This window comes from Brachionichthys hirsutus, chromosome 18 (genome assembly GCF_040956055.1).
Source record: "Brachionichthys hirsutus isolate HB-005 chromosome 18, CSIRO-AGI_Bhir_v1, whole genome shotgun sequence".
NCBI lineage: Eukaryota > Metazoa > Chordata > Actinopteri > Lophiiformes > Brachionichthyidae > Brachionichthys > Brachionichthys hirsutus.
In genome coordinates this window covers 5,011,982-5,266,648 of record NC_090914.1, presented here as the reverse complement: position 1 = coordinate 5,266,648, position 254,667 = coordinate 5,011,982, and the positions used below count along the sequence as shown (strand labels likewise).

The 254,667-nt window shown below is 43.8% G+C and overlaps 17 protein-coding genes and 6 long non-coding RNA genes across 27 annotated transcripts; 11 read left to right on the top strand and 12 right to left on the bottom strand.

Moving 5' to 3' along the window:
- Positions 1-26,915: 26,915 nt before the first annotated feature.
- Positions 26,916-33,055, bottom strand: prox2 (prospero homeobox 2). The gene is made up of 4 exons (XM_068752283.1): positions 31,455-33,055; positions 29,632-29,739; positions 28,285-28,479; positions 26,916-27,083 (listed from the first exon to the last, which is right to left on the bottom strand). Exons 1-4 carry the CDS (start codon positions 32,997-32,999, stop codon positions 26,916-26,918), a joined length of 2,016 nt encoding a protein of 671 aa, XP_068608384.1. The 5' UTR covers positions 33,000-33,055.
- A 2,409-nt stretch (positions 33,056-35,464) lies between these two features.
- On the top strand, positions 35,465-41,131 carry dlst (dihydrolipoamide S-succinyltransferase). The gene is made up of 15 exons (XM_068751771.1): positions 35,465-35,590; positions 36,415-36,448; positions 36,558-36,597; positions 36,720-36,781; positions 36,888-36,962; positions 37,290-37,345; positions 37,460-37,568; positions 37,655-37,831; positions 37,990-38,066; positions 38,182-38,279; positions 39,321-39,451; positions 39,784-39,857; positions 39,950-40,033; positions 40,125-40,292; positions 40,488-41,131. Exons 1-15 carry the CDS (start codon positions 35,528-35,530, stop codon positions 40,620-40,622), a joined length of 1,383 nt encoding a protein of 460 aa, XP_068607872.1. The 5' UTR covers positions 35,465-35,527; the 3' UTR covers positions 40,623-41,131.
- Positions 41,132-41,881: 750 nt separating this feature from the next.
- On the bottom strand, positions 41,882-45,537 carry rps6kl1 (ribosomal protein S6 kinase-like 1). The gene is made up of 10 exons (XM_068752280.1): positions 45,402-45,537; positions 45,053-45,177; positions 44,792-44,884; positions 44,650-44,697; positions 44,110-44,242; positions 42,646-44,001; positions 42,469-42,558; positions 42,245-42,327; positions 42,070-42,165; positions 41,882-41,992 (listed from the first exon to the last, which is right to left on the bottom strand). Exons 1-10 carry the CDS (start codon positions 45,535-45,537, stop codon positions 41,882-41,884), a joined length of 2,271 nt encoding a protein of 756 aa, XP_068608381.1.
- A 1,327-nt stretch (positions 45,538-46,864) lies between these two features.
- LOC137908051 (olfactomedin-4-like) lies at positions 46,865-48,576 on the bottom strand. Its single transcript, XM_068752410.1, has 5 exons — positions 48,520-48,576; positions 48,263-48,430; positions 47,961-48,173; positions 47,738-47,879; positions 46,865-47,658 (listed from the first exon to the last, which is right to left on the bottom strand). The coding sequence occupies exons 1-5, from the start codon at positions 48,574-48,576 to the stop codon at positions 46,865-46,867; spliced, it is 1,374 nt and encodes a 457-aa protein (XP_068608511.1).
- Positions 48,577-50,519: 1,943 nt separating this feature from the next.
- On the bottom strand, positions 50,520-52,276 carry olfm4.1 (olfactomedin 4, tandem duplicate 1). Its single transcript, XM_068752078.1, has 5 exons — positions 52,223-52,276; positions 51,958-52,125; positions 51,678-51,890; positions 51,446-51,593; positions 50,520-51,364 (listed from the first exon to the last, which is right to left on the bottom strand). The coding sequence occupies exons 1-5, from the start codon at positions 52,274-52,276 to the stop codon at positions 50,520-50,522; spliced, it is 1,428 nt and encodes a 475-aa protein (XP_068608179.1).
- Positions 52,277-52,664: 388 nt separating this feature from the next.
- Positions 52,665-56,249, bottom strand: LOC137907954 (leucine-rich repeat-containing protein 74A). Its single transcript, XM_068752315.1, has 13 exons — positions 56,120-56,249; positions 55,782-55,951; positions 55,601-55,708; positions 55,431-55,524; positions 55,221-55,270; positions 55,030-55,111; positions 54,848-54,933; positions 54,585-54,779; positions 54,407-54,502; positions 54,101-54,244; positions 53,860-53,964; positions 53,630-53,715; positions 52,665-53,271 (listed from the first exon to the last, which is right to left on the bottom strand). Exons 1-13 carry the CDS (start codon positions 56,247-56,249, stop codon positions 52,665-52,667), a joined length of 1,953 nt encoding a protein of 650 aa, XP_068608416.1.
- A 1,966-nt stretch (positions 56,250-58,215) lies between these two features.
- angel1 (angel homolog 1 (Drosophila)) lies at positions 58,216-60,307 on the top strand. Its single transcript, XM_068752077.1, has 8 exons — positions 58,216-58,368; positions 58,457-58,526; positions 58,619-59,061; positions 59,137-59,278; positions 59,373-59,483; positions 59,598-59,625; positions 59,890-60,053; positions 60,129-60,307. The coding sequence occupies exons 1-8, from the start codon at positions 58,219-58,221 to the stop codon at positions 60,305-60,307; spliced, it is 1,287 nt and encodes a 428-aa protein (XP_068608178.1). The 5' UTR covers positions 58,216-58,218.
- Positions 60,308-63,193: 2,886 nt separating this feature from the next.
- Positions 63,194-65,870, bottom strand: vash1 (vasohibin 1). The gene is made up of 7 exons (XM_068752195.1): positions 65,649-65,870; positions 65,142-65,230; positions 64,793-64,849; positions 64,576-64,650; positions 64,034-64,415; positions 63,346-63,461; positions 63,194-63,266 (listed from the first exon to the last, which is right to left on the bottom strand). The coding sequence occupies exons 1-7, from the start codon at positions 65,868-65,870 to the stop codon at positions 63,194-63,196; spliced, it is 1,014 nt and encodes a 337-aa protein (XP_068608296.1).
- A 1,046-nt stretch (positions 65,871-66,916) lies between these two features.
- fcf1 (FCF1 rRNA-processing protein) lies at positions 66,917-69,003 on the bottom strand. Its single transcript, XM_068751951.1, has 8 exons — positions 68,938-69,003; positions 68,330-68,394; positions 68,149-68,220; positions 67,921-68,069; positions 67,720-67,792; positions 67,484-67,571; positions 67,257-67,351; positions 66,917-67,155 (listed from the first exon to the last, which is right to left on the bottom strand). Exons 1-8 carry the CDS (start codon positions 68,938-68,940, stop codon positions 67,107-67,109), a joined length of 594 nt encoding a protein of 197 aa, XP_068608052.1. The 5' UTR covers positions 68,941-69,003; the 3' UTR covers positions 66,917-67,106.
- Positions 69,004-69,752: 749 nt separating this feature from the next.
- arel1 (apoptosis resistant E3 ubiquitin protein ligase 1) lies at positions 69,753-78,157 on the top strand. Its single transcript, XM_068752106.1, has 21 exons — positions 69,753-69,900; positions 70,338-70,506; positions 72,255-72,475; positions 72,747-72,818; positions 72,993-73,219; positions 73,343-73,580; positions 73,691-73,860; positions 74,049-74,229; positions 74,322-74,566; positions 74,694-74,771; positions 74,862-75,003; positions 75,096-75,217; positions 75,318-75,393; positions 75,548-75,657; positions 75,751-75,930; positions 76,170-76,295; positions 76,701-76,830; positions 76,909-76,967; positions 77,052-77,141; positions 77,232-77,407; positions 78,055-78,157. The coding sequence occupies exons 1-21, from the start codon at positions 69,753-69,755 to the stop codon at positions 78,155-78,157; spliced, it is 3,063 nt and encodes a 1,020-aa protein (XP_068608207.1).
- A 17,121-nt stretch (positions 78,158-95,278) lies between these two features.
- Positions 95,279-163,209, top strand: LOC137907718 (latent-transforming growth factor beta-binding protein 2-like). Its single transcript, XM_068752076.1, has 40 exons — positions 95,279-95,736; positions 98,264-98,337; positions 107,496-107,763; positions 120,544-120,809; positions 122,016-122,192; positions 124,575-124,781; positions 126,127-126,410; positions 127,360-127,462; positions 135,008-135,082; positions 138,317-138,439; positions 138,522-138,686; positions 140,005-140,328; positions 141,122-141,141; positions 141,393-141,429; positions 141,719-141,781; positions 142,542-142,667; positions 143,119-143,247; positions 143,437-143,559; positions 144,948-145,067; positions 145,233-145,355; positions 145,483-145,608; positions 145,695-145,820; positions 145,994-146,119; positions 146,250-146,375; positions 146,736-146,861; positions 148,096-148,221; positions 148,433-148,552; positions 148,691-148,816; positions 150,379-150,501; positions 151,093-151,221; positions 156,504-156,632; positions 157,073-157,207; positions 158,186-158,392; positions 158,523-158,615; positions 158,941-159,069; positions 159,416-159,556; positions 159,979-160,152; positions 160,270-160,548; positions 160,701-160,850; positions 161,750-163,209. Exons 1-40 carry the CDS (start codon positions 95,279-95,281, stop codon positions 161,923-161,925), a joined length of 6,132 nt encoding a protein of 2,043 aa, XP_068608177.1. The 3' UTR covers positions 161,926-163,209.
- Positions 163,210-164,289: 1,080 nt separating this feature from the next.
- On the top strand, positions 164,290-169,859 carry pomt2 (protein-O-mannosyltransferase 2). The gene is made up of 21 exons (XM_068752089.1): positions 164,290-164,588; positions 164,677-164,761; positions 164,848-164,952; positions 165,029-165,137; positions 165,275-165,383; positions 165,828-165,987; positions 166,059-166,165; positions 166,251-166,333; positions 166,590-166,699; positions 166,799-166,865; positions 166,950-167,010; positions 167,132-167,210; positions 167,326-167,477; positions 167,556-167,647; positions 167,738-167,814; positions 167,897-167,968; positions 168,070-168,129; positions 168,211-168,316; positions 168,398-168,538; positions 168,752-168,863; positions 169,364-169,859. Exons 1-21 carry the CDS (start codon positions 164,290-164,292, stop codon positions 169,467-169,469), a joined length of 2,292 nt encoding a protein of 763 aa, XP_068608190.1. The 3' UTR covers positions 169,470-169,859.
- A 685-nt stretch (positions 169,860-170,544) lies between these two features.
- Positions 170,545-178,261, top strand: lin52 (lin-52 DREAM MuvB core complex component). The gene is made up of 6 exons (XM_068752159.1): positions 170,545-170,563; positions 171,373-171,447; positions 171,531-171,568; positions 171,663-171,729; positions 171,858-171,941; positions 177,936-178,261. Exons 1-6 carry the CDS (start codon positions 170,545-170,547, stop codon positions 177,989-177,991), a joined length of 339 nt encoding a protein of 112 aa, XP_068608260.1. The 3' UTR covers positions 177,992-178,261.
- Positions 178,262-182,112: 3,851 nt separating this feature from the next.
- vsx2 (visual system homeobox 2) lies at positions 182,113-186,120 on the top strand. The gene is made up of 5 exons (XM_068752222.1): positions 182,113-182,539; positions 182,782-182,866; positions 183,294-183,417; positions 185,303-185,483; positions 185,741-186,120. The coding sequence occupies exons 1-5, from the start codon at positions 182,113-182,115 to the stop codon at positions 186,118-186,120; spliced, it is 1,197 nt and encodes a 398-aa protein (XP_068608323.1).
- Positions 186,121-190,653: 4,533 nt separating this feature from the next.
- LOC137907987 (uncharacterized) lies at positions 190,654-192,514 on the bottom strand. Of its 3 annotated transcripts, XR_011105941.1 has the most exons (3): positions 192,478-192,514; positions 191,399-191,696; positions 190,654-191,262 (listed from the first exon to the last, which is right to left on the bottom strand). It is a non-coding gene; the product is annotated as an uncharacterized lncRNA (long non-coding RNA). The 3 variants fall into 3 exon arrangements; XR_011105940.1 differs by having other exon boundaries at positions 190,654-191,696; XR_011105942.1 differs by lacking the exon at positions 192,478-192,514 and adding an exon at positions 191,782-192,424 and having other exon boundaries at positions 190,654-191,696.
- A 1,353-nt stretch (positions 192,515-193,867) lies between these two features.
- Positions 193,868-195,713, bottom strand: LOC137907990 (uncharacterized). The gene is made up of 4 exons (XR_011105944.1): positions 195,586-195,713; positions 194,762-194,879; positions 194,621-194,666; positions 193,868-194,445 (listed from the first exon to the last, which is right to left on the bottom strand). It is a non-coding gene; the product is annotated as an uncharacterized lncRNA (long non-coding RNA).
- Positions 195,714-197,060: 1,347 nt separating this feature from the next.
- Positions 197,061-198,906, bottom strand: LOC137907989 (uncharacterized). The gene is made up of 4 exons (XR_011105943.1): positions 198,779-198,906; positions 197,955-198,072; positions 197,814-197,859; positions 197,061-197,638 (listed from the first exon to the last, which is right to left on the bottom strand). It is a non-coding gene; the product is annotated as an uncharacterized lncRNA (long non-coding RNA).
- A 5,997-nt stretch (positions 198,907-204,903) lies between these two features.
- On the bottom strand, positions 204,904-208,912 carry LOC137907716 (synapse differentiation-inducing gene protein 1-like). The gene is made up of 3 exons (XM_068752073.1): positions 208,487-208,912; positions 205,681-205,818; positions 204,904-205,062 (listed from the first exon to the last, which is right to left on the bottom strand). Exons 1-3 carry the CDS (start codon positions 208,910-208,912, stop codon positions 204,904-204,906), a joined length of 723 nt encoding a protein of 240 aa, XP_068608174.1.
- Positions 208,913-210,756: 1,844 nt separating this feature from the next.
- Positions 210,757-212,580, top strand: LOC137908008 (uncharacterized). Of its 2 annotated transcripts, XR_011105946.1 has the most exons (4): positions 210,757-210,879; positions 211,561-211,678; positions 211,774-211,858; positions 212,011-212,580. It is a non-coding gene; the product is annotated as an uncharacterized lncRNA (long non-coding RNA). The 2 variants fall into 2 exon arrangements; XR_011105945.1 differs by having other exon boundaries at positions 211,774-212,580.
- Positions 212,581-213,922: 1,342 nt separating this feature from the next.
- On the top strand, positions 213,923-215,797 carry LOC137908019 (uncharacterized). Of its 2 annotated transcripts, XR_011105951.1 has the most exons (4): positions 213,923-214,050; positions 214,787-214,904; positions 215,000-215,084; positions 215,237-215,797. It is a non-coding gene; the product is annotated as an uncharacterized lncRNA (long non-coding RNA). The 2 variants fall into 2 exon arrangements; XR_011105950.1 differs by having other exon boundaries at positions 215,000-215,797.
- Positions 215,798-217,156: 1,359 nt separating this feature from the next.
- LOC137908013 (uncharacterized) lies at positions 217,157-218,967 on the top strand. Its single transcript, XR_011105948.1, has 4 exons — positions 217,157-217,273; positions 217,948-218,065; positions 218,161-218,245; positions 218,398-218,967. It is a non-coding gene; the product is annotated as an uncharacterized lncRNA (long non-coding RNA).
- A 13,451-nt stretch (positions 218,968-232,418) lies between these two features.
- On the bottom strand, positions 232,419-245,960 carry LOC137907715 (RAS guanyl-releasing protein 1-like). Its single transcript, XM_068752072.1, has 18 exons — positions 245,904-245,960; positions 244,780-244,931; positions 244,079-244,254; positions 240,666-240,771; positions 239,217-239,279; positions 239,000-239,131; positions 238,218-238,371; positions 237,880-238,053; positions 236,982-237,098; positions 236,603-236,878; positions 236,003-236,083; positions 235,595-235,699; positions 235,312-235,421; positions 234,823-234,967; positions 234,670-234,706; positions 234,165-234,296; positions 233,341-233,660; positions 232,419-233,241 (listed from the first exon to the last, which is right to left on the bottom strand). The coding sequence occupies exons 1-18, from the start codon at positions 245,958-245,960 to the stop codon at positions 233,107-233,109; spliced, it is 2,472 nt and encodes an 823-aa protein (XP_068608173.1). The 3' UTR covers positions 232,419-233,106.
- Positions 245,961-246,907: 947 nt separating this feature from the next.
- Positions 246,908-249,490, top strand: exd1 (exonuclease 3'-5' domain containing 1). Its single transcript, XM_068752071.1, has 9 exons — positions 246,908-247,031; positions 247,181-247,246; positions 247,637-247,707; positions 247,810-247,896; positions 248,022-248,126; positions 248,210-248,290; positions 248,424-248,567; positions 248,657-248,848; positions 248,957-249,490. Exons 1-9 carry the CDS (start codon positions 246,908-246,910, stop codon positions 249,488-249,490), a joined length of 1,404 nt encoding a protein of 467 aa, XP_068608172.1.
- The last annotated feature ends 5,177 nt before the right edge of the window (positions 249,491-254,667 follow it).

Sequence of the window (254,667 nt, the reverse complement as noted above, 5' to 3'; positions counted from 1 at the left end):
CCCTCTTTTAACAGGTCTGGTCCCGAGAGTGTTCCAGTTCCTTCTGATGGAATTCTCTCTGCAGACACGCACACACTGCTGAATGCTTTACCACACAATGAAGTTCAAGTAAGTGTTCAGATTTCTTTTATCAAACAAACCAAACTCAGAGGGTTTCATATCAATAAATGTCACGGCATATTTAAGGTGACAGAACACACCACGTCCTGTCCTTCATCGCGAACCTCCTTGTTTCCATTTTCATGGCATTTGCATTTCAGAAGGAGATGAACGGGGAGTCAAACAGTCAGCAGCGTCATGAGACTGCAGGCGATGTGAGAAATAGACTCATGATCAGCCACCTATAAGGAAATCGCCCATCCCTTTATCCTCTTACGAGATACTGTAGAAATCTCATAAATATTGGCGAGACACGCCGTCTGGGGCCTATAGACATATTGTACATCAAGTAACACATATGGCCGCTCGTAATTCACACATTTATATTCATAAATGTGATTTTGTATTTAAAATGTGACTCGTAAAGCATGATATATGGAGATTGACTGATCATATGTGATTCCTGAATTAAATATCATATAGATCACATGCTTTATGTCCTTTTCCCCTCCTCTCTCCTCCCTGACTGGGTACGGAGCCTTGGCCATGCAGGTAATATACTACGTTATGGGACGGGGTGAAAAACATGCTGTAAATAAATAAGTCAACCAATTTCATTTTAGCGCATGGGAGGGGGGGGGGGGGGGGGGGTGTTGGCTACCCAACCCCCATGGACCCCACCTCGCTGCCCCTTTGAAATTGTGATGTCCCCTCGCTGGGAGCATCTGTATATCACCAAGAGAAGAAGGGACTGTAAATGGGGCAGCAACACTATGCAGTCCATTTGCTAATTTCAATATGGTGGCCGTCTGTGCGGGTATGGCCTTGGGCACAGCAACAACCCCCCTCTTGGTTTGTCGCTGCTCTCCCCCATCTCTCCCCTGTGTCCCTTTGACCTTGCACTCAATCACAAACAAACCTCAAACACACACACACACACACACACACACACATATTGACTCTATAAGAAACTAAAAAAAGAAAAATCACATCTGCTTTCCAGCCCTTGATCTGCTTCTGTTTTTACACATCCATGAGCGCTTTCGCATTCATTTTGTCGTACACAGGAAGGCAAATGAAATCGATGTCCAGTCATTCCTCTGTGCAGTGTCACTCTGGTGCAAAATAACAGGGAGCCAAAGTGCATTTAACATAGTCGGCCCACACCAGGCTGGGAGGATGTCGATGCCTGAAAAGCATCAATACTTTCGGTGTGCAGCTGCAGGACTCTCCCTATTATCCTTTGTGCAGTTAAAGATCACATATCGGCAGGCCTTTTAGGACACTTTCCATGGAATTAACACCATCAGCGAGCACAGGCAGGACAGATGAGTGCCGGTGCATGTTTGTGCACGTATGTGTGTGTTACAGCCCCTGCAGAACTGACACACACATGCATATGGCCTCGATAACTCTCCACACTGAAATGCGATCGTTTTCCAGCTGCACGGTGGGATATCAGAGCGAATGACGTTTGCTTTTTGCGCTACTGTCCTGCGTCACCTGTCCCACCTTTGACTGAACCGTTTCCTCTTGGGTTGAACCCCTTCCTGCCAACTTTGGGGAACTGCACAAAACTTGCAAAAAAAAAAAAAAGGAACAGCCAAAACACAAACAAAGAAGAAGCACCTTTGCTTTGACCCCATTCTGCACTCTTCAATCACATAACACTGTCATTGTTTTGTCCTCACTGCCCAGCAGATCTGATGAACTGCTGTTTAAAGGTTTACTGGCCCATGAATTGTGATTAAAACATCTCCCGTGAAATGTTTTACGGCTGTGGCGGTTTGTGTCTATATACCCACAGCCTCTCGGTCCATCGGTGTCTGCAAGTCACCCTCTCATTTGTTTTGTGCGTTGGCACATGAGAGATAGGAGCTCGCAGAGGGAATATTACACAATCCTCTGTGCATTATTGTAATTAGATTTCCCAGGATAGCTCAATTAAGTCATTCTGCCCCGGGGACCTGGTGGCTTGTGATTTGACACGCGCACACAAGGGGTCCATGTGTGTGTTAAGTAAGGCAGAGAAACACAACTATTAAAATGGTCACTATATCCTTTCAGGCTAAACATGTCTTCAGATTTCTTTCTCCTTCAGTAAGGCTGCATGGCTGTTTTCCGGTGGCCTTTTTTTTCCCGCCGAGGGCAGGTAAAGGTGGAGTACATACTTAAGATCGGCTCTGTTGCTGTTGGAGAATGAAGGACACCGCAGTTACCGGAGGACAGCCTCGTAATGTAATGTAATGCATATTCTAATGAGAAGAGCTCCATCTATGGACCACCTGTTGAACTGCATTGATTAAAAAGCCCCTTTTACATGAGTTTAAAGCTTGTTACTCCAGGGTTTTCAAGAAAAATGCCCACGGGTGGTAAATAATATCAACACGGCGTTTTCTTGTTGCCCACAGGATCAATCTGGCGGACACTCAGCCTTAATGCTGAGGTCTTTTTTTTTTAAAGGGCTGTCTCTGCTTTCTGTGATTATTTATTTGTATGAATGGCATCGCAATGTGAATGTGTTTTGGAGGAATTGCATGTCATGCGTGGTGACAAAAGGAGAATCAGCACTTTTGATGATATGTGGTTACATTACCCGTCTCAAGGCCGGTGCCGAGTTTAAATGTCCCGGTAACATTTCCTTTTATTTATATCCGCAGACCTTGGCTGAAATAAATGAGTTGAGACAAGTGTGAGGGGCTGATGCTACGAACAATTTCTTCTTGACACCAGGAAGCGGCTACGTGCGAGACATTCAACTCTTTCACTCCCGGTGGCTGACAGGCCGTCCCGGCTCGGCAGCAGGAGGCCTCTTAAAAAGATTCAATGTCGGCATCGACGTGAAAGTCGTCGTGTCATTATCTTAAATCTTAACTATCCAGCAGGATTAAAGTGTGAGAGACAACCATATCTGTCAGGGTTTGGCAGCGGATGTTTTATTCTCTGTGTACAGTGAGTGCCCCCCATCCAGGCTGAGATTAGCAGTCCCCACCGAGGAAGTCACTCCACGAGGGTCATTCTGAAGTCTGCCTTTCAATTTACTGCCCGTTTTAATATTCTGTCATAGTTAAATTTTTATCACCCTCCTTTATGACCATATCCTTATGTCCCATGCTTATGAACTTTCCTATGCAAATCACTCACTCAAATCAAAAAGGAGCCGTGAGCTCTTTGTTTTCAGGCTGATACGCTACGAAAATCGAAAGAATTGGCTTCTGTCTGCCTCCACTGTCGTCAAACACAGTCCAACCAATCGGTTTCTGTGTTTCTGTGTGGGGCCGGTCTGGTTAATGGAAGGGCACAGCTGTCCAGACCAAAAAAAGTAGCCTCAGATATTTGGAATTCAGACTGATGTCACCTCACTGGAGGAGGAGGAGGAGGTTTCTCCTGCTATAAAATCAGTGTGAGAAGAATTACGATACTGTCTTTTTTTTTTTTTTTTAGCAATGCGCATGAACTCACAGGGGACTACTTCCTCTGAGTGCAACATTTGTACTTGTTCACCTCGCTGTATTTTAACACTCCTCTTCCTCCCTGAAAACTGCCCAACTCTTGTTTTCTCTTCCTCTGAGGATTGGCAAGCCAGGCCGAGCCGCGCCAGGCGACAGCAAAGGAATGGGAGGGAGTCAGCCAGAGATTTACGTCTGTATGGATCAGCCACATTTGAATGCTTTCATGTGTTTTATAGGTTGCAGAGAGACCAGAGACATGTGTCTTTTCATATTTGCATTTGCTGCAGTATGGATCATCTTCCAGCTGACCGTGTGGGCGGAGAAGAGAGACATCCGGGAGACTGACCAGTGGCCTGCAGGACCGGGCCATTGTCCCGGTGCCATTGTGACCAGGACCATTGACAATCAATATTACATTACGGTAGTAGACCGGGCTACATATGAATATGACGTTGTGACTGACTCTCTTGCTTGCTGTCTTATTCACATGCACAACCCTCCCGACACACACACACACACACACACACAGGCTTTTAATGATTGGTATTTGATTGGGAAAGGTGCATTGAGGAGAGGGCAGAACTGACCGGGGTGATGTGTGGATGTGCAGGGGGGCCTCTAAGTGCTCATGAATGGTCCTAATGAGGGTAGGAAATGGAGACATAAAGAGGGAATGGGTACACTTTTCACTTTAGTCTGACATACCGTTGCTGCCCCCTGAAGCCCTTGAGGGGGCATTTGGAGAGGGTGCGACCATGCTTAAAGTTCTCCACCTCCTCCTCGGGCTAATTGTTGAGGCTATCGACCTTGGAAGGTGGAGAGAATGAGGGAGGGAGGGAAAATTGGGTGAGGGGGTCGAGGTGGCTTGCAGTTCATGCCGGTTGCTTGACCCGTGGAGAATTTATTCCTTCCTCGCCGCGGCCCACACGTTGTGTTTACCGTTTACATGTGACTATTTTGAGCGTAAGAGACGTCGAAAACGAGAGTGGTGCAAATCAAAAGGCGTCAATGGATGTTGCATCATAACTGCTGGAATCAATCACTCCTGTTTCAGGCCTCATGTTCACCCCATGTCATTGATTCGGCGCACACACAGGCGCTATTGAATCCATGCCAGCAAAAAGGTGAGGATCTCATCCATGCACACAAATAAACATCCCCATCACCTGCCCCCTGACCTGACCCTGATCCATGTTAGACAAGTTCGCCATCCTGTTCCTCCTCAGTTCCCAGTCAATGGGTGTCAATATTCCGGATTGGCTGGGCGACAGGGGCTATAGAAGGGGAGTCGATGAGGGGGCTGATAAGCAGGGAGAAGCTGCTTTGTTTTAGTAATGACGGCTTAAACTGATGCCCACGGCCCCGGCGTTAACCCACGGCCTCGCCTCAAGCAACGAGCTTCCATCAATGATAGGACACTCCACCCACACGCACCCCATACGTGTAAGGTTCAGGACTGTCATTTTTTGGTTTTGACTGTTTGTCACCTCGTTAGTTTCCGGCACTTTAAATACAGCTTCAGAGCATCCTCTCAGCATCAGAGGCTGAGCGGGGAATTTATTTCCTAACGCTTTTTACTTTGAGGAAATTAGGAATACACGGGTTTTTGGAACAGTAAAAATCTTCTTATTTTTTTTTCCCAAGCTGAGTAATTGGCAGCTTAATGGCATTTTCTAATGTTACATTAATATTTTAACGATTTAACACTCTTGAGTTCTGCAATGCAATATCCAAAGTTCATTAGTAGTAAATCATATCTCATTACTGATGGTGCTGTAGTTACTGAAATTGTAAATCTGATTTATATCTCAGAGCGAAATGCATTATGGAGGCAAATCAGGGATCTACCAAATGTTTTATCAGGTCCTCCTGGGACTGAGCATACTGTACAGCTCAAGTGTGCACATCCACATGCATATCCTCTTACCAGGCACGCACACACACACACACACACACAGGGAAATGTTAGATTACACATGAGGAAGCACGGGGAAAACAAGAGAATATATGTTTTTGTCTCCAAAGCCATCGATTCAGACTTGTTTTGTGTCTGCACCCTCGTCTGCCTCGCCGCACACTGTATACTCGCACAGTCAACAGAAACAACAGAAACATGCCACGCCACCGCTTTGTTTGCTTTCTTGTTTTTAACCAATTTGTCGGTCGTTCAGTGAGTCAGTTTTGCTTTAAAACAGCAATTCTGGGACTCTACTGCTGCTGAATTTCAAAAATCACCTTTATTAATGCTGCAGGTCGGGGGGGGGGGGGGTTGCACCATTACGTTACACCTTTAATTGACTCATATACTTGTGTTTACAGTGTTCATTTTACAATATGTAGATATGGTTTACAGGCAGGAAAAACACTGATGACATAAATCACTTCAGTGTTAAAGAAGTCTGCTGTGCTGCATTTATTGCATCAATATGTGAGGTGGTAGAAAATAAAGGAGTGGCGTATTCAATGGATCATTGCCCGCGTTAACATTTAGCATAAAGGCTGCTCCACCATTGCTTTGGCCACTTGATGTACTGTATGACTACAAACAATAACCTTTTACTAGAAAGCCCTCCTCCTCTCCTATGACGGGCTTTTTATGGGTGACAGTAGCACTATACCTCCGCAATTACTTTTCAATTAGCGCGATGAACATTTGCGACACTGCGGCGCAATTATTTTATAGCCCAGTGTCTTAGCCCATTAATGGTGCTACCAACAGCACAGGAAGTGATAAACCATCTGGCTGGGCTCCCAAAGAGATAGAGCACACTTAATGGAGTGAAAAAGTAAAAGCAATTAATGTCACATTAATATAATGATAATAATGCCTTCCCTTGCAGCTCTGGCAGTCAGAGCCGGTCTCAGGGATGGGGCATTCATGGGCAACGCCAAAGGAGAGGAGAGGGATTCTGTTGGGACCTAAACAGCCTGCAGGATGGGGGGGGGGGCAAGCTGACTGCCCCTGCAGCTGTAAAATGAACGGAACATTGCTCAAGCCAGGGAGGGTGACTTAAACGTTTAACGCTGTCAGACAATTAGTGGCCCAGACACAATACCCTCCACGGCATGTTTTGCAAGTTTTCTGTGTATGACAGCGTGCCCTGTTTCTTTAGGGGATGGAGGGGTAGTGGTCATCGGGCCATTCAGGTGACCCTCAGTCCAAACAAAGTGTTTTCAAATGCTATATAGCTTCCCATCCTATTCTCATGCAGTTTGTGCTATTATTTTATTTTTGCCTATTCTCTTGTTTGCTCCTTCGTATTAGGTTGGATTTGTCACTCTCTGATAATAGTAGCAGCGACAGGCTTGGATTGTGCAATAATATGTTTTCAATTGAAGCCGGAGCAAATCAGACATCTAACTGGATTTCAAGCAGAGAATGAAGATCAATTTACCAAAAAGAAATATGTTGCAAAACGGCTGTGGGTGTGAGTGATCTGGTTGTTGTGTTTGTTTCTTTGTTTCTTTGTTGACATATGTCTGTGATAATTATCTTATTATCTGAGTTGTAGCTTTAAAAAAAAGGTGTTGGGAAATGTGTGTGTGTATTGATCTGTGTTTTGATGATGATTGATAGGTTTAAAAACTGATACCTCCACAAACGGATCCCACACTTTGACTGCTCCGGCTGTCTCTCCGGACACTTAAAGGTGACATTACTTTGTCTTGGTGTACGTTAGCATGTATACTTGCATAAGCTGTGTGTGAGTATGCCAGTATGTGCACATGCTCAAAATAGTGTGTGTGTGTGTGTGTGAGGGGGTTGTACGTGTCTGTCTCAGGAGTAGCTTCTCTGTCCTATCTCCTGACCCCTCTGTGTTCCCGCCGCCCTGCTCTGTTTGTGTTAATTCCTCTACATCTCCAGGGTGGCTTACATTAGAATATCTTAACCACTGGGCTGCATTAGCATAGTGTGATGGATGCTGCTGAATCTCCATGCCAGATAATGTCCTCATTTTGCATTTTAAACTAAGCTACGCTATGGACGTGCTATCCATTTTCACAGGGGGAAATTAGGTCCTGGTGGGAAAGCGCTTGGCACTCTGTCATCCCGAGCAAAGCTCCTTGCCCAGGTTTTATGACACCTCCGGGGCACCATACAGAGACAGGTTGAGGGTCATTGTCTCGCACCGGTCAGCTGTGATGTCTCATAAACAGTTGGCAAACTTGGGAGTCAGTTTACTCCACTTGTTTTATAAAAGCTCATTAAAGTTGCGGATTGAACGCTTGTGCAGTTTCCTCCTGCAATATTCATGTGTCTCTCCGTGTCCGCCAGTCTGTCTGCAACACACGCCACCTTTCCTCTCATGGAGTTACTTTCAAATGAAGCGTGATAAATGGTGCATAATTTTCATTTAAATCTGTAGAGCCCAGCAGACGACTTACGTGCATATATGTCTCGGGGCAGCCAGGCTGCCCCGGCTGTGAAGGAGTGTTGATTTCCGTTACAAGGCTGTCGCAGCACCCGGCAGCTGATCAATAGGAATAAATCAACAGGCTCCATTGTGTGACATGAGATAGTTGTACATTTATAAGCCTCTTTTTGAGATAAGATCGCAATTGCTTGCATGACGCATGCTGACAAACAAGCTTGTGTGCAACCAAGTCATAGATGACCCCCGCCCCCCCAACATATCTACACATGGCTTCCACATACAGGTTATTATTTGTGTAATTATTGACAGATAAAAAGGTCTCATCGACAAATGGCAATCTTGAAACGTAATCGCACTACGGAAACACAGTAAAATGGGAATGCTATATATATCCAAGCCTTGATTGGTCATCTCCTTGCTTTCACTTCACACAAGCATGAACGGCATTGCTGTGCAGCCCAGTAATCCTCTAATGTTCTGCATAATTACGTTTGACTGATTATCATTCTTTTATGTGGCAATATAAGCTGGGAGTTTTGACTCTTATTATGATATAAGTCCTTGTTCCGCTTCATTGATCCTGATTTGATACCAATGCCTCTGTTTCTGTTTATTTTCTAATTAAATATTAGCTTTAACCTCCTTGGGGGGGGGGATAATTAAACAATTACACCCCCAACCTACCCGCCCATTGACCGCTTCAGAATGTGATCAAGTGAGACTCGAGCTTTAATTAGATGCTTGGACATTAGTGGGCTTCTTTTTTTTCAGGTTGGGGAAACCAGGCAGGATGCTTTCAACACTGAGCACATTGACTGGGCTCAAATTACATCCGCCTTTAAGTAGTGGATTGATTGGGGAAGGAGAGGCTGTCTTTACGAGCTAAGTGTTTCTGGATAAAGCTGCAGCGCATACCTCCTCTCCTGTTCTTTCGTATGGCCCATAAAGAGAGCGCCCCTGGAATGGAGTGTGGAGTATTTGAAAAACAGGAGGGATAATTCAACAACACAAGTGTAGGTGGAACGGAGGGGGTGGTGCACTGTACCAAAGGCAGGATGTCTCAACACAGAGAGAGAAGTGTGTGTGTGTGTGTGTGTGTGCGTGTGTGTTGGGAAAAGGGGGGATTTGAGGTGGAAAGCAAAAGTGCCACTGCACTCTCTTTCTATTTCTCCACAGATGATGGATAGCATCAGTGGGAAGAACAAAACCAAGCATTCCTCATGCTGTCACCACAATGAAACAGGGACATAACAGGATTTGGTCACAATGCGAGCGGAGCACTTCAGAGAGATGCCAGGCCATCATGCCACTTCTACTGGAAGTCAAAGACTCCATCCATCACGCGCGGCGTCCCCTTAGCGTATGACTGGGGCTGGTGCCGCTGTCTTCCCCAGGACTTCCCAGCCTAACTTATGAGCATGTGCAATGAATGTATTGTTGTTGTTGTTGTTGTTGTTGAGCAGAGACGTGAGAGAATTGTTGTCAGTCCTCTCTATAGATGGGGCCAGGGAGCAGCAGTAACGGGAGTTTCTACTGCATCCAGAGCTGAAAGAGCAGCTAGATTAACTCCTGCTGTAACATGAAGCCCAGTCACACAACATAAAACCAGGACTGAGGGGGGAGGACAGCATTTACAATCACCAAGTGATAAACAGGATTGTGTAATTCTCGTATATGTGATAATACGAATACTCTACGACGAGGGGGCGGGGGGGGGAGTCATGGGGTAACTAGAAAATGAGAGATTGGAGGAGGGGGGGAGAATTGAAGGGGAAGTTGCATTCTCAAAATTAAAGATGTAGCCTATTAGTCTGTGTTTGGTAGCTGAGCAGGCGCCCATGCCTAACACGGCTACTAATAGGAAACGATGTGTGGAAGTGTATGATTTATGGTTGCACGCAGGCAGGGGTGGAATAATTTGGTGCAGAACGGGTACTTACTGAACGGCAACAACTCGGCTACTTGTCCGTACTTTCTGGTGATAAATTAGCTCTTGTTTAAAGTGGCCAGAGACCCATTTTTCACTTTGATTACTACACTTGATATCTCTTTCTTTCTTATTCTCTCTTTGTCAGCATCGCCTCTTAGCATTTTTTGTGTATGGTTTGGTGCATATATAGTAAATGTGCTTGTGTGTATTCATCCCAGCTGTTGAGTCCTTAACCTCTCGGTGGCTGGACGCTACAGCGGCCTCCCATGTAAAAACAAGGCAGTGTTGTTAATTGCGATGAGACCCAATGTGGGCAGAATGACATGGCTTCTCACAATGAGCTGTCCGGCTGCCAGCTGGATGCGGGGCTCCTGTCAATCAGCAGCCGACCCTTTCCGGGACCTTCCCCTGCTCGGGCAAGGTTCCCATTGATCCCTCCGTCGCCCCCTGACAGGAAGCAGCATCAGTGTGAGAAATAAGCAGGTGAAATATTAAGTTATAAGTCCGCTTCCAATCAATAAGCAGAGCCTGGAGCGGGAGGGCCAAGTCCCCATGGCGGTCTGCGGATCACCCCAAAGACCTGCAGGCAGAGCCGAAATCCTCTCTCTGCTCCCTGACTGATGCTGTCACACCGTGTCCACTGCCAAGTCTTGTAGTGATAGCTGGCACCCAGTCTTATTGTCCTCTGTTTGGCACCAGCGCTGTAGCCCAGGCAGAGCTGGACACTCTACAGACAGCGTAAATAAAACATATGAGAGCTGTAATGAGAAAAGAGCAGCAGGGCCAACAGAGGCAGAGAGCTGTGTCTATTGATACAGACAGATACACAACTCAAAGGGAGTCCAGTGTAAGACCAGCTGCAACAGAGAGCCGTAGAGGCAACAGCGCCACCCTTAGTTTCCACTGGGCGCTGCAGCCGCTCCGGACATTGATGACACATCTGCATCTGCATCTGTCTCAATTCCATTGTCCAGAGGAGTCTGTTTGAATCGGCGAGTCTTCAGCCCTGGGTTTGCAAAGCTTGGCAGGTGTCAGCGATTCGCTTGGTCCGTCTTCTATGGACAGAACAAGTGAGGAGGTGGTGTCAAGACCCTGTCAGCCCCGTCCCTCTTAGGCCTGGAGGGGGCAGGGACACGGGGGCAGCAGGGCAACTCGGACAAGGCCCGATCACTGGGGCCTGCTCCTCCAGCCCCCTCTCCAGTCCCCTTCCAGCTATCTTCCGGCTGGGGGACATGCACCCCCAGCAACCCACCGCTGATAAAAATGTTAATGCAATTAACAGATAATGACTGTTGTTTTAAGCTGTCAATACTCAGATTGGAGCTGCACAAAGTCACATTCAGATATCTGCCAGCCATTGTAGAATTCAATTATTTCAGCAACACTACCCCCCACCTGTCTGCAGTTACTAAGCTCCACCTCGCCACGGCAGGTCCTCCTCTACGTGCTTTTATTGCATAGATGCACACGTCTAATCGTCTTCATTTGTTATTGGCAGGCTTTCCCCTGGCTTGGTGTTCAAACAGTGGCTGGCTCTCTGGCCAGCCACTGTGAACTTTCATATTCATCCATGTCTTCTTCCTGCTGCTTTTAGACCATAAATCATGCGAATGAGGCAGGCAGCCAGAGGGTTCCTCTCACCTCGGACAGCACATTGGACCCAGACACACCCAGCCAGCCGGCCAGCCACAAGACGAATGTTAGTAACCAAAAATACAACGCCTATCAAGACATGGCCAGTGCTGCGTTGGACATTGGCTGACTGACTATTGTGGTATTTTAATAAGTATCAAGCCCAAACAAGATTAGGCACTTCCAGTTTACGAAAATGTCAGTGAAGGCAGCGCTATCACTCATAATAAATGGGCTTATGCAAACACTGGTTTCTTTTTGCCATGCATAAGAGCTTGTTTGGTGTGCACGGCTGTGATGCTGTATGCTGATATGCAATTATTCTAAAGAGTATCAAAGTTCAGGTGTGAGTCTACCATCTCGCTGAAGCAGTGGGAGGATGTTCTGAGCAGCTGCAGATTACCGCAGGAATATTCCATGAATAAAGAGAAAAAACTTGGGAGATAAGGGGTAGCCTGAAAGTATGATAAAATGCAGTCCGTAATGGATGATTCTCCGTATATTCATATTTTGTTTCTCGCCGTTCCACAGCCGATATGAGTGATCATTCTGAAGCTCTACCCTTTGCTAACGACACCAGGCTGGAACTTTGATCAGTCCATCTCAAGTGTTTGTGCTCCCGCTCCCTAATTAACCCAGTTTGTATGTGCTAATGACACCTAATTATCATTTGCGTAACAAGATGGTTGTCATTGGTATAATGAGAAAAACGCCTTCAAATGTTGCACCGCCTATGAGCAGCTTTCTTCCGTTATTAGCAGAGTGTTCATGCAATCACATCTAATTGAAGCATTAATGAAATCAAAATGCTAAGTAGTGGGAGTTTTTGCTAAAGACGCCCATTCCCCACCATACAGGTACCTACTACAGGTACCTATGAAACCACAACACACACCCCCAGCACCATACACCGACCCTGTCACCAGCATCCGCCTCAGAAGAAGAGCCAATCAGGGACGATTGGCTCTTTAGCTGACTGGTGAAATCAGGCCCTTCCCTCTCACTGCTTCACTGTTAATTGCCATGCACAAGATGGTGGGAGGGCCGCTGGCTCTTGACCTTGTCCACCCGTCAATATCCACACAACCATGGACGAGATTTCAGGTGACCAGACAAAGAGAATTATCGGTAGTCAGCAGCTCATCTGTGTTCATTGTAGGGAGACATGATTGGATTTAGTTATGAAGTATTTATTTAAATCAGACCAGAGGCGTGACATCTTCTGTTCTCTGAGAGACACGCTTGTATTTGTAAGATGATCAGGAACTTGATTCTCATTTTATTTTCAATGTGGGGTCTTCAGATTGAGGCTCTGGTATTAATATACTGTCCTCATAAATAATCTCGACTAAGGTGAAAACCTTCCCTTTCTTCCTCTCTTTCGCTTGTTTTGTGCTTCTGCCGACCAAACTGAAAAGAATGGGTATAATTATAGGTGCATAATTGCGATGTAATCACCTATAATAATAATGTATGTCCAGAAAATACTTCAAAGCTGAGAAAACAAAGAAATTCCCGAAGTGGAGGAGCTACATCTGTTGCTCCCATTCACATCTCTCTCCCGCCTCTCTCAGCCTCAGAAGGATGATCCATTTCTCTCCGGAGCCTTTGCATTCCATTTCTCCTCCTCTCAATCTCATTTCATACCCCAGTCATTACGTCTCTCCCCCCCCCTTCTCCCCTTCTGTTCCTGAACGGGACCCATTGGCCCTGATTAATCTGCTGCATTTGACTTAATGAGGGGTCATTCACATATCTGATCACAACGGCTACGGGAATCAATGATAGATGGCCACTTGGCAGAAATTCTGAGGTGCTGAAAAAAAATCCCAACTGAATCTCTTAACACTTTATTATATATCCCCTCTCTGCGTTTGGTTTTACTGTGTATAAATACGGTCTGAGATGGCTTCTTTTTCATTTCTGTGGTACTGTAGAGGTAACACAACTTTGCCATTTAGATTCACTGCCCACACTCGGTTGGACACGGTGACTGAAATGTCTGTGTGCGAGTCTTACAACTGGATACACAATAGGTCATTCAATAACACAGCATCGTGATACGCACATCTGGAAAGAAAGAGATAACGTGAGCATCGCTCCCCGCGCACACACACACCGACACACACAGAAAAACCTTCAGTTAGGAGATTATGAATTGATTTCTTCCGCCCTATAACGCCGGCGTCTTCCTCGGTGGATGCAGTAACGCGTCCGCTTGACCTTTTCCTAAGTGTTTGGCCATGGCCTTTTCAGCACCAGGTGTGTCCTCCGTCTGCATTGTGGCCTGGCTGGCAGACATCAGCCCGCCTGTCAGCGCAACATACGCGCTGCACAAACACACTCCTTCCTTCTGACGCACAAACGCAATGAAGGGCTGATGCGTAACAGAGAGGGCCTGCATGGCTGCAGAAAGGCCTTGCCCATCCGGCGCACGGAGCTCCGTTTTATTCTGACTGGCAGTTTATGGAAAACTCCAAGTTACATGACATTGCGCTTTGCTGACCTACAGCAGGTATAGGCGTGGAGATAAGCATAGCCAGCGATGCATCTCGCTACATTATGCAGCATGAGACACGTGTATAGAGGATTTGCTGCCACTAAATTTCCTGGTCTTTGTCCAAATGCCATCTCCGTTCCATGGAGTGTGGTGGCAATAAGACTGGTCAGTGACATCGAGGTCCCGGGCATCTGAACCAGCATCTGTTGCAGACGGGAGCAGCGCAGTGGCCGCCCTGTCCTCGCTGTTGGCCCCGACACCATCTCACACTATCCACGGTCTGTCACACCCCGCGCCCCGCAAAGTTAATTGTGAACTAGAGTGGCGCGTTGGGGCCCTCTCGCTAAGCAGCCCCTAATGACAGGCAGAGAGACAGCTACACATGTTCGCCGGCTCTCCCTCTGGAGGAGGCTACAGATAGCGCTCCGGCGCAGACACTGACCTGTCACAAAGCTGTCAGCGGCCAGCCTGTCAGCCACGCAGCCCGGAACGCAGGCCGGCTATCCCAGGTGCTCGGCTGACAATCTCCACACCCTCTTCTGTCAGCTGCTCTGCCAAGCCTGCTGCTGCTAAGATTCATTAAGGCGTTATTCAAAGCGGCCGGGGCCACTTCATTGCAAACACGCCTAAGAGAATGTGGGACACAAATAAACAGCACTATTCATGCTTCAAATTGCTGACCGGAGTCGGTGTTGTTCAGTTATTTTGTGCCCTGGTGTTACATTTCCAGAAAGCACTGGCCTGTTCCACTTGTGCTCTCCTGTTAAGATGACTCCTGAGGTGTGAACTTTGTGTTTACGAAGGATTTTCTTAGTGGCGTAATGGAGCTCAGCACAGACGTATGGAACACATGCGCTAATATCGCTTCATAGGGGCCCAAATGAGCCATTACTGGAGCTAATCTGACAGGCATACCGCATCCAGTTCCCCATCTGCTAGCCACGGTTCTGAGAGCCTCAGTGCGTTCCTCTGGAGTGCAGGATGGGCCAGATGGAAAACACCCTACTTTCGCAGTAAGCCACCAGCCATGGATGCAGGGAGATGCAGGGAGGAAGAGGGTGGCTGGGCAAACAGCCACGCATTGATGAATCACCCGAGAGCGTGACGTTTGGGATAATAAACATCCAATTTAGTCCCTTAGTCTTTTTTATGAGATAATTTTTCTAAAAGCTGGAGTGCTCTCTCTACTTGGGTATGCCGACCTCTTCCTTCCATGCACTTTCTCGATTTTTTTTTCTCCACACTGTTAATCCGTTGAGAGCAAAGGAGAAAATGTGTGTGTGGGGGGGGGGGACAAAGAGGCATTATAGGCTGCTGTCTACCTCTTGGGGAAGAAGACATATAACATTAATGGTATCCGTTAACATCTCCTTAACCCCAATCCCCCCTTTGCCTGCAGAGCACCTCCCATCCCGTTCTTCTCCCCCCCTGCAGCCAACCGCAACTCACTCAAAGCCCCACCAGGGTCCCCTCTACTTCCACCGCCCCCCCTCAGGCTCCACTCCCTGGGGGCCTGTTTGTTTCCCTGCCAGGGGCACAGGCGGCGGAACACTGATGAGGTGCTCAGGCCACCGTGAAATGCACCATAACCTGCCAACACAGGGGCCTGGTGAGATTGCCGTATTTACTTTTTAATCTGGCCGCCTTAATACATGCGATAAAAACTTTGTCACATTAGATGGTGACAGATGGGCCCAGAGATGTTATTGCTGGTCGGGGGGAGACAGTGTGCGCGCGGGGGCGGGGGGGGGAGTGCAGGGCTGCAAGGGGGATGAGAGGGAGAGAGGCAATGCCCCCAATCACGATAATTTTTCATCACCCCAATTACATTGTTGAGTGCGCCTCGGCGGCGGCATGTGCACACCCGGTCCTGCTGCTGGGTAAAGAGCGAGGCAGAGAGACATAAATAAAGATAAAATGAGCTGCCCTAGGTCTTCTATCCCGCTCCCTGCGCCTGTGCCATCTCTCCAAACTGATGGAGGCCCCGTTTAAATGAAGGCTAAATCTTATTTAGATAAGAGAACTGAACTGCTGCCCGGGACGAGAGCATCATTGTTTGTTACTGATGGCTGGAAAGGAGGGGACGGGAAGGAGGGGTGGGCTCTGGGAAAGTGGCTGGTCTCCGCATGTTCTTATGCTATAAGAGAGATTGAATGCTGTTTGTGTGTCTGTTGGTGCACAGGCACACACACACACACTGCACACGTAGAATGTCTGTCACTATGCAGAGAGACAGCGATGGGTTTTGTTTTGTACGTGTGCATTTGTGAACTGAGCCCCTTAGTAATAAAATTCCATTGTCGTATATCCATCCTAATGTTGTTTCCTATCTCAGAGCGCTTTGGCTGTGTATCGTGCAGAATACAATATCAAAATCCGTTGTTTATAGTTTCCGTTTATAGCTCAGCATCAAATTGTGTATGTGTGTGTGTGAGTAGTTTGAGCCAGTGAGTACAAATCACACGTCTGCCTCAAGCAGCACAAGTTTAGCGCTTGTTTTCCTTTTTTAATTGTTGCAGAAATTAAATAAGAGTGTTTGTGACATGGGTGTTGCAGATAATGAAAGCCTGAGAGCAGCTGGGAGGCTGCGGGCCGCGTTCGCATCATTATGGAGCTCAGAGGCTCCCAGGCGCCACGCTAGCGTGAGCCACTAATGAAAAGAATGTAGTCACAGATCTCATTTTTCAGGCAATTCTTGTGTAAACTGGAGATTTTCCAGTGTATGCACAGTGGAACAGGGGCCCCACATAAATCACACAGGCTGGCTGCTTCCAGTGAAAGAAAGCAGGGGGGGTGGAGGGGGGTTGAGCATGTGCTAACCACACAGACATATGCTGCAGGAAACTGGAAGTCTGCAGCAGCACAGCTAGAGAGAGATGCTCACAGCACCTACACCTGTCCACTCCCCCCCCCCCCCCTCCCCCCATCTTTCCTAGCTCTCTATCCATCTCCACTATGTCGTCCAGCGGCCCAACCCCCCATCCTGCCCCCTTTCTAACATCCCCTCTTACCCGCAGGCAAACCAACCAGCAACGCCTGCATGCAAGCCATTGAAATGGGTCATTTTTTAATTAAATACAATATTAATTACTGCGAGCATCATTACCGATATGTGAGATTTGACTAATTAGTGTAATAGTTTTGGAGTCACGCTCATTAAATATGAAAATTACAGCAGTAGAAAAGATTGGTTCCGTGATCAATCTTGTATAGACAGAGAGGAAATGATTTAGAGAATAGCTTTTATTGTACAATTAACTCCATTACAACCTGCCAGATAAGAATAAAGAGAGCAGGGAATATGGCCGCTGTTGAGAGTTGCACACAAGCGCTCTGCCTTTGGCTGCTGCGCTCCTCAAATGCAATCTTTTGCCTATAAGTGGATGAGACACTTGCCAAAGCATACAATACCCTCCAGAGAAGCCTGAGCCTCATCAGCCACTCAATTAGGACAGCTGCTCAATGAAAGACGTGTTGATCTCTTCTGCTCGACACACTCGGAGTTCATTGTACTTTAGGTCGGCAGCTTTGCACTTAAAAGCAGGTCATTGTCGGTTACCCGGAACTGCTCCAGTGAAATGAGCGCCACCTGAGCTCAAATGTCTCCGGAAATGAGTAAAGAATAGCCAAATGGAACAGTTCAAGGCCATTCGTAGCTGTCGAACAATCATCATTTTGCAGGACGAACAGTTTTCATGCTAGAAATAAAGTTGATCTCCAGGGCTGCAAGTGCATCGGCACTGAACTCCACTGTTTGTGAGAATCAGAGCTTCTCTCCACTGCTCTAGTGAACACATTACATAGGACGGCAGCCAATGCATGAGCGCTGAACAGATCTCCACTATGTCCTCAGCACTGTATGACTAAACACTGAGCTACACAAATTGGCCCCTTTGCTGCAGTGGGCATATCAAAGCTGTGAAAATAAGCATGTTTGCACTGCCTTCCCTCTTTCCAGGTGATCTATCATATCTGGGCCCTCAGACTGGATGGAATGCGCTGTGTGTGTTGATCAGCGTGGCATCTGGGTGAGAGGAACACCCCTGGCTGGCACCGCAAGTGTGTTAATTCTAACAAAAGTGATGGCAGCAATGGCAAAGCAAACAAGACGTAAATCGCGAAAATGTGACAGACAAATGCCGTCACTCACAGTTCTGAGCCTGCCCCTTTAATTACTAGTAATAATTTATTAACGCAGTTAATCTGATTATTAGTATTTATATTAATTATGAAACGTATTGATGTTGTTTATTGATCTTTTTTCATATGATAGAGCATTATTATATGGATTAAAGTGTTATTCCTGTCGTGTCTATGTATTTATAACACCTTTGCCTTTCATTTGGATTACTTAAATCGTCCTAGTGAAACCTGACCTTGTGTCTGTGAGCCCCTGCTTCTATACATATGTACCATAAACATTTCCCCTCTTTGAATATATGCAATAATCCTATCTCCAGTTCCATGAATGCTGGCCCTTCATAGCTATTATTGTAATGCTAACCTCCAGCCTGCATGCCTGATAGCCAATACTTTATCACAGCCTTGCCTTTTTTTTATGGGTCTGGTGTCTCTTTAAAATGATTGCCCCTGTTTTGATCTGATTAATTTTGTGTGAGCACAAACAATTACTTTTCATCTTTATCTGCTCAAGGAATCACCCCTTTTATGGGTATCATTTATTACAGGTGGACAGCTACCTGTTTATTAGAATTTCAAGCAGCCTATCACAGCCGAGATCTCCCGCAGTCTATATTTACATTTCAACTTCAGCTAAACACGCATGACAAACACACACACAGCGAAGGGCCGGCCACAGCCACACTTCATTTCCATATTGCCTCCTCAGGATGGACTTAATGCAGAAGTTCCTGACACGGTGGCAGGAGGAAAACGAGATGAGAAACAAAGAAGCACGAGCGAGAGAATGTGCGGAGTGTGAGAGCAGATTGACTGAGTATGCATTTGAGCTTTCAGGTGAGTGTCCATCATTCAGGGAAAGAAGATGGGTTCATGGCCTCTGAGATCCATCCATGGCATGGGGGTCTCCATAGTGAATATAAATATATGTGCGTGTGCCACGGCCAGGGCCGTTCTTGACAAGCCAACAGCTGTTAATTATGAATTGGCCTGCAGAGAGGGAGACAGGCTGGTGAATATGCAGCGCTGAAGGAACGTACAGATCCCATAGTGTCAGACCCCCACTGCACGCAGAGTGGCAGGGTTGGACCTGGGTGTCAATCACCAGCACCGGCCACGCAACAGGACATGGATAGCCTGGAACCGACCCCCCCTATATTTAAAATAAATGCTCAAGATCAGTAATAGGATAAATGAAATTACCTTCATATCCTGCTCCTCTGCCCAGAGCCTACTTTTCTATACAATGTCATTGAAATCTATTAAAAACCTTTTGAGTTATTCTGCTTTTAAACACACAAGCAAACAAAAGTCATCAATCACATAAAAAAAACAACTGATGAGAGATATTTGAACAAATTACAATATTAATTTGATGGTAATTAATATTATTCAAGAAAGGCAAACCAGGAAAATGATGGCGGCTATCAAGTTTTATGCTTTTATGTTCTTCACAGAGGAAATGACGGCCAATTAAGTTTGGAACATTTGCCCAAAATTGCCCAAAATCTTGAAAAAAACAGTGATGATATTGATGGATAGGAGATGATGATTTGATGACACTATGAAAAAAACTGAATAAATGCAAAGAATACCAGCACTGGACCTCTAATAGCCCCAGTTAAAGGGGATGGCCTCTTACTTATTTGTCATCCTTTAAAAATCTTATTCCACTTCATGTGCAGGTCCCCTGTGTGTTCACGCTGGTCTTTCACAGTAGGATGAGGGTTAACAGGGCCTGTGCCTTTAATGACAGCATATCTACAGGAATTTTAATTAATTTTCCACTCTTAGCAGCTGAATCTGCGTTAATTTCCCCCTGAAGGACTTTTATAAATTTCATCATTAATAAAATCAGACATTCAATTAGTCCCAAAATCCAGATTGCCAACTGTTTCATAACAGTCCTGGTCTGATTTTCCCTTTTTTTTAAAACTAGGATGAGTGAACAAAAAAAACTTAAAACTAATTTCATTAATCTAATTGTCATAACTTAGAACCATCTCTTAATTAGTTCAAATTAATATGATTAATCACAATAATGACAAAAAGTCATTCAATTACAGGATTTCAATGGCAAGTGGATGTGTTGGGGGTGATAGGGGCATAAAGGATGAGGGCGGGCAGCAGAGGCGGCTACGAGAGAAGGGATTGGCTGCGAATATTCCGATGACTGACGGGTTATCAATCATGCCATACTTTTAATAAAGGCTGCTGGAACTTCAGTGGAAGGTCTGGCCCAGTCATCTTCTTTCTTGTTTTATGCCTTCAAAATCCTTTAGAACTTTTCTTATTTCTCCATGAAATATTATCCTTCTTTGAATGACTTGGGCTGCACATTTTAATGAAGAGCGCAGTGTGCATGAAAACAAAAATGGACTCATCCATATGTAAATAAAAAGATGGCAGTGCATATGATCATCTCCTCTACCCCATTATTGCGGAAAATTGCATACGTTTATGCGCTGGAATGATATCACTTTATTTTCATTTGTCTGAGCTTTCAGTGAAACTGCAGGGGAGTCTGCCCCCCTCTCTGCAGATATATAGGTGATGCCTACTGTGCCTCTTTCAGTCAGGGCCACCAATCTAACAAAGCAGAGGAACGGAAGCATGTCACCATTTGTCACATGTCACCGGGGCACAAGCTGAGCAGCAGGCAGACCCTCGGGTGTGTAAGGCCAGGAGGGAGTGCTGCAGCTGCCAGTCTCAGGCAGGTTCCCTCTTGTCTCACGCTGTCCCCTGGGACCAGCCACCCAAATGTCCCCAGCACAGTCGTCTGGGACGATTTGACCTGTGATCCACCCATCTGGAAGGCTGTAGCGAGAGGGCTGCTTGGCTTCTATCACCCTGAGGAAGGGGTCTGATATTCGGCAGGCCCATCTGGTGATAGATATCCCGCTGGAGAGCCCGAACCTTGCCTTCCTATAGATGCCCCTCCACTCCACCTTCCTCTTGCCTGTTCACTCTGTGGTCCATGTCGAGCTGAGGGATTCACCTGCTGTCCCAGGGAAAAGTCAACCAAAGCCTGTTGGAGCGTTAAGCAAAGAAAAGCATATAGATACATACGTTACGTCTCGGTGACAGTGCTTATCATGCAGCTCAAGGGCTTCCATCCTTTACCCAATGGTTATATCTCACGCGGCATTGGATCTATGTCCGATGCATATCTTGGCTGACAGCATAGTTGAAAGCCTGCAGCACGACAGACATGTTAAGGAGTGAGCTCAGCATGGTCTGCCGTGGCTTTTAGGTGCCTATAGACTGGCATGCTTTTACCAGTGGCGTTGTTTGTGGAGCCCAGCGATTAGAGGCTACTGGGAGCGATGCAGAGCTAGACATTGAGCGGGGCCAGCTACTCTTGTTGCGGCGATGACATGGGGCAGCATATTTCCTGCTCTCTCTCTCCAGGATAGTTTAGACATGTCATTCGGGTTTGGATCATGCATTCTTCTGCATGAGGGGAAAAACCGGAGAGTCTTTACCAAAACTGGTTTCTGTGCCCTGGAGTTCTGCATCAACTCAATCAATCAATAGCGCCCATGCACCGTAATACACTCATATCCACCTAAGCTCACAAAGACAAACACACACACGCAAAGACTTTACCTCAGTTACATTTAGGGAGCCGCTGCGCCTGATCCATCCATTATCCAGGCCAACATCGCACAGACGATGTTCTTATTGTCATCATGTTTTTTTTTTTAATTAGAGGAGTGGGAACTAGTGGATGGGGGACAATTCCTCAATAGTTTAGCCTTCTAACCACACAGGGACAAAAGGGGCATTTTTCAAGGTCTACACCCACCCTCCCCTCATATGCACAGCCATCTCTAAGTCCCCAGCCACCCTTGGGAAGGAAGCGCAGCCTTCCATGTGCATAAAGTTGAAATAAACTGCAGTCTGTATTTTCATTGGGGAAAGTGAACCCAATTTGCGCACTGCTCCATTGGAGATGAGCACTCTAGCGTACCCTACCTGGTAATCTTGCCCAGATTCCCCCTTTGTGTCCTGCATTATTGTTGAAATAAATAACCTTTCACTGCAATCAGTGTGGGGATCCTCACTTAAATTATCGCCCCACAGATAGCTCACTCATGATCTGCTTCTATATCCATTAACTATCCGAGAAAGTGATTTATTGGTGAGAGGTAAGAGAAAAGGAATGAAGAGGCAGGCGAAGCAACCGGTTTGGTTAGACAATAGTGCCCTCTACTGAATGCCAGGCGGGTGGATTGGACAGAGGAGAGATGGCGCGGATAACACATTTAACACTAATGTGCTGACGGACTTTTAGAAAAGAAAAGGGTTCGGTGCGTCGTCTAACATAAATGCAGTTCATGTGGAGTTTTAAGTGAGTCGATTTTTCATCGCAATGAGACAATAAAAAAATGATAAATACCAGAATTCAGCATCAGAAAAGCCAACATAAATAATTTTCCACTGCAAAAGGAAGCACATCTACTTCAGGTGGCGGAATGGGCATGGACATCATGCCCTCTCACAGCTATTTAAGCCAGGGTTCCATACCTACCCCCCCCCCCCCCCCATCCCTCCTTCCCCACGCTCCTGTGATGTGTCGTTACACGCTCGGCTGGCTCCTCTTCCATGACAGACTGTTACTTCCTGGAGCGGAAACGCATTTGATTGTTAACATCTGGGCCATTACAATTGCAAACTAGGGCTCTGTACATCAATCAGGAAGTGATTTCAAAACAAAGAGACCGTCCTCCAATCAATCTATTGGAAAGCGGGAGCATTACATGCTCCTGTAATCCCGGCTAATTAGCGGGATAATGGGAATGAGATTTATGAATCTGCTGAGAAGAGTGGAGGTGTGAAGGCACACTCAAATTAGCAGGGATGCACGGCAGTCAGGGCGGCAATAAAGGAGATGTGCTGTTGGTTTTTATCAACCTCTTGCTGGCTGGCCTTCCTTTGAATACGTGAAGGAATCAAAGTCTTATGCAGGAGCACCGTCGGGCAGATTTACAGTGTCTGAATTCCATGGCAGCATCCACCTGTTGTACCTGCTGGTAGGATTTCCATGAAGGAAATTATAAAGCAAGAAACATGGACGATAAATACAAACTTATATGACAACCTAACAAGTATAATGACACTTAGTGAAGCGCAAACCCCCACCAAGGCCTGTTAGTCCCTTTAGTTTCTCCAAAGGTTATCTGAAATCAATGGTGTAGCCCTGCAGATTTATATTTGGAGAGGCACTAAATGACTATGATATTTACAACCCCTAAACATTGTTTTAATTGTTTGCTGAGAAATTCTAAAAACAACAGCAACAACAAAAGAGAAAGGAGAAAGGAGAGTAAAGGGAAGACCTATCTCACAATGTTAAAGAAAGTGGAAAAAGAAATCCACTCTTTTACTTTGAATTGCATCAATTTCTGCAAACAATTCTGGCCCGAGACCCATCCCGTCATCGAGTTTCATGGTAATCCATTCTGCAGGTTTTGTATAATCCTGCTGACAACCTGATCAACACACTGACACAATGTATCCTCACAGCAAGAAGGATTAGGATCACAACCACAGCTTGGGCCCCGCTGTGCGGGGCTCATATATTATCTGCATCGGTTACATCTGATCTCACAGTCCCAAAACATGTGATGCAGGTTTATTGACATATCTAAATTGCCCTGAGGTGTGAAAATGAAAGTAGTCTGTGAGTGCGAATGGGTGTTTGTGACGGCCTATTCAGTCTGTCAGAAAAAGGTCTGATGTTGCTGAATGTAAGACAAAAAATATAAAGGAGCCAAAAGTGAATTTAAATAAACATACTTAAATCATAGTTAAATCCTGAACTTCCAACATTACTGCTCCACTTTCATCTGAACATTTCCGCGGTATCTTCAACAGATTCTCAGAATTTGACCCCACCCTTCATTCATCCCTTTCCCAGATGTGTTTGCAGCCTGAGTGAATGCTGTTTACTGCTTTGACTGCTGGCGGTGAGGCAGCTTTTCCCTGGAGGGGTCTGCCTCTGTGTCATCCTGCAAGCCTCTCCCTTCCCAGCGGCCCCAGGGCTGACCTTGCCCACTGCTGGGGGACATCTCCTATTAAAGCGGCGCATTGTGATAAGGCCATTTCTTTTCCTTCAGCATCCCTTTAATGTCATCCCTGAAATATGAAGTCATTAAGCGATATTAAAACAGTGCTGACAAACTAATTAACAGAAGACATTATACGGGATGGGCTCGATTAATCCGCTTTAATTGCTCTTTTAAATGGGGGCTCCAATTAAAATTAATAAAGATTTACTGGTGATCACACCAAACTACACCAAGAAGTGGTTGTCTGAAGGGCAGCCTAAAGTCAGTGGTCTCCATTCTCAAGTTGCACTATTTTTTGCTCCCTGCGCCCTCCCAGTGTGATCCGTGCCGAAAAGCCTGTATCTGCGGGAAGGAGATTATACAAAGGGAATGTCCCAATGCCCCCCCCCCCCCGGGGTCCAGTAGGATCAAACATCCCCGAGCTGGAAACAAAAGGGTCTCCAGCTCAGGGATGTTTGATCCTGCATTCGTCTCTCCTTGCTTTAGAGAAACCAGCTCATTTTCTCATTAATACTGCACCACAGACATACAGTGGGCCACGGGCTTTAAACTCACAAACGTATAAAATAAAACACTATTATAAAAGGATTTCACAGTGTCTATTTCCCTGAAGTCTTTCTGAGATGCGCGGAAGAATCCGTGAACTGCACAGAGTGACAATTGCACCTCTCTGTGGAGAGATCTGTGCACGGCAGGATCTGCGGCATTATTTTTTTTTGTAATTTAATTTAAAGGCACATTCATTTAAAGTGCAGGATTGCTTTGTTTTAAGAATGCTATTGATTTACCAAGAAGTTAAAAACAATAAGTGCACACCAGATGCCACAAGGCTCGGGCTGAGCTGCATGTGTTACAGCCGACATTCACTAGATGATGCTGTTACCCTGTTCTGTTCATCCCCCCTCTTTGAGCCCTGCGCAACCAGTTCTGATTTAAATCCTGATTCTTTTGTCTCTTTCGGTGTGATGCTGAGGACAGAGCAGCTTCATCAAAATCTGCCATTTGTCTTAAACACGTAACACAAATCATATGTTTAAACAGTCTTTTTTTTTTTTTTTTTTTTGATCACGTCCTGCTGCCTTTTGCTTTTCATTCAATCTTCATTACAAGGCCTGCTTTGTTTTATCTCGAAAGCAGAACGTAATTTCATCTCGTTCCGTTTACGTTGGAGCGTTGTTAGCCGGAGGCAGGTCAGCGGCTGGAGGTATATTCTTTGTTTTCTTTCATTATATCAGAGGTGACTAAGTCTTGTTCAGAAAGTGTTGCACAATAAATTAATTTGAACATCGCACTTTGTTTTCGACCAGAGGCATTTTAATTGAGTCGAGAATGTAAATCAATTTGCTGAAGAATAAGACAGATCTAATTGGAAGGAAATATCTATTAAAAGATTACTGAGGTTTATTGTCTCTCGTCTTCGTCATCAGCCAATTCAACTAATGTTTTCATTTCCTTAATGTTATCATTTCTGATGTAATTGGTGCTTGGGTGCCGCACAATTTTTCCAATTAAATGTTTTCATTTTGGGTGCTGATAATGAGCATCCTGCTGCTCTACGTGGTGCATTCCTCTCTTTATTTTCTTATTTAAAGGGAATGCATGTAAAAAATAATATTGGACTGGATAAAATGTACAATTGGAAAGTAATTATTTCACGGTTATATTTTTATTGCATTGAATTCACTGCTATATGATTTCTGACTTGCGATAAAATGGATGCATCAAAAGTTTCCCCATCAGTTGTTCGTGTGTGTGCGTGTGTGTGTGTGATCAGCATTCACTGACCGTGTGCCTGGAAGAAAGCATCCACAGCTTTGTGGAATTTTGCTTTGGTGGCACAACTGTGATATGAGGTCAACTCGGGGGTTCGTCATTTGGAGGGAATGCATTGTGTGTGTGTGTGTGTGTGTGTTTTTTTTTCTAAGATATGGCAGTTGTCTCTATGCAGCAAATGCAGGCCTTAGTACATTCACTTGCATTGACTTCAGTAAAGAATATGAACAGCATTGGCTGCTGGATGTGGATTAGGACGCGTTTCCAAACAGTTACCCTGACGAGACTTGCTTCTTTACCTGTTAATGTATATGAAAAGGGACCATTGATAAATGACCATCAAAGAAACCTACAATACACATTTCAAATCATAACTTACAGCATCTTTAATGTCAATAATCATCCAGTACAATGTTTTTGTGACTGATATGTCTGAAAATGATTGCACTTTACAAGACCTTTATACATGATAACAAAAAGCAGTGGCTTGCATTTTCTCATGCATATTCTGTCAAACTAATACTTTACAACATTTTTATAGAACACTATGCAACATATAACAGTGGCACAGTTTCACAACACGCACAACCATTAAAGGAAAAGGAATTAAAGGAATACTTACGGTATGCCAAATGAAAAAAAAATATCTTGCAGTTGAAATTAATCAGACTGCACTAATATTTAATAATATCCAAAAGCATGATTATACTTTAAATTTTGATTACACACCTACAAACTGTGGGAAAGCATGGAGCCGATTATATAAGTATACACTAATAGAGTAAAGCACAAGAGCAAGGATATTTACCTGCTTCCTGATAAAAGTAAAACACATAGCATGATTCATCCTCACCTCACTAAAATGCACTAAAATGGGGAAAAAAAATCATTTACTGTCTAACTTCAGTGATAATTCCCCCCCCCCCCCCCCCCCGCGGCCTATACATAGGAAGATGTTTTGAACTCATCTGGGACGTCACTGTCCAGTTTGCAGATCACCTTGTATATGGCCTTTTTCCAAGAGGGGTCTGAATCTTTGGCTGCAGAAATGGCATTATAAAATTCATGCAGGGTGATTTCAGCTACCTCCAGGAATCTGTCTGGAACCTGCAAAACACGGAAGTTCATAACGGAAGTCAGTTTACTGTACTTGAAATAAAGAATGGATGGATGGATGGATGGATAATACTGACAATAATGACAATAATGGGGGGGGGGGGTAAAAACAAATGATGTGTTCTATGTTAAAATATGTCTTCAGTGTTCTCAAAGTCAAAAACATATGCAATGAAGACCTGTACTCTTCAAACACTCAGAGTGATGAAAGGGGAGCTCATTCCTTTGTTCTCTGCACACATGCAATGAATCCAATGCCGTCATCATTAGCTTTCATTCAGAGGCCTCTTTGATTAGCTGGTCATGTTTTCTTGAAGCTAAACTAACTGCTGGTGACTTCTCCTCCTAGGGTTTCCAGCCCGAACGCTCAGAGCCTGATTACAAATCCCACCAGGAACATAGCCAGAAGAGAACACGGAAACAACGTAATGTAACATGTTTATGATGGATTCACCATAATGGAAAATATGGGAATAATCTTGGAGTGTCCCATAACTACAGCAGGATCCATACAAAGTCTCGATGGAAGGGGTGCTGGGAGAAAACTGGCCCACAGCCCTGGTTTCCCATCCACTGACCAGTTAGCGCAACAGTTGTTGGCATGAGTTATTTTTCCCTCATCTCCTGACACAAAAGCATCCCTGGGAAAGGAATGTCTTGGTTGGAAGGTAAAGAAAACGGTCTCGTCTCTTTCCCACCAAACGGCCTTCTCCCTCAACATCCACAGCGTCTTTCTCAGCATTCCGCATCAGTAGCAATCTCGGTCTCGCTCAGGCGTACATGGTCCTCTAATCCTGAGTTGTTTTAGTGGGATTTTGTGGCTTCCTCTTCCCACAGTTTGATAAAAGCATCACTCTGGAGTTTAGATAATGGCTGCACAGGCTGGCCAAGCCACAGGTGTTGTGGGACAAACAGGTCAGCACTCACTTACACGGCCGCTACGGGCTGACAGGAGGACATGCCTCAGCAGCTTAGTAATGGCTGGGATGGATTTGTCAACACCTGTTGGCGTTAAAGGGGCAGTTTAGCATTTTGGGAAGTGTGTTTATTCACTTTCTGGAGGTGAGGAAGATCAGAAGATGTCCTACTTAGATGCAAAATCTCACCAGGAAAAAAATTAATACAAATCAGCTGAATGATTTGAATGATGCCAACAACACAAAGAGAATGAATGACTGATGATGACACTTACATGGAAGTCATTGGCTTTATTGTAGTGCATGTTCAGTGCCCGGAACAGCTCGGCGTCTCTGCTAACCGTAACGTCCTTGACGTCACTGATGCCGTCCACGATGGCCTGGCGGGCAAACTTCTCCATCTGGATGTAGTAGAACTCCCGGAAGTTGCTGAACCACTTGATCAGCTGGGAGGTGATGCATCGGTTGAACTGGGAAAGCGGAGACAATAAACATGTTTTAAGCCCATGATTAAAGGGACCAAACTGATCCATACCTGCAACTGACTGAAATCGAGCACATATAGGGCAAAATAATAGCTCTATCATTTTGTGTGAAATTAATTGTTCTGATCCATTCACACTAATGTCAAGAGTTGGGGAATAAAAAACACTGTCAGGGTTCTGTATTTCTAAACTCAGTCTTGACATTAGTCATGTTATTCTATCCCCTCATCCAGAAAGACAGAAAGAAAGAAAAAAGCCTAAGGGCTGGGCCTGCATCAAAGACGCTTCTTCTCTGGTGTGGTGGGTGAGAAAGCGGCAGCTATAAGGACAGAAGGAAGCTTTCCTCTCATTGCCTCGCTGATAGGATGGAATCAGACACTAGGATTAGGTGTTCTTTTGTCCCATGCCACTTCCCACCACAGGATTCTAAGTAAGGAGGAGACGTTTGCAGGGGCTACAGCAACAGCATCCTCCCACCGTGACCCCCGGGGTCACAGCAGACTGAGGGGCAGAGGCCCACACTGGCTTAGAGATCCAGGACAGTGGAGGCAGAGGAAAAGAAAGGCAAGCCGGGATGGGAGAGAAACTCAAGAGTGAAGGGAGCTTGTATTATAAACAGGAACTACATGCAGCTCCGACAGAAAACAACTAAATGGAAGGGCTAATAGGATGAATGCGAGGGGGCTAACAACGGGACGCCGATAAGGTGACAAAGACAAGACAAAAAAACGAGACAGAAGTGGAGGCATGCCACGAGACCAAGGCCAAAACACACAGGATGTTGTGTTTGGTTTCTGCCGCGCAAGTCTCTAATACCAACTCGCTGTTGACACTCAATAGTTATGCCTTGCCGACAGAGTCTTTTGTCATCCCATTTGCTGACTGGAGTGGCTTTTTTAAAGAGAGAATGCCCCCCGTATCTCCCTCTGCCCCCAGGACATACTAGCAGCTCAGTGGCTTTGTTATTTAAGCCCTCTGCGTTTTTGTTTCTTTCCTCCGACACACTGCTGAATTATTCTGCACCAAGCACACAGTGACAAGTCGATCCTGGGGTGTGAAACAAAGGACAAACAATTCTGCATATTGTGTGAGGGTGGGAAAAATTAGATTTTAAATGTAGAAAAAGAAAACAAAAACCTTGACATCAGGGAAGAAGGTTTTCAGCACGTTGGAGCTGGGGTAGCGGGTGTAGAAGAACATCAGCTTGGCCTTCTTCAAATGGCTCGGGGTGAGACCCTCCTGGATGTTCAGATTTACGTTAAGGCGGAAAAGACGGCAATGAAATATAGCACGCAGAAACACAACCCCGTGCAAAGTGATAGCAGACCGGAGTATTGTGTTGCTTCAATCCTCATCTAAATTGAATTTCCCTAAAGAACAGCTCGGCATTAACCAGGGAGTCAATAATGACCCTAACATGTGCTTATTGGCAAAACAGAATTACGAATTAGATTAGGGATTTTTAATTAGAGACCGAAGCACTTCATGCCTGGCAGTTAAGGCAGATTGTTTTGAAATGTTTTGAAAAAGGATCTGACTTGATTTAAAGATGACACATGTTGGCATATATAGTTTCAGTGGGAAAAAGCCTGAGAGAATTTGCTCAAATGTTTCAAAAAGATCATAAATCTCTGATATTTTAGATTTCAAATTTTGTATTGAGGTCCCTGGTATATTTGAAAATTGAGAAAAAGCATATAATTCCCTTCTTCTCGGGTTTTCCTGCCTATGGCATTGAAGACGCTCTGGAGAATTTCCTATGCAGACCACTACCGTGCCTCAGGTCAAAATATTTCCTTATCAGGTCACGGCATCATGCATTTTATTAGGCAGGCCTATCTTTGAAATAAGGATGATGGGATGAAAGATTTATGTGGCATTGTTCAAAGAGACTCAGAGCTCTTTGCACCGGAAAGATAAAAAGAATCCTGAAAGGCACCACATATTATTCCTCTCTAATTCCTTGTAACACGCGAATCAACCGAAGCAAATAATTCTATATTATTATTTTTTAGGATTACCTGAATTGTAAAAAAAAAAAAAGGATTGATTTTTTTATCTGATTTATCTGATTTATTTCAGTTAAACCAGGTAAAGAATAAGCAGAAAATTGTTATTCCCATATCAATCATGGATTTCTGCATCCAGGAAATTAGAAAAAAATATATTATTTTAGTTTCCATGCAATTAACCATTTTTCTTGAATAGAAAACAAATTATTTCCAGTTTATATGACACAAAAGTACTGTTATCTTACTATAATTCCAGTCGTCTACTTCCCGACAAAGGTATCCAACAAAAAAAAAATGCTCAAGACAAGAACTCAAGTGTTATGGTTGGAAGGCACTTTTGATTTTCCCCAGCACTCAGATGTGACCTTTCAGATGCACCCCTATCACTCTGATGGTAGAGAAATAGATCCTGCACCTTTTCAAGTCTGAAAAAACAACGTTTCCTGAAACAGAAACCCATGCTTTCTCTGCCTTTGAAAAATTGCCTTTTGTTCAGGGCAATTCTTATCAAAGCCTTGTATTCCTTTTTATTTATCTTTTTCAAAACTTAAAGTCATTACTCTGCTCAGATTAAAGAAGATGCTATAATTTTCTCTGAGGTTAGTGAGATCAAACAAAAAAAAATTCTCCTTGAAGTTAGTTACTAGACGCTCAACCAACCACCCATTGTTCAGACAGAAGAGATGATTTATATATGTATGTATATATATACTGCTGTAATGGGTAATAAAGCAGAATAGTATGATTTAAAAATAAAATCTGTAATCTTCCGTAGTTTGTGCAGGTAAAATGTGGATGCTTTAGAAATTAATTTCATGATAAAATATATAGTAACATCGGTTTCTGACTCATAGCTATATTTTTCTCATTATTCAAGTTATTTCACCTGAATAAATATGTTCTGTTTTTTTAAACACTTGAAATATTTGTTTTTAAGTGAAAGGATATATTGAGAGACATGTAAGGGTTTCGTTCAGCCATGCTCTGCAGTTCACCACACTCCATCTTGACGTGAGGAAGGCACAGGTTGTCGACTGACACCGGCAGCAGGGCGCGAGGGTGGTGACCAAGATGGCTGGACGACACATTGGACCTCATGGCAATGGTGTCCCAGGGGAGGTCCACTGAATCTGGTGAGGTCCTGTCCATTGATGGGGGCACACAGGGGAGACCCCTAAAGTTGGAATGAGGCCCGTACTTAAGAAGGTGCTCCAGGATCTGGCTGTCATGCAGAGGGGTGTTGTAATTGAACTGAAATGGTGTTTGGTGCACGGGATAGGGCCTCTTCACCATTGGGGGGACAGAGCTCAGAGAGGTCACCGCCGGCTTGCGGACCACCAGTGACAGTGCCTCCGTCTGGTCCTGTGGGCTTTGAGCGTCAGAGCTTTCATAATACTCCAAAGAGCAAGGTTTCACTGTGGCCTCGATACGCTGGGGCTGTTCCTGGGTGGAACTGGCCTGTTGGCTCTTCCTGCCAGCAGCCACGCCGCTCTGCATCTCTTGGGACGTGCACATGTGCTGCTGAGGGGACAGGTCCGACTCTGTGGAGAACACCGTCTTGAACACCCGGTCCACACAGTCATTCACAGCCCTGGAGAGCTCCTGCTTCAATGCTTCTTGTAGACTCTGACTGTCTCTTTGTTGTGCCGCGTAACCGGCTATGTTCATCCTGTCTGCACGCTCTGCGGACACTCTGCTGCCCGTCTCAGAAGCGTCTTCGTCTCTTACATTGTGCGATGCTCCGGTTTCTTCCAGCGCGTCGCGCTCGATAGCACCGTCTGTCTCATCTCTGTCGTTCTGCTCCGGGTCCTCCTGATTGTAAACCTTTAGGAACTTCTCCTGGAGTTGACGCAGCAGCCTTTGCATGCTGTGGAGCTGCTCTTTAAGCTTGTGACACTCCTCATCCTTGGTGCTGCAGTAATCGCTGCTGCTGCTTGCAGATCTTCTATTTGCCGGCGCTCCGACACTGTGTTCCTGGTGCTGAGGCAGCCTCTGCTTCCGCTTATTTTCCCTGTATGCTTCTCTGGCCTCTCTTGCGTCTCTGGCATCTGTGTCGGATCTCTCACTGTCGTCATGCGGCCTGTTGTTGGGAGAGCCCGCCATCACCCTGATAATGTTCTCCACTCTCGCTCTTTTAGCCTGCAGGTTGTCATTTATGGGCTGATCCCTCTCCGGACTGGTTCCTGCAGGTATGTGAGCACTGGGAGAAGAAGCTTCCACCGTGCTATCCTTTGATGACACGCTGCTCTGGTCCTCCTGGCCGGAGTCTGCAGCAGTCGAGCTGGAAAGATAAAAGTGGCTTTCATCTAGTGATCTCTTGTTGTGGATTGTCTTGCGGAGGAGTTGGGAGATGATGGATCGGTTGGAGTATGAAGCCAAAGGCTCATCATACATGTTTCTGCGAAAGCAAGGCAGCATGACATCAGGCTTATCTTCTTCTAAACAGCCTTCGCTGGAGTTGTGCATGCTCTGATCGGGATGACTGAGGTTCATCCTCGCTCAAAAAAAAGCTGGGTGAGTCTTCGGCTGCAGGCTTTGCAGAAGAATCCAAAAATGACAGAAAATAGAAAACAGTTAATAATGAAAACGAAACCTTTAAAACAAGATTCAATTCACAGTATTTTATTAATTAGTCCTCGTAGAGTTGTCACTTTTTAAATTGCATACTATTTATTTTTAATTTCAAGCAGAAAAGACATACGTGTGTGACATTTGTCATGCATTCACAAGAGACACGATATTGATTAATGTTGTTATTTTGTATATTAAAGTCAAAAATTACACGTCATTTCTAAATCAGTAAATTATTTATCGGTCCTCAGTTTGGTAAAATATATATACTGTATATACCCAAATAAGCAGTAACAGACATAAATATTTTGTATCAGTGAGTTTGTAATAATGGTTAACAAAAGGATAAAAAGAACAATGGAGATATACAAACTAATAAAATATAAATGTCATCTTATGAAAGGAATAGAAATCCACAAGAAATAGCTCTGTGCATATTTTATTTGGAAGAGAAGATGCCATGAATTCCTCATTTTCATCTTGAGGGATGATCAAGAGAAGATCCTTACTAAAAATTAAAAAGTTCAATCACCTTATTAAGCCTGTCTTTGAGCATTTATTGAAAGATATTCAGAGGATGGGCTGAAATTGCAGGAATTGGATGGAAAGAATAGTTTTACATTTGTAATTTTGTAATTTTGATTCTGAATTGTGTTTGTATTTCTTTATTTTAATATAAACAATAAACATTATATCAGAAAGACCAAGACCTGCTTCAGAACTATATACAAACAAAAAGTTTCACTTATCCCAGAACAAAGTTTTAGATGACTGTATTTTGTGGTCGAATAGTTAATTAAAGACATCTTTAATGATAATATTTTCCTTTACTATTTACATACTAAGTGTCCTGCAAAATAAGAGTCAGCTGTTTGAGGAATTACCTTACAACCACTGCTAGAAAATAAAAAATAATATATACATATATATTTTATATTTTTGAAAAGGTGCAGTGCGGTTTTCTCAGAAAAATAAACTACACTTGAAATCAAGCAGGTTAAACTTGAAATATTTAATCAATAAACACTCAATTAAAAACTCACAAAACATGTAATTAGAGTTCGTGGCTTTTCAGTAAAAGCATGCGTGAGTAAATGTCATAAAACTAGACTGAAATGATCGGAGGCTCGTTGAGATGCCAGCATGCGGTGACGGGACCTCACCTGTTGCGTCGAGACGTGGTGCGTCGCTGTTGGCCTGCGCGCTCTGCGAGTTTGACAGGAGCAGTGGATGAAAGTCGATGCGTGGAAGGGAGCCCGGGCGTGGCCACGACTAAAGCAGCGTGGCCCCACGTCACTCACTCATAATACCAACAGGAGGAAAGTATTTGCGAAGTGTGGGTAGACATAATTTACATGTGGTGGTGGGAAGGTGGACATTCAAACTTTCGCGTCGTAAGTGAATGAAATCAATTTAAAGCGACTGATTGATTTGAAAATGTGCCTCACGTGTTCTGTTCTAATCTATAACTGGGGAAAACAGGAATGATGTGATAAATTATTTTGTTAATGTTTAATCTCGGATCACTGGGCTTTCCTATTGAAACCATTAAAACATATGAATAAAGACAGTAGCTTATACAAAAACAAACGTAAGTTATATTATTTTGTTATCTATATTTGTAATTGTGGAAAATCTATAATTGAACAAATATAATAGAATGATATGTGGGTATAAATAATACATAATTACCCTCCTAAGAGTAATTGGCAGTCAATGCATCAATTGGAAACAAGCAGTATAAATAACTATACACACATAAACATGAAGAATTGGTGAGTACACACTCTGGAAAGCTTTGATTGAAACAATCCAATGTACTCTATGGCGTCTTTGAATGTACTAAACATAAATACATTCTGTTCTATTCTATTCTATTCTATTCTATTCTGTTATGTTATGTTCTATTCTATTCTATTCTATTATGTTATATTATGTTCTGTTATGTTATGTTATGTTATGTTATGTTATGTTATATTCTATTATATTATGTTCTGTTCTATTCTATTCTATTCTATTCTATTCTATTCTATTCTATTCTATTCTATTTTATTCTGTTCTGTTCTGTTCTGTTCTGTTCTGTTCTGTTCTGTTCTGTTATATTCTATTCTATTCTATTCTATTCTATTATATTATGTTATATTATGTTCTGTTCTGTTATATTCTATTCTATTCTATTCTATTCTATTCTATTCTATTCTATTCTGTTATGTTCTGTTCTGTTCTGTTCTGTTCTGTTCTGTTCTGTTATGTTATATTCTATTCTATTCTATTCTATTCTATTCCATCAATAGAGGGGCTTGGAGTGGACCGTTCCGAGGACTCCTCCCTTGCCCCCTCTTCTTGGATCACTTGGTTTATCCCACACTACTTCCTCTCTTCTTGCTCGTGGCTCTTAAAGCCTGTCAGGAGACTTCCTGCCGCCGCCGGGCTGCTGTCACACAGTCGCCATGTTATCCCATTCCCGGTGTCTCACCAGGAATTTTGGCCGTTCCTTCTTTGCCATCCGCAAGGTATGGAATTAACAAATAAAATATTATAGTTTCCTCGCGCGACGGCACTTCCCGCTGTATTTTTGCTATGTTTTACAGCGTCTTTCTGCTGGGGAAGGAGCATTAGCATTACACCGCTAGCTGTAGGCCACATATAGGCCGTAACATTGCCAAGCCAAGGGCAGTGTGACACTTTGCCTCAGACGCCTTCGCTAACGTTACAGTCTTTATTAAAAGGAAGTCCCGGCCCTTCTATTTGGGGTTAGTGTCGTCTTTGACCTGTAAGTGGTCTGTGTTCACGTACTGTTTAATCAAACTCCTGCAATACTCTTTATGTAGCTAGCAAGAGTGTTAGCCACACTGAGCTAAATGTACGGGGCCATATCTATGCGCTTATTACTGTCACACTGAGGTCAGATTGTGACTGTGGCTTGCTTAATCTAAGTGTTTAGGGTTTTTTTTCCGATTAGTCTATTTTCTATCAGCGTCATCAAACGCTGGCCAAGATGGCAAAGTTGGTAGCGTCCCAAACTTTGGGTCTCATTGTCAACCTGTGAATAAGATTTGCACGATTCGATCAAGATTCAATGCAGCTTTCCAATCAATGGCTCAAGCTAAATCATATACGGATCTGTGGGTTCAGCTCACTTATAAAGCTACACAAGCTCCCTGTCAAGCAGTTTCTTTATGTCAAAGGTCATTGTCGCTACTTGACAGACAGAACTGACTTATCTTGCTTTTGTTGGCATAAGTTCCGAACAACGATGATAACCACTCTTTAATTTTAATTAGTAATAATCATGGCATGACATATATGTGAAGTAATTGTCTGTACTTCTTCACAGGGAAGTACTGTGTTGGCTCGTCGAGCCACGGCAGGTACGTGTGCCGGCTGTACAAGCAGGACATTTTGAATTCCAATCTTTGCTTTTGTCTTGTATTTCTTCAGTCACAAGTTACCTCGTCTCTCTTGTCCATTTTCTCACAGCTCTGTCAGTCAGCCACCCCGTCACCTTTAACAACAATGTGTAAGTTTTATAATATGGCGTGTGCCGGTTTGCGCATATAAATCAAATCTAAATCTTGCTCTCATGGTTAATTTGTGTCGAGAATTGTTTTTGACTCGTCTGTTTTATTTATTTTTTCCTAGTAAATCTAATCCCGGGTCCAACTTCTTCCAAATCCAATACTTTAGGACATCTGTAGCCTACAGTATGTTTGAGCCTGCGTATCATCAATTTATCCAGCTATCCAAATTTCAAGCACAATGTGTGCTGTTGATTTATTTTTAGAATTTACTATCTTTTATGTCCTACAGGAGGTGAAGTTGTCACAGTTAAGACCCCTGCATTTGCAGAATCTGTCACAGAGGGGGACGTGAGGTGGGACAAAGGTAACCTGATTAGTTCATTGCTGTGTACCGGTACACGTTTTAATACTATTACAAATACAGGTGGGACCAACAACTTGGTCAACATTTTGTGTGGTCAAATTTTTTTTTACCACTTTAAAATTTACGAGAGCTCGTACTATCAGAGTCATCGTTAAAGGAATACGTCGATAAGTGAGGACCATCTATACCAACCACATCACGACCAAACTTTACCATCCATCCGTCTTCTAGTAGAGTAGACGATCGCAGACGTCTCGTTGACAGCTGCTTATCTGCCTCAGCCGTTACCAAATTAAGTTAAATACTGAAACCGTCGTCTCCCTGCAGCTGTCGGGGACACTGTCGCAGAGGATGAGGTGGTTTGTGAAATTGAGACCGATAAGGTAAAATCTCAGTTAAAATTTCCAAACTGCAATGTGTGATGTGTGCTTCAGGAAATATCCTAACTTTGCGGATCCCTGCTAAACGTGCGACTTTCTTTTACGTCTGTCTATTAGACGTCGGTGCAGGTTCCCTCCCCTGCCGCTGGTGTGATTGAGGAGCTTTTGGTTCCCGACGGCGAGAAGGTCGAGGGCGGCACGCCACTATTCAAGCTTCGAAAAGGAGGTGTTGCGTTTTAAAATGTTGATGTTTGAAAAATAACCGTGAAGAAAATTCTCTTAAGTTAGAGCTTTGCTTACTCGTGTCTTCAGCTGGCGCTCCCAAATCTTCAGAATCTCCAAAATCTGAGGCCCCTGCTGCGGCTCCCCCGCAACCTTCTGCCGCTCCTCCTCCCACTCCCCCTCCTCGCGCCTCAGCCGTGGGCCCCATTCCCACCACTATGCCCCCTGTGCCACCTGTGCCAGCACATGCTATGGACAGCAAACCAGGTTAGTCGTAACGAGACAGACGGCCCGTGTCATGTGAGAAGTGTTTGGCTTGACATCTGCGGTCTTGACCTCTCGCTTCCATGATTGATCATGTGATTTTCTGCAGCCAGTGGCCTTCATCGGTTCCAAATGAACTAAAGTCAATCATTTGTTTTCAGTGTCAGCCATCAAACCTACTGCTGCACCAGCAGCCCAAACCGAGGGTGGAGCTAAAGGAACCAGGACCGAGACGAGGGTAACATGCAAAAATCAAATACTAATTTGTTGTATAACTTGAATTGTTTAATGGTCTAATGATGTAGGAACTGACTTCTGATCATTCTGAGGAAACATTGTCCCCTGCGTTTTAGGTTAAGATGAATCGCATGAGGTTGAGAATTGCCCAGAGACTGAAGGAAGCCCAAAACACCTGCGCTATGTTGACTACGTTTAATGAGGTTGACATGAGGTAGGAAATACTAAATTAATTGGCCCACATTATAAAGACCACAATGTTATTTTAAGTCTAAAGTGGACTTTGCTGTGTAAATGCATATAAAGAGAATTCACTAAGTGTGGTGGGGGGGGAGCTAAGTTATTCAAATGTTTAAACCCCTGTCCGTGTGTGTTCTTCTCGTGAAAGTATGCTGTGTATATCCTGAATGGATGTTGTGTTAAAAGCTAAACAACACTTGCACAAATGGTTATAGATTGGAATCGGCCCAGTACAAAGAGCTTTTAGAAACCCAATACCCTCTTAAACACTGGAATGTAAATATTTGGTCGTAATGCCATCTAAAACGAAGATAAGAATTGTTAAAACAGGTTTTATTAATTTACAAGGAAATGTTATTGTCTGCACTTGCCCCCCTGCGCTGAAGAGGACACTTTGAGGATTTCTTTTCCCTGCAAATGTGTGGTGTCGGCTTTCGGCTATTCAGGGTTTTCTATGTATCCTAATTGAATTGACATTGACAGTCTGGAGGAAGACTTCCCAGGCTAGGCCTCATCTGGAGCCGAAGGAGCTCGTCAGAGCAGGAGGCTGGAGCATCTGCAGGGGCCCACAGAGACCTGCGCTCTGAGTGGAAGCGCTGCCTCAACCGATATGGGCTTTTATGACAGCCCAACAAGATTTACAGGCTCTAGAAAGTGAAGATTTTTATCGCTTCTTCTCTCCTTTCTCGGAGAGTCTGTGTCTTGGGAGGGGCTAATTATGTTAGTGGAGAAACCCTAGAGCTTCAACAGGGTTAGAGACAGGAAAACAAACAATTAAAAAAGAGAGATGCAAGAGAAAAATGAGCAATGGTGAAATGTTTATCAGTCGCGCTTTTATTCTCTTAACAGCATTATTAAAACAATCCAGATTTATTTTAATATTGTGTTGAATTTCAATTTTCATTGTAGTTCATTAAGGCTTCTAATAAATGAGACTTCAAAAACCGGTGTAAAAAAGATTTTAAATCCTACTGATTTCCATTTGCCTTTTCTCCTTTCTTCTATTTCTGTGCAGCAACATCACAGAGATGAGGAAGATGTACAAAGATGCCTTCTTAAAAAAGCACAGCGTCAAGCTGGGCTTCATGTCTGCATTTGTGAAGGCTGCTGCCTACGCCCTGGCAGACCAACCGGCTGTCAATGGCGGTACGGGTTTAGCTTAAGGCCTCGCTTTGCAGTGTCCATTGACTGCGTCTTTGCATGCTTGTCATTGTAAGTGCGTCTGGCGAAGGCGGTTTCAGTGTGTTTATCGCCCGACCTCAAAACCAACAGTAATTTATGCATTGCCTTCATGACCATCCTGACCTGTTTAGAGGAACCGTAGCGACGGTCTGTGTCACCTTCTTTTCATTTCTCAGAACGTGGCACATAATAAAATGGAAGTCCCTTTTGAGAAATTATTTCTGAAGTGATGGGTGGTACAATCTCTTTCCATCTCCTTCTTGTGTCCAATATTAATGGGTTATTTTTCCTTTCAGTAATTGATGACACAACAAAAGAGATTGTGTACAGAGACTACGTCGACATCAGTGTGGCCGTGGCCACGCCGAGGGTAAGACGGGTGCTTTAGAATGTCCTAAGCTTCACAACTCACTTGTCTCTTGGTGTTAATGGCAGACTGTTGTGGTGTGATTTTTCTCTCAGGGCCTGGTGGTTCCTGTCATCCGAAATGTGGAGGGAATGAATTTCACAGATATTGAGAAGGCCATCAATTTGTTGGGTGAAAAGGTGAACTTTAAAATCACAACACATTTTAAGTCTTGTGTTTTTTTGCCTTTAGTTTTCTTTGTATGTACATTTGTCACCGCTGTGTTTGCAGGCCAGAAAGAACGAGCTGGCTGTCGAAGACATGGATGGAGGAACGTTCACCATCAGCAACGGTGGTGTGTTTGGATCCATGTTCGGGACTCCGATAATAAATCCACCGCAGTCGGCTATTTTAGGCATGCATGGCATCTTTGACAGGCCTGTGGCAGTCGATGGCAAGGTTTGTTTCATCATGCATACACAGCAGGCGACACATTTAGTTAGAGAATGGTTACATATGGAGAATGATTTACTTTCTTATGTGAGAAATGTAAAGATTGCAGTATTTGATTAATATCCGATAAAATGAGTCTATTTGACAGCAATAGAACACGGCGTATCAGAATGTGGTGTCAGTGCTCCCTTTGTTGCTTAGGTGGAGATCCGTCCCATGATGTATGTTGCCCTGACCTACGACCATCGTCTGATTGATGGAAGAGAGGCCGTCACCTTCCTGCGTAAGATTAAGTCCGTGGTGGAGGACCCCAGGGTGCTGCTCCTCGACATGTGAGGGTCCGGGCCCAACCAAATAAGGCACCCTACACAAACAGTGGCCGTACTCATTCGATTACCCTTGATGTGTTGCTGTATTGGTTACTTTGTAAATGGGAATTTGGGGAACAGTTGGGTTGTTAACAGGACATTTTTAAGGCTAGCAGGGATAAACGATTAAATGCTTTATGCAGAAATGTCTGGGAATGGCGTTTCTCTTGTGCTGGCCTCAAGGGGGGGGAAAACAAAATCATAACTGGTGTGTGCCGTATGTTACTTTCTGCATACAACGGAATCATTTGCATATAACTGCAACATGGATGATAAACATTATTAAATTGCAAAGTTCATTTTCATTATTTTAGAGAAAAGAAAAGAGCACATACTGGGTGGAAAAATCGGAAACCTTGGCACGATGTAATCAAATGTCAATTGAAGATAACCATAAGTCTGACAAAAGAAATATGCTGTATATGAAAGACTATTTAAGTAAAATGACAATTTTAAAGAATAAAAGATGCATAACTCCTCTCTCGTTCGTTCCTTTTGTATTTAAAGTCTAAAATATACAAGACAAATCCTGGAGAAAAGATGGCTGGAGTTGTACAACTCTGTAACAAATGTCAACAGTAAATCTAAAGACAATTGTTAAACTGCAGGACTACTTCCTGGTAACAAATACAGTTAACATTGTCTCACTACCCTCAATAAATGACACCCTTGTATAGAAAGTAATGCCAAATGTAAAAACCAGAGGTCAGAGCCTAACGTCTTTGGGATATTATTTGAGATGTGATGCACAATGGAAACTGATGTCAACCAACCAAGGGCAGCTTTTTTTGGCATGCTGAATGCGGTTAATATTTCCAAACTTTATATCTGAGGAATTAGTTTAAGTCCTTTTGAATCATACAGTCTATGTATCAATTGCAGTTAAACTGAAAGACATCAAATTGAGTAATATGCTACTAAGTAGCTATTTAATATAAATTATAAATCTTGTTTCTTCACAATATTTGGCCAAAAACCGAAAATATGTGATCTGAATGTTAATGCCAAATTCTAAATGTAGAAACAATCATTTACTTCATATTCGGGAAGAAACACATTTCACACTTTTGGTTTTGATCATGTTTCAATTTTTTATTACATAATTGTTCTTGGCGAATCACAAAACGCAGAGGAATCTTTGATGTGGCGCTGCATCGGTTTTATCTACAAAGGGACGCCATTCTGTGTCCAACACAACTTCCAGTACAGAGGCGAGAAGGTCACCGGCTAGCAGCTCAGAGCTTTCCAGGAGACCGCGCTGAAGAAGGGATGACACTTGATATCACAAACACCTCCACCTCCAGAGCCCAGACGATAGCCAGCGTCAAACTGAAGCAGCTGAGGAGGGAGTGGAGAAACTGTGAATTGTCATTTACAATTTTGGAACAGAAACCTTGTCCAGACTTCACCCTGACCTCTGTGAGGAGAGACGCAGCTGCGGCGCTCAGGTGGTCGGGGATGAGCAACTGGGTGTGGGAGTGGATTCCTGCTGGATGGAGCTGCCACAGGGGCTGGAGGCACGGTGGACAGGCATTGTGAGAAGAAACATAAAATGTGTCAAATACGCAGACTAAAGTAGACGCGGCTTACCATTCCTGTCAGGAGCTCAAACAGCAAGGCCCCGAGACTCCACCAATCACACGCCTCTGTAGCCCTGGTCACCCCACCAATCTCTGCCAACGCCCCAACGAGACGAGTCAAGATGGGCTCATGCACATTTCCGCATGTTCCCATGCAGTTATTAAGAATTGCCTGTGTCTTGCCACAAGGTGGCAGATTACACCAAGGAATAATTACTGGGCGCATATCTCTACCTGGAGCGCAGTACATCTGCTCCATAGATTTGGAACAGATCTCCGGCTGAACCTCGCTCCACTGGCCAAAAAATGTCAGGCACACCTTTCCTGTGAAAGCATCGAAGAGGTTTGATGAAAAGGAAAAATACTGCAGTTTTACAAATACAATCGTGTCCAGGTGATCCACGAACTCACCGTTGCTGGTGAGCAGAACATTTCTAGGGTTGAGGTCTCGACACAGGATGCCTTGTTGATGCAGACTCTCCAGGGCCAGCAGGACCTGAGCCCCCCATATGCGCACCTCCACCTCGGGAAGCCCCCAGCAGGTCTGCATGGCCTTGTCTGTCGGGGAGGGCTTGAGAGGCATCCGAGGCAGGTGGCACCAGCCACCCACCTCTATGATCTGGTCTTCATCCTGAACCTCAGGTCCTTCTGATTTTGAAAAAGCATTCATATCCTTTTTACTCCTGTGGGTCAGAGCCCCCCCTACGAATGGTTCCACCTTCTCTCTCGGAGTCAATTCACAGGCCTCTTGTATGCTATCTCTTGCCCCACTGGGAGGTGTTTCCTCATTGTACCTCTCCCCTAGAAAGGCCTCTTGATTTCCAGCAGTGGAAGCAGCAGAGTGCCCGGAGCCTTCTCGACCTGTGTTGTCACACAACACTGCCCTATCTGTGCTTTTGATGACTACCATTCCATTTCTTTCCTCTGTGGTGGGACTGCTGCCATCCTGCTTGGGGTCTGGAACCATATCTGCAGAGTTGCTACTCAAAACAGATGCTTCGTGGCAGCTGCTGTTGCCCCACGATGCCCTGCCGTGGATCTGGGTTTGGCAATGGAGAGGAAGGTGTAAAATGGCAGGGGATGAATTCGACCCATTATTTTCACTATTTGGTGATCTGGTTTTTGCAAATGAGGTCTGATGCGTTTGAGGTGCTGTAAGGCTCTCAGCCACTGCATAGGGGTTTACTTTCTCACAGTTTTTTGCTGGATCGGCAGCTTTCCAAGCCTCTTCGAACTCCGAGCTGCATTCTGTCAGTCCCATTCCGGATTCCTTCGCATGGAGTTCTGAGATGACATCAAGAGCAATATTGACACGGGCGCAGGAGAGAGGAAGAGCAGGCCGTTCCTGAGCTTTACTGGGGTGCACACACAAACTCGGAGCTGGTGGATGGATGTGAGTGTTGTCCTGTGTCCTTGTTGAGCCGGAATACAGAGTTAACCTGTCGAGCTTGGTATAAAAGGATGCTGAGGAGCGCGTGTTCTGCAGACAGCCTGTCTCCTCGATGTAGGAGTGAGTCCCGCAGCTCTCCAGTCGCTGCTGAGTCTCGTGCCATGAAGTGGGGAAGTCCGTATCCGGGCTCTCGTCGGTTAATTTCTCTGGAACAACTCCGGCGCTCCCTCTGCTGTGGCGCTGGTAGTCTGTGCTGATTGAGGGTGAGGTGTAGCTGGTCTTCAGCTTGGTGGTGTGCTGGCCAGAGGTGAAGCATTCCGGGTGTTCCTTGGCCTTGTCGTTCCTCAGCTTGTGCAGCTTGGAGAAGAGCCTCCCACCTATGAGAATGGGGGGGGGGTGATGGATTTCCACGTTGGTATAGATTTAAACATCTCAAAGCCTCTATCCCAGCAGCCCTCAGTATAGAGTAGCTGTTAGCGAGTCACCTTTGACATGCTCAAGATGCAGATACACGGCGTCCTCGCTGACGTAGTATCGCAGCAGCTTCATCATATACGGCACCCCCTGAGGAATGATGGTTGGCTGGTCTCTGCTCTCCCAGCTCGACTTCACCAGACTCTGCAGATCACAAAATGAGAGCATTCGATTGAAAATGGTCTTATCCCAAAAAGATTATGCATCAAATCGGACATAATGAAAAAATCCTGCTGCCAGGATTGACATTTTAGAGATTAGTGTCTGTCTGTTGTTATTGACCCTCTGGTCCCTGAAATTTGAGGCGCACTTGCAGCGACTAAAAGGGTGAGAGCTTTCAGGCCGATCAATGCTGGATGATACTCGGAGACAAGGAGGGCTGCTGCCAGATGGCCACCCTCAAGCCATTTCAGCGCTCTGTGGATGTATGTCAAGTCAGTTCTATTGGAATATATTATAATATGGAAATACCCTCTCATTTTTAGTCTGGAGTAAACATCTGATTTTCCTCATCATAGAGCCGTACCTGTGGAAGCAAAAGGAAAACTCACCTTCACAACAAATGTCTCCTTGTTGACCATACTTTGGACAATCAGGACCTTAGGAGTGGAAAATAAAAAACATATTCAGGCAACAAAGAGTGTCAATAAACAAAGCCACACTGACGGTAGAAGAAAAAAAAGCCTGTCTCACCTTATCAGTCACTCCCACCACCTTACACATCTCAAGATCCTCCACAGGTGAGCTCAAGTGTCTGATTGGACGGAATCTCAAGCTGCTGTAACCCTGGTGATGAAAGCCACACGGGATATTAACAAAAGCACAATGCTGCACGTCACATGTGACGATCAGTGGCTCGTAGGGAGGAGAACCTCAGTTTCATCTCATATAAGAAGCAACCCAGAACAAATGATCTTAAAATTGAGAGAACAACAGCAAAGGCAGGTTGATCACCCCCAAATGAGAGCTTCCCTTCCCGAGGTTGTCCTGCAGGTGTGTTATGAAGATCTCCTCGGCTCGCTTCAGATACTGAGTGGTCTTCCTTTTCACTGCCTCCCGACGATCCTTATTTGGATCCACTGTAAAACAGTTCAACTGAATGAATTACCAAACATGTGGCTCTGTGTGCAATAAGGATTGGAAACACAACACACAGCCCCTTATGGAAACTGTGCGAGGAAATGCTTGGCCAGCAAGTAAATCTATTTAAACTTTGGCTTGTGACTTCCTGTTTTCACTCTCTCTTTCTCTCTCCACTCAGTATTACAGAGCCTTAAATAAAAGTAAACTCTTGTCCCCTTACGCTGAACTCCATTCAGCAGCAGGTCCACCCCGTTCTTATAGTAACTAAAAGCTGCCTCGTAGTCTTCGTTGACCTCACTGTCCAGGGCCATACGGATCTGCTTGGCCGCCTCCACCAGGTAATCTCTCTTTGCCATCGCTGCCTTGTTTTGGACCTGTCAAGGACCAGATTGGCCTGATCAAAGCACAAAAAAGAAGTTATTTATTATTTTTTACAATGGTTTTCTTGCTAAATTAGAAACAGGAAGTGACTCACCTTTGCTCCCTGGTGCCATTAATAGTAAACCACATCTCTTCCTGGAGTTGCTGTGCTCGGCGTGTGCCCGGTCGATCCAACCGTCAGGACTTTGCAGCGGCGCATGATTGCCTGAGACAGCAGTAAAACAAAGAGTTACCCTCCAGACCAGCTCAGGAAGTAAAGGCAAGCTTAGACGTACTATTTCTGATGAATGGACAGGAAGCAGAGTTGAAAAGGACGACAAGGGAATGACTCAGAATACTGAGACACTTTTTTAAGGTCTAAATCGTGCAGCCATTTGCCCCTACAACAAAATGTGCATTAAATTATTTAGTATCACTCAGGCAGTAAAGATAATTGTTGACCAGAATCATTTCTTATCTCTAAATTCAGCAAGATCATTCATCACACACACACACACACACACACACACACACACACACAACATCCAGTCATGGAGACATCGTCTGAGGAGTGTTATGAAACACACAAAGCCATTTTCCGTGTCCTCCATCATCATTATCCCGCATCTTCTTCACTCTTCCACACCAACTGAGAAAGCAGTCCCCAATAGTAAAATAACCACGCGTGTACCTGATCTGAGGGGGGCATGCCCTGGACCCTCCACCCCAGCTGCAGCACCAGCAGCACCAGCCCGTCTCTTCAGTAACCGGAATACGTTCATCTGGAGGATAGCGGGAAAGAAGGAGGAGAGAACTCCGGGGACGCTGCTGATTGGCTGAGCATGATGTCATTTTAGGGTACCATTTCACGCACGGTACCGCCGTCTCCGCGCACTTCCCCCTTCTCATCCTGACAGATGCTGTCCGATTTAAAGAGACATTACTGTTTCATGCGCACTGACTGCAGACTTTCGCTTTAAAATGCGTTATTTTCGTCGAATGCCGTACAAATACTGCTTAATTTATATTCTCATCACAAAATTCAGCTTCCTTTATGTATCCTATGTATTTTCAATGGAATAATCTCCCGCTCTAGAACACATTATCTGCTGGCTCAGTTACCAGATGGAGTCAGGCTCCATCCGCAGCACAGAGGAGAGTCATTCTCATATAGGTACTTGGTAAAATTGAACAACACAATTTCAATGCTTCAGTAAGATTTTATTCAGAAAAAGAGAATAAAAGATGTCTCTGTGTTACAAGTTTGCAGTCTCATAGCTCAGTTGCATTAATCACAATACAGCCTGTCACGGACAGAAGGAGTCACTCTCTGTTGAACCTCACGTTGTAGGACACGTAGTAACCATGGTTGTACATGTAGAGCTTCTGATCAGTGGGATTGTAGTCCAGGTTGCTGTATTTCTCTTGGAACTTCTGGAAGCGAATGTTGAGGTGTTTCTCCTCCTTGGTCTGCGTGTTGTAGGAATAGTAGATCTCCTCTGTGTTCAGATCCACAGACCTGGTGGCATACATGACTCCACAGGCCATGAAAGCATTACCAGCCAACTGCTTGAACGCACCAGTGCTCCACTCGTCCTCGATGCCAAAGGACTTCTCGTCTATTTTAGCAATGACAACTTTGCCTTTGCTCTCCTCTGAGGCATACATTACCCACAAGCCACTTTCGTCAGCCGCAAAGTCCATGTTCTGATTGGTTGAATAACTGTATGAAAATCTTTTACTAGCAGCTGGGATCACTCTGTATTCGTATTTGGAGTTGGTCAGATTCAGTTTGCTCATGCTGAAAGGTGCGTTGAGCTGGTAATATATGCTGTTTCTATGAATGATGAAATTGTCGCCGGCACCTTCCCAGCCTCTTGGAATGCTGTGGATTTTAAATGCAGCCCTCAGAAGGAGATTCCCATAGTCAGAGAACAAACGGAAGTCATATACATATGGAGTGGTGTGTCCGCCGTAGAAGTACATTGATTCATAGCCTCGAACCGGCTTGGAGTCTTTACCCCAGCCTCCATATTGATAACTTGGATTCAAATGAGCATTCATCTGAACTACCATTGGCTTGGTGATGCTCAAGATTCCTGTGTGATTACAGTTGCCTGGAAAGAATAGAAAACAGATTCTATTTCAGATCTTTGAACAAACAGTCATCCACAAACTTCTGACAAGTCGTCTTACCAATATCTGGCTTGATCAGCTCCTGGTCCTTCTGGCAGTCTTCAAGCTTCTTCTGCAACTTTGCAAATTCGATACGGATCATGTCCAGGTTGCTCTTGTCGTAAGTCTCCAGTTGGTTCACAATAGCGGTCATGTTGTGAATCTGGAGGGGGGGGGGTGATTATACAAATTAAAATCCAATGTTTTAATTGTAATTTTAGTAGTTAAAGTTAAACCCTTTCACCTCAGTGTACAGACTGTCAAACATGGGCGAGGAGGAGTTGAGGGATTCTTTGAGCTGAGACACCAGAGCCTCAAACTCTCTGAGCTCAATCCTGAGGAGCTCAAAGTCCAGTTTGATGTAATTATCAGGATTGGATTCCAGCAAGGCCACTCTAACTGTCAGATCCAGCAGCTCCTCCAAGTAGACCTCCAGTTTACCACTATAAACCACAATCTGGAAGCGTTAAAGATAATAAATTAGCATCATGACGTCTCAGCATTATGTATACCTGTGTATCAGCCACGGAACCAGACTAAATGCACCTTCTTCATTTGAATTTCCACTTCTAGGATCAGATCCTTGCTGACTTCCTGCATGTGCTGGACTCGGTTGGCAGGGAAGGTGATATCAGGCAGACTGACATGACAAATGCACTGACCCGAGTCGCCGACTGATGCAGTCACATTGCCAGACTCCCAATCCTCGAATGGCTGTAACAAAACAACAACAACAACAACACGATTAGAATAAATTATGCTAAATGACCATTGTGTCATTAAAGAAAGAAGGGGCTACTCACAATCCATGCCAAAGCAGGACTGGAGGCCGGTAGAAGCAGCAGCAGAATTGGCAGCATTGTGTCTCGCTTCATGTTTCATCTGTCTTTGTCCCGTTTTGGTCCTGAGATTTTTAAAGACAGCTTTCTTACGTCACCATTGACACCTTTCATCTTCCCATAGTTAATTCTTATTATTTTATTATGGTCGTTGTTTGCTCACAGTGACTTTTGAGCAAGCCACTATGTCAAGTTGAACTAAATTCAGGATGCGGATGTGAAAATTTCCATCTGCAGTGGGTTTTTGAATGGCCTTGTTATGGCTATCGCTGTTCACTGAGGCAGGCAGTGTTTCAGGTCATATAATTATAGGGATGTATACCTAATCTATTCCAAACAGACATACTAGATTATATTTATGATGTTATCACCAGAGCTGTATTAAATATAGAAGGGTCAACTTGCTTTAAGTGTTGTTTCCTCATCCATGTGTTTTCTCGCCGTATACCACACATGTGATTTGCATTGTGCTTTTTCACAATATCATGAAAGAGATCATTTGCATGTAAAATATTCATCACTTTAAAGGCAAGACTGAAGTCATAGTCATAAAGTAACTAATCTATGTGATGTAAAAAAAAAAAAACAATACCGAGAGTGTTCATGTTTTCTTTTGCTATCATGTAAACCATGTAGTGGGAGATGTTGTGTCTGTTCAAGCAGAGGAGGCTGTTCGTGATCTACCGCAAGACATTTCATAAATTTATGAGTGGAGGGTGACAGGTTTGAAAGTATGACAATGATTAGAATTGTATGCTTTGGTTCACAAAAACAACTCAAAAGTCACAGCAGATACAGAAAGAAAACACCTAAATATATAGATATATTAAGGTGAGTTTTGTATGTGTGTGTGTGTGTGTATCTGGGAATGTTCATATCTTACAGAGATATTTGACTCGAGCCTGTTTTTTTAAATCAATGTCAATAGTAGCCGTCTTTCCTCTTCACATTCCCCTGCCTTTCCTTTTAACGGTTGCCACAGCAGCTCATCTGTGTCATCTCCATTTAAGCCGGATGCCCTTCCTGACCCAACAACCCCCTCCTTGCGATCAGCACTGGAAGAACCCTGGCTTCTGCCCCCCCCCCCTCCAGCGGCTGGTTTAATATCAGATGCAATACATTTCCTTTTGTTTTTTTGCTGTGCAAAAGGCTTAATTAAACATCTTTGAAGGATTATGTATTGAAATGTGTTTCATAGAACAGTTGCTGTTTCTGTCATACAGAAAATATATAAGTAAATCATGTACAACAAATACAGCAATTTGTTTTACCGTGTCATTCTTAAATAGATAAGGAAAATTAATACACACAACCTTACATAATCAGCATATCTTAATCCCATTTGCAGCTGGTTCTCTATTTCCTTTTGTATTTTAAAAGATGTATTCTATAATGATGCATGATGTCCAGAGGAGATGGAGCCGATACATAGATTAAGCTTCATTATTTTTTCTTCTTGGTGGAAAATGTGTCTTTAATGTGACAATTAAGCAAAAAGAGGTTAGGATGCACAACACAGGGGCCGAAAAACTCTGACCCAATTAGATGGAAATCAGCATCTCATCTAATTATTTAAACCTGTGCTTTTCAAAAAGTAAATTGTTCTTCTGCAAAAAAGTTATTTTGGACAGCTGTTCGTGTTTCATAAATTTATAAGCATGCCAATAGATACAGAAAATGTTTATAATGATCCATAAGTACCGGTAGCAGCCTGATTCTTCCACTGCAGTCTTTATATTACTCCTATTAATACTATATGAGGTGCTAAAATGAATCTGTGAAAAGAAAAAATTGAGCTAGTCATGTACTCTTATTTTCAGTCATTAGAATGATGCATGTAAAGAGGCAATACACCGAACACTTCTGTAATGCTTGCAATGATTTATTAGTAGTCAAGGAGGACAGGATAAACACTGTTTAATCCTGCAGGAAAACATCATATAAGACAGAAATCATAGATTGTTTCACAAGATCTTGTCGCTTATGAGAACAAGCGATGGTTCAGCGGTGGCCTCAACCGTGTGGTTAAACCACAGATGGTATTTAACATAGTAGCCATCATTGTACATGTAGAGCTTCTGGTCAGTGGGATTATAGTCCAGGTTAGAAAACTTGTCCTGGAACCTATCAAACTGAACACTGATGTAGCTGTCCTGTTTCGTGTTAGTGTCGTACATGTAAAACAGCTCTTCGGTTTGTATGTCCACTGTCCTGACTGCATAGAAAACGCCGCACACCATGAAGGCGTTGCTCACTCCCGGTTTATAGACGCTAGTCTGCCATTCATCCTCAACCCCGAAAGAAGCCTCGTCTATTTTAGCGATGACCATTCGGCCGCCGGACTCTGTTGTGGAATAGGTCACCCAGAGACCAGTTTCATCAGCGGCGAAGTCAAAGATCTGATTGATGGAGTTAGGGTATGAGAATCTGGAGCTAACCCCAGCAATTACCCTGGATTCATACTTCATGGTGGTGAAATTCAGCTTGGCCAGCCCAAACGGGTTGTTGATCTGATAATACAGGGTGTTATCTCGGATTATGTAATTGTTCCCTGTGCCAATCCAGCTACTGTGCAAGTTATGATGCTGGAAGTGGTTCCTCAAGATGAGGTTTTGGTAATTAGTGTAGAACCTCACATCAACAATGGAAGCACTGGTGTAGCCTGAGTACCAGTACATAGATTCTCTATCAGGAACAGGCTTTGAATCTTTGCCCCAGCCTCCATATTTGTAGGCGGCATTGAGATGGGCGTTCAGGTGGCTTACAATGGGCTTGCCGACCCTGATGATACCTGTATGTGCACAAGACCCTGCAGAGAGCAAAAACGAGAGAATGTCAAATAGCTTCAAAGGAGGGCTAAGATTTACACAAGGAGTGTGAATGATCTTACCAATGTTGGGGTTGAAAAGCTCGTCGTGGCGTCGCTCGCACGTCTCCAGCTGTAGTTGTATCTTGACATACTCCCTGCGTGTCACCAGAACCCAATTCTTGTCATATGTCTTCTCCAGCCTGGTGAGGGCCTCATCCATCGCTGTGCTCTGAAGACAAGCACGGTTTGCCAGTGGATTAGCATCACACCCATCCAGTGGATGCAGTGACCGTAATTATTAAACAGGACTTACCTCAACACGCAGGGACTCAAAGACGGTGACGGAGCCACTGATGGATGCCTGAAGCTCTTTAATCAGAGCCTCCACTTGTTTAATCTCCACCTTCATGTCGGCAAAGTCAGCGTCGTTGTAGTCGCTGGAATGCTTCTCCATTTCTTCAATTTCCACCGTCAACTTTAATATCTTTTCTACGTATGCCGTCATCTTGATTTCATATTCTTCCAACTGAGGGTTAAAAAAAACAATTTAACAAAACAATTGCATATTCTGCACATTCTTATAATAATAATACCTTGCCCATCTCCAGGTCCAGTTTGTGCAAGATCTCCTCAGCTGTCTGCTCCACCACCACCAGGTCTCTGACAGGAAAAGTAGAACTGGGCAAGAAGGCTTCGCAGGTGCACCTGTCCCCACCTCCACCGGCTGTCCCATTCCTGCCCTCACCTATCACGCCTCCTCGCTGAAAAACAAAGGACCACATGAACAGGCATCAGATCAGCTTGTGTCTCTGAGTTTCACAGATAAATGAAAAATCATAATTTAAGTCTTACATATACCCCCCAGGCCACCGTGGAACTCAGCAGTGCTAAGAAATGCAGAGTGACAATCATTTTCGTTCTGTTTGTGACCGGTGGATCTCAGGTTTTTATATAGCCTGAATCACAGTCCGGCTGCTTTGCAGCATCTGTGACGGTTCCCAAACTGTTGGCAGGGTTACGTTATCTTCAGCAAACAGAAATGAAAGACTTTAATAGCTGTTTGAATGAATGCCTCTGCGTTTGTGGATAGATTAGTGTTCATTAACTGATGGGTTGGTCCATCATCTGAGAGAGTTCCCATGCCTTATGAAATGTTTTGTTTCCTCTGATCTGTCATTCAATCAGCAGCGAACCAAATGAGATTAGAGATACGAGTTAAATCTCTTTATTTTGTAATTGTTTATGACAAACAAAGCGGGCACCGTTAGATAAAATGTCCATAAAAACAACAGTCTGGCCGTCACTTGACGGCTCGTTTGGGATTCTCTGAGCCTTTACCCAAATGTTTCACAGTTTTCTTTTTCTTCACTTTCTTGGTTTTTGCCTTAACCTCAGGCTGCGTGGCATTGAGAGCCGGCCTGGACCTGGTCAGCTGCTCAGCAGTGAGGCTGCGCTTGCCTCGATCCATGTCTGGATTGGAGTGTATGCACTGGGCTGAGATGGACTTTCCCGGGGAGGAGGGAGGGGAGACACCCAGCAGGTTTGGCTGGGAATATGAGCGCATTGCTGGGGAACTGGTGGGACGGTAAGGCGTGATTCGTCCCAACATGGGCAGGTGGACATGCTCGCTGCTCATAGAGACAGAATAGCGACTGCTGTGGGACATGACAATGTGGTGCCACGAGCTCAGAGGGGTAGCGGAGAAATGCCGAGGGCCACTTGAATCCTCTTTGGCACCTCCTGGAGACATGACTATGGAGCCTTGGGGTGTTGCTGCCTCCACTGCGCTCTGAAAGGTCTTAAGAATACGGTCGCTCTTCTGCTTCTCTTTCTTCTGACGAGACTCGAACTTCCTCAGCTGGCGACGGTGATCCCTCATCATCTGCTTCCTCGTATCAGCCAGACCCCTGCACAGAAAGTTACATATTTTAGTATGCTGTGCGTGTGTGTGTGTGGGGGGGGGGGGGGGGGGCACGCATTTCTTTTGCATCTAATTTACTGCACTGATCTCTCTGTGCCAACACAAACATAATTCTTTTATGACTATACATTTTTTGAAAGCGCCATTTATGTTTAAAGTCTGGTCAAAATCCCAGGTCATGACTAAAACACGCCCGGTTCAACTGTGACCTGATTCAGTAAAACAAGGGATTGTAATAAAGTCACACCGATGATATGGCTCAATGTTTTCCAACCATAAACCTTCGCACATGCTCTGTGAAGCTCTTCACGAGGCCCATCTGAGCAAGCAGCACACAAGCTCACCTGTAGTCTACCTCTCCGGTCTGGTCCCGATCGAGTCTGTAAATTAGCTCCTCAATCTGGTATAGATCCAAAGGAATACTCGATTGCTATGGAACAGGGAGCACAATATCATGCACAATATCGCTGGATAATTTCATGCTGTTTTGTCCGTGAAATCAGTCAGAGCAGCACATATCTGTAAAAACAATAACGACCCGACAACGGTTCAATACATCAATCGATTTGGCAACCTGCACTGCCTTCCTGAAATCAGCAACGGGGACACGCATGGTGCCGTCTTTGTCAATGTGCCGAAAGAAATCCCACAGACGTAGCTTGCGTTGATCCAAATAATCCTTAAGAAACAATAAAATACAGAATTGACACTTCAATTAATGCATGAATAAAATGCAAATTAGACAACAGGAATATGAATTCACATTTTTATAAGAAGTGACTGAATGCAAAAGTATCTTTAGACACCAAACAGACCTGGATGACTTTCATTGGATCAACACGTTTGGGCGGTTTCTTTGCGATGAATCCTCCAACACCTCCATACTGTACATCCAGACCAGGATGCACCTGACAAGTCTCCTCCAGCAGATGCATGAAGTTCTCATTAACCAGGACGTTCTGCATATTAAAAAGGGAATGGTGCGGACAATAATGTACTAAGATTATATAAGGTTAAATATCCTTCATTTCAAAGAATAACTTTTTTTCTCTGAAAGTTTTATTTGATCTAAGGCCAAATGATATGACAGAGCAAAGGTGAGATGGTAGCACGTAACTCACGCATATGTTTATCTCCTCTAAGGCAGTTTTAGTTGTGTTCTTCACCACATTAATCAGGGTCAGTGCTCCCTCTACTGTTACGGAGTTGTAAGCCAGCTATGGGAGTGAAAAAAAAAAAGACATCATTTTAAAATGTTCCTGGCTGGAACCATAATGGTGGTAAAAGAAATGCACCCACCAGTAGGACTCGGAGTGTGTCATTGAACTCCAGACCCCTGCACAGCATGCCCATGCCCTCATTGGTGATGCGGTTATTGTTGAGGTTCAGGTGCACAAGAGTATTGTTGAATTTTAATGCCTCTCCAATAGCCAGGGCACCCTCATTCCCGAACCCATTCCATGATAGGTCAAGGTGTTTTAACATCATATTCACCTTATAATACAGAAAACATGATGAGGTTGTTGTTACCAAGTCAGTGAGCAAATGAATTTCCTTCATACCTTGAGTCCCGCACAAAAAGCTACAGCCCCTTTCATTCTGATATGATTCCAGCTAAGATCCAGAAGCTCGATGCTCTCGTTGTTTGCTGCAGGAAGGCAAAATCAGACCCCAAAAAATCGTCTTTGTTCATAAAGTGAAGTAATGCCTTTAGCCACATCTAGCAGAATGAATTTTACTGTACCAAGCAGCTGTCCCAAATATTCCCCTCCTTTTCCACAAAACGCATTATGGCTCAGATCTAGATCCTGTAATCTGGAATTTGTCTAAACATTAAAATATCAGCAACATGATAAATGAAGCAGAAACCAAATATAGTTTTTACTTCCTGACTAATAGAACCTCAATGTATTACTTGAATGATCAATCACTTACAGACAGGACATCTGTAAAATACTTAGCATCATCATCAATGAATCCATTTCCTGTTGGGACAAAAATAAAGTTCATGTGAAGTATGTTATTGCTGATGTTAAATTCACTGATACTGAGCACAGGGTCAGCCCCTCCAAGTACTATTGACTTGATTGATTTAACATTTTCTGTGACACGCTACCGTTAGTTAAATGCTGATGTAAAATTTACCTGAAACTTTCAGACATTTTAATGAAATGTTGTCAAGCAAGACTTTAGCCACACATTCAGCCCCTGCAGACTGTAGGTGGTTGTTGGACAAGTCCTGAAAGCAAAACAGAAGCTGGTCCATGAACGCAAGTAAAGTACTTGTGCCTTCTAGTGGTTAGTCTGCGACATACCAGGTACTGAATAGTGAAATTGGTCCTCAGCATCTCCTCGAGGTATTTTGCTCCTTCAGCCTGAATGTGATTGTCTGCCAGCTCCAGCTTGCTTATATGCATGTCAGACTAAATAAAAAGAACAAGTCTAAAAGTATTTATTTCATTCATCCTTAGTGACACACTTGCTTTTTAAACTTACCACTAAAGCAATAGCGAGTGCCTTGCACCCCAGAGGTCCTAGCCCATAGTGGCTGAGGGTAAAGGTTGTGGAGTCAATATTTCGTATGAAGGAGGAGACTGGCACCACACCCACCCGCTTGCAGGCTTTGAGGTACAGGTCAGATGTCCTCTTGATTCTCTCCTCTTTTTCTGTGAACAAGTAAGCCCATAGAGTATGAGCACCACTATGTGGTGATGCTTTTTCTATCAGATTTGAGCAGAAAAACGTTTAATTTGCAGCTCCATGATAAAAGCGGCGCAAGCACTTATACTATATCTGGCTGAGAATGAATCCGGGAATTAATTTAATGCACTTACCAACTGTCTTCAAGTCTGTGCCAAGCTTATTCTCGGTGCCTTCCAGTTGCTTTAGGGAGGAACAATCTTCATCTTTTAAGCAGAGGGACTCAAACATTTTTGTCTGCTCTGAAAAACTATTTGAAACCATTTCCCAGACATAAAGAGGAAGAGCCCTTCTTATTCTTGTTTACTGGCCCGTTTGGGCTGGCACTCAGAAATGAAAGAGGCCTTTGCTGGTCAGTAGGTAATTCTACCTCTCGGGTAATGTGTCATGTGTATGGAGAATTAACAATTTATGGCTCGGTGTGGTGATAAACGTGGCAGAATTAAGTCTAATATATATACATATATATATATGTATATAAAACCAGCTTTATATACAGTGTAAAGTTATATTAATATTGTAAAATTAGCATTTAAAATGTTTAATTTTCATATCATTGTATCTTCTAGATTGCTTCACTTTTTAAAAAAATGTTTTGCCAGATTAAAAGAAATTTAGAAACTATTAATACATGAGGGGAAATGAATTTGTTACATTTGACCTACATTCTCTGGCACCAACTCCAGACCGCGCATGCGCAGACTCAGGTAAGGAAGCGCGTATTGGCAGCCTGTTCGTTCATGTGCTCGCTGTTATGACTGCACCTGAACAGTCGACCTGCAGGTAAATCTTGCAAACGCGTCTGTAACTGTCCGTGTCAGCGTCACCTGAGCAACTTGCGTGCGAGTCAGGCGTGCGTGCGTTCGATTCCAGCGGCTCGTTTTTTCTAACATTATATTTAGCTCGCTGCTGACAGAGCAGCCTGTTTGGAATTCAAACTTGTCTCTCGTTATAAACTTGTTATGGGACGTTTCTTATGTGTGACATGTTATTTCCTTTTCCTTGTTAAAACAGTGACTATATTTCTAACTAAAAACATATTGTGAAAACGTGTTTGTTATTTTCAAGTGTGCACATCTCTGATGACGTCACGTTATGCTGTTACAGTATAGTGTAAGGCGAGATTTATACTAATGTTTTTTTTTATTATTTGTCAATCAATATCTTTGGTTTCATAAGTCTAAAAAAGCAACTAAACTTCTTTTTTTACGTTTTTAACTTTTTACCTCTGTCTTGTTGCTTTGGATAAAAGCATCAATTTTCTGACCTCTTGCGTTGTTTGATTGCAGAGCAGTGTGGGATGGTGGCGTTGTCAGAATCAGAAGGTTCGCCCAGGCTCAGACAACTCTACTGGGACCAGTCGCTCAAGCCAAGCTGTGGGAGCAATGGGAGAAACGAAATAAAGAAAGAATGAAAGAACCAGGCGCAGCAAATGAAGACAATATCATGCCTCTCCCCGATGATGATCATCTGATGGTTGGCAAGCGTGATAAAATAGAAATTAAAGCTGCCTCGGGGATGGGAGACGAGCAACTTTCAGTGAAAGAAGAGGAAGCGAAAACTCTCAGTGGAAATGGGCGAGAGAAAGAAAGTCCCGAACAACCGGGTGGGGAAATAATTCACCCTGAAGTGTCTCATTTGAAGCAAAACAATGCGTTTGATTTTTCTTCCGAGGCCGCAAATCCAGATCTAGAATTAATGAAACAATTAAAGTGCCTGCAAATAAAGGAGGACACGACAGACGCCACTTATCCAGTGCAGAAAAAAAAAAAGATACAAACTACAGAGGAGACGGCGACCGTGGAAGAGTCGGCGATGTCAGCTGGGGCTGCGTCCGAGCTCACTGAGCGCTGGGATGAATATGACGAAGTACACGGCGGCGGAAGCTCCGAGGCGATCACTGCCCCTCTTTTCGCTAACACTCAAAACTGCTTTGTGGAACACGACGCACAAAATAGCTGGTGCTTTCCTGCAGGTGCTGGTCTGGAAAAAGAAGTCCAGTGCCCAACGTGGCAATTTCCTACAATCAGCTATTACCCTAAAATAAGTCTGAGCGCGCACATGGAAGGTGAGGATCTGACTCTTGACCTATACTGACCACTAGCTCAATATGCAGCTCTTCATTTTATCGGATGTTTTGTTTGTCTTTTTGCACCCAGTGGTGTGGCGAGTATGGCAGGAGAACGATGAAGGTGCACCTGCGGCAGAGTCTGTCCCCTTCACAAAGGCCTCAATGGACTTCACTGTGATGTCCTACAACATTCTTGCACAGGACTTGTTGGAGGCCCACCCGGAACTCTATGCACACTGTCCCCCGGAGGTTCTGGACTGGAACTACCGCCGCCACATACTACTGGAGGAAATACTGAAATGGACACCAGATGTGAGCCAAACGCAGTTTTTCCTTTACAATCCTGCATTTTATGTGTAACCGGGCGTCTACTAAGGATTATTTCATGTCCTGTGTGCAGATTTTGTGTCTCCAAGAGGTTCAAGAGAATCACTATCATGAACAACTGCATCCAGCCCTGTCTGAGATGGGTCGGTCACCTGTGACAGTACAATGCAGCCGTTTCTAGAAGATGCTACGATGACAAACTCACTACATATACACTGTCGCTGTGTCGCTCCAGGTTACAAATGTGTGTACAAGCGTCGTACAGGGACCAAGACAGACGGCTGCGCTACTTGCTATCGTAGCAGTTCCTTCTCTGAGATATCGGTGACGCCGTTGGAGTTCTTCAGGCCCGAAACCACGCTGCTGGACCGGCACAACGTGGGCATTGTTTCGCTGCTCCGGCCAGTGTTAATGAGAGGTTCAGATGTCAAGGCGACTGGGCCGCCCCTCTGCGTGGCCAACACCCACCTTCTCTTCAACCCCAGGAGGGGTGAGGTGAAGCTGGCGCAGCTCGCCATAATGCTGGCAGAAATTGACAGAGCGGTGCAGTCCTGTAAGGCCGAAGGTGAAAACTGTAACCTTATATTGTGTGGGGACTTTAACTCTGTCCCCCACATGCCGCTGTATCAGCTGATCACCTCCGGGAAGCTCTACTTCCAGGGTCTACCGGCGTGGATGGTGAGAATGTAACACTACATTCTGCTTGCAGGAATTCCATCTTTTTAAACCTCTGGATCCATCCATGTCTGACAGGTTTCGGGTCAGGACGACCTGTCACACAGAGCCCATTGTTCCAGACTCTTTTCTCCCCTGTGGCCGGCCTGTCTGGGAATCAGTGACGACTGCCAGTACATGAGTCGCCAAGACACAAGGAAGAGTCACGGTCAGAAAGCAGGTCAGTCTTTGCATTCGTCTAATCCTGATCCACAAATGCATCGGTTGGATTTCAATCTTTTGTGATTCATTCTTTCTTCACTTACTATTTGCAGGGAAACGTCGCTACAGTCATGAGTTCCTGCTTCAGCTGCGCTTCTGTCCAGCTACATTTGTCCGTCCTCTTGACCTGGAGCTGATCCCGGGCGTGACCGATAACAGACCAGGTACAGAACCTCACAGTACAGAACCCAGCATCAGTTACGGTTCTTTCACCATTTGAGTACCAGGATTGTTTGAATTGGTTTGAACATTTGGTTGCGCTTTATTTTTATACACAGATACTTCAACGGAAACGTATGATAAAAGGTTGGTTAACGTTCCGTTTTTAGCATCTTGGCTTCTATTTATTTATTTATTAAATGACTGTAAATAGCATCAGACGGCAGTGTCGTGTCACAGCAAACACCACTAATGTTCAGGTTCCTCCGTTCGATAAATACAGTTTCATTTGCTCATCTCAGGTTGAGTGTTCAGCCAGGTTGCATGCCACTTATCAGGTAAATGTGTGAAATACAACACGAGACATTAATGTGTATTCAGGATGATTTTAGTCCTGATGTTGTGTTGCAGGTTTAGACAGACCATTCATCATCGGCTAGACCTGGAGTCAGTCTACAAACACATTCTTCCCGTGTCTGGAGGCCCAGAAGTGACGACCCTGCACTCTGAAGTGGGAGCTGCTGTCGACTACATTTTCTACAGCCCAAGACGCGTCTTTACCTCGCATCAAAAAAGTACTTAACATAACATAAAGAACATTCTCTGCAAAGGGTTTGCTACTGTAGATGACATGTTTGTTTGTTTCTTAGCTGGCGTTCACTATGTGAGAGAGGGTTTGACGCTGATTGGTTCCCTCTCCCTCCTATCAGAGGACGTCTTGTGGTCAATGGGGGGCCTTCCCAACAACAAATTCCCCTCTGACCATCTCAGTCTTGTTGCCAAATTCCGGGTGGACCTGAATGCTGCACGACCGGGTCAGCTCAGATAAATGTCAGACAATAAATGTGCATTTCCGTTCAAATTACATTTTTAAAATGCATTCTTTTGTTTTTGTTCTTGTTAAGATGAATGCCATATCTGTTTGCATCTGTCATCAAAGCATCACAGTTTTTTGTTTTTTCTATTCAAGCGATTACAGTATTGGATGCCAGTGTTCTGTGACTGATTACTGATTTTATTATGGATGCTGCTGCAATCACTCATTAGAAAATGAGGACAGGGGTTGCTTTAACTTTTATTTGGGTGCTCGTTTGCTGTTCTGGCCCATTGTTCTGTCATGTTTTTATTTTAGATCTGATTTTAAGATGGAAATTAAGGATCTCTAAACATGTTGCAATTCTTTCTTTTTTTTCAGATGGTAAAAATATTGAATAAATATTTTCCAATCATTTCTAATTGTTCTCTCATAAACAGGCCTTTATGGCCTTTGTGCCATAGTGCTGTCCAGGGTTTCTAATATAGGACAGTTAAATGCATCCTCTAATTGGTGTCTGGTTCTGTTTCACTCCAGTTCTGTTTCACTGGGTGAAGATGTCTGTGTGTGTGTGTATAAATATAGCTAGAGTTTGACTGCTTGATGCATGGATGAATAATTCATTCAGATCGTAGTGTGTTCATGCTTGACTGGGGCCTTGCAGATATTTGTGTTCTGTTTGTGTGTGTGTGAGCTGTAGAATTGCTGTGGAGACAATTCTCAGTGTGCTATTAAAATATATTATCCTATAATGTAACTCATACATTATTGTATAATTTTCTTGTGTTAACTCCCTCTGTGGCATCAAATGAAGTGGGTCAGTCTTGTTTATCCAAACGGATCATTACGCCTTCCGTTTCTTTCAAACTGGTGGACAAAGTGTTTGACATCTAGAACTACAGGAAGGAAGGATGGGGATCTGTTTTTATTATACTATCTTCTGACTCTTCATCGCCATGGCAACTGCCTCAACATTAACAAACCCGTATTTCTAGGAGCTCAAACCGGCCACTCACACACTGTTTTAAGTCGGAACATGAGTTAAGCCATCGGCCTGCAGATGCAAGTGCTTCCTTGCTGACAGGTTTTTATCGAATGCAGCAGCCATCAAGCCGTATTAGCTGATGGCTGCGCTGCGGGTTAAATTTCCATCCATCTACCGGTACTCTGGGATCCATTAAACACAGGATCCACGATCAGAACACATGCATGCTAGTTATATCAGCAAAGGCTGCCCACGCCACACCAATATGGGAATGGAACAATAATGACTGACGTTAGCGAATGTGGTTCTCATGATGTGAGGTTTGACAGATTTTATGAGACTGATGGTGTCAACACACTGTCCCCCTGAATGAGTGCTTGGAGGAACTGTTATGCTGCACACACACAGGGTCATTCTTCCCTTTTATGGCGTTCTTGGCATTCAATTTCCATTGTGTAAACCTAGTGTGTAGTGTTAAATCTCCAGAGTTTACTTTGGTCCTTTTGCCTCGGTGCCAAAAGCAGGGAACGAAAACTGGAGTCAATCCCTTCCTGAAAACGAGACGAGAGCACCGATAAACTGTTGTTTACCAGGCAACGTGATTAATAGTCATTAAATTACAAAAACCCCATCATCACCGCAGTGAATAAGAAAACAGAATATGTTGTGACAATCCAGCCGAGCTTTTATTGTGATCAAAATATAAAATAGTGTTACAGAGCATGAAAATGGACAACATATCAAAATGATGGCACGGCAACATGTTCAAATGTGTGGTAAATATCACGTGATCCAATGGTGACTAATTACATAAGTAGGTATAAAATTACTGAGTAAAAAAAATACAAAATACAGATAAAAGGGCTTGGAAAAAAACTCCTTAACTGTATATGTAGGTCAGTGTTATGGCTACCACCTAAGGCAAGTGAAATATTGAATAGCTGCTACAAATAAAAGCCAGAAAAAGTATTTTTTACGTATTTTTTTAATGTAGATAAGGTCAGTTAGCTGCATCGCCATGAATCATCTATAGTCTTGGTTCATCAGGAATGTTCTCATGGCTCTCGTATCATCAACGTCTGAGGTGTACCCCGCCTCTCGCCCATAGCACGCTGGGATAAGGTCCAGCAACTCCCGTGACCCGCAAAGCAGAAAAGCGGCAAGAAGATGGATGGATGGATTTTGTGTTCATCCCACAGTCAGTCAACATTGCCATAAGCAGATGGCACGCTAAACAAATTACGGCCTTTCTTCCTTTTCAGTATTTTGGAAGAGCAAATATTCCTCTGCTCTTAACGATTCAACAATAAATACATAGAAAAAATGTAAAATAACAGATACAAAAAAGTGTTTTTTCTCCTCATATTTCATTTAATTCTTTTTTCACAAGGCACGAGGGTAGTGGTTGCAAACTAGTCACAACACAAACAGTCGCTGCCCAGCAGAGCCGAAGTGGATTTAAAATTACAGTACGTGTATTTGCACATTTAAAGTATGACGACACAGATTGCAAGACAAAACTTTTAAGAGCTTTTGTTGCAGATAATAAAACTACTGAAACCTAAGATATGTCTAGGAGCACATTTGCACCCAGTCGCTCTCTGGCACAGCATCAGGGAAGAGTCATGTTTCTTGTCGAGTTTGAAAAACTCGGCAATTACTGAAAAATGTACATGAAATACTGCACATTGACATCTTTTTTTTAATTGATTTAGAAACATTACCAGCACCAATTTACATCCCCAGTGCAAATCCAAGAAACGTCTGGGGATGCTAAATGAGGCATTTTATTTTAAAAGTTGCTGGTGACCTATTCGACATTGTGACATTTGTGAACAGATCGGCGTGTGGACGGAGACAATAAGAGTAAATCATCAGTTCCACGGTACAGCTGTGCGATACCTTGACAGTTCTTCTCAGACTTGAATCTGGTAACCATTCATGTCTGCAGATGACTTTTGCTCCAGCATCTTCTTCTCCCCGGAGGGACTGTAGCGAATAAAAATCACATCGGCGGTTGTATTTTCAGCAAAGATCCACACTATCTGGGCCACAGTGACAATCATACCGTCTCTCAACGTGGCTGATCCGACGTACGGGGCTGTTCTGTCCCGGTCCTCTGAGGGGTGACCCAGTGCAGTTCCTCCTGTCTTTGGTGGGGGAGGGTGGTGCGGGTTTTCCTATCTGCAAAAACAATCGAGAATGTCAAACAGTTAAAACGTGGGTGATTCGGCTATGCTCTTATCCTGGCACACGAGGACAGACCCATCATCGTGTGTCTGAAGTCTCGCTGAAATGTCATGTCAATTTGGATTTACTGTAAAAGATCAGCTGCTGATGGTCTGAGCTCCATGAATGAATCACAGCACGGCAGAGTCACGCCATCGCGTCGCTATATTAGTATGAGGGATGCTGAGAGCATCACTTAAGAAGAATCACTCCTCAAACGGCAGACTCAGTGTCGCCGTGTGACGCAGCACATCAGCTGAAATCTAATAAGGGCAAGTCCATCTGCTGGGAATGAATTATTTTTCTCATTACTGTCTTCGGTCTCGGAGGAGCTCCATCAGGCAGCTCCAGACACAGCAGGAAAACGAGTCTATGAAATCCGCAAAATATCTAACATTAACCATTTAAAGAAAAAACAACAACAACAACAATCTGAAGCAGTAAGAAATGCAAAGCAAAAGGTGCCAAAAAACAATCGAATAACATTCTGCTACGAGGGGATTACACTTTTCCTGAAACCACCGTACCTTCAGCCTCATGTCTCGGGTGTGTCGATCCAGCTCCTTCCGTAACTCCTCCTTTGTCAGCTTGTCCAAGTCTAGTATTGAATGTTTCCACTCTATCTGCTCCACGCTGTGAGGGTCATGGGATACATACTGGCCAATCCTGATTTTGCGCAGGGTATGCCAGTAGCCCCTGTAGGCACCCTCAAACTCTTGCACCAAGTCCATCAGCGTCCGGAGCTCCAGGGGCTTGAACATGAGGTCCTCCCTCCGGCTGATGCCCAGTGCGCCGAAGCGTCCCCCGCTGTGGACTCCCAGCACGATGTGGTGGAAGTGGTTCCCTGAGAACTGAGACTGAAAGCTGAGGGGGAAGCGCTCCACGGCCGGCATGTTGTTGGTGAGAGATCTACATGGCCAGTGAAGGAAATTTGATCTCTGACTCAGTCTTGAGCAAATTTTAGGAAAGGCAGCAGAAATAAATCATTAATGAATGAATTGTGAGAGCAATAAAACATAACAATACAATATCATAAAGCATCATGCATCATCTGGAGCAGTAAAGATACATCCCAAGGATTACTGCCTCCAGGCATTTGATTGGCAGAGCCTCCCGTGTCATCTCTTTAGCGATGTCCATCAACCTGAACAGAACAGTTGAAACTAAATAAAGGGATGGATAAAATTGTGTTCATGATCTAACAAACACTGTAACCGATATCTGGTGGCCTCTGCTGTAATCACTGATCGTCGTCAATACTGGATAAAAGAAAAATATGTGCTCACGCAGTCAGAGGCCGGCTCTTCTTGATTTCAAAGAACTGTGTCCCCGTGTGATTGTACCTGTAAGACAAGGTTAAGGTCATAAAATAACACTTTTCTCCATGCAGAAAGGAAGAGAGTCCTTTGGACTTTCAATTCTTTGTGATATTCATAGTTTGTTGTTTAATTATGGATAAATCTCTGCTCTGACTGGAAATCAATCTGAATATAGTATCTACAGTGGCCCCCCTTTTTTTTCTGAGATTATTAGAATGCAGAAATTCACCCATTTAAGTCAGATCAATGTGCGCAACACCATCAAAAAAAAGCATACTGCATCAAGCCCACTGTTCACATGTCACTCGAAGGATACTGCAATTCCCTGATGTATTTTTGTATGGCTTCCAGACGCTGTGGGACAGTGGCGGTGGGTTGGTATGTAGGCACGCTCGGTACTGGAATCTGCAGAGGAGAGCATGCAAACAGCTGCATCACCATTGTTCGGGCCTGATGCTCATTGCAGCTGGACGACACAGTCTCGTTTGACCTCGGTGCTCTTCACTACTCAGCAGGACAACACTCTTGTGCTTTAGCTGATCTTTAACCAGCGGCGTGAGAACTGCCGTTACTCTGGGAGCTTTCAAACGAAAACACAAATCACGAGTGTGACTTGCTATTACGAAATTGGCTGAAGTGAATGATCACCAATGGCTTGTGGATTTATCAGTCATGTGTGACTGCAACACTGCAAGTCAGTATTTTCACATAACACATGGGGGTAAATTACTTCTGCATTAAATGCAAGATTCAGCTGCACAGTGTGAAGAGCACTAGTAACCCCCCCCCCATGTGATCATCTGCAGGGTGCATTGCCCATTACCTTGGGCAGATCGGTGGCACCTCGGACGTCTTTCCCCAAAGCTTCGCCATTGGGGTGAATTCGAGCCACATGGCGCCACATCCTCTCCCAAGTCTCCTCATCCACCGGGAGGCCTCCTCTATTAACGCAGAAAGGGACCCCTCCATCCTTCAGCTCTTCTTCACCTTCATCCTCCTGCTCCTCTTCTCTCTCCTGCACCAAGATCTCAGAGGCGCTCAACATCTCCCCCTTCCACCAGAGTCCAGGCACGCACAAGAGTCTCCCCCCCCCCCCCCCGACTGACGCCTTGGACCTTTCTGCTGGTTAATCCACTCTCAGGTTTAAATTGGTTCCCATAACAGACGGCCAACTCATGACACCCAGCAGTTGTGTGACACCAGAGTCTCAAAGTAGGGGTCACTACTGTGGCATCTTAATCTGATCTGCCGTATTTATGCATGGGAGATTTCAAAAGTGAAGCACCAACATTTAAATGATGCCTTTTTTTTTTTTTTATAATCAGCTCTTTGGGTCAATCTTGACCAGAAATCACACGAATCCACTGATACTCATTTAGAGGTGCAGCCTATTTTCACGACAATACCGCTCAAGTTCTTCAGCAAGCAAAACACAATGCACCGCTATTACAGCCTGAAACTGGCTGGACCCTTCAGACAATAAAGTGTTATAAATTCCCCGCACCGTTAGCGGTCATTCATACCGGATACATCCCGTAAATCGCCTTCCGTTCTACAATTCCATCCTCTCGACACTCGTAAAAACGTCGGATGCAAACGATTTCCTTAAAGAAAGCCGGTTCATTGTTGACGCAGATGCTCCCGGTCCCGGATTAACGACTAACGGAGCGGCTCAGACACTCCCAGCCCTCGGTCCAGTGCGCATGCTCCGCGTTAAACGGGTGATCTCAGCCGGAACGAATGCTGCATTCAGGGGTTTCATCGAAAGGTGTTAATCCGAGTTGTGCCAAAGCGCGTTTTAATACCTCCGTTTACAAATCTAAGTGCAGAGTTAGGTACTGTGGTGGAAGGATGGAGAAAAGTGCTGCTTGAAGACAAGATACAAATAATAATAACGTGACTATTGTTTTTTATGTGCAGTATAAAATCCAAATTAATGTAAACTGAAAAGATAGTAAAATTAAGAAGGCAAGTCAAACTCTGGAAAACTCTGGGACTTCTTTATGTTTTTGTTTCTCATTGATAATTACTGTCTTTTTCATAATCATATCTGTTCATTTCTGTGTTGTCGGACAAACTGGAGACTGAAGATGACTGCAACAACTGATTTTATTATAGGAACAAAATGTCATGTAACAATTACATAACTTATTATTGCAGTTGGGTCAAACTCACCCAATCCTCACAAAATGATAACTCAAAACCGTACAATATTTTGAATGCACATAAAATGAAAATGAAACTTCAGTCTATTTACAGGTCCATCTCAGTTGTAGGAATATTAAAACCTTGGGGCGCCATAATCATCAGGCATCCTTTCGATGTTGTACCTGCAGGAAACATAAAACAACAAAAACCAGTACAGTTGTGTTTTTGGATCAGTCAGGTGCTGCCATACATTTGAGTTAGAGGCTACACTGAGAAATGTTACCTGTGGTTTGAGATGTACATGATGGGCACCCCCGGAATCTTCCTGACCCTTCTCTTTAGATCTCTGTCCACAGTAGCCAGGATGTAACACTTGTGCTGTGAAAACATATTTATGCATTTAAGTTCCAAAACTCTAGTGTTAGAAGACATACATTTACTCATTGTATTGTAGCGATCCATCCTATTACACAGATACATACTGCATAGCTGCACACTAACACTCATTACCTGAGTTACCCTTTGTACTAAACAGTCATCCGCATATGTCCCCTTGTGTGTGCATGGCAGGCGCTCAAACCTCGGATCCTTGGCTATCCTGCAAGAATAACGCAAGAACAATTAGAAACTTTGTGTCTAAGGATATCAATATCTCACTGACATGCCAATGTCATGAATGAAATGGTACCATTACAAATACAAAGAACAGTCCAGTCCAGTCCAATTTTACATTCAGCAGTTCATACCTGAGTGCGACTCTATACTTCATTCCGAGCTTTTCAATCTCAGCCATCACGCAGTCTGTGATGTACGGGATACCTAGATCGGGCAACACAAACGATTCTCATCCATTCAGGCTATGGAAGTCCTTCCAGGTTGAATCTGAAGCCACTGGACTTCAAGGATCCTCACCAATAGTCATCATGTGGTATTAGTACCGTACTTACATTTTGCATACAGACAATCCATCATAGATTGGACAATGTCCAGCTTGGCCTTGATTGAGAAGTTGATGAAATTGGTGTCGACTAAAACGTGGTATGGTGGACCAAGCTGAGTATTGTACTGGAAGAACAGGCAGGACGGGTGCTTCGACCTGCACAAGGCAAGTAAGTCAAGATAAGGAAGCATCCAGAAGTTAGCATTCAAATGATACTTTTGCGTGGTAATCTTACACTTCTCTCTCCTTCAGGGCTGAAGGATCCTTCTTCTTTTTATCTTTCGCTTTAGCTCGGTCTTTCTCCTTTCTAGGAAACAGAAAAACCAAAATAAAATAAGAGTGATTGCACATCCACAAATACAAGAATTTGTCATGAGAATGGTGAAAATTGTTTATTAGCAACAATGAAAACTTACATTCTGTGATCTTTCAGATTAATCATTCTCTTCATTGCAGCAAACTGTCTTGTTTTCTGCTTACCCTGGATTGAACAAATCAAAGAAGACAAACTGGTTACAACCAACAGCTCCCCTTGTTTGAACGCAAGGATTCAAGAACAATACAAGCTCAGGCTAAAAGAATCGATGCTTTTCTTGCATAGTTTCCTGACTGCTTATATGTCAAGATGATTTCTAGAACATGAGATACAGTATTTGGGAAAGCAACACTGGACTCCATGAAGCACCGAAACTGCGATCATGGCTAACGCTAACATTAAAGTTCACAACGTTTTAGGGCAAATGCCAACTGAATTCCACTAAAGCCTTGGCAGAAATTTCACGGGAGTAGAGACTAGATCATTTACGGCTATTGCTTTGCACAGTTACACGTGAAACGGTGGGTAACCTCAACACTTAAATGTTAGCGTACCCGGTTTTTAGACGTCGGCTAGCTTAGCGCTGAAGTTCGCCGAACGAATAAAACCTTCAACGCCTGAATAATTACACACGGAGTATAATATTCTAATGCGTAAAACTACAGAGACAGTCGTGGCTTCACTGTAACATAGTTAGAGACAACGTACCATGTTTATAAATTGAATTGGAACAGGCGCTCCTTCCCTCGTGCAACGCTGCGATTACAAGTGACGTCATCAAAGATCGACAGCTTTTCTGCGCATTTTTCGTTAGCCAAGCTAATGCCTGACGGTCGAAGGTATGTGCAGGTGTTAAAACATCAAAGATAAAGGGCAATTGTGTATTCTCTGTTTTAAACGCGCTTTAGCAAACAGCGATGTATGCGCATCGCGGAACTCTCGACAACAACAATGGGATGGTGCAAAACGTCATGAAATTACGTTGATATTGTAGACGGATTTGGCTAGCTGCTAGCATTGTGCTGTCCATGTAATGTCACCGGAGCAGTTTGTAAATATGCGGCCAGCGATTGTTAACAGCCGACAGATTCACCTTGCTCTATTGGTGTCAATAGACCTGCGAAAACGGGAGATATCTTTATGTTTATGTTCCTCTTCTGATGTCTCCTGGCTTTTGCAAAGCATTTCAGACAACTGTCCGACTAGACAGCTGGTTGCCAGACCTTTCATTAGTCATGTTCTTCATGCATATTTCAGTGCTGTGGATATTGCATGCAATGTTGTTCTACCATCAGCGAACACCTCTCCAAGGCGACACTTAAAATATTCATGCTTTCTTGGCAAAGGCTTTTAGGCCATCTCTATGGAGTCAAATGTGCCAACAAACATTTATTTGTTTTGTGTTTTGGTGTAGCTTGTTTTGAGTTGTATTTTGAATTGTAGGAAACTCAACTTGCCCAGATTGAGAGGCGGTATTCCTTTGAGCACAGAGAGGTCTGAGTGAAGGCTGAAAAGATGGTCTGATGGACCGCCGCTTCTTCCTGACATTCCTCCTCTGTTCAGTGTTGTGGATTTTCTTCTGGGAAATACGCTGGAAGAAACGAAAAGAGAGTCAGATTGAGGAATGGTTCCAACGGCATAGCCTCTCTCAGTACAGACACTTATTTGAAGGTTGGTAGGTTACAGTGTCATTTTGCTTTTGCATTGCAATTTTGGCTTGGAAATGTTTTATGCATGAAGCTGCTGCAACATTGACACTTACTATTGCTTGAAACTCTCTGTTTAGAAAGATTTTGAGAACAATAATCCTATGCACGACTTTTCAGAGCAGGAATTCCTGGAATAGGTGTCGCATTTAAACTGAATTTGCACTGTATATACTGCAAAGAGATTGTGTTGCTAATTGCTTTTACTCTGGTAATCTTTTTGGATTTGAACATAGCATATATGGATAATCAGAATTTTTAAATGACAATTTTAATAGACTATAATATCTGATTTAAAAAGCTTTAAAGCCTGTACCGGAGAATAAATTATGCTGAGATTGGCATGTTGGCTAGTATGTAATTGGGGATTTTTTTTTTATGTGCTGTCCGTGCGTCACCCAGATGTGCAGACACTGGAAGAACTGAGTCTGAGTGTTCTTAGTCGACTGGAAGAGGTGGTGAAGGAACAGCAGCGTTGGAGGGAAATAGCCGAGGCCCACATCCAGCTGCTGAGGGACTTTGCCTTCCAGGAGTGGCTCTGCTCCCAGAATCTAGAGCACTACTACCACATGTAAGCAATGAAAGGTCTCAGCTTTAACATTTACACAAGTCTGGCGAGTAGTCGTATGCAGCTTTCCTTTTTTTGAAACAATTATTTGTTGGCAAATCATAAAGGTAAACTTTTCCAGGCTTTGTATTGAATTGTTAAATGTGTAGGAGGCTCGTTCCATAAAGCAAGTTAATCAAATAAACCAGTGTTATTCCGGTTAGGCTGTCCTTTTTCCAACTGACTCGGCTCCACAAAGCAAACGCAGCATCATTATGATGGAAAACTAGCTTGGTCCAGAGCAAGATAACTCACTCAAGTGTTTTCCAATAGTATGATAATAGCTACATTTATTGTTTTTCATATTATTATTCATTCGGTATCACCAGCTGCTCATTTTAAAGCACTGCTGTTTGCTGCTGTGGATTGATCTGATCTGTGTTTGATCTCTCGGGCTGCTTAAAACAGGCATGTAAAAGTGTTACACACAGTTAACTACCTGAAAATATAATATCTAGTAGTCTGACTGAATAAGCAAGAATTCATCTTGACAGGAACTTCTTTAGCCCGTTTGATCAGCTGCCTTTATTGTTGGACCTAAATCGCTGCCTTTCTCTGCATCTTTTATTGCACTGACCCATCGCGTCTGTATAATTACACAGGCCATGCTCGTTCATGCCCACTTGAGGGCAGCCTCCCCTTACGTTAGTGGCTGTTTGCTGAAACGGAGCTGCATTGGCTGCAGTGTTTCAGAGGGTCACTGCAGTAAAATGTATAGTGGTGAGACCCTGCAGCAAGCAATGCAGATCAAGTATGAGTCTTTGATAAAAGAATTTCCATTGATGGAGCAAACAGGCCACCTTTTGATCAAGCTGCTGCTTGATCAAAAGGTGGCCTGTTTGCCCGGATTAGTTTCAGTTTAGAATGTTGATTGCAACTGATCTGATGATCACTTGTGTGTTTTTAATCACATAATCATGGCATAGTTATTATGTGTCTAGGGAAAACTGTCCAGTATTTACGATTAGTGCAGCATCATAACTTTGAAGGTCATAGTTGCGACCCGATCAATGCCCCCCCTTTGTGTTGTATATAAGATTTAAATACAAACACAGATCAAGCTGAGCTACAATCCATCGACTTACTGTGTAGAAACAGGATGGTCTTTACGTTCATTTACCGTAAATATTCTTACTGTAGATGGTTGAAGTCTGATTAGATATCTCATGGAGAGCACAGCGGCTGCAGCTGGGGTGAATTTGTTTTATAAATATTTATATCTGTATAGATTGAGATTGCCAGCGTGCTTGCATCTTTATGTCAATAAACTCTGCTTTTAGACTTAGAATATGTTAATCTCATTTCAGTTATTGTTGCGATTGTATTACGTGGTGCCATAATGGCTATTTTAATCTCACTGTGAAAGGTTAAATACAGCAGAAGTGCAATCTCGCTGTGTTTGTGCTGACAAAGACATCATTATTATCTCTCCTTTCATGGGAGATTAGGATTTATGGTTTTTGTCCTCTGCTGCGCTTATCTAGACCTTTGCATGCGCTCAAACATTTGGCATTATATACCTGCCTCAGTATTCCATTTGACTTGGCTAAAGAGTTTAGGTGTGTGTTTTCTGTGTGGACGTCGTGGTGTGCACGGCTCCAGGAGCAGCCACTCTTAGTAGACATGGATGCAACTGTGAGAAATAAACATTAATCATCAAACATTGTCCTTTTATTTACTGCTTATACTTTTACTTTTGTTCCCTGCTGCAGACTGAAGTCCTTGGGTTGTATGAATCTGGGTGATCTGTTTCAGTTTGACAGTCGGCTGCCGCTGTCTCTAGCTGCCTGGGGCTACGACTACAAAGATTACGTAAGGCTGTCTACAGGCATCAAGATCCTCAGGACGTCCAAAGGGAGTCGCGACGACGACTACGAAATCCGGCTGGTACACAGCCTGGCTGCGAGGCGTCTGAATGAAAAGTGGTCAGTTGGTAAGAGCCGGACAAACGTCCTTCAGATGGGTTTAGTTTGGCGGACTTTCAATACAGAAATCTTGATAGAAGACACAAGACGTATTTGACAAAAAATGTTTCATTTTGACATTATTATTATTGATCAGACATAAGGCTTACTTGACTAGAATTTTTGCACAGGCACAACTTGTATATCTAAGTTTGAATAACACGAAGCAGGGATATCTGTAGCTGTGATCAAGCAGTCTGATTTTATAATTGATGTAACACCGTCCTCATATCTTTTCAGCGGGAGCTCTCATATTTGGCTGCACTGTTGCACTGTGCTTCTTGATAAGGGACCTCATGTTTTACGTGATCGGTGAGTTTCTGTTAGCTCTTTGGATCCGGGTTCTTGTAGATGGCGGCGGAGCAAGAATGCATTATAAATTCTGTCATATATAACCTTTTGTCGGACTTCAGTCTGTTCTGTGTAAGTGGTATTTATATTTTAGCAAACATATTCCAACGTATGCCTCTTTTCATATTATGGCAGGTGGAATTACCGTTTCCATCATAGCATTTGTCTTTACCATCAAGTTCCTATGCGAGCTTGCAGCGAGGGTGGTCAGCTTCCTGCAGAATGAGGATCCGGGGCGACGCGGTGACAGGAGCATCTACGACTATGTCCGGGGCAACTACCTGGACCCACGCTCTTGCAAGGTATCTTGGGATTGGAAGGAACCACAGGAAGTGGGGCAGACTATGAGCTTCCGGGTCCAGGTAGTTATTGATTCCTTTTTCCCGTCTTGTCTTTCCTGTTGACTTTCTTGCAAGCATTTAACGGATACGACGTATTCATTAACAATTTTAAATGATGCACCTTTTATGATTCTGCCTTCTTAGCTGTTTTATAAGAATGGCCAGCCGTTCCCAGCCCATCGTCCTGTGGGACTGAAGGTCAACATCACTCACATCGAATTGGCTCTGGAGATCCCTGTTACAAAGGAGGTTCTGCAAGAACCAGAGTCCAACGTAGTCAAAGTGGCCTTCACAGTACGCAAGGCTGGACGCTACGAAGTTGCTGTTAAGTTGGGTGGCCTCAATGTGGCCTACAGCCCTTATTACAAGATATTCCAGCCAGGTATTTCTCCTGCATCATTGAGATCCAGCCCATCTATTGCCGTGTGTTTATTGATTTGACGAGTTCACATTGCTGATGGAGTGTAATTCTGTACTTTTGCTCGCTTGCAGGTACAGTCGTCCCATCCAAAACCAAGATAGCTTACCATTTCTCCACCCTGGTGGTGACGTACGGCCAGCAGCACACTTTGCAGATTGAGCCCAGGGACGAGTACGGAAACCCGACCAGCAACTCCACATCTCTCACAGATGAAGCCAACTACAGCGTCCACGTGCACTCCGTAAGGCAGCAAAGCCCTTTTCTGTTAACCACGGTAGCTCATCGTTTAATAAGAATAAATCATTTCTGATTACGTTTTTTGATCAGTGATTTTCCTAGTTGCACAGCTGCTCCAGTACAACAGGGCATTTACAGGTCGGCCTCTAAAGTTGGAGCTGGGATTTAATTTAGTTTCCCCTCTTTTTCCAGCTGGGTACAGTGGATGACGACGGTATGGACGAGTACTACAGGAAGTCCGTTTCACTCAATAAACAGCTTTGCCAGGTTCTGCTGAGACTGACCTTGAGACGGACGGGCTGTTTCCGGGCCCGCATCTCCTACAAGGATCAGCCGCTCAGCAACGGGGAATTTGACATTATTGTTCTCAATGGTGAGCAACCTTTCCTTGCTTAAAAAAAAAAAGAAAAGCCGACACACAACAAACGGGATGCGCTTAAAAGTGACTCGTATTGCTTGCTTCAGAGAATGAGAAGACCTGCGTGGAGAAGAATGTGTCCACTCCGGGCATAAGCATCTACTTTGAGGCTTACCTTTACAGCAGCGGGAACTACTGCAGCTCTTCGTGGCAGTTGCCAGCCCCCTCTTTGCTCGCTCCCCAGAGGAGGCCCTCCATGGGAGAAGAAGAGGATGAGCACGACTCTCCTGTGGAGGGACAACCCGAGAAGGTCAAGAAACCAAAAAAGGTCTATTGTTACATATCGCCAAAGGTAAATGGACAGAATATGAATGTTTCTTTTGGAGTTCTGAATACAACAAAAGAACTACATATTGTATTTGATGTGCGTAACATAAAACAATAATAATGCAGCACGATTTGACGTTCATGTCAAACAGCAACTGTCCGTAAAGGAGTTCTACCTGAAAATTATTCCGTGGCGCCTTTTCACCTTTCGAGTGTGTCCAGGAACGAAGGTGAGCAGAGCTGGCATCAGAAGGCCTCAGAGATCATTTCAGTTTTCTCAAGTTTGCCGGTCTCATCATGTCTCCCATCTCTTCTTTCAGTTTACCTATTACGGTCCCGACCCGGTTCACAAGTATCTAACTTTAGTGGTGGATGATGGAATACAGCCTCCGGTAGAGCTCAGCTGCAAAGACAGGAACATCATGGCCGCTACATTCATTCGCTTCCTGCACAAGAATATTGGTTCGTCCCTGTTCATGCGATCGCTGTTGTCATCAGCTGCTTTTAGTCAGCGTTGTCCTTTTTGGGGACTCGTCTGATGGCGTCCTCCACAGGTGGTTCTGAAACCTTTCAAGACAAGGTGAACTTCTTTCAACGTGAACTCAGGCACATTCATTCCAAGAGACCTCGCACCAAGACGTGCCTAAAAATAACTCGACTCTCCATTTTGGATTCTGTGAGTTATAACGCTATTAAACAACGTGTATATGTAACTGTAACATTAATGTTAACCTAGCGATCATTCTCCTTTCTCTGTCCCTCCTGCTGCTTCTTAGTCCTTGAAAGCTACAAGGAATTTCTCTGTGTCAGACTGGAGTAAGAACTTTGAGGTTGTGTTTCAGGACGAGGAAGGTAAAGCAAAAACCTTTGAATATAACTGAATCTCACATTTATGTTGTTCCAGGAAACATTTAAAAACACAAAGGCCTCAAAGGTCAATCTTAATGAAAGTAAGAGAACCAATAGATCATTAAGGCGAGCGTGCTCCTTTGATTTGTCTCTGCAGCCCTGGACTGGGGGGGGCCTCGTCGGGAGTGGTTTGAGCTGATTTGTAAGACTCTTTTTGACACCTCCAACAAACTGTTCACTCGCTTCAGTGAAAACAACCAGGGTCTGGTAAGTTGTTGTTTTTTTGTTCTTTAACATGAGTCAAAAATCACTTTCATGCGAAAAAATAAGAATAAGATTGCAATTATCTTTCTTTTCCAGGTGCACCCAAACGCTGACCGGCCAGCCCACCTGCGTCTAAAGATTTATGAATTTGCAGGTCGCGTTGTTGGGAAGTGCCTGTACGAGTCCGCTCTGGGTGGGGCCTACAAGCAGCTGGTGCGGGCTCGCTTTACACGGTCCTTCTTAGCTCAGATCATTGGCCTCAGGATGAACTACAAGGTACGGAACGTGACGTGTTGTATTGTCATTGTTTACCCTCCGTTTTCAGTCTCATCACTTCTACATTCCTCGCAAAGAAAAGAAACCCGATGCTTTTCTTGCCGTTATTTATTTCACTGAGAACAATCCAGCATGTTTTACTGTTTATTTGACCTTCTAAGATTTCAAAACCCACTTAAAAAAAAAGATTATTACAAAAAGAGAAATGTGTGTTTTTTTGGTTTCTTTTCTATGTCCAGTACTTCGAGACAGACGACCAGGAGTTCTACAAAACCAAAGTCTGCTTCATCCTAAACAATGACGTGAGTGAAATGGACCTGGTGTTTGCTGAAGAGAAGTATAGCACGGCGGGACAGCTGGAGAAGGTGAGGCAATGTTTTGGAAGGGAGCATCCTCTTTTATCCCTGACGTAATTTCATAGGCGATAGTAGCAATAAACCAAACAAAAGAGAACATATTGGTTGTTTGGCAAGTTTCTCATTCTTCCTTAAGAGGGGGGGGGGGTTATATAAAGCTGGACCTGTGGGCTATGACATCCTGGGCAGTTTTTTTTTAACTCTGTTACTCAGTTGCTAGAATACAAGAAAATAACTGGCTGTGGAACTCCCCTTGGTGAAATAGAGTTCAATGTAATTCGTGTTCATGAATAGATATTGCTCCAATTAGATTTTTTAAATTAAATTGGCGACTTGTACGGGGGGGGGGTACCTCGCCTCGCGCCCCAACGCCGGCTCGAACAGGCTCCAGCATTGTCGCTTGGTCTGTTGCAGGTGGTGGAGCTGATATCAGGCGGAGCTCAGATTGCTGTCACCAACGAAAACAAGGTGCATTATCTCAACCTGCTGGCCCAGTACCGGCTGGCCAGTCAGGTGAGAGATGAGGTGGAACACTTCCTGAAAGGTACGCTGTAGCACAGCGGCTGTCTGTTCCTCTGCCGTTTAGGATATTAACTAATGTAAACTTCCTGATCAACTGCAGGTTTGAATGAACTTGTTCCAGAAAATCTGCTAGCCATATTTGATGAGAATGAGCTGGAGGTACGTGTGGCGTGTCTCTCAATCGGTCATGTCAATCTTTGAAATACCAGTGAGTGAAAGGTTTTTCCCGTTCATTCCCATCAGCTGTTGATGTGCGGCACTGGCAATATTAATGTGCAGGACTTCAAGGCTCATGCCGTGATCGTCGGAGGATCCTGGCACTTCAGAGAGAAGGCATGTGGTGGAAATCCTTTCTTTGCTTCCTTCCGACGTCGGGCTGCGGAGGGGAGGTGTCTGAGCATTTCGATTTTTCTATTCCCGCAGGTGATGAGGTGGTTCTGGGCCGTGGTGTCCAGCTTCACCCAGGAGGAATTGGCACGTCTGCTGCAGTTCACCACGGGCTCCTCTCAGCTTCCCCCCGGGGGGTTCAACACCCTTTGCCCCTCCTTCCAGATCATCGCTGCCCCAACACACAGCACCTTGCCCACTGCACATACCTGGTGAGTCAGACAGCTTGCACACGTTTGGGATGCCCCACTTTTCAAAGCTATGTTAGTTCCTATTTGAGTCCGGCGAAGACCTGAAATGCATCTTGTCTTTTAAGAAGTACCGGTACTCATTTTTACAGTATTATGTTTTCTACAGCTTTGTAATGTTGCTAGCGTGACATCATTCTCTTGTTCTGTTGACAATAATGTTTTTCTTTTTGTAAAGCAGCTGCTTTTAGCAAACATTACTGAAATTGAAATAAATAGTGCATCTTCATCTGTTCTCAGAAGCTGATTACATATTTTTGTGTTGCTCTAATGACGTGTGACAGCCGACTGTTGCCTGCAGGATGAACTCAAAAGAAATGAAATGAGCTATAGTTTTTGGTCCTAATGTGGCCAAACACAATAGTGTGGCTCATTTTAAAGGTTCTTGTGCAACAAAAGAGCTCTATGCCAGAGAGGAATAAGATAGATTAGACATGGAAATGTTTATAATTTAGTCAGTGTTGATATTTGTCCTTTTGTCAGATTAGGTAACGATAAAACAAATAATGAGAAAATGAATTATTTAATGTTTATATCTGCCAATGTTTCATCGTGTTTAAATGCTTTATCAGAATGTGAGCTTAATTTCTGCTGTCGTCATCTCTGTCCAGTTTTAACCAGCTGTGCCTCCCTACTTACGACTCCTATGAAGAACTGCACAAGATGCTCAAGCTGGCCATCAGTGAGGGCAGCGAGGGCTTCGGCATGCTCTGACTCACGCCGCTGTGGTTCCAAGCGCTGTTCACCTCCCTGCTCCAGTTCCCTACATTAGCTTTTTGACAGAATCACCCCCCCCCCCACACACACAGGCTCCCTGCGAGCACTCTCTCAGGTTGAGAGACCAATGCAGGAAGTCCAATGAGGCTGTCCTGAAACTGAGGCTTCTGAACACTTGTGCTATTTGTGTAATATCTAAAATATCTGGCCGTTGACAAAAAGGAAACCAGCATTTGCCGAAGAGTCAGGGTGGGGGGGGTTAGTTTTATTATTTATCCTAATTTTTTGTTTTTGTTTTATATGTTTGGAAGACATGACATGAGCAAAGGCCTTGAGTATTAATGTGTGACTGCTCCTCTTGCAATTTGCAAGCTGAGGACCACTAAGTGCGACAGCGTCGTTCCTGCGATGTGGCTGGTGCTTGCACCTACGACACTTTGGCCTTAATCGATCAGGGACCGGTGTGTGTATGTAAATATATCACTGTTTTACTTCAATACTTGTATATAGTACTGTGCATCCTCTCGATTGGATTACCTTTTTGATTTGACATTTATGGAGAAGGGATTTCTTTACTGTTGCACATTGATGGGTTGAGAGTTTCTATAAGCAATTTTCTCTCAAATGAATGTGTTTTTAAAGAAACCTCATTTATATTGTTGATACAAGTTGTTTATACAACTTACTGTGCATTAATATTGTTTATTGTTTGTTATATAACTTGCCTTATTCATGCCCTTTGCCTGTGATCATGTCCAGAGAGGGTGTGAAGGTGTGAGATGCGTCGTTGACAGGTCATCGATACATGAGGACGTTTCTACTCGGTTATTTATTGGTCAGTGTTGACGTGAGCTCATATATAACAAACGTAGTGTTATATATGTTGTATTCTTTTTCCGTTTTCATTGACAGCCATGTATTGGGTCACCTCAGAATCTCCTATCCCACCTCTTGCATCTTCTGGCCACACGTCGGTATGTATTCAAGCAGATGTAGCGCAAACTTACAATTTTGTCATAGCTGCCTCCTCACACTCGTGACTGATCATCCATCAGCCACATGACCCTGAAGCATTAGGTCGCTGCCCTTTACATCCGCGATGCTATTATAAATAATTTTCTTTATTATTGTTGGTATTGTTTACATCCTCTGTTGTTCCTGAGTGTACATGTTCATTAATGGTTTTATTCTAATGTGTGTTGACGGTGTTTGCAGAGCATTTGGGAACCTTCCTGTTTCCCTGAAGCAAAAAAAGAAAGTATTCTCAACACTATTTGAGTTGAACATTTGCTCCCCAGTTCTTTGGATGCAGTCTCATTCCTTTCATTTATTATTCTCACAGTGGACAGTAAATTATTTATTGTTCACAAACAGTTTTTTCATATTTTGGTTTCTGTTTCTGTAGAGTGGGATAAACTACATAGCATTAGCATTAGCTTTGGAGAGTGTTAGAAAGGTCTATATGTTAGTGTACGTTTGGGTTTGTGTCATTTTGAACTAATGTACTGAGGATAACATTGAAAAATGTATTTAAAGATTAAGGTAGTTTTAGCTTTTTGGATGTCCCAAAAAGTATGACATCATAAACGAAAAAGGAGGCCGGTCTGTCTTGTAGTTCAATGCCCCTGATTAATGTTTTGCTTTTCATGAGCACCGGTGAAGTACTGCTGTTTAATGCCGGGGTTGTTTCTGGACTACATGAGCTGAATGTGACTTTTAGTAATCTGTATATTGTAAAATATTTGCATATGACTTTGACCCTGGGGTATTTTTTCTTTTTACAGTAAGTCTTGCTGATGAATCTCTGAGATTCTCTGCTCTGCTGGTCCTGTTAATGGGAATAAAAAATTATCAACTGATGCCACGTTTTGTATGTCGTATTGGGATTGTGTTAAGCAGTGTGATCATACAGACATGATATTTGTTCTGATAAAGTCTATATTTTCATTAAACATGCACACACACACACACATACACGTCATTTTAAACACAAGAGGGCAGTGTCACTACATCTGCCTGGAGGAGATGTCGGCCTTCTGCTGTCATCTCCTCAGGACAGCAGTAGTTCACGATGAGGAACTTTCCTGTCTTCGTCTGTCCACCCAGACTTCCAGTAGCCAACACACAGAGCAGACGACCTTTCCATCGCTATTTATATAAAAGCGATGGTAAACTTTTCTTTCACCATAAAGTTTGTGGCAGCCTTATCAGCGAATGATAGGAACACACTCTTGCGCAACTGAATGTTTGTGTCGTGAGTCATACTGTGTCTGGTAGTGGACTCTAAGATTTTAAAAAAAATCATTTTTAATTGCTGTTCTTTAAGGCTGTTGACATGTCGGCCCATGGCTGTCCGTTTTATACGTGCATGCTCCTGGCTTGTTTCCTCACACTCTGTCCCGAACACATCAGGAGAAAACAGAAAGGCATCTTGAAGTACTTGGAGACAGAAGTCTAGTTATTCGGTCTTGGCATGCACCTGTGGATTTGCATAATGTTCTCTCGAATTCCCCCCAGGAATGCTGCAAAAGGGGTCCACAAATCAGAGAGTCATCCTCTGGCGCTCGCTGAGAATAATGTACCATGTTGGAATGGCTGTCCTTCTCCTGTAGAGCTGTGGGAGATCATTCAGCAACAATACTGTGCATCTTTTGTAAATTCTTCTGCTGATACTTGTTCACTGGGAAAGCATGCTTGTCTGAAACATTTTCCATGTACTGTTCCATAGACGGCTCCAGACCTGACTGTAGCTCAGTATTGGGGTTCAGGATTGCTGAGTTCCAAGGGGAGTCCATTTATGGGCGGTTCTGCACATCCAAAGAATTTACATAGTGGAAAAAAGCAGCACCCCATTTCCAGTCCCTGAGTCAGACAACCCTGTCTGGAGATGTCCATCAGTTCCTCTGATCAAAGATAATTGTCCTCAGACGCTGATGTTCCTGGGACAGACAACACAAGCGTAACACGCCTTACGTACCTTTAGAACCTCGCCGCCCTCCCTCCTTCCCGCTAAACAGCCGTGGGGTCGTCTGCTTCCCATTCCAACAAGAGGATCCGTATTACCTGATTGGATGCCACTGATTAACTTCCAATCGGATTGGCTGCAGGTATTCATTCTCTCTGATGACTGGGCTGATTTAGAGGCCAATCATAATCAGGGTTGTTGAGGGACAGGGCTGCGTTGCTCCTGCGAGTTCTCTCCAGGCAGTTTACCCTTCACTTCTGAGGGCAATGAATTTGTTTTGCACGGACGAGGATTTTCAGGCCTCCGTCCAAACACTTTCAGACGTCAGAGCTCTGTGCACTAACATGTAAAATCCTGAATCCAGAACAACCGGGGCAACAAAGGAAACATGTCGCCTCTTTACGCGGAATTTCTGTTTCATCCGTGTCATTTGGAGTTGTGCCTTTGGGATCTTTATTGGCACCTGATATAAATGGTGACAGCGTAATTCTACAATTGAAATGTTTTGGGATCATGAGGAAAATGGCAATGCAAAATCCGCATTGTAGTGATGACAATAGTCTGGCAACTAGGTGCAGCAAAGGAATGCACGGATGGGATGCTGCTGATGATTAAAGAGCCCCCCCCCTCGTCCCCTGCTATTTCACAGATTGTGATCCATTGACCCGATCAGTCCTCTGCCGAGTGCCGAGGCCGTGCTCTCAGCACCCAAACTGGGATGCTGCAGGTTGCCACGCACGGATGAAATTCCTTGTTGAAGCGCAGTCCTGTATCAGAAACAGGACAACCAACAAGCTTTGTTTTGAAAATCGCTGCCCATGTGTTCAATGTCGGAGACAAGTAGAAGCTCACAGCCCCAAGCAGTCTTGGAAAGCTTCTTCCATGGAGATTAAGTGTCCCAAAGCTGATGCTGTCTATGTTATATATGATGTTGGAAAGAAGATATTGATTGATGGGGTTAGTTGTCCGGCTGGGATGTGCAGCTGTATTGCATTCAGCGTGTCTGTAAACATTTAAGTCATTATGTTTCCTCTGTAAAGTGAGGCCTCAAATCTAGACTGTCCAACAGTTCAACAAATACCTTGGTGCTGCTCCGCCCTTCTTGCATCTGCCAAGGAGGTTGTGTTTTTGCTGGCGTTGGTTTGTCTCATAGCAGAATTACTCAAAAAAAAGAGGTAAGGGCAGGATTTTCTATAGAGAGATGACAGAAAATAATATCATAGACTTCTAACTGATTCTCTCAGGTGATCCTGAAATAGAGAATGTTTTGAATATTTCTTTTTTTGAATAACTATCAAACTAATAACCAAAGCAATATGACTCCAAGGTCCTGGGTTAGGTTTTCATGGTCAGTGGTCATATCATCAAACTATCAGAGGCCTATTGCTTTTTCAGATAACGGGGAACCCGATCTGCTTTGGCCGACGCTTTTTCTCTTTGAGTACTGTCAAGTTGTCAGTGTGCTTTTTTTCCCCCCTCCAGAGTAGGTATGAGTAGGCGCTGAAGTGGTTTTCATCCTGATTTCTATTTGAAACAGAGCACTCATCCTCCAGCAATGTGCAGCTGAATCAAGCACTTGAAGACAGGAAGCCTCCAAAGGAAAAAAGGTTTGCCTAGGTCTGAAGATGTGCCAAAGTCTGGTTGGCATTAGCCCTCCTTACAACCACAGCCACTGAAAGCCAAACAAGCGCTCCAGACTGCTGGTTCCTGGACACTGTCTTGCCTAATTATCGCTGACAGAAACACAAACGAGTCCAACTATAGATTAAGATTATTTTGTGTTATATGTTACACAGTTTATAACACATCTTTTGTCTGCATCATAAAGTTGACATTTGCAGGGTTATTAGTCATCTTTTGAGGTGCAAGCCATTATGGAGTTTGACAACAGCTCAGAGGGGGATTGATTCATTCATACTTTCACTAGTTATAGGACGGTGCTTTGAATGGGCTCCATCGACCACAGCCATACAGCCACAATAATAGGAACCACATCTGGCCTGCACATGTCATTTCATTTTGTGTACAGATCAACAATAGCTGGCGTACAACGTGTTTACCGCGCAGAGTCACATATCACCTTCATCTCTGTGGTTTGATGCAGCTTCGAATGCAGACAGGATGGTAACGGGATTTTTGCATTTTCTTAGATTAGGTGCCGGCGCTGTCTGGACTGGCACCATGCACCACACAGCAAACTGTTCAATTTACTTCAGGACCCATAATTTAGTCAGTTAGAGCCCAGGAATAAAGACAAGAGAGGTCCCACACACACCTGCAGGAAACAGCTGATTAGGGGGCGAGCCTTCCTGTCCTGCCAAGCGATGATGGGCCGGTACAGGAGGGAGCCCCCTCAGAGAGAGAAGGAATAGGTGAGGCTCTACTCCGACTGACAGAAAGATCGACCGCATCCCTTCAGCTGCTCCCTCCAAAATGCTCTCAGCTCTCGAATTAGGTAATGGCAAGCTGCCGCCCCGGCCGTTTGAAAGGGGGAGCGCATGTTTTAAGCCTGATTTCATTTCAGTTATGTTCTCATGAATAGCAGACTCCACTAGATGGTCGTTACGGCATGCAAAGGTTAGATTCTGTGTATGTAATCATGAGGAATAAACTACAAAACATGATGTTTTACACACACACGGGCACGCACACACACACACACACTCATCCTTTTTCGCAAAGTTATCATGTTCCAGATGCAACACAGCCTGGATAGGATATGATGTAACCTATCCAGGTTCCTCTCTGCTTTGTGTGTTAGGATTGTGGGTCATGGTAGGAGTCCCTTCCTGTCCAATGGTGTCAGCCACCCAACGGGATGATGAGGATACCATCCAGGATACTCTGGGGAGGACATTAATGGCTAAAAACAAGTCCGAAAACGAGGAAGGCCAGGGACGTAGCAGAGTGTATTTGCTTGGCTCTGGGTGTGAGCTATGCGAGGAGCTGTCTCTTTACGGTAACTGGTTGAGACGAGGCGCTGCAGACAAACTCCCATCAAGGGTCACTGCTACACCAAGAATATCAGAGAGAGAATTGTAACACTTTTGAGATCATTTGTTTCCTCTCATTTTCAACGATTTGTTTACTTGTTGACGAAGTATGAGTGATTTTTCTTTCATGTTAAAGGCAAGAGAGGTTATTCTTACCCAAAGAGTTATGGCGCTGACAAAAAAAAAGGTTGCATTATACCTAACGGACACATCAAGAGAACGATATCCAACAGACTCTGATTGAGATCCTAAAGGAGGAGGTTTTTTTTTTGCTGCTGTGAAATTCCTGAATGAGGTCAGTCAAAGAAAATACATATTCCCGTGTTGGGCTGATGGACGGAGGAGAGACGTGCCGACATGCCGTTGATTTGTTTGCTTCATTTGGACGGCCCTGAAGAGCGGAGAACAAGGCCCACCGGTGACACTGTCCAGGCTGTGCAAACACACAAAAACATTTGCATTCTTTGCATTCATCTCCCACCATGACAGTGTCATCGTAATCAATCAGCCTGGCTGTTAAGATGTTGCAACTCCACGTATTCTTTGTTTCTTTTCCAGCAAAACGCAATACAGACCTGACTTTTGAAGCTGTTCTTTCCGGACAGCCATCCTAAGTTCAAAGACTGCAGGCCGACTGCTCCACAAGGACGTGCGTGTTTCCTGGACATCCAACGCTGTCCATTGACTCCAGCTATTTTACATTACATCAGCAAAGACGCTGCCCAGAAGGATTTCTCCAACATTTTGCATGGCAAGAAACATCTAAGCAAAATCCAGTATGTAGCCCTTTTCATCAAAATACTTTGACATCTTGTATTTTTGCAATATAAAGATGACAACCTTCCATTGTCTGTCATTTGCTTAATACAAAAATGATATAATAAAGGCTATTATGCAACCAAATGAGTTCCTGGGTGTTTGTGATTAGGGGAATGAGTTTTGTGATTAACAGCCTCCACATTGTGTCCAGATGTGGGTTTTTTTTTTAATCACTTCACCAATAAAAGAATGACCCTACATGACACTATCCATCATCATAAGGGATGACGCAGTGATCAAATAATAAGATACGACTCCTCGCTGCAAACATGGAATAAGTCTAAGCCGTCCTAAATGGTGGACAGATGGTTGGGCCCTCTGTAAGTAATCACAGCCAATGATTACCAAACTTCTCATCACACACTATCGACTGCTGAGAGGAAACAATAAGTTGGTGGGAAACAGTAGTAGGACTGAATGGAATTCAACCATCACAGCCTCTAATATTAGCCAGGCCTGTTGTCAGACTGGCCGCATCTGTCCTTTTTGTTTTGTTCAAACGCGACAGCATCTATTTATTTTTACAGGGCCGGGTTGTTATGAACATCGACTTCACCCTCCCGACACATTCTGCTTTTTGCCCATTATGAAATCGCCTGCTGCTTTGGAGCAAATTAAAAACAAACTGGTACAGTACAAAACACGCAGGGTTTTAAGCCAAAGTTTAAAAAGCTCTGAAACCTATCTAAACATCCCACGCACAATGGCCCGCTATCAACGTCATGTCATGCAAGTCTTGATTTACAAGCCCTGTGATTGATTCCTCAAGGTTATCGTCTCTCTGGGCCAAAACAGTTAAGTAGAAACAGTTGAAGGACAATATGACGGTGTTATCCTTTTGTTAACAGCTCTTGATAGTTCTCATTCCTGTCATCGCGTATTTTCCTGCCCGTCTATCATGCTGTTTTTATCAATTTCGTACCATACCGCTTCCTTGATAAACATTGATCTGGACCGTGCGGAGAGTGTAGCCATGAAGAAAACAAGCTTGGTGCTCACTCTGCATTACAGAAACAGGACCGGGTCAGATCAGACAACTCAGCTTCATAATAACAGAGCGACGAAGTGCAGCCTACGCTCTGTGTTTTTAGGTATTGCTGGTGTCTTGCAGCTTAACACAAGAAAACAAGCAGCTTCTCTGTGGAGACCCTGCATGTTCTTAGCTCTGGACTGTAGCTTAGAATTTGTACAAAGAAAAGAGGTGCTCTGTAGTCTGAAAAGTTGCAGTTTACATTTTTTTGAGACAGCATTACTCACAGCATTATATTTTCTGCATTTTGGACAATACCAGTTTGCACGTCAGTTCTTCTTGAATGAAATAGTGAAATTGAAGCATTTCCTGCAGCTGGTTTGCCTCTCACAACACAGTGGGGACAGCTTGGCCAGCTAATTAGCCAATGAATCAATCACATAAAGCCACAACTTGTCATTTGTGTACATTTATTTTCACACACAGAACAAAACAACCAAAAGAGCGTGCAAAGAAATAGGCATGATAATAATGCGACATGAACAAAAGCAAATGACAATGATTTGCAACCTTTAAATCATGCAAATGCCACTGAGGACAGTAGGACTGTTTGGCGTGATGTTAAAATGCCTTTTGGGAAGAGACGATGTCATCTGTTATTATTTGGAAAGCAAAATTCTTTCTTCACTTAGGATTTCAGTTGCTCAACAGTCTGAGGTTACTGCTGTTGCGTTTAGTGCTTCTTAACGACACACACATGTCCAACGGTGCACAGCTTTGGACTGCAGAGTGGTCAGTCTTGTTTTGTGTCTTGGTGGAATGAATCCACAGAGATGCTGTTTGCATGTTTCATATGCTGCTCCTTTCATCATAGGTGTTACCATCAAAGAGGGGGGCGAGGGTAACTCGTACAACCTTCCTCCATATCATCACAGATGCTTTTCTTTTTTACATTCAGCAATCTGCATGGAAGATTTGAATGCGGTGAACCTGCCCTCATTGTTAATTGTGATTGACAGCGTTTTTGAGGATAAGACCAATCCTGATACCTTTGTGCTCATATTTACAAATACTAATGAAGCGGGAGAACTTTAGATATATTGTCTTTCTAAAGATTTACTCTTAAGGCATTCGGCCCAAAGACTGGATTGAGCCGGTGTGACATGTCCAGTCAGCTATTCACAAGGTAAATCAAGGTTGATATACAAGTATAATGTACATTAATTGACCCATCAATCTCAATTCAGTTGCATTTCCACAAACTAAGTCTGTAATACATCTCAGCCACTTGACTACTTGACCTGATGCTAAATGGAGTGCAGTTGGTGACCATTTGGTCATGTCCATGCGCTCCCCACGGTGCCATGTGAAGTCACGAGGATCAGCAGGATAAGTAAACTCACCTCTTCTGGCACTTGCGGCTGTTTAGCAGCATGTCTGTCTGCAGGCTTATTAAAACTTGGCTCCTTAATGAACATTCGCCCTTGAAGCCTGCTGGGTGCTTCGTGCTGCTCAGGAGATGGAGCTCTGGACGCACGGGGCCTCTCTTCCTGCTCCCTATGGAGCTCATGAGTATAAAATTCAGCCGTACAAGCAGGCTGGGTTAGAGTCATGTAAACACTTTTACATTACATTCAACTGGAATGTTAACAAAAGACATTCCACCGAATAAATTCTGGGATTCCTCCTTCTTGCTTTGTGATTTTGGGAATAAATACGGGAGTCGGCAGGGAGGGCTGTGCGTTTTTTCTGTTCCTGTTCTTGTCCCTGTAATATTGTCATCTCAACCTGAGGTGATTTAAAGTCTACTGTTACAGCATGCGTGAGTGGGAGGAAAGGGCAGCTCTTCACGAGGCCTCGTAACTACTACTTGCCCCCCCCCCCCCCCAACACTCCATGGTGAACACGCCAATTTATGTTTGTGTATGTGTGTCTGTTTACGTGAGCGCTAGACACAGTTGAAATGTGCCGTTCACTAGTAGAGATTGTTGCACAACATCACGTCGGACCCAACAGTTCCCCGAGGGCTGTGATTTACAAGCTGGGCAGTGACAGAGGAGCTGAGGTCTACTTAACAGACATGGAAAGCCCATTCTGAGTAATCCACTTACTTTTCTGTGGCTTTTTTCTATAACTGTAGGATGTATTTATTGGTCGAACCTCCTGTACTGCTGGTGTCTAAGACAATTTGGTACAAAATTGAAGAAGAAGAAGAAAAGAAAAAAAAAGCATTTCAAAGAGATTCTACAGAAGTGCCATGATGAATGGGGCAATTTTCCCCAAACATCTGTCGGAGGCCTTGGTGTCTGTGTGCCTGGAGGGTCTTTTAGAGACAGGTCAGCACAGCCAAGTGGGCTTCCTCCCCGAGCCTCACATGCCGATTCTTCCCTTCAGCACTGTCTCTCGGATCCCGCCGCAGTAACAAGGTTTCATTGATGGGGTGTCGAACCGGCTGTACTGAAGTTTCGTCTCTGTTATATGGTGCTATTGGTGTTACCCTCTTGACCTTGGTGCTGGAGGGATTCCCGCCCAACCCTGGTGACTCATAATTAGTAAGAGCGTGTGGCAGAAAACACTTTGAAGTCATCTTGGCTAATTGTTATAGATCATCTGTCTTTTTCTTGAAGGGTGCTAGCATTCAACAGAATGCACCTCACCAGCAGGCAAGTGGTTTCCCCGACTAAATGAACTATGGAGAAAATGTTTAATGGATTGAAAAATAAATGTATCATACTTAATAGGAAGCTATGCGGGTCAAATTGAGCCCATGCGGCGGGTTAAATCACATCATAACTTCCTGGAGCTCAACATTCACTGTTAATTGGGGGCAGCAATGAAGATTTTTCATTCGCCTAACTGGTGTTGCAGCGGAAGCACATGATTCTCAGCTCACAGCTAATCAGGCATGAGGCCCAACCAGCAGTCATCAAATGTGGGCATTGCATGAGCCAAAACACTACATATGAGAAGGAGAAGCTTGAAAATACAGCGCGCAATTAGTCAGCCCATGACTACAGCACCATAAGAAATTTGATTTATTGCTGTGTCAGAGCCTGGAAGGGACGTGTCATCAGTGAGTCACACAGTAAAACGTGGTTTATGCATCATCAATTCCCAGCAGAAAAGGTAAACAGACCTGAAAATGTATTACTCAACAGACTTGCAGTCTAGAAGCAAAACCATTAAGAAGCCGGCACGTCTGTCCTTCATCCCACTTATGGGCTGACCGTTGAGTGGGTATCTTAGTGCTAAAATACATGGCTTTCTGCAGCAGGCACTGAAAGTTTGCGACACAACAGTTGATTCTAAAAACCTCAACATAATGTTCAACCCCCCCAGACAAGCGAGAAACCACCAATCTGTCAATTCCAAAATCCTTCCAGGGATGACTTCAGGCACTGCGCTGCACTGCGAGTGCAAGCTCAGTATTTGGAGCAGTTGGAATACAAAGTCTTTACATAATAACATTAGAATGCTTTGTTGATAGGCGCTTGGATGAAGACGCCTGACCCTCTGGATGCCATCACAGAGGAAATGGAGTGTAATGCAATGTGTGTGGGTTTCTTTTTTTTTGAGTGTGAACATTATGTTTTACAATTCCTGGATGCAGAATCAAACCACTTTTAAGAGGCAGCATGAAAAATCCTTAAAGTTCGATACGGAAAGAGAAAATAGCTCCAATTAAAGCCTGTCAACTTTTCTGAATACATCATAACCAGGTTCCAATGAATGCTTTGCTCTTTACAGCACATATGATTCGTATAAAAGCGAGTCGGATGAACTACCAGAGGGTCGTTGGCGGTTTGGTCGCGCTCACCTTTAGCCTCATTTCTAAAATATCGTTTCTAATATTGCCTCTGAATGATTCTTACTCAGGATGAATGTTTGTGGAATAGGGTCATCAGTCAAGAACTTTTCGTGCGATAAGTAGCTGGAGCATTTTTCTCTTTTATGGGAGGAGGGATGAAGAGTAATTGGAGCAGTTATCTATTGTCTATCCTCCTGGCAAATCTGCTAATGTGGAAAATGTTTGACACTGATTTTCCACGGTCAGTTGGTGGAGACACCATGGAACAATGTAAATGTGGGGTGGGGGGGGGGGGTGGGCTGAAGCCCCTCGAGGATAAATGACAGATGAGTCAATCCAGTGGACTTGTGGCCTTGTCGCAGTCAGAAGGTCCAAATGGAGGGCAGCCATTGATGCCGAGCTGACAGCTAGGGAGGCACGCGGAATGGAGGGTGAGGGGCCAGGAAAATCAAAAGGGAGGGGGGAGAAAAATGGGGGGAAAAGAGGAAGAAAGCTCTGAGTGAAAAGCCAGGATGATCTATTACACACATTAACCCCTCCTATTTTTTTTTCTTTTGTCAAAAACTACTAAAGGCCAAAGAAAACATGATGACTAAATACAACACTTGCATGTCGAGAGGCCGCAATCTCCATCCCACACTTATTTAGACATTACAGCCTTCATTTATTCATTCTGTGATTGATTTCATGAAATTGTCAGTGCTTTGGGCTGCATCTAATTACTAGACTAAGACCCCCACATCTTTGAAAAGTGTATGACGCCTGGAAGGTTATGGCAAGTTCTTATTTGTCTTTATTGGATGCCGGTATATGATCCACCGTTTGAATATGCTCCAGTGGCATTTATCATGAAATGGTGTGACATAATTTTGTGTATTGTTCGTTGGAGACACTTTTACATCAAACATGAAGAGACAGAAGGACTACACCACAAAACCTAAGGCTGGCGTGCAAGATTTAGAAAACACTTAGTGAATTAAGTAGCGCATTTTCTATCTGACCAAAGATTAAACCGTTAGCCAGCACATTTTTTTCTTCAAACCCCACTAAGGTTGCCATCTCAAAACTATTTTAATGTGATAAACTAAAACCATTTATTTTAATAAATCCGTAGGAATTTTCCTCTTTGTGACTGTCTGCCTGCACCACCTCTTTTGTAGCAACAAAAACAACAACAAAAAGATTTTGAGTTTAATACAGGAAGAAATTGACAGCTGTGATCAGATGTATGGTTATAATGTAAGGAGGCTTTCTGGGTCACCAAAACCAGAGATGGTTATGTCGGCTACACAACAACAAAACATTCTTCCTCTATGCATATTAGCTCCATAGAAGCAGGAGGACAGCATCTGCCATAACTTTTCGGAAGATCATGATATCTCAGGGAAAAAAAACGTATCTCAAATTTTCAGGGGATTGACTCTGGAGATTACAAGGAGATGAGTGCTGTCGCCACTGCATAACTGTGGCTACCAGTGGGCAAGTGTGGTTGGCCCACAGCAAGAAGGTCCTGGGCCTTCTGTGTCAAAGAGCTTCCACAACTGATAAACAAGCAATAGCTCTTCAAAAAAAAAAGGGGGGGGGGGGGGGGGGGATATTCATTTGCCCAAAGCGTGGAAGTCTTTGTTATTAGTTCAAGAACATTAAAGCGTGAGCAGATGTCTCAGCCTGCTGTATAACTTTTCTTTCTTTTCTGGATTGTTCCGATTTGAAAGAGGTGTGGATGGAGTCCCTTTATCTACTGTAATGTATAACTTTTTGTCTAAGGATTATATTCCGGATTGCATTCAGGATGTATAGTATGGCTTTGAATCATCAAAGTCTGCTTCAAGCCGGCACTTGCAAACATTATTATATAAAAAAAGCAAGTATGAATATCATGAAAGCCTGGCTTTAACTAACGCCCATGTGACCTACTTTTATTACACAGCTGACGGCGCCTCATTCATGCAAGCTTGGCCCAAGCACATTTATCAGGCTCTAACTCCAACTGTTTCCTCTTTTGTGTTCGAACGGCTGTTTTATGCACTGTACACTGCTCAGTGTGTTCGGAAGCAGCATGGAGGGCTTATGTAACATTCCTTCCTAGGAAACATTTTCAATAAAAAATAAACAACAACAACAAAACCTGCATTAATAAAGCACATCATTTCAGCTTTTACGAAACATTTCTTTGCCAAATGAGCCTTCCTTTTCCATCTTGCCCTCCAGGTCCTCAGTGCTGCCCAGTGTGAACAATGTCCGTATTATGCGCTCCTGGGCAAAAAGGAAAGAGCGCTGAGGGCTTTGATACAAATAACCAAAGGTGGCTAATGAAGAGATTGACATTCCTTGTTGGTGCCTTCCATTGAAAGTCATCGCAGGGAACGATTCACATAGATCACTTAAAATTCTGCAGGAGAAGCAAAGAATCCACTGTTGACACTTGCTTATAATAAGAGCCCTTCATTCTGGATATAATGATGCTGTTTGGTTTCCTAACGCCTGCACTTGAACTCTGACCCTCCGCTAGTGACGAGGCAGATGCTTTCAAATGCATGGATGCAAATGTTCCTCTCTTGCCATGTTCATGCCGTCAGGTAAACATGTAGCGTTTGTTCCCATTGCAAGGCCTCAGATCTGTGTTCGGTGGATTCACAGTTATGCGACTGAAAACCTCTGAGAAATAGAGCAATTAAAAGCGCCGTGTAGCGTGGAAACAAACCAGATTGATTTTGGCATTGCTTTCCTGAAGACGCAGCACAAACTGCTTGCATCTGATTGCATCCAACCTTGATTATAGTGATGCAAAGCGGTTTGTATCAGTATAATTATATGACTTGGATCGTGCTGTTTCTATGACCCTGCGCTTTGTGAGAACCGCTGCAGTGTAATGCAGTTATATTTCTGCTCTGCTTTTGAAAGATGATAGGAGTGGCTTGCTTGTCAAGCCAGAGTTTTCAAAGGACTCTTTGTGTAGAAGCTTTGGTCATAGCCAGAGTCATCCTCCTGGTGTTTATTTTAGAGCTCCTCCAGATGCTGCAAATTGTGTCAAATTGGGCCACATTAAAGCCCAGTTTCATGAGTGGCTGTTCCATGGATCTTCAGTGACTCTCGAGCAGGGCTGCTTATGCCTCAGGGGCAAGGTTACGTCTGCAGTTGCCATGGCTTTAACAAAGATTATCCAGCATCCCAACAATGTTATTTAAAGATATGTAGTTGGATGCAAGATTATTCGGTTGCCGTTGATTATTAGGTTTATTTGCAATAACTGTTTGCAATAACAGACAAAGAGCCGTTTATGCAGCTCAACACAACAGATAAAACAAACATTGTTTCCCCAGTAACAAGCATTTTTACTAATTCGTAAAGCACCTTTTTGCATCTATGACCTTCTGCAAATGTTATACATATCTAGAAACCAGCCTCTGGAACCTTTCCCAATTCCTCATGGACATAGGCATCAGGTTCTGTAATATCCCTGGCTTATATGTTGCAACAATTCTTTTGTAAAGCAGTTCCGCAGCATCACCGCCGTGATCTGATCCGATCCATTGGTTCAAAAATTCTGCTGATTTGTTTCATCGCTCCACAGAACAGAGTCTGAAAACCTCTGTCTCGTCTAAGGTTTTAGTGAACTCGGGTTGACTTGTTTGTGCTTCTGGGTCAGCAGTGGCGAACACCTTGGCGTTTATGTAAATTTAGACCTTAACTTAAAAACATCTGGACAAAAGTGCTAAAGTAAGTCTATGCAGCTTGGCACAGAGTTTTATCACCATCTGATTTGAAAATGTGTGCCCTTATGAGGGATGATATTCAGGAGGTTAAATCATTTTTAAACTGCAACCAGTCAGTAAAAGTAGCATTTTGTGTTGAATGTTAAAAAACAACAACCCAGCATTGAGCTATTTAAACTGTTTTTATATGATCTTGCTCTCATTGCTGGCTCTATGTTGTCCACATTGCATAATTTTAGAACTTTAATTGCCTTAGGCATGCTATTGCTCTCACTAGTCACCGTTCCTACAGCTGGCACTCACTATTGTTTATGTGCTGTTGATGCCTATAACGGTGGCTGGAGGTAAGAATCATGGCGTATATATATATAAAGTACACTGTATATGTTTCTCCAGTTTCCTCCCACAAAAACATGCAAATTAGGCCAATGGTTTACACTAAATTGTCCATAGGTGTGAATGATTGTCTGTCTGTGTGTGGCCCTGCGATGAACTGGCGGCTTGTCCAGGGTGTACCCCGCCTCTCGCCCTTAGACAGCTGGGATAGTGTCCAGCACGAATCACTGTTAAATCACAATTCATCAATTGTCAGCATTAGAAAAAGGGCAAGTAGGACAACAGAGGATGCAAAATGTATCACGGTTTGCAAGATCAATTCTGATTGGCTGTGGAGATCTAAAAAGTGGACATCTCTCTCTCTCTCTCTCTTTTGAAAATGTTCATTCAGTATTTCTGAGCAGTTTTTATACCCTAGTTGTGGTAAGATGAATGTTCAGACTCCTGGTCATGCTCTCAGCTCCTGTGTGTTTTGGATGGCATTCTGGTGAGTGGTAACGCTGCGCAGGGACCACTGCATGAGAGAGACTGGCGTTCATCCTTGTGGGCTGGATTGGAGGAAGGTAGCCAACTCTCTCTGGGTTGTTTAATATCTCATGGGAGAAGAGAAATGTGTTGTTTCCAGACAGTCAGCGGGAAAGTGATGATACAGCATGGGCGAGAGGGGGGGGGGGGGGTTGGTGAATGGGATCTGTTACATAACCTGACCAGATTTCCATTAAACTCCGTTTGTAAATAATCTTCTCGCCAATAATCCTCAACTCATTCAATTAAAATCATGACATAAACAGACTGCATTCATTCAGCAATTAGTGCAGCAGGAAGAAAAACACCTGCTTTCTGAATATGCATTTGAGTGCAGCAGTTCAGATTCACGGCCATTCCTGTACTTTTTCCTGAAAGGAATAAAATAAAAAGAGTAACATGATGTAACCTGGCAGGGAAAGTGCGTGTGGGCACGAGCGGTGCCGTGCGGGAAGCAGCAACACAGCCGACAAGGGGGAGTTTCTTCTCGCAAAGCGCATGCAAATCCCTACAAAACATTCCCAGTGACTTCAGATCCAAGGAGGTGCTGATATTCATGGGAGCGCGATTCAAACGCTCTCTGGAGTAGAAGAGCAGCTTCAGCAGTCCTGGAGCCGCAGCGCGCTGCTCCTTTTTTTTTTTTTTTTTTGCGCCTCGTTTAAACTAGAACAGCTGGATTAAGGTTCGCGCAAAAAAAATAATATCTCATCAGCGCGTGAAGGAGAAACGTTAAAGGTTTTATCTTTTATCACGTTGGACTGACACTATAGGGGCTCGTTTGACAACCTGAGGACATTCTTACCTGGGCATTATGAAGAGGTGTCCAGGTGTCTTTCATTCTTGGGAAAAGATAGCGCTTTGCTGAACGCGTGTCCGTATCATCGCTGCTCTTTAAAATTGTGTTCTTCATTTAGTGGCTCTCGCTAAAACTGTAACGCGGACCTGCGCTTTTTACGCGGTAGTTTCAAAAACTTTGCGCGTACAAAATGGACCGGACTGGATTTGCCGTTTTAATTGCATTGGCTGTGTCAATGGCGCGACTTGGTGACAGTCAGAGGGACACGACAGGTGAGAGGCAAGAAGGTGCGCAGACGGGCTGGGCGGTCTGGGACTCGGACCAGCAGCCATCCAGGGAGAGGAGTCAAGGTCACTCTCCAAGAGGGCAACCGGCCGGTGTATCCGAGGAAGTCTCTCCCGAGTCCGCCCGCTCCAGGATTCTGATCCGCGTACCGAGGCACGCATCATCCCGAGAGGATGGCAGGCGCACATCCAGAGCAGCGGCGCTTCGTGCGGCAGGCGCTTTGCGGGAAGACCGTGCGCAACGGGATGGTGCGCTGCGCACCGCCAGACACCCGGCCGGCCAGCAGCAGCAGCAGCAGCAGCAGCAGCACAGAACCAAAGTCAACCGCAAGCCCAGTTCTACAAGCGCAAGGAGACTTATTGGGTAAGAATGACAACCATGTGCTCCGCAGTCTGCCATACAGGCGCTACATTGTTAAGCCATCCTGCTTCACGCAGGCAGGGTTGGTCTGTTAACGTTCAGCTCCATGTGGTTCATTCTAAGGTGGTGCTGTAAGCTAAAGCAGAATGTCTCTTCCTGCAGGGGAGCAAGAGATAATTGAACATAATTACACACAGAAAATATCTGGAGACACGAACCTGCTTGATTTAATGCAGGAGCCTGTCATCGAAGAAGTGAAAGAGATGTATTTCAACAACGTCTGAATCATTGTTTGCGTGTGTATTGTTGGATGCATCTTGTCTTCGGGGTCATGGAAGAAACCAAAGTTTAATCCTGTTTTGATCAAGGGTTGAGGGGGAAACTATTGAAAAGAAAAGCAGAAGTAGCAGAAGAATGGATGAACAACATTTGAACAATAAGACAGCTGCACTATCACCCTTTGCTCGCTTTGCAAAGGGCTTTATTTAAATCATAGTAGGACAGACTGCTGCAGACCACTTCAATTTGTGTGCCACAGTTTTGCACTGTTGCACGTGGCTGAGTATTCTCTTGGCTCGATCGGAGGCTTTACTGGTGAACGTTTACAGTTTAGCCTCGTAATCAGAAACACCTGTTCCTCCGATAGTCCTCTCTCTGGACTACAAATGAATCCTTTCTTTTGCTTCTGTTAAGCTCCAAATATGGAAATTGGTTAGTCCTTTATTAAAAGCCTTTTCTTTTTGTTCGACAAAAAAACCCCTCATGCATCCAGCTGTTTCTGCCATAAGACCAAAGCATGATATAAACTGGAGGGTATTTAGTGTTTACACAATCATCAGAGGGGGCGATTTGAATGGCTCACCTTGGGACACAAAAAATATAAATAAATAAAATATGTATTTTGTGCATCATAACTGATCTTCTCGCCTGTAGGACATTTTAAAATGACTTTGTGGTTCTGGACCTTGATTTGCCACAGTTGACACGGCGGTAAAAAAGACGGTCAGGGCTGAGGTCCGGTTGCATTTAGTTGACTTTGTGCACAGAATAAATGTCATCTTGTTCCCCATTAACAAGGCCCCAATCCATCCCACCTTAGAAACAACATTTCTCAGCATATCCGTCAGCTTGTCAGCTGCACTTATGCGCGGTTGAATTGAGATGCGGTCTACCTAAAGCACTATATAAAGAAAATAGCCGCCTGTAGTAGTCGATCCAACGTGGTTTATTGCAGCACGGGGGGCAGAAGTCTTGCTCGACTTTGCCAAAAAACATAGTTCAGTGTTTAATGAATGGTGTTCTTTGAGTTTTCAAGTAGCATATAGATGGTGTTACGTAGCTCTGCGGGAGCATGGACTTAAAGCAGTTTGATTCACAAGCTTCGGATGAATCATCTGCTGCTTGTTAGACTTGGTGTTTTCATGACACATTTCCTCTTCTCACTCGGCCTTCACTTCTACAGTATGCTGTGGCACTGTCAGGCCTGGGTTCACTCAAGTCTTCTTATAACTTCATACTGACTCAGGATGACTTGCCTTCTGTTTCCAGTGCACCTGTCAGATGTTTGACTGATTTAGCGGTGGAACAATATTCCACCACCTCATGTTGGGGTTTAAAACGAAAAATATAAATAAGTGTGAACATGGTGTTATATTTTAACCTGTGGCATGATCCTCAGTATATGTTCTCAATTATGTACATACTGTATATCCTTTGATGGGATTGGAATGTGATGACTGATGATTTTGGCAGGGGCCCAATATATAAGGTGCGTTTGATTTAAATGACTAAGCTCGGCCTACCAGACGGCCCAAACAACTGCATAGTATCCCTGTGACGCCCCAGGAACACTTTCACTATCTAATGAGTGCAATCCCACTGAGGTCGGTGAGTCAGTTCCTGTTATCTTCTCAAAGCACCATGAGTCAGACAGCCACTTACTGTAATAACTTGTGAAAGGATGATGGGGCACAGATCCATGCCAGCACACTGACTGCTGCCCTGAAGTTGCATTCTTGTGCCTTTTCATCTACCTCACTCCAGAAATGGGTCTAAACGTAGATTAAAGAGTGTAAATAAGCCACTTGTCCTTTTAAAACGTGTCGTCTCTCATTTACTCAGTGGCTTACAGAAAATGCCGGGTGCTTTTCGTGTTCCGTGTGTCTCGCATAACCCTCGCGAGGCTCAGATGACTCTGTATTCACTCCGGACTCTCACATAACAGAAGGGGGGGATTGCAGGTCCGCATTCAGATAGAGTTTCATGACTTGCCCTGAAATTTTTATCCAAGAAAAAGAAATTACAGCGCGATCTCTGAGGTGCTCATATCAATAGTCCAGCCACATCACAGTGATCTGAAACTATAGCAGCATTTGCAATCAGATTAGTTTTTCAAGCGAAAGATTGAGGCTTCCCACCCTCTTCTGTTATTGCTCTGGATTATGCAGAGGCCCGCTACATTAATCTAAACTTTAAACAGTACCATCAGTGTCTCATTTCACCCTGGTGTCTGTGCATGTTTTTTTTTCAGGCCTAATGTCTGTGGAGGTCAGCAGTGCTGCTCAGGCTGGGCTTTGGCACCAGGGACCAATCGCTGTATCAAACGTAAGTGAAATGCTCACAACTTTCATTCAGCGACCAAAGACAACAATTTAGTTCTTTGTGAACTACATTCATACGCTTTTGAAGTATTGCATCAGTCCCCAAACACACTTTCTTTTTACGTCTTGTATGATAAAACTGAGAAACTGTGCAGACAGAGAGGTTTTCCTGTCTTATGCACTCAGACAGATTAATAACACCATAAATGAATACTGAGCACTATCCCGTCAAGATGAATAACCAAGGGTGTTATTGGCCCCATGGTTATGTTCGTCATGTGATGTTTGGCTTTTCTTTTAGTTCAAGATCCTTGAATAGAAATTAGCACCACTTAGCATTTGGCTGTCTTTTTGACACAAACTCCTAATTATGGGAAAAATTGCTTCTTTAATTTGATCACAGGACTCTTGGATATACTGTCTGTCTGCCGATAAATAAAAGTGGCAGAAAAGTCATGGCCCGTGAATAAATTAGAGTCCTCTTGTGCTATTTTGACCAACACTTTTTTTTACCATATTGATACAGTTATCTTTAACTTATATTCAAACTATCAGTGTCTGATTATTGATCGCTTGTTGATAAGTGACCTTGTATATCCATGACTGAAGCTTAAACCAGATTTAGTCTTTGCATTTCATGTTTCAATTTTAGGTTTATGACCCCCTGTGTTTGCTGCAGACTAAAATAACAGGCTGGAATTAAAGCTTTTTAAAGAAAGTTGTCTTTAAATTTTACGAGAGAAGTAAAACCCACAGGGCAGCTGGCACTGATTCACTGACACTGTCGCTATCTATCTATCTATATATCTGTCTGTCTGTCTGTCCACACACTTACACACACACACTCCAGCCCTGCGATTACACAACCAACTGATTGGCCTCTGCAGCCTCCTAATTAGATCTCCTTCCCTCCCGCACAGAGGAACGACTCCTTCCATTTTTTTCTGAAGTCCCAGCTAAAGACACACTTACCAAAGTGTAAATTATATTTAACATGGAGCTGCAGTTACCCAAAAAAAAAAAAAGTTAATACTTCATGTGCCAGAAAGTAACAGGCCCAGTCTAACAAGTCTGCGTTAAACAAAGCAGGTCATCTGAGCAGGCCAGAGATCTGCCCTACCATATGGGCCCTCTTACAGCTTGGCCCTCACCCAGGCCTGACTGGAGGCTATACTATCATCAGCTGAGTGAAGCCTCACTGCTGGCAAAATGCCAACACAAAGGCTTTGGGCTGTAGCTGGGACTGGAAGCCCCCTGGCAGAAGACCTCCGTGGAGGAAAACATGCTCAGGCAATCCTTATCCGATCCCCGCCTGAGACCTGGGCTGTGTGGTAGGAAATGGCAGAATCAGAAAACGTGTACACATTTGGGGGGAGAAAAGGAACAAACCTGGAGCATGAGTTAAAACAGCAGAAGGTGTCACGGAAAGGCACTGAAGTAATGCCTGATATTAAACGTGTCAGTTGTAGGCTTCCCCCAGGAGGCTGGACTGGGTGTCTCGAGTTTTGGTTTTGTAACAATGTCTCCTTGTTCAATCAGGTTGAGCTCAGACCAAATGTATGACAGGAATTTGATCACTAGTTGTCCAGGGACTGCACCAACATGTCTTTAGAATTCTGGTTATAAAATAGCCTATGTCTGGCTCTGTCCTGGCAGGACTGACTTATTTTGCTCTTCTCGACGACCAGTTGCAGTAAATTCCAGTTTTGTGTTATCGGACATTTGGACTCATTGAGGAGAACAGAATATTGCGTTTCCACTTGCTGTCTCTAGCTTGTTTTATTGAAGTCAACTGTGATTGCAGGTAAAATTTCTCACGTTTTCACGACTCAAGTTTTATCTAACCAATATAATTTTCTATTGACGGTGGCTGAGGACCAATGGTGTGTGTGCCTTGAGTTTAACCAAAAAAGTGAGGCCAGGTGTAAGCTTGGCTGCACTTCTGTCTGCTCACTGGTACTTGCGAGTCGGATCGAAAGCTCCTGTCAAGATGAATAGAGCATCGTGTTTTTTTTTTTTTTTTTGCCTGCCAGCAAATCTTATTCCCTGCAGTGTTGAGAGCCACATCTGCTTATCTAAAAAGTATTGTTGTCAAGATGAAGAGCAAGAGGGAAGCCATATTGTAGCATGATCCAGTCAGAGCCCAGCAGTAGTCCTCCTTTCAGCTTTATAATAGAAGACTGTCAACTACATTACTGTAAGTGATAACATTCACTGTGTTGAAATGATCGCTGGAGATCAGTTCAATGTCTCTGAAAATTTGCCACTGGCTCTCATGGAATTTAATGCCGCTTTGAAACATTTCTCCCGACAAATCATTCATAAAACACACCATTCATAGTGTGGCATAGGACTGTGATTACCAAAAAGCCAAAACATAGTGGGAAGGACTATAGAAATCTGTTGACAAAAATTTAAATGTTATCATGAATATTTGTGATTGCTGACAAGTTTCCAGATAGATGCAGCAATACTCAATCAGATATAAATTAGTGTAGAATTATTATTATTTTTCAACTTTGGATTAAAACATTTGAACAAAGTAGGAACTTTTAAACACAACTCTTTTGGGGGAGAATACGTTTGAACCTTATCTGCTCTCTTTTGAATCTGCTTTGCGACACCCAACTCCTAACTTTGGACATTGGCTCTCTCTCAGGCCTCTAAATGGGTTCTTTGACAGGCTTGTTGAAAGCAGACACAGACAAGCGGGGAGCGAAACGACCCCTTTACTAAGTTCAAGCTTAGATACCCACACAAGAAAAGCAGTATAGCGCTCTGAGGCTGTTTTACACTATGCATTATGGTGCTTGGACCTCAATGCAAGAGTCGGCAATAGCTGAGGCTGTGGGAGTTGCCATAAATGTCAGAGATTTGTTATTACGTTTTAACCAGTTGGTGGTGCTAGATGTGTAGCTACTGATTACCAGTTATTGTAATTCAGTCTGAGTGGTAGGATTTCCCACATAGACTTTAATTTTCTATGATATACCTGCTGGAGCGTCCGGCCAACAGTTGACGTTCCTTCTTACAGCTAAGTGCTGCAGCAGGGTCGCCATGGATCAGACTTTTGTTTCACAGCGCTGGCCTTTTCCAGTAGACATGGCTGTTTTAGTAATTGGATTAATGCCACACACAAAGTTAACATGTGGGGCTTGTATAGAATACTCTGGGACTGTGCAGCATAGGCAGGAGCTGGCTTTTCATTTAAGCTGAGCTCAGAAGGTCTGTCGCATAATTAACTTCACCGCATTATATAATGTATGAACATATTAAGGCTGACGCATTCAGAACATATGGCAACTTGTTGCGAGTACAGCCAAAGGCACTGGATTTAAATCTGCTGCTCTATTGCAGCAGGAGCGAGGGCAGATAAAAGGTGTAGCCTTCATATGGGGCAATAAAGTTGTTTTCACCCTCTTAAGCAGGTGGTGACTGACTGACAGAGTGAAACGTGGGAGAGAGGAGTTTCTTTTTGATAGTCTTCCAGCTTACTTTGGCAAGCTGTTTGAATCGAGCCATCCCAAAAATAACTACAGTGGATCGCTTTGTTGCTTCCTTCTCCCATCACAAGGTGCCTTGTCAAATCTAATATCCTCTCATATCAAATCCAAACGTTTCACATTTTTAATGTATTCTATGTGCACAATCTCTCTGACGTAAACCCAGCCCTGTGAGTGAAACACAATTTTATATATACTGTATAGTTTGGCTCATTTTCTTGAAGCAGACAGCACTTCCCAAACTGTGAATGCCATTATCATAACTGTTTCTGGGACTACTCTTTTGCATGCCAGCAAAGGAAATACCTCGCCCAAAACATTTCATTCATGCTTAAAAGTCTTGTTAATGTGTCAGAAACTTGGCCGGAGCCTCCAAAATAAAAAGCTGTCATTGCGTGAGCTACATTGGTCAAAATGTTGAGATGATTTTTCACCCTGGCAGTCAACGCTGGAAATGTTCTGTACATGCAGCTCTCTGTTTTACTGACACTGACCTCTTACTGTACTGTACAAGAATGTTTTGTCTAAGTCTTGTGTATCACTCTGCACCTTTATGATTCGGATTTCAACAGGACAGCGCACGCACTGATATGTCATTTATAAAAAAAATATGCTACCAAATGAGATCCCTGTGAAAGAACCTGCAATAGCGGATTCAAACCAAACTGTAATGAAGTGGATAACCTTGCTTCTAATGGGTCTGACAATTAAATTAATTTTTGTAAAGCATGACACTGAGATTCATCGATTATGATAAACACCCCCCCCCCCACACACACACACATTGGCACAAAAAATATTTAAATACATCCCAGCAGTCAGTAGTTAATAAAAGATTTTTAATCTGTTGCAAACAAATGGCTAATTATTCCAAGACCTGAAGCTGTAGGGTAAAAAGCAAAAGTAAAAATGAAAACAACAAAACAATCATGCTCTGCTGCAACACATGCGAAACAGCTGGTGAAATATCAAGGACATACACGTGCGAACGTTTTCAGACTTGGAAAAAAAAAATGGTGCTCAAAACTCCAAGTTCATCATCTTCACCTAATAGATACAAGCCGTCTCACTTTGCTTTACGTTCCTCCCTGGCACGTGGTAGAATATCCACACGAACGTTGGATGCATTACATTGAGATGTGTCCTCCACACTTACCCCAAAAACTCATACTGAACCTCACGGAGTTGGCCCAGACGCAGCTGCGCATCAACGTTGCGATATTTGCTCTTATCTGCACTCATCGCATGTGTTTTTAATTGTTGGGGGGAAAAAAACGTATTATGTTTGACAAATGTTTAAAATATATAGGTTTTACGGCATGCACACTTCATAAGATCGATTAAGTCCCTATGACATTAATAGCAGTGATGCATTCATTACTTATTAAGCAGAGTGTCTTTATGTATATGATATCCTGTGGAAAATGTGTAGTTTTTAGTGTTTAAAATCCCACCGGCAGCTGCAGAGACGAGCTTATGTCCCACTTTAAGTGATGGAGATGCACAGGGTCAAGCACAGATGAAAACCAAACCTCCTCAGCAGCATCCTTTAATTCTCAAGAACATCTTTTGACATCATTGAGATCACTTCTGCACAGACCCCCCCCCCCCCCTTTAGATTTGGGCGTGTGGGTTGCTCAGTTCACAGTTCAGGGATGTCAATGTTCACCCCATCATACCAAAGCCCATACCAGGAGTGCTGCTTTCTCCACTCCAGCTGATGTGTCTGTTTGTAGGTTGCAATTGGGTCCTGCATCGGCCTCCTGCACCACACGTTTTGGTAATTGCTACCATGGACTAAAGTGTGATGAAAATAAGGTTCTACTCAGCGTCTGGAGCCTGCACATCTTCCTGTACAATTTCCTTTTCGTTTATTTATATATCTTTATTCATGAACTGTTATAATGGAGAAATAATGAAGAGGGCAGAGCTCACTTTGCCATGCAGCTGCAATGTATTCTTCAATAAAACATTCACCTTTGTATTTCCATTGCTCAATGACTCGGGGGGGGGGGGGGAGTGTATATGCTCCAGCAGATCTCGTATCTGAAAAAGCGAGACTGTTCTTGAGTGACACATGAACAGAAAGTGCTCCTCTCCTTTCGTCAAACACACAGGGGCACAGTGCTATAGACAAACGTACATTATAGCATCCTGACGCTTAAAGACCATATGGAAGTTGTTGGGATGTGATGTCTCAGGAGGAGGGGGGGGGGGGAGGGTTTGTGGCTTTATGGTGAATACCACGTCTAACAGAGGCAGTTTTACAAGTTGCGCATGAGGCACACGCCCCCGGATCCTCCACAGAGAGCCCCCAGCATGTGGCTCATTATAAGCCGAATGTGGCAGTCTGAGGTTTGTGCTGGAGGTATGATATAGCAAGCCTTAAAGTAATGTACACAATGTCATGGTTCAGTTGTAGGTTAATATAATCCCCCAATAGGGCTGAGGTAGGTTGCACCTAAATCTGGTGAAATGTTACCCTCATATGATTTGCCACGAGGAGAAATGAAAGGATCAGTGAAACAGCGTCAGCATCTCCTTCTGCGTAGAACAGTAGTGGATTTTTATTCTGGCGTTCAGAGTTACGATGGCAGCAGTCGTAGGCAGCCGGCGACTGGCAGCGACCCTGTGGGGGTCACATGCTGTAAAGAGATTAACACTCATTTGAAATGATTAGCATTTGAGGGGAAATTGTATCTTCAACTCAATAGCAGCCCGACTCCTGTAATGGACAGTGGGTAGAAATGAGAATTAAATATTTGCGCTGTGCTTACTCCGACAACCTGAAACGCGAATCTGTTTCACGAGTCTGTCAGAGTCCGCGGTTTCTCCTAAAGAAAGGCTCCTGCTGTCGTCACAGGAGATTTCACAGACTGCACTCAGGTACTGAGGGTTATACATTATATATATTTTTGTTTTTAGAATAGATTCAGAAATAGCCACGCTGCCACAGCCAATTAGGGATTCTGTAGCAACTGCAAAAGCCATTATTGTCTTTCATTCTGACTTCCCCTCTTTCTCTCTTTCAGTTACAGCGTATAAAATTGACTTCAGACAGTCCTTTGTTCATGTTCTACTTAAGTCCCCGGAGCAACTCCCAGCTCCTAAATCTCATAATGGCACATAATGGGCTCAGTTTGTAGAGTCCTTCAGTCCATGAAAGATGATTGCGATTATGCTTTCATTACGATTATGATTTTCTAAACTACCTTGTTAGCTTGTGGCGGCATTGTTGACCAGTGTTTTAGAGTGAGGAGAGTCCTCCCGGTGTTTATTCTAAGTTACGGCATGTCAGATGTCGGTTTCAAATTGCTGATTGAGTAAACTGTCTGGGGACAGTCAATCCCCGGTGGATTGCAATGGACTGGAAATGAGCTCCAAGTTGGAAATGAGAGTCCGTTGCAGGGGGTGCAAGAATGGCAACGTTCCCTGGATATGACGCAAAGCGAAGCTTGTAACAGGTAACTGTAATCCAACCGAGAAATGACCACCAGTACTTACATCAGTAAAGGCCCCGGGGTGACTTTAATGTTGCTGCAGAATTACTTTGTCTCCAATCCAACCAAGAACACTGACAATCAAAACAACTTTGCTTTGCAGTTTAAACCATTAGAAAAGTGAACCCAGAGTTGAAGGACGGACATTTCCTTTAACCACAGTCACTCAGGCAGTAAGATTCTCCTGAACTTTCCTCAGGCTGTTTAACTTTGACAAGACAATGAGAAAAAGAGAGACAAATATCTCATTTTGGACTCATGTCTCCCAAGAATTATTTGTTTGCATGCAATTAGGACTGAAATGGCAATGCTGGTCAATGCCCAAACAATGGGCTGTGACTGCATCCATCCCGGCCACACAGCAGGCTTCAGAGGCAACACCAGTCCAACTCTGTTATCAGCACAGCTGAAATGTTTGCTCTTAGTCCTGCAGCTCAGACAGCAGTCATGACCCTCCATTCATTGGGTTATATTTCTGCCCAATTTTGGTTCACATCTAAATCACTGGAACCATTTAATCCACTACTTTATTCCCAAAATTGAGGTTAAACAGAGTCTGGGCAAGGTGGTGGAACCGGGCTATCCTGAACTTTAGTTAGATGATGCATTTAACTCCTTCACTAAAAGAGCTCGGACAATTCTCATTTTATACCACAATGAAAAATTTGGCTCACTTTCCAAGTTCAGCAAATCTACAAACGCGTTTCTCAAAATGTGTTTGCTTCATCAAAAAATAAAGCTCAATTTTCCTCAAAGCAGTTAAAAAGGGACGCTTGAATGAATTACTTGCTTTAAATATAATTATCTTCACCACGAAGCAGAAGAGAGTGGTGATTGTCTGATACTTAATCCTCAGTTTGTTATTTTTTCACATCATACCGCCGGAACGCAGCGTTTATTTCAGCGGTCTTTCAATTTGCGTGCATGGTGATCTAAGAGGGCTAAAACACAGAGCTTGATTAGGCATTCTTTGTGGGAATATATGTGTGTAAACCGTTTCTACACAGCGCTGTCACGTTCCCTCCTGCCTCTTTGCGTCTCGTCATCTTCCGAGTAGCGCGAAACATGTCGTATCCCCGGAGTCTGAGCATTATCGGAATAACAGGAAGCGTGCAGCAGGTAGAGGACTGTTCGCAACCGGTGGGGCCCTTTTTGTCTGCCAGCTCTCCTCATCGCCAAAAGCTGGGCAGCGTTCCTGCCTGCGATCTGTCCGCAGCATCTGTGTCAATAGCATTCCAAAGCCCTGTTGACAGAGTGCCACTGTTTGCTTTAACCACCACAGAGCGGTGGCCTGATTTACTGTTTGAGGACTCTGTCATAAATCCTCGAGTGCCGTCCACTACATACATTCGTGTCACAAGATTGAGAGGCTGTTTGCTTTAAACTTTGTGCCGTGGGTCTTCCGGGGCTTCAAGTACCTGGAGTATGATGAGAGGATGCGGGGCTGAGCTGGAAGGGTGTCATGGATTATTTTTCCATGACCATTAAATGACCTCAGCGCTGTGTGTTTGCAGACTCTTGAAAAATATTATGAGCACATTCATCAATTTTACATATAGCAAGCACCTTTAGATGGTGTTTCCCCAATAAAGTCGCCGCTCCGTCGAGTTGTATTTCTTTTAATTGAAATGCTCTGTGGAGCTGCCATTTGAAGTTAGCTTTCTGCACCCAGTTTTTCCCATTTGCCCAGTTCTAACTTTTATTCACTTTTTTTTAAAGCTGTTACAGTGCAAGCGCTCGTTGGATTCTATATCAGAGACCAAAGCTATTTTTAGGAAATCACTCCGTCTGGAAAAAAAACCCAGGGTGCTCTAAATTGAGCCACGAGCGAAGCATGGGCTTTATATCTGTGACTGAGAAATTGGATAAGGATATAATGTAAATAATCATATACATTTACACTAAACAGGGCAGTTCAAGAATGAAGAGAAATTGAACATGACAGCCCCTCCAGGCTCTCTGTGGAATGCAAAGTACAGAAAGAGTTGAGAAGTGAAACTAATGGCCCCTTGATTGAATCAATTTAAAGTGAGTTCCTGTGTTCGGATCAGGGAAAAACCATTTCTGCTACTGCTCCATACGAGGGGGGGGGGGGGGGGGGGCACATGCTCATGCGTGACCTGCTGAAAATTTGATATCCCTCTGTGCTCTCTCTTCAGCTGACTGCCAGCCCCCCTGCCAGAACCGCGGCTCCTGCAGTCGACCACACACCTGTGTGTGCCGCTCCGGCTTCCAGGGGCGTCGCTGCGAGGAGGTGACTCCGGAGCAGGTGTACATCCGTGACGGAGGCAGCCTGAGGCGTGTTCAACCGGGGACCAACCCTTTCCAAAGAGACCAACCACGGCGAAAACCCTCAGGAAGGCAGACCACTGATACCAAGGCCCAGACCCCACGACCTGTGACCGCCAGACAGCCTGTTCACCCTGCGTAAGTGATGCAGACTGCACTGTGCTACCTCTCATTATAGCCTGAAGGAGCGTCATCTTAACCAAATAAGGATGGATCACAATATAACATTCAAAATAGCCCTCCTCCATAAACTCTAAATTATGGTCTGGCTGTCCTAGAAAGTAATTACACACTATGCACACAACTTGAAGGAATAGTTTGTGAACAGCTTTAGTTAGTCAACTAATTTCTATCCTACTTGCCAGCCAGGAAAACGCTAGATCATGTCAGTGACTATAGCTTCTTACTTGTTACAATCCACTTCATTCGACAGTACGGTAGTTCATTACACTCATGTTTGCACTAAAGCAAACATGATGAAATGGGTTTATTTGTTTTATCCATGTTAGAGCCTTTAAGTATGTGTTGCCATGTTTGATCTAATTTATTGAAGATACAACATGCAGCAAATTGCCAGACTGAAGTATTAACGCATGTTCTTTACCCAGAGGATTCCACTTTCTTCAGATTTGCTCAATTCTTTTTCTTTTTTTTTTTTTTTGATGAACATTGCGTCCAGCCAATAATATGTCAGATGGAAAGCATTTGGCAAATTCTCCAAAGCCTGCTAATCAGACCGGCCTAATAGATTCCTGGCCTTAACAGCAGACTGTCGTTCCAGTCTTGTTGGAAGGAACTTGATTAATCCCTTTATCTAAACTAGATATTCTTTATGATAGAAGTAGAATTTTCAGCTCTATTCAAGACACCCCTCCTGCTAAATGTTAGGCTGTTTTGTTGGTGTTATGCAATTACCCTGGCTGAGAAAGCCACATGTTTTTGGTAGCTAAAGAGAACTCTTCTAATTCTTTTAGCAGATGGTTCATAAAAGGCTTTCAGTCCTTCATCCCTCCCCAAACAATTATCTTTAATTCATAGTAAATCTTCCAATCAATACAAGATGCCTGACTACACAGTTGCTATGCATATGTTTTCTTTGTTCTTCACTCACAGGACATATTTGCATCCTGAGTCACATGTCTGGGACGTATCGAGAAATCCAGGGCTGCGGGTTTAATCATCTTAGGAAGCACAGCGCTCCTAACTCAAACATGCTCATATTAGGACTGTAACAATAACACAAAGCTGCTTAAGAGATGCTGCAGTGCAAAAATAAGCTGGCATGCCGCTCAGACTAATCAAATTATTGTTTGTTGCAACTAATCATTCCTGAAATTTGTAGGACAGATCAAGACGTGCTAAGACTGCGTAATGTCTCCCTTTAATTGATTGTGCAATTCTTGTTTAAGGTGCAGTGCACTGTGAACTTCTGCAAACGTTTGTTATTCTCGCAGCTCTTTAGGGGTGGAACAGTGTTCCCTCTGGAGACGCGGCGGATGCAAGTATAAGTATTATTTATCAGGCAGAGGTTCCAGTATTGGAGAAGCCAAGAAATGCGAGTTCACTGAGAGTGAGAGTCATATACAGACAACCAGTGCCAAGCCCAATTAAGGTGTAAGAAGAGAACTGACGCTCATTCAGATAGATGCTGGACTGAGTGATATTCTCAAGGAGCACCCAGACAGTCTCTTTTCAGTGTTCCCCGACTGGGGAAGGCGTGCAGGACGGCACATGCCTTTCTTGGAACGGACTTGGCTTGTTATGTCAGCAGCACCCTGTTCCTGACCCAGCCTGTCAGGCGGCGCCGAAAAATACGGAACAGTGTAGAGAAGTAATGAGACAGACAATTTAGACAGAACAAAACAAACATAATAATGAAATGAAAATCAATTATAATTTGTTCAGATGAACAAGGATAAACAGATATTTAAGTTTCAGTTGCAGGACATTCCAGAATAAACTTGCGCTTCCCTTATTTCTTTCTGTCCATTCAACTCCTGTTCACAGCCATGGAGCCCTACTGGGAGCTCGTCAGCAGGCAGCACACAGGGAACGTGTGGTCTCTGCACTGGAGTTTAAGAGATCTGTTAACAGCCCAGTTAAGTTGATGCTTTCCTCAACTTTCAGCAGGCTGGCACCTCAATTGCTGTGGCTTTTTTGATTAGCCACTGAGGAACCAAGAATCTATTCTTGGCATCCTAAGTGTTTTTCTCATCAGTTCACTTATTAACAAGAGTGGATTTTTATATTTCGTATCTTTTTATCAACAGGTCAAGTCAATTTCATTTGAATTGGTACCAAACCACAGCACAAGTTGTATGGAGGCGCTAGATCAGGCCTAGAGTATTCAACAAAATACCATGCACTTGGTGATAGCGGTGTAGAAAGGCTGCCCCTTAACAGGCAGAAACCTTGAGCAGATCCAAGATTCAAAGTTCAGCACTCTGCTTTGACCGGCTTGCGTGAGAGAATAATAATAATAATATCGTGATGGTATAATGTTATTTAACAAACTGTCATAAATCCTACATATTCAAAGCATAAACTCTTGCTGAGATGGACATGCTGACTGTAGGATATGGAAATGCAATTCCATAACCGACCGATTCTACCTGTGTTCCTGCATCCGGTCTTTCACCTCTCCTATAATCATTTCAGCTGCGTCCCAAACATCCCAGCTGCCTGTGTCTTTAACATTTAAAATAAATATGTCCCTACAGTATGTGCTGCTGGCAAACAAATTCTTCCACTGTCTTTGCTGTGGAGGAAACATGTTTCACTACAAGCCACCAGTGTTTCCTGTGAGCTCTGTGCTCAGCAGTAGAGAAAGGCTTGTCCCTGTCAGCACAATATCCTGTAGGTCACAAATATTCTGTCTGCTCCCTGTGTGAAGGTCGGGGCCGGCGATGAACACTCACAGCTGAGCTAAAACCGCAATAAGGCACAGAGGACATATTCAGTATGGCACTACGGGTCCTTCATTCTCTGACATCAAACCTGTGCAGGAAACAGAGCAGGGCAGAGCAGGATGTGTGTGCAGTATGTGGGTCATCTCGGCAAAGATCATGCTCTCCGTTAGATAATCAGCCACTGGCAGCAGCTACCTGGATAACAGGGGTATACTGTCATAAAGCATGCGGGCTAAGTTTCCAAAGGTTCTTGTACTCAAAGTAGATTTGATTATTAGATCAAACGCTGAACTCACTACGACGATGAGAGTTCATTTAAAATTCAGTCTTATGCATTGAGGGCGCTGTCCGGTGTTGGGGTGGAGTCAACTCTGTTATTGAAGTTCTGTTAAAATACAAAGGAGGCTTTTCTTTTTCATTTCCATTTTTTAATGAAACTATATTAGTCACAGAAACCAATCTGGAAACTACAAACTCGAAAGGACAATGCTTTTTTTAAGCGCTGCATCAGAAATCACCCGCATTCATTTTAGTAAGGGCGCTGCCTCCTCAAAACACACCAGATGTTTTCTGGCAATGCACAGCATTGCCAAATCGAAAATGTTCAGGTACTTGGATTACTTTGTACCTTAGGTTTACACGCATAATATAATTTATTGTTACTGGCACACATACTGATCTCAATAAGTGGATTAGGTACCAACCGCTACCAATCCACCATAAATATAATTTCTGCCAATGTCACAGATTTGGGATTAACGGTACTGTCTTACCCGGCCTTATGTTGATTTTTGCACGATGCAATTTGCTTCAGGGATGATTATTACACCCGGTAACATATTGACATGTTGAAGAAAAACAACAACAGTCTGCACCATGAAGCAGAATGACTTTTAAGAGGGCATCTTTCTCTGCGTTAACTGCCCTGTTTATATCAGCCCCATCGTCTGCTCGGGGTGGCGGTTGTGTGTCTTGTTGACTCAGGGCTTTGCACATAGCCACACAGTCATTTCTCAGAGGAAATTGTGGTTGTAGTGGGAGTTCTCCATGTTAATCATGGATCACTGGTTGCTTTCACTCCCACTCCAGACGAACCACACCGCCAGCGCTGATGGGAGCCACTGTCAAAATCATCTGGGTGACATCAGCACCTGCATAGACACGTTGTTTGATTAGCGTTACTCGTGCTGCGAGATGCAAGGCTCGCTGAAGAGTCTGAGGCATTAAATGGAGGACTTTGAATATAATGTGATAGCAAATGTTAAAAGGTGGGTGTTGGAATTCCCTCAACGATATTCACAGCTGAGAGGATAATAAATTAAAGTGACCCAAATCCCACAGCAAGCTTCTATCCCGTAATACTCCTGATGATTGTGACTCCGATCATGTGTGTTCTTATAGATAAATTATATACCTCAATATTCAGCCTGGGAAAGTTTTCCTACTGTACCAGCTGGCATTGTGCTTTGCTGCTTGTCGACCAGACATGTCCAGAATTGTCTTCTTGTCTCCCTTTTCTTGACCGCTGCCAAGACAGAGGAGGCCTGCAGATGGGGAGTCGAGCTAAAGCAGAGCGTCTAGCTGTGATTTGTATCCCGGCGTCAGTGCACTAGGAATTAATTTGAATGAGGTGAGGTTAACTGGCTTTGTGTTTGTGGACCACACAGGCTTATTTGTCTTGTGTGACAGTTCTGGAAACTTCACCTTTGCCCTGTCTCCAGCCCATGGGTGAGCATTTCATTTGTGATATGAACGGCTTTTCGAAGCATTGCTGGACATCCTTGAGTTGTGTTGTCTGGGGTTGGAAGCTGAGGGTGGAGGAAATGCATTGTATACCTCTGCTATTGTCTCACCATGTCCTCAGGTGAACTGTTTGCATGCTGTAAAATATGAGGACATTTTATTATTTTGCAAGAGAGCAAATTTTATTTTTTTACCGAGATCGATTCAACAAATGTTGTAAGATTCTGTAATGTGTGGTTCTAAATTTGTCATGGCGAATAAACTCAGCACAAAGTGATATTGGCTGAGCCAAGGATGGAAGACCTGTTTTTATTTTTATTTTTTTAACAAACTCAAAGCCAAACGAGTCCCATGAGTGTTTTGCTTCCTACTAGGCCAGAGGGAACAAAGAACCATAGAAAACTCAGCACTCAGCGTGGGACAGATATGTTTTTCGCTCTCCATCCCAACTCTCCAAAGCCCCATCTGAAACACACTCCCTAAGCTGTAGTGCCAGCGGGCTCAGCATCCACAGCCAAATCCTCCTCATCAAGTAGGACTGTGCAGATGCAGCTGTTGGCGGGACAAATGCTGTACAGCAGTTACAAGAAGAGGGGCGCCTACTCCAGACTGTACAGGAATCACTACTGTAGCTCCAGAGCGGAGGCAGATGGATAGGGCATCAATCAGGCTCATCTCCCAGATATGCAACATGGTGCTGAAAGCATGAATTATATATATAGCTGCGGATGGAACATGGTAATCTAGTCAGATATCAGGATATAGGTTCCTATGGTCACCGGACCACTAAACAAACACAACCAAAATGCTCAAGTCCCACACATTAATGTCTTGCCTGCAGACGTTACAATCCACCTTGGTGTTGGCCGTCTTTCGGTCTGTATTTTTCCTTTGCGTTCTATGTGAACCTCTGGTAAAGTTTTTATTGCTTTTAACCCAATGTTAATGGCCTGTTCAAAAATTCCCTGATTCACCTCCCTCGCTGGAAACTCTCAGACCGACATATGGCACTGACCAGCATAGGCATAGTCTCAGTCAGCACTTTGTAACGGCAATTCCTGCTGCCTTGTGTCGTGGATTATTACTAAGTGAATGATCAGAGCACCAGCAGCAAACTAGAGGGTATATTGAATAGTCTTTTAGTTCACTATGCCTCCAGAGATTTTTGATTCTGCTTCTGAACCACAGCAACCACGCTGCTTTCTGGATTTCTTGGAGCTTGCAAACCTCTCTGGCACTGCTTCTTGCCCACCCCCCGGAGATTTAAAGGGAAGTGTTTATTTCACAGCTTCTTAGCAGAATGCAGTGGTCGTGTGTTTTAAATCTGAAAACCTCAGCGAGCTCGAATTTGCACAAAGCATATTTTCATGCCGGCTGGACCCGAAATAATTAAGTGGAACTTCATCTCCTCACCAAATAATATTCTTTGATAATTAAATTTCTCAACAACCATTGCTGCTTTCAGTCCTGACCTTGGCTCAGTTGCTGCTACAGTATAATATAAGTCTCATTCCCTGTGGAGAGAGAGAGAGAGAGAGAGAGAGAAAACGAAAGTGTTTTTGAATCACTGTAATCCATTTCGCCCAGGCTCTGGCTGCTACTAGCAGGATTCCTGGAAGGCCGTCCAGACAGAGAGCATGATTTAATCCAGCCTCTGTGGCTGCTGTGATAAGACCTCAGACACACCCAGATTTTCACAAGGGGAAATATTGTGCCAGGACCCACAATTATCCAAGTCATCATGAGTAAAGATGTTATCAAAGAGAGACTGGGCTTTAATTGCTCACCGATGTTTGGCCTCACGTGGCCTGAGAAGGACTTGTCCTTGCTGCGAGAGAGAAAGGTGCCCATCGTTAAAGTGCTGCACATGTTTCTGTGACGAAGTGTTTTCCTCTTATTTCCAGTTTATAGCACGGGCCACATTGGACTACTGGCAATGTTAAATCACATTAGTATGCAGTCAGCCGTTTTGTTTTATTTGTGTCACTGTTTGCTGAACACTAGACGGTGACGTTGTTCATTCATTATTCATGCGTCCCAGAATGAATGCTTCTTTTGTTTTGTGTTTCCTTGCAGTATTCTCGATCACACGCATCAATTTCTACTCATACAAACTAGGCTTTACGTCAGGCCTGACTGCTGTCTATAGCTTTATATTTACTGTCATAATGTGAGAGTGTTGTCTGTCTTCCCATGCACCCGTCAGCAAAAAAGAGTGACACTTTTAATGGTACAAGCTAAAGACTAAGCACATGCATTGCTATGATTTTTGCAAAGACAAGTTGTGAGAATAGCCTGTGGAGGTTTGAGCATTTACTCCCAGGGATTAAACACTCACAAAAAAAACTGCAATTTAGGTTAAGCCTTTAATATCACAGCCGGCTGGTGTTGAGTTATATTTGACTTTGCCACCATGCTTTTGCACAAGTGTTGCTTTGAGGAGCACACACACACACACACAACAGCAGCAGCATGATGAAAATGCCCTTGGGGTTGGATGTGATATTTATTGTTGCGTGCTAAGGTTCAAACCTCAGGATTTTATGAACGAAACACACACGGACCTCAGCGGTAAATGATGAAAAGACGAGGTCCTTCTGCATAAAGCCTGAGGAATGTTCTGTGACCGCAGTGGGATTTGAACACTGGTGCTGCCAGTGTTTAGGTGCATGGGTGACTGAGAGAGGATTATTTCTCTCTCAGCCCACAGAGACATAATTCAAACTTCTAAAATGGGCCGAGGCTGTTAGGATATACGGAATTCTGAAATAAACTTTTCCCCTTTTCACATTTGTACCCTCAAGGCAGGATCAAACAAGTATGAGTGCAAACACAATAGGCTTAAAATATTCCAATCGGTGATCCATGTCTTATCAAATGTCAGAAGTTAAAGCAGACGTTCAGCTAAAACAAATTCTGAAGCAAACAAGTCATACTTGGAACAGGAATTCCAGTCAAACTATGAACGGTATCTTTATTGCTAATCTTGAACATTTTCTCATTTCATAGCTACATCACAGTGAATGTCTTGAACGTCGCAGACATTCATAACATTGTTGGATTGTGAATAGCAAAACATGAACCAGAGTCATGTGTGTGTCTTTGTTAATGATCTTGAATAACACCTCCTGGGACCCGTTTTAACAGTCTGCACTCTCTTTCCTTGTCTGCAAGCTTTAGTCTGTGAAATGTGCGGCACCATCTGTTGCTGAGCTTTTTGCTGAAAGGCATCTCTCTCGAATTAGATTCAAGAGCAGAAAGAGAAACGATCCCAGTATGTTTTCAGGCGTCTCAGTTCAACAGAGGCTCCTCTGAAAAAGGTGTTTAGGAGAGAAATTGCTGCAACCAATAACTATTGTCGTTTGTTAAAGCCCTTGGTAGGGAGCTTTGGGAAAGTGCCAGTGTGTTTTGTTGCTCCCACAAACTATCTGTACCCATCACACACAGTGCTCACAGCTCTAGCTCTTTCACTGCGAAGGTGCATGCCCCAAATACGCTCATAAATCTTCTCTTCCTTTGTCTCCAGCAGTGTTTGGAGTGCTCAAGCAGTACAACGTTTTCATTGTTTGGGCTTCTGTTTGCGCAATAGTTTTTTAGATTTCCGCTGCTCCTTCCACTTCTGCTGATGAGCCACATGTTTCTCGCTTGGTAATTAACAATAGCCTGAGATGAGATGAATGTGAGTAAACTTTTTCTTCCACGTGCTTTGATGATCATAATTTACTTTCCCATTTACCAAGTAGCCTTCAAGTTGGCCTAATTATGCAAAGCTTATGAAATGAGGGGCTTTTGGCTGGGGCTCCACGTTGGAAAGAGGTAAATGGAACCATTAAACATTTTGTTTAAATCAAAAGAATAATGACTATTTTCCTCAGCAGGACTGAACAACTCCTGGGTTGATTGGTTGTAAACCTAATGCCGGTTCCAGAGCTTTGTCATTACTCACTCTGGAGTTCATGTCCAGTCCAGACAGCTGTGACTGTACAATGTGACAAGGATGGGAGTTATGAAGTTGTGCAGTGTGACCCCAGATTGGGATGTTCCTGCCAGATCCTTCTGCCTGCTTTCAGACTGCGTTGTTTAGACAGTCTGTTCAAAGCCAAATGGTTCCATCCAACAGCGAGGCAAGCGGTTCATATCCGTTAAATATCTGCATTAGCTGCCGTAATACCAACAATCCGAGCCATTAGATGTTGGTACGGACTTTGGTATTCTCAAACAAATCCAGTTGAAAAATGGGTTTTGTCAAGGTAGACTTGTGATGTGAGAGAGAGAGAGAGGTAGAGAGAGAGAGAGAGAGATTTGAAATCACAACCTTTTTCCTCTTTACGACCCATTTCTGACCCATCCTGACTCCAGACAAATTAAGTCCTCTGTCTTAAATAAGTAAGTGACAAATATACTTTATTCATTATGGATATTTATAGGGCGAGAAGTCCTTCAGGGGTTGGACTGTTAGAGAACAAATCAGCTGTGAGCCATACGTTAACTGTGCTGCATTTCACATAAACACTCTTCCGGTCTCGTCATGCAGAGCGAGAAAGATATACAATACAAGACGTAAACAGTTGGGCTACTCTTGAGGAGCTGGGTCATTGCGTAGAAGTGTGTGAGGGAATGCTTGGGATGAACAGGATCATCAGATAAATCCAGAATTCCCCTGTTAGTCTCAGGAGCTCCTGTTTATAAGTGGACAGCTTATAGACACAAGACAGTCACCACTAGGAAGATGAGGAGGAGTATTTTCTGAGCCCCCACTACGGTGGGTTCCTGGTACCTAAAAAAAAAACAACGATCCACCTAACCCTCCAATCAACTGCAGCTCATACTTATGAAGCAAGCACAAAAAGTTGTGTTTGGCACCGTTCATTTTGTTCAATGGACACTGTTGCTTATGGATGGTAAGAGCAGAAGCTCTGAAGTCTGAAACCTTCTCGACTGCAATCTTTGCTCCCAGGTTGTGTTTTCACGGTGCTTGACTTCGTGATGTTTTCCATGTAGAACTGCCCCCTTTGCTACTCAGCTGGGTCAAGAGGTGGTGCTGAAACTGCTATTCCTGCAGGCTACCCCATCCTGTTTAATTCATGAAAGCGAATGCTCACATTTTTGTAATGCAGAAATGGCTTCAAAGATACATAACTCATTGTCATTGGAAGCTTCGCAATTGTTTGATCCATCGTGTGGATTCTTGGGCTTCAGAGTGACTCGTAATTTCCACGCTTTTGATGACATCTTGTTTGAATTGTTTTCCATACATGTGAAATGATGATGATGATGGGTGAAATTGGACAGTGCCAGTGGCTTCGTGTCTAAGGGGGCCTCCTTTTTCCACAGATAAACTGTCATTTGTTTGGAAGTCTTTAAGAATTTAACGTTACTCTTTGAATGTAATTATCTTGCACATTCTTGGAACATAAATCAATGTGCTAAAACCGAGTCAAACTGTGTGAGTTCAACGTCATGTGTTTAACGTTACGGGTTTCCATTATGCATGTTCTCTGGCCATGGCGGAAGAATTTGATTAAAGGAATAGTTGCTACAGAAATGGAAATGATTATTTATTTCCTAGAGTGAGAACTTAAGATTGTCATCATCTTGTTTCTTTGTCTTAAATGAGCCGGTAGCGATCAGCTCAGCCCCAGTTTAGCATAAAGACTGGAGGAATGGAAAAGAAGGTTCCGGGTTTACATCTCATCAGTGCAGAGTTTGCATGTTCTCGCCCTGTGTGCGTTTGTTTTCTCCGGGTTCTCCGGTTTCCTTCCACCTCCAAAAACATGCAATTTATGTGAATCGATCACTCCAATTTGTCCGTAGTGTAAGTGTGTGCTTGAGTGGTTGTTTGTCTCTGTGCGGCCCCCAGTGATGTGCTGGTGATGCATTCGGGGTGTACCCCACCTCTCACCCATAGCAAGCTGGGATAGGTTCCTCGCTCCTGCAACACATGTGACCCGCAAAGCGAGAAAGTGGCTGTGGATGATTGTCTCATCTATAAGAAAACACACCAGTGGAAGAGGCAGGACTGAAAGACAGCACGGAGGCACTAACTAATCATGGCAGCACAAAAACAGGCCCTAAACACAAGATCAATAGAGGCCGGGGTCTCCCACACCAGACAGGACCCCCAGCTGCAGGCTGTGCAAAGAAGCCCCTGAGACAGTGCAGCGCATCACAGCAGGGTGTAAGATGCTGGCAGGCAAGGCATGCATGGAACAACAAAGCCAGGTGGCTGGAGAAACTGTGGGGAGTGAAGGCAACAGTGGTGCCAGTATTGATCGGGGCATTAGGGGCAGTGAGATGTGTATATATATATAAAATACAGGTCAGCCCCTGTTGAGAAATGTGAAAGGGAATGAAAACAGTAGAATTCCAGACTCAAAATCTCAATAGAGCCAAGAGGAAATTGGACGTTTGAAGTACCGTGATATTAAATATGGCTCAAGTTCTGACTTGTGAAACAGCCAGCAAAGGAATAACACGTGTTATTAATGAGAAATTTAGCAAAGAATATTCATTTGCTCAATTTCACTCTGTATACCATACGCTTATTCAGTACTTCCCTTATTAGTACCATACGTGATTTCATTAGAACTGCATGTCCATCTTTTGACAACATAAACACATTTTTCATCTGTCATCCAAACCATATTTCATGTAATCTTGGAAGAGGTCTGCCAGATCAAATATATGGGAGCAGTTCCTCTTGGATCTTTGGAGATTTGATGCTGCTAACAATGACACCAAATGTTCAGAGGGAGTCGCTCGTCCCGTCGCTGCGCCCCGATCTGTCGAGAGGGAAGGGGTCACTTTGCCACTGAAAGGGAGGGAGACAGAAAGAGACAGAAACATCTGGTAGTGAGGCCGGATTCTTCCAGGTCAGGTGTCACTCTTAGTGAGGGAACAGCTGACTCATGATTCTGAGTGAATGGTGTAGCAGCCAACCCCCCACCTGTAAAAGTCCTTGCCACCATGGCTGTAGGCCTCCATGCGTTCCTGTCTCACATCCTATCCCCAGGCCCACCCTGGAGTTTCAGGATCTGCTGTAGCAGCTGTCAGCTACAGAAGATGACTCCAAAGGCTGTTATCAAATGTTTGCTTTGATTTTCCCGTTCCTCTCCCAAACAGGAATGTGGATTGAACTTTGTGAATGAAGAGACATGCAAAAAGCTTGTGCAATATCCCTTACAGCTGGGAGGGGGCATGTGTGTGGTACGCTGTGTGTATACACGTATGGATTTATGCGTAGCACATGTGGGTTTATTTGTTGAAAGAGCTGGTTCTGAGTGTAAGTATGTGATGTGTGGCAAACAACCACATGTAATAGATGTTAACATGTTATTTATATCGTCATTTGGGACTTGATTACAGCCTTAATTACCTTCCAGAAGCACAGGTGTGCTTTGTCAAGCCGTTCCTCTGATCTGACCGTCATGGTCCTTCCTCATCTTGCTTTGCCGATCAGTAGGATCCAGATGTTTTTCAAAAGGATGAATCCCAGCGATCCCAAAGCTGTTGTAGATGCCCAGAGCCAAGTGCGGTGCGGCTTTCTGTCTGAGAGGCACGCGTCTCCCCCCCATGTCGCTGGCATGAGCTCAGCTTCCAGGTCGTACAAGCTGAGTAATTGACCCAAATCAAATGCTCACCACACAAAAAATAAAAAATAAAAACTTGCCCCTCGTGGACCTGGTTGAGATTTTATTCTTTGACCCCAGTTTTAATACTTCCTTTCTACCGCTTGATGTAGCACTCAGCGTGTAACAGATGGAACAGGGAGTTCAGGCAGACTCAAACAGGCGGTGTATAGAATACACTTGTGTCCAATTCTGTCCAAGCACATCCACATGAACAGAAACTGCAGTGGGTCCAATTTCCTTTGTTTGCCTGATACTTTTTTTTTTGTTAGTCATTAATGAAAAATCTTCTCTTGCGAAATATATTTAATTCAAACAGGCTCTTTCATTAATTAGTGTAGGTCATGGTTCTCTGATTTACAGCAGATGTTAGATTTGAAACCTAATGTGAAAATGATTCCCAAATCATTGTGCCTCGTCTATAAAATCAATTAAGCAAAGCTATGACCTAAGACAGCATGTTTTCCTCTCAGGAATATTATTTTCTGTTGCACACACTCGCCCTGCTTTAATCGATTTCACGGTGATGTGCACGTGTGTTGTCGATGGGTGTATCTTTTCGAGTGTATATTTGTGTTGGACATTAGCTTTTTATCTGAGGTCATATATTTATGATCTTGTGATGATGTGATTGACAGGACCCAAGTAAGACGGGGACCCCCCGACTCCTCCCCTCAGCAGACCGGGACCTCCCGCACTGTGAAACGTTATCCGTCATCCTCTGGACCCATTACCTCCAACGCTCTACCCAATGGCAACGGCTACGCCAACAGTCACAGCAATGACCACAGAAACTGGCACCGACAAAGAAATGGACATAGCAACGTGCATCCAGTTAATCCACACAGGTCCGGCAGTGGCAGCCAGTTACATCGGCACTTCAGCAATGCATTATTACCAGCAGGTAAGAATGCAAAGTCAGCATGTCTATCATTCATTCATTTTTTTGTAAACATTTGTCCTGTGAAGGGGGGGCGTGCTGCAGCCTATCCCAGTTGACTTTGGCCAGGAGACGGTGCACACCCTGGACAAGTTGCCAGTTAATCGAACAGTCAATTAAGCAATATTACATGATTTTTTTTTTTTTTTGGTTGGACAAAGCTGGAGAAGTTGATGGGAATCTACACAGGCATGGGGAGCACATTCTAACCCCACACAGGTCCTCATATGAATATACCCACAATGCCACGGTGCTGCCAACATTTCTGTCCAATCGGGTAAAAAGGAATATCAAAGAACTTCAATCTCTGCTTTCTTTACATGCAAACTTAACTCCCCACAAAACAAAACAAACTAGTGTCGTCTTTAAATGGCAAATTAGCTGCAAAGTTGGCAGCTTCCCAGACTGCACTTCTCTTCTCTCATCATCCAACCAGCCACCAACTCTAGGGTGTGTACATCACACCAGGCAGGAAACACATTTGATAGCAAGGCTGCACACAGTGTGTGATTGTGCGCTGATCATTCAGGAGAGAATTAACTGTTTGTGTGTGTGTGTGTGTGTGTGAGAGAGAGAGATCTTATATTTGCACAGTTACATTATGTGATATTCTTGTTTTCACCTCTCTTGCACAAGCGGCACAACCCTGGCGTCTCCACTCTCGCCAAGAAGAAATGCGATTGTGTCTTTCCTAATCTTTATCCTCTCTTCACTACCTCATCCTCCGCTCATCCCACTACACACACACACACACACACAGTGCAGCACGCACAGCTGTTCAAGCGTCCCTTGTTTTTAGCGAAGTACCAGAGCAACGGCTGTTGAACAGCTTCCCGCCATTTCACAACATTCACTCACACTCACGCTCTCTTCGTCTCCTCTCCACACGCACTCGTCTCAAACACCTTCTCCAAAAGATAAAGCCCTTGGAGTTCGGGCGGACACCTAATAGTAACTTCTCCCTCATTTGCTGGCCTGTGGCACATCACCCTGTTCAAGCTGTGGCGGACCACTGGCCAGCTGTCAGCACACACCCTCGCACAGTTATAAGCCTTCCTTTTCCTAAACAGGGAGTGTGTCACAGCGAGGCTGACGGAGGAAGGATGCAGCTCGTCTCCGGCCTGTCTCTGCTACTGCTCCTTCGCATTCAGGTGTGTGCATCTTTTCCAGGATCTAACCTGACCTCCAACCTGGACCGCATCAAGATTGTCTTCACGCCCATGCTGTGCCGCCGGGTGTGCAGCGGCGGGCACTGCTACAACAACTGTGAGAAGGGAGACATCACCACGGTCTACAGTGAGACCTCACAGCAGCAGCAGCAGCCGAAGACTCAGGGCTTCCGACTCTGTAAGTATTGACTCTCTGGCCCTCTGATTATCATTAACCCTTCTTATCTGCCCATTTCCTTCTCACTGACTCTCTTGCTTACATTCTGAATCTCCCGCACTCCTCCAGTGTCTCCATCCCACATTATCCCTTTGTTCTTTATGGGGTGGGTTTCACAAAATGGGTTCCCAATGGCATGCTCTCTGTTCTGTTCTAGAGGGGGCAGGTTGGTGAAAACGAAAGCTGAGAACTATGCCAAAAAAAGAGTCTGGGGTCCCCCCCAATTTAAAGCAAGCTCTGTAACAGGGGCCTAATCCCCCCCCCCCCGCACACAAGCAGACACACACGTGGAGCTGGTGGTCCCACGCTCCCAACACTTAGCCTCATCTCTTTGTGGTTTACACCTCGCTGCTGGCCCTGCTGTTAACCATTTAACGTGCTCCCTGGGAGATCAGGAATGAATGAAAGAGGAGAGGGAGAAGCAAAAAGAGAGAGAGTAGCAGCGTGAACAGGATTTTATAGGGATTACATTAAACCTTCCATTTATCCAGGGGGGGGGGGGGGGGCTTTGCTCCAAATTCACACAGGAGTGCCCATCGGAAGCTGGCTTGGGGGGGGGTCAGTGCCGAGGGAAGGGTTGTACCCTTGCATGATTCTTGGATGGATTTTTCATAATTTCTAAGACTCCAGTTCATTCTCAGTCTAGTTACTTCATGTGGATTAGAGCGTGCTCGTACAATCCACAACTTTATTTGAGCATGTTTCCTTCATCCTCATCCCGCCAGGTTCGCCAGTTGACTTGTGAATCTATAAACAGGTTGATGTTGCAGATTTATGTGCCCATTAATGGGGCTTTGGATCATGCCCTAGATATTCCAAACACTTCAGCGTACTGGCAGCATCCTTGCACAAGATTACATTCCTGGCACCTCTGTTTCTTCTTGGGCAGCGGTTTGTTTTTAAGACGCACTTTCAATGCCCCAGAAGTTGCCCCTTATTATGCGAAAGCATGTGTTAAAGAGTGTGTTAAAAAAAAAAAAAGGCCTTGCTTTCCGTTAAGGTTTGTATCCTGTTAATACTTGGGCGTGTGTGCTCGTTGAGGAATGTCAAGTGGACAGCAAACAGTTATCTCATGCTGATGTTATGTTCCTTACTCGGCACTGTAGAATCTGGGTGGGTAATTACGACAGACTTCCCTGATGCATAGCCTGACAACCTTAAGCCCGATATTAGATCTCGAGGACGTTTATTGGGTGAGAAGTCTGGGTACATGTGCTTGTTTGTTTGGCTGTCAGTGTTTGTTAAATGGGACAGAGAGAAAGGCAGATGGGACGTGTGCTATGCAGTCGACAGTGTGCCTTTGATAGAGGAGTTCCTGCCCCATGCCAGGGTGGGCCTGGCACGATCCGGATTAGACCCCACATTCAGCGGCTGTCATGAGCTTCAGGTTTAGCTTATCTGCTTCTCATTTATATATTACTTCCCTCCCTCTCGTCCTCCTCCAATCTGCCGTGAATGCTAAGCGACAGGAAGTTCATTCCCAAAATGCCTCATGGACTGTCCAGCGTCGTCCTGCCCTCTGTTTTCCATCCTGTGTGTGTTGCCGTGTGTCTGGATGAGACAGAGATGATGCAGCTCACAACATGTTTCCATCACCAGCACTCCCTTTCATCTCATAGTATGCAAGCCATCTGTGTCTCTGATTTGTGAAGCAGTCCTTATATTTGTGGGGTGTGTTGCTGCCGATCCAGAATAGTGCAACCCTCACTTTTTCACCCCAATGCTCCAAGGTGGTTCTTTTCTCATTTGTCACGGGTGGATGGATTTCTCCCGTTTTGATTGTCTTTGATGTATGTAGGGCACTTGGCTGGCATCCAACCGTTATGCCAAAAAGATAAGGCCAATCAAAGGACTGTGAAAGCACTACAGTCAAACCCCATCTGGCCAGCACTGGTCTTTCCATTCTTTCGCAGATTCCAACCTATAAATCAAATCTATCCACATATCGAGCTCAAATTTTCTTTTCACACAGTTAAGATTGATCAAGGCTGGTCTCCTTTGATGATTTGATCATGTGGAAATGTGCTGGCATCCAAACAAGTTTCCATACAGATATCTACAATCTGTGAGCCATATAGGATGAATTATCACTCATCGCCACGAACAGGAGTCTAGCCAGGCTGACTTGAGGCAAAACAACAAGGTCCAAAAAGGAGGGCAGTGCCAAAGATCTATTTAGCCCTTTCTAGCAACTTGAAAAACAAAACCTGAAGACATTAAGTTCCTTCCCGCTAGGACTATCTATTCTGATTCTTGTGATTGTGAATGGATCCTAGATTGAATCATGCTGGATGTGCTTACAAATGTCCCATTTCTGATGGCCTCTCTTGTTCTCTTCTGCAGTCTTCTGTCAGATCCCGTGTCTCAATGGGGGCCGTTGCATTGGCAGGGACCTGTGCTGGTGTCCATCTAATTCGACGGGAAAGTTTTGCCATCTGCTGGCCCCGCCTCCTTCCAGACCCAGCCTTCACAACCACAAGGATGCAAGCAACCGTGGCTCAAAATCTCCCTCCCACACCATGTACACACTACCCCTGTCTAATCAGCAAGGTAATCCCTCAACACTATGTTCAGTGTGATGAACAACCTTTCTCCCACTGTCTGTCACACCAAAGGGTGGAACAAAAAATAATTGTGCATTTCTTTGCAATACAAATTGTTCTGCAAGGTTTTTACTGTAGTGAGTAATGGTTGCTGATTAATACTAATAGCTAGTCTTTTCATGTTGACGCCCCATCTCAAACCTTTTCTATCATGTGACTTCATGTTCCTACAGAGGCGTGTTGAAAGGAAATGGTGTAGAACAACGAATGGGCAACAATAGGTTGTTCCATTTCTCCTAAAAGTCAACAGTGTCAAGACAACTTGCCAACCATCAGTTGACCAACATGAAAGATAATCCCTTTCTAAAATGCGAGGCTGATGGAGCCACTTTTATCTGCCAATTGCTCCACTTGTTGTGATCAGAGGTCATCTTTGTTTCATGGACTCACGTCTACTCCTTGATTTTGTCGATTGTGTCATGAAATGTTCTGACTCTTTTCGGACAGCAGTGGAGGCCAGACTCTATTTTGAGCAGATTAAGTAACGGATGACTCAGTGGAAGTTCTCTCATTGTTTGTTCAATGCTGCTTTTGTCAAACACGTGGATATTAGAAACAGAGCGGAGCAACGTCATGAACTGATAAGATTGAATATAAACAAGAAAGATTTGCTCACTTTCCATTTCTATCTCTGATATCATTTTTTTTTAATCTCCTCCTCGTGTTTGACTCAGTATCTCTGTCTGTCTAATAATAAGCAGAAGCAGAAGCTTTGCTTGAGATCACTTGCTCAGATTCCTCTGTCATCTGCCATCGTCCTCAATTTAGAATTATATTAAATGATATGTCCAACATCTGTATAGACATGTTACAACAAAGACACAATCATTCCTTTTTGCATGCTTTATTAAATGCTGGGAGGCAGCTTCCTGCCCGAGATTCTTTTTAGAATATCTTCTCATCAGATTCTTACTGCTGTCTTTGAAAAAGACTATGATTTATGAGAGGGAGTCAGGATTAAGGGAAAAATCCCTGGCACTCCCTGTCAGAGTGACAGAAGAGCTCGTCTGCTTAATTAACTGATCACCAAATCTGTTTTTGATCATTAAAAACAATTTGATTTAAATGGGAGAATACAAAATATTTTGTTATCGTTTTCACAGCGTAATAATGTCTAAGTGTGTTTTGATCAAGTCTGTTTCAGATGTTAGCTGATAGCTCTCAAACTGCACTGTGTATATACAGCTTGTATCCCTTGGCTGAGCATGCATTCGCTTAGACTATTCCACATCTGAATCTAAAAAGTAAACCATCCGCTATGCTGTGTAAACTATGGGTCTCTCCTTCTTCAGTGTCGCTCCACCCATCCTTGGTGAACGTCCATGTTCAGCATCCTCCAGAGGCAGAAGTCCAAATCCACCAAGTTGCCCGGGTCCAGCCCGGACAGAGGCTGCCCACCACGGAGGGCGCTCACTCTGTTCAGCAGCGCTCCCAGCCTGGCAATGGACACGATTCCACACATGAATATAGCAATGGGAACACTAAAACCAGTGAGCAGGGTCCTGATCACACCAGGCCACATCACCGCCACGGTGGGCATGTGGGAAGATGCTTTCAGGAAACGATTGACGGACAGGTAACACATCAGCTCATTAAAACGTGCTGGGTACACTGTGATCAGTGGATGACGCAAGCATCAACCATCACACATGTTGCAGCCAGTGGGACTGATTCCAAACATACCATGTGTCAAAACAGGGTGACATTTAGCTCATGGCTGAATGGCATTGTGCATACATCATTGTTTGTACAACTGATTTATTACATTTTGCATGGTCACAGTGATCGAGGCTACAATAAACATGCATTGAAGGGAAAAGGAATTTGGGGGTGGGGGGGGTGTCTTAATTGGCAGTGTGTGAGCATGGCTAATCTGAAGCTTAATAATGCATCTGTTTACTTGGCTGCATGTGCGAGGCATTATCGAGGACTCTTAGCCTTTCGGTTTGCAGTTGCAGCAGCACAATGAACTGCAATAGAGCAGTTGTTCCTTGTTTGTACTCAGCATCACCTCCCAAATTTTCTACTCTGGTTTCATAAAGAGCTTGAAATTGACACTACCGGTTGGTGATTTTTAAGAACATGAGTTGAACTGCCCTAGAACACGCGCACAGAAAACTTCTAGTTTTCAATGCCAGAATTCCAGTTTGTTGTCCAGAGGAAGGTCCAGTCTGTTGTCACTTCCATTTCATAAGTTTCTGTTGGCCAAAGTTTGTATAAATAAGTCGAGCAGGAATCTCTCTTCATAATTAGACGGTCACTTAATGACTAAAGCCAGAAGGGCCTTCGTCATGGCCGAGTTAGACTCAAACTAACTAACTAACATCAGATTTGTCTGGTTTGCTCTGTTTGTCTGTTGGTTCACGCTGTCGCTCTCACTTTCTTCTTTCTTCTGTCTCTCTCTCTCTCACACACACACACATATTTGCAAATGGATGCACATTATTGTGCATGCACGCACAAACATGTAGCACTCATTTTCAGAACTTGTACTTTTGATTTAATACAGATGTGTGTTGTTGTAGTGTGGCAAGCCTCTGCCAGGCCTAACTAAACAGGAGGATTGCTGTGGAAGTGTGGGCGCCTCCTGGGGTCTGCACAAGTGTCAAAAGTGTCCAACCAAACCAGGTAATGGCGTCTGACTCAACTCCCTTACATAATAAAATGCAATCGCTTTCTATTCTGTTGTTCTATTTGTTTCGTGACAGTGTTTTCCAAATGGCTGTGTCCCTTCGATGCCTGAACTCCACGAAGGTGGAGTGTCTGTGTCTGAACAAAGTTGTAAAACTAAAGTGGGCTTTTGCTTCCATAAAACCAAAAACCAGGGCGGCGAATGAAAACACATTTAGCATGAAGATGAGAGCATGGCAGGGCTGCCACCCAGCCTGCTGGGCTATTGGGCTGAGTTGGCCTTGAAAGAGTGAGGAAATTAACAGCCACAGCTCAGCAGCCTCCAACCAAAGCTGCGGTAGGTTTGAAAAACAGCAGCAGGGTGGTTGTGCGGTGGCAGGCAGGGTGGGAGCCGATGCCCCACACCGTGGGTGGAGACCCAGTCAGTCTGACAGTTCTCTGTGTTATTTTCAGGGGTCATGAGAAGCAGCTTTAAGTGGCACACGGGGACGCCGACTTGCTAACATGCTGTCATATTATTATTATTACCATGCCTCACATGTCGGCTGGCTGTCAAAATGATTGTGTCCTGTCTGACACCACTGTCTGACACTAATCGGCTGCAGACCCTCCATCTCTGCCTCAGCTATCTATTCTGTTTTGAACCATCCCGTTCTGCTTCACTGTCTATCTCCTCATCTCTTTCATAATCCCAGATGATCTTCCGCTCCCTCTTGAAGTTAGGCTGGGACACATGAAGCCATATTTTTTTAGATGTTTTTGGACGCAATAATGCTATAGGCCTTAATCCCATGTGACACACTGGACCTTGCTTTAGAATTAGAGGATATTATTGGGATTGAATATACAAATCATCCATAGCACTAACTGACGGCACGCAGTAAATGCCAGGATGTGTGCAACGGACTCACCGGCATGAGATTCAATACATTAGAGCAGAAAAGGGAGCGCGGGTAATTAGTCAACACAAATACTTGCATGTGTTAATGAGATCCCCTCTCCCTGGCAGAGGTCTCTGAGCAACTCCCACTGTTTCTCTCTCTGGCCACTGAGCTCCTAATAAATCCCACAGCTGCTCCTGTAAATTCACAACACAACACCGTTAATAGCTTCGTCAGTAAGCTACTGTGTAAGTAATGCAAGTGAAGCGCAGTTGAATCTACAGTGTGTTCCCTGTATTAATGCCAGTCTAATACTTTGAATTGGTAAATGGTCTACTGGAGGCCTTTCTCAAAGCTCCTCACACCACAGGCCAGCATCTACCCAATCACACACCGAGGCTACCATGCATGGGAGGGCACCACCTGCTCTTTAGGAGCAGTGATAGCAGTCGTAATAATTAAAATGATGACTTATCATGGGGGCTACTTTATTAATGCACCTCTAGACATCTCTGTCAAAAGGCAGAGCATGTCTTTCATTTTACAATTTCACTTCCCACTCTATTGTTTCACCTTCCCCTAATTCTTTGCAGTTTGCAGCCAAGTTTTACAATCCATTTCTGTAAGTAATAGCATTCTGGCGTTCATGCTGTAATCACGGATTTTTTTCTTCTTCTCCCAGATCGCATGGCAATTCACAGCAATGTCAGTGCGTGACATTAGTGTGATACTGTTCAGATTTCAGCGCGTGTTCACATCAAAGTTTTACAGTGCATGCAACTGGGAATCGAGAATGAAACAAGAGAAAAATGAAGTCAAGAGTTGTCATGTACTATATCCCAAAGGCTTTAGTGGAGCCTTAATATGAGGAAAGCTTTGAATTCCTCTTGAGTGTTATTGTTCTCAGTTTAGACACTTGGCTCTGTCTTACAACTGCATTCCTCCACTGCTTGCCGAGACTGTGCTTTCTTACGTATTTGATAGGAATGATATGCAACCTTGAAGCTACAGCCCCCCGAAAAATTATGCAGTCCTGAATCTGTCATGGGCGTACACTGTGGGGGAACAAGTTATGTAGCTTTAAAAGAGTGTGCGCCATTTCTTAGATGTGATAATGACTGTCATGAAAGTTTGTATTTCAGAGTGTAATGCTCCCATTGGTCCATTTAAAGTTACAAAATACACTTACGGCAAGCATTAATGATTAATTTATTTTATGGCTTTGATTATACTTAAACCACATTTTGTATCAAATTAGTCTTTGCTTCCTTTGTTTGCTTTAGATGGCTCAATTCTGCTTTTTTTATTGTTGTTTATCTATAGTTTTTACATTTCTAAAAAAGGAAAAAAAAGAAGTTCATAACCTTGCTTTGAAACTTGTTTCATAAATATATATAAAAAAAAGCTTTTTTTTTCTTTTACCTCCTCCTACGAGGGAATGTTTTTACCGGCATTGCTTGGGTTGTTTATGTGTCTGTTAGCAGGAATACTGGAAAAGGTTATGGACTGAACTTGAGTTGTTTGTTTTGAAGAAACAAGAAAGAATCCACATTTTAGTGTTGATCCAGATCATTTGGACTCTGAATCTTTTAAAGGACTCTTTATTATTGTGGGATAAGGACAATTATGGGATGTTTTCTTCTAACATCATGGATAAAGCCTGCAATACCTGGACAAGATTAGAAAATGAACCCCACAAGCGCTGCCAGACAATAGTGTATGATTGAGATATGACAAATACTGACACTATAGACAGTCAGGGGTCAATTTTAATGTAGGTGGATGCTGAACGCACCATTAATGAAACTCGGATTGTCTTAAATGACTGCCTGTAGCAGTTTCTTGTTACAGAGTGTGTGTGTGTGGTCTCACTCCGTGATGGTTATGATGGTTGGCAAGAGGTTTTATTTGTGTGCACCTCAAATAAACAAACTAAACTTCCCAGATTCCAGTCGATGCTTTCCAGACTCAGGTCAAGCACAAAAGAGAGCAACACAGTTAGTTCAATACAAAACACGGGCAACAATCGCCCCTCTCGCTCTCCCTGGCCTCCAGGATCCAACCCGACACTCTCTCCTCCTTATCCCCAGTAATCCAAGCCCCACTGCCCTGCTGGCAAACTCATAAGGACACCAATGTGACTCTAAATTGTAGGGGTAGATTTTCATGGTCACGGAATGTCAAACTATAATGGGGCTATTAATTTTAGGTTTCATGATGTCACCTCATCACCGCTGTCTTAGCCCCACCCACTACTCCACCTCAATCTGTGGGAGTTGTCTGCTTGTTTTCACCCTCATCTCCATTCCACGCCTCTCTGCTATTAGGACACTGCTCTTCATGAGGTTTAGATCAATAGATGAGGCAAGTCACATGAGGCAAAGAAGGAGAGGGCCCACTAAGCTTGCAGATCTTCCCACATGAACTCGGCATTCAATATGATTTGCATCAAGGGGCCGACGCCTGTGCACATTGCCTTTTATTAGCACTGATCAAGCATGATGCAGTTAATGAGCGATAAGGTCCAGGGATGCGATGGTTCTTTCACAGAAGGAGGCAGCAAGAGAGCAGATGCATTGGAACAGGTCCACAGCAGCTTCTTGTGGTGATTAAAGACACATCACAGCGCTTTGACGGTATTTGATTCGTTGATGTTGACTTAGTATTATACCGTCACAACGACAATGATGGAATCCATTAACAGCGATGTTGCTAATTAGGGCTGAGCATCCCCGAAACACTCAGAAATAAACCTCAATTGGAGGCAGACGGACGTGAAATGTATTTCTTAATTGGATAAGAACTGATTTCAGAAGAGCTTTATCGAGACTTTTTGGAACGCAGCCAGCCGGTTAATATGTTATAGTGAATTGGTGTTCATGGAGGAATGTGGGTCTGTTTTATCATAGATGCAGTGACATCAGCTTCAAACAATGTAAAATGCATAATTGTTTTTATATTTTGTCTAAAAGATAGAAATATCATGGCGCAGTGTTTAGTGGGGAAAGCCGTATTGCTGCTGACGTGCTGGCTCGGCCCTTTACTTGGCTGCCTCTGACATCAGCGGATGAATGTTTGTGTGAATGTGAAGGTTGTAAAATTCTTCGAGGAGCCGGTGGATCTGAAACATGTTGCATAAAAATGTAAGCCCAAATCCATGAAAGTATGTTTTCAGTTAAGACTTAATGTTGCAGCAAAGTTAAATAATCTCCTCATCAAGTGTTTTTCTTTTTTTTTTGCTGCTGCTTCAGTTGTTTGTAGTTCATGTTAGCGTTGAAGCTGCATAACATGGACATGATTAATGACTAACTCTGACATTGGCCCTGTGTTTGTATCGCCAGGAGATTGTTGATATTAGTCTCATGTGTCTTAACTGATTAGCCTCTACTTCACTCGCAAGGGCACTTGATGTACGGGGTATTTGATATGTGCCGTGTCAGAGTGGTAAATGTGGCACGTGCCAAGGAGACAAACTGTTTTAAAAGAGAATTACTTCCCTCTAAGCTGTTTGCTCCAATCAAGCATGGGCTCAGGGGCCAAGAAGCGATGGCTTTACCAACGTGGAAACTCAGAAGACCTAAAAACCTTCATGGGTGATTAAAGAGTTCTTTTTGCGGCACCGGTTTGTCCCATGGCAGCATGTCAGAAAATGAACTTCTGGAAAGGGTCTTGAGGAGAATGTGGCTTTGGGTCATTTCCCTACACTGTAAAATATGATAAAGTAGTTTAACTTAAATTCTTGAAGATTCTTCAAAGAAGTTTTAAACATGAAGAATTTTTTGTTTTGAGTGTAAATTTAACTTTGCTCTTTATTTTCAAGATAGTGTGACTTCTTGTCACACAGTCCTTTACAATAAAACAAGCACGGCCGGGGGTCCCAGCACAAAGCCTACCAATGGTATAGATTGTGATGCAACCAAATAATTATTGGCAGAGAAATCCCTCTGAGGGTTTTCATTTTATAATTTACTGAGGTCTTTTGTTCAGATGTTGTTTTTACACTGTAAAAAGTGGCACCCAGCAGAGTATAAGGGATGGCATCAGTCCATGCTCACTCCTGTTTCTCACACATTCTCAGCAGTTCTAAACCTGGAATTGTCTCCCAGATCTGAAGCAAAGTCAGTGATTGATAGACCAGACCCCTCGATCGCCTTCTAGGAACAGTCCCCAGACCGGGAGGTCTGTAGAGGCATTGAACCAAATCAGCAATTAAAGCCATCTGTACTGCCGAGGCACCCATCACACTCTGCACTCTCTCCGTTCTCAGCCTCCTGTATCCTTCTCCCTTTATTTTCACTCTCATTTTGCATAAGCTGTCCTTTCATTTGGATACCCTCAGCAGAGCTCTGTGTGAAAAGAAAGAAAAGAAAACTTTAAGTTCATGTTGAAAAGAGAATAAAGGGATTTATTCCGATTTCGTTTAGGGCCAACCCACCAATCCAGAAGCACCAAGGAATTTGAATTCCACTTTCAGGTCAGGGAATTCAAGCAAATATTATTGAAGTGTTGCCAGTGGAATGTGCAATACAAGAATGGAGACGCAAAATAAATTAGTAAGGGGTGACAAAGTCTTTTGTTGAACAGGGTTAAGTGGATAGACAACAATTGGAAGTTTCTTCGTGTACCCTCAGCGGATGCTGACCAGTCTGGGTCTTTGTAACCAAGGGTCACCCTAATGATGCGCAGCTTGAGCTCACTCTGGCAAGCCATTGCCTGCATAATTCTGCTTTTTGCACAAATGAAAAAAAGATTATTGAATCTTCTGAGGAAAACGTTAATTCTTTGCACAGTAATGAAAATTACATGGCCAAGCTGTGTGTTTTGATGCGTATGATATTTTCTTACACAGAAAACATGGCTCTAATTGACTGGTAGAATTTAGAAAACATACTACACAAGCGACGCAAGTTCACATAATACTGATTCGCACACGACAGGCTCATCTCCATTAGATGTTTTCAACACACTCTTCAATGATAAGTCTATTTGATAAACAACACTGTTCCATCTCTTCCTCTGTACATGCATGTGCTGCCTCACCTTCAGCCCGACCAACATCAAAACGCAATTTGCAGGGAGAGCCGCTGTTCATTGCCGCTGATTGAGAAGGAAATGTGCGTGGATCCATGCCTACGCACGGTTTCATACATCTGGATTTGTTTGTGTATACACCGTTTTCCGGATTTGTGCGTATAGGCCATGTCTCAGTCGGAAATCCACGCAAGTCTTGATACATATCGAGTCTTGTCGCTGATGGCAGAGGTCCTCACCTCTCTGCTAATAAGCTTTATTGAGACACCCGGACCTCCCCCCACCAGGCTTCTCCTGGCATGTGCTCCTCGCTGTCACTTAGCTCAGACTTTCCCTGATCCCATCGCGGCAGGAGTGCGTGCCCACCGCCCTACCACAACATCTCATTACTCAGAAACTTTGACAGGGGGATTAGGAGGGTGCAAATGAAGATGAGGTGGGCAGACAGGAACAGGGGTGTTGCTTTGACACAGTTCCTCCTTTCCCCATTACTCCCTTTTGTGCTGACCCACTTCTGCTTTGTCAACTCTCAGGTACTTTGACCCGGCCTGGTCCACTGGGTCACAGCAGGACCCAAAAGCTCAGATTCCAGGACTGTGTTCCCAGAAATCCTCCATGTGACACACATTCCAGTCACTCCTGGTAGCTGGGTTTTGTATTGACAGAAGACATTTAAGGGTTGTTTAGTTAGTAGCCCTTAAATTCTGAAGATTGACTAAATTAAATGTACCCAATATCTAATGTTACCCCTCACTTCAGGGCTAAGCTTGTGATCTAGATTTACATTAACATCCTTTCATTTAGCCACAGGTTTTGTGTCTCTGTTTAGAAACCAGCTCTTCACACACACTCAGCCTTCCTGCTATCAAACACAAAAAGAGGCCTTCTGTTTGGCACGCGATGGTCATGTTGACCTCTCCGGGCTTTTAGCACGCTGGGTCTTGACTGAGCACCGAATAAGTTATGACGTAATGTTTTGAAACCACTGTCACAATGGCCCAACGGGAGGGATTAACTGCCACGGCATGTTTTTAACTGCAGCACATCTGTGAACCGAGAAAATACACACCTGAAACACACACCGCATGATTTTTATTGCCTCGGCAAAACAAGCAACAAGAAGTTTCTGGCCAATCAACTTCCTTTGAGGTTTTGCATTTATCATCATATTGAGTCTTCACAGTGAAATTATCTTGTTTAAGTAGATTCACATTGTAGTTGATGATGAAGGTCCGAGTCGTCATGAAAGCCTCCTCAACATATTTATGATGTAAGCACTTCCTTCATCTGTCCCTAGGGGTTAAAGAGAGTTATAGGTAATGTGATCACACAGGACGTGCGGTGTTATTGTTACATTTTGCTGGATGGCAGCGCTGTCTAATAAATATGGTTGATGGGGATCTAATTCCATGCACTCTGCATTCCCATGAGGCCCAGCTGTGGGTCCCCTCATGTTGTATTTTTTTTTTTCCTTTTGCCAAGATGCTCACATCTGTAAGTTATAAGATCCCCTGCAAAAGCTGCACTCTTCTTCTCCCGCTGGTGAATGCAATGCTTTGTGACAAAGACGCATGGCACGCTGTGATCATTTTTGCTCTACTGAAGCTGGGCTTTCTCTTTCTGTTTGCAGCGTACGCTGTGATCGCAAACGGACAACTGGAATGTTCCAAAGGCTTTAAAAAGTTGAATCGCACACACTGTCAAGGTAAGCACTAAAAATATGTTTCTGATGGATTTAGTTCCCCTGCATATTTTAATAGGTAGCTTCACTAAACAAAAACACAACATGTCTTGGATGGGATAAAAAAATATATCAGCCATATTTTTCCACGCTTAAACTGGACCCTGGGGACCTCGCTAAAAGTATTCCTTGCGATATTCCAGGCCCCTATGGGAACCAGGTCAGGAGGGTTCAGGGGCAGAGTTCAACAACCAACAAGCACCTGGAGCTGCTGTTCTAATTGGTCTCTGGGGTTCTGTGCAGTGACTGCCGGTACAGCAGACTGTGACTGTGGCAAATATGGTTCTCTGAGTATCTTGAAGGGAGTTGAAAGAGCAGATTTGCTTGCTGCACTGCTTCCCTAAACAGCCAGCTCATACAGGCATCCATCTGTGAAAACAAAACAAACTTATTCCCTGAATTTCGACAGTGCTGACCCCGACTCCGGCATCCGAGAGGTGCCAAATATCCTTTAGCTCATAGAGCAGTAAACAACAACAGTGTCGACTCCGTTGACAGGCTTTCTCTGACGGGTTGTGGTTATTTTTATTTGTTGGTGTTGTTTCTGTGCAACACTGGAATTTACTGAATGTGAAAAAATAAAATACACAGCAGAAATTCCCTATCTGTGAATAATGCAACTGTTGTTGATGCTCTCAATAGTCAAATGTGGCCTTTCTGACAGCCGTCTTGAGCTGTGTCACTGACTTGATTCATGGTGTCATCATCCAGAGGGCGATGCTTTCCGAAGCCTACGGAGTGTAGCGACATAACGGTCCATCAGGCAGCTTTAAAAGCATCCCCGTCAGGCCTCAGACACCGGTTCAGCAAGTTCAACGCGTTTGCTGATCTCAGTGGGGCTATTGGCCTTTTGATTCTTTCTGCTAATAATTGAGTTGGGAAAACACATTTTAATAAAGCAAAGACCTGCGGACAGGGAGACACTCATTTTCCAATAGTAAGAGAACTAGCCAGCAACTGTGGAAATGTATCTTTGTATTATTCATGCATCTTTTTTTCTGTGATTGTTTCAAGATGTTCCTCCGTTTTTTGTCGCTCACTTCTGGACTTCCAACACAGAAAACCTGACAGTTAGCCACGGTATTTATTGGACTGGCCTAAAAACTATGTCCTGTTCGGCTGCTGCACCATTTCCAAAAAGTTATTTCTAATTCAGGGTCTCACAACAACAGCCAACGACAATAAAACGTGCTTTTTCTGGAGGTTTCTTATGATTATTGGATTAGTGTCCAGGTTGTAAAAGTGCAGCTCTTCGTGTGATCTGTTTGCAGTGATAGTAATTGGACCTGAGTAGAACTTAAGATTTATCACCCTTACACCTTTTCTTTGTACAATGATCCTTTGTGTCCGTGACGTCCATGCTGCAAAATGAATAAGATGCCCGTCTGAGTGCTTTGACTTCAGGAATGATTACCTTAGCCTTAACTTCAAAAGCTGTTTCCTGGACACGAAGCTCAATTGTCCATTTTCAGCATACTTTCATAAATGAAAGGCAAATGGTGTGGGTGTTGATCTGGGAATAGGTCACATTGCAAAGTAGAGCTGATGGCTATCTTTTTATGATTGCCTGAAACTAACAAAAACTATTTGACATTTTTATCAAGTTGAATAATGTCTAGGTCAACATGTTGAGATCTCCATATATTTGGATACACAGCTTGTGAAAACTTACTTTTTACAATATTGGATACTTTGGATGTATTTTTGGCCCCATATTCATTCCCCTCTCTCCACAGTTTCTAAATTGGTGCATTTTTGGCCCCGTACGTTACGTCTGGCTTGAGACTTCCAAGGTACTCCCTTCACCTGCAACAGTCAGGATGCGATAAAATTCTTCTTTTGCTAAATTGCTTCACGGTGTTCCTAAATAATTGCAGTTTCTTCCAGAAAAAAAACAATGGGCAAGGACAAGAGAGGTCACAGCCGACTGGCTGAGACTTTGGAAACCTTTTTTTTTTTGGATACAATTCAATAATCAGAATGTATTATTAGACACTGAAAACAGCCACAGTGGAAGATGGATGCTTATGAATGCTCATCACAAGGACCTTTTGTTAATGTTTAAAAAAGATGAAGATTCAAAATAGATGTTGATTTTCACGCTGGTCATGACAGGCTGTCATAGAAGTCAGTCTTAATCCTGTTCAACCCATCAGCAGACTATAAAAATGGTACTAATGTCAAGTGAATCAGGGATTATCTACCCCATGTGATGAAGGCTGAGCCCAACACTGACCTGAACTCTGAATAGATAGCATGCTGCTTAGTCCCCACAGTACCTGTGCAGCCTCTCATTGTTGCTTTTTTGTGACTATCAGCATGCCTGACGTCTGTGCTCTGCTCCATTGACTTCACCATGTGTGTCTCATCCTTTCCCATCCGAGCAGGTTGCGCCTGCTAACGAAACACAGGCTTGTTTTAAGTGACATAACACAGAGCCTGGAGGCTTTGTTATTACAAGGTTGACTGTCTTCAGAACTAGTACCTCCCGAGAGAGATGGAGAAGTGCAAAGAGAAATAGAAAATAATATAATATAATGGGCAACAGAGGGGTACACACACACACACACAACAAACAACACAAAGAACATTGAGACATTCCCTGGACGTGCTTCAGTTCAAAGAATTTATCAACTTCGATCCTATAAACTCACTTTTTCCAGCAGGAAGCAAATCAACAAAACAAGAGTAGATTAATTTTAATCGGGAAAATCTGCAGTTTGCAGGCTGGTTCCAGTCATCAAAGCAATGGGAAAAGACCTAATGATGTACTCTTTGTTTAACACATTAGAACAACAAACTTTGCCTAGTCCCCATGTGATCACATGACTAAGCGCCTGAAATATGTCCCCCACCACACTCCTGGCAGATTAGCTGGCTTGCTTGTCTTCACTTGGCTCAGTGGCTCAGGAGCTGTAAGCAAGCTCCACCACCCACGCAATCACAGCAGCACATGTTTCGGGCAAGACAGAAGTGGGGGGGGGGGTGTCTAAATCTAAGTATCTGATGGAGGCTATGAATGGTTGTATCTTTACAAAACACTGTTATGGAAAGATGCTGAGGAGGATAATAAAATATTCTGCTGTGGCCACCCAGATATCCAAGTTAATGTTCCCACAGGAATACATGAGTGTGTACTGGTTTACACCGATCCAATACAGAATGTTGGACTGACGTACAGTATTGCATATTTCACAGACATCAATGAGTGCCTGTTGCCTGGGATCTGTAAGAATGCCGAATGTCTCAATGGCAAAGGGAGCTACAGGTGCACTTGTAAACCAGGCTACATGTTGGACCCTGAAAGCAAGCACTGTGTCTGTAAGTGCCCACCCCCTTTTTGATCTCAGTCATCTTTTGATTCTGCAGCCATTTTATTTTGTGCATTCTCTCCTCTCCTCAGCGGACAAGGCTGTGTCAGCCCAGAGGGCATTATGCTACCGATCGATGTCTGGTGGCTCATGCTCTCTGCCACTCGCTCAACACATCACCAAGCAGATCTGTTGCTGCAGCCGAGTAGGCAAGGCCTGGGGTGCTGGATGCGATCGCTGTCCTTTACCAGAATCAGGTACCGCCATCAAAGGCTCGCATTTACTTTGGGCTCTATGTGCTTGGCACGTTCAAAGTGTTTGTAAAGATAAAATGCACATATTAAGCATGGTCAAGCAATGGAAGAGGAAAAAGTGACATTTCAAGCAAATACTTTTTACCACTTTGTTACTGTTCTGCTCTATGTCAGGCTTGCAAAGCGTTTCAAGATATCCAAATGTGTTAAGTGTGGAAAAAGACCAAGAACATAACAGTCTTTCATATTTTGGGGGCTCAGTGGGAGTCAGCTTGGTGTTATCACTCCAATCCTCAGAGAAAAGCCCACTAACAGAAATGCAGCTTCACAGCAGAAATATACAGCTTGGCCAAGGGAAACATGGGAAGTAGTTGTCATCTTTTTTTTTTTCCCATACTGATCTAATCTTCAAAGTCTCTGAGAGAAACAGACTGGTTTTATGGAGTGTCTGTGCCGGGCAGTGATTCATGGGGATTGTCATAGATCAAATATCGCAGACCTCCATGGTGCTGCTCAGTCCGGACTGACAGAGTGCACAGACACAGCCTCTTATTATTTCGGATGCTGGCTTTTGTAAGCTCTAACAAAGTGTTCGAGCTATATTCTGAACAAAGCAGCCAGGCCTATTATTTGCGACCGGGTAACAAGAGCCCTTTGAGCTTCATTCCATATTTGCTCTGGTTCTTCTGATGTGGCTCCTGATCACATATAGCCCCATTTCCCTCCAATTTAAATTCATCATCCAGTAGCCTATCATATCCACATTTCCTGCACTTACAGAGACCGCATATCTGTCATTACTCATATCTCTATTCCAGACTCTTTTGGCTTAGACTCGGTGGTTTAAGGTCAGGCAGGGGACACAGAACCTCTCTCTTGTAATGGATTCACCATCGCTGAGGTTTGTTGGGTACCAGCACAAAGAGGTGTAGTGTTATCTAACCAACCAATGCTCCATTATTGTCTCACTCATGTGCCTGAACACCAACTAGTTCAAAGGGTCAGTCAGTATTACACGATCTTCTGCTTCCCCTACTGGCATGCCTGTATCTGTTTTAGCATGCAGATATAACCAATCTTTCCGGACCCCCCCCCCCTCTCGCTGGTCCATGTCTGCGACAGCTGTCCCGTCACTCACAGCATACTGTAAAGCACAGCATGCTCAGCGTTACTGTATTACGCGGATGGCTTTTCGTTTATCTGCGAGCATCAGGGAGCAACAATTACACTCTGGCAGAGATTTATGTTCGCTTCAGTAGCCGGAGAGAAGAATTCAGAGGTGATGATTTCTATGGCTCATTATGTATTGCCTACCCCGCAGCTCATTTCAAGGAGATCTGCCCAGCTGGCCATGGATATACCTACTCGAGATCGGATGTGCAGATTTCTCTCAGACAGCTTGAGGAAGATGATCTGCAGAGTACAGGAGTCTCATGGGGGGAGCAGAGCTACACATATCCTCAGCCTCCATCTTCCCAACCCTCTCTGACTCTGAGGCCATATCACCCCAGCTACCCACAAACGCCACAAGTACCCCAATACCCTGAGTACCATGAGACGCCTCAAGCTCCACGGCACCCTCTTACTCCGCAGCAGCCTCTCCAACCATCTGATCCAGCTGGGGGTTTGCCTAAACATCCGGAAGGTGATCATGTTTGTGGTAACGGGTATTAGCTCCGAATGGCAAAGAGGTCAATAGTTAAATGTAGCTGAATAGTCTGTACATTTGATGCACTTAAGCCATGCTCTTATACAAACATGGCAACCTCTTGCATATATTTTTTTTACTTCAAACCAAGGCATAAACAATGCAGGGCAGCTGGGCGGCAGACTATAGGATTTGTTTTTCTACAGGATAAAAGTGGATGAAAGGTTTTTTAGTGAGAATTCAAACATCAACAGGATGTTTTGATCCCTATAAATAAACGACTGATCCAATGTTGAACATGTGCAGAATAATAATCATGACCCCCCGCATCCCCATCCATCATAGAAAAGCTCCCATGAGCATCACAGCAACACATAAAATAACACAAACTCACCAGCCACATATCTAAATTACCAACAGTTTCCAAATTACTACTTGCGAGATAGTTTATTGGCAAAGCGCTAGCGTTTTGATTTATATTAAGAGATGATTCTGTAAATATTTAGGGATTTTTGTCTTCATTATCAGAAATATCTGATTTCCTTGTCTCTTTGCATTTCCCCCTGGCTTGTATAGTCTGCTCTGCTTTCTTTGACAGAAATCTCTCCGCGTGGCTTAAAGGATAAATGTGGCATAAGCTTCGTTTTATTAGAAATAGAGACTTGCAACTCAAATGCAAAGGGAGCTGGCGAACTGTTGTCTGCAGTTAGTAATGGTATTTGTTAATGCAAACAGATTGTCAGCGTTTGCTACTGATAAACCTTTCCTCTTCTTTTTTGTCTCATGGCAGATGTGGAAATTCTGAGCCCGGTAAGTTCTCCCTCCCCGTCAACCACTTGGCACATACTTTTGAAATGTTTATCCTAGAAAGATATGTTCCAGCTATCTCAGCTGGAGGGTCTCCTCTGATTATAGAACTTATTAAGACCACATTTTGCTCGTAGATACACTCATCTAATTAGCACTGACTATGACAGCAAAAGCGGACACAGTATATGAACGTAAATATGTTGATTAATTTCACCAAGCTCTTTGACAAGTGCTGTTTACTTGTTTTCTAGCCAGCTGTTGTGACCGACTCACCACTGAAGTATCCAGGTATTTGTCTTTTGGCTTTACTCACAGAGTCGACACGCCTCTAATTGTTCATCTTTAATGCCTGTTGTGGTTTGCACGGAGTAAACACTGGTTTTCAGTCAGGCATAGACATGTAACGTGTTTTAACGTGTTGCTCAGTGTACTGTTTGTGGCCCAGAGAAAATAGAATCATTTTTATGCTGCCAATTGAGTGACAGCTGAAGAACAAGTGGTTTGGAAAACAAGCAGTGTCTCACTTAGGCTGTAATGTATGTCCCAGTGTGTTATTGGTCTCAATCCCTCTTTACAGACTCTTCCGTCGTCATCCTGGCACCAGAATCAGAGGAGACAATCCACACCGACTCAGTTACAGGTGAAAGCCACAAAAGAAGACATGTATTCACTGGAAACATCTAAAATCACCCGTGCCTGATGATTGACAAAGAAAAGGAGAAGGAGCTCAAATATTCATATTTGATTCTTTCGGTCAACTGCTGGCTTTCATAAAGGACGTTTTTCAGGTTCAAGCCAAGGATGGGTTGGATTATTCTTTTGTTTGACCCCTTTTCTCTAAGTTCAATTTGGGTGCGCAGAGGGTGAAATGGGTGAAATGTGCATCTTGGAAAGAGATGCTATCCTCCGGGTGGACGAAGGCCAGGCTTATGAAAATGTTTGGGGGGGGGGGGGGTCTCGGTCAAAGTTAGTTCGCTTGGCAGCAAGAATGAGAGAAAGAACAAAAGGGGGAGAAGCGAAGTACAGAGAATTAACATTAATCCTATAAAGTGACCAGTTGAATTTCTCTGTTTTACCACAATCTATTTGGACAGGGAAAATACAGCAACAACACTCATATCAGGCTCTACCGTGCATGACCTGTTTCTCTGCAACCCTTTTGTATGAGCGCCAAGCCACCTGTTAGAACACTACAGTGCTGTAAAATCTGTCCTCTCATCCGAGACCCAACCTATAAAACAGCAAGATGGGTTACCATGGAAAACAACATCTGTCGATGGAATGCTGTTTTTTTTATATATTTTTTACAGTGTCTTGAATGGTGTGTAACCCTAGGTCAGAAATATACTTGTCTGCCCCCCCTCCGAGTAATGACTTTGAACATTTATGTCTTTTCATAGGTATTAACAAGTGTGCCACTGCGCCCGCCATTTGCGGCCATGGGAAATGCATTCCTGTACAGACTGGTTACACTTGCCACTGCGAGCCAGGATTCAAGCTCAGTGCACTGCAGACCAACTGCATTGGTAAGTAACGATGGATAGATGGAGTATTGCACCAGGACACTCTTAAGAAGGGAGGGGGTGTGGGGGCTGGGGGGGGTTACATAAACACACAGAGGCCCCTGTCTGTCACTATTTCTGTTAAAGCAAATGCACGCACCAAACATTACACGGCACTTGAAGGTTTGCGAAATGAAGCGAGCCAAAATGAAAGGGATCCATTTCTTAATGTTGACCTGCTCCGTGATGCCTGACAACATTGTTTCGGCCGTCCAACGAGCTGCCACTGTGCTGTGATCCCTTACCTCCCGACGGAGGCCTTGGCTGAGGCGTCTGCTCTGCCTCGGCTGGTCTCCGGCCATCACTGAGGAATTCACGTGTCTTCGAAGGAGTTCCAAATCCATGGCTTGGAAAGTGAACAGCTTATGCTAGTGAAGCAGAACTGTTATATTATGTCACATTCTGTTTTTTGTAGACGTGGACGAGTGTACGGAGAATCCATGTGACGGGAAGGGCCGCTGTATAAACAGCTATGGATCCTACACCTGTCAGTGCCTCAGTGGCTACAGCCAGGTGATCACCCAGAGCAGGAGGTTTTGTCAAGGTGAGACACAATGTCCAAAGATGGCAGGAGACACGGTGTTTCCATTGGAGGAAAGCCACACAAGGCTGCTATTAACTCCCTGACTCTGTCAGCGCTATTCGCTTAAAACGCATCCTGTCCAAATTAATGCAGTGGAGCACAATAGCCACTTTCTTTTCCTCTCTCCTTGGTTTTCCTTCCAACTGGCAGACATCGATGAGTGCAGCATGCCCAACAACAAGTGCCAGAATGGCAAATGCAGCAACGCAGAAGGATCGTACACCTGTGAATGCAAAAGCGGCTACAGCAAGTCTTGGAGAGGCCTATGTGAAGGTGACACGCATTATCGCAAGCTCCCGAATACACAATCAATTTTTCCTCTGGGCCCCGTGGAGGCCAGCAAGGCTTTATTAGCAGTGCAGGGACAGGTGAGACAAGTGTGCAGTCACAAGAGATGTCTGAGAAGGTCACGGGGTCCGAGTTATTTACAATTGATTTGTCAGCAAGTCAAAACATTGATGTCACTTTTAAAAGTCTCCTTACATCCTGTGCGCCAAAGAAAATATCACGAAAGAGGATCTCTGTTTGTTAGAGAACTTATTATTTTTTTGCGCAAATCTGTCATGTAGATTAAGTAACTGAGAGGAAGCCATTAAATGAGGTATAACGTTATTTATAATATTTTGCATCTGAATATCCACACAGGCAGTGCTAACAGGCCTACAGTGGGAGTGACATAAAACTGGCAACACAAGCGCTTACTTTCCAGTATTTGCTTCAGTAAATTGACGGTAGTTCAGTGGTTTGAGCCCAATTAACCGAATTGTGGATAAGCCTAATTGCTGGTGTGATGGCGGAAACAGCCCTTGTCAGTGCTTATCATGGAGACCTGGGAGATGTTGCATAAAAATATTTTTCCTTCCTCACACCACATTCCCTTCTTCTTTAATGGCTATTTCTCGCTTTCCTATATTTACACAATCAGGCTTATTTTCATCTTCCTACACATCCGCTGAATCTGAAAAAATAATTGTTTTAACACCGGATAAATTCCGCTATATAATAAAAAATCTGCATGGGCTTCTCCATAAAGGTAATTCCTGGGTAAACTGTTAAACTCCTGAGTTGGAAAAGACAGCGACTGTGGCAAATAGTGAAAGGCAATGAATGAGGTTTGGGTCTGTGCAGTGATTTAATTTAATGACTGCTGTTTTACAGCCATTTTGCACTCTAATTATGCTGTAATTGTTTCCCCTTTACTGCTATACTATGCCAGTGCAACCCCTATTTTATACACATGGCTTCATTTTTATTTTCTGCATTTTCTTTTTGCTTCCTGCTGCAATTACCCACTGCCTCACATATTTTATTTTTACATCACATTGTCAATACACCAAAATTACAGCAATAACATATTTGTTCTTACCTCCAGTTCTATTTTATAACGCAAGCACATTCGTTTATTGTTTGGGTTCTCTGCATTCAGCACTAAACTACGGAGGAATTTAAAACTTTTGATTTTCTTCTATCTTTTGCATTAATGCATACTTTGAGATGTCATGAATATCTTAAAATAGTCTGCATGTCTAAATACCACGAGAGTTTGCGAGAGAGAGAGTGTGAGACCTTTAATTTATTTGCACTGACCTTTTTAATCTGACAGGATGAAAACAAAAATCCCCTTCTCATATATGCTGTGTCCTGTCCCCTTTTGTCCTCAGATGTAAACGAGTGCTTGAACCAAACAGTATGCAGTCGCGGTAGGTGTGCCAACACGGAGGGCTCCTATAGGTGCAACTGTTTCCATGGATACAAAGTCTCACCGCACAACATTTGCCAAGGTAGCCATCAGTCAGTCAGCAGCTCAGACGGTCATTATTAACATGCCGTGTCAAAGTCTCTGTAGTTCTCTACAGCGCCGTTGCAGAAGCCTGGCGGCACCATTTCAGGTCGAAGAAAAGGGGATCGTCTTTATTTTCTGAAGCCCCTTTGTATCCTCCCTGCAGATGTGAACGAGTGCTTACTTCCTGGAGTCTGTCCCAACGGGCGCTGTGTCAATCTGGATGGCACCCACCAATGCAATTGTAACCACGGCTACCAAGTCACCTCAGACAGCAAGGGTTGTGAAGGTCTGTAAAGGATTGCCTAGAGCTGCTGGGCGTAATTCACCGCTACATACTTCTCACCTCATCAAGCTCTCTCAACGGCAGGTTAATGTCTGCGACTTGTGGGGTTTTTTCTTTTTTTTTTTGTTAGATGTCAACGAGTGTGCAACTGGTAATGTGTGTCCTGAGGGAATTTGCATCAACACAGCAGGATCCTACGCTTGTCAGAATTGCGGGCGTGGATTTGGACCATCTGCTGATGGACTGACATGTGAAGGTGAGAAATTGGCTCAGTTTATGACAAGCGCTTGGATATGGTGATGAATGTTTCTTCATATTTTGGGGGCGACTTTCCGTTTCCAGACGTAGATGAGTGTGCACAAGTTGGCGTGTGTTTTGATGGCATGTGTGCCAACACAGAAGGATCCTTCACCTGTACCAGATGCGATGCTGGCTACAGAGTGACTCAAGACAGAAAGAGGTGTGAAGGTAAAATCTCCAGCAGTGCTCCTCATTCAGGGAAAGATACATGCATTGCTACGACTCAGACTGGTGTAATATTTGAACTTGTTTGGCTTTGCAACTCAAGTCTCTCTGCATGATATGTATTGTATAGCGATATTCATGCACGGCTGTGCTGGTGTGCATGTTGTTTTGGCCAGATTTTGACGAGTGCCAGTCCTTGTCTACCTGCGCCAATGGGATCTGTCTGAACTCAGAGGGCTCCTACACCTGTGAGAACTGCCCTGCAGGCTACAGAGTGTCGTATGACGGAGAGCTCTGTGAAGGTTGGTATTATTTTCAACACCGCTCATGGAAAGGAAGCTCTGCATTACGCCTTGTTTTGAACCCAACCCAGGCTGTAGAGATGTCCCTGACCTGCAATAAATGTCTAAGAGTCTGCATTGTTCCACGCAGATATTGATGAGTGTGCACTGGCCGCTACATGCCCCCAGGGAACATGCACAAACACGGATGGTTCGTTTACATGTATCATCTGTCAACCTGGTTTCCGCGTCTCTGAAGATGGACAGCATTGTGACGGTGAGGTTTTGGCTGTGCTTGTGTTTGAATGTACTTGCACACAGGTGTGTGTGACTCCTTCTTCTATTCAAACAAAAAAAGTCCCAAAATACTCCTTCTAGACATCACATCATAGTTGGATCCCGGAGCCATCTGCCTCTGGCACCGCTCATCTGAGCCTTGCTCGAAACAATGAGACAACAAGCCCTCAAATAGAATGAGATGATGTCAGGCTAATATCGTGCAGACAGTTCAGCTAAAAAGAAAGAGGCGCAACCAGTGATTACCAGTCGAACTGATTACAACTGGCAGCAGACTTTATTCATTTGAAGCCAGCGATGTTAATCTGTGCTATGATGTGTCCGTGTTTTTTGTGTCCAGATGTGGATGAGTGCTTGGTGGCTAACGTGTGCCCGGGCCAGCTGTGTTTGAACAACCCAGGATCCTACACCTGCAGGAGCTGCGGGAGTGGCCTGCGACTGTCGGAGGATGGTTACGGCTGTGAGGGTATACTTACCATTCATGTTTGCCTACCTGTATAGAACTATCTGAGCTGTCATTGCGGTAAACCTTGAACCAAACAGTAGAGCACAATAAAGAGGCTTAGTTGGACACAGAACATTGATGCAGAAAGTCTTTACACTCCTCAGTAATCTGCGGTGACATGATTTATGAGATAAGTGCGGTGAAAAGACTGTTTTGACAAGTCCAAGTATGTTAGATCTGCCATGACTTCATGGGAAAATGATTATTTAAATGGTATCAAACATGGCCTCAGTTAGTTAGACTTACTGCCGTGTGCTTTTGAATGGAAGTGTGGCTCTAGCCCAGGAGGAAGATCCCCTACTGATATGTGTCTTTGCTCTGGAAAAAAAACAAACGTTTTGCAAAATAAGCCAGAGTCCAAGTCGGCCTTTGATAGGATTTTAATGGATGCCTCTGATGCCATGGAAAATAGTTAGGGCTTGATTTGAAAAGAAGTCCACCACTCCCCTGCCTTTCCCCTGCCGTTTGTCCTGTTGAAGTCTGTCTGTTCACCCAGGGGCAAATAACATCTGCGTAACCTAACAATGGCCCACACTATGTTCTCCATAAGAAATACAGTCTGTAAAAGCTGAAGGAACGTCCAGTGATTGCATAACAGCATGTGAATGACTGTTTGTGCATCCAGTAATTGTACACCACCTGTCTTAGCTTTCTGTTTTGGATTCTATGACTGTCCTGCATACTTGTCTCTCCACCCTTTTTAATAAAACACTGTCAGTGTGATCTAATAAGGAGGGCACGACTGACTGTAAATTGAACTGAGTCACACTCATCCATTAATCATTTTAAACAGATAAGAAAGGGAACAATTGATTTGACTCTAGATGTCACTTTGCATAATGCTATTACTTATAGCCAGGGATTTGGGGATAAATTGGGATTTGGCTGCTGGTGGAACCCCAAATTCTAGGGTAGTGGTAAGAGACGGACGGCTGGCCAGATAAAATATGTTATTTAATTCATGCTAATACGTCTAACCATGACTTTAAACCCTAACCCTGAACGCACCAATACAAATCATTAAATTGTTAAGACGTGCAATACCTGTCAAAGGTGGGGCCACAGTTTTCACATCACACCATGTTACTTGATGAATCAGATCAAAGGTGCCAGGATACAGTTCCGACCCATTGTAACCGCTGTCTACCATTAACCTCTCCTCCCTCTTTTTCCTTCGTGTTCTCTCGTCTCTTAGATATTGATGAGTGCCAGACCCCAGGTGTGTGTCCCACTGGGTTTTGCACCAACACAGAGGGCTCCTTCGCATGCATGGCATGTGACCCAGGTTTCACGGTGGCAGCCGACGGCCTCTCATGTGACGGTACAAGATGTGGCTGTTTAAGGGTTAAATTTTAGGATTTGTCTTTAATTATTTTTTTCTGGTGCAGTAGAGCCTATTATAACCTCAATGATGAATGAGTTATCTGACAGTGAGTCACAGCTGGTGTGAGTTTATCATTCTGATTTTCAATGTGTGTGTGTGTGTGTGTGTGCTTGCGCGTGCATGCATGCATGCGTTTGTGTGATTGCAGATGTGAATGAATGTAAGGACAACAGCCTGTGTCAGGGAGGCCATTGCAGCAACAGCATTGGATCCTACACCTGCTCCTGCCCTACTGGGTTGGAGCTGGTGGATGGGACAGCCTGCAGAGGTACGCACACACACACACACACACATACGCAGACACACACACATGCACGCACATGTTTATCTGACACATAAAATTGACCAGGTCTCCATTTCACCGTGCCTTGTTTCCATAGTGTGCTTTTTTGTTTGTGTACAACAGACATCAATGAGTGTTTAACCATAATGGGGATCTGTGGAGAGGGAGAGTGTCGGAATACCGAGGGCTCCTTCACATGCATCTGTCCTGATGGATACATCACCACCGATGGAAGGACAGGCTGTCAAGGTGGAGTAAAACTCTCGTGTTAGAGCACTCACCCTAATGGTTAATTATGTTTTATATGATTTATGGATTTTGTGCTATTGGACAAGTCAAAAGTGGAGAAAGTTGGATTTAATTGCTCAATTCCTTCTACAGTAGGCTTAGGTTCAGCTTATTCGCTCAGTGCATGCAGGCTGGCAGATCGCGTCCTCTCTGTGCTGTCCTGGGTGTCGGGGTCAGACCCGGGGATGAGTGCACACACCCGCCTGTGAAATGAGCCATGTCCTCATTAACCGTCTCAGTTCGGTCTCTCCCTGCTTGGACATCAGTTTAATGTTATTTCAGCCTCACCTCATGACCTAGCAATGGGAGAGAGAAAAAAGATCAAACCAGATCATCAGCTTTTCTTTTCAACCAACTGAGTATTTTCTGTCAAAATACATGATCTAAGTTTGGCAAGGATGTCAGCGATGAATCAGTGTTAGTGCGTGCATGTCATGCAAGAGAAATAAGAAGTGAAGTTAAGCAAATGTTGAGTTGTCTGTCAGTCAAATATCGGAGGGTGATGTGAAGCAGGCTTTGTATTTGACTTGTAGTAGTGGACCAGGGTCGGTCCTTGAACATGGTCATCTTTCCACGGAGGCTTTGGAGGGCTTTAGATATCATCGCCAGGCTCAGAACCAACAGCCCAGCCTGGGTCAGGTACTTTGGCGACCCGCCACAACAAATACGGGCCTCTAATTATCCAATAAATCAGCAGTTGTCATATATTTTCTTGCAGTCTGCTGTTTTGTATGCGTAGTGCTGACACAATAAAAGCCAGACCCCTCTGACATGAGCCTGCATGGGGAGGTGAAAGGAAGATTAGTGTGTAGGAGTTTATGGGAAAGAAATATGGGTTTAGTCAGGTGATACTAACTGAGCCTTGGCCCTGACCGGACTGGTCACTCAGCAAAAACAGCATATGTATAATAAAGGACTGATGGAAGAATGGAAAAAATACAGCCTTTCAAGCCCTTAAATTAAATCCAGTGATCGAGTCATAACGTATTTATGTGCTTGCTTACGGTCTGGGATGTTGTTTCTATCTGCTCTGTCGCCACAAACGCGTGTTTACCTTGTCATCTCTGAGACATTCATTTGATTTTCAAAGGTTGGAAAAGAACGATGATCTTTTCCTGTGAATTTCTCCTCCCTGCCTTTCCTCCACCTTCCACCTTTCACAAGTTATGTTGCATCGCTGCAATTATCCGCCGATCTACAGCTAATCACGCACGTCACATTCATTGTGAATTTTTTCGCGTTGGAGGGAGACTTTCTCCGCCTGGAAGGCTGAGGTAAATGTTTTCTTTCTCCTTCGCTTCCTGTTTGGCAGTATACTGTTAAGTGTTCCAAGTAGTCAATGCATCTCGTGCCGGGCAAGGGCTTGATTACACGTTCTTTGTGTGAAACTCATTAAAGGGAATCCCTGCGGAATTATTAAAAACAGAGGATATTTAATGATAATCAATGTGTAATACGTCTCAACCTATCTTTTCTCTAATTGTTGCATTATGTCCACTTTTTTCTTCTCTTCTGTGCATTAGATGTGGACGAATGCAGTAAAGACAATGTGTGCATCCATGGCCAGTGTCTGAACAACGACGGCTCTTTCTTTTGCTTCTGTGAGGCTGGCTTCAAGTTCAGTACCGACACTGCTGACTGTGAGGGTAAGGCCGCCTTTAGATGCCCTTTCATGTATGTCAAAGTGTTTATTGACCCCAGACAGTCCCGAGGTTTGACCGCTCTCAGTCAACCGATATGTCAGAATTACGATCGTGCCGCATTTAGACTCGGGTGTACTCAAGTCTAAATGCGGCAGGTGGCTGTGATTCATTATCTTTAACAAGTGGGGACAGGGCTGGAATGAAATTGTCCAAACCTAGCTGAGAGGGTTTCTCCATGGCCCCAGGACTGAGGGGTGCCTGCATTACATGACTAGAGCGCTGCACTCCCTCTCCCCAGAGGGAAGTATGAATGTCCCCATTGTGAGCACGAGGTGTTTCTCCCTCTGGAACATCTCCCTTTAGCTCCTTGACAAGTTCTTTGGTTGCTGTGATAATATTGTTCTTGGCCAGTCCTGTTGCGTACTACTAAGGACAGCTACGCCACAGGGCTGCTGGACGACTCCTGCTGGACTGGAAGCAGAGGAGCAGTCGAGGGAGCACGAGTGTGTGTTTTGGGCGTGCATGTCTCTCGCTTTGTTCCTCAGTTTGCCAATTTCTAACCAACATCTGTCACCCACTCTCTTGCTGGATCAGATCAGAATGAGTGCAAGGAGTTTGGAAGCCTGGTGTGTGGTACCTGGCGCTGCGAGAACACCATCGGCTCCTACCGGTGCTTCATGGGCTGCCAGCCCGGCCTCGAAGGAGGGGACGTCACAGACTGTGGTGAGTCGTCAACATGTGTATATCTAGTTATTTATATAAAGAAAAATATAAAGATTTTGAGGCTAAATGGAATTAGACTGAAGCAAAAGACATCTGCAGTGCATGGATCTTTTGTGCACCATAAATAAACAATAATTCAACCTATTTACTGTGTGAACTTAGAAAAATCGACTCATCACTCTGAATATCTCCCTCCGTGCATAGATTAATGTTTCTGTTTGGCTCGGATTCACAAAGAGTCTGATGTGAATCCAAAGAAACAAGGTACTCAAACTCATCCCACACAAGAGGCCAAGGGGAAGACGAAGACAAGTTGCCCCTGGAATTTGGTGACTTCAGAAAGAAGTCACCAAATGGAATGCCTGTGGCAGAGGAATGGAATGCCTGTGGCAGAGGCACAATATGGAACCCCATCAATGCTGAGAGGGGCTAGGTTTGTCGGGCCTTTTACTCTTTTACCTGCCAAAGGAGGAGCCTGCCAACCTGGGTTGACCAGCAAGCTTTTCACTTACGCTGCATCTGGCGCCACAGCTAGCCAACAGCAACAGACGCAACGTTTCGACCTCCAGAGTGCAAGACGCCTTCTGTGTTCACTGGCAGGATCATACAAGTGGGCTTTGAGATTACGTTGTATTAAGTTTATTAGTCTTTATATTTGTAGCTCCTGTGTTGCTCTCGTTGCGCCATAAACCAGCACGTCTGGTTTATGAGGACTACGAGAGACAAAAAACAAATGGCCAAATATTTTCCTCATATTAGGACGGCGTCCAAACAGTCACTGGAAGGAGACAGGCGAAAAAGGGGAAAGCAGTCTGAGAGCACCACAATGGAATGATGTGTTGGACCACAGTCGGTTGCTGTGGGTGTTTGTGGGTGATTGTGTGAGTGTGTGTGTGTGGGTGCGAGAGTGCATGTGTGCATGTGCATGTGGTTAACTGTGGGTTTTAACGTCCCTGTTTGTGCATTTGTGTTGGAGAAAGAGAAGCGTAGACGGCAACCTTTGCACTCGGACTGCAGAACGGCTTGAAATATTCTCATGACCCTTAGTTTTTATTTGACTGTCAACAGATGGCGTTTGGGGTAGAATATGCTGCTCCGGTGATGATCAGTGACACTTCAGACATCCGCCCCCTCCACCCTAATCCCAGCTTTGCTTGCACACGGCACTTTATGATGCCGTCAGCCTTTTGAGTTAAGGAGCTTGTGGTGTGACAAGAGGAGACTGAAACCAGCTGCTCACCTTTCCACTCACGTGATGCAGCATCAAAACGCTGTTAAACGGTTCAAATCAGAAGCCCTCTTTACACGGCGATGAGCAAAGACCCTTCTCTGCCCCGCATGCTCGAACAAAACAGGTGGCGCCGCACCCATCCACCGTGTGGCTTTAATTAGGGTTGCAGCTTTCAAAGGAGGCGTTTAAATCATCCCTTCTGCATCAAAGCATCACCCGCCCCTCTTCTCCTGCCATCCCTCCATTCTGCGCGTTCACACAGATGCCTAATTCAGTTACTATCACCGCTGCAATCACAGAAGCCAAATTATATACACGTATATTTCCCTATATGACACATTCTGTAATGGAACCAGATTAAGGAAACCATTGTCCCCTGTGGTGCCACAGAACGTTAACTTGAATGGGTATCCCGTTATGACTGCATCCGATGTCTTTCCCCCATTGCTATATGGTGACGCCGGCTATTCCTATTTTCTCTAGACCCCCAAAACAAACAGTTGTGCAGCTCAGCATTGACTCATAGTCCCAGTCTGAGCACCAGCTCGCTCCTTACCCTCAGAAGTTCAGCGGTGCACACAATAGTGGCTTGTTTCACCTTGCGATGGCAAGTTTGGGAGATGCTGCCGTCACCCCAATAAAAGTCCAGAGAGGGAGCTTAATTACTCTGCTGTGTTTTTGTCTGCTTGTAAAAATCAACAAATATTTAAGAAGAGGCCCGACACTATAATTTACCATTTCTGTGATGGACATTTTATTTTTACTCACCAGTCTTTCGTGGGGCAGCGGTTGTCTTTGGCTCTGCTTGTAGTACTGATTTAGATTTACAGGTCATAATACAAAAGGGGAAAAACAGGGTTTTTCCTCGCATCACGTCAGCTGCAACTCTGCTGTGAGAGCTCTTGGTGGATTGGGAAAGAGTCAATGTGTATTCACAGCTCATTGTTTTTTATTCACTGTAATGCTCATAAATTCCCTCAAGCTGTGCCTTGTCTATTAAAAAGGTTTTCAGAAGGGCGGAAATTGCATGTGGTCAGCCTTTTGCCAACGTCCCAACCCTTTACATGTATAGAAATCAGTATGATTGCTCGTACAGCGGTGCAGATGTAAGGCACATTTACTTCAAAGTGCATGCATGATATGACCTCAACCGCCATTATTGTTAGCCCGAGACCACTTGTAGGTGTAATGTCAGATAAAGTGCACAAACGCACTTCCCTGAAAACAAATGCTCCTCATCCTCACCAATATGGGGGCTGCAGAGGTTTTTCTTTTTCTTTTTGCTTGCCACCATGTGCTCCAGTTTAACATGTGGCGCTGAGAGTCCACACTTGCACCACATCACTTGATCTATGAAGCATGTCCTCCCGGGTCTGTCCATGATGATCATTGCTTGTTGGGGCTTAACCTCTGCTCCTCCCATCTCCAGTGTTCTGCTCACATCCTTCCCTGCCTCAGTTCTTCCATTTAGGCATAGCTCTGCGTGCTTCCTGATATAACTGGTATTACATGGAAAAACTAAGAAAGCCAACCCCAGGTGCTGCTCATAGAGTTCTCTCATTTTGCATTGTTTGCTCCCCCCCCCCCCCACACACACACATACACACAAACCATTACTCCTACAATCAGAAGGCTGATGATAAATCCAATTGGTTGCTTAAGTACTGCTGCCACTGAAACACAACCAGATACACAGAAAAGCAAAGGCCATTAAATGATTTTAGTCTCAATGCTCTCATCTCTCCCCAGGATGATAATTTGATTGCATCTCTTCCCAACATGTGGTTCGCAGCAGATTTTGTTCCATGTCACACATGAATGAAAATCGGCCTGCAGACACAGAGGCCTTTCATCGCATTCTTCACGAACCTCCCAGCTGGCGGTCGCTGTCATGCCAGCATTCCGAAATACTTCCTCAAGTGTCTGCTATGCAATACTTTTCACCTTACACTGAGAATGCTACTGATCTAGCTGAGGGAATATTCTTCTCAAACAAGGTATTTTTAATTTGCACATAACATCTTAAAGTATCCTCCAACAAAAGAAAATGGGGTTAGTGGTTTTCAGTGCCTATCCTGTTCTATTCAGTTATCTTGCAGCGCCTTGAGCCTCCAAATTTCAGCATTCCCTGTACACACGTTGAACAAATGACAAAGACGATGTTGTCTCCGCAGTTTTATTTGCTTGTGGAAACCCCCTATCTCTGACCCCAAAAGGAATGATGTAGAAGATGCCAAATCAGGAAAGGATCACTGACTGAGGACTTTCCCCCTTGCAAGCCTTAAAAACGTAGATGTCTGTGTCCTGTCTGGGATGACAGGACACTGACCAAATGCTCGGTTTAGATCAAATGACTTGCGGCTCCTCTGGTCTTGCGTTCTCCCTCTTTGCAGTTGATGTGTTCGAAGGCAAAATAATATGTAAATGGAATTGCCCTCCACTCCATACATCAGTCCTGGCTTTGACTTTCTGTCCAAATCTTAGGAGCAGACTTCGCAAGTATGAAACTGTTGAGCAAAATTATTCTAAAGCTGAATTAAATTTTAACATTTTTGTGTTGGCAATCAATCACTTTTGATCACTAGTGGAGTTTCTGGCGTGGAGACCTTGAATGTAATGTCCACAGAGGTTTGTCATGATTCTACAAAGTCAACCCAAAGAAATCTAATCACGTTTAAAATGAAACAGACATAGTGATGTGTTCTTCAATTGCATCAGTTGTTCATGTCAGATAATTGACCCTTCTGTCACAATGTGCCCAACGTAATGACTTACAGAAACAACACAAGGATAAAAACAATTTCTGTGGCTTAGCTGTTTTTGCTGACACTGGTTATGCTGAGAAGAACAAGATGTGTGTGTTTTTTTTTTTTTTACATGAGTTCCTGAACTAATTTCCCCCAAAGATGCAGAAACACCAGGTTTGAATGAAAGGACAGGGCATTTCATGCTCCTTTGAGGCAAAGATTAAACAGATTCAGTCGAAAAGATTTAGATTGTGAATAAGTAACTTGACTTCCTAGATGTGTGTAGTTTAGTTTAACCTTCAGCAAGTAAACCTTCTCCTGTGACTAGAGGAAGAATATTAAAGTCTAATAGTGTTTTAAGCCTTTTAGCTTTACAGCAGTATCGACGTTTGGGGCTTCTGCTGTGCTCGAGATGCCGAGAATTATTAAATCATCTAAGCTAACAAATGCTGTTACACTTGTGTAAGCCATAATTAAAGCCAAATCTGATTTTACTTATCTTATTTGGCATTTGCAAAAAGCAGATGAATAATTTTTTTTTGTGCATTTTTTTTTAAGTTTTACACAGCAGCCCAACTCTTTTGGAATCAGGCTTATAACCATATAGACCCTGCACTGGTTTGAACATATTTACGATTTACTGCTATGCAGTCATGGAACTACTGTAGGCCACCAACTATACCAGATTTGATCCCTAACTACCATTTAGGCCCTAAAATAAGTCCTTCAGAGTACAACTTTAACTCTAAATGAGATCTGCATCTGATGTCATGCAGACTGAGGCTGGTTCAAACAATGATTGGGATAGACAGCCCGATGAGGAAGCTGTCAAAAAACAATTCTGTGCCAAGCCTGAACTCCCAGCCATCTTTCTCTATTTCCTTGTAAAGTGGGTAAAGGCTAAGTGCTGCTGTATTCTGTGAAGTCCCCGTGTCTTAAATTTCGCACACAGTTTCCCTATGTCATTTCTCACTCCACCGACATGACCAAAGAACGTTCACTGGCAGTTTTTTTTTTTCCAGATCCTGGCTACACTCAATTTCATTTTGTCGATGCAGAGAGTAACTCTCCCTAAATTACTTCACGAACACCAGAGTTTGAAAACCGTCGTAATGAATCGTCCGATCTGCAGACGTCCCTGACATGTTATGATGGCGGTGATTTCTGTTGTTATTGTAAAGTCAGAATGGTAGTTGTGTTTATTGTGGGGAAAGCCCCGCAGCAGTCTGAACGCCTATTTGTGCTGAGCATCACCGTAAATATTAACATTGTGCTGTCCTCTCTGTGTGTTCTCCCCATCGCAGATATTGATGAGTGTGTCAATGAAACCGTCTGTGGGAAACACGGTTTCTGCGAGAACACCGACGGTTCGTTCAGGTGCCAGTGCGACCAAGGCTACACCAACCCTCCGGGAGACATGAGCAAATGCATTGGTTTGTATCCTCTTTCCTATTTGTGTGTATATATATATATTAATTAATTACATTATATTAATATATTTATTTATCTTTTTGCGTCGCATGCGGTCCTGTAAATGGCATGTATGTTCAAGTTCTCCTAATATTTACTGTGCAGATGTTTGTGCCTCGTTTGCTAAAGCAGTGCCCAGCTGTTTTTCTGATTCTTAAATGCTTTTCAAAAATGAAAATATAGGATTGTGACCTACGTTAAAATATTATTTTTTTTTACTTTTTGTTTCTAACTTATAATTTCAGTTGTTTTATATATATAGAGAGAGAGAGATCACCTGATTTGTTCCAAATTGTGATAAGTGTCAGAAGCGTCTGAGAAGGGTGCATCATCGTATTCAAAGGAAAAGGAATCAGTCGACATTAGACACAAACATTGCCTGATGAAGTGATGTCTTTCTCAGATGTGAACGAGTGTGAGATGAGCCTGGCGCTGTGCGGGGAGGCCCTGTGTGAGAACTTCGACGGCAGCTTCCTGTGCATCTGCCCCAACGACAATGAGGAATTTGATCCCATCGCCAGCCAGTGCCGCTCCCTGGGTAATAGAGCAGGACCAGCACTCACAGTGACTCATAGGACTTAATTCCCAATCCCATCATCGGGAGATGGAGCTGTCTCTGATTTAATGAGCTGTCTCTCATTATCCAAACAACGAGGGCGACGAGTTGGATATGACTTGCTCTGCGTCTCTTAGAGAATCTTTTGACCTTGCTGTTTCCATTTATTTTATAGGGTGGGTGTGTTGCACTACAAAAATGCGTATTAGCCTAATCCTTTGCATGACTCATTAAGTAACTCCTCCGTTGGAGTCGAGGGAAATACCCCAAGAGCTCAGTTACAGCAAACCCATATCTTCACTAACAGGGATAAGACTGAGCTATTGGCCATCGACGCTGAAGACACATTGCTCTCTTCACTGCTAGAATGGTCTTAAGTGCAAAGGTCATATACATGCAATCAGGATGACAGAAACGGCCGTTTGACTCCTGAAATACCGCCACATCTCCAGGCGTGATGGCGTATTTGTACATGAATTGGCTGTATTTACATTATTAAGCGGCGCGCCCTCAGTGGGGACGTTTTTTTCTTCTTCCTGGGTGCTAAACCCCAGCTATGCCTTTGTGTAACTCTTTGCCACATTCCTCTGTTTGCTTTTTGACGTGTGTTAATCAATCATGTGAGAGTGAATGGTGTGTTGACTCTCATGCCAGTGTTTCCATTTGGCTAAGCCAGCAGCTTAAGGGTGAAATGCCTGGGCCCATGCCTTTGGACAAATGAGCAGGCTCAGCAGTGGCGGCAGATGGTAACGGACTATCTGCTGGAGGATGTGCGGTGACGTCCCACTGAAGTGCGGGATTTACTTTATTTACCAGGAGGTTCAATAGGGAATTTGGGGTTCAAGATGTTCTATAAGTGAAAGTTCCAACTTCTCAAAATCCATTCACGTGCTTCCTGTGTTTCAGCATGAGCTCTGCCCTCACAAGGCCTGAATATCTGCTCTCTTTCCCCACTTGCAGCTGATATTACCCAAAAACCATCGGCTGGACCCCCTTCACACGCTCCCTCATCCGAAGAGAGAAAAGAGTGTTACTACAATTTGAACGACGCCAACTTCTGCGACAACGTTTTATCTCGGAACACCACCAAGCAAGAGTGCTGCTGCACGGTGGGGGCAGGCTGGGGGGACAACTGCGAGATTCATGCCTGTCCTGTACCAGGAAGAGGTATGGCGGCAAGAGCCAAAATAAAGTCATTCAAGATTATTCTGTACATTTTACAATATTAATTGAACATTTCTTTTCCTGTATTCTTGCATCTCAAGTTTTATGAATGAAGACTATTATTCTTTTTCAGATGATTATAATCAGCTGTGCCCTCATGGCAGTGGGTTGCTATCCCCGCCGACGTCCTCCTCGCTAAGTCTGGGTGACCAGCGTCCTTACATAGGTGCATACTAAGTGTTTTTATTGATATTCATTTGCATTGGCACAGAAAGATGCAGCGTCAGCCTGTTTTATTTCCACTTGCATGCACTTTTAAAGCCAGACAGCCAGACATAATCCTTCTCTCCATTCATGAGTGTCTCTACAGCGAGCCAAGATTAATAGGACACCTGCCTGCATACCCAGCTAATAACCTGGTGTGTCCTGACCACTTCTCACCAGATGAATAAATGATGTTTCAAGCAGGCAAACAACGCTAGATTAAGGGTTGTAGTTATTTTCCGCCTGACTTCTTTAACACCAAGGTGTGAACATTCCTCTCCCCTCAGATGCAAATGAGTGCGAGATGTTTGGATCAGACATTTGTAAGAACGGCCAGTGTTCAAATCTCTTCTCTACTTTTACCTGCTACTGTCGCAGTGGCTTCTACTATGACAACATTCGGCTCGAGTGTGTGGGTAAGAAAATATGCCTATTGTTCTTTGGATATTTCTTAAACCGAAGCATCTGTGTTTCCTGCTAGTGTTTTAGCATATTTTGTGAACTCTCACATTTCCTATAAATCTCATGCTTTTGCCTACAATTAGATTTTGCAGTCCATCCGTTCAAGCATTTTAGAAAGAATTGCAAACTATTGGAAAAGCTTAAAGAGTTTTCAGAGGCCGTCGATCGTTTCAGCATGTTTATCCTCCAGTTTAGTAACAATATCAATGCATTAAAATGTCATGAATTTTTATTGCCTCATGCAAGTGCTTTATGGTTTCTACGTTTTAATGAGTCTTTCTTTGTAAAATGTGCTTTCAGATTACGATGAGTGTGGTTTTGGGAATGCCTGTGAGGATGGAGTGTGTGTGAACACGGCAGGGTCTTTCAACTGTTTCTGCAGCCCGCCGTTAGTTCTGGACGGGACGCGGCGCCGATGCATCAGCGTCAACACTACAGAAGGTGCGACACAACTTCAAACTGAAATTTTATATTGCACAATGGTAGAAATTCTCCTTGTGTCAGCCTTTTACGCATAAATATCTAACAATTTAAAATGAGTAGTAATTTTGTGCTCGGGAAATTTGAAGATATTTTGTTTATCAGAAGGTTAATAAATAACTCTAATAAAAATTTAAAGTTAAAATAGTAGTTAAAATAATTATTATTTGAAGCCCTATTCCTTGCTCATCTTAGTACTTATTATCCCAGGAGGGATTACCTTGATAATCTACACATCCATGCCTCGTATGAACAAAACAAATACAACCATTAACAAAATATGGTAGAAACAGGAGATGGAGTATTTTCTCTTTGACAGAATGATCTTTAGAATTTGACGTTTCTCTGTCAGTGAATCCCTGCTCAGCCCTCTTTTCTCCCAGACGCTCTAGAACCAGATCACGATGTGCACATGGCTATATGCTGGCAGCGTCTGGAGAGCGACAGCGTTTGTACAGAGCCCCTTCATGGACGCAGAACTACATACACTGAATGCTGCTGCCTGTACGGGGTCGCTTGGAGCGGACAGTGTGCCTTCTGCCCCCAGAGAGATTCTGGTGAGAAGCAGGATGCGCAGGAGGCGCACCGTTCAGGAGCTGCAGTCATTCTATTAACAAATAAATAGTTTTTAATATCTAACAATGATGCTATGACGTGTGTGCTGCTGTGTTCAGAGGACTATGCAGTAATGTGCAACCTGCCACGGAGGGGAGGCTCAGACAGTCTGCGAGAGCGCCCCGGATATGAGTATGGACTGGAGGAACCCGGGGATCATGTGGAACCTTTCGTTCCACCATACTTTGACAGTTACGGCAACCCTGCCGGCCCGTACGACATCCCTGAGAGTGTTCCTCTCTTCAATGACGATGACTACAGCATTCAAAACCCGCCCGATCGCGTCCCCATCCACCGACCACAGGAGCACCTGCCTCAACCAGTGGATCCTCATCCTGGTGGGTTTATGCATTATTCCGTTGGTAGTTTGGACCATTAAAGGGTGAAATACTGAAAGATGTGATGCAATGGTAAAAGGGCTGCTTGTAGCTGATCAGTAATGGGCAAATTATGACATTGTTATAATTGTTGTTTTTCTCTGACCACCCAGAGCGCTATGACGGCTTTGAGGGTCTCCGAGCAGAGGAGTGTGGAATCTTGAACGGATGTGAAAATGGCCGCTGCGTCCGCGTGCGAGAAGGCTACACCTGCGACTGCTTTGATGGTTACGAATTTGATATAAAGAAGCTGGCCTGCATTGGTTGGTTATTTTTGCAGCATCATCTCTGTCTTCTTCTACAGACCACCCACACGTAGATAAAAAGGAAAAAGAAAAAAAAAACATTCATGAATAATGTTCATGTTAATGATGGTTACATCAGTTCATGTAATCCGGTTTGAGAATGTGATGAGTCCTGAAATCTAACCACAGAAAGTTTTCTCATCGTGTTTAAGCCTTGTGGAGCCAAGTCCTGGGTTAATTTAAGGGAGGCAACTCACAGTGCATCAACGAGCTCAAGGAGAAGCTCTGAATTTAACAAGCTTGCATAAAGATATATTTTATGGGAAACTAATGCAAGCAGTGTACTCAAAAACCACCATGTTTTATCTTCAAGACTGAGGAAGCCTTGAATCGGACCCACGTGAGACATATATATGTCTGTTACCTAAGAAAGTGAGACTGTCTTCTTCTTTTAATAACATTCTAGGATTACAATGTTCTGCATGAATTCAAACTCACCATCTCCAAGACCAGATGCTTTTTTACATACATGCTGGAGCTGTGTGTTTTTTGCCATCTCTCTTTTTATGATGTCATCAAGAGTAATTCACACGATGGCGTGTTTGATTCAGGATATACAAGATGAGATATGCAACATGTAATCAGCGTTGAGGGAAAACCTTGTGCAAAAAAATGAACTTCTCTGGAACAAATGTTGCTTCATATTTTAAACCACACATCAGAGGCCATTTAGGTCTCTATTTAGGCATTAACATCATCAGAACAAGGAGTCTGGTCCAGCTGATGGAATTGCAAACAACTTTGAGCGGCAATCATTTTCATCATCAATTTATCTCATGGTTATTTCCTTCATTGATTATTTCCGCTCATCAAAGGTTTCCCATATACCTGACTCTTTGTGTCTTCCTGTCCTGCAGACATAAACGAGTGCAAGGACATCAGCGACAAGGTGCCCTTGTGTCAGAATGGGCAGTGCACCAACACAGAGGGGTCGTACAAGTGCACCTGTTTGCCCGGCTTCGTGGCAACTGCCAAGCCACACGAATGCATCCCAGCGATCCCAGAGTCTGAGCTCGGGAAGACGAGAAACTGAGACGTTGGTCATTGGAGCGCCGAGTTTTCCTTTCTCACATTTGCCCCTTTCCTCAAGGACCTGGCACTAAACCTCCAACAGTAACGCTGAGATGTGCAAACTCATTTAACTCCACACACACTCACACATACATGCAGAAGCGTACACACTAGCATTTAGAACACATTCACACACAATCAGACCCCCTCATACACAAGAGGAGCAGGAATTGTGCATTGAATGTATTAAATGGGATTAAGTATTAACCAGCTATTCATTTGCCTTAAAGGGATTTTGTGGACTGATCTTTTTTTTTTATTCAGTAATCCCATGGTATTTTAATATGCAATATATTTTCCACATATTTTCTCTGTCACCTTTTTGTTGTTATTTATTTGAATCACATGACAGCCTCTGCAAAACTAAGAAAGCGATCTGTTTCAGAGGGTAAAGTGGTTAAAACTAACCATGAGGAAAGATTCGTTTTAGTTATGAAGAATGCAGATCCCAGATCAGAAAATTCCCATGTGTGTATCTCTGAATGCCTGTAAAGACAAAGGCTTATTTGGAGAGATTTGATATATTTTGTACAGATCTAGTACTATGTATTATTTTTGTTATATATTCTCTTAGTGCATTATAGCAAAACCAATATTTTGATTGACGTAAAGCATAAAAGAAAAAAAATCTAGCATTATACCTTTGTAGATTTATACGTCTGTAAAAATGTTTTTTATTAAAGCATATCTTTTAATGTACGCAGAGAGTGGCTGACACTGTACCAGAGGCACTGTGTGTATACCCTGCCCTGTGGAGCAGACAATGAAATATATATTTTTGGACGGTGCAGCACTGTTCTAATTGCAGACATATTGTCTCTTCAAATTCATTATAAAGACAATGCTTTTGAAATGCAAGCGACAACTTCTGTGCATCACAACTTTATGGCTAAATATTAGTAATTGTGGACATTTTTTCTTTTAGTCTCGGTCGCATCCTTGTGTCATGAGTGTAATGAGACAGCATTGTCTCATGCATCTGTCATCTGAAAAACCACTGAAACCTATTTTTAAATACAGGTTTGAGAAAGTAACCCAGACGTATTCATTTGTTACATTTGTAACACCTGAAATAAACCGCACAGTACATGTAACACTTGGTCAAAGATGGAATATTTAATGCCTTTCAAAACTGCAAATAGGTTGAGATAAATGTCTTGTTGTAAAGCTGTGGTCAATGGAAATATCGTGCTCATTTTGTTTACCTGTTGACTGTAATCACTGTCAGTCAATAAAATAAAAACAGAAAAAATATAAATCTGTTGATAATTTCCTTTGTAAAATGCACCCAGCACATCTCGGGTTTACCACATTCATATTGGCATCAAAATAATTAAATCCAGTTTAATGCCCTAGCCAAAGACAACATCTGGGGTTATGGCTGCTTTTCCATTAAGTAAGTGAAACGGTGTAGTAGGGGAAATGATCTACGGTGCATCTGCATCTCACAAATTCATTAAAATTTCACAGATACTTTGTTATGCACAAAAGGTGTGTATGTCGTAACTGTTTTGTTTTGTTCTTTCATTTCTATCTACATCAGCACAAATTGAGTTTCTACAATAGCGGTATGTGTTCTCAAGCCAAAAAGCATAGTTGCTGTTAGTTTGGTGCCAACTTGAATTGCTGGCATATTATGTGTGGATGAAAATAAAACTTTTCTTGCATTAATATCTATGCCAGTAAAAAATTAAGACTTATTACAACAAACTGTACAACCTTATTCTATCACAAGGATTTACTACACTGAAAGATACTTTTCAAAATGTTACTGTCATTACATTATTTTTTAAAACAATTGTATAATTTTAAGGTAAATATTTTGTGGACAATGCACTATTGTCCATAAACTGCAGACTTTCAGAAAGAAAACTGTATTTATTATATCATGTCTCCCTTTAGTGGACAAACAAAATAATGCACGACAGTTTCCGCTTATCCAACATAGTGTTTCCCATTGGTTAACCGGAGAAGACGCTTTGCACAGAAGGATGCTGGGAATTCGTGTTCTATACTGCAGCACCACGGACAAACAAAGTGTCCAGCTTAACACACCTCCCAGAAACCCTTTCGCTTGTTTCGGTGACGTGAATAAGCTCTCGCGTTGTGTTGCTAATATAAACATTAGGACGCTAAAACGGATTTTTGAGAACACATAGGAGTTTTTAACAACTATTGCTTGGATTGCTGGATATATTTATCAATGGTACACGTAGTTATTTGTCCCCGAAAGTCGAGTTAAATATCGTATATGTATTATTAATTGGTTAGCTATATTTGTAATATTGTACAATTAGGAAGACACTATTTCCTCTCTTGTTTACTAATGGCAAAAGGAGAATCCATTACGCAATGGAGCAAAACAGAAGACACTTCTGTACGGCAGAGGAAGATCTGCTCCACCGCAGGACAGACGGCATCCACGAATTTGTTGAGGGACAACAACTGTCCAACTGCTGGACTCTTATCCAAAAATGACACCCGGTCCTCGAATGGGACAGCTGCTCAGCGTCCATCCAGAGGACAAGTCCGATGGGGTCCCTTGCATCTGGTGCTGCTGGTGTTGGTGATGGGGATGTCTTTCTCCACACGGCTCTACAAAATAACAGAGCCTCCTCATGTCTGGTGAGGAACAACCTCATTCTTGCGCCCATGCGATACGGATATTGTGCAGTTTTTCGATATTGTGACGCGTTTTTTTTTTATGTTTCAGCTGGGATGAGACACATTTTGGAAAGATGGGGAGCTACTACATCAACAGGACCTTCTTTTTTGATGTCCATCCTCCGCTCGGAAAAGTAAGAAGGCAGATTCTGTGGCGGCGTCGGCGTCTTTGTGGAAACCTTTGGGCTCTGATCTCCTGCCTTTCTCTTATCTTGTGCAGATGCTGATAGGTCTGGCTGGTTACTCAACCGGTTATGATGGCACCTTTCCTTTCTTAAAGCCTGGAGATAAATATGAGCACCACAACTACTGGGGGATGAGAGGAGTATGTTGAAAACATGCAGTTTCTAGTACGTGTGGTTTTGAGGATGCGTACTATCATCCTGCCTCTTGCCTTCTAGTTCTGTGCCATGATGGGCTCCTTCCTCCCGGTCTTTTGCTACCTCATAGTGATGGAGTTGTCTCAGTCTCATACTGCTGCTCTCATCACCGCCACTCTGCTCATATTCGGTGAGTTATCAACTAAGTGTTCAAAAGACTAACACAAAGAAATTGCATCTGCACACATTGAAAGTAATATTTCCTTGCATGATCTTGCTAAAATAATGTTTGATCTATATTCATCCTTGATTTCACGCTCCTGACAGACACTGGCTGCATCACCATTTCCCAGTACATCCTGTTAGACCCGATACTCATGTTCTTCATCACAGCAGCAGTGCTGAGTATGGTGAAGTTCAACCAACAGATGTGCAGGTAGGGCCACTGTCAAGCCCTTTTATTTTGATTTTCTGTCTTGCTCTGTGCAGTGATCAACAGTATTGTAATGGATGACTAATTTGACAATCAGTTGATACTTTCAGGATGTTAAACGCCGATTAAAACACTAAATGCTTTAATTAAACCTCCAAATATTTTAGGTTAAATGTGACATATTTGCAGGCTGAAGCTTCTTGTGTGAGGATTTGCCCACTCCCTGATTCATACCATTCAAAATTCAGAACTGCTGTTGTTGTTGTTATTTATTGTCAAATGAATTCAATACATCTCACAGTGTCAGTGCAAAACTAATCTATCTTCTACCACACAACAAATATTGGTAGTTATATATATATATATATATATGAGTGTGTTACATGCAGCAAAGTCCTTCAAAGCAGTAAATACAGGTTTGTTTTTCCCCATTCCCGGTGTTTTTAGGCCTTTCACTGCCTCCTGGTGGCTGTGGCTGATACTGACTGGGGTAAACCTTGCTGGAGCGTTGGGAGTGAAGTTTGTGGGTTTGTTTGTCATTCTATTGGTTGGACTGAACACAGTCTGGGACCTCTGGAGGCTTTTGGGAGACCTGAGCCTCTCACTGGTAAATTGCAGCATAATTCTCAAATTATGATTAGTAATGTCAGAGCTGTGACTGTATTTCCTCTTTCCTAGGAGGAAATTGCCAAACACTTCCTGGCCCGGGTGTTGGGGCTTATCCTGCTTCCATTTCTCCTCTACATTACAATATTTCTAGTCCACTTTGTTGTACTGAACAAAAGGTGCACCTGATTGTTATATTACCTTTACGCTCACTTTACATCACTGCATGACGGTAAATCACGTGTGTTTGTTTTCTGTCACCAGTGGTCCTGGAGATGGCTTCTTCAGCTCAGCCTTTCAATCCCGTCTCATTGGGAACAACCTACACAATGCATCTATGCCCGAGTGTGAGTCTCAAACATGCGAGGTTGAAGCCACATGATGTGTGTAGATGAGTTATAGTCCGCTAGAAAAGGTGGTCAAAATGTTCCAATTCTCCTCAATAATAATAATAGCAAGATTAATTTTCGTCTTTTTTATTATCACTCCTGTAAGGGATCAATGAGGTGGCCTCCTTTGCTACTTTGTTTCCAGAGACATTTTATACATGATGTAATTGCTTCTTGTGTTTGATGTCAGGAAATAACTCCTCTTTTGATGCAGACCTGGCATATGGCTCCACTATCACCGTTAAAAACCTCCGTATTGCTGGAGGCTATTTGCATTCTCATTGGCATTTGTACCCAGAGGGAGTGGGAGAAAAGCAGCAGCAGGTCAGCTTACAAGAGCACAAAGTGTAAGACATTATCAGCTATAATTAAGATCGTCAATTATCTGTGATATGACATCATTTTTCTCTTTTATCCACACAGGTGACAGCGTATCTCCATAAGGACTACAACAACCTGTGGCTTGTTCACAGACGGGATGAGAATAAATGTGAGATGACGGGGGATTTATTGTTCGCAGCACTAACACATAAAGTCGTTTAACTTTTGATCTCTGGAATCTGTTATTAATAAGCTCAATCTGGGACACCCGATCTGGTCCGTCACGGTGACATCATTCGTCTGGAGCACAAAGAGTGAGTATCAACAGAACGACACGATTAAATCATGTTGTATAGATTTCAGTAATTCAGTGTCTTTCATTGCCAAATGATTTGCATCTTATTTAGATGATGTAATTTGTGTTGGTCCTTTCAGGACAAGGCGAAACCTTCACGGTCACCTGCATGAAGCCCCTCTGACCAGGAAACATTTCCAGGTTACAGGATACGGCATTGTGAGAAGTTTCACAAAACAACGCTGCATGAAAAACAGAGTTCTATTGAGGACATGCCAAACTGGTATCTTATGCCATATTCTGATTGTCAACACCCATTTGACCATTTTCTTAGAATGGCACAGGTGACACCAATGACCTGTGGCAGGTGGAGGTGTGTGGAGGTCGGGAGGGGGACCTGGTGAAGGTGCTACGCAGCAAAGTCCGCTTCCTACATCGAGCTACCGGTTGTGTACTTTTCTCTTCTGGAAAGACTCTCCCAAAGTGGTAAAACTATTCTTCTCTGATACGACTTCATCTCCCGTGTGCCGACACCCGGACTGCTCAAGTTGTGTCTCTGTTCAGGGGCTGGGAACAGGGGGAGGTGACCTGTAGTCCCTACCTGAAGGAGACCCCGAGCTCTCAGTGGAACATCGAAGATCACATCAATCCCAAATGTAACGTAAACACCGGTCCTTGCGCGCCGTCGCTTTGTGATGCTGAGCACCTGTAACACATGGAGCCTTTTATCTTGTGTGTTTTGGCAGTGCCCAACATTAGTTTGTCTTTGCTGAAGCCCCTTTTCCTGGAGATCTTACTGGAGTCCCACATTGTTATGATAAGAGTAAGAAAAAAGAGAAAGATGTGAACCCAAACCTTCGTTAACAATGAATACGACAAGAAATCATTTGTTTTTGTCTTTTTAGGGTAACAGTGGCCTGAAACCCAAAGACAATGAGATAAACTCCAAACCCTGGCATTGGCCCGTTAACTATCAGGTGCTTTGAATGACTTCATATTTAAAGTTAATGTTGTAGAAAGTCAGACTGTATGCATAAAGACTTGTGACTACAGCCGGTCTTGCTGTACTTGTTCAAAGGGATTGAGGTTCTCTGGAGTGAACGACACAGATTATCGTATTTACCTGCTTGGAAACCCTGTAAGTCTGACTTATTTTTCCTGCTGCAGCTCGTGTTTGAGCAACATTTGAACCCCTTGGTGATTAAATTCTACCTTTCAGGTCGTGTGGTGGCTGAACCTGGCCAGTTTCGGATTGTACCTCAGCATGGTGGCGGTGGCATCCATAGCCCTCCAGAGGGGTTTCTCGCTGGGCCACAAAAGAAGAGGTTTGATTAATCATTTTGCCCAACCGTTGCACGGCTGAAACAAAAAACCGAAACCGCATGTTGTGTACTCCTCTGTTCCAGAGCATTGTCGTGTTCTTCAGCGGGAAGGAGGGCTGCTGCTCCTGGGCTGGCTGCTGCACTACGCACCTTTCTATGCCATGGGCCGCGTGCTCTACTACCACCACTACATCCCCGCAATGCTCTTCAGCAGCATGCTAACCGGTAACAAATTACACCGCTGCCTTCGGTGCCAATTGAAGTACTCGTAACCACTGAAGGAAAAAAAGAAAAGGGAGGGTCAAGTCGAAGGCTTAAATAAAAACATACACAAGATGCACCCATTTAGATCTGACGTGATAAAATCATCTGCTTACAAATAAGATTATTTTCTGTTTTTCCAGAAGCGTTGTGTCATTAAATGTTTCTTTTTCACAGGAATTACGTTGGACATTCTGTTGAAAAGCTCTGACCTGCTTCTCTGCCCTCCCTATTGTGATTGGCTGGAGAGGGTTGGGCGGATGGTGCTTCTGTTTGCTGTCCTTTACAGGTGAGATGAATGACAGTGTGTCAGTCATTCACTGTCAGGCTCACAAAAGGTCTGTTGCATTTAATGAAGATTCTGCTAATTATACAATAAGTTCATCTTATATAGATTATTTCCATTGATACTCAAAATTAGATTTCAAAACGTCTATCTGCAGTAATGTTATTGACATGCTAGTTCTACATTCTGGGAAATGTCTTTATTTCCTGACTGAAGGCTGATACCTGAAATATGAGGCAAAGCCAGTAGCCAATAAGCAGTTAGCTTGGCTTTGTAGAAATTAGTACCATTGCAAATTATATTTGACCAATACATATAATAAAACGGTGGATGAAGGAAGACTAAGCCAGAGGAGTTTAATTCATAATGGTCTATTAATAATAATGCTTGGAAAAAAAAGAAAATACATATTTTTCTGACTATTCCTTAACTATTATTTGACACAACTTTATTATTAAATGTCCTCCTATTTATATAAATGTTGTATATTCCCTATTTGCCAGCTTTTACCTGTTCCATCCACTCTCCTACGGCATGACTGGTCCTCTGGCACACGAGCCAGGCAGCGCCATGGCCGGCCTAAAATGGATGGATACCTGGGAGTTTTAGTCGGCTTTCCATGTGGAAGAAACTGATGTCGTGATTTACAACTGTGATTCTGTGTAAAACAGAAAAACTGAGTCGAGAGTGTTTACAGAACAGTGATATAACTAAAACAACTGTAGAATCGACCTGCGCGGTTATTTGTGTGTCTCAATATTTCACACTATTATTCTGTTTAGTGTGACCAGACTGACCTCAGAGTAAAGATCTTAACGGTGACATGAAGCATCACTAAGCTGCCTTAAATCAAAAGATGTTCTTGTTAGATGTTCATATTTGTGTCAAAAGAATAAGTTCAAGTGCCTGAAAGGAGAGTTAAATATTCCACATCATTCTGTTTAACTGGTTTTTGAGAATGATTGTTTTTGAAGTGTTCATTACCTTTTGTATTAGTGATGTGTATTTAGTTTTTTCATTAAAATAACTGAATCTCTATGTGTATTTGTTGTCTCTACTTAATTCTATCTTTATTTACTTTTTTATTAGCTTACACTGTAAAATGCACGGCTCTATTTAGATCTGTTCGCTCACCGTTTTAACTCCACAAGATCCAAGTTTTAGATTTTGAACTCAGCTGTGCTTTCAACTGTCAGGCTTGTGGGGAATACCTTGTATTGACTATTTGAGACGAGTTATCACATCTTTATTTGACCAGTGAACTTTGTTATTTTCATTTTTAGTTATTCTATGAAAGAAATGGAAAATAACAGGTGCTGCGGATGGGAACTGGAGAATAAACCATTGTTAATGGTTTGTACTTTTGCTCAAGTTCAAAATGTAAACTTTATAATACATCGCTCTCTAGTACTTTCAATGGAAACAAGACCGCAAGGACTTTTTTGGAATGCTCCTCTTAGGCAGGGTGTTTGACTGTACTTGTACTGTACTACGTAGTATTGTTTGACTGTACTTGTACTGCCCTAACATTCTATCTAATAAATATATTCATCATCATCATCATAATCTATTCTAGTGGATAAGGACAACAGTACACAGAGGCCTCTAGTGGTCCGTTTGTGAAGTACACCACTACGGACGGTGCTTGTGATTGGTTATTGTTAGTCACGTGTCTATTCTGAAGATGGCGTCTCCAAATGGAGGTAAATTCCAATTCCTTACCCTGCCGTGCGATGGATAAACTCTAAATTTAGCACCATTAAGGGCATTAGATCGATAGGAACTCATTCGCTGCTTTAAACGAACAGTCAGAGATGACGGAATAGCACGCGTCGTCGCTACATTTGAATGGTTTGGAGGTTGGCTGGAGGCTTCACAAGCCCCGCTGTTGCGTTTTGAACACTGTCAGAGAAACGCAACGTCAGATTTGAAGCCTGAAGCCTGAAGCCAGAAGCCTGAAGCCTGAAGCCACGGTTCAGTTTGACACTTAAAAGCCGGACCAAAGCCGCACTTTGAAGTTTTCTGCTGTTCCACACAGCTCAGGTCACTCTGACTGGTTCTAGGGCTAATAATCCTGATATATTGTCTCATAACATCGTAATTATCGTTCCACAAAAGCTCCTTATAGTTTTTCTAGTTTGTCTGTTCACCCTTTGCGTTGCTGTGAAAGGTTTTTACAGTAAAACTCTTGTAGTCTTGTTTTTTTTCTACAGCTATAGAACATTAAACTGATTTGCGCTCGTCCCGTCATTAAGATGTAATTGTCAAAACCTGGTCAGTCGAAGAATGACAGAAAATAAATGTGCATTTAATGCAGGACTGTCACTGAAGTATTTTCATCTTATGCTCTTCTACATTTAGGAAAATGTTCTTTTTACTTTGCTTAATTTAAGGAATGAATGAAGTCACTCCTTCCTCTACAGATATACTTTATGGAAATATAAACGACACGTATTTGATCACGTCGATTGTGGAATAACCTTTCTGATCAATGTTTCTTGTGTTCCGGCAGGTGATGATTTTGAGTCCTCTTTACTGAGCTTCGAGAAGTTGGACAGAGCATCCCCAGATCTGTGGCCAGAGCAGCGTAGGTTCACATTCTGTATTCCCATTAAACGTGTTTTTTTTACGCCATTATAATCTTGATTGATCCTGTAATCTCTCACGCAGTGCCTGGAGTAGCAGAATTTGCAGCATCTTTTAAAAATGTGAGTTTGTTATGGCTCAATTTATTTTCACGACCAAACGATATCATTAAATGGACTCGACACACCGTAATATTTGGTTTGTCTCACGTCATAGCCCATCACTAATTCGCCCTCCAAGTGGATGGCTGAGCTCGAGAGTGAGGACATTGAAATGTTGAAAGGTTAGTGTTGTGTTTTTTTTGTGTTTTCTGTTTAGCTGCAACATTTAGTTGTGGAAAGAACTCACCAAATGGAATGTGGGCTAAAACAGATAAGAGCTCCCGTCGTGGGTTCCCTTGTCCTTCCACAGAGCTGGGCAGTCTGACCACAGCCAACCTGATGGAGAAGGTCAAAGGCCTTCAGAACCTTGCGTACCAGCTGGGCTTAGAGGAGTGTGAGTACTTGTTAACGTCAGGCGCTGTTACGTGCCGATTTTACCACTAGATGGTGCTCGGAGTCTTCCTGTGTCACTTGACTGGTGTTGAAAATTCAACCCGTCTGACTGCACAAAGGGTTAATATGTTGATTTAGGAATTTTAAACTTTAAATATTTCGTGAAGCGGCCGACGTCTTAATGCGGTCGATTGTATGGATGAATAGGTTCAACATTTAGAAGCGATAAAGGCCGATAACGAAGGCGTGTTTACCCGCAAGAGCGCAGAGAAGTGGCCCGAGCGTTTGATGGAAGCAGAATCTGGTTTTTAATCCGTTCCCGACTGCCTCCATTGTCATAATCCTCGTGGAGTGTGGATTAGAGACAGACACAGTAAGTGCTCCTGTTTTCCTATGATAAAAAAATATTTCTTTTTCCAGTGCAAAAAAAAAAAAAAAAGCTGAAAAGAAGTACCGGCATAGCCCCTTCCTATCATCATCGAAAGAAATATGTGACCATTGATTATTTTCTCTGAAGATAACATGACAGCCAAATTGAGATGGTGGAAGAATGAGGAAATTGTGGACGGGCTTCAGATCCGCTCGCCTTCTCTTTATTTTCACATTATTTGGATAATCTCTGTGTAATCTTGACTTTGGAGGGGCATGTAAGACGCACTGTTATGCAGATGTTAGCCGTCTCCTGCAGGTTTTTGCACTCACGTCGTGCACCTCTGGATGACGGGACGCAACGATGGTTATTATCGCTGTCGAGCGGCCTGGTAATAGGTGCCTGTTTAATGCTCTCTGGTTTAATTTTCTCCTTTTCCCTGGCTGTCAGGGGAGGCCTTGTAAATCTCAGCTACCTTTTCATCATGTTTGTGCACTCTTCAGTACCCGTAAACGAGACGCCGCAGAGGCACGGCAGCGCGAGGGCGAAGCCGGGGGGGGGGGGCGACACAGGATTTACTGCCCCCCCCCCCCCTCCTCAGCATGTCGACCATTAAAGAGGAAGCTGGTTAATGGGCAGAGCACAATCATCAGTGAAAACTCACCCGCCCCACTTCAGCGAGAAAGGAGACCCGGACCGAACGTTATTACGACGCCATTATCCCATGCCTAGATTGCACCTAAGAACCACCGGGGCTGCTCTCTGGGTTTTATTACGAATTGGGCCCTGTGCACAATATTTATTAATACGGCTGTGCAGGGGAAACGTACCCCCCCCCACCCCTCCTCTGACATGCACCTCCAATCATGGCTGTGTGACGCTGGCCGGTCCAGTCCCCGAGGGGTTTGGCGCGTGCCTCTTCCTCAGGCCCCAGCTGTTGCCCCGCCCCGTGATGAATGCCCCCTGTCGTGGGCCACTGAGTGTGGCCACCAAGCCCAAAGCCCCCGGGGAACGATGAGGACTGTGATAAGTGCTGTTATTGGAGGTAATTGAAAGCTGAGTGTTCCTTCGGGACGCCGAGGAGCTGCTGACCGCCAGACGGCTCGAGCTGGTGGTCGTGCTGCTCTCTCACACTTGTAGGCGAAGGACAACGGAGCGCCATTTAGCACGTAAACTCCTGCGATGTGTTGGTAAGTGGGGAAAGTTCCGACTGTCGTCACCCTAATCTACGACTCCCAGTTTAAGCAGCATCCTTTGAAGTCTTCTGGCTGGAGTCCCACCTGTTGTCTCTGCCTATTTGAAGGTGAGCCAGGAGGTCACGCTGCCTGACAGCTCCTAATGCCCCCCCCCCCCCCCCACCCATTCGCTTCCTCTTCCTCAGCCTCAGGATCAATCTCTGGCCTATTAGAAGCACGCCGCTGCTGAATATGATTGCATTCACTGGGCTCCACCGGTGCTAATGTGCCTCCATCAATCCATCGGGCAGGCTGACCGCAGGGCGGCCGGTTATGAAGTGCTTGAGGTGACAGCCGCTGAATGAGGAACAGGGGACGCCTCCCTTCCTCCTGCTCCTCACCTCTACTGCTCCTCTGTTCTCGTATTTTCACACCTCTCCTGCCTCTTTGGGCCTCTGCAGTAACAATGAATGGCGGCGTTCTGGTTCTTCTCCTCGAAGGTCACCTCTGCTGAAGGATAGTGAAGCCTGAGCGTTTCGGTTTTTCTAATCGTGCTATTTTGAGACCTTGCGGCTTGTTTGCTTAGTTCCATCAAACGGACCGCCAGCCTTTTAATTCTGGCGCGTGCTTCTGGTAAAAGTGCTGCCGTCATAGAGACGTTCTGAACAAAGTCGAAGCGGGTTCCGCCTCAGGATGTCTCCGTCCTCACTCGAGCAGGGTGCAGCTGAATCTGATGGAGCCTGTCCACGTTTTCAGCAGGATCAGTGTCAAAGCTCTGTGAACGCAGAGGCAGGCAGAGCTTAACACACGCGCACACACACACACACACTTCTGACTTGTGCTTGCCTCCCTGAGCAGATCGGAAATGACACCTCATTTCCATAAAGGCATTAGGAATTCATTGGATTTTCTTTCCCAGCTAATCATCGTGCGGGTGTAAAACCTTTTAGGCTTTTTAATGAATGATTTTTGACTGATTGCCTATTAATAAGGACACCTCTTGAACAGACGCAGGCCCGGGCCAGGGTTGGGAGGTGCAGATGTGTTTGTTTTGGTGTGTGTGTGTGTGTGTGTGTGTCAGCCAGGCGAAAATGCATCTGAGAGGGAGAGGAGGGGTGCGCCCCCTTCTCAGTTGGGACATAAAGAGGAACCGGTGGCTCCCCTGGGAAATCACGGCTCGTGTCTGCATCTTAAATATCCCTGTGAAGTATCAATAAGTGGGTAATTGAATTTTGAACACAAACATGAGCGTTGTGTGTGTGTGTGTACGTGTTGTGCGATCGGGGGGGGGGCGCTGGGCAGAATGTGTGTGCTCTAAGCGCGTCTGCGCGTCTCCCTCGTCCCCGGGGAGGAGGTCGGTGAAGGAGGATGTTAAATCCATTAAATAAAGCTTACAGGCTGAGCAGCTCTCAGAGATGGGCAGTGGGGGGGGTCAGATAGGTCCACTTAACTCTTAATGAAAGTGAATTGGTGCAGTCAGGACTGGGGTGCACAACTCCAGTTAACTCCAGTGGTCATCTGGCTTTGAGGGGAAGAGGGTTGCAGCAGCTCACCAGGAGCGTACCTTCAAGAGCGGGGGGGGGGGGGGGGTATTGGGTGAGGCCTGTGAAAATGAGTCCCCGCTGTGAGTGAGGGGAAAGTAAGATGTTCCGCCACCGCATTTACATTTGAGCCATCTGGCTTTTTCCAAGTGAAAATGATTTTGCAGACAAACAGAAGCGTTTGAGAGGCACCACAGACAGACAGCCCAACGGCGTGCTTTGAGTGCTTGCAGCATAAAAGCATCGTTTTAGCAATGGAGGGGCGTCTGTTTGCATACGGGTAGTATGTAAGTGCAGCTTTAGGTTAATCTCTATGGTTGCGGGGGGGCATTGCTGTACTGGATCGAGTCTGGGGGGGGGGGTTTCATGGCCTTCAGGATCTTGATTTTGATTGTGTTGATTTTACATGGAATTGGTTTTAAACTATTGCTTTGATGAAGAAAAAAAAAGAATGTTTGTAGAATATAGTTTTAGTTTTTACATCCAGTCAGATGTGTTTAGTTCTACTGGTGGAGTCGGCTGCGACGGGATCTCAGATCAGTTCCTGCCAATTAAATAGGAACAAATCAACAGGGCACGGCGTTCGCCCGCAGAATCCATAAGGTGTCATTTAGTATGGATGGCAGTCCTAACAAGATCCTGATTAACTTAGTGCAAAATTAGTAATTGACCTTTCTAATCAAGTAAACAAATCTCTAAGTCCCCCTAATCAGTATTGATCGCCTTGCTTGCATGACGAAGCAAATATCTCTGTGTGTGTGCGTGTGTGTGTGTGTGTGTGTGCTGTCGACTCTTTCTAACCTTACCTGTTTGCATTTTTCAAAAATCACGTATTAATAGATGCAGCATAACAACTGTCGTCTTTATTCTCATGTCATTTTTAATTGGTGATTTTTCTTCAGAATAACAGTATTTAATAAATAAGTATTCATTACCAGATGAATTCCATTTAGCTTCTTCGGTTTGAGGGTTCTGGTATGGTTTGCTCCCACGCAGTCGTGTCGTGTTTGTGCAAATGTAACGAAGGAATGTTTTTAGCATCACATAAATTGATGCACGCTATGAAACGATTGCAATCCTTAAGCAGACGGAAAGCCATCCGGTGAAACAGAATAGCGATATTCTATTTCTGTTTGTTTCATGCATTAAGTTGATAAATATTGCATTCCTCTCATCACTCCACATCAAATATTAAGTTTAGGTCAGTTGAAAGAACATTCAAATCACATGCTTCATTTGCATCTTTATTTATTCCCGGAATCTGTTTCCACAGCGAGCTGCTGCATTTTGATTGTGTTGATGCACAACCTTTTTCCACTTCAGTCAGGCTTGATCTTTTTTTTTTTTCTTACATTTTCTGACATTGACTTTCCATTTGAACTGAAGATTCCAATAAATCTTGTTCAGTTCTTCCACTGGTCCCAGTGTGTCAGCATTTAGGTCCCGGCCATCTTGAATTTCATTCTCGCCAACTTGCCGATGCAAACTTTCGGTTGGTCTCACCTTCACCTTACCAGTCACAACGGCCCCCCCATTATTCCCTTTAATAAAAAGAGAGCTTCACATCATAAAGTGAGCTCTGATTTATGTCTGACGGTGTCTTTAATGTGACAACATGAATGATATTTCTCTCTGAGCAGGGTTAGGCTGAACTGAGCTGTAATTAATGAGGTGCTCAGAGGGGGGCGAGGGGTCTCGGGAGGAGAAGCAAAGCCATCATTGATCTGTTTCATAGTTGGTCTCCTCAGTAGCGAGAAGAGGGGAGATTGAATCATCAAAATCAGAAATATTGACTGCTGCCCTTTCCCGTTTCCAGCGTTGCTGCTCCTAATAACACAGTGACATGGAGATTCCTGTGGCGTCAGGGTCATCCCAATTTAATTTCTTTTCCTCGCCTGAGTTTTGTGGCCTCATTTTCTTCTGAAGCACTTCCTGCATGTCCATGGACCCCCCCCCCCCCCGATGACTTTCCTTAATGTGATTTGAAGAGACAGCAAAGTGCAACGTGAATCCATCCCATTCCAATTAGCATCATCTTTAACTTAATGAGGGACACTTCAAGGTGGTGAGGCCCCACGCCCAGATCCACCATCATCATTCCACACCGGGAAACTCATCTAAATTACTACCCCCCCCCCCCCACAGTTTTTCAGTGACCACCATGAACATCGCTGCACAAGCAGACGGCGGTTGAAATCCTGGTCATGCTGTTCGCTGCTTGTCTTTAAAGACATGACGGTTGATGACTTCCTGCCAGATGCAAGATGAAATCCGTCCTTTTTTTTTTTTGCTCGGTGCTTTAATATTAGTCAGGCGTGCCGTGTTGCATCTCTTCTGATCCTGAGCCTGATCCTCTTCTTATTTTGAGCAAAGGCTACTGCATGTGACACCTCTTCTGGGTTCATGCTGCTGCTAACAGTCTCCATAGCGACGCAGAACCCCTTCTGCAATGATTGCTCATCCAGTAAAGACCAGTTTGTCTGTTGCAGCGACCACAATGCAGGTCTCGTTTACTAGAGCACACCCTGACGCCTTGGTGTTGCAGCGTAAGACAAATTCAGCCACGCGAGTCATGCTAGCTCCGTGTTCTTGAACCTCACCACACTGAGACAGCATCAAGCAAATCCTGGAGCTCTCTGGGAGCTGCATCTCCATTTTGTGCTGTTTACTGTGTCCTAAATGAAAAGAAGTTGGCATGAATTGCCCCCCCGGTGTGACACTGCAGATATTAAATACATGCTTTGCATTGCTAAACAGGTGTGAAGTGTTTTCAGCTGCAGACAAATGTTTTCAGATTTCACCAACTTATCAAAGATGGTTGGATTCTTGTTCTACATGCATAATAATTCATACAATACTATCATAATAGCAATGTCAAATGTGTGATATTGTGTCTCCTTGTGTTCCAGCCAGAGAAATGACCAGAGGGAAGTTTCTGAACATCTTGGAGAGGCCGAAGAAGTGAGCTTTTTCAGGCAAACTGGAAATATTGGTCTGAAAAGGGAATCTGGTCAATACTTGTATTCTGAACAAAGACTTTGCACAAGCGCTCTCATACAGTGAGGTCTATTCCTCAGAGCCTGCAGCATCCTGTAGATGGAGGCCTTCTCATGAATGGAAACTCCAAATGATTTATTACTCATCAATTCATTTCTTTGCAGCATCTAAACCTGCTTAATTTAGATACCTACCGTATTTATTTATTTTGAGTTTTAAACACCATTGACTTTTTCATTTGTTTATGAAGTTGTATAATAAAGTTTTGAAATGAAATCTCCTCTGTGTTTGCAGCCAGTATAGCTACACGGCTTGTAGTCATGGTGATAACGTCATGCCTCTCTCCACACACACAGCGCTGCGCCTCGCTCCAACGTGAGAGTGCTTTCCTGGCTACCAGGGCATTTTCATTTAATGAGCATTGGAAGCAGGGTCCCACACACAAAACATTGCATAAAAATAATATTTTGCATTGTCATCGCTGTTAATGAGAGTTGACATAATTACTAAGACCATTTCTTTTCTAATTAGCACACTTCGGCCTTGTCTGAGTTAGTGGCCAGGCAAAAAGAGAATCAGACAGGCATGCTGAATGGGAAACAAAAGGAAGTCCATCCGCCATAATTAGGTAAGACAATGCCTCGGACTGTTCTCAGCTGGGTATGTCGCTGGGGCTCTGGCCACTCACTCCCAACAAGTTACCCTCCTCCCCAGGCCACTAATAAGCCCCTAATCGTCCTTCCGATTCACACGGACAGAGGCCGCCATTGCCTCAGTGGCTTCACCCCCTGCCTCTCATGCGTACCCTGGTTCACCCCCTTTTAAAAATGAACTGTTCTGCAAGTTGAAGAGAGATGTTGTGGATATTTGAACGCAGCTTGGTTTGTTTGCAGGATGATGAGGACACGAAATCACTTATACTTCCCTCTTTGGAGGAGCATATGTTAAACCTGCGGTTGTTGTTGGATAACCGGATTATTAGATATTGTAGCAGTTGGCAACAGATTTTATGAAGTAGTTGCAAAAAACTGAGTATCATTATGCAGGAAGTTATGGTATAGGTTAATTTCTTAATTATTACAAAATCATATTTAAGTGCCATTGTGTCCATTTTTAATCATTGTCCCTTTAAGTGAATTATTATATTTGTAAGGTGAAGACTTTGAAGACCTCATATAAAAGTTAAATATCCAACAAACGGCGGTAATAATATCTAAAGTGGCCGAATGGACAGTATCAGAGCTCTAAATGAAAGTGTTGTATTTTTAAGTCTTACTTTGGGACCCTGTTGTAAATTGGTGCCATGAGAACACTTGTTGGTATTGAGTGGAGAACACTGGACATCCTCAACGTGCTGCACCGGCAGCTGCCCGTCCGTCACCCGGAGCCTCCTCAAGACGCGGGGTCAGCCTCCTGCAGAGAGCCGGTCATCCATCCGTGCTCCTCCAGCCATGCGCCCATCCGCAGCGCGTTGGATTGACCTAACGTAACCTCTGTGTCTCCGACAAAACGTCAATCCGATGTGCCCCGAGTCCTTAAATTAGCTGTCAATTAGTGCAAATTAATCAACTCCTTGCCCCATTAAGCAATGCGACGGGCAGCGAGACCAAACAAGCCATGAGAAAGCTCCTCGCTCCGGAACAGAGAGGAGTGTCACATCGCATCACGCCCATGCGAGGTGCTTTTGGGAAAGCCGGGGCTCCGGCGTGGCTTTAGTGTGTTCTGTCATCAGGTGGCCCGCGGGCCCAGTTTGGGTCGGGAGGGACGCAACTTGATGGAGCGCTGCAGAGCAGCAACGTTGATCAACTTATAATAAAAACAGGCTTCCAATAATTTCTCATATATTCATGCGTGCCAGTGTGCACATTGGGGCCTATATGCGTGTGCAAAACAAACCCGTGCATGCTTTCCGCCGTGACCGTTAAGAATGTCCTCTTATTCCCAATCAGGGTTTCTGATCACATTTGTTTTGTCCCGCTGCAGATCACACCTGTTTGGATGTTACGGGCTGAAAGCACTGTGCGTGCATATGTTTATAAAAATGTCTACAAAATGATCACGATAGAGGATATGGAGTTAGCGTTACGCATATTAAGAGGAAAAAAATCCCAACAGCTGTTTGCTTTTTAATCTGCAGTCGTCAGATCCTGCAGATCTTGCAGCCAACCCAATCTGCACGAGTGACTGAACTAAATCTTCCCCGAATCTAGAACCCTTTTAGGCGGCCTGCGGGCTTCATGCATGTAAATCAGCATGCAACCATTTTCACGGGAGATGGACTATTAAAAGCCACGCGGAGTGGAGACGTGTTGCACTGTCAACACGCATGCTGGATAGATCGGAGCAGGTGATGACGCGTGAGAGGGGGCAGTAATTGGCGGGTCATCCTCGTTCACACCCATTTCAGTGGCTGATAAATAACAGGCTGGTTGCGTCATTAGCATATCCTGATAACATTGATTTCTTCATTAATAGAACTTCCACTAAATAGGGCCTAATTAGTTTCGACTGGCCAAACGCTCATTGCAGCAGCAATATTTTTCTGCTTCTTAATCTGGGCTCATTTCCGCCTGCGTGCCGGGTCTGGGTCGCATTCACGCGATTTGAGGTCATTTTCGTTATGATTGCGTGTAAGACTCATCCGTTATGTCCTCGTTCCAGTTTATAATTATTACCATCATCGGTCTGATGATGCTGTACGCAGGCAGAGGCCGCATTTAAATACATGCACAAAACCAATCATAATTATTTTGTCCAACTAAGTACATATCTGGTACGGTGTTGTAAACAATATAATTATACCGCCAGCAAATATGAAAACAAAATGTAGGTTTGTATTAATTATAATGAGTATGTTAAAATTAGCTTCAAGTCAAAGACAATTATTCTCTCTTCTAACCTTTCCTTTCTAACATTTCCATTTGCTTTACGCTAAAAATAAAGGTCGAGCTGGGTTTTGTATAATCTTCAACAAAAGGGCCTAAGTGTATTAAAATTATGAAATAACTAATTATTCACGTTACTCGTTTTTATGTAATTGTTCTAAAAAACAATTTTTAAAAAAAAATCAAGACTGCATGCTAAAACGCAAACAACAGGTGTAACAAACGTTTTCTCATTGATCAAATTACCAATTATTAATTTTCTGTATTCCTGACGTAATGGCATAAAGTCGGTATTTTAGGTCTAAAGAATTGAGTCACTCTCCATATTATTATTATTATTATTATTATTATTATTATTACAGTGATCACTGATTAAAAACGCCTTACTTGTGTATTCTCGACACACCTGTGTCTCGTTACGTCTCTTTTCCTCGGAGGAAATGCTGCTGCGTTTTAATCTCTATATCTGCGGTGCTGCTGCGGGATTAGCGCTGCAGGACAGTGCAGCGCGCAGCGGCTCCACGCACGCACGCCGTCCAGCTGTCCGTGGGTGGGTGGGGAGGCCCTTTGATTTGCGTGTGATGAGTTTCCCCTCGCATCTGAGAATCAATTATCCATGCGTGGGAGCCGGACCTGAGAGAGACATCCTATAGCTGGCTTTGTGTGTTTTATTTGTTTGTGCGTGCGTGTATGCGCGCGCGCGCATGTGTGTGATTGAGGCAGCTTTCGACATCTGCAGCATTTCAAAAATAAACAAAAGAGAATATTTAATATTTATTTGTCTTCCAAACAAACCAAATATATATCTCTGGGCCTCATTCGGCGATTTGTAACAATGGAATGCGTCATTATTTTTAATGTCATGGTTCCAGGTTGTTTTCTGCAGACTATTTAACCTCTGTTCTCAGCCTATAACTCCCATATGGTTTAAAAAGTCATTTCTGTAGCCTAAATCCGGCGTTCACTCATATAGCCCTGAGGCAAATGCAGATCTGTATCCGAGAGGGCGTTTAATGCAACCATGATCCACAGGAATCCGGAATCCTTGCAGCTCATTGGCTGCTGGGTCCTGCCTCTTGTTGGGATGGACCTGTTGGATAAAAGGGCCATTTTCTAAAGGACTGGTGTGCCACGCAGAGGATCATGCACTGGGGACCATCCTGTGAGACTGTTTTATAAGAAAAAAAAAAGGGCCAAACATATCATGACGGGGAAGCAGAGCGCCGTTCTGTCACAATGTTTAAATCTGTCGGAGAAATCTACTCTGGGCGCAAATGGAGGGAGTAACAACCACCAGCAAAAGAGCATCGCGACCAATCCCCCGCCGAGGTGCACCGGCTTTGGAATCCAGGAGATACTGGGACTGAATAAGGAGCCATCGTCCGCGGCTCCCTGCAGGACACCGCTGAACTCGCTGCCGCCAGGAGCGCACCTGATCGCGGCCAGATCCTTGCTGGGTCCCGGCGTGAGCGTCGGTGTCGGGATGGGATTAATCGGACCTGGTGGAATTCCTTCGTTTTACAGCCAACCAGCATTTTTGGAGACGGTGCTGTCGGACGCACAAAATGTTCATCTGCAGCCCCACAGCAGGTCCGGAGGGCCGCTGGAAACCAGCCAGTCTGCCAGCTCAGGTGATCTGATAAAACGGAGAGGAACGACAGGCAGTGAACAGGCCTGATCCGCCATATTATTATTATTATTATTATCATTATCATCATTAATGTTGTTGTTTTTAGCAAATGATGTAAATGTTTCTCAAAGGACATAATAAAAAAATATATACTTTTTCCAACAGCTTTTATTCAAACAATTCAAAACGCCATCAAACGCATTGAGTTTTGGATGATTAATATTTCCTCTTGTTTTAATCCAGACTCCGAGGATTTTTCTTCAAACGAACGAAAACTGTCGAAGTCATCAATCGGTCAGAATAAGAAACGCAAGAAAAGACGCCACCGGTCAGTGATGATTCCTGGCTAATGCGGGATCATGTTCGGTTCTTCAGGAATACATTCACAGATTTTCTCCCTGTATAATCCAGTAATCTGTAGTTTTCTCTGTGTATTAAATGTGTGTTTCATTACGATCTGTCTCACGTAAATTCGACATGCTACAAAACGCTTGTTTGGTTTTTATATGATGCGAATTGCTACAACCTTGATTTGTCCTGTTTTTCTTATTTTACGCCCAAGTATGCACAAGAGGGCTTCATATTGAAAATGTTTGAACATTTACTCCGTTGTTATTGTTGTTGTTGTTGTTTTTTACCTTTTGTATTTTTGCATTTCATTAGGGCTTTTATTTGAACCACAAGATTTCTGCTGAACGCGACATATTCTCTTCATTATATATTTAGTACACTTTGACTTTTTTATTTTTCCACAGGACCATATTCACGTCATATCAGCTGGAGGAGCTGGAGAAGGCCTTTAATGAAGCGCACTACCCTGATGTTTACGCCCGGGAGATGCTGGCCATGAAAACAGAGCTCCCTGAAGACAGAATACAGGTAATCCTCTCTGTGTGTTTTACCTTTTCTAACAAATTTAATTGAGTATCATCCTCAATCACTGTATACGAGCTGCTGTATAATTGTTATTTTTATTTTCGACATATCTACTCTATATGAATTATATACAGGTTTCATTGTACAGTTAAACCCCTGAAAAGGGGCAAGCTTTAAAATGTTGTCAAGTGGATTATCCTTTAGACTTTCCTGTCGAAAAATGCCAGAAAACCCTGGTCTTTCATTTATTTTATTTTTTATTTTTATTATAAAAATATATATATATTATTGTAAAATAGTTAATGTTACATAAAATATTTAAAAAAAATACTGTTTAGGCATATAGTTTTATGTTTCATTTCAGATTGCGTCTTCCGTATAAATGTTAAATTAATATCTGTCTAATATTTCAAACGTCACTGCTTTTAAATTATCTGGGAAAAAAATTAAATTGAAAAGGAAGTTTACTTTTCCTTTAGCAAATTTTTTATTTTTTTAAACACAACTTCTGACATAATAAACCTATATTATAAGGACATGAAGGTGCAGCTGTGATCGTTCCCATCAGGGACTCCCTGTAATATTTACCCCTGGCCGGTTGCCTCATGTTTAAGGGGAGGTGGGCTCTCAGTGAACCCCAGCCTGAACAAAGACACGCTCCTCCATGCATCCTCGCCGGGAAGGATCATCTCTCATCAGGCAGCAGTTGGATGTGAAACAATTTGTTCTCGCGGAGCCGCTAACGACCTAATCAAGCCATCACGGCGGAAGAAGATTGCAGTGTGACCTGGACCATCCATCTGCCCGGGTGCCTTTTAATCTCATTCTCATTACGGGAGCGCAACAGCATGCACAGCCGCGAATAAATAATGAAAAGGAAGGAAATAAATAAATAAGGACGGGTCTGTTCCTATCGTAAATAAAATTAACACCCAATTTTCTCATTGGGCGTAATTAGTTAAATCAGACGAGCTCTGGCTGCTGGAGAGGCGCAGGGAGTTCAAATGAAATAACTACATTGAATTTATTGGTACGGGTCAATAGCGCTGCTCCCCGGAGTCCCGGTAGTTTAATTTCCCGTGATATTTGCCCGCCTGCCCGCCATCGATTGGGCCTGAAATTAACTTATTTTTCAATCAGCCTCGGCGTGCCCCAGGGTCACCCCTCTCCTCGCAGCTCCCCTGGCTCTCTGAGGGGCAGAGAAAAAAAAAGAATATATTCTATGAAATAAGGGGTTATCATCAGAATCACCAAGCTTGAAAACAGTTTGATCGTTTTTAATTTAATATCGGTGCCCCCACTTGAATCCACCCCTCCTCTTCCTCTTAAGCATGGAGCTGAGTGTTGTTGGGTTGTTGTTTTTTTACAGTCACGTGCTTTCTGTGCTTCCCGATCAGTTTGGCTTCTCTCTCTGAGCTGACTGACATGCCTGATGCAGTGACTTGTTATCTGTGGCCAGTGAAGAGTCTTGATGTGTCTGTAATGCCTCCCAGAGACCTGGAGATGAGCTCTGGCAGGAGGCAGAGACCCCTCACACCTGTAGCCAGCATGCAATCGATGCATGAATCCAGCTGTCATCTTAAATGAGTCTGAGTCACTCTAGAGATTCCCAAAATGCCATGTTTAGAATAAACGAAATCCCACAAAGAATCCTTCATTAAAAAAATCTGCATCCAGATGATCAGAGTTCCTCATCATTTGTGTGTTCCTCGGACCACAGACTACCTCTACAAAAAAACCCATTCAGAACTTTTGTAGTTATTCTGCTGAACCCAAACCCTCTGCAGGGTGCTGCTTTACAGTGGCAGCAGTTGTCTACATGCTGCCAAATGCGGGGACCACAGTGTTCAAGGGGTTCCATCGCTGTCGTCTCCACATGCTGCTGCAGGTATGGTTCCAGAACCGCAGAGCAAAGTGGAGGAAGAGGGAGAAATGCTGGGGCCGTAGCACCGTGATGGCGGAGTACGGGCTGTATGGCGCCATGGTGAGGCATTCCATCCCCCTGCCTGAGTCCATCCTCAAGTCTGCAAAGGACGGCATCATGGAGTCCTGCGCCCCCTGGCTGCTGGGTGAGACTTGATGCCCCCAAACAAAATTGTTCATTAAATAATTTTAAGTATAATTAACACAGTTTCGCTGCATTAGTGATGGACTGATGCATGAAAATGGCAAATGCTCAAAATTTCTGATCAATGGACCCTTTATTGAAAAGAAATATCTTAATACAGAACATTTCGCCCTTTCATCCACGTCGCCGGTCTGCATTGCCATCTCTGCAATCATTTTTATTTTCTAAATCAAAACTATTTTTGCTTGCTATTTTCAGTCCAAGATGGCTTACCAGTCAACAGACGCTATTCTAAATCTGAATACCCGCAACTCTTTGCAGGGATGCACAAAAAGTCCTCGGAGGCAGCGGCTCCCCCGTCAACGGGAAAGTGCGAAGCGCCGAGACAGCCGAGCTCTCAAAGGCCAGAGGAGGCTGAAGAGGAAGAGCGGAGGTCAGAGGGCAAGTCCACCATTTCTAAAGAGGAACTGAGGGAGAACAGCATTGCTGCGCTCAGAGCCAAGGCTCAGGAGCACAGTGCCAAAGTTCTGGGGACAGTTTCTCACGAGAGACCGCCGGAGGGCCAACAGGAGAGACAGGCGGCCGAGGAGAAAGCCACTGATCCCATAAGTTCAGCCGAGGAGGAGAAGAGTCCATAGAGACTATAGCAGCTTCCAGAGGACTGTTCTTAATGATGCTGCTTTCAGTACGTAGAGGGATAGACCCAGCATAACTCACTGTCTGGCTGCATCTGGACGTCTCATGGGAGGACAGACATTCGTCCATCACTGGCTCTGCACAGGAGAAGCCAATGCACTTTTTGTGATTTACTTCAAAGTGTAAAATTGTCGTTGCTCATGCGCAGTAGACAGAATTTGACTGAGCGGGAGTAAAACTGTTACTAATGGTGTATATAGATCTCACAATTAAATATGAAACCAGTTTAATCCAGTATTACAGTTATAAAACATTAATTACAACTACCATTGAGCAATCACCATCTCCAAGGACTTCATTTCACTGTTGACATTTGAAAATCAGAAACGTCCCACGGACAGAGCTCTGTAAGAGAAAGAAAGTCATTCTTGTTCTTTGTCACGCTGTATATAAATTGAAATGTATCGCTCACTACGACACAATTTGCTTTCTTGTAGTTTAAAAAAAAAAGTTGTGTTTCCATTTCAACATATGTAAAACTCAAAATGCAAAGAAGAAAATAGAAACCACCTTTTATTAAATGTGGCTTTTTGGTGTCTTAGTATTCTGCTTTTCTTTCAAACAAGCAGTTTAGCGCAGGAAGACGGACTCCATTGTTAAGGCATGACTGTAATCCTTCCGTGGCGTGAAGTTGCCCTTGTTTGTAGCCACTTGTTGTTCTTGGCGTTCTGCTTTCCAGTCTCATTAGAACAGAGCCTACAGCTACATGCATGGGCTAGTCCCGCTAATCTGTCACACTTGAAGGGCTTCAATCTCAGATTAAAACTAGGGGGGCCGGTGATTTGGGACAGAAGGAAGAGTGAAAGCACTCCCCTCAAGTCGTCTGACCTTAGCCTGATTCCAAATCACTTTAATAGATGCCGTTACCAGCCGACTCTCAAGCTGTTTCATCCTCTTATCGAAATACTTAGCCAAAGCCTAACAGCTTAATTTGTTGTCAGTCTTTATTTTCGACAGGCTGTTCATGAAACCGTTGCAACAGGCCACTTGGACTGCAGCCTCGCATCCGGCTGCGTCTGCATGAGCTGGGATCTATAGTGCATTTTACTCTTCATCCTCAATGAATGGAGCTTCCTAATCAGTTGAACAATTGCTTTCTAGTCCAATTAAACAGAGAATAATTTCAAAGGGCAAGGGACACCTATTGTCAGTCTGGTGCTGCACGCCTCAGCCCTGAATGCACCTCAGATTGGGGCCATGATGACAACAGAAGGGGAAAGGCTCGCAAATTACATTGTTGACAGAGATAAGGATATGCACAATAATTAATGGTGGCTGGGAAACAGGAAACATTGAAATGGAAAGCCCTGATTGGTGCTTTTTTGACAGATGTTTAACTTTGTAAAAAAGTGTTGGAAGAAAATACCGGTGTGCTTTGGGTGTGAACGGTCAGTGGATGTACACTCATGCTAAGAAATGCTAATGCTAAGGAAGTATTTTGTTTTATAACCTAAAAAAAAAACTGGAGAAGTGTTTTACAAATGCATCATCGATTTTGAAAGTCAGCCCCCCCCCCCGCTGATTCGGTTTATCTCATTACATTTTCATTTCCTACATCCCTGCAGGGGCACAAAAAGATTCCTGAGTCAAATGATCAGGATAACTGAACAGGATCCTTAAACTTTTGCCGGAGCGACAAAGAAGAGTGGTCCACTCTTAAGTTTGAAAAAAATAGATTTACATTAAGCAACAAACACCCCAAGAAATATAATTTGACGCATCTCATTTAATTATAAGGGCGCTCAAAAACATTGAAGGATGTGTGACTGAAATAATAGGAAATAAACTCAGGCCTCAACTCTGCAGAAACCTCAACCCAATTCAGTTATTGAGGCCAAGGCATATACTGTTGAGTTAGGATTACTCCACTAAAATGCAAAGCTATATTTAATCCTCTGAGAGTGGAGAAAAAGTACATGATAGTTCAGATTTACTGAAGAGCAAGCTGTTAGAATTGGATTTGAGGAGGTGCTTCACACTATCCCTTGATGGACAATCTGCTAGTTGAAGACTATCATCAAGATCATCTCAATCCATGCAAATGGAGATCAGAGGCAGGTTTATGGAAAGATTTAGACTAATGCAATATTAATATTCAATTTCTTTTTGATGCGGTTGAGAACAAAAGTGGTGATCTTAAATCCACGTGGACCGTTTTCGGAAGGCATGTTGGGATCATATACCAGACAAGACGTGTTTAGACTGGGGAACAATTAAATGTGGTGTTGTTCTGCCCTCTGTTGGAGAAACGTATCAGTACAACTTAAACGCAGGTACATGTCAGTCTGGAACAACAATGACCTCCGCCAAGGAGGGTTGTGTCTGACTTTTACCAGGAGTTGTATGGAAAAACTACTGGATGGACCTTGATGACAAAAAAAAAAATCGGAAGATGGTTCTTTGTCTAACTTAGATCCCCTGAGAGTGATCCGGATACCTGTCTGGATACAAAAGAAATCCGGATTTCACCATTTACTTATAATGGAGTCTGTTTTAACCTTGTCTTTTATTTGTTGGTTTGGGTCCTACATTTATTGCTTTTATCAACAGCCTGTTATGACCAACCTCTATGCAACTTGTGCACTTGTTATATTTTAGTTGTGTGTTGAAGTAATTGCTGTCTGTTCTCTGCTGGCTGTGCAACAAATTGCCCCTCATGGGGATAATCATTTTTTTTCTGATATGAATTGAATACACTTGGCTTAATAGTACTTGGGTTGAATTTCATATAGAGACAGAAATCAAAATTATAGCAAATGTAATAAATTGTAGGTATCTACTATTACTACTATACAATCCTACTTATATACTACTATATATACAGACACAACAGGAGTTCATATTTAATTAGTTGCCTGTTTAAAGCTTGTATTTTCTTCTTTTTACAGAATAATTTGCAATGCTAACTGCAAAATATCGGAAAATTTTCAGATAATTTTCAGATAATATCCCAATTCTCAGCTATTAGAATAGAATAGAATAGCACTTTATTGTCATTACACACGGTTTTGCACAGTGCAAAAAAGTCAGTATAAAGCAAAGGACACAGCCGATAAAAAGGATTGGCAAAAAAAAAATTTTTTTTTTGATATATATATATATTTATATATATTAAAAACAAAGTATTTATTATATATATATTAATATATATAATAAATAATAATCACATCCCAATTCCCAGCATTCTAATTACGTTTAGGCATTTAGGTCAAAAATCTAGGTCAAAGTTCACGTTGTTAGCGGAATGTAGGTCAAATATCTAGGCCAAAGTTCACAGGTTCAGCGGAATGTAGGTCAAATATGACGAGTAAAGCGTCAGATGACGTTCCCGATTGACGCTTCTGCGTGATGACGTTTCGCAGCAACGAGCGTGGCGGCAGGGACGCTTCGCGTCTCGTCTGCTTATTTCATCGTGTTAAAATGTCTCCTGTTAGTTAAAGTGTAGTTTCAGTATATATTCAAACTATGTCGACGCTGCTGCAGAATATTTATGGGGGAAAATGAGCTATATCGATTGTAACATTATGGAATCGAGAGACGGTAAATCACTGTTGGCTTGGCTAGAGTTAGCATTGCTAATTATTCTGTAAAAAGAAGAAAATGCTAGTTTTAAACATGCAACCATTTAAATATGAACTCCTGCTGAAATGTATACACCCTATTATATACTTATTATGTCATGGAAATTTGACAGTGGTGAGACCAGCCATGATTTACGGCTTAGATAATCAATAATCGCAGTTATAAAGGGGTCTGATATGAACTATCATGACAAATGTCTCCTGGACAAAAAAAAACCACACGCTGCACCCCTCGGTTTTGAACCCAGGACCTTGTGGCTGGGAGTCAAGCGTGCTACCCACTGCACCACCGAGAATGCAGTACAACATCACATAAGGAAAAAGCACAGCTCCAGTGCAACACGCTGTGGTCTGAAATAGCACCTCATTCGACAAGTATGACTTTGTTAATGCCTCGAGTTTCCTACCCCGCACTGGGGGGTGGTTGGTATTGCTACCAACCACCGTGTCGGAGGCCCCGGGTTTGAGTCCCGCTGTGGGAGTGGGGTAGAGCGGGGGTAGCAGGGTAGGCCTGGGGCCTTGCCTGGGCGGGGTGAACTGGACCGGTCCACTTCACCCCGCCCAGGCGGCCCTGGGCCTACCCTGCTACCCCCTCTCTATCCCATTCCTGTGGTGGGATTTGAAGCCGGGGCATTTTGAACTTTTCAACATTTATACCAACTATTCCCCCACCCCCGTGCACACACCGACGCACGCACTCATACACTACGGACAATTTGGAGTAATCGATTCCCCTAAATTGCATGTTTTTGGAGGTGGGCGGAAGCAGGAGAACCCCGGCGCAGACACGATTCGAACCCAGTACCATCCGGCTGTGAGGCCAGCATAAACTCGACCAGCTGATAACCAGCCATTAACAAATTCTCAACACCAATGATGACATCACAGACAATCTGAATGTAAATATACATACTTTAATCTCATGTCCACAAATAATCAACAACAAACCTAACTGCAGACACAAATTGCATTGATCCAAATATAGACATTTTGCCAGCTGAAATATATTACATTTTAAAAAAGGTCCAAATATTTTAGATCTCCAGTACTGACACAATACCGCCGTAGTACTCATTCAGTACTGCCCCAGTACTACAATAGAGTATTGATGTTAACAAACCTCTTGAAAATATAAGCTGCCCGTTACGGGCTTTTCTTCCGAGCAGACCAGATCAGCAATACGAAGAAAATGTACATTTATATTTCTATCCACCTGGTTCACGTTTCACATCTAACACTGTAAAAAACAAAACAGCAAATACACTGCAAAAAAAACCCATGTGTTCATTTGGCCTTTGGTTTGCTGACAGGATGTGATGTCACAGATCACACATCCAAGCCTCGTATCAGAAAGTCTTTGAGAGCACCGAGTCGCTCCACCAGCATCACATCCACGTCTGACTCGTCCCCATGAGGGACGCCGCCATTGCACTGACGGAGAGATGCTTTCCGCTTCCTGGGGACCATGGTAACAGGAAGTCCCGCCCCTGAAGTCGACAAACACTTTGAAAAAAGAAGTGTGAAGAACAAGATGATGAAAAGAGAAGTGCTACCTCTATGTAGTAATAATGAATACAACTGCGTAGTTAGAAATAAAATACAAAATAACACGAAGGAGGGACATAAATAAGGAGACTACCGTCACTTTATCATGCTCTCAATACATTTCCCAACCCCCCTTGCAGTCTCTTCCTTTTCCGGGGCTGAGTGAAGTCAGGAAACTTCCGAAGGACAACAAAAAGGCAGTGAGTTCCCTCGCTCAGCTGGTCTGCGTGGAAACAGAAGTTCTCAAACGGACTTTCCATCCATCAAAACGAACCCGTTTCATCGTCAGCCGAAGGCCGAGCTGGATGCGGCGTCGCCGTCGCCGCCCCCAAGCCCTGCCGCCTGCCATCGCTGTCCTTCAGGGTCAGAGGTCGACTCAGCATTTTTGAGGACTGTGAGAGAGACAGAACAACATCCAATGACAAAAACAACAACAAAAAGAGTTCTGGGCCTCCAGCCGAGGAAGGTTGAAGTCACCTGAAAGTTGTTTGTGCCATTTGCTCCACGCGCGCGCACACACACACACGCACGCTTAAAGAGGAGTTAAAGAAGCCATTTCTGGAGAAACCATCTCTGAACAGAGGAGGAGGATTAAGACACCGTATATTATTATTGTAGAATCTTCCCAACACCAAATCTGCGTACGTAACAAGTGTAAAATCTTCTTAACCTGAATATTTGTCTCGTAATTGCACTTCCGGTTAGATGCTAAACTGCATTTCATTACCCCCCCCAGCCACACCTGGGTGCAGCTCAACAAAAGAGCTCACCTGAGGGTGTCTAATTTCTCTCGCGGCTCAGAATCCCATAAACACTCCTACAAGTTAATTCATCGTCATTTGACGAACAGGAGTTCCTTTTTTTTTTGGCCTTATTACTTTCTCACATCGGTCTTTTTTATGTGACATGAAACAAAGGGACACTCACAGAAAACGAGCGGTATTTAGGATCGGCGTGAGAACAAAACAGAAAAAAGGGATTTGGGGAAAATACAAAAGCTGCTCGAGCTAGCTGCGCCTAGCTACCGTTAGCATATTATATTGCGCGTGAATCGGTTAAAATGTCATAAATCGGGAAATTCATTTTCCCTTTTCAAAGCCTTCGGATTCGTTTGGTCTCCTTTAACTCCTCTTATCTCATTTTAAGCGCTTTCGACGCTAGAAAACGCCAAACCTGGCCGTGCGGTCCGGTGCAAGACACACTTCTGACGTCACTAATGCCCGGCGTTAAATAGCGGAAGTCACAATCACAATGATGGAACTTCCGCTGAAAGTTTCAAAATAAAAGTGTTAGTCTAGCGCAGTGTTTCCCAACCTTTTTTGGGCCGCGGCACATTTTTTACATTTACAAAATCCTGCGGCACACCCCCAACCAAAATGACACAAAATGACACTCTAACAGTACATATTAGATTAGATGACCTTTATTATAATACATATAATTAATAATAAAGTTTTTTTTATGTATTTATACTTATTTATACTACCAGCTCTTGTCGTTCACTTCAAAGTCTGAAGAGCGATCTACGGGCGGCACACACACTTTATTACAGCGCGGACACCCGACAATGTTAATTACGTGATATTATAAAAAATATATTTATTTTTTTTTGGAAAATTTCTCACGGCACACCTGACGATCTCTCGCGGCACACCGGTTGGGAAAAGCTGAACTAGAGACACACACACTGGAAGCCACATTAACCCATGAACCAAAATCCACACGCAATAATAACTCTCACCCAAAACCAGTGTCTCTCCAGCATCATCACAAAGTGCAGAGGCGAAGAACGACTGATCCAGCACAGCTGCCGAGGACCAAACAACAAACCTCAAATTCTTGTAAAAAAAAAACTACACGCTGCACCCCTTGGTTTTGAACCCAGGACCTTCCGGCTGGGAGTCAAGCGTGCTACCCACTGCACCACTGAGAATGCAGTACGATGTCGCATGAGGAAAAAGCACAGCTCCAGTGCAACACGCTGTGGTCTGAAATAGCACCTCATTATCCGACAAGTATGACTTTGTTAATGCCTCGAGTTTCCTACCCCGCACTGGGGGGTGGTTGGTATTGCTACCAACCACCGTGTCGGAGGCCCTGGGTTCGAGTCCCGCTGTGGGAGTGGGGTAGAGCGGGGGTAGCAGGGTAGGCCTGGGGCCTTGCCTGGGCGGGGTGAACTGGACCGGTCCACTTCACCCCGCCCAGGCGGCCCTGGGCCTACCCTGCTACCCCCTCTCTATCCCATTCCTGTGGTGGGATTTGAAGCCGGGGCATTTTGAACTTTTCAACATTTATACCAACTATTCCCCCACCCCCGTGCACACACCGACGCACACTCATACACTACGGACAATTTGGAGCAATCGATTCCCCTAAATTGCATGTTTTTGGAGGTGGGCGGAAGCAGGAGAACCCCGGCGCAGACACGATTCGAACCCAGTACCATCCGGCTGCGAGGCCAGCATAAACTCGACCAGCTGATAACCAGCCATTAACAAATTCTCAACACCAATGATGACATCACAGACAATCTGAATGTAAATATACATACTTTAATCTCATGTCCACAAATAATCAACAACAAACCTAACTGCAGACACAAATTGCATTGATCCAAATATAGACATTTTGCCAGCTGAAATATATTACATTTTAAAAAAGGTCCAAATATTTTAGATCTCCAGTACTGACACAATACCGCCGTAGTACTCATTCAGTACTGCCCCAGTACTACAATAGAGTATTGATGTTAACAAACCTCTTGAAAATATAAGCTGCCCGTTACGGGCTTTTCTTCCGAGCAGACCAGATCAGCAATACGAAGAAAATGTACATTTATATTTCTATCCACCTGGTTCACGTTTCACATCTAACACTGTAAAAAACAAAACAGCAAATACACTGCAAAAAAAACCCATGTGTTCATTTGGCCTTTGGTTTGCTGACAGGATGTGATGTCACAGATCACACATCCAAGCCTCGTATCAGAAAGTCTTTGAGAGCACTGAGTCGCTCCACCAGCATCACATCCACGTCTGACTCGTCCCCATGAGGGACGCCGCCATTGCACTGACGGAGAGATGCTTTCCGCTTCCTGGGGACCATGGTAACAGGAAGTCCCGCCCCTGAAGTCGACAAACACTTTGAAAAAAGAAGTGTGAAGAACAAGATGATGAAAAGAGAAGTGCTACCTCTATGTAGTAATAATGAATACAACTGCGTAGTTAGAAATAAAATACAAAATAACACAAAGGAGGAACATAAATAAGGAGACTACCGTCGCTTTATCATGCTCTCAATACATTTCCCAACCCACCCTGCAGTCTCTTCCTTTTCCGGGGCTGAGTGAAGTCAGGAAACTTCTGAAGGACAACAAAAAGGCAGTGAGTTCCCTCGCTCAGCTGGTCTGCGTGGAAACAGAAGTTCTCAAACGGACTTTCCATCCATCAAAACGAACCCGTTTCATCGTCAGCCGAAGGCCGAGCTGGATGCGGCGTCGCCGTCGCCGCCCCCAAGCCCTGCCACCTGCCATCGCTGTCCTTCAGGGTCAGAGGTCGACTCAGCATTTTTGAGGACTGTGAGAGAGACAGAACAACATCCAATGACAAAAACAACAACAAAAAGAGTTCTGGGCCTCCAGCCGAGGAAGGTTGAAGTCACCTAAAAGTTGTTTGTGCCATTTGCTCCAAGCACGCGCACACACACACACACACACACGCACGCTTAAAGAGGAGTTAAAGAAGCCATTTCTGGAGAAACCATCTTTGAACAGAGGAGGAGGATTAAGACACCGTATATTATTATTGTAGAATCTTCCCAACACCAAATCTGTGTACGTAACAAGCGTAAAATCTTTTTAACCTGAATATTTGTCTCGTAATTGCACTTCCGGTTCGATGCTAAACTGCATTTCATTACCCCCCCCAGCCACACCTGGGTGCAGCTCAACAAAAGAGCTCATCTGAGGGTGTCTAATTTCTCTCGCGGCTCAGAATCCCATAAACACTCCTACAAGTTAATTCATCGTCATTTGACGAACAGGAGTTCCTTTTTTTTTTTTGGCCTTATTACTTTCTCACATCGGTCTTTTTTATGTGACATGAAACAAAGGGACACTCACAGAAAACGAGCGGTATTTAGGATCGGCGTGAGAACAAAACAGAAAAAAGGGATTTGGAGAAAATACAAAAGCTGCTCGAGCTAGCTGCGCCTAGCTACCGTTAGCATACTATATTGCGCGTGAATCGGTTAAAATGTCATAAATCGGGAAATTCATTTTACCTTTTCAAAGCCTTCGGATTCGTTTGGTCTCCTTTAACTCCTCTTATCTCATTTTAAGCGCTTTCGACGCTAGAAAACGCCAAACCTGGCCGTGCGGTCCGGTGCAAGACACACTTCTGACGTCACTAATGCCCGGCGTTAAATAGCGGAAGTCACAATCACAATGATGGAACTTCCGCTGAAAGTTTCAAAATAAAAGTGTTAGTCTAGCGCAGTGTTTCCCAACCTTTTTTGGGCCGCGGCACATTTTTTACATTTACAAAATCCTGCGGCACACCCCCAACCAAAATGACACAAAATGACACTCTAACAGTACATATTAGATTAGATGACCTTTATTATAATACATATAATTAATAATAAAGTTTTTTTTATGTATTTATACTTATTTATACTACCAGCTCTTGTCGTTCACTTCAAAGTCTGAAGAGCGATCTACGGGCGGCACACACACTTTATTACAGCGCGGACACCCGACAATGTTAATTACGTGATATTATAAAAAATATATTTATTTTTTTTTGGAAAATTTCTCACGGCACACCTGACGATCTCTCGCGGCACACCGGTTGGGAAAAGCTGAACTAGAGACACACACACTGGAAGCCACATTAACCCATGAACCAAAATCCACACGCAATAATAACTCTCACCCAAAACCAGTGTCTCTCCAGCATCATCACAAAGTGCAGAGGCGAAGAACGACTGATCCAGCACAGCTGCCGAGGACCAAACAACAAACCTCAAATTCTTGTAAAAAAAAAACTACACGCTGCACCCCTTGGTTTTGAACCCAGGACCTTCCGGCTGGGAGTCAAGCGTGCTACCCACTGCACCACTGAGAATGCAGTACGATGTCGCATGAGGAAAAAGCACAGCTCCAGTGCAACACGCTGTGGTCTGAAATAGCACCTCATTATCCGACAAGTATGACTTTGTTAATGCCTCGAGTTTCCTACCCCGCACTGGGGGGTGGTTGGTATTGCTACCAACCACTGTGTCGGAGGCCCTGGGTTCGAGTCCCGCTGTGGGAGTGGGGTAGAGCGGGGGTAGCAGGGTAGGCCTGGGGCCTTGCCTGGGCGGGGTGAACTGGACCGGTCCACTTCACCCCGCCCAGGCGGCCCTGGGCCTACCCTGCTACCCCCTCTCTATCCCATTCCTGTGGTGGGATTTGAAGCCGGGGCATTTTGAACTTTTCAACATTTATACCAACTATTCCCCCACCCCCGTGCACACACCGACGCACACTCATACACTACGGACAATTTGGAGCAATCGATTCCCCTAAATTGCATGTTTTTGGAGGTGGGCGGAAGCAGGAGAACCCCGGCGCAGACACGATTCGAACCCAGTACCATCCGGCTGCGAGGCCAGCATAAACTCGACCAGCTGATAACCAGCCATTAACAAATTCTCAACACCAATGATGACATCACAGACAATCTGAATGTAAATATACATACTTTAATCTCATGTCCACAAATAATCAACAACAAACCTAACTGCAGACACAAATTGCATTGATCCAAATATAGACATTTTGCCAGCTGAAATATATTACATTTTAAAAAAGGTCCAAATATTTTAGATCTCCAGTACTGACACAATACCGCCGTAGTACTCATTCAGTACTGCCCCAGTACTACAATAGAGTATTGATGTTAACAAACCTCTTGAAAATATAAGCTGCCCGTTACGGGCTTTTCTTCCGAGCAGACCAGATCAGCAATACGAAGAAAATGTACATTTATATTTCTATCCACCTGGTTCACGTTTCACATCTAACACTGTAAAAAACAAAACAGCAAATACACTGCAAAAAAAACCCATGTGTTCATTTGGCCTTTGGTTTGCTGACAGGATGTGATGTCACAGATCACACATCCAAGCCTCGTATCAGAAAGTCTTTGAGAGCACTGAGTCGCTCCACCAGCATCACATCCACGTCTGACTCGTCCCCATGAGGGACGCCGCCATTGCACTGACGGAGAGATGCTTTCCGCTTCCTGGGGACCATGGTAACAGGAAGTCCCGCCCCTGAAGTCGACAAACACTTTGAAAAAAGAAGTGTGAAGAACAAGATGATGAAAAGAGAAGTGCTACCTCTATGTAGTAATAATGAATACAACTGCGTAGTTAGAAATAAAATACAAAATAACACAAAGGAGGAACATAAATAAGGAGACTACCGTCGCTTTATCATGCTCTCAATACATTTCCCAACCCACCCTGCAGTCTCTTCCTTTTCCGGGGCTGAGTGAAGTCAGGAAACTTCTGAAGGACAACAAAAAGGCAGTGAGTTCCCTCGCTCAGCTGGTCTGCGTGGAAACAGAAGTTCTCAAACGGACTTTCCATCCATCAAAACGAACCCGTTTCATCGTCAGCCGAAGGCCGAGCTGGATGCGGCGTCGCCGTCGCCGCCCCCAAGCCCTGCCACCTGCCATCGCTGTCCTTCAGGGTCAGAGGTCGACTCAGCATTTTTGAGGACTGTGAGAGAGACAGAACAACATCCAATGACAAAAACAACAACAAAAAGAGTTCTGGGCCTCCAGCCGAGGAAGGTTGAAGTCACCTAAAAGTTGTTTGTGCCATTTGCTCCAAGCACGCGCACACACACACACACACACACGCACGCTTAAAGAGGAGTTAAAGAAGCCATTTCTGGAGAAACCATCTTTGAACAGAGGAGGAGGATTAAGACACCGTATATTATTATTGTAGAATCTTCCCAACACCAAATCTGTGTACGTAACAAGCGTAAAATCTTTTTAACCTGAATATTTGTCTCGTAATTGCACTTCCGGTTCGATGCTAAACTGCATTTCATTACCCCCCCCAGCCACACCTGGGTGCAGCTCAACAAAAGAGCTCATCTGAGGGTGTCTAATTTCTCTCGCGGCTCAGAATCCCATAAACACTCCTACAAGTTAATTCATCGTCATTTGACGAACAGGAGTTCCTTTTTTTTTTTTGGCCTTATTACTTTCTCACATCGGTCTTTTTTATGTGACATGAAACAAAGGGACACTCACAGAAAACGAGCGGTATTTAGGATCGGCGTGAGAACAAAACAGAAAAAAGGGATTTGGAGAAAATACAAAAGCTGCTCGAGCTAGCTGCGCCTAGCTACCGTTAGCATACTATATTGCGCGTGAATCGGTTAAAATGTCATAAATCGGGAAATTCATTTTACCTTTTCAAAGCCTTCGGATTCGTTTGGTCTCCTTTAACTCCTCTTATCTCATTTTAAGCGCTTTCGACGCTAGAAAACGCCAAACCTGGCCGTGCGGTCCGGTGCAAGACACACTTCTGACGTCACTAATGCCCGGCGTTAAATAGCGGAAGTCACAATCACAATGATGGAACTTCCGCTGAAAGTTTCAAAATAAAAGTGTTAGTCTAGCGCAGTGTTTCCCAACCTTTTTTGAGCCGCGGCACATTGGGGCCTTGCCTGGGCGGAGTGAACTGGACCGGTCCACTTCACTCCGCCCAGGCGGCCCTGGGCCTACCCTGCTATCCCCTCCCTATCCCACTCCCGTAGTGGGATTTGAAGCCGGGGCATTTTGAACTTTTCAACATTGCTACCAACTATTCCCCCACCCCCGTGCACACACCGACGCACACTCATACACTACGGACAATTTGGAGTAATCGATTCCCCTAAATCGCATGTTTTCGTAGGTGGGCGGAAGCAGGAGAACCCCGGCGCAGACACGATTCGAACCCAGTACCATCCGGCTGTGAGGCCAGCATAAACTCGACCAGCTGATAACCAGCCATTAACAAATTCTCAACACCAATGATGACATCACAGACAATCTGAATGTAAATATACATACTTTAATCTCATGTCCACAAATAATCAACAACAAACCTAACTGCAGACACAAATTGCATTGATCCAAATATAGACATTTTGCCAGCTGAAATATATTACATTTTAAAAAAGGTCCAAATATTTTAGATCTCCAGTACTCACACAATACTGCCGTAGTACTCATTCAGTACTGCCCCAGTACCAATAGAGTACTACAATAGAGTATTGATGTTAACAAACCTCTTGAAAATATAAGCTGCCCGCTATGGGCTTTTCTTCCGAGCAGATCAGATCAGCAATACGAAGAAAATGTATACGTCTATTTGTAAGTCCGTGGTGAAACATTTTCCTTTCAAATGTTTTTTTTTCTTTGTCTTATTTTGAGAATGCATGTACAGTACATGAAGTAACTACACAAATAAACTGACACATGACCAATTGTATGCTGTATAATAAATGTATAACCTACGTGAATTCTACGGTATATGTGTTCTTAATAATAAATGATAAATGACACCATGCAGACTATGGGATATGTGACTATTTATTGTATAAGTATGAAAACACAAGATATCTTTATACAAACAAGAATACATACACATACAAGTGTACATACATTTAGGAGTACATCATTTGTACATCAACCTTTGGGTTGTTTGAGTTTTGATGCTGCGAATGTACAAAATAATTAGCATGAAATGAAAGCATCACAATGATGTAGTATAACATTTTGCCCACATGGTGGCATTCCTGAGCGTCTTTCAAATCAGAGCCCTTTGTAAATTTGTGTTTCTGAGTATTAAATATGTCCACAGTCAAGTGTTTTCTTGAATGAAGTGCTGATCATCACACACATATAATGGTATTGAGTCATATTTGTCAAGCTGAGAAAAACGGTTACTACAATGCGAGCTGACTTGATCTGATCTCTTGATCAATATGATCAATATTTGTCATCTCTTGTTACACCTCTGCCACTCTCGGTGATGAGGATGTCTGCTGATGGTTAATGGAGACTCGATTGATACTGCTGCTGAAAGATCTGTCCTGGCTGGAGGTTGATTTTTCCAAGGTTCTTTTACCCCCCCCCCCTTAAAGCCATCCTTGTTCACACAGAACCAAATAGGTCTCTTTCAGCCTTCACCGGATAAGATTTGTCATTTCAGTACTCCAAATTTTCGGAAATAATCAGCACTCCAAGTTTAGACAGGAAATTAGCACTTTATATGTGAAATAATAATAATGCAATTAAGCTCCACAAGAATTTTGATGAAGCAGCTAATTTAACGTGGCTGTTTATGGCATATTGACTACACTGGGTGTGGCGGTTAGGGTAGAGTCAGGTCTTAAGGGGTAACTGATGACTGGTAAGGGCATTCGGGCGTGGCTTGTTGGAATCCTGCTGGTTGGTTTTCAGCTGCACCTGAAGGACATGAGGAGGGAGATCAGCGGCAGTAAAAATGCAGGTTCGTAACGGTGGGCTTCCATTACGATAAATTCTAGCCTGATTACAGCTGTATGAATGAATGAATGAACTAGTCTTGATATTAGACATATTAAATCTTCAATTCCTGAAAAAAAGCACGGAATGTGTTAAAAAAAAAAAACAGAGGCACTGACTCTGAAACTCTTTAAATATTTTGGGCCAGCATTGCAGTTACACAGACTACAATGGAATGATGGGAGCTTTATTCCCGGTTTCAGATCATCTGTGTTGGTCAAGGTTACTCTCTGTATGTCACCGCCTTGTTTTGTAATGTTAGCAGCTCTTGAAGTTGGACTTGACTGCTTGTCCCAGAAAGATTTATGATGGGTGGCCCCGGCAGCCGTCCACAGGAGACGTCCACCAGCCTTCGCTGCTGGATATTTTCAGCTGGCCATCTGTGGACGCTTTTATGTGCACACATGCACTGTGTTGCCTTGCCCTCCTTTCATCCCTCCTGTTTCCTTTTGGTGATGTCGCCCCTCCCCGGTGCTTGGCTTGCAATTAAAGGCCTTCACATCTTTGTTTGATGCTTATCCTGATGCAAAATGATAGTTAGGGGGGAATTCTAAGAGCAAAAAGGAATGTGCTTATCAGGAAGAGAAAAGGAACAGATAAACACAGAACTGCCTTTTATTTTGCTCAAGAGTGATAAGTGAAGTCGGAGGATGAGGCCTTTATCACTCCGAAGTGTGTCCTGGCATGTCGCTGTGTAACAAAGGTGTGAGGGCAGATGAGAATGGATGTGTGAAGTGCTTCAAAGTTGAGATGAGCTTAACTGATGTCAAAGTGTGATTTAGAAGGAAGAGCAACTGAGGGAGAGTACGGTGTAGGGATGTCTTCATTCCTAAATGCCCACTGTGGAGTAATATGGAGGATCCTTGTTGGGGTTGCCGATTTATCCTGCTCAAAACGGGACAGCTGAATGTAGTGAAGTGGAAAAAAGTGCTTAAAGTGCATCGTCTGATTTTAAAAGTAAATGGTTCGCTGTATTTATAACATTGCGCTGTTCATCTGGGGTTGAGTGGAGCTAAAACTGCTTTACAGGATTGTATCCTGGGGGGTTGGGGGGGTCCTCCTACAGGTCCAAAATGAATCTTAAGGCTCTGTTCATGTTTTATGCTTTCAGTTTTTGTTAGTTCTTCTAAGTTATAGAAAATATAGTCACAGGTTGACGTGTCCAGCACATATTTCTTTTATTTATAAAGAATTAATTTATAAATTTTAATCCACAGCATCTTCAGGAAAATTACTTGTGAGGACAATCCCGTTTGTTGCTTTGTGTGTGAATATGATAAGGCATCTTGCCATCTCACCTTTATTTTGGAGGGTCATTAGATAAACAGAATCATTATCAGATTCCACTGGATATTTTTGCTTTTTGTTTCACTTGCACTAATATAAAAAAAATTCTACTCACTTCATGCAAGTAGCTGTCCTCCTTACAAAGGCATGTCGGCGATGATTCGTGAGACATAAAATGTTCTGCGAGTCATATGTTTGAAATCAATCCATCTGTTTTCAGTACCGGTACAGTACCTCCCTATGGCGGTGATGGAGCCTACCCCATGGAATGAGAGGGTAAACTCCCAATGGGTATTGTAAAATCAGCTCTGACTGCTGTAAATGCGCTAGAATGCACTGAAGCTCCCTTTGTGTTGAAATGCTGAGTCGGTGCTATTATTATCATTAACGTTACTATTAATATCTACAATTCAAGTGTTGAAATTTCAAATGGCATCAGACATGAGTCTAGTCTGGTCCACTGAGGCTTTGTTGGTGCTGCTGTTGACCTAGAAAGTGTCCCTGGAATGATCAAATATACATTAAATGTATCTGCTTGAATGGGAAATGATCTCTGGATGAACTTCAAACAGCATTCCAGTGTTGCAATCTACCAAATGAACTGTGTTGCATCAAGATGTGCCGATCAATACCGAGCCAAGAGTTTTTCCACTCTTACACGGACAAGCACATCTCCCTTCCAGACTCCTCCTCCTTCGCTTCCACCCATTGTGACTTAGTCTGGTGTGTTGAAAATGTTAGTATAAGATTGTTCACGCCTTTAAACGACAGACACTCCCTGATAGTTTTGCTCAGTAGTTTTCTACAGAATGCGTTCCCAGCTTTTCTAGCTGTTGTCCTCGTAGCCATTTCAGATGATTGGTTTTAAGCAGAGGCTCAGCAAGAACTGGAGAGGAACTCAGCTTTGTCTTTCACGTGTGAGCGGAGCGGCGACACGTTTTTAATCAAAGCAGAATCTGAGAATATCTTTCAGTTGCACGAACTGTCAAGTGCAACGTTCTCCTTATTAAAGCGGCGCTGGGCTCTAATGTATTTTTGTCTTTCTGCTCCCTCTCATGTTTCTATCAATTTTGATTCAGCCCATTCATCATTGTTCCCAAGCTACAAACGTGTCCTTTTACTTTACTCCAATGTGTGCACAGACCTATTCATTTAAATGTTGTCATTTCAGATGCAACAGAGCATGAAAAAAAAAAAAGAATAAGACTGCTTAATCAACTCACCCAAACACAGACAATAAATTATTTGTCAAGGTTTCTTGAACTGCTGCTGTCTATTGGAAACTTTTCCTTCAGGTGGGGTGGATGACTAATACCGTTGGTTGGCCTCTGGTGGTTTGAGCCAGCTATGGATGCTGTGGGAGACTGAGTGAGCAGGCGTGGGTGAAGCTTTCTTTCGAGAGAAAACACATGCAGCGCTGTGCTTGCTTGCAGAATGAGCCCACTTCAGCGCCCCATACCGCTCCCATTGATGAGAACAGCACTTTTCACCTCCCCCATAGAGCTGCATGCATTTGACACTTGCCAAGAGAGAAATTGCAAAAAAAAAAAGAAAAGAAAATGGACATATATAGGACAGGTCAGGCTGTGCAAGCTTCTCTTTCTTCCATTGCCATCTGCTCCACTTATTCTGGTGCTGTGAATGATGAGTAGAATAGCTTTAATGCACAACGGTCCTTCCAAGTCCTGGAGGGGAAGAAAAGTGCTGCTGTCATCTGGTTCTGACATCCTGCTTTTGGAGAACAGGCGTCATGTTCGGCCCTTGCAACATTCTGATGGCTAAAGTCACCTCAAGGCTACAGTCGACAGTGGATGATGCTGAAAGACAGTGAAGCGTGGGGTCGGTTCCATCGGTGATCAATAGGCTCCGACAGGACTCGAACCGCTCGATCGATGGTTTCTTCAGTGCCTATCCTATGAGCGGCGGGGAACACCCTGGATGAGACGTCGGCTCATTGCAAGGCCACAACGAAGCACATGAGAAGTTTATCAATAAAAGTAAATAGAACCATACTTTGATATCTGAGTTCCTCTATAACATAGAAGAGGATCTTTTATTTCTTGAATCTCCTTTAGAAACATTTACATTTCTATGCATCCTTGATGCAGAATGGGTCCGGGCTGGGAAGACTGATACGGTACAGAGACGCAAGAGGGGAGGGGGCGACATGGAAGATGATCATTCATGCCAAATTTAGCTATTTATTGATTAATGTTATAGTGCACAGTAAACACAAATAAACCCCCGAACCACTGCTCAGCAACCTTGTGTGCAATGTGACAATCAAGCTGGGTTTCCTTGTATGAAGGGTCCGCTTTGATCCAGCTGTTCCTCGAATGAAAATCCACGTAAAACCCCACCAAAGGTGGACCACACACAATCTGCAATGCTATTTACAGATAATACAACAACTATAAAGGTAAAACAAAACTGCTGTAAACATCTAATGTGGTAAAAATAAACTCTAAGTGCAGCAGGGCTTTGGTGGAAGAGCAGTGCCTCAGCGCTGTTTCTGTATGATGTGAGGTGGTGGAGGAATACCACTGAAGAAGAGAAACAACAATTCAGTCTGGATCAATATGCAGGTTACGATATCCTTCATCGACAATAGTTTATTCTTGACTTATCGCTCTCCTCTCCTCTTTTCTCTCCATGCAGCTTCTTCTTTCTTTCTCTTTCTCTCCATCTTCCTACGAGCAAACTGGTCCCAGTGCTATGCACGACCTGGTTTGGACAGGTAGGCTATGAGAGCCACAACCACTCCCACGTACATCCCTGCTCCAACGGTGACGGAAAGGGCAGCCAGGAACAGAGCTCTCCTGGAGCTCATCCCTGCTCTGGAGAAGTCTCCTTTAGCGACGGCCTTGCCAGTCTGACAAAACACAGCAGAGAGTGAAATGAGCTGGTGTGTTACTCATCAGCACGGAGTGTATGAGTAGGTGTTTGCAACAGTTAGAAGTGGGAAAAACACAAAATGCTCTTGGGGAGTCATTAGTTTCCATGGCAATTAGGTCATCATCCTTCTGACAGTGATAAATGTATTGTTTTTGGTGTTTTGTTTTCCAATCAAAAAATGAGCCCGGCCTTTATTTAATCTTCTGACACATCATTTTCTGCTCCGGTGTAATTGTCCCTGTAATTAAGGCAGAAGCGTTGCCAAACCAGGAAGATGTGCTTTGTTTGAGGTTGCAGGGCGCGAGCCTAATCACTTCAGACCGGAGCGGCTAGACAAGTGATCGGTGATACTATAATTACAAATGCGTTCTCAGCTATAGACACGGTAATTTTTTTTTTTTTTAATGCAGTGCTCACTTGGAGCACGCTGTGGCTCCAAGCCTCAATGTTAACGGTTTCTGTAAGGAAACCGAAGGACTGACGGACGGAGCGGACCGGCTAGTTTTACGTAGTCGATCATCTGAGCACTGGTGCTCACTGACCTTAAAGAAAATGCAGTGTAATCAGAGTTAATTAGAGTTCTCTGAGCCTTTACCTTGTGAGAGTAGTAAAAGGCAATGATGCCCAACGGCCAGAAGCAGCAGAGCATAGAGAAAATGGCGAGGCCCAGGTAATCCCGGGGGGGGAGCACGATGAAATTGTCCTCACTCTCGCTGTCACTGGAGCTGTCACTCTGCAAGGCAGTGGGTTGATAAATAGTTAGTTAAATGTCAGAAAAGGAAAGGATTGTGCACTTTTCCACAAAACAAGACAAAGGGTGAGTCCGCTGGTCTTGATATTAACTCCTAAATAATAATGGAACGAATTGCCATGCGTGTCTTTGACGTGGTTGCAGTGGTGCAGCTTGAGGCCCTTTTTTCCACCACCGGCACCCAGGACGGGATATGCATCAGCCGAACAGAGAGCAGCTGCTGCCTCTGTCAACACCCATGAGCGGCCTGACAGATAACACAGGATTAATGGATTGCGCTATCATTGCATGGTGACAGGGGAAACAGCAAGAAGACACTGTCGCTTATGAATTGCTTCTACGCCGTGTGAGACTTCCTTTTCTCATTTATATGTAGCTGGTGTCTTTCATGGCAAGCTCTCAATCCTGTGGCTTGACACTCAACCTAAAGAGCCACAAGGGCTGAGAGGTGCTAATGAATGATAGATTCTCATGCCACTCATAGGCACATTGTGCCTGCAGCCAGGATGGAAATTCGACTGCATGGGTGACCTTTAGGAGGACGTTGCTTTATTTCACCCTGAGCTGTCCCCTTGACGTCTTGGATATTTGTCTAAATAAGTCGCAACAATCAGGAGCAGGTTTCATTTGTTAGTTTTACTGCCTGCAGGGATCAATCAAATCCAGGAGAAGGACCAAACCAGAAATCGATATGGAAGGTAGGAATTGAACCAAGCAATAGCTAACAAGCTTTAATGTAGTTATCGTCTGCCGTTTTTGGAGACTTTGTAAAAAAATATTTCATTACGACTTGCGGACTTGCCGCTCTCCACTATCCGGTTTCCGAACCTTGGCCAGGAAAAAGATTATGAAGCTGGCTTATCTGCTTTACGAGCACTACCCCTGCACAGCCGGATGCGATCCATCAAAACAGCAGCTGGTCATAACACATAATCTGACATCACATAAATAAACCGGTGGAAACAAACAGCAGTAATCTCCTTTATCTCGGTAGCAAGTCCTGATAACAGCTCCGGCTGACAGATGCATTCCGTCCTACTGACAGTCTACCTGATGCAGAGACGCTGGTCTGATGCCAGCATGAACGATGGCACACCGTGGACGCAGGGTGTCGTGAACAACCCTGTCACAGCTCAGTCTGAGGCCTCATTAGAGCCCGGAGAGGACAGCCAACTCTACAGCAGGACACACACACTCACCCTCTTACCCTCGAAATCACAGTGGCACTGCCAAACATGTTCTTGTCTTGCTGTTACCTGCAATTTTATTTGCTGTCAGAAAGATGTTTTTCATCTGTAAACATGAAATACCTGCGTACTGAAGTTTTGTGCAGGGGTGGAAAGAATGGATGGGAAACCATGGACCGGGAATTCAGTGACAATATAGGTAGAGAAACTGTTATATTTAAGTTATTGTGGGGAATAATTGAAAACTAGGATTGTGGATGTGTTCCCTCGAAATGCTTCGTTTGTTTCTGTTGAGGCTTATTTAATAGAAACTGAACCGCTTCAAATGATTTCTATCAACGGCGACATACTTCCAGGCGGCCGCGCCGTTGACATTAGAACAGCCAAAGGAAGGCAGGGAAGAGTCGAATGTTTCGACAACAAAAATGGTGAACGAAAGGAGCTTGGGATAATATACCATAGATAAAAAAAAAATGGCAGAAGTCTCCCTGAGTACAGCGTGACATTCGTTGTGGCATTGTGCCGTAATTTCAACCCATCTCAAATGCCTCTGAGTGACAAACAGCGGTCATCAGTCCGGTTATGCTGCAGTACTTCATCTGTCAGCTTAGAGCCTTTTTCTTTTTTAAAGTCACCCAAGATAAGATTAGATTCTGGCCACATCTAAAAGCACTTTGCTGTTTAATTGTACCCAATTATTTGAAGAACAAAATGTTATTCCGAAAAGTGCAAATTGCCTGGATAGTCTTTTTCTTAGAAAGTAGTTATGAAACATGGGTGTGTTCTCACTGCATGCGGTTTGATTTTAAGACTCCATTAAATCGACCGTTTGGAGAACAAAGTGAGACATGAACTTCAATCACACTGACAGTCTATTAGAGTTAAATAACAATATAAAATCATCCTTAACTCGCCTGCTGCTGAAAGATGGCCCTGACAGTCTGCATTTATGTGCACTCAGAGAGCGCAGACCTCCACCGAGCAGCTCAATCCCCTCCTAATTGGATTTACACCGTCCACACGGTGATCTGGATCATCACCAAAAGGTTCTAAATTGTTCTTGGCATCTTTATACGCCAACCATGAAAAGTAAAACTGCATCGGATTTGAATCCGTAAATTGAGTTTTCAATGTTAAAATTAAATATTAAATATTTTTTATCTTGCTAACGGATGGACAAACAGCTTAACGGCAGCTTGCAAGAGGTAATTACTAACTGTCTCGTGATGCCAAATGGTTCCTACATGCATGAATTTGTTACAGTATTTGTGTTGTTACAGTATTTATCCCCATGTTTACTTATTTGTACATGCACACATATGTATATTCTGTATATACTGTATATAAGGCCATGGTTGTAGAGACTCAGCATATTAGACACCCACAGCTCCAAATAAAAGGTGACCAAAACAATGCAAAGCCTTATATGGAAAATACTTATTCATGTTCTTCTGTCCTCTGACCTCATACTCAGGACCCTGCTCCTCTTCCACATCATACGAAACTGTCTGGATTTTCACGCCCTTCTCTCCTTGTATGCACTCCAGAGGGTTTTCTGGGGAAACTCCATCCAACAGGGCGTCTTTATTTTCTGTGAACGTGGTCTCAAAGCTCTCGCTCTTAGAGTCCTTGCTGTGAAGACTCACGCTGTCTTTGCACAGAATAAAGTTGGGCCTGTAGAGGGCCTCTACAGCTAGGTGGAGGGACGTGGCATTCAAAAACTGCTGTGTTTGATGAGTGCCTTGAGTGTCAGAGCAATAGTAATCGATGAGGCTGTCATGGTAAGGCTGGTCCAGGTAGTCGTACTGGTAACCTTGGTAGTCATTGTGCACCATGTGTTGACTAGTTTTATCTAGCAGGGGGTTCTGGAGCTCGCTGAGACTCTCCATGGTGGCTGCTTCAAACGCCTGGATTGATCCAAAAGATCCGGCAGTCAGGAAGCTGGAAATACATGACAAGCAATTCAATTTCACAAATGAAAGTCTAAAGAAACATAAATAAATAACAAACACTTCTATTAAATCATGGCGCCATTGGGAAAATACTCTTCTTGGTGGAAGAGAATATATGGAGTCCAACCTAACACTGAGCTTTTAGTAAATATCTGACATTAATTCAATGCAGAAAGTATTCTGTCTTGTTTGGCAATCATCGTTTCTCCTGCAAGCTCTCATCTGTCTTAGCCATAAAATGCCATCTGCTGCTTGTTCATCTGTTACGTCTCACACCTCCAGTTTTACATAGGGGAAGTGCAGTCCACACGTCATGGCAGCCTATATTGAAAACCAGGGGAAGTGTTGCACGCGGCGCCGTGCTTCGCTCTGCTTGCAGATTAATTTAATGTCTGTGAGTGATGATCCGGAAAGTCGTGTCATGGCTCCCTGTCTCCTCCTATGTGTTTTCAAATGTAGGCGAGGAAAGGAGTGAACGATTGAGAGATCAGTTTAACAAATGGCGATGCATAATTTTATCATATGAAAACAACAAAAACAACATCAAGAAGAAGAAGCTGTACCAGTGTTTAATCATTCTGGAAGACAATATCAGAATTCATCCGCTAGATAAATATTGTACCCTACCATTTTATCATGAAATAAGATAATAACCATATTTAGAATTTAAAAGTAGCAAATCAAATCAATACAGTGTTTGTTGAAGATAGATTGATTAGATGCATTAAAGTAGGTGTCAAAGCAGTTTAATGAATAACGTGGGCCAGTGGCTGGAGTTGAGCCCCCAAGACACAATATCGTCAAATCCTTATCTAGCCGTTTCCATCCTCTCAAACCTCTGAGGCTTAGCCACATCATAGCAGGGAATGCTATCCAACAAAACAGTAAACAACAACCACATCCCATTAATAATAATAATAACGAATAATTCATCTGACAAAATAACAAATGCTTAATTTTTAATTTGAGCTGTTTTTGAGGGAAATCCCGTTGTTTTTGTCTTTGTTTGTTTGTTTGTTTGCTGTTTTGCTCTTGTATCATTATAGATCTCATATCCACTGGGAATAATGGCAGAATAAAAGAACGAGCCGATAATATTTGTTCGCTTACTACAAGCATAATCTTACCTGAAGTGGAAAATCCTCCCGCAGCTTCATTCAGCATCGTTCCTCGGCGCGGCGCGGCGGAGTCAACGGAGACGCACGGAGCTCCCGCTCCACTTCACATTATCACTGTATCATTCGCGTGGGCAAACTGTCATCCCGTGGGTATCCGTCTAAATGAAAGTTAATCCGTGAGCATAAGAATGGACTTCAGCCGGTAAGCCCTGCCGGCCATGGTGCCAAAGCTGCGTCTGACAGGTAGATTTTACGCACACACGAGCTCCGGCTTCGAAACATTGAACTGATTCCAGGCAAATGATTGGCTGAAGCGCGCTGTTAACTGTGACCATGAATGTGACAGTTCCCAAAGTCCTATTGTTCTGTCTACGCCAGCTTTTCCCAACCGGTGTGCCGCGAGAGATCGTCAGTACTGACGATCTCTAACAGTACAATATGTACTGTTAAAATGACACAAAATGACACTCTAACAGTTAGAGTGTCATTTTGTGTCATTTTGGTTGGGGGTGTGCCGCAGGATTTTGTAAATGTAAAAAATGTGCCGCGGCTCAAAAAAGGTTGGGAAACACTGCGCTAGACTAACACTTTTATTTTGAAACTTTCAGCGGAAGTTTCATCATTGTGATTGTGACTTCCGCTATTTAACGCCGGGCATTAGTGGCGTCAGAAGTGTGTCTTGCGCCGGACCGCACGGCCAGGTTTGGCGTTTTCTAGCGTCGAAAGCGCTTAAAATGAGATAAGAGGAGTTAAAGGAGACCAAACGAATCCGAAGGCTTTGGAAAGGTAAAATGAATTTCCCGATTTATGACATTTTAACCGATTCACGCGCAATATAATATGCTAACGGTAGCTAGGCGCAGCTAGCTCGAGCAGCTTTTGTATTTTCTCCAAATCCCTTTTTTCTGTTTTGTTCTCACGCCGATCCTAAATACCGCTCGTTTTCTGTGAGTGTCCCTTTGTTTCATGTCACATAAAAAAGACCGATGTAAGAAAGTAATAAGGCCAAGAAAAAAAAGGAACTCCTGTTCGTCAAAGGACGATGAATTAACTTGTAGGAATGTTTATGGGATTCTGAGCCGCGAGAGAAATTAGGCACCCTCAGGTGAGCTCTTTTGTTGAGCTGCACCCAGGTGTGGCTGGGGGGGGTAATGAAATGCAGTTTAGCATCTAACCGGAAGTGCAATTACGAGACAAATATTCAGGTTAAGAAGATTTTACACTTGTTACGTACGCAGATTTGGTGTTGGGAAGATTCTACAATAATAATATACGGTGTCTTAATCCTCCTCCTCTGTTCAGAGATGGTTTCTCCAGAAATGGCTTCTTTAACTCCTCTTTAAGCGTGTGTGCGTGGAGCAAATGGCACAAACAACTTTTAGATGACTTCAACCTTCCTCGGCTGGAGGCCCAGAACTCTTTTTGTTGTTGTTTTTGTCATTGGATGTTGTTCTGTCTCTCTCACAGTCCTCAAAAATGCTGAGTCGACCTCTGACCCTGAAGGACAGCGATGGCAGGCGGCAGGGCTTGGGGGCGGCGACGGCGACGCCGCATCCAGCTCGGCCTTCGGCTGACGATGAAACGGGTTCGTTTTGATGGATGGAAAGTCCGTTTGAGAACTTCTGTTTCCACGCAGACCAGCTGAGCGAGGGAACTCACTGCCTTTTTGTTGTCCTTCAGGAGTTTCCTGACTTCACTCAGCCCCGGAAAAGCAAGAGACTGCAAGGGGGGTTGGGAAATGTATTGAGAGCATGATAAAGCGACGGTAGTCTCCTTATTTATGTCCCTCCTTTGTGTTATTTTGTATTTTATTTCTAACTACGCAGTTGTATTCATTATTACTACATAGAGGTAGCACTTCTCTTTTCATCATCTTGTTCTTCACACTTCTTTTTTCAAAATGTTTGTCGACTTCAGGGGCGGGACTTCCTGTTACCATGGTCCCCAGGAAGCGGAAAGCATCTCTCCGTCAGTGCAATGGCAGCGTCCCTCATGGGGACGAGTCAGACGTGGATGTGATGCTGGTGGAGCGACTCAGTGCTCTCAAAGACTTTCTGATACGAGGCTTGGATGTGTGATCTGTGACATCACATCCTGTCAGCAAACCAAAGGCCAAATGAACACATGGGTTTTTTTTGCAGTGTATTTGCTGTTTTATTTTTTACAGTGTTAGATGTGAAACGTGAACCAGATGGATAGAAATATAAATGTACATTTTCTTCGTATTGCTGATCTGATCTGCTCGGAAGAAAAGCCCATAACGGGCAGCTTATATTTTCAAGAGGTTTGTTAACATCAATACTCTATTAGTACTGGGGCAGTACTGAATGAGTACTACGGCGGTATTGTGTCAGTACTGGAGATCTAAAATATTTGGACCTTTTTTAAAATGTAATATATTTCAGCTGGCAAAATGTCTATATTTGGATCGATGCAATTTGTGTCTGCAGTTAGGTTTGTTGTTGATTATTTGTGGACATGAGATTAAAGTATGTATATTTACATTCAGATTGTCTGTGATGTCATCATTGGTGTTGAGAATTTGTTAATGGCTGGTTATCAGCTGGTCGAGTTTATGCTGGCCTCACAGCCGGATGGTACTGGGTTCGAATCGTGTCTGCGCCGGGGTTCTCCTGCTTCCGCCCACCTCCAAAAACATGCAATTTAGGGGAATCGATTACTCCAAATTGTCCATAGTGTATGAGTGCGTGCGTCGGTGTGTGCACGGGGGTGGGGGAATAGTTGGTATAAATGTTGAAAAGTTCAAAATGCCCCGGCTTCAAATCCCACCACAGGAATGGGATAGAGAGGGGGTAGCAGGGTAGGCCCAGGGCCGCCTGGGCGGGGTGAAGTGGACCGGTCCAGTTCACCCCGCCCAGGCAAGGCCCCAGGCCTACCCTGCTACCCCCGCTCTACCCCACTCCCACAGCGGGACTCGAACCCGGGGCCTCCGACACGGTGGTTGGTAGCAATACCAACCACCCCCCAGTGCGGGGTAGGAAACTCGAGGCATTAACAAAGTCATACTTGTCGGATAATGAGGTGCTATTTCAGACCACAGCGTGTTGCACTGGAGCTGTGCTTTTTCCTTATGCGACGTCGTACTGCATTCTCGGTGGTGCAGTGGGTAGCACGCTTGACTCCCAGCCAGAGGGTCCTGGGTTCGAAACCAAGGGGTGCAGCGTGTGGTTTTTTTTTTTTTTACAAGAATTTGAGGTTTGTTGTTTGGTCCTCGGCAGCTGTGCTGGATCAGTCGGTCTTCGCCTCTGCACTTTGTGATGATGCTGGAGAGACACTGATTTTGGGTGTGAGAGTTATTATTGCGTGTGGATTTTGGTTCATGGGTTAATGTGGCTTCCAGTGTGTGTGTCTCTAGTTCAGCTTTTCCCAACCGGTGTGCCGCGAGAGATCGTCAGGTGTGCCGTGAGAAATTTTCCAAAAAAATAATAATATTTTTTATAATATCACGTAATTAACATTATCGGGTGTCCGCGCTGTAATAAAGTGTGTGCGCCGCCCGTAGATCGCTCTTCAGACTTTGAAGTGAACGACAAGAGCTGGTAGTATAAATAAGTATAAATACATAAAAAAAACTTTATTATTAATTTTATGTATTATAATAAAGGTCATCTAATCTAATATGTACTGTTAGAGTGTAATTTGGTGTCATTTTGGTTGGGGTGTGCCGCAGGATTTTGTAAATGTAAAAAATGTGCCGCGGCTCAAAAAAGGTTGGGAAACACTGCGCTAGACTAACACTTTTATTTTGAAACTTTCAGCGGAAGTTCCATCATTGTGATTGTGACTTCCGCTATTTAACGCCGGGCATTAGTGACGTCAGAAGTGTGTCTTGCACCGGACCGCACGGCCAGGTTTGGCGTTTTCTAGCGTCGAAAGCGCTTAAAATGAGATAAGAGGAGTTAAAGGAGACCAAACGAATCCGAAGGCTTTGAAAAGGTAAAATGAATTTCCCGATTTATGACATTTTAACCGATTCACGCGCAATATAATATGCTAACGGTAGCTAGGCGCAGCTAGCTCGAGCAGCTTTTGTATTTTCCCCAAATCCCTTTTTTCTGTTTTGTTCTCACGCCGATCCTAAATACCGCTCGTTTTCTGTGAGTGTCCCTTTGTTTCATGTCACATAAAAAAGACCGATGTGAGGAAGTAATAAGGCCAAGAAAAAAAAGGAACTCCTGTTCGTCAAATGACGATGAATTAACTTGTAGGAATGTTTATGGGATTCTGAGCCGCGAGAGAAATTAGACACCCTCAGATGAGCTCTTTTGTTGAGCTGCACCCAGGTGTGGCTGGGGGGGGGTAATGAAATGCAGTTTAGCATCGAACCGGAAGTGCAATTACGAGACAAATATTCAGGTTAAGAAGATTTTACACTTGTTACGTACACAGATTTGGTGTTGGGAAGATTCTACAATAATAATATACGGTGTCTTAATCCTCCTCCTCTGTTCAGAGATGGTTTCTCCAGAAATGGCTTCTTTAACTCCTCTTTAAGCGTGCGTGTGTGTGCGTGTGTGTGTGTGTGTGTGTGTGTGTGTGTGTGTGTGTGTGCGCGTGCTTGGAGCAAATGGCACAAACAACTTTCAGGTGACTTCAACCTTCCTCGGCTGGAGGCCCAGAACTCTTTTTGTTGTTGTTTTTGTCATTGGATGTTGTTCTGTCTCTCTCACAGTCCTCAAAAATGCTGAGTCGACCTCTGACCCTGAAGGACAGCGATGGCAGGCGGCAGGGCTTGGGGGCGGCGACGGCGACGCAGCATCCAGCTCGGCCTTCGGCTGACGATGAAACGGGTTCGTTTTGATGGATGGGAAGTCCGTTTGAGAACTTCTGTTTCCACGCAGACCAGCTGAGCGAGGGAACTCACTGCCTTTTTGTTGTCCTTCAGAAGTTTCCTGACTTCACTCAGCCCCGGAAAAGGAAGAGACTGCAAGGGGGGTTGGGAAATGTATTGAGAGCATGATAAAGCGACGGTAGTCTCCTTATTTATGTCCCTCCTTTGTGTTATTTTGTATTTTATTTCTAACTACGCAGTTGTATTCATTATTACTACATAGAGGTAGCACTTCTCTTTTCATCATCTTGTTCTTCACACTTCTTTTTTCAAAATGTTTGTCGACTTCAGGGGCGGGACTTCCTGTTACCATGGTCCCCAGGAAGCGGAAAGCATCTCTCCGTCAGTGCAATGGCAGCGTCCCTCATGGGGACGAGTCAGACGTGGATGTGATGCTGGTGGAGCGACTCGGTGCTCTCAAAGACTTTCTGATACGGGGCTTGGATGTGTGATCTGTGACATCACATCCTGTCAGCAAACCAAAGGCCAAATGAACACATGGGTTTTTTTTGCAGTGTATTTGCCGTTTTATTTTTTACAGTGTTGGATGTGAAACGTGAACCGGATGGATAGAAATATAAATGTACATTTTCTTCGTATTGCTGATCTGGTCTGCTCGGAAGAAAAGCCCATAACGGGCAGCTTATATTTTCAAGAGGTTTGTTAACATCAATACTCTATTAGTACTGGGGCAGTACTGAATGAGTACTACGGCGGTATTGTGTCAGTACTGGAGATCTAAAATATTTGGACCTTTTTTAAAATGTAATATATTTCAGCTGGCAAAATGTCTATATTTGGATCAATGCAATTTGTGTCTGCAGTTAGGTTTGTTGTTGATTATTTGTGGACATGAGATTAAAGTATGTATATTTACATTCAGATTGTCTGTGATGTCATCATTGGTGTTGAGAATTTGTTAATGGCTGGTTATCAGCTGGTCGAGTTTATGCTGGCCTCACAGCCGGATGGTACTGGGTTCGAATCGTGTCTGCGTCGGGGTTCTCCTGCTTCCGCCCACCTACAAAAACATGCAATTTGGGGGAATTGATTACTCCAAATTGTCCATAGTGTATGAGTGCGTGCGTCGGTGTGTGCACGGGGGTGGGGGAATAGTTGGTATAAATGTTGAAAAGTTCAAAATGCCCCGGCTTCAAATCCCACCACGGGAATGGGATAGAGAGGGGGTAGCAGGGTAGGCCCAGGGCCGCCTGGGCGGGGTGAAGTGGACCGGTCCAGTTCACCCCGCCCAGGCAAGGCCCCAGGCCTACCCTGCTACCCCCGCTCTACCCCACTCCCACAGCGGGACTCGAACCCGGGGCCTCCGACACGGTGGTTGGTAGCAATACCAACCACCCCCCAGTGCGGGGTAGGAAACTCGAGGCATTAACAAAGTCATACTTGTCGGATAATGAGGTGCTATTTCAGACCACAGCGTGTTGCACTGGAGCTGTGCTTTTTCCTCATGCGACATCGTACTGCATTCTCGGTGGTGCAGTGGGTAGCACGCTTGACTCCCAGCCGGAAGGTCCTGGGTTCGAAACCAAGGGGTGCAGCATGTAGTTTTTTTTTTTTACAAGAATTTGAGGTTTGTTGTTTGGTCCTCGGCAGCTGTGCTGGATCAGTCGGTCTTCGCCTCTGCACTTTGTGATGATGCTGGAGAGACACTGATTTTGGGTGTGAGAGTTATTATTGCGTGTGGATTTTGGTTCATGGGTTAATGTGGCTTCCAGTGTGTGTGTCTCTAGTTCAGCTTTTCCCAACCGGTGTGCCGCGAGAGATCGTCAGGTGTGCCGTGAGAAATTTTCCAAAAAAAAAAAATATTTTTTATAATATCACGTAATTAACATTGTCGGGTGTCCGCGCTGTAATAAAGTGTGTGTGCCGCCCGTAGATCGCTCTTCAGACTTTGAAGTGAACGACAAGAGCTGGTAGTATAAATAAGTATAAATACATAAAAAAACTTTATTATTAATTATATGTATTATAATAAAGGTCATCTAATCTAATATGTGCTGTTAGAGTGTAATTTGGTGTCATTTTGGTTGGGGGTGTGCCGCAGGATTTTGTAAATGTAAAAAATGTGCCGCGGCTCAAAAAAGGTTGGGAAACACTGCGCTAGACTAACACTTTTATTTTGAAACTTTCAGCGGAAGTTCCATCATTGTGATTGTGACTTCCGCTATTTAACGCCGGGCATTAGTGACGTCAGAAGTGTGTCTTGCACCGGAACGCACGGCCAGTTTTGGCGTTTTCTAGCGTCGAAAGCGCTTAAAATGAGATAAGAGGAGTTAAAGGAGACCAAACGAATCCGAAGGCTTTGAAAAGGTAAAATGAATTTCCCGATTTATGACATTTTAACCGATTCACGCGCAATATAATATATAGCTAGGCGCAGCTAGCTCGAGCAGCTTTTGTATTTTCTCCAAATCCCTTTTTTCTGTTTTGTTCTCACGCCGATCCTAAATACCGCTCGTTTTCTGTGAGTGTCCCTTTGTTTCATGTCACATAAAAAAGACCGATGTAAGAAAGTAATAAGGCCAAGAAAAAAAAGGAACTCCTGTTCGTCAAAGGACGATGAATTAACTTGTAGGAATGTTTATGGGATTCTGAGCCGCGAGAGAAATTAGGCACCCTCAGGTGAGCTCTTTTGTTGAGCTGCACCCAGGTGTGGCTGGGGGGGGTAATGAAATGCAGTTTAGCATCTAACCGGAAGTGCAATTACGAGACAAATATTCAGGTTAAGAAGATTTTACACTTGTTACGTACGCAGATTTGGTGTTGGGAAGATTCTACAATAATAATATACGGTGTCTTAATCCTCCTCCTCTGTTCAGAGATGGTTTCTCCAGAAATGGCTTCTTTAACTCCTCTTTAAGCGTGTGTGCGTGGAGCAAATGGCACAAACAACTTTTAGATGACTTCAACCTTCCTCGGCTGGAGGCCCAGAACTCTTTTTGTTGTTGTTTTTGTCATTGGATGTTGTTCTGTCTCTCTCACAGTCCTCAAAAATGCTGAGTCGACCTCTGACCCTGAAGGACAGCGATGGCAGGCGGCAGGGCTTGGGGGCGGCGACGGCGACGCCGCATCCAGCTCGGCCTTCGGCTGACGATGAAACGGGTTCGTTTTGATGGATGGAAAGTCCGTTTGAGAACTTCTGTTTCCACGCAGACCAGCTGAGCGAGGGAACTCACTGCCTTTTTGTTGTCCTTCAGGAGTTTCCTGACTTCACTCAGCCCCGGAAAAGCAAGAGACTGCAAGGGGGGTTGGGAAATGTATTGAGAGCATGATAAAGCGACGGTAGTCTCCTTATTTATGTCCCTCCTTTGTGTTATTTTGTATTTTATTTCTAACTACGCAGTTGTATTCATTATTACTACATAGAGGTAGCACTTCTCTTTTCATCATCTTGTTCTTCACACTTCTTTTTTCAAAATGTTTGTCGACTTCAGGGGCGGGACTTCCTGTTACCATGGTCCCCAGGAAGCGGAAAGCATCTCTCCGTCAGTGCAATGGCAGCGTCCCTCATGGGGACGAGTCAGACGTGGATGTGATGCTGGTGGAGCGACTCAGTGCTCTCAAAGACTTTCTGATACGAGGCTTGGATGTGTGATCTGTGACATCACATCCTGTCAGCAAACCAAAGGCCAAATGAACACATGGGTTTTTTTTGCAGTGTATTTGCTGTTTTATTTTTTACAGTGTTAGATGTGAAACGTGAACCAGATGGATAGAAATATAAATGTACATTTTCTTCGTATTGCTGATCTGATCTGCTCGGAAGAAAAGCCCATAACGGGCAGCTTATATTTTCAAGAGGTTTGTTAACATCAATACTCTATTAGTACTGGGGCAGTACTGAATGAGTACTACGGCGGTATTGTGTCAGTACTGGAGATCTAAAATATTTGGACCTTTTTTAAAATGTAATATATTTCAGCTGGCAAAATGTCTATATTTGGATCGATGCAATTTGTGTCTGCAGTTAGGTTTGTTGTTGATTATTTGTGGACATGAGATTAAAGTATGTATATTTACATTCAGATTGTCTGTGATGTCATCATTGGTGTTGAGAATTTGTTAATGGCTGGTTATCAGCTGGTCGAGTTTATGCTGGCCTCACAGCCGGATGGTACTGGGTTCGAATCGTGTCTGCGCCGGGGTTCTCCTGCTTCCGCCCACCTCCAAAAACATGCAATTTAGGGGAATCGATTACTCCAAATTGTCCATAGTGTATGAGTGCGTGCGTCGGTGTGTGCACGGGGGTGGGGGAATAGTTGGTATAAATGTTGAAAAGTTCAAAATGCCCCGGCTTCAAATCCCACCACAGGAATGGGATAGAGAGGGGGTAGCAGGGTAGGCCCAGGGCCGCCTGGGCGGGGTGAAGTGGACCGGTCCAGTTCACCCCGCCCAGGCAAGGCCCCAGGCCTACCCTGCTACCCCCGCTCTACCCCACTCCCACAGCGGGACTCGAACCCGGGGCCTCCGACACGGTGGTTGGTAGCAATACCAACCACCCCCCAGTGCGGGGTAGGAAACTCGAGGCATTAACAAAGTCATACTTGTCGGATAATGAGGTGCTATTTCAGACCACAGCGTGTTGCACTGGAGCTGTGCTTTTTCCTTATGCGACGTCGTACTGCATTCTCGGTGGTGCAGTGGGTAGCACGCTTGACTCCCAGCCGGAAGGTCCTGGGTTCGAAACCAAGGGGTGCAGCATGTAGTTTTTTTTTTTTACAAGAATTTGAGGTTTGTTGTTTGGTCCTCGGCAGCTGTGCTGGATCAGTCGTTCTTCGCCTCTGCACTTTGTGATGATGCTGGAGAGACACTGATTTTGGGTGTGAGAGTTATTATTGCGTGTGGATTTTGGTTCATGGGTTAATGTGGCTTCCAGTGTGTGTGTCTCTAGTTCAGCTTTTCCCAACCGGTGTGCCGCGAGAGATCGTCAGGTGTGCCGTGAGAAATTTTCCAAAAAAAAAAAATATTTTTTATAATATCACGTAATTAACATTGTCGGGTGTCCGCGCTGTAATAAAGTGTGTGTGCCGCCCGTAGATCGCTCTTCAGACTTTGAAGTGAACGACAAGAGCTGGTAGTATAAATAAGTATAAATACATAAAAAAACTTTATTATTAATTATATGTATTATAATAAAGGTCATCTAATCTAATATGTGCTGTTAGAGTGTAATTTGGTGTCATTTTGGTTGGGGGTGTGCCGCAGGATTTTGTAAATGTAAAAAATGTGCCGCGGCTCAAAAAAGGTTGGGAAACACTGCGCTAGACTAACACTTTTATTTTGAAACTTTCAGCGGAAGTTCCATCATTGTGATTGTGACTTCCGCTATTTAACGCCGGGCATTAGTGACGTCAGAAGTGTGTCTTGCACCGGAACGCACGGCCAGTTTTGGCGTTTTCTAGCGTCGAAAGCGCTTAAAATGAGATAAGAGGAGTTAAAGGAGACCAAACGAATCCGAAGGCTTTGAAAAGGTAAAATGAATTTCCCGATTTATGACATTTTAACCGATTCACGCGCAATATAATATATAGCTAGGCGCAGCTAGCTCGAGCAGCTTTTGTATTTTCCCCAAATCCCTTTTTTCTGTTTTGTTCTCACGCCGATCCTAAATACCGCTCGTTTTCTGTGAGTGTCCCTTTGTTTCATGTCACATAAAAAAGACCGATGTGAGAAAGTAATAAGGCCAAAAAAAAAAGGAACTCCTGTTCGTCAAAGGACGATGAATTAACTTGTAGGAGTGTTTATGGGATTCTGAGCCGCGAGAGAAATTAGACACCCTCAGGTGAGCTCTTTTGTTGAGCCGCACCCAGGTGTGGCTGGGGGGGGTAATGAAATGCAGTTTAGCATCTAACCGGAAGTGCAATTACGAGACAAATATTCAGGTTAAGAAGATTTTACACTTGTTACGTACGCAGATTTGGTGTTGGGAAGATTCTACAATAATAATATACGGTGTCTTAATCCTCCTCCTCTGTTCAGAGATGGTTTCTCCAGAAATGGCTTCTTTAACTCCTCTTTAAGCGTGCGTGTGTGTGCGTGTGTGTGCGTGTGTGTGTGTGTGTGTGTGTGTGTGTGTGCGCGTGCTTGGAGCAAATGGCACAAACAACTTTCAGGTGACTTCAACCTTCCTCGGCTGGAGGCCCAGAACTCTTTTTGTTGTTGTTTTTGTCATTGGATGTTGTTCTGTCTCTCTCACAGTCCTCAAAAATGCTGAGTCGACCTCTGACCCTGAAGGACAGCGATGGCAGGCGGCAGGGCTTGGGGGCGGCGACGGCGACGCCGCATCCAGCTCGGCCTTCGGCTGACGATGAAACGGGTTCGTTTTGATGGATGGAAAGTCCGTTTGAGAACTTCTGTTTCCACGCAGACCAGCTGAGCGAGGGAACTCACTGCCTTTTTGTTGTCCTTCAGAAGTTTCCTGACTTCACTCAGCCCCGGAAAAGGAAGAGACTGCAGGGTGGGTTGGGAAATGTATTGAGAGCATGATAAAGCGACGGTAGTCTCCTTGTTTATGTCCCTCCTTCGTGTTATTTTGTATTTTATTTCTAACTACGCAGTTGTATTCATTGTTACTACATAGAGGTAGCACTTCTCTTTTCATCATCTTGTTCTTCACACTTCTTTTTTCAAAATGTTTGTCGACTTCAGGGGCGGGACTTCCTGTTACCATGGTCCCCAGGAAGCGGAAAGCATCTCTCCGTCAGTGCAATGGCAGCGTCCCTCATGGGGACGAGTCGGACGTGGATGTGATGCTGGTGGAGCGACTCAGTGCTCTCAAAGACTTTCTGATACGGGGCTTGGATGTGTGATCTGTGACATCACATCCTGTCAGCAAACCAAAGGCCAAATGAACACATGGGTTTTTTTTGCAGTGTATTTGCTGTTTTATTTTTTACGGTGTTAGATGTGAAACGGGAACCGGATGGATAGAAATATAAATGTGCATTTTCTTCGTATTGCTGATCTGATCTGCTCGGAAGAAAAGCCCGTAACGGGCAGCTTATATTTTCAAGAGGTTTGTTAACATCAATACTCTATTAGTACTGGGGCAGTACTGAATGAGTACTACGGCGGTATTGTGTCAGTACTGGAGATCTAAAATATTTGGACCTTTTTTAAAATGTAATATATTTCAGCTGGCAAAATGTCTATATTTGGATCAATGCAATTTGTGTCTGCAGTTAGGTTTGTTGTTGATTATTTGTGGACATGAGATTAAAGTATGTATATTTACATTCAGATTGTCTGTGATGTCATCATTGGTGTTGAGAATTTGTTAATGGCTGGTTATCAGCTGGTCGAGTTTATGCTGGCCTCACAGCCGGATGGTACTGGGTTCGAATCGTGTCTGCGCCGGGGTTCTCCTGCTTCCGCCCACCTCCAAAAACATGCAATTTGGGGGAATCGATTACTCCAAATTGTCCATAGTGTATGAGTGTGCGTCGGTGTGTGCACGGGGGTGGGGGAATAGTTGGTATAAATGTTGAAAAGTTCAAAATGCCCCGGCTTCAAATCCCACCACAGGAATGGGATAGAGAGGGGGTAGCAGGGTAGGCCCAGGGCCGCCTGGGCGGGGTGAAGTGGACCGGTCCAGTTCACCCCGCCCAGGCAAGGCCCCAGGCCTACCCTGCTACCCCCGCTCTACCCCACTCCCACAGCGGGACTCGAACCCGGGGCCTCCGACACGGTGGTTGGTAGCAATACCAACCACCCCCCAGTGCGGGGTAGGAAACTCGAGGCATTAACAAAGTCATACTTGTCGGATAATGAGGTGCTATTTCAGACCACAGCGTGTTGCACTGGAGCTGTGCTTTTTCCTTATGCGACGTCGTACTGCATTCTCGGTGGTGCAGTGGGTAGCACGCTTGACTCCCAGCCAGAAGGTCCTGGGTTCGAAACCAAGGGGTGCAGCGTGTGGTTTGTTTTTTTTTTTACAAGAATTTGAGGTTTGTTGTTTGGTCCTCGGCAGCTGTGCTGGATCAGTCGTTCTTCGCCTCTGCACTTTGTGATGATGCTGGAGAGACACTGATTTTGGGTGAGAGTTATTATTGCGTGTGGATTTTGGTTCATGGGTTAATGTGGCGTCCAGTGTGTGTGTCTCTAGTTCAGCTTTTCCCAACCGGTGTGCCGCGAGAGATCGTCAGGTGTGCCGTGAGAAATTTTCCAAAAAAATATATATATTTTTTATAATATCACGTAATTAACATTGTCGGGTGTCCGCGCTGTAATAAAGTGTGTGTGCCGCCCGTAGATCGCTCTTCAGACTTTGAAGTGAACGACAAGAGCTGGTAGTATAAATAAGTATAAATACATAAAGAAACTTTATTATTAATTATATGTATTATAATAAAGGTCATCTAATCTAATATGTACTGTTAGAGTGTAATTTTGTGTCATTTTGGTTGGGGGTGTGCCGCAGGATTTTGTAAATGTAAAAAATGTGCCGCGGCTCAAAAAAGGTTGGGAAACACTGGTCTACGCGTCACCTCCCCCTCCCAGAAGTAGTATCGTGTAGACAATAAAAAAAAGTACAAAAGTTTGCTGTAGTGCTTTGGTAATGAAGATCTCCCTTTTCTGCCCATTTACCTTAATTCCACAGTCCCTCACTTTCGCAGTGCGCTCTAAATTGGTTCCGAATATAGCTCAGGAATAAGCCACTATTACATTCACTGCACATTTATATTTGATTAATATTTTACACAAATCCCATGCATTTATCATGAGCCTGCCAATTTGGCTGTGCGTTTAACCCCCGCTCTGCTAAGCTGCTCATGATTCCATGCCACAATTTATTACTGCAAAAAACGCTGTTCATACATTAATATAGATATATTCCCCTCCAATGGATCACAGTTCCACAGGGCACAACAAAGGCCTATACATTTTGAATCAACCGGAGAATGGCGTAAGCGCCTTATTTACAGGGTCATCCTCTGTGGTTTGGTATACCTTATTCAAGAGGAGCACCTCATAAATATGTCTGGAGTTAATAATGTGCGAGCAGGGTCTGTCACGTTCCCTGGAAGATATACATTAAGGTGCTGACGGACACTGCATGCAGGAGACATGGGGTTGCATTTATAAGATTGTGCTTAGATGAGCTGCTGCCCTCCCGGAGTCACCTCTTATTCCCAAGGACGGGGGCAGCATGGCATAACAGGCCGGCCACCTGACAGGAACCTGCAAACATTTATCCACAGGGCCTCCTTCTTTCTTTCTCTCTCCCTCTCAACTGGATTAAAAATGACATTCTCCTAATGAAGACCTGAACAAAATGGCACAAGAAAGTCCGCTGTCACAACCCATCCAAATCAGGAGTGTACCACCATGGAAGCATACGGCCCCACCGGTGCCACATTAAGCACGGTTTATGAGAGCAGAAGATTTCTCTTCGGACCGTGCTTTTGTGGTCTGTGAATATTTATGTTCCTCACTCTGCCTCCCCTGACTGCTCTATTTCCCACCCTATATTTAGGCGCCATGTCACTACAGAGCAGATGCTCTATTCGTCACGCATTTCCTCCTCGGAGTCTTGTAATTTCGAGGAACAAAAAGATCATTAGCGCCAAGCGCGCAGGTATTCATAGCTGTCGACATAAAAATAGCAACACTTGAATTGTTTTTTATAGTTACCACTTCCTCCACACACAGTTCGATATCATGAACCCTTTTACGGCTTTGATCATTGAAACACTTTTGGAAATCAATCAGTTATACCACTTTTCTTAGCGCCATTTGATCTGGCTGAGCTAGCCTTGTGAATAACGGGGGGCTTTAAGCAGCTTTGCTCAGATGGCCTTGCTGTGCATTACAACCTCACTCGGTGGCTCAAATGTGCAGGATAACTAGATGTAATTTCTTATCAGAAAAAGTCAAGCGATACGTCTTCCTTGTGGGGTTTCATTGCAGATGTGCACTCATCCATTTGGGTAAAGAGCTCAGTTTGCAGACGAAAGTGGGAGTTCAGGATCAGGTGTAAATGCAGGAGCAGATTCAAATGCAATATATGTCAAATTAGCTGAAAGTGCTCCATTAATAGGGGAGAGGTCATATTTTGCAGTGGGAAATTTCATACGGAAGCACCGCTTTGTAATTCTATACCCTTAACCTGAGCACGCGTCCTCTTAGCACTGCATAAAAAAAATGCAATGTGTGCATCTGTAGTCGTTAGCATCACTCATAATTGGACTTCCTCCCACAGAGGGAAATTGAGCAAGGACAGTGGGGAGCTTCTAATCTTCACAGATCGCTGGCAGAGGTGCAGGAGCCCAGCGTTCCACTCGACAGAGGCGCTGTGTGCAGATTAATGGCGTCCTCCGTGGTGAGATTTCAAAACTTCCATTAAAGCATCTCAAATGATAATTTATTTGGACAGCTGAACTGCTTCTCTGTGAATTATGAAATGGTCTTGGGATCATTACTAGAATAGATTGCCTCTCATTTGGCGATTCTGTCCTCGCCGTTAAGTCAAAAGAAAAGATGCAATGGTTGTTTGTATTATTGAATTTTCACCCTGAAAACAGAAATGGTATGATAATGGATAACGGATTAAGGATTACCGTTTGCATCCTCGGCAGAGCTAATGAACGGCACGTTAATCCTTTGGAGAGCGTTTGCAGGTATATCACGCGATGAGTCAGTCAGACGCGACAGTCTGGTGTATGCCTTGCAAGGACACACAGTCTAACTGTGTCTTATTGACAGTCTAACAACACCCACCAGTCCAGTGACAAGAATTATATTTGTCCGACCCCACCAGAGCTGAAAGTCATGATGTGCCAAAGAGCAAGACTGCAGCTTTAGGATTCACCATTAGACCTACTAAGCAGCAGAGGATTTAGCATCGGGTCTTGTTTTTCAGAGCAAAACAGAGCTCAGGCGAAGCCACATTTTCCAGTCTGTCAGTGGTTTGTGGGACTGCTGTGGAAGAGCTATAAATAGGTTCATGTAAAGGAGCCACTGCAGGTTAAGCAGAAGAGCTCACTGAGGGTTGGAATGACTCACAGCCTTGTCCCATCGAATCAGTTTCCTGTGCTCTGCACCGATCACTGACTATTAAGGGTAGAGTCCCACACTTTGACGGTCAAATGTTTTCCCTCCTTTATTTTAGTGCTCGAAATCTATACATCAATCCATCAATTCATCCATCCGCTTTGCTGCAGTGCTTGTGAGCCCTAATGAAGATTGTGGTACAGAAATTCTTTATCAGAGTATTAGAGTTGTTAAATTCTCGTGTAAAGGTAATTTGGAACATTGCAAGTAATGAAACTAAACTGCTGATGTAAAGATTGGTGTCGAATGCATGGACATTTTCAGTGCAATAAGTGCAGATATTAGACCTTTCATTTCACAAAGCTTTCGTTAAGTATGCATTGTAAAACTCTTTTTATTTTGTCTCCCCCAATTCTCAATGTTCCTCTTAATATTCTTCTCTGAGCGGTAGTTTGAGGTGGGTTTATTATCTGGTCCTTGGCAGGCTGCCACTCGGGCCCACTTAAAAAGCTATTTTCGGTGGGCCCTGCCATTGTGGCTGGTGTAGTGACTAATAAACAGTAGAAGAGAACCTGGGACTCCAGTGGGTGCCAAAAGGTTCGGGTTAGGTTAGGTTACAGGCTGTACCGACGTGACACTCAGCCAAAAATGTGTTTTTGCGTGGAATTGGAATGCCTTTAAAAGGAATCAGTGCTCACATGTGTGACCCCCTGGGAGAGGAGCAATCATCAGGATCTAAGATGACGAAAGATGCATTTCTGTTACAACTCAATCTGTCTGAGCCCTCCAGTCCGCTCTGCTGTATTAGTTTCATCATTTATCTGAGAGAGGCGTGACCTCATGTTTTTTTTTAATTTATCTTAGCACGGTTGCAGTCCTCTCTTATTTGGTGCTCACGCCTTAGGAGAAAAACGATTCACTTAACGAGGTAAGATCAGCAAAAAAAACATGACTGTCCAACTGTGAAATTGGACTGTCTTCATTAGGCTCATCTGACTATGCATGATGCTGCATGAGGTCTGCACTGTAGTTGACATAGCACTTCCCTTGATGGGCTGAAAGGTAAATGCCTCACCGTGGCTTGTCTTTGAGGCTAGAGTCCCAGGAATAGTCACTGTATCAGCTGTTTACTTGCAACATCAAGATATAAAGGAAAAGCTGTCTGCAGGATACGTTGAAAGTACATTGCAAACGCAAACGGAGCAATTAGCCCACAATACACCACAGAGGAGGTGTGGCTTTTCATTTTTTCCCAGTTGCCTGGATTAAAACCAGTTGGGTTTTCTTTAGGACAGCTGCTTTGATGTATTTTGCTTTATTCGTATGTATGTATGTATGTATGTATACATCCAGATTTAAAGTAAAGCACCTGTGCAGATTGTTACTGTAGTGCTGTTAAGATAAAATATTGAATTCCTCTTTCCGTGTGAAGCTTTCCTTTAACTGGCTTCTCGCCAAGTTATACTGGCAGGCAAATATTCAAGAAACATGAAATCACAGAGACAGTTGTGAAGCAGGAGGCAGGTTTTCATTTGAAGTGTGAAATGTTTTTTGACAAACTGTCATTTTCTCTGGTAAAACTGAAAGAAATGCAAATATTTTTGAGGGAAGTATATATATATAAAAAATAATTGCAAGTAGGAAGATATGTGCTGGCACCACAGTAGACATTACATTAATTGAAATGGATGTTGACAAAGAGTTCTCCGTTTTTGCACCAATAAACAAACACCTAAAATATATGGCATGACAAATAAATGCATTATATGTTTGTTTTTAACATTAGTACTATATTTTATGTGCAGCAGCTTGTAGATAACAATTCAGGAGAATTAAAAGTACATTCAGTATTTCAGATAAGTTGGTTAAAAATTGGTTGGGAACCATAATAAAAAATAAATAATCCACACACGAGACCCTTCTAACGACATACTGCATGTCGTTTTAAAGTAACTGTGTGGAGTAGGCCCCATATTTTTTTCAAATCATACTCTGACATGTGGCTGTTGTATTGTGACCTGTTCTTGCTCATTATTTGTGTTGCATCTTTTCTCTGCGCTCACTTCCCACCTTCCCAAGGAACACCTGCAGGTTATTACAACCCTTCTCGTATTGCTGAAGTCCAGTTTGACAGATCATTAATATGTTTATGTAGCATGCTGGTAACTTTTTATAATGACCAAAAATCCTGTGAATGCAATCCTCGCTGTGGGTGCCCATATGTCTTTCTTTGTTCTGGGTTTGTTGCACCACTGGTTGAATCCAGGAAGGTGAGAAACTTTGAGGTTTTCAGAAATGGCAGCGAGGAGGTTTCTGCAGGCGATGTGATGTATAAATGAGGAGTTGTTGCTGCTCTGAGCTGTCTGCTCACATTATCTGCACACATCTTCTGGTCATGAAGCTGGGGAGGCTTAGGAGGGGGGGGGGGGGGTCACAAATCCATCATATCGCTAAGCCTTCGAGGTTGATTGAAGGTTTGACCTTCTGAGCGGCTCCCTGACTCGTTTAGTTGTTCACAGTAATTGAACAAAAATGACTGATGAGCACTGTTTTATCCTCCACTTCTCTTTGTCCAGTATTGAAGGAGGTGGCTACGATGCTTATGGCTACTCTGCAGTCTACAGGCCAGGGACACGTGTAGAAGGAAAAGCTTCACACCACATTCGTTAAAGCAAATGGACACTGTCGCCTTCTCTGTTATTACTGCAGTGAACAACCTATCATTATATAAGACTCCTCGACTGAGGAAACCCAAAGCAAAAGTTCATAATCCTATCACAGCTGGGGTTTTTTCAAAAGCACTGAAATCTGAGCATGATGTGTTTTTGATTGTAGCATTGATTTATTATGTGCTGAAGTGAGTATCACAAACTCAGTGGTTATAGTATTAAATCAAAAGCATGGAAATATTTGCCCACTCCAAACTAGTTCCAAATTAGTGAGTTAATTCTACTGGGAGTTGTAACAGGAAATGATCTACCACTCCCTGCCAGAACGCGCCGTTTCTCTTGAAAGTATAATGTTGCAGCTAATTTGAATCTCCTTCTTACAGGGCCAGGCAGCAGTTATTTCAGATTAGATCATTTACGTGCTATCGCTCTACGCACAATATAAAGTTGTAGAACCATTCCTATGGTTATTTGATATTTCCTCACAGTTTATTTTCCGTCTACTTCCACGAGGTGCAACAATGAATCTGCTCCTGCTGGTATATGCACATAGTAGTGAGAGCTAGTATTGTTTAGAGACATGTTTCTGTGCAAATATACTGTCAACAAGGTGGTGCATGTAAATGAGATGCAGCAGCTGCACACGCCTCGCCTCAAGAAAAACGATAAAGGCCCCGCAAAACAATTATATGAGAGGAGAAAGTAATCTGCAGGTAATGTTCTCTGTATATTGTGCTATGTATGACTTGGCAGGAAGTGAAATAGAAGATCTACGAGACCGAACATAATTTAACAGAAATGTAAAGTCACCATCATGAATATCGGTATCTATTGTTCTTGGTATCTTTGTACACCAACCATGAAAAGTAAAAGTGAATCAGAGATTATGTGTATTTTTGACTGATTTTTGAATCCATAAATGGGATTTTCAATGTTACAATGTTATATTTTTTTCCCGACCTTATGCTTAGATCAGATCCAGGAGTCATTTTGCATGATAGTTCATATCGGACCCCTTTATGACTTTGATTTTTGGTGAGTGAATTGTATGCATATTTTACAAGATATCCTGCTGACTGTTTCCTACCAGCCGAGTGGGGTGACCGACTGAGTCACTCCGTTCACTGGAAACAGCGGATGCTGAGTTTAGAGGGTTTGGATACAAGAATCGGATCTCGTCTCTGATACTCAGCTTCAGGGACGCTCACTAGGGGGATACTCACTCTCCTGCCACTTCCTCGTTACCTTTGCTGCAGTGCTTTTCCTGGGCTTTCTTGATCTTGCCCGTGTGTGTTGACTCAGACTGCTCTACCGATTGTCAAAGAGACACTGGATGTTCCAGCACCGCAGCGTCTGCTCTTCTCTTGGCACTCTCCCTTTCTGCTTCTTTTTTTCTTACCCACCTGCTTCCTTTTTATCCTCTTCTGCAGTTTGACTTTGTAATATTGGTGCGTTATATATACCACCTACCTTTCAGTTCTTGGCATGAATGCTTTAACATCAACAGCCGTGATGCAATTTGGCAGTGGCACAGCTTCGTAGCTAACAGACATAAGACAGCACTTAAATATGCAAACAGTCTGCTCTTCAGCTCAACGCGGCTGTAATCCAGTGTGATGCATTTATGTCAGTGCATAAACAGCATTTTGAACGAGTTTCCTGTTGTTACACCTTCCAATACAGCACACCAGGAGGAATACTGATAATGTGAAAATCCATCCTAAGTCATTCTGACAGCTGAATTAATCTCAAACTCAACTCCAAGCTACATCCGTTTTTCCTTTCTCATGATCCGTGTTATTTTTTTTACTGCGCTGAAGAAGGCTGCAGAAACAAGCACTCTATCACAGCATGCATAAAACAACAGCCATCCTGTTAGTGTTGTTTTGTTTTTTGTTTGCAGCCAGACTGTACGCCTAAACCACACCTGACAGGTTAGCAGTCACTTTATACATTTAAATGTGAAAGTCTAGATTCCGCATAGCGATATCTAGAGGCAGAAATGTGACATCACAGCCCGTAATATTGGTCAAAAAAGAATGCCCCTGTGTCGGGTCAGGCTTTGCCACTTCACTCTGTCATACAAACAAATATATTTACTCTTGACAATGGAGCACAAACTATATTCATAAACCAGATAAGAAAAAAAGCTGAGGTTTTTCTTAGCTTCAGGTTGAGCTCTCAGCTTTCTGCTGTTATGACCAAGATTCATTTCAAACATCCTCGAGTAAATGCCCACAAAATGTGAGTCTGTGTCTCCTTTTATTCCACCTCCTCTCCAGCATCTCTCTTTCTGCTCTGCCATGAAGCTCCTTTGGACATTTTTTGAAACTCGATTGAATAATGAAGGAGTCAATAGAGTTTGGCTCGGCAGTGGAACTGCTGTATCCTACAGACGCTTCCTCATTTTGGAAGTAAGCCTTGTCCTTGTCCTTAAACGCATTGTCACAGACGTCCTGCACTCTGTTCTCAAGCAGACATAATAGAATGCTCTGCAACTTTCCATAATTAGTTCCAGAGTGTGTTCGTTTAGCAGTTTTGGCTAAATTATTATGGGTAACACACAATGGCCCAATTCCCCGAAGTACACTGATGCCTGGGTGATAAATCATCACCGCCTGTCTACTGTAATTACACAGCGTGTTGAAGTGCTGCATTCTGCTTTCATTTTATGGAGGGTTGAGGTACACAGTAAGCATAGAAATGTCTCACAATCTCCTTCAAGCTCAAACGCTCCACAATGAATTCTGTTTACAATGTCTGTTGGGTATGTAAATCGATGTTAGACAGTTAAATTTGGCTTTATGATGATGACTTTAACTGTTCAGGCTACGTGCATTTCTCTTTTCAGCATTTCAAGCATCCTCGATGGGAAATAGACGCCTTTCCTGGGGCATCGTCCCTCGAGTTTGACACATGCTGTCTCTGTCACTTTCTCTCAGCCAGCCATGATATTGGAAATTATTCAGCATTAGCAAGAACTGAGTCTGGTGGACTTGGGGGGGTTAATCTCTTGCAGATGGATGTCACATCCAAATAGAAGTAAATTAGCTGTCACCAAAATGGGGCTTGGGAGCTGCATGCTATGCCTCAGAGATTATCCTTTTTCAGAGGGTCCTTGCTCACTGCTAATTCATGGCAACAAGTCTGCAAGGATTTAAGAAGGACATTATAGTAAGAGTCAAATGGTTTTCTTCATCCCAAGGGTGCACTCCTACTATAGAAATGTACCAGCGCTGACAGAATAGCAGCATGAAGTCAGCTGCTCTTTGCTGAATTGCTTAAAAGGTCTGCAGGTTTTAGTGCATAGTTTGATTTTCTACATCTTCAACAGCAGGCAGTCACCCTCTCTCATTATCTACTGGCCAATCCACATTAACTGTGGAGCTAGACTCATTATCAGGAGCAAAGCCCAAGGGACGGGGCAGATTGGCAGGTCTCCAGACAACAGGGTGGCACAGCCTGACTTAAAAGGTTTGTGTCACTCAAAAGCCATTTTTTTCAATAGATGATCATGCTTAAACAGCATGGTTTTCTGTCTGAGCAAACAAAACTGTCATGCACCCCTTCTTTAGATTTAATACATACATTTATTCCAGCAATAATTGTTGGATTATTTAGATAATCGCTGAACAGAAACATATAAGCAAGAAGACAACAGCTAATAATCATTGGCAAGAAGTTGAAGAGATATTATGAGGCTTTAGTGACACCCAGAGGTAAAATGAAGAAGCACCAGCAATGGGTTTAAAGGATTTATTATAATAATAGAACAATACTGAAAGAAAGGATGAAATTAATTCAGATGGCACTAGTTGCACTCCATTTTTATAGTATGTTAAACACATTACAAATGCATGTGTCTTGATTCTCACTATGGTGCAACTCTGCTACAATAGACAATATAAGAATAAACATGGCATGGCTGCACAATGCAAATAAAAAGTATCAATGTGATGCGGAGACAAATGAGCATAAATATCAACTGAAAGTGCCAGATATTGTACAAAATGTTCATTTGCCACTCTCTATATTAATGAACTGTGTAGTGTTTGAGACAATAATTATTAACAGAACCACTGAAAAGTGTCTGCATTGACATAAACTATTCTGGACATCTGAGTCCTTTAACTGTCAGTCTAATCCAATAATTAGGGGGCAATTGTTTCAAAGAGTAATTAGCATAATTCACCGAATGCGAAGTCAAATTAATTATAAACGACGTGTTTTTTTATGCGACATGCATTTCACCGCAGTCGCTGACTTGTGTTTTATGTTCAACATAAATGTCTAGCCTTGCTATTGAGCAAGAATCGATCACCCTGCTCTATTTTCACGTTTAAATACTGCATCTGGGTCTCATTACACGGGTAAAATAGCTGCAATGTTTATGACCTTTGAGATAAACACTGGATCCACATTTATACATGCTGCCATATGGGGGCAGCACCAGTCTCCCTGGAGGCGACTGGTGTGTTTGTTTTATGAGGAGGAGTCCTCCTCCACAGGGTGGAGAGCGTGTCTCTTCAGCAGCGTCTTTAGTATCTCCACCTCACGCTCTGCCTCCTTCAGCTTCCTACGTAGTGTCTCATTAGCTTTCTGCAGCCTCTGGTTGTCCTGGGAAAGAAACAGAAAAATGTTCGTGATGCAAAGTAACTGTGGTCGATTTCAGTACTGTGCATCTGTCAGGAAGAGAAAAATAGTCCTGAGACTCACTGATTCCAGAGATTCATAGTCGTCTCTGCTCTCTTCTTCTGGTTCCGTGGGTCTAATAGATGCTCTGTTTTCCCACTTGGCACAGTGTCGCTGTTTTCTCTGAGGCACGGGGCTCGGGCACAAGTTTAGGGTCGGTGTTGCTGGGACCGGCAGAGACAACTGAGGACAGCTGGCCTCAGGGGCTGCAGAGGACATCTGGGGTCCCTCTGTCTGGGTGCCACTGTGGACCCTCTGAGGCCTGGAGTGAGAGGTGACCGGGGAGTCTGGGCTCCAGTCTTTGCTCTCATCTGATAGGTAGGGGAAAGTGCATTCCTCTGAACCTGGGGAGTTGAGCATTATCAGGAATCCAGCGAGACAAATGGAAAATTCAGTTTCCATTTTTTAAGCACGCAACATTGACAGAATGACTCAATTAAGCATGGAATATCAAATCATTTTAACTTCAATCGATGCGAGTAAAACTGAAAGTTGCTCTATACTGAGAACAGTGTCTTTCTCGCAGTTGGTGGGTTGCTTCAGTGTTACTGGAAATGACAACAGGAGGGAAATCACCCTGACAACAGACCGTCTTTGCATTCCTCTTTAGGCGCCAGACAAATAAGGTAAAATCGTGTCAACTTTGACCTATTGATTTGTTTCAGTGTGGCTGACACCACTTACAGGAATTTGCCTGTTTACCTATTGAGCACATGCAGCATGAAGTCTCTGCCTCCACATGGCCCATGACATCCGAGCCTACTGATGCTAATGAATGATGTGATCTTAATGGATCAGGTGAGAGTTCATGCTGACATTGAACACAATCGCTCGTGATCCGAACCCACCCTCTGAGGCGCTAATGGTGACGGGGGTGGAGCTTGACGTCGGGCTGTCGATGGCGTTGGCCACTTTGGCGTTCTTCTTGCACTCGAACGCCACCTGGTCCTTACACAGTTTGTGGCAGTTCATCCCACAGTCTGATGAAGTCAGAAGAATGCAGATCACTTCAGAACAGGACCTGCCATCTAAACATGATCTGCTCTGCAAATGAGTTTCTCAGACCTTCGCATGCCAACTGTGATGAAACAAAACAGCTCAGATCTTTTGAGGGGTGGAGGAGGGGGGGAAACTGCGGTTTTGGTAGCAGACTGATTCTTTGTTTTTTGTAAGGTGCAATGTTTTGTTAGGTGTGTGCAACACAGAAAACCACAGCCGCCTTCTTCAGATGAGAGAGCTCTGCTTTACCTGCTCTCCCACAGACACTGTACAAACCCCTCCTCATTTTAAGCACGACGCAGACATTTGGCCACTGTTTGACATGACTAAGTTGCAAAAGGGTGCAATGATTACCTTTGCATCTGTAGCCTTGCTTGATGACACCCCATAACTGTGAGGTGGAGTATACAATAAAAACAAAAACAGCCAGTAAAAGCAACAGTGAATATGTCGGCCATCATATATTATCATATATTTCATAATTACTCAGGTTGTTTAGTGACTTACAAATCCTGAACAGTTGTCACAGAAGGTGGGTTTCATGTAAGTGGTCTCCTGGAAGTTATGGACAAAGCCAAGACCCAGTTTGGAGCAGATTACGCTGGCCCGCATGAAATAGGCTGTTATTTCCTCTCTGCTGATGAGTCCCTCCCTGGACAAGACAGATACAGCCTCATTTAGCAGAGGTGCAGGACCTGCAATCGGTATCTCCCAGAAATAAACATGTTGCCAAGAATTTTCTGATACTCATCATCCCCAATCGACCCTTTTTGTAGTTGTGTAATTTGACAGATGCAACATTAACTATGGTGGTTTTCTTGTTTAGATCCAAATGGAACATCACACGCTCTTTTGTGGCTTGTACCACCATAGTTGGGTTATGGTTTGCAGCAATCGCGTGCTTCCTGTTGCCACACTCGTCACTACAACTATCACTTTTTCTTCCTCTCTTAAGTCGTGTATGAGCTGAGCTTATGACCGACAAAAAATACTCACTTCTCTTTGTCCAAGACACAGAAGGAAAACGGGAAGCTAGCAGCAATTTTCTCAAATTCCCCTTGAGAAATGAAGCCGTTCTCATCGTGATCATAGTTTTTAAACACAGACTGTGAACGATAGGAGAAAAACAGAATTGTTGTTCTGGTGAAAAATAGCTGCATTGATGAACAGGCTGTCAAAAGTGGCAAGAAGAATGGTTAAAATAAATGATTATGTGGCCGCATCACTGAAAAAACAGCGTAAATGTGCGGCGGCTGCACCTGTAAAGGGAGGGACTTACATCCACCATTCTCTGCACATGTTTACTGATGGTTCGAGGGTCAGGTTTAGGGGCCACTCCAGATGCCCAGTCCACAACCACTGGAGGTCTAGAGGGGGTGGCTGGCTGATAGAAAATAAATTAGTCATTAAAAAACAAGTCTAAAACAGGCAGGTAAATACGTATGTAATTATCTGAGCGTCTCTATAAAACACACACATGTCTGTAGCTTCAGATTTAGCATAGAGGTACAAGAGGGGGGTGCAAAATTATCATCCAAACGTTTCCTAAGCTGTGGCATAGTTCCTTTTAGATTTCATTCACTTTATACTTTCGTGCTTTCTACTCTTCCATTTAGCCGCCTTCCACCTGTTTAAGCCAGGCTGAAGCCAGTTGGTAAATATAAGTTTCTTTGCTTCTCTAACTCACAGGTGCTTTGCAGTTCCTGGGTTCTCTGGTGTAAGAAAGCTCATAGATCTCATCCTCAGTGTAGTAGAGGTCCAAAGACAGCTTTAAGGATGAGAAAACACACTTCAACAGACATTCTGCTATTTAAGTACAGCAACACTTTGACATACGACTATAATTCGTTCCTGTCCTGAGCTCGTAACTCAATTCACTCGTATGTCAAATAAATTTTACGCCTATAAAATAACTGAAAACAATTTAATCCGTTCCGGCCGTTTAAAAAAACGCTCAAATCAATGTTCATATCAATGGAAATCGTATCTCGAATTTATGCTCGTGTCTCAAAGCAAAATATTGCTCGAAGGTTTGCTCGTGTCTCGGAACACTCGTATGTCAAAGCGCTAGTATGTCGAGGTATTACTGTTCATTTAAAATGATGCACACAGATAACGCAACAATCTGAACTCACAGTCAGTTTGTCACCCACGCACTCATAGAGTCTTATCACACCACACACAAGCACAGACAATATAGATGCCGTACCACACTCATTTGCATCTTTTCCTGTGCTCAGCTCAAACTAATCACGTCACAATTCAAAAAGCCTAAATGTTGCAGTACCGTCAGCAGGTGGACCAGGTCCTTGTTAGCATCCAGCCTTGGAGGGATCTGCTGGAGCTGGATAAGCTCATTGATGTGGCTGTAGAGTGCCTGGAGCTTCTGGACGTTCACCTTGTTGTCCTCCACATAGTCCGACATGGCCTCATTGACCGAAATCAGGTCTTTGAGGTGGACGCCCAGGATGGGGATCTTGAAACCTGTGCATCTGTTGTAAGCTTGTCTGTAATTGTCGTAGTTTCTGCAGGAAGACAGCAGGTCTGTCATCTCATTCAGTACCTGCAGAGTGAATAGAACAATTTTAATGATCGATGAGACGCTTCGGCTGTAATATCAGCTGTACACTGATCTGGGGGGGGGGGGGGGGCTTGGCAGCATTTACCTTGGTGGCCTCACTGGGTATGTGTGAGGTGGTGTCCTTTAGTCTGGAGATTGAGCTGTGGCACAGCCCTCCCACCACTGCCATTAGTGTGTTGTAATTGTGCATTAGATGTAGACGCTGGCGCATGCACACACAAAGAACACGTATCAGTCCATATAAATATGTACAATAAAGGTAGCCCTGGTTATTATACAATCCTCAATACTGCAGGTAGATAAAGCACTTATATTTTTGAGCTTTTCTTAACTGGGTGCCGATGTATCACTCTTTATTTACAGTGCCTAATTTGCGCTCTCACTGGAGCATTATGGTGTGAAACTCGTTTCCACACCTCTGGGTTTTGAGGTTGACAGAAGTGAGCAGCAGCATACTGGTGCATTACTGTTATAGTGCAAGGGGTCCTTGCGAGTGCAAGCCTGCTGAATGGCTCTCCTCGCTTCTCAGTCGGCTGCATGCAGCTTAATATTGGAGTGGTTTGAACAAGCAAGGGCTGTTCAGTGAATACACTGATGGGTCATCCTCTCTTGTCTACTCCCCCCCCCCCCCCAAAAAAAAATCCTCATTGTCTAACTGCGTTCTACTCGATGGCCCCGTTATCCTGCATTTAGTTAATACATTTACATCGGTCATTCAAGTAATTCTGTTGGATCCATTTAAATGGCTGCTGCAGAGCTCTTGAGAATCATTACCAGTGCTCTCTGAAAATGTAGAATGCAACTGCAAATTATGCAGCATCCATAGTGTTGCAAGGAGTGTGAGAATAGACTGTCCTGAACGCGATGGCCGTGTGTTAACAGCAGTGCACAGATGCAAGCAAAGAGGAGAGGCTTTTTTTTTCTGTGCTAATCCGGGAATAGAAACTGTGAGTGCGACACTGCAGGGTCAATCGAACTTCTACCTGGGCCACGTGGATAAACTTGATGTAAACCTCAGCTCTCAGCTGTGCGGTCGGCCTGCTCAGCACCATCAGCTGAACCCACTGGGAGATACCATTACACAGGGCAATGGAACGCTCCATCGCTGGGATGTCCTTCATGCAGCAGTTTCTAATGTAGTTCTGATAGTCGACAAACTGGCAAGCAGAGGGACAAGGTTGATTTGCTGCATGGAAACTTGTGAGGCATTTCCCACGGGGAGGAAACACTGAGTGGTTTTTAGTTCACAGCAAGTCAAATAGAAAAATGTGCAAAAGATGAACTACATGCACTCAAGTATTCTTTCAGCACGTGTGCTCACTGATATCCTGCAGAACGACTTGAATTCCAGGAAGGTGAGATGCTCAGCGAGCTCGAAGGGCTCCAGGTGATCAAAAAGAAGCGAGACCTTCCTCTTCTTACTGCTGTTAGCTTTGATCTTCTGGCTGGCCTTCCACGACCAGTCGCGCTCATTTCTAGAACACACCATGGAACACAACGCAACCACATTTACGCCGAGCTTAAATTACAGCAAGCCTCCAAACACAGGAAAGTTGCAGCTTCAGATGTGTATCTGAGAGCAGACTTGTGCTAATGTGGCTTAAATCTATTTTCTTCTAAATAAGCATCTATGCTACATGACATGCCAACTTTTGAATTCATATAAAATGTTCCCTTTATTGTGATGGTGCAGCCATGAATTTAAGTGATGATGAAATGATTTGTTCTCTGACAATATATTTATTTGCTTCTTAAATGGTTAAAAATATAATTTTTTATTTTATTTTGTAGAATTCTGTGACAGTAAATTGATCGACTTTTTGGGGCTGCTGGTCAGAAGACAAAATAACATTCTAATGTGTCACCTTGGGCTGCTGGAAACTGTGATGGATATTTTCTCACATTCCATCTGCAACACAACACATTCGCCAGTACATGTGCTGTCATACAGTGAGAAATTTAACTTCATCGATCAAACTTTTACATCCACAGCCCCAGATTTATGCTCGCACTCGAGAGCCTGCATTCACAATTGCCACCAACAACAACTAAAATTGTTAGGGCCTAATATCAGTCGCCAGCTGGTCACAGATTAACACTTACATCCATTTGGTCTCTAGGAGAGAGCAAAGATGCTCTTGTCCTTGCTCTCTGATCAGCTCCCGGAACTGCTCCAGGCTGTCGGACAAGCTGTGGTGCAACCGGAACATCAACCAGAACTCCTGGATCCAATACCTGGATTTGGGAGAAGACACCTTGAGGCGGACAGAACATATAAAGATACCGGTAGGCTCTTCTAAAGTGTTGGTGCATCACTGACCTAACGAAGTAGCATATCCTCTGGGACTCTGTTTGCTGCTCATTGTCCAAAGCTGTTTTAAATGTGAATGTTTTAGTTAAGGAATTACGGTTGACTGGTTGAATTTTTAAGCTCCGTCTTTAGCCTCACTTTATTTCGATGAAAACAACTCGTGGGGGGGAAAAAAAGTGCACAGGTATGCCTCGTGTAAATAATGAACATATGGGATGATCCGACTGCAGAGTTTTTGCCCTACAAACATCTCATTAATAAAAACTACAGCAACTAAACAAAAAGGCAAACAGAAAGTGGCATTTGGTAGTGTGGGAGGCAGTGACTGCACGGAGCAAGAGTCTGATGAGCACCGCTGAATCATTCTGGCATAAAGAAGTAAGTGAATATGAAAATGTACAAAAACACAGTGGATGCCTCGTATACTGTTCGTTTGCTGTGCATTGTTTATTTGGAGATATTTAAAAGTAATTGTTCACAAAACTTTAGCAGCGCCGCTTTTCGCATGTTGACCTCAAAATTTCCATAACAAAACCTTTGTCTTCACGATCACGATCCATAAACAGGCCGACGCTATAGCTCTCGATTGGCAAGAAATCCGCACGAAATGATGCACATAAAAAGGCTAATTGCGTCATGGGAGCAGACGAACTGCCCACGCAATCCCAAGGCCAGACTGTGATGAGGGCTGTCAATGGCCCCTGTGGCTCTTCCCTGATCCTAACCCACACACCGGGTTTATATGGCGTATTCTTTTGGGTCTTCGGCTCAGAAAGAGAGGGTTAAAAATAGCAGAGGGGCATTCAGCGTTGCGTGTTCTGACGTAGGTTAATGTGAGCAAGGGCCTCTTTGAGCAATAGAGGGTCAGTGCACATATATATATATATATATATGTATATATTGAAGAGGACATTTATGTGAAGGAGGCAGAGGTAAATAGTAACTGAAACCTCAAGGCTGCTTGTCAGGTTTTGGACTCCTTTGAGATGCTTTGTGACGCCTGCTGCCGTTTCCTGTATAGAGGCCCATATTACAGACGATCCACTCAGCATGCTACAATAAGAATTGCTTTTTTTTCTAGGCATGGAATGTTGAAAATAAAAGAAACGTAATAAAACATTGTGAAAGTGGTAAAATACATACACGTCGTCGTCTCCAGCTTGCTGAATTCAAGGGGTTCGGTTCCCAAAACACAGGAAATGTACAAGTACACAGATCTAGTATATGCAGCAACTGACATGAGCAGTAAAAACAAACTGCTTGCCTTTCATAATTTACAATGCCAGCTACAGGCTGCATTGTAAGCCACGCACCAGCCTGGTTTTCCGTTGCTGTTGACAACCAAAGGAAAGCAGCACGCAGCAGAGCTGCTGATCTCCCATCTTACATTTGGTGGTCGAAATGTGGCAAATGCACTGTTTGAATAACTGTGTGTGTTTTGTGGGAGCTGAAGGATATAGAGTGATGATTTTTTCCAGCAGATCAGTGGAGGAGATCAGGATACGGTGCATAGTCAGGCTGATGTTCAACAGGTGGCTGCTCCCGCAGATGCAGCCATCGGCGTCTGGAAGACAACATCCACACATTCACGTTACTAAAAGTAACTTCTGTGATAATATGAAACAGTCGTAATCTATTACCGACGCCTCTTTTGTATAGCCTACGTACGAAAATGAGGTATTTTTGGTTTGTCTTCATGCCTTCATGTGGGTCCAATTCCCAGAGAAATAAGATAAAATGATTTACTAGAAACAAACCAAAAGATTCCATGTTTACATTTTCCCAGAGAAACTTTCATGGTAAGCAGATTGTTATATAGTTAAAAGGAAGTAGGAGATTTACATGTTAAGAATTTAATTTATTTTGCTAATTTAATTTTTATGGTTATAATTGTTTATGGAGCACAGGCGAATGAGACACTGATTTTTCTAGATCATTGCTTGCAGTAAATTTAGGAATAGTAAATGTAGACACGTTCCCTTGTCTGGCTCTTCAATACTAGATGACAGATGCAGTATTTCCATCAATGCACAGCAGAGGTCTCGAGTCCGCAGACCCATGTTTCTTAAGATTTGCCTCTTCCTTTGATTGTGAGAACCACTGCAGCTTGTTTCTCTCACTAACTTTTCGCTTCCTTTTCCCTTGCACGTATGTCACTTCCTCCATTTGTGACAAGATGACCGTTTCTTTTCTTTCTTTTTTTTATTGTCTGGCTACACTACAACCAACATCTTGAGACTCACAGATGAAAAACGTCTTTTTTTCTTTTTGCCAAATACTTTGAGACATAAACCCAGATCTGAGTTTAGTAGAAAACAAGTTTCCCTACTCACTTCGGTCTGCGAAATGGTATACATTTAATTATTTAATTTCTTATATTTATTGCCTCTCCTTTAGGCTTCTTTCATCGTCCTAGCACTGTTAATTTTAGACAATGAACAAACGCACTGGGCTGGAAATTTGAAGAAAAACACTCGTGAATTCTCAAGCTGTGCACTCTTTCCCTTTAAGCTGCAGCGTCTTGACACCATCAAGGACATCAGTCGACTGTGGACACACTTTCAAACCAAATCACCTTGGAAATGCCTTGGACGCCATGGCAACATGCTTTCTAATCTTTGTTATCTGTAAGCAACTCACCACATCAGTTGCAGCTGCCTAATCCAGCCCTCATATCCCGCACGGGGTGTGTTTCTGCTTGCAACACTCAGTCAGTGAATGTTGATGACCTCACCAGTAAAGTCAACAAGAGACTAAAGAGACAGGTGAAACAACGTCTAGTGTTCAGAATGAGGTGTTGTGGGTTAATGGAGTTAAGACACATTTATTCATCCATTTCTGCTTGGCCTGATCTGCGATAAACATCAAATAGGAATGACTAATAATAACAATCAGGTCAGAATCACTACTGCTAGTAATAGCAAAATCCACAACAGGAAGTTGTGACTCTCCATCTGGTCAACAATAGCTCCATCCTTTTTTTTTTTTCTTCACAACTTTCCAGCCATCAAACCTCCCTGTGCAGGGTTAATTGCAGGAGGAAATCCGCTCTGGCTATCTGTTCCTGACTGGAAATTTTGGAAAGTTGCCGCCCACTACACTGGAGCTTTGTGGCGATAACCTCTGCTGAGGGCCCGCAAATCTGACCCACTTTAAGGTTATCTTAGACATGAATTACCAGCTCCAAGCGGTGCGGGTCCTATTTCCTTGTTTTTACAAAGTGGTTCAGACCATATGAGCAGTTTGTTTTAGTGGAATCCAAGTCAGACGCCGAGAGTGCCCGGGGGGCCATTTTCCCAAAGAATATTTTTTCCAGTTCCCATACCTCATGTTAGTGGATGTTAATTTTTGGGATTCAGTGATCCAAATCATGAAAAATCAGCAAATGAAATGAATCAATGAATGAAAGCGTCAAGCATCTGTCAAGCGGAAGGATTCCAAATTAACACAATGGCAGCTCACTTGTATCAACAATGAGAAAAATGCATCACTTTATGTACTTTAATATAATCAATACAGTAGTTAAATATTAGATACTATTTAATTAAGAAAACTGCTGCAGAAGTTGAGGGCTTTCTGGAGAGCTGCTGGAAGGCAGGTTTCTACTCTGTTCACATTGTGTGCCGTCTTACATGCTTTAGTATAATAATAATAATAATAATAATAACACTATTATTAAATAAAACCTATACAAGAAAAACAATGGGTTTTAATACATAACATTATTATGAATAATGTCAACACTTGGCCAGTTCACATGCAGTCTACCCAGAACAGTGTGGTCTAAAGACAGTGATGATGTCAACAGCAATTGATCGGCAGCATTTCAAAGGCTGGTCAGGATCTGAGGACGCTGTTGGAGGAGCTGACCTTCTCAGCCAGGCTTGAAGCCGCCATCAGGTAATCCTTCAAATAGCTCTTACGCGCTTCTCTCACATTTGAAAAGGTGGAAGGACCGTGGACCGCAGGGGTTCGCTTGTGATGTGGGCCGGGAGGAACAGTGCTGTGTTCCATTTTATCAGCAGAAGCTGTTCAAGGAGCTGCAGTCACAACACATTGTACTTACGGAGACAAATTTTGTGTAATGATACTGATACTTTCCAATGTCCAAAACTGTGCCGTGTAGTTTTCTTGGTTTTTTTTGGTTTTTTTGAGGGATTAATTATATTTCCTTCATTCATCTGAAATGAGCATCAGACTGTCATCGCCGTCCAGCTCTACCTCTCCCCAAACAAATTAAGTTATGGGATGTCATTTTATGTGCATCCCATTGTAACACCTCTCCAATGCTCTTGCTCCATTTTTGTAACCAGGCAACGGCAATTTGAACACTTGTCTCTTCAGAGAGGCAATCACCATAACTCTGGGAGCACTCCACACCACTCAATGAGGCCGATGATCTTTGCTTGATTGATCCAACTACATCCTACTCGATCACTGCTTTTAGCTTTTGATTTAAATATGATTAATTCGCAAATTAAAAATTATGAAACATCTATCAGTTAATCAACAAACATGCACCTATGAATGCCAACACACAAAAGATTATAATACCAAGTGGAAATTTATTATTTTCAACATTTTAAATGGATATTTTCAGCAAGTCAGACAGGCAAACACCAGTAGCAGTTATTTAACAAATACCTATAATAATAATAATAATAATAAAATAATAAAACGAATAATAATAAAATAATAAAAATAATAATAATAATAAATGTCTCTCTGTCACAAAATCCTGAGACCTTTCATTTAGGCCTTCCCTGTACTTAAAGAATAAATGAAGACTCATGGGAAACAATAATATTGTGTGATAAGAAAAAGCATGTGCTGGACTTTCTCAAATATTTACAATGTCAGCAGAGACTTACCAAAACACTGCATGCAGGCCTGGATGAGTTCCTCCCAGCTTGCTCCTTTGGTGAGGTGTCCCAAAGACATAGTGGCTTTAACCGGGTTGGTTTGGGCCGGGATGGGCTTGTGAAACCTGTGAGGTCGGCCTGGAGGAGAAACTCTAGCTCGAGAGATGCACCCTGGAGACACTCTCCTTGAGAAGAACCAAACACAAGAAGAGTGACAGGGAGGGCTTGTTGAGATGAAACTGTGCTTCACTATTTTTAAATGAGGATATTCACTTTGAGAATGTGCAAGAGACCACCTTATGAGAACATGGCGATTGTTACGCACAGACAGCCTGCGTGCGTAATTGTCACAAAATGTAGATCCATTGTTTGAACTTAACAAACCCGCTACTCATTGTTCTCATTTCCTTCCTTTAACTTGGGAAAATACCGGTTGATTGTGGACATCCACTTTAAACCATTGAGTGGCCAGCACTGCACACAAGAAGGAATTTATACAAAACATGCAACTGGTGCAGCAGTGCAGTTTTCCCATGAAGAGGAAGATTCAAAGTAGCGAGAAATCCATGTTAAATGTTCTAATCTGCATTTAATGCATTGCATTCAGACAGCATCAGCTGTAAGTCACACACCTATACTGATATAGCCAACTGTTGATTGTTCGCCTGCGCGCATTTGCGTCAAAGCCACAAAAAGGTAACACGACTTACGCATTTTCCTTCCCCCTTTCTTCCGACGTTACACTTTCACTTTGATTTTCCTTTGATTGACATCCCATGGCGAGGTATTGCGCGACGAGCGGCTGAACCAGGCTGTCCATCTGCGTTCTCCTCAATGGGAGCGTTTCATCGCTCCTCTCGGGCTATAGGCGCGCCTCCGCGGTCTCAGCAGCATTGTGCCGAATCCTCAACGCACGTTACACAATTAAGAGTCACCCAGCTTGGCTGTGAGTGGGCGGCCGTGGTGCCGGGCTTGTCACTCACACGGAGTGGGCTGTGTGATTCTCTAGAATTTGTTGTCGAGTCGAGTTCTTGCGGGTTTGCGCTTTAATCAGAAATGTCAGTTTGGTCCCTGACGAGTTCCTCGTGGAGAAAAGGCAATAAAATGAGAATCAGTGTTAGTTTGTCTGACTGGCACCAGCGGCGCACAACAAACCCACAGGTTAAAACTTGGTGGGAATGGTTTGGCGCACGGAACGAACGCTGTGTGGATCACGATGGATGCATATGGATCGATCCAATTACACATAAATAACAAGACACTATTGTCATGAAGCCGGGTGGAATGCTGGGATGTGTGTCAAAGAAGTAACCACCAATTATTGGGGGAAAGGATCCAAGAAAAAAATGGATTTGGGGGCCGGGAATTAACAGAATCCAGAATAGCTATTTTGGCACTTAAATTTGGATGAGAGTAGAATTTAATCAAACACCGCTGTTGGGTCTCGGCAAAAAAAAAATCTATTCAGTGCCCCTCTTTAAAATAATTGTAGTTTTGTCATAGATTTCAGTCTCCACAGCCAAATGCCTCTGCTGCATAAAATAAAGTGATATTCATAAATTAATCTCATATTAAATCAAAACAAGTTTGGATGTCTTGGGGGGTTCCTGACATGAATATATTTAGGGACAACTGTAGTTGAGATGTTAGTCCTGCATCTCTTTGTTTGTTCAGTCTGTATAGGACAGGAAAAGGGTGGCCCTTCCTCTGCAGATAACAGCGGTTGTAAGTTCCATTATGGCTACATGGGGATAAAGTTATTGTGACACACTGTAGGAGGTCCACAGGTGATGTATTCTGATCATTCTCAACTACTTTTAGAACTTATTTGAGCCTTCATCATGTGTTCCGGGCAGAGACCAGAGCTCCCTGATAAGGACAGGCTAGACATTACGTCAATTTATAACCACACAGTCACATTTTATTATGACACACGGGGCCCATAAAATCTTTGAAGGAATTTTAACCCCTGGTTGTGCATTATACTTAATTTAATGTCATAAAAAGTCAGTGTGGTGTGTAAAAACACATTTTCCACATGGAATAATATTCCAAAGTTTGTTATTATTTGAAATGTATCATACGTAAACATTAATCACAGCTTTTACTCTCACGTTCAACAAGTTCGGGAGTTTTGAATTTGATATTTTATTTGACTTTAAACAGACTACAAACATTGAGCAAGTGATGCAAGAGACAGCTGTGATTAAATCTGACACTGTCAGAGCATCCTCCTTTTCACTTGACGGCTCCTTGCAAGAAGTAGCTTGACTTCGTGTCTTTCCACAGGCAGAGTGAACTCCGTGGCTTTTTTTCTGGTAAATATCGACAACAAATCAATACTGCCCCAATAAAATCCATTTAGTGATGCCTTAAGTCTGCCCCCATGTGGCTGAAGGCATGTAGATATGACATCATTGCAGTCATGACGTCCAGTCTAAGTACAGAAATCAAACATCCATCGAGCCATTGTCTTGTAGATGAGATATTATATAATAAAAAGTAAATTAATCAAGTGTTTTTTTTCTCTGTGTAACTTCTATGCTAGTCTTTTATTTTTGTGTAGCGGTAATTGGTAATATATGCAACGTAATATTTGCTTTAGTATCATAATAGCAGAATGGGAATTGCTTTTGACATTTACGAGGATCTTTGAACGCAACATTAACTTTATTGGACTGTAATTTAGGTGACACGCTGTCGGTGTAGCTAGTAGCTAGCAAGAACAGCGGCTAACGGGGAGCTGTGGACGCGCTGGTTAGCCCTAAACTAGAAGCGCTTTTTTATCTTTATTTACTTTGTGCAAGTCACAACAGCCGCACGCAACTCCGCTTCGCTATGGAAGAGACCGGGCTCCGGGACTTCTTCGTGGGGAAGCGCGTCACCTTAACCCTCGGTGATTCTTCTTACGCGGGCACAGTCAAAAGAATCAATCCCAGCAAATCGCTGATCCTGACTGATGGTTAGAAAGTTATTTATCCTCTATTTATTTATTTTCATTGCATTACTGAAATTGGGTAGTTTCTGTCAAAGGGCACTTTTGCTTTCTGGGGGGGCCATTAAGCTTAATTAACCCCCCCCCCCCCTCATGCTAATGTACTGTCGTTTCAGTCACTTGCAGCGATGGCTGCAGGCGTCCAGGCTCCAAACTCTTCTTTGGTCCTGACATTCTGAACGGTGAGTCCAGCACGGAGAGATGTTTGAATATAATAAGGTTCCGGTCTGAATGTGTGCAAAAACATTTAAATATATATATATATATTGTATAATTGAATTAACAGTGGAGCTTGTCAAAGCAGCAGATGGCGACAATGAGTAAGTAAACACGAATCAACAATCAAGTGTCATTATTGGGTCAGTGACTCTAGAAGTGTAACAGAAATGTGCTGCGCAGAGCGGAAGAAGACTTGGTGGAGGAAAAGTTCCAGCCCTACAGGGTGACAATTGAGTCTTGTAAGTATCAACACGCTTTAGTTTTATTTCTACGGCTATATTCAAACTGTAATTTCACGTGCCTTCCACGGGGAAAGCGTTGGTTTGCTATTGAGAGCGTCCTTTCTTTTGCAGATGCTGATGACGAGAAGGAGAAGATCAAGTTTGTAGTTGTTGATAATTTCCATGAGAACTTTGGACCGGCTGTAAGTTGGTTCTAAGCATCATTAGTACCGTCCACGGAGATTTAAATAGCGTGAAATGCTGCAGCGTTTGTAGCGCATTTAAGTCGAGTTCCCTTCCCTCAGGTGATGGACATCAAGAGGCAGCATGCCATCGGCGTGGGAGCTGATGGAGTCGATGCATTTAAACATGGCAGATTGTGCTGGCTGCAGGTGGAGATGCTCTAAATCCCTTCGGCATTTCTTTGATCTTGGCTATTTCTCCTTTCTTTTTTTTCCTATGTTCATCATCAAAATAACGCCCAGATCGGAGGATAATCTGTCCTTTATTCTCGTAGATTGCCACTAAAAATAAGGTGTACCTGTTCGACATCCTCTTGCTCGGAGACAGAGCCTTTAAGAATGGTCTCTCCATGATCTTCGAGAACAAGCACATCCTAAAGGTGCGCTGTGGAAACGGGCTGCGAGTGCTGTGGCGTAACGGCGGTGATTACTGCATCTGTGCTGGTTCTCCATTTTGTTTCAGATCATTCACGACTGTAGATTCATCGCTGGATATCTGATTTCTCAGCATGGTACAAACATAGCCAACATCTTCGACACGCAGGTACATTCTCGGGATACGCCGTAGCCGATTTCATAGCGTCGCTGAATGGCGTGGCGCCGTGGCGTTCTTATTTTTCACCTGAATGTTTAGAAACACTCCCCCCCCCTCCCCTCTTCTCTCTGCGTGGGTTAAGGTGGCCGATGTCATGCGCTTCTTCTCGGAGACGGGAGGTTTCCTTCCCAACAGAGTGAGCACTCTGGAGGAGGTGGTGAGTCTCCACCTGAAGGTGCCTTCCTCCCAGCTCACGTACTATCAAATGAAGTCAAAGCTTGTGCAGGTAAGGGACAAAAACTCTGATCCGAGATGCTTTTAAATTTGCGGCGTGCGTGTGTGTGTTTATAAATGCTCGGGTGCGTTTCTTCATAGGAGGACTGGAGGGTCTGGCAGAAGAGGCCCTGCACTGCGCCCTTGCTAAAGCTGATGGCTCTGTCGGTGATCCACCTTCTGCCCCTCAGGCTGGTGCTGGTGGACAGTCTCATGATGGACTACGTGTCCCTGGTGGATTCGTATCTCAACAGCGGCTACTTTGAGCCAGACGAGTTGCACCATACGAGGACGGTTAGTAATTCGCCGAGCCGTTTGTTTGTTTTACTCTTTAGGGAAATCTAAATAGAACCACAAACGGATGAGCAGATGCACAAACCGCCGACCCGCTTGTGTCTTCAGGGGAGCGTGTTGGAGTTGCCCAGCGAGTTCAGGAAACTGGAACAAATGTGTCGCGAGCGTCAAAAGTGGGCTCGTGGTCACTACCCTGTTACAGCGCAAGGTCTGTTGGCTCGCTTCGACCCGAGAATCCCGTCTCCAGAACAGGCCTCGCCTGTAGAGGAGCAGCGTCGCCGGCTGAAGGCCGAATCCGGAACCATGGAATCCCCTTCCTCAACCAAGGTTGACCCCCCGCTCCTTAACCCGCTTCCTATCCCTTCGAAAGTCAACGGTGGCCCATCCGTTGTTGTCCATGCCTCCCCTGACGAGAAAGCCCAGGCTTCAGTCCCGGCCACCGTGCCGAAGCCCACGGCAGATACGACCGGTGTCCGAGGAGCTCCTGGTTTGGGCAGAGGGAGCGCACAGGTGTTGATGGACATGAGAAGCAGAATGCTGCCCCCCAAAGCCTTACCTGCCACAGGCAGAGGCTTCCTCCTGCAGGTGTCTAAAGCCAAGGAGCCCGGAGAGAGCAGAGGAGAACGCTCATCTTTTTGGTAGGATGGAGACGACACGTTCCAAAGACGCCATCGCTACGCCAACGATCGCTTGAGAGGAGACGATTTTACACCAACACCCGAGTCCATCTCATTTCCTCTCTCCTCTCTCCTGAAGTCAGTCAGTTGTGTTTTAGAAAGGTTTCCCATCCACTGGCTGCGATATCGTCGTGCGACCAGTAGATGGCAGTAGGTTTTATGTTTTGTGTAAAGCCTGGTTTGATTCAAGGCTTTTTTTTATTTTCGGTTAAAACTAGATTTAGTTTTCTGGCTGTTGAATGCCAGTGTTCCAAAAAAAAAAAAAAAAAAAAGTTCAGTGATTCGTTACATTTCTCAGATAATCTTTTTGTGGTTCAGTGATTCAACAGTCCATTGTTATTTCAGCGTGTGCATATCTGAGTGCTGTTATTATGGAGGATCTCTTCTTAATGTGCGTCTGTGCATGCAAACATTAGCCTTGAACACAAGCCATAGCATAAAACGGCTCCACACGCCTGTTTGATCACAAAGCTAAACTTAGCCTGGTGCGGTGCAGCTTCTCTACGGCGGACAAGATGATTGTGAAAAAGCAGAGACCTCCATTAACAGCCCATTCATTCATTCATTCATTCATTCATTTTACAAACTGCTTTGTCCGTTACCGGGTCGCGGGTCTTGCTGGAGCTTATCCCATCAGTCAAGAGGACTGATGTGGGCTGAGCAGCGACTCTGACTCTCAGCATTTGTCTTTAGGGCTGCGTTTCACTGTATGTAATCACACGTAGAAAAAGCCTGCACGGCTTCTTCCCGGCTCATCCGAGCGCAGCATGCACACGACAACCCCGTATCGAGCGCATCTCCTGTTGCTATGGTTGTCTATGTACAGAAAGCTTGGCCCCTATCCAAAGCTTGTCTAATTGAAAGCGTGAAACAGATAAGTAGGATTTTAATTAACTGGGAGGCAGCCTGGCACAAAGCTTTACATCGCTCTTAGCAACCAGCTCCAGAGCTTATGCTAAACGCAAGCAGGATGGGTTCTACCCATGTTGTTGCTCAATCTGGGAGTCCGTCCGCTTGAAACGGCTTGATTTGATGTTTTCTATGACATGCTGAACCGAGAGCTCACGCAAGTTAATTTCATGCTGTCACATGGGTGTAGATTTGATTTAGATGTTTAGTTTTTAGGATTCATTGCATAGAGTTACAGAACGAGAGCTTGTATTACATCTGCGTCGTTCATCAGTGAAGGTGTGTGTGTGTGTGTGTGTGGGGGGGGGGGGGTCTCTGTGGAGGCCAGGCCCTGTCATTGACAACCAGATTGGGGCTCTTATTTTAGAGGACCTTGCATTTCCTCTCCGTCACAATAATGCCTTATGTGCAGCACTTCCTGTTTCTCAGGCCTGGGAGGAAGGAACTGGGCGCTTGTCACACGGTAGTCGTGGCTTCCTCCCTCCGTGCTCCCCCCCCCCCCCCCCCTGCTTCCAATCTTCAGACAGTGTTGTGTCCTTCAGAAGGGAAAGATGACTGCACCTTCAGCATCACAGCAGGATGCGGCCGTGGTATTTTTAGACTCGAGTCGGAAAGGTAGCGCACAGACATAAACACAAACTTCAGGTTGTCCATCTGTGTTGATTTAGCATCTGAAAATGGGGTTGCAACTGTGCAAGGCCGAATGTTGTTTTGACTGATCTGTGGGGGACCGAAGAGCCCTGCTGTTCACGCAAGGTGCCATTTAAATGGGTCGCTATCACTTTAAAATAAAATGTTCTGCTCTTCTCAATCAAAGGCGTAATTTTTGCACCACTGTACAAGAACGAGTAGCGAGTTATGAATGCGTATCCACGAGGCTTGTGATGCCCCTCTATACCCCACTATCTTATTTACCTCCGACAGAGGGCAGGGGGCTCCGCTTACCCAAAACACAACGGAGACAAAGTATTCAGAAAAGGCCGATGCCTGCTGGGATGGCCTGCAGGCAGCCATCCCAGCACTCGATGGGTGTTGGGCTACACGTTTGTTCATAATTAATAGCCTTTTGTTAATTATTAAGACTGAGATATGATATACCAGAGCCCCCCCCCCCCTCCTTGTAATTTGGTCAGACGGTTCGCATCGTTAAAATTAATTGTTGAGCTTTGTGCGCCGTCAGATCAGCGTGTTCCTGTGATAATAGAAGGAAGGCTCAGCATGCAGTTCTGCTCACTGAAGTGTTCGTGCGCTTTTGTAAAATTTGTCCTCATGATCGAGTCCTGCCACATCGGCATCTCTCGAGTGATGGCACGGCTCATTTCATGCGCGAGTCGCTTCGGCCTTGGGCGGCAGAAGTGATCCGGTTCATTGACTTGGTGACGACATTTGATCGTGCGGCCTTCCCTGGTACAAAGAGACGGCTTGATGGGCAGCACTCGTCTGTTCGCTACTGCAGCACAACAAATTATACTCGTGTCAACAAAATCTCAATTTCATTATTCATGTAACCCCATGTAATCCCTTTTATTCATGGGCTAAGGGAATATAATCAGATATCGGGTTCCACTATTGACAGTGAACTATATCCCTGCAGCCAATCTTCCATCTGTTAGGAAAAACCTTTTTAATCCTACCCGGGGATCCCCACCAACACCTCTCTCCTTTCATATTCAACCGGAGCATGTCTTTAACACGAGAGAGGCTGACCGATCCAGATGGCCTTTCAAGTGCAGCAAAAGTGAACAAAACAGCATCAATATTTCAGGCTGCCTCACTGACGGTATGTAGCGTGTCCCGGGCAGGAAACCCAATGCAGGAAGTCCCCCCCTCAATATCCAGACTTTGATTCCAACGCCCGTCTGCGCCGATGCAGGCTCGCAATATTCCTCTTTATGAGCTGCTGCACCATGTTTACTCAGCCCATATGGAGCAACGGGACCTTAAGGGCCTCTCCAAGAGAACGAGCCATGCTGTGACCTTCAGCTGGGATGAGCATGCATGAGCACACCAGTGATTCATTTCAATGTATGGATAGAAAGTTGTCAGTTAACCAGAGTAAAACCTTCCAGATTACGATTAGCAGGATTGTCCTTGCAGACTTCGGTGTCGGGGGATGAATCCTAAAACTTGCTGACACCTGACATTTTATTATTTTATTCTATCATTTGTACGGTATTTCTGAATTGGGATTGACACAAAACCACAACACTTGATTGTGAGAGTGTGTTTAAAAACATGCTTGAGAAAACCAGAAATATTCAATATAAATATTCTTTATAAAACCTTAGAAATTAAATAAGTGAAGAAATGTTTTAAGAGGTTAATTCATGTTTCAGATAGTTCTGTACCACATAGGAAACGAGACCACTTTCTCTTTGCAGCAATGAGCTCGTCCTTTTTAACCGCAAGCTTAGCTCAGCAGGAATGACCTGGGACACGGCAAGACCTAAAAAAAAACCCAGTTTGACACACTGATCGTTCTGTTCATCACTTAGCCAACCACCGGGTATCGTGTGATGTGTGTTCCAGACAAGCTCATGGTCAGAAGTGTTGCTTCTTGTTTATGTAAAATTGAGATATTGTTGTACATGTTATAAATCTGGATGCTTCTTATACGTGTCCCATGTTGTGATTTAATCTTTCAACATTAAACGACGTATTCTTGCATCTTTGTCTTTGACAGATTTCGAGGCTTTGCTTGATTTTAGAATGGCTGTTGTCCAAAGAAAAAAGATGTTTATTCTCCGGAAATTCTGATAATTAGTTATTAGAATATTGGCAACCTCCTCAGCTACAACCATCTTTGATTAAAAAAAGAAGGGAGATTATTTTTTGGCAAGTTCATTATAATTAAAGCCTGTATATTTATTTTTTGTGTATGCACAGATGAGGAGGGAGTTCTAGCCGGAGGGAGGGCAGAGGGGAGGAAGAAGGGGCGGAGGGGCTCCCTGTGGATGGGTGAATTAGTGCCTGCTGGTTTTCCCTGGCAGCTGCTCTCTGGACCTGGTGCGGCGATAGCCTGGCACCACGGGGCCGTGTTGTCAGGGCCAACCGGCAGACTGTTCGAGAGGCGCTATCGCCCGGCCCACCAAGCAGTCTTTCACCACAGCAGATTGTCTTTCAGGCAGCTTGCAGTACTTGTGTTATTTGTCATGGCAATATCAGTAAATTAGTATGAGATTAGGTTGGATAATTAAAACGGGCGAGTTTCCTTCATGTCATCAGGGAAAATGTAGACGCAATCTCGGTTGACATTCAGCCTTAATGAAAAATGTGGCCACTAGTCTTTTATTTGTTTGTTCCGAAACAGGCAGTTGTCCCGTTTATGGTGCTGTAAAACCGAGTCTTTAGACATTAACAAAGCATTTTAAATTGAGTTTGACTTCAGTGTGGAACAAAAACCCAGAATAATAAATTGAATTTGATGCAAAAAAAAACCAACAACCTGACATCTGTCTGACAACAGTGACATTTTTTTATTTTTGCAGTTTAATAAAACTCTAAATTATAATCACATGAAACGATGCATGACTTTATTCTCTTTTGATCTAGGCCAGCATGCTTGCGGCCTTCAGTAATTAAATCATCACCCATTTCACGCTGTCGTTTGTACTCCTATATATCCAAATGTGTCATCACCACTCTCGTGACATTCTGAGCGCGTCGCCGTCGATCTGCTGCAGGCTGCTGAAGGTCTTCGCTGAGACTTTGACCACCCATGTGTCTAGAGGGTGCCGGCTGGGGCCCCTCTTGGCCCAGATGCAGAGGCTTCTGTCCAGGCATGGCACCGGGATATCTGTGGGGGGCCCACACACACCAGCTGCTATCTTCATGTCACAGACAGCTGTATCTGAATATTCAAACAGAGGCAGACTAATGTGGGCTTGTTGGGGATCCACAAGGCATGCTGGAAAGCAGGTCATCGGTGTAGAACCACAGCGTGGACTGGAACACTCGGACAATCTCTGAGTCAACTGGCTGCGGAAAGACGGGGAAGGAGAGGAGGAAGGGAAGGAGGAAGGGGGGGGGCAGTGTATAGTCCCTTTATGAACTTTACAATGAACTGTTTGCCACCTTTGCAATTGCAAATTAGATTTCAACTGTTAAGACGTCCTGGCGCGTTAACTGTGTTTGTAATATTGGCCCTTTCATTTCTGTCTGTGAGGACCAGAGAGCAGCTGCCCATCTCCTTTTACCCGCGGCTAGTCCTGTGGCTGTAATGCCTCACCTTGT

Bases quoted from the DNA above. Each gene is read 5' to 3' on its own strand.
- prox2 (XM_068752283.1), bottom strand. From the start codon at position 32,999: ATGAACCTCAGTCATCCCGATCAGAGCATGCACAACTCCAGCGAAGGC. The intron at 29,740-31,454 runs ATATCCTTTCAC...GTAAATCTGAAC, and splicing joins ACCCTTACATGTCTCTCAAT to ATCCAGGAGGGTCTCACCCC. The intron at 28,480-29,631 runs GTTTTTGTTTTC...CCGCTTTCCCAG, and splicing joins CCTTCTTCCCTGATGTCAAG to TTCAACCGATGCATCACCTC.
- dlst (XM_068751771.1), top strand. From the start codon at position 35,528: ATGTTATCCCATTCCCGGTGTCTCACCAGGAATTTTGGCCGTTCCTTC. The intron at 36,449-36,557 runs GTACGTGTGCCG...ATTTTCTCACAG, and splicing joins GGCTCGTCGAGCCACGGCAG to CTCTGTCAGTCAGCCACCCC. The intron at 37,832-37,989 runs GTTAGTCGTAAC...ATTTGTTTTCAG, and splicing joins TGCTATGGACAGCAAACCAG to TGTCAGCCATCAAACCTACT.
- rps6kl1 (XM_068752280.1), bottom strand. From the start codon at position 45,537: ATGGCAAAGAGAGATTACCTGGTGGAGGCGGCCAAGCAGATCCGTATG. The intron at 42,559-42,645 runs GTGAGTTCGTGG...ATGCTTTCACAG, and splicing joins TGTTCTGCTCACCAGCAACG to GAAAGGTGTGCCTGACATTT. The intron at 42,328-42,468 runs GTAGAGATATGC...GGGCGTTGGCAG, and splicing joins GCAGATGTACTGCGCTCCAG to AGATTGGTGGGGTGACCAGG.
- LOC137908051 (XM_068752410.1), bottom strand. From the start codon at position 48,576: ATGCTGCCAATTCTGCTGCTGCTTCTACCGGCCTCCAGTCCTGCTTTG. The intron at 48,431-48,519 runs GTGAGTAGCCCC...GTTTTGTTACAG, and splicing joins GTCCTGCTTTGGCATGGATT to CCATTCGAGGATTGGGAGTC. The intron at 48,174-48,262 runs GTGCATTTAGTC...TAACGCTTCCAG, and splicing joins TGGAAATTCAAATGAAGAAG to ATTGTGGTTTATAGTGGTAA.
- olfm4.1 (XM_068752078.1), bottom strand. From the start codon at position 52,276: ATGATTGTCACTCTGCATTTCTTAGCACTGCTGAGTTCCACGGTGGCC. The intron at 51,594-51,677 runs GTAAGTCCTGTT...GCTTGTCTTCAG, and splicing joins TTGAGTCCCTGCGTGTTGAG to AGCACAGCGATGGATGAGGC. The intron at 51,365-51,445 runs GTAAGATCATTC...TGCTCTCTGCAG, and splicing joins GCTTTTCAACCCCAACATTG to GGTCTTGTGCACATACAGGT.
- LOC137907954 (XM_068752315.1), bottom strand. From the start codon at position 56,249: ATGGTTTCAAATAGTTTTTCAGAGCAGACAAAAATGTTTGAGTCCCTC. The intron at 54,934-55,029 runs GTACAGTAAAAT...GCCTTCCTGCAG, and splicing joins ATATTTGGGACAGCTGCTTG to CAAACAACGAGAGCATCGAG. The intron at 54,245-54,406 runs GTGAGTTACGTG...TTTAATATGCAG, and splicing joins TAGAGGAGATAAACATATGC to AACGTCCTGGTTAATGAGAA.
- angel1 (XM_068752077.1), top strand. From the start codon at position 58,219: ATGGACTTCACTGTGATGTCCTACAACATTCTTGCACAGGACTTGTTG. The intron at 59,062-59,136 runs GTGAGAATGTAA...CATGTCTGACAG, and splicing joins AGGGTCTACCGGCGTGGATG to GTTTCGGGTCAGGACGACCT. The intron at 59,484-59,597 runs GTACAGAACCTC...TTTTATACACAG, and splicing joins CGTGACCGATAACAGACCAG to ATACTTCAACGGAAACGTAT.
- vash1 (XM_068752195.1), bottom strand. From the start codon at position 65,870: ATGTTGAGCGCCTCTGAGATCTTGGTGCAGGAGAGAGAAGAGGAGCAG. The intron at 64,850-65,141 runs GTATCCTTCGAG...CTTGTCTTACAG, and splicing joins AAATACATCAGGGAATTGCA to GTACAATCACACGGGGACAC. The intron at 63,267-63,345 runs GTATGATTGTCA...TATTCGCTACAG, and splicing joins ATCAGCCACGTTGAGAGACG to TCCCTCCGGGGAGAAGAAGA.
- fcf1 (XM_068751951.1), bottom strand. The intron at 68,221-68,329 runs GTAAGTTTTCAT...TCTGTTTCCTAG, and splicing joins AATCTGAAAGATCACAGAAT to AAAGGAGAAAGACCGAGCTA. The intron at 67,352-67,483 runs GTAATGAGTGTT...ATGTTTTCACAG, and splicing joins TAGTACAAAGGGTAACTCAG to CACAAGTGTTACATCCTGGC.
- arel1 (XM_068752106.1), top strand. From the start codon at position 69,753: ATGGACCGCCGCTTCTTCCTGACATTCCTCCTCTGTTCAGTGTTGTGG. The intron at 70,507-72,254 runs GTAAGCAATGAA...TCCCTGCTGCAG, and splicing joins CTAGAGCACTACTACCACAT to ACTGAAGTCCTTGGGTTGTA. The intron at 76,968-77,051 runs GTACGTGTGGCG...CATTCCCATCAG, and splicing joins TTGATGAGAATGAGCTGGAG to CTGTTGATGTGCGGCACTGG.
- LOC137907718 (XM_068752076.1), top strand. From the start codon at position 95,279: ATGGACCGGACTGGATTTGCCGTTTTAATTGCATTGGCTGTGTCAATG. The intron at 122,193-124,574 runs GTAAGTATTGAC...TCTCTTCTGCAG, and splicing joins GACTCAGGGCTTCCGACTCT to TCTTCTGTCAGATCCCGTGT. The intron at 159,557-159,978 runs GTGCGACACAAC...CTTTTCTCCCAG, and splicing joins CAGCGTCAACACTACAGAAG to ACGCTCTAGAACCAGATCAC.
- pomt2 (XM_068752089.1), top strand. From the start codon at position 164,290: ATGGCAAAAGGAGAATCCATTACGCAATGGAGCAAAACAGAAGACACT. The intron at 164,953-165,028 runs GTATGTTGAAAA...CTTGCCTTCTAG, and splicing joins ACTACTGGGGGATGAGAGGA to TTCTGTGCCATGATGGGCTC. The intron at 168,130-168,210 runs GTAAGTCTGACT...TCTACCTTTCAG, and splicing joins TTTACCTGCTTGGAAACCCT to GTCGTGTGGTGGCTGAACCT.
- lin52 (XM_068752159.1), top strand. The intron at 171,448-171,530 runs GTAGGTTCACAT...TCTCTCACGCAG, and splicing joins AGATCTGTGGCCAGAGCAGC to TGCCTGGAGTAGCAGAATTT. The intron at 171,730-171,857 runs GTTAGTGTTGTG...GTCCTTCCACAG, and splicing joins GGACATTGAAATGTTGAAAG to AGCTGGGCAGTCTGACCACA.
- vsx2 (XM_068752222.1), top strand. From the start codon at position 182,113: ATGACGGGGAAGCAGAGCGCCGTTCTGTCACAATGTTTAAATCTGTCG. The intron at 182,867-183,293 runs GTCAGTGATGAT...ATTTTTCCACAG, and splicing joins CGCAAGAAAAGACGCCACCG to GACCATATTCACGTCATATC. The intron at 185,484-185,740 runs GTGAGACTTGAT...TGCTATTTTCAG, and splicing joins CTGCGCCCCCTGGCTGCTGG to TCCAAGATGGCTTACCAGTC.
- LOC137907716 (XM_068752073.1), bottom strand. From the start codon at position 208,912: ATGGAGAGTCTCAGCGAGCTCCAGAACCCCCTGCTAGATAAAACTAGT. The intron at 205,819-208,486 runs GTCAGAGGACAG...ACTGCCTTGCAG, and splicing joins AGCAGGGTCCTGAGTATGAG to AGTGACAGCTCCAGTGACAG. The intron at 205,063-205,680 runs GTAAAGGCTCAG...GTGTTTTGTCAG, and splicing joins CCTTTTACTACTCTCACAAG to ACTGGCAAGGCCGTCGCTAA.
- LOC137907715 (XM_068752072.1), bottom strand. From the start codon at position 245,960: ATGTCTAGCCTGTCCTTATCAGGGAGCTCTGGTCTCTGCCCGGAACAC. The intron at 244,932-245,903 runs GCTCAAATAAGT...GCGCGCCTATAG, and splicing joins GCCCGGAACACATGATGAAG to CCCGAGAGGAGCGATGAAAC. The intron at 234,707-234,822 runs GTAAGTCACTAA...TCCACCTCACAG, and splicing joins GTGACAACTGTTCAGGATTT to TTATGGGGTGTCATCAAGCA.
- exd1 (XM_068752071.1), top strand. From the start codon at position 246,908: ATGGAAGAGACCGGGCTCCGGGACTTCTTCGTGGGGAAGCGCGTCACC. The intron at 248,291-248,423 runs GTACATTCTCGG...GCGTGGGTTAAG, and splicing joins CCAACATCTTCGACACGCAG to GTGGCCGATGTCATGCGCTT. The intron at 248,568-248,656 runs GTAAGGGACAAA...GTTTCTTCATAG, and splicing joins TGAAGTCAAAGCTTGTGCAG to GAGGACTGGAGGGTCTGGCA.